This window comes from Amblyomma maculatum, chromosome 1, assembly GCF_055883805.1.
Source record: "Amblyomma maculatum isolate TAMU_Amacu chromosome 1, ASM5588380v1, whole genome shotgun sequence".
Taxonomy (NCBI): Eukaryota; Metazoa; Arthropoda; class Arachnida; order Ixodida; family Ixodidae; genus Amblyomma; species Amblyomma maculatum.
In genome coordinates, this window is record NC_139344.1 from 164351581 (window position 1) to 164581580 (window position 230000).

The window sequence follows — 230000 nt, forward strand, 5'->3', positions numbered from 1 at the left end:
TATACAGGGTATGTGGCTGGTGTAGTCAAAACGATGGCAGCACACCGGTAGCAGAGGTGTAATGCATCTCACCCGAGCCTAATACATATAAAATTTTAATATTATTTTTAGTATGCAGCATAATGTTTGCTTATAAGCAAATTTGAGGAATTCGTTACGGAAAATGTTCTGTGCACTTGATATAGCGCCTACTTCCGGCCTTTTGAATCGCCTCTGGTGAGGGAAATGAGATCAGCGAGTGAAGCAGGCGCACCAAACTACTACGAGGTAGCGAAGCACTGGAAGTGGTAGACGAATATGTTTACTTAGGACAGGCAGTAACCGCAGATCTAGATCATGAAAGGGAAATAACTAGAATAAGATTGGGATGGAGTGGATTTGGTAAGTATTCTCAGATTATGACTAGTATCTTACCGGTATTGCTCAAGAGGAAGGTATACAGCAGTTGCATCTTACACTTACTCACCTATGGAGCTAAAACGTGGAGGCTAACGAAAAGGGTTCTACCTAAGTTGAGGACAACGCAGATGACTATGGAATGAAAAATGGTAGGTGTAACGTTAAAAAATAGGAAGCACATAGAGTGAGTTAGAGAAATAACTTGAGTTAATTACATTCTAGTGGAAATCTAGAAGATGAAATGGGCAGGGCATGTAATGCGTAGAGAGTACAACCGATGTTCGCTTAGGGTAATAAACGATTCCAAGGGAAGCAAATCGTCGCAGGGGACAGCAGAAAGTTAGGTGAGCGGATGAGGTTAAAAAGTTTGCAGGAGTAAAGTGGATGCAGCTAGCACAGGTAGAGGAGTATGGGAGAGGCCTTCACCCTGCAGTTGGTATAGTCTGGCCGATGATGACTACGAGCCATTGGAAACTTGTCCAGCTGCAACGAACTACACGGTTTGCTTATAGCGATTCTGCTGTGAATACAAGCAGGTGCTTCACCATCTAGCCTGTCATGCCTACGACAGACAAAAAGCACACTTGGAACTCTTATGGAGGTGATGCCACTTAGGTGCCAGTCACTAAATGTGTTTTCAAAAGTGTTGGAAAGTCATACAGGGCCTATCGCCAGTGTGTTGAAACTAAGATAGCTCAAGCAATAATTTGAGCAGCCACAGAGGGCCATAAAGTAATGAATTTGAAGGGGAAAAAGGCTATACTTAAAGTGCCACCTATCTTCCTTGAAGGCGTTACTGGCCAGTACCCAGAAATTTATCGGCACAGGCGCAGGATCAAAAAGAATATGCACAAGATAGAAAGCAGAAATGTACTGTTCATTGATGTGAACTTCAAACTAGTGGCAATACTTGAGTGCATCAAAGTGGTGAAGTCCACCTTTGAATCTTACAAAACAGTATAAATCTCTTAGTTAAACGATCTTCAATTATGAAGTGTAGAAGGCAGCATTCCATTTGCTGCTATTTAACCCTTTGACTGGTTTTGCCGTACAGGTGCTGCGGCTGCATGCCGTCCCGCGGCGTTTTTGCAGTACGGGTATTGCGCTAAACGCATAGCGTTTGAAATAGTTCGACACTGGAGGTGATTTTTTTTTTTCGGAATATTCGACAGTCAAAGAGTTAAGTGAGGAAGCTAGAATTCTATTATTAAAAGCGAGTCTAGAATCTTGCTCCAAGACATAATGTGATTGCTCCAAAACTCTAGTTTTATTGCTTCAAAGCTGCTCCGAAGTTACTTTATTACTGCTCCCTGAGCTGTTCTAAAATGCTTGAGCCTGCTTCCACCTGTGTAAATATGATTACTTTCTTCCTCTGTACGGCGCTTCAACCAAGAAAAAGCTCGGTTATAATTTTTTTTCCGTGTTTTTTTGTTTGTGTGACTAAACTATTTAAACTAATATTCTGCCTTAAGGTCTAAACCAACTTAATAATCTCCTTAATAATAAGCGAAGCATATAAGTAGAAGAAGCGATCACTTTCACTTTGACATTAGATGTTGCAGAAAGTCAAGTTCATCATGGTTGACAGCAAAGTCTTATTCATTGTAATAAATTTATGGCTGTATCAATACTTGTGCATGTTACTTTTGGAATGAGGTCTTTGAGATTGAGATAGATGTGGTCAGAGGTAGGGAGATGAACACAGCACTGACTGTCAACTGAGGTTTATTGGAAAACGGAGGAGTTTATGCACATTTTCATAACATGTGACTCAGCCGAAGTCAAAACGTCATATACACGTATACCAGTTTTCTCTCCTAACAAAGCATTGACAAAAAAAAAGTAACAATAAACAAGAAATCACAAAAATCCAAAACGCAAGTGAAGTAGTATACACCATGAGCAAGCACATGCCTCACCGCTAAACATTCGATGAAGAAAAATGAAAAAGCCAGGTTGAGCTGTATATGGGCTTCTGTTGTCAAAATGTAAAGTATGAATGAGCAGGATTAAGTCGTGTCGTTAGCCTTAAAAACCACCAGATATAGAACCGAAAACTGCCATACAAGAAAAGATATAACATACTAAGCGTTTTGAGTAAGCCTACGCTACTTACAGGATCTCAAGTTCTTTTTCACTGAGCATTATCAAAGGTGCACTGACGCACAAGCCCTTTTTCTGTTTGATGACTCTTGCCTCCAGAATCTCTCTTGTAATCTGCTTGTTGCTTCTACCAATAATCTTTGTTTTGTGAAGCCCAGTGCTTAAAGTCTGGCTCAATCGGAGGGGGTCTGTAGTGATTCGAGCATTGGTGGAAAGGGAAATAAAGAGAGAAAGTGGCTGGTTGCCTGTTTTGCAAATCGTTTTATACAAAGGGAAGAAATCATTATTTTTCTCCATCTCTGGTTTTTATTAATACTCAATGTGAAACTGTTGAAACGGTAGAGAAAAAACCTTCCAATTACACCACTGACAAGAACAAAACAATGGTTACCTGGTTTGTATTCTCACAGTCCTCGTGCTTGAATTCAAGCTTGTGGGGATCTCGGACCCCTCTTAAATATTATGGGGGGGGGGGGGGGGGAGGGGGGTCTCTGACGCACCCCCTGGCTTTACGCCCTGTAGAAGCCAGGGCATACAACCTGTGCACCTGCTGCAGTGCAAAGCAATGTTTCCTTCGCAGATGTTTCTTTTTTGCAAGTTTTTCATAGGTATAATTGTGTTCTCAGAGCCGTTCATTGAGGCATCTACCCGTTTGTCCAATGTAGCGTTTCCCACCGCTTAATGGGATCTCATACACCACACCTGTGCTGCAGGGTACAAATAAAGTCTGGTGTTTTATGCTACATGCGCGTCGCTGCACACCACAAGTTTGAGTGATCCTACAAAGCTTCGATAACTTTTACGAAGCTGTAAAAACTACTTCGATATTTACTTTTTTGCCTATTCGTTTCAAATCATGCAATATGCTGTGCAGATAGGGTATTGCAACCAGATTTTGTTGTTGTATTCGGTCCACTGTGTTAGGCATAGCTTCCTTGCTGTTTGTTTTCATTTTTTTATAGGTTCCTTCAGCAACTGAGATGACACCATGTTCCGGATAGCCGGCTTCTTTCAACCTGTCAATTTGATGAATGGAGCTGCTTTCCAAGCATTTTCGAGATTATCTCATTCTTCTTTTGACACCTCTTCATTTCTTCTGTCACTAAATCTCATGTCAAACATAAAATGGGAACAAATTTTCTCACCATCCCGGCACATTTCATTTTCCTCACTTTTGTTTCCCGACCTGGTGGGCTTGGCTAGTCTTGCATCAGCTGACGGACTGGTTGGCCTTGGTGACCCGTACTCAGGACATTCTCGGTGCCTAATACTCCATGTTATTAAAGTTTCTTCCTCCTTCTCCCAGTGAATTTCTTTCTTTACCATTTCCACCTAAAGCATCTTGTCCCAACTATATCTCTCTCTCAACCTAGAACACTGCTTTTCCTTTGCACCATTGCTATTCAGTCCCCCTTTTATCTTGACTCTCCTCCTTTTAATTGGTGTACCTGGCTGGAGTCCTCCATGTCGAAGTGACAGATGGCCCTGGTTCTACAAGTTGCAAACCTCTTTGGCACTCATTTTTGTAGCCAAATAAAGTTTATTACTACCACTTCTACTAGGTCTTGAAGTACAGTTTAAAGAGTTGAGGAAAGGTCTACAGGGACCAGCATAGCTGAGAGCGAAACTTAAAAAACACAATTAGACCTTAAACGTGGGTCGTTTTATTTTGCAATTCATAACTTATATTTTGGATAGTTCCAATGAAGCTCTGAATGGTCGCTTTTGATCGTGCTTCTATAGCTTAACATTTCTAACTGAAGGTATGAATGCATTCTAGAAAAGAAAGCAAAAGCCTTCAGGGCTAGGCTTTTTTTGTGCTTCTAAGTGTTACAATTTTTTAGAAAAATTTTCCATTGGCAGAACAGCCAAGGTGAGTATTAAATTTGGGTAAAATGAATTCTGCTTTAACCATACACTCTAAAATTGCCCAGTACTCTTGCTGAATTTTGGGGGTGCTATTAAAATCACTTGTTTTGACATTTCAAAAGCCTTTTTCTGTTTCTTCTTTGGCTGCATATACTGCAGCTAAGTCTCTTGATTTTAAGCGAGTATCTCAATTTTAAAGCACTTTTGATGACTCGGTACTCGCGCCTTTTCCTTTCTTAGAAATGTTTGCCTCAAATTCAATTAGTTTTTTATTTCATACAAAGAGGATGCAGCCACAGTTAAGCAATTACTGTAAGTGTCTTGATGAGCTGGCCCATCAGGTGATGAGGAATGCTTTGTATATACTGATTCACTAAATGAGAAGCATGGGCATGTTCAACTCAAATAAAATTAGCTGCCTTTTCTTAATCTTCAAAAAGCATTTGATACAGTGACCCTTAAGATTTTAACTACCAAACTGAACTACTTAATTGTCTTCTGCTGTCCATTTATTGCTATTCTTATGAATTTTTGCATCAGATTAAACAACCAAATCAAACCTGGTGATAATGTATCAGTAAAGGGGGTTGTAAAGGGTGGGGTTTATTCCATCTCCCATACTTTTTTCCTTAATTTAATAACACAAGCCCCAAAATTTAAACTTCCACGAGTTTGTCCTTCTAGAATGAACAAATTATGTCACTAAGTGTCCTGACAATGCAGTTTCAGTGAATAAGAATCTGTTGGCACCATGCAGGGGGTCATGCCGACGCCCATGTCAGTATCTATATCAGTGTAAACTTTCCCAAAACATAATTCTGTTGGCGTATTTAGCGCAAGAAATTTTTATGCGCGGGCTAAATTGAAACCACTGTGATGATCGAGCGCGTACCTGGCCATAACCTCCTCTATTTTTTCGAAAAAATAGAGGAGGCTATGACCTGGCTCTCTTATGAGCCCGTTTCATATGTGCGGGTATACCTTGCTTTCGAAGCTTGTCGTCCCTCCTGTGCGCTACGAAGGAGCAAGTGACAACTTCGGAGCAGTACGCTGCCATCTACGCTACCTGCTCGGGTAGTTTCGGCCGTACACAGGCGAAACCGAAACTATATAGCGGGTGAGCGCAAATCGCCACGCTAGTCATGCATGCTGAATACGCGCCACGCACCGCCGCGGGTGTCACTCCTTTCATAATGTTCGGGAGCGCCCGGGAGGAATGGCTAGCGAAGCGATCGTACAACGTACACCCGTAATATATATGCCGCGCGCACTAAATTATCCTCGACCGAGAGGTTTCGTTTTCTGCCATGCGCGGCCTAAATTCATGTGCTAAAAGCGGGGACGATAATGGTGTTTCCAAAATTTAAACAACTGATATAGATATTATAATTGCGACCTCAGCAAACCTATAGCTGTTAGTGAATGAGGCGCTAGTGCGCATGACTAGTTAAAAAGTATTATCAGTTATATACCAGCACCTGCTTAATTAATTGTTATCGCACCGCATACACGGGCACAATTAAAAGCCTCCAGCCGAACCAACCCGTGAAACTGCATGTTAATTCTGCAATGCCCGCAGTCCCGGCATAGTTTCTTTTTTCACGACTCGCACCCGCAGCAGCGGAGGCTGCAACGAATTGCATGCCGCCCGTAAGCGTGTACGTGGCGTCGATCGGCATTGCAGTGCACCGTTGTGATCATTTAAGAGCCAACAGATCCCGTACGTCTTTGTTGGCCAGCGTGTATAAACGAACTGTCTGGCGACTCGAGCAGGGTAAGCCATGCTAATTCGACCAGGAGGCGACTTCGTGCCAGGAATTGCATGGTTGCGATTTTATAGGTAGTCGAGATTGAATTGCGATGGCCCAGTGGAAGCTAGATGGAACGGGACTGCATGGCCATGTCACAAAAACGTAGCTGCCGCGGGCAAAACCAAGCACCCAACAACGCAACAGTGTCTTCTGCAGTCTCCCCCCCTCCCTCCCCCGCTGTGCTGGTGCAGTTGGCGTACTCGACTTCTGTGTTCAAGGGTGTGGGATTCAATCCTGACTGGGGTGACTGCTTTTCGATGGGAGCGAATACTAACAAGGCGCCCGCGTGTACTGCGCGGTACGGTAAAAACCCAGCTAGATGGTCGAAATTCTCGGAGCCTTCCACTATATGGCGTATCTCATAGCCTGATCGAGTTGCTTCGGGACCTCATAAACCAAACCAAACCATCTTTTGCAGTGCAGTTTAATTCGTCCCCCACGTACCCACCTCGCATACAGCATATGTAACGTGACTCATTCGAACATTTGACCTCGAGAGCTATTATTCGAACTGAAGTGGAAGCGCGAATTTTCATGTGGCACTTGATCTCAGTGCGTGGTTATGCATATGTTTGTTGCGAACATAAAATATGGAAAAAGAAGTAAATTTTTTTACTATATATTTTGCGCGGCCGGATTTACAAGCAATGGTATATCCAGCAGCCAAACGACCGTTTATATCGAACAATTTGTTCAAATTATTCCATGTTGGTCTCTAACAAATCCAGTGCATAAGATATGCATCAGAGTGAATGGCCGAACTTTCATCCTCTGATGTGCTCTTTATTCGCTTCGCCGGTTACGCGACTGCCATAGGGCTGCGCTGTAAACTAAACTCGATAAAATATTTTATTTATGTGCTCAATTAGTAGAGATGGCTTACCTGCTTATAGTGCAATAATCAGCGAAAATTGATGGCCATTAGCAACCAAACTGGAAAGAGGGTTGAATCCGTGCCGCGGAGGGCGTGGCGTTGCTAGGAGAATCGACGGCGAGGATGCGCCGGCCGACAGCTGCCAGTCGATGACCAGACGCATAGCATGCTTGGTTTGTAAAGGTGACCACTGCACAAGTGCTGCCGATACTTTACGTCGCAGTCGGCAAGAAAGAAGTGAAAGCGATTAAGTTGACTTACGTTGCACTCTCTCCAGGCGTTTTAATTGAGCAGTAGCCCGTCCATGTTTGGTGTCAGTGCTGCGTTTTCACTTTTAGTATCAACCAAGCAGCTCGATTAGACCACTATTAATTGTGCTTGAGGGAGTATATATGACAAACACTAAGTGACGACTAGATATATCAAATTTTCTTTATTAAAAATAGTAGTTGGCAGGGCCCTTACCTGCAGGTATACTTAAAGCCTGATAGCATCTGGTTTAAGCACCCTTCCATATATATTTCATGGAAATCAGGTTAAGCCCAGCTGAGTCCACTTAGAAAGGTACCCTCTCGCAAAACATGGCTTGCCAGTCGTCCTTGCATGATGGAAACTGGCAGCTTGAAATATGAAATCTATGTGTGCCAGGAGGAATTCTATGTAATATTAAGCATTGCAATACTTTGCTTGAAAGCATATGCTTTTTTTTTTGCTCATTAGTTTCATTCACAGTGCACATATCCACTCAGAGACATTTACTCTATTTTCCTTTTCCAAAAGCTTGCTTCGTCCCTGACAGAGTACTGCCAAATTTTTCAGTTTTAAGCTAAGAAAATTTCTCACTGCAAAATTGGAAAGTGTGCCAAGTAATTAAGTAAGGCAACAATGCTATGCTTCAGAATACTCAGGCTACTGGAGGCATTAAGCTGAAAGTTTCATCATTAAAATCTTGTCAAACATGAGGATAGTCCGAAACTGAATTGATAAACTACTGATGTTAATACTGCATTTATGGTTCCAAAAATGGCTGGGATCACACGTGTATGCTGATGGTACAGTGTAGCAACTTTTGCTGCTATACGTACCTTAATTACTATTTCTCAATTTTTTGGAACGCTGTCATCTTGACAATGCTATTTTTTTAACTGCCAATTTTACTTACAATTACTGTGCCTAAAGGTTAAAGGTGTGGGAAAGGTTATACCAGAAACTGAAATACACATAAATTGAGCAAATGCAACAAATATTTTGGGGGCACTTCAGCACCGCTGTTAAGGAAAACATGCCACAGCATTTATGACTCCTGTATCCTCATCCCTGTACATTTAGTTGGCTACTTGTTGACTCACCAATCTTAGTTTGCACTTTTATCACACATACCAATTTGTAAAATTACTAATTACCACATTATGTAAATGAACTCCCAACTCGCACATCTGATTTGGGATTCTGAAAGGCAATGAGTTTTTCTCATGTCAAAGGAGCTGCTTGGGTAGGCAGCTGGACCATACCATGGTCCTCACATCACACAGACCAATCCATCCGGTCATACTATCTGCCACTCATCCTTGTCGCTCAAATTGCCTTTTTTGGTAAATATGGCCTTTTAAGCAGTCACATTAAATTAGCCGAGGGCTTCAACTATTGTTACATGTAAAGAATTACTGCACACGCTTTTTTTTATGCCCTTTTAGTATGCTGCCTCACCATCCCAGTAGCATAGAGGCACAGCAATAGTGTATTAAGCGGGTATCCAAGGTTAGATCTAATCTCATTGCTACAAGCATGTCACCTCGCTATTGAACACAATTCACTTTGAAGGGCCAAGAGTTCAATATTTTAGTAAAGTGATTAGCACTGCCAAATGTTTAAGCATTACATGAGGTGACAGTATGGGTGTAAGTAAGCATTGCAATTAAGAAAGTTGCTGCTCATCTGCAAAATACTGAGTTAAACCAATCTTGTGCAATTCAACAAACACCGCCCACTTTGCCATTTTATCATCAGTCCCTGTCTGCAGTTCGAAACATCTTCATTGGGCTTACCTCTAAAAATTGTCTACGAAACATATCTGTAAACTTTTCTTACTTCACTGGTTTTGCGGATTATTTCCAGTCTCAAAAGAAATAACAAATACATGTGGTTCTACGACACATACAGTAAATACTTACCTTTCTAGGTAGGTTACAAAAGGGAAGTAATGCAGAAGGTAGGCAGTCTAAACATAAATGAGTGTGTCAACATGGTGTTTTGGCACTGGAGTGTTTATTACTCCAATCATGTGCGTTAATAATGAATGAAAAGGCACATAAGTAGGAATACTTTATTTTGACACAGAAGCTATGGGAAGCTATGGCCAACGTGTGTGTGTTGCCATTACGCTCGTAAGTGAAGTGCAGACTTGTGAGTACACTGTTGAGCCAGTAGCACAGGGAGCAGTCAACTTGGGCCAGGGAATGCCATGCTTTGAAAGGTGAGCAGCTGTTGTGATCTCTCGACTAGTATCAGTCACGTGCAGGATCGGCTGTCACGGGGCGAAAAAACAAAAGAATGCAAGCTCAGAACAATAACAAAACACCCAGAGCAACTCAGAGACGTACCAAATTGAAATAAAAAGATAACAGGACTGCAGACTATGCAGCAGCTCATATATTCCAATAGTGGATTTGCATATGGTCACTACACCCTCAAAAAGGAAAGGAGCACAAATGCTGAATTCATGACTCGTCAAAGGAACCAGACAAAAAGAAAAGTGTGCACCCTGTAGCATAGCTCAAGAATGAGAAAAGTCAAAACAACAAAAAGGTTACCCCAAGTAAGGCCAGTACTAGTGCTCTCTGCATGCGTGTGACAATGTATCACTGCAGTGTACATGCACAGCAGAAATGGACACCATAGGTGGTAAAGAACTGATATGAAGTTATCAACACTGGCCGCAGACATTAGAACAGACAGCTGATTGTGCTTTGGTAGGTTGCGAAGCATATAAATAAACGTTGAGACATCTTGAAAACCATGTGTGCACATTTTCATTTGCTGCTGCATCCAAGAAGTTTCGCTTGCACTGTTCATTAGACGACATGTGTTGCCCTCGGATTGTAGCGTTTGTCGACTACACAGCATGATTCCAGAATTGCGACTGACTCAGCTGTGAACATTTCATTTTTCTAAACTTGCGAAGTCCTTCCTATGGGCTGTGAAAAAGAATGAGGAACTGTTCCACCGAAATGTAGTCGCTGGCCCTCTATAACGCACATGATGGTAGCCATAAGTCATTTTGTGCCAAACAGTAATTTCCATACAAGTAACAAAAAGTTCTCAAACTATGTGACAGGACCATAGCTATTTACTTTGAGGGTGGCCACAGCAAACAGGCAAAAACTACAAGATGGCCAAATCCCTCACCGAACTACAGCACCACAACAGTTGCTACAATGCTAGCATCATAAAACCTCTGGCTGTCTTTGATATATGGTCCTCATCACAAATACACCAGTTCATGTTGTTAAGGAGGCTGTCCATGAGCATCATACTTCTCAAAGCAGCTAAAAAATGTTGCAAACAGAGACCAACACTTGACTTTAAGTGCAGTAGCAGCACTACTAACATTCAGTGTGTTAATGGAGTATAGACACCCTGAAACAGAGAAGACAAAAATTCAATTATAAATTATTTAGCGGTTGAAGATAAAAACCAGGTGATGATCTGTACAGAGTAATGTTTTGCATGTCATTAACAAGCAAAATGCGATCAAAATTAGGTGCATATGCTCCTGTAAGATGAAGTGCTGCACTGGCCTAGCCCAAGCAGTGCGAGTACCTCCAGTCAAAACGCTTTCAAGTGCCATCATCCATGAAATGGTTGCCCAATAGCAATCGGAATTTTCATAATGCAGCGTTCCTTATCTTCGGCCAGCATTTTTCACTCTTCCCCATGGATGAAACCCTTCCCAAAACTCCAAATTGAAGACATCAATTGAGTCATGCAGAATTGTCAATAATGACCTGAACCACAAACCAACTTGGAGAGGTGGAAGCAGGCTCGAGCACTTTGAAGCTATAAAACGGGAGTTTTGAAGCATTCAAATTGTTTTGGAGCACGTTTCTAAAGTCAAAAGATTTTATTAGCTGAATTTTTTATACCTGGCATACCAAAATAACCTATTTGATTCCTTTTTATTCAAAGATCAATGCATTGGTGAAAATACAAGACTAACAGGCAAAACATGTACAGATGTTTAAAATAACACAAATGACCTCAGAAACAATTTGGAACAAACTAGTAGAAAATGCAATGCTTGTTTCTATACTTGATGCCCGAACGATAAGTTTGACTAAAAACATGACTCTTTTAGCTTGAGAAATGTGGACTATACCACTATGATGTGCTCAAGCACCACTAGACTAGTTCGGAGTTCACATCAGTAAGCAGCACATTTCCACTCCCTATCTTGTGCATATAATTTTTTTCATCCCATGCCTGTTCTGATAAAATTTCCAAAGCACTGGTCAGTAATCCCTTCAGTAAGGATAGACTGCCCTCAAGGATAGCCCTTTCCTCCTTCAGATGCCCTACTCCATGGCTTTCTGTCAGTGGCTTCTCATGTTTTCGCTTGAGTGGCACCGGAGCTTCCTTAATTTTAACATGTTAATGATAGGCCCTCCATGCCTGCCCAACACTTGTAACATTTCTAATGATTGACACCTTCACGGTGTCACACCCATAATACTGTATGTTTTTGTCTGACGTATGTTCGACAAGCTTATTATTAACAAAGAGGTTCAATGAAATAGATCTACGACTGCCAGAAACGAGGCTCATGCTGGTCTGGCTTATGAGATTTAATGTCCCAAAGCAACACAGGCTATGAGAGGCTCATGCTCTTCTATTTAGCAGAAAAGGAAAAATATATAAAGGCCCTGTCACGACACAGGTATGCAAACGAACAGAATGAAATTGAGGAAAGCATATAATTAACTAATAAAAACAAAATCTGCATTGGTGATGAACGGTAATTAGCAGTGTATCTACTCTCAAATGAGAAAAAACTCATTGCAAACTAGGAAAACAAAACAAAAACAAGAAACATGCCACTGTTGAGGTCCGAGACCTCCACATTATGCATCCCATGCTTTACAAACTAGCTACAATAATGGCTGTGCAATCTTTTACTTTCAAGTTATTTATGTTGCATGTATCCCAACATAGACAGCGTTCACCAGTGCTAAACTAAACCACAGCAGCAGACGTGGGAATGCCCTGTAAATACAGCAACAAGATTAACGACTGGGCGAGTTGGTAATCATTCATTTTAAACCAGCCAAAAGACAAGAAACAGAGAAGCCAGACTCATCTCGTTCGCTTCTATTCTCTGTCTTATCCTTTGGCTGGTTTAAAATGAAATACAGCAAGTGCCAAGTAGAACATGATGTGGAGCATGGTGTCTGAAGAGTTGTGCATGAACGAGCCGCGCCGGCGCGGCACGCCACTGCTCGTAGTGTGCCCAACCTCCGACAGGCAGTGAGACTCACGGATTCGGGCAGTATGGCCAGTGTGACTCTTTCGTCTTCCCATGATAACTCTACACTGTTAGAAATTCGCTGAAAAAGAATGTATTAGTTTAGGCCGTTTACAGTCTCTAAACACACCACGAAATATGTCAGCTGTATTGCATTCCGCTTCTGCTTATTTTCCAATTTTTGACCAAATTTGATAAAACCTGGCATTCTGATTCGGTTTCTTGTACTGATTTCAAACACGCAACCATTTTTCCAACTGGCCAATTAGTTCAAGAAATAATGAAATTAATTGTTCATAATTTGCAGAAACAATGAAAAAATAACAGCACTACAAAAAAATTCACATGGACACTTTGCTAGGTACTAGAAAGCGTAATGAATACAATGTTAGGAGCATTTGTTTTTTTAACAAATATTAGCGATGTTATAGCAGTTCAAAGTTTTCAATTTTGCTCTAAATCAGACAGGAAGGCATTCACATTTGGAGCAGTGAATTCTGAACTGCTATAACATCGCTAATATTTGTTATACAAAAGTGCACGTAACATTGTATTCGTTATGCTTTCTAGTACCTAGCAAAGTGTTCATGTGAATTTTTTGTAGTGTGGTTATTTTTTCATTGTTCCCGCAAATTATGAACAATTTCATTTTATCTTTTGAACTAATTGGCCAATTGGAAACAATTATATATTTGAAATCAGTGCAAGAAACTATATCAAAATACCAGGTTTTATCAAATTTGTTGAAAAACGCAGGAAAAATAGCTTCAAGAGCCATGTCGCCTGTTAAGGATGGCGACAACGAGACGAGCGCGAGAGCTGCCGCTTTCAACTATTGTGACAAGAATTCCCCACCGGAAAGGAACGCGGGGTGTTTGGCCAGACGGCGACAGCAGCCCAAGTCGGGCCATCGGGAAACAAAAAAGGTTCAAGTGAATCCCGGCGTCTTCCCGCCTGGGTCAGTACCCTCAAGCCGGCCACGCGGTCACCCCCTTAGTCTGGCCGACAGCGCGTAACGGCCCTTGCAACGCAGACGGTGTGGCCCAGACCAAAAGGCGCCGAGCTCCTCGCTAGTAATCTACACTGCGCTTTTCCAATTCGTCTTGCCGACGGCGCGCAGTGGCGCGTTCGACATGGTTCGACGCAGGAGCGCCCCCGACAATGGGACGCAGACAGACGCCGATCAACGCAGGTGTGTGCCAGACTGTGAGACGCCGGCAGTCAGTGAGCTCGTGTGCTGCCTTTTACACTGCCACAGCGGCTTCCTCCTTCCCCACCAAGTCTAAACTTTCGAGGGGGGCCTCCGGGAAAAAAAGAAAAAGAAAAAAAAGAAAAAGTAATTGGACTTCTTGTGAGGAGGCTTTAATATTTAGACACCGCGTGCAGCAAGATATAACTGATTAAAATCTCGAGGAAATGCAAAGTAGCCAATTGCATGCGTATGTAGTCTTCACGCCATGCCAAAACGGCCGTTCGTCAAGCGTAGGTATCACCTCCGTCAAAGAAAGAGAAAGCCAATATTCTTCTCGAATTAATGTATCTGTGAACTGGAGGCGACGGTGGTAGAAGAAAGACAAGAAGCTCAGGCAGCGTGTCCGCCCTGTGGTGTGCAAGAGGTGCTGTTATATCATAGCTATATTTATCGCACCGCCGCCAGGGCCAGCATGTGTTCTGGCTGCAATGCTCTTCGCTGATTCTGCATGTAGAAGGTCCCCCCCCGCCTCCAATTTCCCCTTTCGAGAAAGATGGCGCCATTGCGGCAGCAAGACTGTATCTGTGGCTGAGGCGTCCCGAGTGTTGAACAGCAACCTTGGAAAAGGCCACACCTCATAAAGCGTTCAGACGTTGGCCCTTCCCAGTGGTTTGTATGAGGTTTCCAGTTCCTAGTCTCCAGTGGTATACAAAACTGATCATATGCGGAAGCACCTTATCGCAGACCAGACTGTCTGTGCTCGCTGATAGCTGAAACAGCCTCATCCAGCGCTATTCTAATTTATTAGGCGAACGCCACGCAGCACCACACTAGAGTAACCCGCACATGGCATTTTACGCTTTAAAACATGCAAGAGCGGTGTCTGACTGCTGCTCTTCAGTCACAGAGGGGGAGTAATTTCATATATTAGTTTGAATCGTCCAATGTGGCCGGCGCATGTCTAATTGTTTACGACATTAATCGACTCATTTAAACATTGTTCATTCAAAATTTATCTTATTTCAACGTCAAGGAGATTTCTAAACTCTATCAAGCCTTTGCGGCTATTTCTGTTGTGAGACGTTCCAATCATCCAATCAACAGCTCAAAATGAAAACCATACCTATGTTTGGTTTTGAATTTTCACACACACAAAAAAAAAAAAAAAAAAAAAAAAAAAAAAAAAAAAGAAGCTATGTCTGGAGTAATGGTCCCAAACCGGCTCAAGGTATGAGGACGCCGTAGCACAGGCGTGCGGATCACTTCGGCCACATGGGGTTCTTCAATGAAACTGTCATCTATAAGCATATGCCTGCCATGCTTTCAGCTCCGACCGAAATGCTGTCTCCCAATTAGGATCAAACTAGGGTATCCCAGCTCAGTACTCGAGAGCGTTAATGACTAAGCCACCGCGGTGTCGTAATAAGTAAATAAATAAGCTATGAAGACTAAACCTTTTTCTCGGAGCGTACCATGGTTATTTTATCCGTTTCGTTGCTGCGACGCCGCAGATGTGTATTTTACTCTGACAAAGTGACTATAAATCGGACACGGCTCTCTGTGTACAAGCCCGAATCTGGATTGGGCCCGCACGTTTAAGCCCACCCCGGGTCCAGCAAAAATGTTCATGAGTCGGCCCAGACGGCCCGTGGGCTGAGCCGCACCCGGCTTTTGAGCCGGCCCATGCCCACGCAGTGTCGTGTGAAGCACGTGCTACCTTCACCTGACACTTCTACAGAAGGTCTGACGATCTTCTATTTTTTCGGTTCCTGGGGCTGCCTTTCAGTGGGTCGCTTTCTACTTTTCGAAGTCTGAAAGGTAGGCAAGGCCGGCAGAGAATATCGTGGGGACCGCTTCCTTTGCTAGCAACGCTTTGCAGCACATGCCAATTTAACTCTGTCATCCATGTTTTGGACACAAACCTGGGCTCAAAATGCTCCTCACAAACAGTAACTGTATAGCTCGGTCCTATCTTGGTATGCCGGCCGCAATAGCTGAAGCTGTTCGACATCTTTTCGCACCGAAAAAAGCTGACATTTTTCACTGCAGAATACGTAGCCTGTATCGCAGTGGAGAACAATGCACTTTTTTCCATATTACATTACAACTTAGAATATACCATGATCGAAGAAAGGCGTGGAGCGGGGGCGTCAGCGAAAATTGAGAACTGACTGTCATTCCTTGCAGCAACCAGCGAACCCGCGGCCACCAACAGTCAACGCAGCCTCTCTGCAGCCTACAGAAGTCAGCGCATCGGTATTGCCACTTACTGTTCGGTGCAGAGCAGCCCGCTCACGCACTTCTATTCTAACACCATGATGCGGAGGTTGTGGGTCCGGGCCGACCAGTGGCATATGGTAGTTTTTTGCTTGACAATTACCTCAGACAAACTCATTATGAAATATCTATTGATAGCCATGCCATTATGGGCATAGAGCAGCGGTCTCAAACTCATATTGCTACGTGGGCCGCATTGACAAAGCCTTTTCTCTCATGACCCAGGAGCCAGAAAATAACAAAACAACAGGAAACAAAGTACAATAAATAACGATAAAATGAACAAAAATAAGCAAAACTTCTTTTTTCCAGACCAAGCCCTTCCATTATTGCAAAAGAAAAGCAACGTGTGCTCCTTTCCGCTTGAATGCCGGACAAAAGCAGCTTCAGGATCGCTCGGAGAGAGGTACTGAAATGACATACCTGTTAATAAATACCACACTTATAATCCTCAGCAAGAAAAAGAAAAGCACACTTGGAAATAAAAGAAAAGGCAGGATGTCCGGCTCCTTGCTTTTGAAGGCATAGTGATGTCAAATGAAAGTTCATGCAGATTAAGTGGTCAACGCCTTATCAAAAATGAATGCATACTAACTGGGTACTAAGTCTGAGCTTATTTTAGTTCGAAATTAGGGCTGGTGGTAATGCTTTCAAAACGCCGGCTGAAAATTGAGCTGGGCAGACTGCATCATGCAGCTTCGCTGGCCGTGCTCCAAGACCCCTGGCATAAAAGGATCATCTCTGATGAGCGGAAAGAGACTGCCCGGCGCTGCTGTGCCAGAAGATGCAGGAGATGACAAAGCAAGTGAGTGCGAGGGCGTGCTCACAATTCTTGCTGCTACAGTGAGCCTTATTTGCTAGGCTGCTTTGATTAATGTGAAGCAACCCTGCCACAATCCGCTAGTAGGCATATCGGTGCCCAGAGAAACTGTCACTGTTTTTAGCTGCTCAACGGCCCTGATAGTAACCGAATAAATAAATAAAGTTCTTGCAGTAACTTTGTTACACGCACAAAAAAGCGACACAACCAATCTGTGCAGGAATACCATTCGTTAAAGAAGGCAGCTTTGCTAGTTTCTCACAGCGAATTGAGAAGACAATATAGCGTGGTTTGATCTTCCATCTCGTGCAAACATTTCTTTGTTTTTGGAGCTAGTCTGGTTTTCTTAGTCTGAATCAACTGTTACATTGCACACTGTTTGCGATGCATTAATTGCAGCTGAGGAAGAAAGGCTGCAAACTACAAGCTGGACACTGCAGCTGCAGGAAGCTGCAGGGATGCTTGCTTGTTCGATTCATTCATGCACTCTATGCAAACTGGTGACCTGCCCCGTGTAAAAGTTAAAACAAATGACCAGTCCCGGTGGCACAGCAATTGTTTTGAAATTAAGTACAGGGCTCACCTTGTGGCGTTGGAGCATAGGCTGCCTCCGCCTTTCATAGTCCCCTTTGTTCAGCCTCAGCAACCAGCAAGCCCATGATAGACTCCAAAACACATATCAGGAAGGTCCCTGCGTACCAAATATTAGACGTCAGCATATAAGCGATGTTTACACACACAAAAGAAATTAAGACAAGTACGTGTTGATGTAAACACAAGGCGAAATTGCTTACCTCACCGTAATTAGAAAGGGGCCTTGCATACATTTGACAGTGCGCAGTCATAAAATGAGGTATGAAATCATTATTCTACACCGCGTCATAGCAATGAGGGTCACACAAAGGGTCACGTCGCACAAATGGTTAGTACGTCGTGGTGCACCGAAACAAAAGCTTCCCACACACGCCTGTGTGATCCTCGCCTTTCCTGCTTCTACGCGTTGTTTTGTCATGTCCTAGTATCTCCTTAAGTCCCTCCATCAGCTCAAAGACGTTACAATCATTAACTATTCATCCAGACCGCTGAGGAAAGCCTACCCAAGTTTCCCGCCGTTTTCACGCGCACGCAAGACTGGTAGTCAGGCGTGTTTTACATGACTGAGACTTTCGTGCGGTTGGCCTAATAAACGGTATTTGACCGTATGTTCCTTGGTGTCGAACTACGTTGAGCTTTCGATTGAAACTTTCTACAATAAACCTTTGGGCCGTTCGGGCCCACTGCCGGCCAAGCAGGCTCAATGGTCGTCAACAGAACATTCGGGCGCAGGGAAGTTGAAAACTGAATGCAGAGTTCCAGACAACAGGCAATGACTCAATACATGCATACTGAAATATCTAAAAAATAGAAAAAATTGCTTACGTACCGTACAACACGAGAGCGCACGTCTGGCACGGCGACGCAGCTCCCACGGCTCCGACGACGACCAGCCATTCTGCTACTAAAAAAACAACCACCTACCCACAAAACAATAGCCGGACGTGACGTTTTTTTTAAACCGGATAAGACGTCATGGGTTGCAGCAAGCATTTTGCTCCTGCAACCCGGTTGCAGGAAGCATTTCGTTGCTGCAACCGGGTCGCAGCAGACGGCGCCTTCTAGTACACCCACCTTCTAGTACACTAGCTCGCTAGCTCGGCGAGCTCGGTGGCTTTTCCGAGAGCCATAAAGGTTGGCCTTGGGGGAACGCAGAAAGTTTTCCGTATGCTTTTCGTTTACATAAAGGCGGCGTGGCGGCGTGTGTGAACCTGCGAAGTTCGAACTGCAAGCGGTTGCCACAATTACTTTGGTTGGGGTGATGCTACATTCACACCAAATCGGTCTAGGGGCGGGGCCTCCGCTTTTCACGTGATCACTGACGTCATAACGTCGGAAAAAAAAAAAAAAAAAAAAAAAAAAAAAAAAAAAAAAAAAAAACTTTGGCGCGGCGGTTGCATGGAAAGCGTCGCCGAGGTATACATCAGCTGCTTCTACTTTAGAGCTATAACGGCCGCTTGTGTACCCTGCACTTGTTGTGGCAAGCCAGCAGCGGGTACTTAAAATTCCTTACGCTAACATAATCAGTCTGTCCAGTTATTTATTTACCTTATTTTCTATGTCTTCTCCGAAAGAGCGCGCGAATCTCGTTCAGTTTCACGGCTGGGGTAATAGAAATGTGAGTGATGATGATACAAACTTATGTGCACTTTATGTGGGCGTTGTTGCACGATACCTTTAAGTGGCGTTTCGTCGGCACTTACCTAGATCATGCACAAAACGGTCGTAATTGAAATCACCAGCTGGCACGTACATATATCATTTTACTCTCGAGATCTTAATTTATTCATTTTGTACCCCTTGTCCGTTCTTATGCTGTTGATCCTGTCCATCATATATATTTTCTTCTAGTTACAACTCAGGTACGTTTCATGTAGTCTTCAATATCATATGGCGAGCATGTTTTGCTTCCACTTAACAATATTAATTAAACCGTTAAGAAAAAGAAATAAATAAAATTAAACTGAGCTAATAAGCTAATTATAACAGAAATGTTTACCATGTCTCTCACAGCAGCATTCATAAAAGATGCCTGCTCTAATTCGATCGTACTGAATGTAATTTAAACAATTAATTTATTTTTTTTCATCATCATCATCATCAGCCTGATTATACCCACTGCAGGGCGAAGGCCTCTCCCATATTTCTCCACTTAACCCGGTTCTGTGCTAGCTGCATCCACTTGACCCCTGCAAACTTCTTACACCGGACAAAACTCTTGACCAGCTAGTGAAGCTCGTGAGGCTATTCTAGACCTAACTGGCTCAAGCTGGAACGAACTGAGGATTTTTTCATAAACTATACCCTATAACTGGTGGAGATTTCTGCCTGATATATATAGTTAAAAAAAAATCTCAGAACTGAAAGCATAACACCATAGCCTTCATAAGTTTAGCAGAACATACAGTACCTGTAGCTTTCACACCATGCATCAACTTTTCTATGCAAGTAAAAACAATCGATTCGCTCTTCTTCAAGACGGCATGATATATGCAGAGAAGACTTCGAAGTCATTGAAAATTCAAATTTATTTACTATGTAGATTATATTTACATTGGAATATGCAATTTCATTACAAAGAGGACAAAACATGATGCCATGTACAGAAATTAAAAGACAAACAGATATCCACTATGCATGCAATAAAAATACATGAGAAACTTGCTGTAATTTCCAGATATATAGCCTGCACTGTCTGTGAAAACCAGCCTGTCTGTAAAAAACAATCGATGCACTCTTCTTCAAGACGGCATGATATATGCAGAGAAGGCTTCGAAGTCACTGAAAATTCAAATTTATTTAATATGTAGATTATAATTACATTGGAATATGCAATTACATTACAAAGAGGACAAAACATGAAGCCATGCACAGAAATGAAAAGACAAACAGAGATGCACTATGCATGCAATAAAAAATACATGAGAAACTTGCTGTAATTTCCAGATATATAGCCTGCACTGCCTGTAAAAACCAGTCTAAAGAAAGGATAATCCACACATGGTATACAGTACTTGTGACTAAGGTGTATGCATGGTAAACACTCTTCTTTTTGGAAGTATTATATGCGTGTTTTTCAATTTGCACACCATTGCCATCACCTTGACCGCACCCACAGCAGGGCAAAGGCCTATGCTATATATGTACTTTCAATAAATTAACCATGTCTTGTGCCAGCTGCACCCACTTTAGTCCTCACAAACTTCTTGATCTCATCTGCTCACCTTTCTGCCTCCCTCTGTGACATTTACCTTCTCTTGAAATCCAGTCAGTTACCCTATAGCGACCATCGGCTAGCTTGCCTGAATATTAAATGCCTTATCATGTCCATTTCTTCTTCGTTTCGACTAGAATATTGATAACTCACGTTTATTCCTGGCTACTCTCTCTGCTCACTTCCTGTCTCTTAGTGCTAAACCTATCATTTTCTATACCAAGCTGTCTGCACTGTCTAAAAGTTACGCTGAACCCTTTTTATTAGCCTCCTTATTGCTGCCCAATTGGTGAGTACCGAAAAGATACAGCTATCACATATGCTATTTACTTTTTTGAGGGATACTACTAGTCAGCTGCCATTCATGATCTGAGAGCTAGTACCTGCCAAATGTTCTTCAAGTCAATTTTATTTTTCAAGTTATTTGACTGCCATCGAAGCGACAGGCGGTTGCTATACCCTGTAGTAAGAAGTCATATTTCCTAACTACTTCCAGGTCCTTGCTACCTATCATAAACTCCTGTTTGATACCCTAGCCTGTTAAGTGTTACTTTCATTTTCTCCACATAAAATTTTAGTCCTATTGTTCTATCTTGCCTGTCTAAATTAGTACCCTGAGTTACTTTGCAAGGCACCATTATCAATGAATCACAGGTTACTAAGGCATCGTCCTATGTCCTTCAGTTAAAAAAAAAAAAAAATATTGCTCAATTATTTGGTGAAATGAGAGACAGGGCACGACTGTGCCTTTCTGAGCCAATAATTGTAATGGTGTTATTTGTCGAGTAGCCGCTTTCGTTTAGGGAGAGGCTTTAGAGATGAACATCCTTTTACCGGTGAACTTCGGACATGCAAGCCAGAACTCTCTGGCACAGAACTGGCTAGCCTTCTGAAAGCATAGTAAAAAAAATCATTCATTTCGGAGAGAACTTCCTCATCATGACAATGATAGAGGATCGAACTGCACTTTTCCCAACCTTCCACAATTTTTCTATGCATTTCTGAAGGCCCTGTACGAACTGCTGGCTCAGACACTGTAGTTCCAGAGGTTTCTGTTAAGTTTTCATCTGCCTCAGCATCACTGCAGGACGATGAAAGTGTTGGTGTAGAATGGTCCAAAGTAATATGTGGCCCATTCAGGTAGGCATGAGACAATGACAAAAAAGAATACCCATCAGCAAATTTAAAAATGGCACAGAAATGTTTACAGGGGTATTTATGTTTACGGAAGTCAAGGCAAGTGCAAGTGGGCTTGCTAAAGTCAACAGTGTGAGAAATGTCCCCACTTCTCTCAGAACGGACACAAAATGTTCTTCCAGTAGGCAACGCAACTATATCAGCTTGTGTGCATTCTTCTGAATTTACAATCCTCCTCAACATGTGAGGTCGTCCATGAAGGGACGTTCTCGCTCTATTGTCTGTAAAGTGCACACTGCCTCATTTCTGCTTCCACAAATTTTTTTTCACAGTTTGGAAGGTAAGAATGTAACAGCACAGTAACAAGGGAAGTGAGAGATCGCTTCCCACTTGCACTTTTCACGTAGTGTGCCTTGAGTACTCTATTTTGCACCTCAATGCCATTTTTTGTTGTGAGAACAACGTCATATTCAAGGCGGTAGAAAAGAACCCAAAGCTCCTTCACATCAAGCCAAACTGTTTCAAAATAATGTTGAAACTTTTCGTTCTTCCAATACTCCGAACACATAAGTTCTTCCAATGCTGTTTGAAATTCACCTGCATTACAAGCATTGCCTACACGTTTCATAATATTCAGAGCTTCACCAGGGTGTGAAACACCATTTTCTGTTCTGCGGAGCCACCTATGCCATGCCTGACACCTGTGAAAATCACAGATTGATATTTTACTTTCAGGAAATGTTTGCCGTATGGCGTTCATCTCGGCTTGACAGTAGTCCACCATCCAATATTGTGGTGAAAGATGACCAGCCCATTTTCTGAAAACATTCAAAGCTTCAGCAATGCAAGCAGCAGTTTCAAAGTGCACAATAAATGCACCAGCAGTGTAGCCTGATGGTGTTTTCACAACGAGAAGAAAAAGGGGGAGGGCATAATCACTTGTTTTGTGTGTAGAATCTAAGCAGATAACTGCACTTCCATATTTTGAAAGCATATTTTTCATAAATTTTGATTGATAACAAAAAAGCAGTGTCGGCTCACACTCACTCGCAACATTCTCTTCCATATTATCAGACATGCAACTACTTTCACTCTTGTTTACAGCATATGGCCGGAAAAGTACTGAACTTTCAGGTTGCTCATTTTGAATTCTTGTGACCAGATTCAGTGCATTTGTTTGGTCAACAGTGCTGAAGCGATCTTTCCGAAGAGTGTTTTGGATGTGGTTGCTAATGTCCTTAGCAGTAGGGAAAAATGCTCTGCTACTGCTGTCAGGTTTCTCTTTGCCTGGAAAAAGCACATCATGCACATGGTAATGAAGGCACTTTTTCATGTCAGAAACAGATGTGATGCCTTCCCTCACCAGCACACCTATTCGCTCAACTAAACTCTTATCTACAGTCTGGCTGAAACCCTCCATTTCATTGAAGCCATGATTACAATGAGAAGAGCAGTCAGCAATAGCAACATATACTCTCTCCTCAGTGGCCACAGCTCTTGCTTCTTGAAGTGCTTCTTGGAGGTTGTTAATCTTTTCCGATTTTAGTCCGTTTGCCTTAATGCGACCACACGGTTGGGGTATGTCCACCTAGAAAAATATTATCAGGAATCAATTTACGAATTAAGCCATAAGTAAAAATTGTAGGAGACAACATAGGATAATGCAACCATTGCACATCTCCCAGGTTTTGCTATGCGAGGGAAGGAGTGAATCAAGCAAGTAGTTAACGTCTTCAGGATATGACTTGGCTACAGAAAATTACTGAGCAGCTTAAGTGAAGAGGCATGCTCTGTGGTATGCTTGAACTCACATACATTAAAAATAAAAGGTTAAAGGTCGAATGACTAGTGCTGGCTGCACACAAATAACTGGCTTTAAATGAACAGACATCCGGACACATATGGGAATGTGCAGGGAGTAGAGCATATGCCACATGGCCATTTGCAACTGTTACTTGATGCAAAAGAAATGCACATCTTGTAACAGCTGCTAGCTAAATGTAAAATTTGCTTTCATTTCATTCTATGTTTCGAGCTTTAATTAGAGCACAAGAATAGTGGTTAATTTTTACTGTTTGATTGCTGCCAAAAAAAAAGAACTGTTACAATGAGAAGAGTAGCAAGCAATCGCGACATAGATTCTCTTCTCAGTGGCCAAAGCTCTTGCCTCTTGAAATGATTTGTGGAAGTGGGCAATGGCTTCTGCGCAGTAAATATGCTAATGGATAATGGACACAGAACTTGGCCCACATACTATAGTGTGTGAATGCAAATGCACAGCATAGGAATACAGATAAGTTCTAGAGATCTTGCTCTTTAGCCTGTCTAGAACGTATTGCTGTAAATATACCTTGAAATCAGGAAAAACTTGAATCCACTTCAGACTCAAGGTTGCTGGGCATCCTTTCTTTTTTGTTCCTTGGATGTTGAGCCGTTTCTTTTCAAAGGTTTCCTTTGTCCAGTCTTCTGGAGCCGGGCTCTGAAATGTATATACAATTTGTGGAAATCAGTATTGCATCCTCTTGTAAAACTGTACGAATACATGGAGACCGGTGACAAATCCTGTCGGTGCACTTATAATGAAAAAGAAAGCAAAGTATTACATGGCCTAGCGCTTTGACACACTATTACGAACTATCATTTGATAACTGATTATCGACAGTTGAAGTCATTAATTTATGAAAGAAATGTGCAGTAAGAATGTTGTGACTGACAAAATCAGGGTAATTCGATGGTTACTGTCTTGTGGCGAATTGAAAAGAAGTGCTCTAGAGCTGATGATGGTTTAGGGAATTTTGTTCATGCACATGAAAATCACAAAATCAGCATCTGGATTAAATTATTGAGATAATGCAAAGCAAATATACCACTAAGTCGGCGTATCTACAGTGAGAATACAAACTGTTACAGTGGCCTACTTTCAATAGACCTTTTCACTGCACACACACACACACACACACACACACACACACACACACACACACACACACACACACACACACACACACACACACATATATATATATATATATATATATATATATACATATGTATAGTAAGCTCAGATATAGTAAAGTGAATCTGCTGTCTCATTTTTCCTTCCAGAAAACGACTTATTTTTGTTTGCAGTGAACATACCTCAATTTTGTTACAGGAAAGAGCGCCTGGCCATGACCAGGCACTCGGAGTTAAATATGTAATTACACGAGGCAAATACATGAATTACATGAGGCAAATAAATAATTCGGAGGCAAAAATATGTATACTGGCCAGAAACGATGCAATAGCGCCCAGCAGAATGGCCTAACCATAGAGCTTGTGAGTAGCGAGGAGAAGCCAACTTTTGAAAATCAGTGCGGGTGGGAATCGGCAAATCGGTCGTGGGAATAACGCTAAAGGAAGGCGCCACGGGCCGTTGAGGATGTAAATGACAATAAAAATGGAGTAAACCGTTGGGAATGAAAGGAAGAGGGGGAACAATAATAATAATTGGTTCAGAGGAAGGTTAAGACGCAGTATCAGTCACACTTGTTTCTGCGGGCACCTGAACCGCGCCACGTTTACAAGTATGAAACATAGTATTAAGGCAGCGATGACACACTGCGCGGGCCGCAGTGTTACGGGCTCGCCAATGTGCATGATCACGCAAATATATATATATATATATATATATATATATATATATATATATATATATATATATATATATATATATATATATATATATATATATATTTTACATAGAATAAAACTGATATTTCTAGCCGTTTTCTAGCAACTGACCTTAATGGATGTGACAACATTAATGGTGATAACTGAAAAATAAGGTATACATATTTAGGGGATCGAGAATTAAGTTGTTTAATTCTAGTGCTCTGAGAAAACGACACAGTTCAATAAGTATACAGACAATTAAATTACCACGCAGCGCGAGCTTTGAGATATGCCATCATGTATTAGATATATAAACCCTGTGCGTGCAATTTGACTGCATGATTATTTCATACCATAAGGCCACCCGAACCATGCAGCAAAGATCTTTACTGAATATATATGTGAAAGATGGATATCGCGATGATGGCCGGACAGTTTCATATATCACTAAGCCCGCGCGCGTCGAGCTCTAACAACGCCGCGGAGGCCATCAACAAGCAGCCGAGGAATTCGTCTATTCCGGCTGCTTGTGAAGGAAGGAAAGGTGTGCGCGGAGACCCCGAGGAATTCCGAGCAGTGAACGATCGTTGACCTCGTGCTGAAGGCAGCACACTGATTGCTAGCCCAGTTACAGCTAGGACCGGCGGCCCCTCGATCGCGTTACCAGTTACCACGAAAGCCAGCCAACGGCCTGCACTGAGCACAGGAAATCACCTACGCCATCAAGCTGATGGGCGCCTGGCTCCTGCCAGCAAGCTGAAGCGGTGTACACAATGCATCCGGCACCCCGCGGCCGACGGCGAGAACTCACTTCAAAAAAAAAAAAAAAAAAAAAAAAAAAAAAAACGCAGAGGGTGGGGGGGGGCTTAACTATTTATGGTCATGGAATGTTGGCGCGGTCGATGCCCTAGCATCAAGCTCTGCTCGTTGTACTATCGGGGGCGAAACTTTTCAGGACGCGTCATGGAATCGAAGACCAATGCATATTACTGGTGTCAAACAGATACAAGTAGACCCGCATATATGCTGTGACATATATGCGGAACTTAACAGAAAAAAAAAAAAATAATTTATATACATAATACCGCTTTTACTACATATATATTGTAATAATAAATGCAATTAACATCATTGAGCTGCTGCCACACATTTTTTATCTTTTCTCTCCGCGCGCTTTACCTAAGAAATATATATATATATATATATATATATATATATGCACGCAGATTTGTGCATATTTACAGGCAGTTAGAGGCACACAGGTGAAAGGCTAAATTTCTAATGCTAGCTGAATTAAAAAAAAAAAAAGAAAATCACCTAGGTATAATTCCATCACCAATTTCAAAATCTTGCACGTACCGCTTTGTCACTCTTCCAGTATTCTTCGCCGAGGATGCAGACTTTTACAACTTCTCTCTCTACCCGGAAAGGCACATCCATAAGAATTTTTCGGCCATGATGAATCATGGAGAACATATATCGTGCTGAAAATAGGCACGCATTTATCAGGTTCGTATAAATGACTCCCGACGCGCGAACGCACACACACACACTCCTCTCTCTGTCTCGCGCGCGCGCACACACACGCAAATAAATTTTGCTCAATCCTTGCTACAAACGAAAAGCGAAATTATTGCTCTTATATGTACTGTATAAAGTTCACATTACAGCATTACACAGCTCGCCTTAATTCTAGCCTTCTGCTGTCGTGCTGCAGCTAAGTGGCTAAAGAAAAATAGAGTGATGCTTGCATGCGTACACATACATATATTACTGGCTAGAAGCCCGTTACTGTGAAAGGAACTTACCTTTGGATGACGCATCAAACTCTCGTGAAGTCCGCACAGCATACTTTACGTTGCCAGCCGCTAGAGATCTCTCCAACTTTTTTAAATCATCTTCGCATTTCAGGTATCCATGACAGTAGCCTCCTTCCTCATGTATGTCGCTAAGATAGCGTCGCAAAATGAGCTCCTGACGTTCAGGAGCATCACTCATGGTCGCGAGGAAGCATCACTCATGGTCGCGAGGAAACAGTGGAACGGATAGAGAAGATCGAGAAGAGCGCGCGCGGATGAGCAGCGCGCTTTTTTATTTTATGTTTTTTTTTCTTGCCGAAGCCATGACGTCAGTGGTCACGTGAAAAACAAAAGCCCCGCCCTTAACGTTTTGTTTTTTTTTTGCCAAAATTATGACGTCAGTAGTCACGTGAAAAGCGGAGGCCCCGCCCCTAGACCGATTTGGTGTGAATATAGCATCACCCCTTTGGTTGCCCCTTCACAAGCGGTAGAGAACGTTCACGTCGGTCATGGACTTCAATATACCGGTTTCTGAGAAGCCTTCGCAAGGCGAGGAGAGTCGTGAGCCCCCGCAAGAAGTGGACGAATTGGTGGTGCGACAGCAAGCAGCGAGGGCATACCTCAGGAAACAGTATCTACAGTTCATGGAAAAACTCAAGAATCGCGTTGTTACGTTTCACATGTACGAAAACACTACCGTGACTGCGACCTTCCAAGGCTGTGACAAGGATGTGGAGAACTTCGCCGTTTCTGAGCTGTCTACTCCGTTGGGAATTCACCCTGCAGCTATACTCAGAGCTGATGATGTAATCAGCTTTACTGTGAACGACCTAGCTGCAGCAGCTGCTGCGACCGATACATGTGATAGTGCGATAGTGCAGTAGTGCTACACATTTACCATTTTTGTCACTTGTCGGTTGAAAATTTCCAGTTGCTGATATTTTCTGGTTTCATTTGGACGCAACAGGAGAAGCAAAAATAACAACGTTAATGTCGATATATTGCGTCTCCCGGGCCAGATGGCTCCAGTAACTGCTGGCTCCTGCTAGAACCAGTAAGACTTTTTTTTTTTTTTTTTACACAAGCTTGTCACGAGACATATTATAGAAACTCATGTAAATTATTTTCCGTAAGGAACCGGAGCAGGCTCCCGCTCTTATCGTTGTCGGTGAGCCATTTAGAGAAGACCTCTTCCTTTGTTGTTAGTCCCATTTCGCGCAGAATCTGTGTCCTTGATGCCCTTGTCCCTGCACAAGTCCACAGCAGGTGACGAACATCCACTTCTGCAGCTGGTGTGGAACACATCGGGCATGTGGTTGGTCCGATGTCTGCTTGAGATTCCCATCGGCATGTTACCATTCAGGGCACCACACTAAAGTGAGCTTCAACGGCACTTATTGGGCCAGCTCGCCCCCCAGCAAGAATTGCGGGCAGCAGTTTCCCGAACAGTTTATCACAAAGTGTAAAAGAAAAAAAAAAAATCGGCACGAATCAAGGTAAGAAAAAAATTGGTTTAAGTATGGGTTGAACCTAGTGGTAGCGCGAACACCGCCTTTTCAACACGCTTTTTTTTTTTTTTTTTTGCAAGTTATACCCCTGTCCTACGGACATTTTCGATCCTCATTGAACTCTATCTGCATTCAACTCGATGCAGATCGAGGTTGACTCACGGTAACTTTCAAGTGCAATCGAGCTCGAGCCTGCTTGACTTCAAGCTGCTTCCTCAATCGATCTCGAGATTTCAAGCACACTCGAAAGCGGTCGTCGACACCCTCGTAGTGCACATGAGGAAAATTTCAATGCTCATTGAAAACGCCCATGTAGCACGAGATGCTTCAATCCTTCTTGAAAACTTCAATGCAGGTAGATTTCAGTGAGGATCGAAAATGACCGTGTGACAGAGGTGTGCTTTCAGGTGGACACCTACACCGGCCCGTATTCAGTTTGCGTCGTTATCAAAGTGTCGCTATCTCACGTGACCTCGAGTCATCTGATTGGTGGAAACGCCAGAACATGGTGTTTCACACCTCTTCTAGTTCCGTAGTGGCAACACCCGGTTCCGGCGTTTCCACCAATCAGATGACTCGAGATCACGTGAGGTTAAGGTCAAGACGCCGAATTCTTCTTTTGCGGGCGCAAGTCAGCCCAATAAAAACTTTATTTCAGTGTAATACCAGCCTCTTCGATTGTTGCTTACGGCCTCGTCACTACCCGTAATGTTTTTTCTTAATAATATTGCAATTAGTTCACAGGAAAGGAAAGGCGCAGTATCTGCTACACTTGTTCTGTGGATACCTGCTGGCCGCGCCATAGTGGAGGGCTTCGAAGTAATTTCGACCACTAACGTGCACGACATCGCACAACACACGGACGCCTCTTCGTTTCGCCTCCATCGAAACGAAGAGGCGTCCGTGTGTTGTGCGATGGTCAGTGCACATTATATCCCCAGTGAAGTTAGGTTTTGGGGAAAGGCACAGTATACTTTTGGGTGGACACCATGGAATCGTGGTCGCCCACACTTAAGTAGGTCAAGGTCACTTGAAGGTCAAACTTTCGGCCACTGCGACCTTGGCTTTAAGCTTTGGCTTCAGAACTGGGGACCACATACCTTGAAGGGTGTAGGAAAATCACTGCGCTTTTTGTGCCAGGCCAAATGGTACGCAGAAACCTGCTATAGCTAGTTCCAACATCAGCAACATAGCACTCTGCTTTTTTCGCCGCCGTGGTGGCTCAATGGTTAGGGTGCTTGACTGCTGCACGCAGAATCGCATCCTACCGGCCGCTTTTCGATGCGAAGCAAGGCGCCCGTGTACTATGCAGTGTCAGTGCACATGCAAAACCCCAGGTGTCCCTCACTACTTTTGGCATGTTAAACCCTATAAAACCAGTCCCAACGAAACTTCTTGCTGCTTAATTTGAGCAACATTGTTCATTGTTTGGAGAATAATGATAATCAACTAACTGACATTTTCAGCTAAACCTCTTGGACTGAGCCTGCTACAAATAAAGGTTACCAAAATGCAATTAATAATTCAGGTGTACTTGTCTATCATTCCTCACCAACATCTTTGGTGCACCCTTAGAAGACAGCATATATAAATAGGGTTGTTTATTTTTGTGTAAAACCCAATTTTACCTCATTTTGGATGGAAAAACAGTGCAAAAGACAAAGGAACAGGAAGCACACGGACGACACTCATCTGTATGCTTCCTGTCCTTCTCCGTTTGCATTGTTTTTCCATCCAAAATGAATTACAACCAACTCGCCCGGCCAACTCAGCATTCTACTGCAGTATATACCCAATTACACCCCATTTTTGCACACCAGACATCGTTCCCAAAATCTGCCATTTCCCCGATTTCTGAAAAAACTGCTCACTGATCAACTCTACCCCAGTTTGCTCACAGGCGAGAGGCGGCCAACAGCTCATACGCGACTACTGACCTTAATTTACTTCCAGACCTGCTTCGTGAGGAGTTTAACCAGTATTTGCTGGAAGCAAGCCCCACTAATGCAGGTGTTTGTCATTGGACTACTGTCGTGGCGCAACTGTGTGTCACCCCGGGCTAGCAAATGCCACGTTGATATTGTTGTGTGTAGCTAATGGTAGCTGCAATATTGAGAGAATGTTCTCTCAGCTGAGATATCTCCAAAGACTGGACCTGTCTCGCAGGGAAACCGAAATCCTGCACATGCAGATGATCATGAATGTTAACAAGGATGTATAAGGAGTCGATAACCAGCTTGTGTGAATAAAATGTTTCATGTCTCAAAACTGGTCCAGGCTCTTTACTTGCAGTAATTATTACCAGAGAAACATGGAATTCTGGAATATTTTCTCGAGAATTCCCAATTTTTTCCCTGCTTACCAGCCTGAGATGTAGCCCAAATTGTTACCCTCCAGTTAGAAACAGATTGAATAAATTATTACACCTTGTAAATTTAACATGAAAAAAGCCCAACTCCTCCTTTATTATCAAGTTGAAAAATAGCATCTGAATTTTGCCCCCCAAATTTGAAAAAAAATCTAAGATCATAAAATGAACCTTACATAAAAGCCCATGGTGTTTGGATTTTCGGCAATCACACATGCAAGTTACGTATATTGTAGTGTCTTAATTGTTGCTGCTTACCTTAATTTTTTGTGCATACAGAGCATTTAGAAACATAGTTCAGCACTTATTTGTAACATTTCGTAAAGGTAGAAGACAAAAGGTCATTGTATGAATTGTTCATCAAAACAAAAATGTTATTTTAATGTTTGATGCTGGGAGAGCACCCTCTAGTTCTAGCAGTTAATGGAATTATTGCTAAAGAACTTTAAAAAATGTACACTATAATGGAGCATTACTGCTTCTTTGAGATAACCATACTTGCCCACTTTCTGCTTTGTTGCAGCTTATTTCTGGTTCATATTTCACATTTAGTTCTCATGCTACCATATTTAGCTGCTTAGAGCTCTCCCCAGTTTTACTTTCCAGGGCTGTGAAGTGTGAATGTGTGTAGAATATAAATGGCACACTGCAATGATGAATTAAAACAGAAACGTCAACTAACCAGACGGTTGCTAGAATGTTTTAAAACTAGCAGAAATGAGCACACAGCTTTTAATTAAGCATACTGAATTGAAAGTAATTGTAAAAACACTGAACGCACAGGAAAATAGTTGGTATCAGATTTGTTTTGCCGTTATGCGCTTACGGCTAGAAATAAACAGCATGAGAGCACTTCTACTTTACTGCTTTCTACCATTTGGTTTCAAAGCTAAACACACCTAACAAAAAACAGTCAGGTACAAGGAGAAGAATTCAGTGGGGCAGTACATGTCCAGCTGACTTCTTTTTCTTGTGTAAACACAATACGAGCCCTATATCGCAGAAAATTTGGCGGTGGTGTTGGATGCGAGTCTCGATTGGTCAATAGGGTCACAACATCACAGCCACACGACCTCACTTAGAAATTTCGACACTCCACAACGCTTGCATTAAATGCGATGTCACACGTGCAACGAAAGTTAAAGATCACACATAAAGTGAAATAAGGTTGCCACAAGCCTCAAATGATTTAACTTTACAAAGAAATTAATTTCCCCTTAAAAAAAATTTTCAAGACTATATAATGCTGGATTCAAATCCACAACCACTGAGTTGCAAACCAGCCATACTCCACTGACCAGGCCATGGAAAGCTCACTTGTACAGCTAGGGAAGTGGGGTATACCGAGCAATCTTTCATGTAAAGTGGTACCTTACGCCTCTATACTATGTAATGAGTCTATGCAAAATTAGGACCACAGGCCGCTATCATTGCATACCCTTAAGGTCTATTCACACTTGCGACTAGATGAAGACGCGCGACTACCAGTCGCGCGACCAGAGGAGAGGAGCTCGCCACTACCGATGTTCACACTTGCGACAGTCGCCTTCTCATTTTGTTCTCGTTCCAAACGAGTTGGAAGTAGGAGAGCTGCTGGGCGATGACAGTGAACGCCGGTAGCTGCCGCCTGCCAGACACTTCAGCTTTTTCAGGCGAGCCGGTACGCATGCCGCGCTCTCGTGTTTCAAGGAGAATGCCGAATAGACGATGTCAATCACCGTGGTGTCAATATAAAATGTTGCACCTGCGTGAAAAACCCATTTCTAAAAAGTTCATGGTATTTGCCGGATAGTCCGAATATCTTTCCAATCTCCTCCCAGGCCATATATTCCTTCTCCCTGCCTTTGAATTCCGGGTGCCGCTTGTTGAAAAGGTAGGGGTATTCTTCAATTGCATTGAGAAGGTGCTCGATCGAGTACTCCGGGACCTAGCTAATTGGTGAAATGGTTTGCGACTAGTAGTCACACGACTGAAAATTCGAGCAGTGCCCGATCGGCCCGCGGCAGTCGCTTTTCGACCAAAACGGTCGCACGACCGCTGCTAGTCGCAAGTGTGAACGGGCCTTTAATGTGCAACTTAAGTGTCCCCCCAATCGTCTTGAAACTTGCTAGCACCATTTTCTAAATAAGAATCTACACCAACTTATGATTGCTCCATTCTTCCAGAAACCTAAATGTTTCTGGTGTTGTTTGACTGCTCAGAGGAAATTTTTTTTTTTTTGATCTCTTATAAATCCCCCATTCATGCATTAGTAATTAGAGTTGCCTTTTCTAACGTGCTTTTCACTAGAAGCAAGCTATTAACCCTGATTGGCCATTTAGACTAAACATTAGGTACATTAAATCAACATTAAAGGACTATAGATACCTAATTTCGGGGTTCGCATTTTATTCTTTCTAATGATGCATAATACATTAACAGTCTACAGGTGATTTAGCCTAAGATTGCTAAATAATTTATAATCAATTTTCTTTTCTTATCTGTTTTGGTTTCAACAGCCGAGCGGTGGCTGTGGCGACTACGTCACATGAGCGATATAAACACAGTGATATAATCATCCCTCTGTCATTTGGCCTTCCAAACTGACATTGTGAACAGCCTATTCGCGTGCAGCAGAACACCTCAAAATAACGCGGTTGGCCAAGTAGCAAGTACCCAGAGCCTGTTGCGATGAAGGTTAGACCGCATTTGCTACTGACAGCTACCATTAGGTGCGATGGCTACAACCATTGGCCGGAGCATGTCAACATATTGAACTCACAGCACTGCCGTTGTGAAGGATGCACAGCGAAGTGTCTTATTAGCTGCCAAAGTGACCCATCTTTTTGTAAGTCTGCTCAGAGCAATTTCTTTTACCTTTTTCACAATAAATATACTCCGCAGTGATTGACTAAAGAAATCAAGAAATAAACAGTTAAGCATCTTTTGTGTCCGATATCTTGCCAAGGACAGTATCACACTTCCTGTTACTAGCATGTATTACTTTTTCTGCATTGAGGCGCCTTGTCCCCGAACGGGGACATTGCAGAAGACAATGAAAAAATAAAATTTTTCTTTCAGTTTCTTTAGGACACGTCATTTGAAGCATGGAGAACCGAAAATGGCCCTCAGATATTTTTTGTATTGGAAAATTGTTTTTTCGCACCTGAAGGGAATATCGTTTTTCCTTGTATTTCCTAAAATAAGGTAAAACACTGCCATAGGCTAGTGATTCTTATACAAAAGAGAACACATTTATGCACTGCTAGGAAAACTGGAAAAAAAAAAAGAGAAAGATATTAGAACTCACACTGACTGGACAGGCCAAGAACTGGGAAAACTGCACATACAACTCTGTACTGTACATAAGCACAGGTTCTCTAGTAATGCTATGAGGGAAGGGAAGCCTCAGTATCTAGCATCTAAGAAAAGCCCTTCATGGGCTCTTTATTAGATGAAGATCCACGTGTGCGCCTTACTGCTTTGTAGTTTCTAAGAAGCCATTTTTTACTAGGCTTGTGGTACAAAATTTCAAATTAAAGGGCAACTATGGAGGTCTTCACACATTTGGAGCCCAATAGTTGCATCTGATTTTTTAAAGCTCCCTCTGTCTGTTATGGCCAAATTCTTTAAATACTGTACAAAAGTTTTAAAACTGCAACAAACCAAGGTTACAACTAAAGCATGCAAATGATGGCAGCATTTTACATAACAAGACAATGATGCCACAAGCATTGGTGAAATTTTGTGCTCATGATACTTTTTTTTTTTTTTTACGTGTGGCAAGCCCAGAGCAGGGATCAATTTTTGGGTAACATGTCAACTCAACTGAAGCCATGGAATCAGTATTAAAATTAATTTGCACAGAAACAAATAATTTAGTGCAAATGATCAGTATGCTGGTGTGAGCTTACAGTGGAAGTTTCATTATAATGCGTGGACCTAAAACAAAGTGCGTGAAGTAGTCCTTAACATTTTTCAGATGAACCTGCATTTCAAAAAAATAAAACAGTGGAGTGCTGAATGAAGATGCCATGAACAGGTTCGCATACGCATAAGAATCGCTATCATTTGTAAATACTGCATGAACTCAGCGTGCATTTCGGCAAATTATTTTGCACCAAGGCATACTTACCAATCAAAAACATGGTTTAGGTAGCCAGTGCACTTAATTTGGTATTAGGCAATGTGCTACGTTTGTTTGGGAAAAAGTATAGGAGAAAGTTGTGTCAAGCTCACATGTGCATTCATGTGGCTTTGCAAGGCATTAATTTTTCAGTGTCATTTAAATAGACCCACTGACACACTGAAGTGCACAGATGAAAACTACTCGACGCTTTTGTACATCATTCAGCTGATATCAGCCCATACCCTATCAATTTTCAGTCATCTGCTCCAATGGACAGCTAATTCCCTGCCTTCAAGCAGGTACATATACTTGAAGCACAGTTTTTGCACGTTGATGTTTGTGCCTTGAAAGATTCCTACGCATTCAGTAATGACTAAAATAAGCTAAGGAAGTCAGATTGCATGGCGCCTGATTAATTACAAGCCACTTTTTACAGTCAGTTTCAGTTTCGGTCAGCACTGCAGCACCAAATCTTTTTGACCCAAGATGTTAGTTTGCTCATACCTCTACCACACACTAGCAAAGAGCCTGTCAGATTTCAAGCCATTTGTTTTTTTGTTTTTTTAACAGGGAAAGCCGGAGATGTAGTAATTTTTGCCGTGCTCAGATTACACATTAGTACTTGATGTGGATTTCACTGTGGAGAGGAATGAAGCTGCTGGCTGGCCAGCATTCAAAGCCATGTTTCACTCAATCCCTAAGAATTAAATTTGCCTTGTAGCATTTGCGTATGCCAAGACAAATTATGCTAAACTTCACGTCTCTAGCAAATCAACCATATTCATTCCAGCTCTGAATTATGAGCAGCTGTAGATGACTGTACACCACAGCTCATGTGCAACACAAAAGGAATGGTAATAGTTTAATGCTCTACATAAAAAAGAAATTCTCACTGACGTCAGCAGGAATGTGCTGTCATGCATTCTCAAGAGCACTTTCCTGTCTCATGTGCATGCACTCCACTCCATCTGCATGACCGTATTCACATGCACCATTTCAATGCAGCAAACCCACTGGGCAGTCGTATGAGTAAAGAGGAGTTAGTATAAATAACGAGTATGGACGTAAAGTTGTTAGTAAAAATTCAATTTGTGCAAGTGACCCTAAACTAAAAAGTAACTGTCAAATGAGGCATTGCAAGAATGTACTAAAAGCTGCAAAGCTCACACTTCTGTCATAAATAACCACTGCCGGCATAAAGTTTGCAAAGTAGCACACTTCCTATATTTTTTTTCACAAAACAATTATAAAACGGGCTACTTTTTCCACAGAGGAGTATACAGGCTCTCAGGAAATTCACAAGGTGTCAGAGATGCCAGTAAAGAACAAAAAAAAAAAAAAAAAAAAAAAAAAAAAAAAAAAAAAAAGTGTTACCTTGGCAGTGACACAAAAGCAAATACAAGTGAAAATGTGCTCAATCTTAAATAGTATAAATTTTGCTCACTAATGCATGACAGAAAAAGTATCAAAGCCACTAGGAAACAAAAAACAAATTGACGAAAAAGCTGAACATTCAGCCTTAGCCTGACGTGGTATCTAAACAGAGCCCATATTCAAGCCTATTCATTGGTTCACACTGCTGAATGAATTCACTAAGGTTCATGCTGCCATGTGAATGCTGCAAACATGATCACACACCCTTTCTGAAATGTTTGTGACTGACTGGAGGCTACAACCCTCATAGTGGCTAAAATATACATTTCAAAACACAAAACATTCACAGCATGCCAAACAGATAAGCTTATTACAATTGTAGTCAACAGCAAGAACAGAAAAAAGTAACCATACATACATTAACATATAAAGTTGCACCAAACCATTCAGTGACAATACCACACACAAAGCAAGGCCTGGCAAATGAACAACTAAGCGGTATGCCCTGATGGAAGCCAATCAGTAACAGATCATTTCTACAGATGGCATATCTTAGAAAACTTTCTGTGCGTAGTAAGCAAGAAACATAGCTGCAACACAATTACTTTCTCTATAACATGATAAACTTTAGAGTATGTGCACTGGATAATTTTGAATGAACAAGTTATGCTGCACAAAGGCCAGCCATTATTGATATGATGATGAGAGATGCCCTTGACGTTTCTTGAGCATGGGCTATCAATAACACTCCATGACTTATCCATAAAATTTTAGACACACTTGTGGAAGCTAAGAACTAGTCTGATTCATAGTTGTTGCTACTTTGAACCAGGTAATTGCAACTGGCCTTTAAAATTTTGCAAAGTAGCTGCACAGACTATTGCCACAATGAAATCCAAATGTACAGTCAGATTACTCTAATGCTCAAATAAAAAGAGAAGAAACCTTGAAATAGCTTTCAAAAAGGAATAATAAATTCTCAATGCATTTATGTGCAGTCTACCTGCAAGTAGGTACTTAAGAAAATGATTTAATGAAACTTTAAGGCTACTCTGCTTCTCATGTGGGACAAGCAAAACTAAAAGTCACATACGCCACTGCTAGCAGCACATTTCTTAAGCTTAGCACAACTTGGATCTTTGTATCAGAGCTGCTTTTTCTGAGGGGAATTATCAGTATAAAATAAAATCACCAGCGCATTCTTCAGCCCTAGAACTCTAGTTAGCCTTTTATTAATAGTTCAGTAAGCTCTTCTACTGTCAGTTGAAACCACCACTGGACCTAGCCATCTCAAGTGTAATGTACATAAAGCATGTAGTCACATTCACTCAGTTAATCACCTTAAAACAACACAGTTTTAGGTGTTTAGGTCATGCTTTAGAAAAAAGTTCAGATACATTTCATAAATTTGAGACAGTAAACTTGCAGCTACTAATGATGAAAATAATGCTGGCAAGCTTTTTTCTTTGTACTCTTATACATATTACACAGTATGGCTATATTCTTTCGCAATAGCCACATTTAAAAGAGAGAAGAACCAAAGACCTTATGGCAGAAAATCTACAAAAAAAATATTAGCTTTGATTGGCACATCAAGTCATGACCATACACCACCACTGTTTGCGTCACAGGAGGCACATCTTATCACACCCCTTAATGCGCACACTCACATACGAAAAAAAAAAATAGCATCTAGTGCAAGGAGACTGCGTAGAAATAGAAGGACTGCCCTGCTAAAAGATCTGTTCTTAATTAAATTATCGAAAAGTACCTTGCAAAGCTGTTGCGTCGTCACTTCTCAGTGGGTTTTCCATTTCAACAAAGTGCCCAGACTTGCTAAGCCTCTTGGCAAAGGCGAACTTTTCTTTAATAAACCTTAAACACTGCACGTGCCCATTATTTTTAAGCAATGCCGCTGTGCTCGCACAGAAAAGCCTCATTTTACAGGTCATATTATTTGGATGTCTCGAAGTAACCGAAATCACAATTCTCATTCAAAACATTTCCATGGGTGCATTTTCCACTTTCCACTAACCTGTTAGAGACACTGCCAACCTACACACCAAAGCCTGAATTTCTTCAGATTGCTCACTGCTACTGGCCATGCTTCCCATAACCTAGCTATGCAGTTAACTGGTGCATAGCACCAATAAGGCTACAAACACTACAGTTCAACATGACTTAAAAAAAAAAAAAGCCATTTCCTGACAGTACTTTCTTACCATAAGCTTGCTTTGCTCAGTCAACAACTGATTCTCACAGGAGTAACAAAGAAAGCAAGAATGCACATGTAAAATGGTGACGGATTAGTTATGGCAGCAAAATTTTGTGGCCACAGGCCCACGTTAACACAAATCCGCCATGGTAAACATAGAGAATTACGTTCACATCACCTGGCTACCGTAACAACAGACTTATTGTTACAGCTCGTTGCTGGTAACATCACTAGTGACAAAAATTGTCCACTATGCCTCACTGCAAAAGCTCATGATGGAAGCGTCTCTTATGTCCTTGAGCAAATAACCATTTCATACAAGTACTTCAAGTGTGGTTGCTGTTTTAAGGAAATTAAATCAATTTTACGCATTTTCATTCAGCTCCGAAGATTCGTTTCTAGGCTGCAATGCTACATGTGATGTTTCTCCATAAGAGCATGAAATGAAGCAACGCTATTACTATGTCAGGTGCAACCCCTTTTCAGTGAGGATATTACAAGACTATGTTGGTTATAACTAAGAAAAAATGGCTAGCATCATCAGCCCCCCAAACTAGGAGGCATTATGCAAAAACGCATTCTCATATGTGCGCAGGGACGTTGTAGTCTTGTAGTGGCCAACAAGTGCAAAGGCTGCACCAAGCAAAAAAGAGAAAATAAATTCTTTTTTGTGCACTACAATAATGTTTGGCTCAAAAAGACCTGCTGTTTCCCATCTAGATAAAGTGTAGTATAAGCAAGTCTCTATATTTTAGGAATAACACAATTTTCTAGGACGACAAGCATAGGAGGCCACACTTGCATCTGCCTGAGAAAACTAGACAGTTTAGGGGATTAGTATTAAGCAGCTTCTTGATACCTTTACCATCATGCACTTACTAGATTCGTCTTTTTTACTGTCAGTTTCCTAAGTCAGTCTTCAATTAAAAAAATACTCTTTACCATGCCATGCCACACTTTCCTTCCTAAATTCCACACCACATAGTGATGAGTTATAAAGTTCACCTCATATTTTTCCTTATTCAACTGAATGCACACAACTTTTCAGAATGAAGACATAGTGCAGCTCCTATGCTTGCGATAAATATAGGTAAGTTCTACAATGAACATTGCATCAGATTATCACAGAGCTCTTATTGACAGCAACATTTCAAATGCATTTACCAACTTAGTGACAATACTAAAAACTTCATTAATTATCCTATGTCATATTCTAGGAGCAAGTTCAAAAGTTTATACAGTAAGAAGACAGTAATTTCCGACTGCCTACAATGTTTCCACCAGGCATCATTTTGCTCACACAGACAATCAGTCTGAGTAGCATGTGCTAGAATAATTAATCATACTGCCACACCACTTTCAAGTAAAACGCTATACTATACCATCACTCCTCTGCATTCCCCTTGTCAAGTGTTCTATATATACACAAATAATTGCGCCTATGTTGCTTAAACCATAATAAATAGGAGAGAATAGTTAAAGCATCTGCTGGACACAACGCCCCACAGCAGCCTACACAGTCAGAGGTCAATAAGATCAGCACAAGGGTCTTGCTGTTTGGGAAACCTGGACGATGGTGTTGGCTGCGAAACAGAAACCGTGGGGGGATGCGACGTGACTGGTGGTGTCACTGGGGGTGTCACAGGTGGAGTCCAAGGCATCCGAAGAAAAGGGTTTGTTGCAAAGGAGGGGTGTGGGGCTCCCATGTAGGGCACAGCTTGGAATCGTCGCTGCAAGTTTGAATATGGCGATGGGGCAAACGGGTGGCCTGGAAATGCCACTGGATTTGTTGCCAGCGGCACCTGGCCAGGCAACAATGCCTGTGTCCTTGGCGCCATCACGTGGACTGCTGGCGGCAATGGTCGTGCCGCTCGCACTCCTGGCTGAGTAACGCGCGTCAGCTGTGCTGCAACTGGTGCCAGGACAGGAACTGCTTTTGCCTCAGACACAGCTGGAGGCTGATGGTTGTTCAGCTCATCCTCATTCTCCTGGGAGTCTAGACGAATCAGCGGTGCATCGGTGGATGGTGACGGGCGGTTTGCGTTCCTCTGTGCTTTCCTTGGAGGTGGGGCCAAGGGCACCTTATGCAGTGAAGGGTCACTGAATGCCTGTGTTCGCAAAGTACCCAATGCAAGTTAGCTACACATCAAATTGCTCCTTAACTACGAAGAAACTTTGCGCTGCTTTTCTACGTATGTGGCAGCACAGAAGATTTCAGCAGCCATTCTGCTGAATATAAAAAATTCAGCAGTAAAAAAAGGTAATGCCTAGCCAGTGATGAAAGCTTAATTATATGTCTCATTAACGTTGTCGAGAGGCAGGTTAAGTGACAGGGATATGTTTTGTTTTTACAACGAGGCCTTAATGCCCACAGTGTACACAATGACAGTGGCCCTTACTTATATTTGTGTGCTTCCCTCTCCCCCGGCCCCCATGTTTTGCACCCGCAAAGTTGGCCCTCTTGCTATAATCATAGTTGCTTTACATTCTAGTAAACAGGGTACACGTTTGCAAAAAAGCAAGGGGCTCCTAATCCTAATCATTGTTTTGAAGGTGCCGAGTTCCTTCAGCCTGAATAGCAGACCTAAGCTCTTTATGCGGATATCCCCTTCAGGCTTGGATTATAATATAGCAAGGAAAAAATTTTTGTAACATTAAATTTTTGCAAGAAGAGTGCCAGGATTGAACACAAAAAATTCAGCCTTCCCCTAAGATTAATTATGATATTTCTGTCGGATCCTCATACATCCACATCGTGACTCAACACCATTTTTTGAGGTCGCAATTATACTCCGACTCATTCTTGTCAGAATAAGTGGGTATGTGAATGAATCAACACACTTCAGACACTTTAAAGCATTTGTGCTAGCAAAACAAGCAAATGAAAACTGATGCTAGCCAGTGCCGTATGAAGGCTACCAGAAAACATGAAGCCATCCTTTAAAAAAAAAAAGAAAAAAAAAATCCCTCCATTTATTTTGCATGTCCAACTTGATAAACAAAATTTTTCTGGCTTTCGTGCATGTTTTGCATCCTGTTCCATAGAAACTGCTGCTTGTAATATGGGCGAGATTCGATAGTGTTCAGGTTGTGTTCGCATCTCAATATATCAGGGTGGCAGCTAGCTGAGGTGGATACACATCGCTGGGACAAAAGCCAATTTTCATAAAACTGTTCTGCACAGAGAATGAGAGCAATACAGGACCTTATCTGAGAATAGCACTTCTTCAAATCATATTTTTTAAAGGGCACACTTCAGTTCTTGAAAACAAAAAACTTGGGTAAACTTGAGCATCAGCTTTCTATTTCTGCGTGTAAGGAAGGACACAAAGGAAAAATTCGGACTATAACTTGGTAAAAAAACAAATCTAGTTTGTATTGTGGCAGCTGGGAAACTGCAATCATACTGATGGTCAAGGGAACTCGTGTGATCATACAGTGTGGAATGCCTGTAGCGAATAGCTGCGAGAATGAAAATTGCTTAGCCTTTCCTTGCTTTTTGTTTTCTTTTTTTATAGTAACAAATAATCCAAGGAACGTGAATATTGAACTAAGAAGTTTCTGAAGGCATGCTGGCAGCAGTCATGCAATCACCCCTAAGGCAAACCCATCTGGCCATTCAAGATACATAACTTCATCAGACCTTTAAAGCAGAAGATTGTAACATTTGAAAGCATAGGTAGGGGCACCCGTAGGCATAGGCTGGTGGAAGCATTCATGAGCCGCCTCAGTCGAGCTAATTCATGCTCACATTCAGAATCTCGGTCGTAAGTGAGTACGGACTCATATTTAGTCCGAGTCGCAAGTGAGTCCGAACTCGCGCTCAGATCATGATTCGAGTTATGAGTGAGCCAAGACTGAAGTTCAGGCTATGATCTATGCTGTGAGCGAGTCCGAATGCACGTTCAGATCATGATCCGAGTCGTGAGTCTGGGCTCAGGCTGAGAGTGAGATCTGTGTTTTCGTGACGACGGTGTGCGCATTTTTTTCCCTCATTATTTACTGACAGCAGAGGGGAGGAAAGATTTACTTCTGCAACAAGGAATGCTTGCGGGCATGGTGGCTTAGCAACAATTCACGGTAACCAGAAGAAAGAAATCTGTGGAATGTCTTCCTGAATGCACTCCCTAGCGCAATTTGAGCATTTTTCCAACAGTGAATCTCACCACTGAAATACAACTTAAGGTGCACAGAGGCCTAGTCAAGCCCTTTCTGACATTTTGTTTATGACTGCTTATGTTATACCTATAAAACATTGTGTTCAATAACAAAGTAAAAATCACATATGGCCCATCACTCACATGCAAATGATCAACCAAAACAAAGCACAAAAAAAAAAATTAAGCCTCCAATCTAAAAACAATTGCCTTGTTCAGGGCCACCTGGAATAAAGGAATTGCCGAGCTCGGTGAGAAAATGAGTCCAAATGACTCTCGGGTCGAAATGAGCGAGCCCATATGAGCGAGTGAGTCCAGATGAGTCGTGAGTAGAAATAAGTTGTGAGTAGAAATTAGTCGTGAGTAGAAATGAGTGAGTGAGCCCTGAAGAATCATGAGCCGAAGAGGCTCACAAGTCGCAACAAGTGGTTGACTCTGGACAAGTTGTGAGTCGAGGCGAGTCTAAGTGAGTTGCGAGTCTAAATGAGTTTCAGTTCACGAGTTCAGTGAGCTCAAGCATGCGTGAGTCGGAGCTTGAGTGAGCCCGCAAGTTGACCAAAATTTTGTCAGTGAGCCTGAGTGAGTGCTTGCGATTTGGCCGAGGTATGCCCATGGGCAGGCAGCAGTGTGAGGCTTCTATATTCTGAGCTATGTTTACATGCAACCAAAATTTGTTACAATTTTCATTTATGTTAGTATTATTATTTACTGGAGTATTATTTACTCTTTCCAGCCTGTCTCAAGGCCTGTGCAATGTTTTTTTTTTCTTTTATTGTGGTACACATTTTTTTTTTTTTCAGCATATATGCAGAAAGGTGTAAATGGTGCAACCAGTAGATTTTACTGCAACCTCTAGTAATTTCTTGTTGTGCAGATAATGCAAATCTTTTTCTTGTTGTTTTAGAAGAAAAATAACAAAACCACCTACCGCGGAGATTTATACATTCGAACTCACCTAATTTGAACAAATTTTCAATCCCTTTAGAGATTTAATCACTGACATTTGACTGTGTTCTACAAACTTCCTTTTCCAACGGAAATAAAAAAAAAAGCTTAATTTTTCCCTTTGCTGCACACCTTGTAGTATCTATAAAATAATGTAAATTGCCTTGTCTGCTGGGTACAGGATCATTCAATATAAATGAGAATGCATGGCCCACGCTTTGCGCTCTAGCACTGGCGCCCACTGTCAATGGTGGAGGAAAGCTCACGTGCATCCACTCTTGCTGCAAAGGGTGTTTAACCCACATCTCTACAGCAGAATACCGCACACTGGGGCTTTGCGATAATCCATAATGAATGAATCCACTGCAATGGTTCAGTGCCTGTGGCTGCTGATCCCTAGGTTACGGGCTTGAATCCCGGCTGCAGCGACCACCTTTGAGTGGAGAATGAAATAGTACAAAAATGCCTATGCCTATGTGCAGTGTGATGTCAGCGCATATTAAAGAACCAAGGTGGTCTAAACTAATCTGGAGCCCTCCACTATGGCACAGATTTCGGAAGTTAAACATCATATACCATATCATACATCTATCTATAAATGACCTTAACTGGCAAGCCCAACTGTACACCACAGCACAGCACTGCCCTCTGGCCTTGTTCAAAAGATAAAAAGAAAAGGAAGAAAAGCAGAAAGGGGTACCTTTTTTTCTTGTGGTGCCTGTGGTGAGACCATTTGGCTCACTTGACTGGGCTGGAGTTGTAAGTTAGTAGTGGTGCAACGGCTGAAGATCTCCTGCAGGTCTCCCATCAGGTCCATGTCAATGTGCTGGAATGAGCTACTGGAGCCAGTTTCCTCGGATAGCTCGGCCACCGTGTCCAGGCTTGGCTCAGTGGGACTCTTGACTGGTGCTCTAGCACTAGCACAAGCAGAGAAGTCTTCTCTCAGCAAACAGATAGCACAATTTCTGAAGAGGGGAAAATTTCACTGCCCTGTCTCAAAAGACGTGCTTTCATGTGCAATACTGCATATGTCTTAAGAATCATTTCATCATTTCAGTGAGTTGCTGCATGATGGAGTGGATGTTGTAGAAATCCTGCTTGCCCCCTCAGTCTCTACGTGTCAGACCACCAACCAATCACACGCCAGAAGCGCTAGGGGCAGTGCTTTTGGGCAGCATGACGGCTTCTTAGCACTATTCCTCATAAAAATCGATGACAGCCTGGCATATTCTCTAGACAGCCACAATTACATGCAGGAAAGACGTTTGAAGCACTTATCAGTAACAAAAGAACTCAAAAGAAACAAGCGGTATGTTTTACAACACAATATGGCACTATTTTGGCATCATTAGAACTAAAACTACAAAAAAAAAAAAAAATTCACTTCATACCTTACATCTTGTCTAAATATGAGAAAAAAAATATAACAAACCCTTGTGCCAAACCACTTGCTTAGAATTTTTTGCCAAAATAGTATGTTTTCTATACCTAGTCAAAAATGTTGAAAATTTCCCATATTATCATAAAACTATTTTTCCAAAAATATTTTGGCAAAGCACTATCGTGCGTGCACGTAAAGAGTGTAAATTTTTCCAGAAAAATGTGATACTATGAGTAAATACCACACCTGGGATGTCCAGATTGGAATAAATTAATCCTTAAATAAAGTTCCAATCATCATCAAGTGATACACCAAGGTCTATTTTTACGGTCTCACATCTAAATCACTTTGCCTTCCTATGTGAGGAATATAAAGCAGTTAGTGAGACCTACAGTTTTGTTTCACCATTTGTATAAATTTACAAAGATGTCCACTAGCCCACTACAAAAGCATTTGAAAAGGTCAGCAAACTGTGACATGCTCAATGGTAGGTTAAAATTTCAGCTAAACAGTGACACTTCCCACCTCTACAACAAGCCTTAAGAAAAAAAAAAAAAAAAAAAAAAAAAAAAGCTCCCAATTTTGCATTAAAGCCAAGCAGCACCACTTTCATTCTTACCTCGTCTCTAAAGAAGTAGTTTTGAGTGGTGAAACCAAGCCAGATGCATTCTGTAATAAAAAAATATACTCAGATTACTAACTAGTTCCCCAGCTATATAAAAGCAACAGAAGTGACCAACCAAATGACCTAAGTTCTTGAGGATAACCGAGTTGGTTTGTTTGGAGAACAAATGGCAACAATAGTAGTTCACATTCATGCGTGCGACCATGATTGCTTTGAGCCAACTACTACTGGAGAATGCCACTTAATGCAGTTCCCTTTAGTGTATGATCCAAACATATTGAAGTTCAAATTAGCAGAGTTCCATTGCATTTTGTTGCATGCACTGCATGCAAATAAGCGTGAAAGCATTTTCTGCCTTCAGTGGTCAGCTACATTTTTCATATGTTTCTGCATTTAAGTTGTTAACACTATACTCACTCCTTTCTTTGTGTGCCTTCTGTATCAACCCTTTCATATGTTTTAATATTTTGATTTCAAAGTTAAGACAACTATGATCAGAGTCTAACAGCGATCTACTAAACATAACTCAGCCAGTCCTACTTGAGTAGTGTGAACTAAACTAAAAGCCTTACAAGGTACCAAAATGCTCCCACCCCTTGAAACAATGAGACTTGGAAATTCCACAGCTATGAGATCTGAAGCTATGTTTACTTATTTTGACTAGTGGTAGTGGTAGAGTGGCCTCCTCGAAATGATTTTCACGAGATTCCTGGCAGTTGGGCAGTGCTGTTACTTTGAGTGGCTTAGTCGGTTTGTGCATCTCCTATGCTGGCATCATCATATCCACACCAACGAAACCGTTCGCAACATCAGTCGCAGATAGCTATGCATCGAACAATTGTTGCCATAAATTCACGTTCATCTGGTTTGATTTGGCTTATGCGGCTTAATGCCTCAAAGCGACTCAAGGCAATGAGAGATGCCGCAGTGGAGGGCTCCGGAAATTTCGACCTCCTGGGATTCTTTAACAAGCACCGAAATCGCACAGCACACAGGTGCCTTGCTTTTTGCCTCCATCGAAAAGCAGCCACCATGGCCGAAATTCGATCCCGCATTCTCGGACACAGTAGTCGAGCGCCCTGGCTACTGCACCACTACGGCGGGGCTCACGTGCACCTGATCATGTGAATGCTCGACACCATCACGACACCATCACCAGTCATTTCTCGGCCCATACTATGACAAAGCTTGCACAGTAGGCCTATATGCAGAATGTATCATATCAACTACACTGGCTACTGTCTACGTACTACCTGAACAGACTGGTAGAACAGAAGTTAGAAAAACGATTGGACAGGTAGTGCATTCCAAATGACCAGCTGAGCCAGTAAGGCATGTGATCAGTGTCCAAATGACTGACTTTCTAGCCTTACAGCGTGCGCTTAGCCAACAGTTATCTAGTTTCAATGCCATCTTTTTTCTGCTGTACTTTTATCTTATTTTTATTTTGTAATAGGGCGTTTATTGACGCTCAGATGGAGAGCTGTGAGGACAGGACCTTGCAACGGCGAGCCCAGCGTACTTCTTCTTCGTCGCACAACGCACAGGTGCATGTCGATGGCGATGACTATCACAGTACATTTTCTCCCCGGGTAAAAAAAGGAGCCATCCTGGCGACTTATGGCGCGGAAAGCACAGCGGGGTCATAGAATGGCTTCAATCGGTTCACGTGAACTGTTTCACGACCACGGCGACGCAAGTCCGCAGAGGGCGTGACGGGCTCAACTACGTAGTTGACTGCAGATGTTTGCTGGAGGACCCTATATGGCCCGTGGTAGCGAGCAAGAAACTTCTTTGAAAGGCCAGGGGTTGTGGAGGGCACCCAGAGCCACACCAGTGTGTCCGGGAGATATGGCGAAGCTTCGCCGGTATCACGGAGGTATTTTTGTTGCCACTGATTTTCTGTTGTGAGAGAGCGGGCGAGCTGACGGCATTCTTCTGCGTACGTGACGGCATCGGATAGTGGGGAAGATTCGGAAACGTCAGGGCGGTAGGGAAAAAGTGTGTCCATAGTACAGGGTGGCTCGCGCCCGTAAAGGAGAAAGAATGGAGAGAATCCAGTAGTGGCCTGTGTCGCGGTGTTATATGCGTAAGTAACAAACGGTAGAACTTGGTCCCAATTGGAATGGTCGGTGTTCACGTACATAGCCAGCATGTCACCGAGAGTGCGGTTAAAACGTTCTGTCAGTCCATTCGTCTGAGGGTGGTACGAGGTAGCGGTGCGGTGTATGATGCGGCATTCTTTCAGGAGAGCCTCAAGAGCGTCTGATAAGAAAACGCGTCCGCGGTCACTGAGCAGTTCGCGAGGGGCACCATGGCGAAGAACCAGGTTTTTCAGAATAAAGGCAGCCACGTCGCGTGCGGAAGCAGAGGGCAATGATGATGTCTCAGTGTACTCTTTCATAGGATGACAGCCAGTCGTCGACATCTTGATCGGCCGTGCCGCTGAACAGGCAAGGGTCACGCTGGCGCACGACGCCAGCACACATGATCGTGGGTGGAACGGCCGGCTGCGTCGAAGTGTCTTGCATGGCGGTCGTAGAGGGTAGTGTACGGCTTCGCAGTTCCAGTTTGGGTGGGATCGTTTCCGGCACCTCCACCAATTGTAATAGGGCGTTTATTGACGCTCAGATGGAGAGCTGTGAGGACAGGACCTTGCAACGGCGAGCCCAGCGTACTTCTTCTTCGTCGCACAACGCACAGGTGCATGTCGATGGCGATGACTATCACAGTACAATTTTTATATCTTTTATTACTGTTTAGAAACACAAATTTTTAGATTGTGAAGGCAAGTTTACAGCGCCTTCTTGCTCCCTGTATATTATCAGCAGTGCACTCCCAGCTTATTGTTGTGTCTGGGATGCAGTATGAGTGCATACGACATATTTTGTAGGTAGGACTGCGCTTGCTTGTAATAAATGAGCATTTGCTGCGACTGCAGTTGTTATATAAATGGGCTTAACTATAGCTGTTTTGGTTCAATTACCAAATGTAGTTTATGACCCAGCACAAGACAGCGAGTGTTGACATACTCCACACAATGGAAAGCTTGGATGCACTCACAAGCTGCGCCTTGTTGGCGGCTGTGACATGTGAAGGAAGGGAAAACTAAAATAAATGGCACATGCGGTGTGCGCAAGCACAACATGGCAAATCCATTCCAGAAGCCTGCTCAATTGGACCACTTATACTGGTGCTCCGCTGTGACCCTGTGACACTAGACAAGATAAATTTATAAGAACTGTTTTCTTCATAAATAACCAGGAAAGGTGGTTTGTTCCTTAGCCAAGTAGTGAAGTACTTATGGCATCCTTATTCTTTGAATACATGTAAGGTATGGAGAACCCTTGTCCTCGTCTTCTGAGACCTTTCAGCTTTCAGGGGTGAAGCAAGGGCTCCACTATAGGGCTGAGAAGCAGCTATTGCTTATGAAAAAGACTGCACTAATACAGGGGATGCACGCAAACGCTTTGCAAGTGTAACATTAGCCACGAAACTTTTTCCAATTCTTTACAAGAAATGAGTATTCAGTTCCAAAATACCAAAACAGTCTAATTCCACGTACTGTGCTAGCAATATAAGTGTGCAACAAAAACATGACAAAGAGAAGTGGACAATGACGGTACCGTCATTTTCCACTTCTCCTCTTTGTCACGTTTTTGTTGCGCACTTATATTACTGTCTGTCATGGTTCACCAACTCGCCCAATCAGCCGTTCTTCTACTGTGCTAGGTCAGTGCACATGAAAGTATCCCAGATGGTTGAAATTATCCAGAGCCCTCCACTATGGCATCCTTCATAGCTTGAGTTGCATCGACTGGCCATTAAACACCACAAGCCAAACCAAACCAATATACAAAGAGTGCCAACCTCAAGAGCACTTCCAAGGCGCTATGAAGTATACATGAAGCCAAGAAAGCAAAAACCTTACACGATGCAAAGGCTGGAACGTGACGGGCCGTTTACGGTCCATTGTTGGACTGGCTGGAGCACTTCTTGGCTGACTGCTGTCCCTCCTCGATAGAGCCATGTCATCTTGTGTGCCCTAATAGGATGAGAAGTTTTACATTAACATATTGCATAAGCAAAACCACACTCATGGGCATACAGCCATTTCAATGCCCATGTTTATGGCATTATTAAAATAGAAAGGTGTGCTGCATTTAAGCATGCATGATGCACTGTGACGCTGTCGCCCTAGCCTATGGGCACACGGAAAATGGAGCTTTCTGCACAATAATGCGAGGCCTCACATCACCCTAAGCATCCCAAAATTTCTTGCAAACATGATGTAACTCTACTTTCACATCCACCATACTCTTCTGGCCTTCTCCCACGCAATTTTTACCCGTCTCCACAAGTGGAGAGGACCTTAAAAGGATGTTGGATGGAGAGCGTTAAAGCCATTCAAAGTGCCACAACAAAGAAGCTGACAACCCTGCCAAAAGAACCTTCATTTTAATTGCTTCCAAGACCTCAAGAAGCTTTGGAAGCTGTGTAGAGGCTCCAAGCGGGACTACTTCATAGGGCTGGTATATAAATAACTTCAATATTGATTGCCTTTTTTTTATGGACAGAGTAGTATCAGACCTTTAAACACAAAGGCTGCAGTGGATAAAGAAGGAAGACATTGCTATGTACCATATGCTTGCAGCTTATGTCTCAGCTCCCCCAACACAACACATAAATAATAACTGCTCTCCTTTCAAAATGCCCAAGTGTTGTGAGCTGGAACTGCAAAGAAAAGGTAGCTGCTGCTTGGCATACATTTACTCAATGCACAGTAAAATCCAGTATACTTCCAAGCGTACCTGGAATGGCAGTGAAATTCTACCCTTAGCTAAAGGTATTTGCAATGACATCAGCAAAATGTCAACATTGAAAGAAATGGTTAATTTCTGCCCTCTAGCATTAGCAGCAAGTTATTCAAGATAACACTTGTGCGATCTGTATAAAAAAATGTATATGTTCTCCAGCAGATGTCATCACTTACTGAAAGGCCAAATAGACTTCCCCGAACTCTGAAACTGGCACCTTACACCATTATTCAAGTGTTTCTGTATTACTAACTCCTCCTGAATGTAGTTAAATCTTTATGACACAACCATGGTTGCTGTGAAATTTGTGAAATTCCCCAGCCGAAACGTACTGTGTACAATGTGCAGAATTTTGGATGCTCTGAGCACACTCCCACGCAACTATGGATGATGATGCGAAGGCACAAGCTGCAATTACCAGCAGTATGTGCACCACCAGCAGCGAGTGCCGGTGTGCAGCCCGCTTATCAATGCCACTGTTAGTAAGCTGCGACGTGTGGCCATGAATAAACTCTGTCAGCCATAAGTGAGTACGTGTGAATGCGTTTTCCATTTTGTTCACTTTGGACAGCAGATATTTTTTCACGTCCTTGCGAGATTCGTATAATCCAAGACTCTACTGTAATGAGTAGGCAACAGTCCAAGAGCGACAGACAGCATTCTTTTCTGCATGCAAAACAACATGCCAATAGCCACTAGGTGTCAGAATGTTATCATAGTGAAGTGTAACACAAGGTGAAATGCTCTACATTTTCTTCTTTGACACTTTTCCTGGAATGTAGAACAGAGAAAACAAACTGCCACTGCCAGCACCTGCATGTTGCAATATCACTGAAGTCACTGAAGTGTTTATCACCAGCATCTGCTTTACATTTCTCAACAGCTGCCATCATACCTTAGATGGCTACCCTAAATCGGGAAATGCGCTAGTCAACTGCTTTTGCCCTACTGGATGCCAAGACGCCACAAGACTTGTGACAAAGTATATAAAAAATATGGCAATATATGGTCACAAATCAAAGATGAAATCTGGGTTCTTCCTATGCACATGCACTACAATGATAATAAACACAAACCATACCTTTTGCATGTTAGCAATCTTGCCTTGGATGTTTGTGTAAGCTTTCCTACCTTTGTCTTTCACCTGTAAAAGGTATACAAGCCACAAGGCGTACTTATGTACAAAAACTAATGTACAGCACTGTGTTATGCATGAACAAGAGAACTAACTACTTCTGTTTATATATAAACATAAAGCCTTCCCACTGTAACTGTCCAGTAAAACATTTCGTCTCACTGGGCAACTACAGTGGGAAGTCCCGAAATATGGCCTCATGTTAGCACACAGACTGGACTACCTGGTGAGTTTTTGTAACACACGTAGCTCATCACTGCAATCTTGCATGGCAATGCAGCAAAATGAGACTCATGCACTAAAAACATATTGTGATGAGCCGAAAATAATGAAATGGTCACTGGCAAAAAAAAAAGTTAAAAGCAATGCCAGTGAGCGGGCTGTGTTCAGGGCAGGAAACAGTGAACGCAGCACCAGTTCTTGGTAGCAATATGCAGGCCAAAACAAAGTAGCAGAAAAGCTGCCAATTTCAGAAGCAAAGTACTGCGTTGTAATGCAGACACATCACGTTCGAGGCATTAGATATGAAATGCTGTACACTGACTAAGAACACAGCTTGTATACCGGAGTGTAAATGGCTACTGGAAGTAGTGTATCCAGTGCTTTCTCCGCATTGAACATGGTCTGTCACAGAGAGTACTTCTTCTAGCACCCCACTTTGTTTTCACACAGTCATGCATTCACAGCACCATGGAACGTGGATCCATAAATTCACATTCAAGAGCACAGCTCTTGCGGTGTGCAAGTATTGGTTACATGGGATTTTTTCACATTGCATGCTCTTTATTTCCAGTCCGGGAAAAAGAAAAAACAAACTATAGTGCACTTGAAAACAAAAGCTACAGTGCAGAATTACTTTTTTTTTGTCAATACAATTTGGCACTGGAATTTTCACCAAAGATGCTAAAATGTTTAGTTGTCATATTTCTTTATTCAATTGAATAAAATACAAAAATACTCCCGAGTAACTTCATACAACTGTATGAAGTTACTCGGGATAGTTTTAGTTGCCTCCCCCTACCATGCCTCAGTATATTTTTAGTCATTAGCTAACACTAGCTGAAATACCTGGTATGTAACATCGCAAGGATATGCTTACAGGGCCTGATACTCCTGAACAAGGTATAGAGGAACTTGAATGCTTGAATGTATACAATACCATCTCGCCTCCGTTGTGACAATTGAAGATAACTTTTCAAAAAAGATGAACCAATGCATGCAAAAGATGTAGATGACTTCGAATTGTGGACAGGTAAAAATACTGTCACTGTTTCATAGCATACTTAAATTCAGAACAAGCCATAAAAAGAAAAATTATGTAAACAAACCTGCTTACGTGCTTCCTCATACCATCATATCACTACGGTAAAATCTTGTTAGACATGGTTACAAGAGACATTCGGCTGTAAGAGACACTTGAAAATAGATTTGGTTGGTTTTCCTATGTTTGCCATGCTAACAACATCGCATACAAGAGACTCAGTTACAAGAGACACTGGTACTAAAGACAACTTTTGCAGGTCCCTGGAGTAAATTCTTCACTATTTAGAAGACACACGATTAACCCAGGTACGCTCATGCAACGCAGCTGACTCGTACCAACTCGTACGTGCGGCAGTTTAGATTCTCTTAGCTAAATTCCATTCCATATCAGTGCCCTTTTTTGTTGCAATATGTCAGGCACCGAGAAGTCAAAATGACCCTGTTTTTTCAGTCACACAGGAATGTGATGCCAGTGGCTGAAACAATGGGGACATTTTGACTTCCTAGTCAAGAAGAGGCCCTCTTCTTCGGTTCCTGACATATTGCAACAAAAAGAACACTAATATAAAACAAAATTTAGGCAAAGGAATCTAAACTGCCGCACATACGAGTTGGCAAGAATTTTTGGTTACAAGAGACCTTGGTTACATGAGACATCTTTTTCGGGGGTCCCTTGAGTGTCTCTTGTAACGAAGTTTTACTATATTCACAAATAAATAAGCAAAATAAATATATTTGCCTTTTTTTTCTTTCAATGACAATATTCAAGCAAAATTCTCACTTAAAGTAAATTAAGATCTATTTGGTTTTGCATTGCACTCGATTGTGATCGGTGATGCTATTTGGCCTTGAAGATACTAATAAATGGAATGAAAGGATTTAGCCTTTTCTACCGCAACCCACGTATTGCCGATCTTTACATTGTTCAAAATCTTTTCATCATCATCATCATTACTGTTCATCTACAACTGGTTGTGCAGAAGTCAACTGTACTGTAACACCATTTTTTCTTGCTGTTTCATACGATAACCTATGTAAAGAGGTTATAGATATGTTAAAAAAGAAAGAAAAGCACTGCTCGCATTATTACACTCAATTTTCAGATCACATAAGCACATTTCAGGTACAGTCCCTGAAAACTTCTTAAAAGTCAGGTTTCTGTAAGACTATATGTATAATCAGTAAAAGCGTTCAACATGTTCATGTTGGTGCAAAACACAACACAACACATGTTACTGCAAAAATACCAAATGGAAGCAGTGAGATGACCATAGCACACCAGGATCAACCTCAGAGAGATCTTGATGGATTAGATCAACTTTCTGGGATTAAGAATGATGCAGGTCACACGCGAGGCTTGTGAGTGTGACGTCAAAATCGAAACTGGACTGGCTATGAGAGTGGCGCAGATTTCTCACCGCCACCATACAGAGTCTGGCTGCAGCAAGATTATGCAACTGAACCCATAATAACTCAATTTTTCCCCCTTTTAAAAATTGACTCTCTTTTCAAACATTGTCACTGGGCATGATAGCACTTGCATGCAGCGGTGCATTGTTTTCCACCGTGCGCGCTGTATAATGTGCACTTACGAGAAATTAAAAATGCAAGTTATATACTGCAAAAATGCAGTGCACATACTATTAAAGGAGTACAGACACGTACATTTTCTGTTCCGGTATTTTTGCTTTAATCGATCCACAGTGGGCCAAAACAGAGGGACTGCGACCCAAAAAGCCCCAGCACAGAACAATTAATTTGTTATCAGTGCATTTATCAGGGCCAGTTTCGGTTTCGATCTCTCCGGACACGAGCGCGCGATGACGTCAAAGATACGAGAACGCCACACGAGCGCCCCCTACCGGCAAGGTAGGTGATTGCGTAAGCACAAAATCTGATGACGCATTCGGGTCGCGTTTTTCGTCTGCTTGCTGTCGCATGTGCAAAAAAATATTGTCGTCGAGCAGCGCTTCAGCGTAGCATAATTAGTACTGCGACGTTGTTTCGCCCAATAACGTGGATGTTACTAACATTGCCGCGCACTTTAATCCCGACCCGCTCGCCTGCAACTCAAGCGACGAAGCAGGAATCAGCAGCAGCCACGAAAGCTTGGTGGGTTGACACGCAGGAAATGTCAACTGGTAGGAATGTTGAACAAAGGAACCGTGAAGATGCTGCTTTATCAGTCCGGTTGGCCAACGCTGTGAGCCAAGCTGTTCTAAAAAAATGTTTTAGTAATGACGCGATCAGCCACCGTAACCCGTAAGCTCTCCCGGCGGCTCCCGTGCTCACACCTGTTCACGCGCTGATTGGTCCCGACGCGGCAGGCCTGCGTGCCGCCGTCCAAGCATGTGGCGCCATCTGGCGCAGTCAAGGCAATCTGGGTGCGTAAAGCCGTGGCCGCTGCGCTCGACTCCGAAGTCATAACTGCCTCATAGCATCCGCTATCGGTAATCTAGCTATCGTAGATCGCTGTTCATTCGCTTACATAGCCATTTGTACAAAAGGACTATCAGTCACGATTAAATTGCGAGGATTATTCAGCCAATACGGAGGTCCTGGTAGAAATAATTACAGTGATACAAGCGAACTTTTTTTTTCCTACAGCTGGTCTGCCCGGTGCGACGCACCAGATGTCTGCTAGCTCCGCTGCTGAAGGCGTCGCGCAAAGCAAGAAATTATTTTAAGAGATGGGCTTGCCAGTAAAGCGGCGCTAAACTCCGACGTTTATTACAGCGTTAGCCCGTTCCGAAGCACCTTTCGCTGGCGCTTCAATGCGAAACCAGCTAGGGCTAGCGACGTCTAGGGTAGGCGGGGAGCGGCGCAGTATGTTCCCGGCGCGCCATCGAGAGGCACCGTTGCCGTAGGCCCTGCACTTGTGCAGACATGCTGTTGGGGCCTGAGTTTAGCAGGCAGTCTCCATACGTACACCGGTGAGGTAATTGTAACATGCACCAATGAAGAAGCCATCGAGTAAAGCGAGCAGAAGCGGAGTTCTTTCTCAGGGCACGGCCGGAAGCGGCGGCGGCGCCGTTCGAGTCTGGCCATGTGTCGTCACTGCTCTTTGCTTTGCCGACTCCCCGTCACAGTTGTTTGATGACGTCATGTTGTTTACCTATGTACACGTTTTCGTCACAGAGATGTCGATGCCAATGGGTTTTGAAAAACGGAGTACTTGCCTGGCTTGTTTTTAAAATCAAATTAAAATATCTTCGCGGAAAAGTGCGAGGTTGGGATTGCTTGGGGAGCATCTCTGTATAACCAGGAAAGCAATCGTATTCCTTCCGATGCTTCAAAAAATGGTGTCTATACTCCTTTAACAAAGTGGCACTGTTTAGATTAATCAATGATTACGAAATGTTTTTTTCAGTCTTCCAGTACTGATGTGCGCTGATACTATGCCGCATTTTTAAGACAACCAAAGAAACAAACAGTGCAAAATTTGCTAACGATTTGAGTGCCGTTAGTGGCATTCATAGCATCCTGAACAAAAACAAAAATTATGCAATTGTGCCAAGCCCCATCATGGTTCTTGTTGTCCCAGTGCCTCAAATAGTGTTTAGTGCTTGAAAAGCGCTTGAAGCAAATGCAAGGGCTCCACTACGAGAAACATATCAGGCTCATGGCACAGCTGCACCGCCAGCAATGTTTCTTTGGAAAAAGCTTTGTTTTTCTTATATACAATAGGAAGAGGAAAGGAAGATGTGGTGCACAGCATGGTTTTAATTACTCCTCTGGTGTTTTGTTTTCATCGCGATTCAGAGATGACTGAAGCCCTACACAAAATGGGCATTTTAATGCAACGCAATGGACCAGGCCCCGTATAGGCGCTGTTCACATCTCTATAATGTGCGGTGGGAAATCAAGGCACAAGTCCAAGACCGTGTGGTGCTGTTCTCATAGAAGGTGGTAGAGTTCCTTGGCATAATAGGCTATACCTCTGCAAAATGACAGAATCATTCAATCGTGCCATCCACACCGAGGCGACTGACTGCAATGACCCATCAAATATAAAGAGTTGGTATAATTATCCACCAGAGTTTAAAGGCCTCCAAGCGCATCGAACTAAAAACGTAGCAAATCGGCACAATCAAAAATGCTGGCTGACAAGGAGGCAGCATTCATTATCTTTCGTGATTTCTTCTTTTAAGAGGGGAAGCGAGGCTAGAGTGTCAATTTTTGAATTGTTGCACTGATTTCGATAAAATTTTTAGAAATGGCTTGTCTTTTTATTAAAATATATTCCAAGTTTCATCACATCAGCCCAAAGAGAAAAAAAGCTGTTGCTGTCATAATGGGTGATTAAGTGTGTCAGCTGAGGAAAGCTACCATTTCAAAAATCATGGATATACTAAGCATTTTTGCTTAGATAATTTTTTGACAGTTCATTGAACAGGGTAAGACCTATTGCAGATTGTTTATGACAATTTTGTAAAAATCCAAGCACTTTAAAAACAAACTTATTTTTTCTGGTGTCATTATATGCCACCTATTTTTTATTTTTTCCTTAGAAAATAAATAGGAATCCAAAAAATACATTATCTTGTTCCCAACAAAATGTTGGTCCACAAACCAACTTGAAAGCAGCCTTTGAAGAAAGAGTTGTAAATGGTAGTTTTCCTAACGGCTGTGCTCTTGCAAAAAAGTGCAAACTGAGAGAAATGAGTTCAACGATTTCAGAACACGCTATTCAAATTTAGGGCCTAAATTTAAAAATTGAAGTGGCCTGGTGCATACGTTGGGCTGTCTTTTTCAACACGACTGCTCTGTAGCGATTACTAGTTGCCCTTTTTTTTTTTTTCTTTTTTCAGCTTTACAGCTGTCCAGTGCCCTTGTCTGCGCTCGTGAACTGCTTTCTTTTGCTGCTTACTGGGCGTGCCTCTTCGTCTGGGTTCCATATTTTATCTCCAGCTTGTCAAACACTTTGGTCAGCTAGGCTCTTAGTGTGGAGAAAACAGTATTCGAAGGTTACGTGCTGCGATTTAGTCAATCCAAGCTTCTCTTTCGGTTTACCAGCAAATCCGCTTATGCCACTGTCCAAAATTTGCCTTTTCTTATTGTTTTCCATTTTAATTGCCTGCTCTACTATCGATAGCAGGTCTTTTCTGGCCAGAGAGCACGAAAAACAAGCATTCTAACTTGGAAGTACACTCTGTGTTCAGTTTCTTGGCTGCTACGCGGCTGCGTCTTAGAATCAGCGTTCACAGGCGTTTTCGGTGGTGAGTGCATCCTATCTCAGAAACAAATTAATTTTAATTTTTCAACTGCACAGTTGAGAGCGAAACTCAGTGAGAAGTTTTTTCAATATATGCACAATCCAAAAAACAAATATTTAAAAACATGCCCTTTTTGGTGAAAATGGTGATCTTAGCCTTGCATCCCCCCCTTAAACAAAGGAGGATGTAAGCGAACACCAGTTGTAATAAATAAAAAAAGCCTCACATATACACCATGGTAAATTAAATACTTGAATGTAGATACAAAAGTTTTTGATATGTGCAGAAAATGCAGCCAAAACGTGAATTAAGTATCTCAATGCAACATTGCAGCAGCTGAAGGGGGAATATCTTCATTCTCAACAACGCTCTGAACCCACTAAACTTCCCTGGTACTCTTCCGTTATGGTCATAATGGGCTAGAGTTTGCTTCCACACTATGAGAGAAAAAAGTGGGGACAAAGCTGCATGATAAACAACAATCAATAAAACAACCATCTGTAACAGTGCCTTGCACCTGCTGGAAAACAGCACGCACGCTCAAATTTTGGGAAACATATCTTTTTTTCAAGATAACACAAAGGTGGCAGTAGTGGTGGCATGCATGGTTAAACCTCCTGAAGCTGCGCTGTGGCTATGAGAGAAAGCATAGTGGAATAGTCTAGGCCAACTAATAGCATTTTTGTCCTCAGTAAGAAATTGATATGGCTCTTCCTGCTTATTATGATGTTTGTCCAGCAGTAAAATTTGCATTTACAGTCAAACTCACTTATAAGAATATTGAAGTGCCATGAAAATACCATTGTTAAAACCGAAAATTGTTATAACTGGGTTAAGCTGAAAAAACAAAATATCACAAACATGAGAAAGTTTAATAAAGGGAAGTCACACTTTTCACTTATTCCCAGGCAGAAACCAGTAATCATTGAGCTTTGATTGCCTCACGGTAATCTTGTTGACATCTCTCTGCAAGGCATCCAACTGTTGCGGTATCTGAGCGAAAAGATTTTAGCTTGAATGAAGCCCCGGCATGGACTTGATTAATCTTAGTGCCGGCAGAGTCGCAGTACAGTAAAACCTAGACAACTCGAAGTCATTGGAACCGAGAAAAATGTTTCAATTAACCGGGTTTTCAAATTAACCAAACACTGCAAAAAATCTGACTCAGGCAAAAAATTTCACTGCGAGAACACGCTGGGCGTACCCCCCTCATCCTTCCATCTGTAAGCATGGAGTCAGCCGTAATCATAATACCGCCTTTTTAGCGTCGTTCACTCAAGAAGGCGTTTGCTGCTTTCATGCGTTCCAATGATTTTGTGGCAGTGGACAGCGCCCGCTCCAATCGCAGCGTGATAAAGCAAACATACTAAAAACCAACATGCTTGCGCAACTAGACTAGCAGAACCAGGCACTGCCGGCCCTCCAGTCAAGGATGCTGGCACTAAGCCAAGTCCCCCCCTCTCAATTCACCTGCCCACCGCAGGTGCTGCAGGTGCTAACACCAGTAAATGAACACGCTCTGATGTTATTGCTGAGCAGCATCTTGGCAGCCTGCCAAGAAATGCGCTGCGAACTGTGGCGATGGCATCACGAAACGGAAAACTGTGCCGAGCCAACAATGATTTTGAAGCAAAAACTTCATTCACTACGGCACGTAGTTCGAGGCATCAGGTATGCACGCTTTTCCACTTGAGAAAGATTTAGAGGCCAAACTTCTGTGTTAAGCCTGGTGGTCGCCATGTGACTTTGGGACATAGTCACGTAGCCATCAAGTGGCCCGTGACCACTGTCAAGGTCAAGGTCCCGTGACCTTGTGGTCGCCATGTGACTTTGCGACATAGTCACGTAGGCCACCAAGTGGCCTGTCAAGGTAAAGGTCACGTAAGGTGACGTCAGTGTGGCGTGGGAATAGAGGGCGCTAGAGAGGCAATATGTGTAAAATAGGAGCCTCCGGGCTCCTGCCTAGGTTACAACACTGCGCGAGATGGAGAAGGACGAACATCCTGCCACAGTAGCGCATCAGAACACAAAAAAGGCACGTCACAATAAGGCCCTGAAAAGGCGGCGTGCCGAAGCGACCGATGAAGAACGGGCTTTACGTGTGGAGAAATGCACAATGTGTTTAATCCAAGCTTGGCAATGAACGTAGCCATGTACATCAAGCTTTCGCTTCCCTCCAGGGTAAACCAAAGTTAAAACACCAGCTAATTTTTTCTCCCCAACTTTTCAGCAGCATAAGTGTGGGGTAGGTTCATTGTGCGAGTGGGTCCATTACGCGATTAGATATGGAACTAGAGGTGCCCATTAATGCTCTAAGCCAAGGCACACGATTAAAATACACGGCGAAGGTCGATGTTGCGCGCTGTCAGCACGTTGCAGTGAAGCATGTCTCCACTTCTGCAGGGGCGCGCTTCGGCAGTCGGCAAGCCATACCACATGGTTTTCTGTGCTGACAGCTCTATGGTTCGGGCGCTACGGCGTATCAAGCATAAGCATCGCTCTGCGGCACCACTTCGTGGCTCCGAGGTGCTGTCGCTTCATTGGTTTGCGGCAAAATTTAGATAGAGCATTCCAGCAAAGCACTGCAAACCTTCAAATTTACAGGGCTGATACAGGTGGCCGCTTCGAATTTGACGGCTAAATTTACGTAAAAAATTGTGGGACCAAAGAAATTATTCAAATTATATAGGATTTCGAATTTAGCGAGTTCGAATCATCGAGGTTTTACTATTTGTGAGTCCTATATTCTGTTAGGGTTGCCGCTCAGTGACCACATTTTAATTGTTATAACTGATAAGTTACCATGAGAGCATTGCTGCATGTGGTTTATTTTGCTATAGAATATAGGATAAAGCTGACGGTGCCGCAGTTGTTCATTGTTATATCCGATATATTGTTGTAAGTGGGATGTTACAAGTGGGTCTGACTGTATTACTGACAAAAGTGGACTTTAAAAATTTCTCGCCACTTAAAACCAAAGACATCAAGAGTAAAAAGGACTCTGTGGCCGCAGTTTTGAAGTGAACAGCGATGTAGCCTTGCCTCTGGTATCTGAGCACAAAGAATGATTATGTCACACTAAAGTTTGCATAAGAAAAAGGCCAATAATTCTGACACATGCATTTAGCTTCTCAGTCTTTTCTAGATTATAAGACCTCCAATTTTGGTGAGAGTGGTCTCTTTGCGATTACAATGCAGTAGTACCCTATTCATTTGTTCTCAGCTGTTTAGGGCAGTGGAACATGAACTCTGGTTAGTGAAGGTTTTATTTTGGAGCTAAAAAAAAAAAATTTTTTTTTTTGTGAGCAGCCTCTGGTCACTTCTGTAGTTAGCATTTTTAGCATCTGATGCATAAAGAAAATTGTTTTCTTTGAAATTACTAGCATATCTTCCAAAGTATTGCTGCAATCTATTAAATTTTTGTACCTTGCAATTTTTGCCGGGTATGAATTCATCAAATGTCTGCTATAAGGAAGCATTTATGCTAGCTAGTTTATGTGTTATTACTGTCTAGCATTTTCTAATACAAATAGTCAGAGAAAAAAAAATTACATTTCCAAAAAACAGTCGATTCCCATGAGGCATAAAACATTTTTTCCCTGTCTGAAATACCTGTCAAGCAGCGCACTGGAAAAAAAAAAAAAAAAAAAAAAGAAAGAAAAAAAAAAAGCTTTTTGCACATTTAATCACCTTTGATATTCTTCTTTTACATTACAAGCAAAACATGCAAATATTTGCCATAATTTTCATTATAATTGTACTAAAAATGTTAAATTTTAAATTGCTGCTTAATATTTCTGTTTTAAATTATACGGAAAACAGCATAAAACAGGTAAGAGTTAAGAAGTCTGTAATACTGGCGGCGATACTGCAACAAATTATGACACGTGTCCAGCCATCATTGTACGACTTGATATGCAATTTAACATACAAAATATACTGAACTACAAATCGTTCATCAAACCTTAATTAGAACACTGGGAACAAAATTTGGGCAAGCACCACAATATTAACATGCTGACAAATGCATGCACAAGTGCATTTTCCTTTGACCACATCACAACTTAGTGGAAAGCAAGTTGTATCTTTGTTAAAACGAGCAGCAGCAGCTAAGCAGAAACATGACACGACTGATTAAGGTTCGTTAGTCAGGATGGGGCCAAGCACAACTTAGTCCTTGCCTCACCTCCCTTGGAACATCATTTGGGAGTGGAGACCATGTGTACCATGTTGCATACCATACGAAACTCTTCCTAAGCTGCCTTCTCACCTGGAAAAGTACTCTGCTTCCTCAGAAATCTCACTTAAGAGGAAGTGAAAATAACAATACTGAATGACTAATCACCGTATACTCTTCTAGTCATTTTACCATTTAGCAGAAACGTACAAGCATTCAGATGAACAAATCGAGGGTTTGACAGAAACCAATCTTGTTGGACATGTACATCAAGGAGAGGCAAAACACCAACAAAAAAAAACCGAATGAACTAGTGTTTCAGCCTGTACAGGAGCCAAAATGTCCGTACATTCATTTTTTCTGGCCGGCATTCTGATTCTCCTCCATAAACGTTCAGATGCTTCTAATTAAAGCAGAGGTTATTCATTTTCAGATACACTAAATAATAAGATTAATAATTTATTATCCTAGCAGCCGACAGTAAGCAGTTGATGTTTTACATGGCAAGCTGGCCTGTTCACAATTGCAAGCCTTCTTGTTTCGTAGCATCAAAATCCCAAACAGCATTATGAGTCATTTGCCCTGGACACCAGAATTTCTGAAGAGCTACACCAACATTTGCTTTAATTTCTCTGCATTATGAGTCATTTGCCCTGGACACCAGAATTTCTGAAGAGCTACACCAACATTTGCTTTAATTTCTCTGCCATAAAATGTCATTCATGCAAATATTCCTATTATTTGCTTTAAATATTGCCACTATTAAATACACCCCAACGTTTTACCAACACAGCGTGGCAGTAATGAAAATGTGTATTTCAAATGTCTTTGGACAACTACTCGTTTACTCCCAGTGATTGAAACTCGCAAATGAGCTCCTCCGCCATGCACAAGAAAACATGAACTGACCGAAGGAACAGTTCTTAAATGCATTTTTCAGCACACAGATACAGCGGGAACAGATGAGACTACACGTTTTCAGCTTTTCCAGACAAAATTGATATACTGTTCATGACCACAACCAGATCTGCAGCAGAACTATACGGTACCGTAAAAACCGGCATATGAATCAGACCAGACTGTAGGTCGGCCTCCAGATTTCTCAGTTCTAAAAGCGAGTGACACAAGCATGGAAAAGCATCCTTACCTTGAAACAAATGGAATTCAATAAGATCTGCACACCAATAATGCTGTATCTATTTTCATTTGCATCTTAATGCTGCTTGTCTCTACAGTTGTCCTCAAAAGTAAACTGAAGCCAACTCTTTCTTTGAATCTAAAATGTGATGATCAAAATTCATTGATGCACTGCGTAATTCAGAAAATCAGAATTAGGTTGCATAGACCTATTCAAGAATGCATGGGGCAAGGGTGCTGAAGTTAAACTTTTTCGCTAATACATATTGCATTCCATTTAAAGCACCTGTAGTTCACATGCCAGAAGGACATGTCACTAGCAGTCATCCGAACTCAAGTTGGATGACGAGTGCTTCTCGCTGCCCAAGTCCCACAGTGCATCGTCCTCCGTACTGCACAACACGTAGCTGATGCTGCATTTCCAAAAATGTTTGCGCACCAATTTTTCGGGAAGAGATTTTGACAACACCCAGCCACAAACAGTTGGCAACGATGGATGCATTCATCATAAAATTCACATACTTGATCTTTAAATGCCATTTATTTTGCCTCCACAAGATCATCACATCATGCTGTTGATTGTGACGATGGTGATGAAGGCTGGTGAAAGGCCTCCCATCGCTTTTCTGCCATACAGTTATATGAGACGGCAGCAGACTTTGCCACAGTTTTAGGAGAAGTTCAACCCACATTCCAATTTTTATGGTGTGTATGGCAGTCGTTTTAATGAACTTTCACAAAGGAACAAAAGGAATGGCCTTGCGGTAGAGCATCTGCCTCATATTCGGGAGGTACTAGGTGCGATCCCCGGTGCCGCCGGATACTCGTCGGTTTTCAATGGGTACAAGCTTCCCCTGGCCTGGTGCTCAGCTCTTTGGGGTGAAATGTTTGGGAAATGGGTCATAGGTCCCAAATAGTTGTGCCGATGGGTCAGTGATTCGTTCCACCATCAGACAACAATAAGTCCGCCTCGCGCGGCAAAAGCCCATTATGTCCATTAACGCACTTTCACAAAGGAACAAATTCTGACACTAAAGGATTTTATACTGAGCGTGCAGACACTTACATTTTTGTAGGCATTGCGAACAGCTGGATTTGCCTAAAAAGAAATTACATGGGGTCCATTTCAGATGTCAGAAGCATGGTAGAATAAACTAAGTAACAGAAAATATAAACAACGCCAACCTTGCTCTTCATGGACTTCAGCAATGCACCACCTTCTTTCTGAAAGCCAACAAAAAATTATGTAAAAGATAAAACATGACAAGCAAGAAATTTCACGTGGCATGTTGAGTGGCATGTGGAAATACACCCGACGCTTGGAGCTACCCGTGCGATTACCTTAAAGTTTGATGTATTCGGTATCAACTGCAATATCACATTATTTTTACATGTCAGCCATATGTCATTCACAAATTTTTTTTTTTACTCATTTTGTATGACCTCAGTGCAAACAAGCACACAGTTATGCCGCCTAAGCAAACGGTGTACATTTATCCGTGCTTGTTTAATTTAAATGCAAAAACCATACCCCGCTTTAAAAAGTAATCTGCCTACTTACCTTTTTCAAGAATTGTTTTCTTGCACTGAACAAATTTTCTATATTCGAAGTCATTTTTTTTCTTCAGATACATATTCAATTAACATTTGAGTGGTATTAAATAATTTCAATATTAGCACACCTTTAATAAAATGAAATAACATATGCCCTGACCACAAAGTAGGGCATGAAAAAAATAGCTTACCACATGTACAGTCGCCCAAATCTTTAACTCATGTGCGCAATGGCCACCTTTTCTGTTGCTCCTGCGCATTACAAAGGAGCTAACATGCGAAAAGATCAAGTTTCACCAAATCCTTGCTTAATCTTGACCTCTCCGCGAATTTTAATCTGCCCTAAGGCGCAGGAGCACGGAAGAGGTAGCCATCAAGCATAATAAAAGATTTGGGCGGGTGTAATGCTACATTTAGGTAAAACGTAAACAGTGGAACACTCAACACTAGTCAACACTAAATGCTTTCCAAAATTGCTGTGCAGGAAACAATGTCTCGGTGACCATGCCTACACCGTGCCCACACTCAGTGGTACTGTTCAGCAATGGCTGCTGGCACTCATCCACGGCAGCCTGAATAACAGCACTATAAAGCATTTACAGAATAAATTTTCTTAAAAAGTGTATATATTTTTAGTCAAAGCCATTCATAGCAATCAGCTGCTGCATTCATATTTAGCTTCTAGTATCACTCGTTAAATAGTATACAGGGCCTCAAAAGACAAAAATGTATCAATTCCTAAAACAAAAAAAGGGGCAAAGTGTCTATTGCGTACCTTCATGTTTGCCAACCAGTACTTGTAATGTTGCTTGAATTGCTTGTTGGAGCTTTCATCAAACATGTTCACTTCCAGTTCAAATATATCATTGTGGACCTCGCAGGAGTTGAGGATCTGCAGTCTACCTTCAATAAACTGCAAAAGGCAAGAAATATAAAAAGGTGCACGAGGTAAATTAAGGTTTTTTGTTCTGAGCCCCATAGCCACTCACAAAGTACAACAACAAAAAATACTCCATGAAATCTGGAAGGAAGCATATTACTCTAATTTCTTTAAGCAACCATTATTCTGCCAAAATAACAAAAACATTTCTTGACAAGAAAAATCTTCTATGTAGCCATTCCATGAAAGCAGCATACAGTTTGTAAAAATGCGGAATGCACAAGGAAACTGCTTGTGTTTGTTTGTTTTTCCCACTAAGCTTTCTAAACCTTGCCTCCCCCCCCCTCCCCCCCCCCCCCCCAAAAAAAAAAGACAGCATGCCAAATATGAAATGTTACACAACAGGCAAAAAATTTTAGGTGCCACATCGAGCACGCAGCCCATAAAACTAGCACTTCAAATTAATGAACATGGAGAGCATGCCAATAAAAACGAAGTCATAAATAAGGACTGCGGCAACATATCAACACTGCCATTTTGCAAAGAAAATAAATATATTGGCCCATTCTTTACTAGCAACACCCACCAGTTCTCTCTATTCTTACTCCATGCTTCTCACAACTCACAGTCTTCCTTCATTGTTGTCTGTGAACGCATCATCTGGCATGTTTAACTACAAGCACAACTTGATGACTGTGAAACTGCATCTGTTTATTTTCCCAGCTATGAATTCTACAGCAACCCCCCCTCCCCCCCCCCCCTTTCCAAAAAAAAAAAAAAAAAAGAAATAAATAAATTGTCAGTAGGAGAGTGCCAAGTACGAAATGCTCTACAAGGAACACCTGAGAAATTTCAAACACCTAGGGCTGTTGTGCACTGATGGGCATTTATGTATTTTACCTCCATGAGAATGCTCAAGAAAAGGACAGGATTAGGTCGCATGGCCTCTGGCTCTGCAGCCACAAACAACAGACACTAAGCCACTGTGAAAGGTCAAGCCCAGCTAGAACAAACATATCTCATCAGTACAAGCCCCATTCTTTGAACAGCTGACTGCTCTATAAGCACCTTTAGCATACCACTAAATCTCAATAAGTAGAAGGCTGGACTTTGGTTTAAACCAGGATCAAAATGCCGAATTCAGTTCTTCAGATTCAGTTTCAAGTGAAAAACGTTAGTACAGCTGATACTCATGCCCCAAGTCATAATTAGCTGGGTATTCCAAAACAGTTAAAGTGGGTCACTGGAGAAAATTAGGGAAGTGCTGAAACCAGTAACATGCAGTAATGCAATGGCTGAAGTCATTTGGGGAAGCTTAATGAGCAGCCAAAAGTGCCTTTTAGCGCAGAAAAGCGAGCGTTTGGTGCAGATATATACAGTTAAACCTGGTTATAACGAAATTGTAAAATGTCCACTATTTTTCGTTACATTCAGCTTTCGTTACATGCAGTTTTCCAGGGAAAGGAGGTGGAGGAGGAATCAGTCTGGGAAGAGCGCACGCCTTGGCGCCGCCCCTGCCGTGAACGTGCTCGCCCACCACCGTTGCCCCAAGTAACTGACTCTGCCGCACGTCACTAGCGCGCTCTGCTGTTCCCGCTACCGACATGTGGGAGCCTGCGAGCAACCACGTGACAGCAATGGAGACACACTGCACGCCCTGTGTCGTTTTTCTTTGTTCTGTTATTTTTAAGCATGAACTACTGTAGTGCCTTGTTCCGAAAGTGAAAGCAGCGGAGGCTGCTGACTCTGCCACATAGATGCGGCGTTGGCGCTGAAAAGCAAAGCGCTGGATCAACTGAGGTTGCTGCTGGCTAGAGTAGGCGTTCCTCTCATTTCAGTTCGTGTTTTATCGTCATGAAACTTGCTGGGTTATGCCAAATTTCCAGTAACTTGGCACTAGCTAAGAAACAGTCGACACCGCGAGTTCGTTATATCAAGGTCCACCGCCGCAACATGTTCGTTACATGGAGTTTTCAAATACATTCACTTCAATGGTGGTGGCATTGGGGAATTGAAAAACTTCATAAACTTCGTAATATCGAGGAATTCGCTACATGGAGGTTCATTACATAGAGGTTTAACTGTATACTGTCTTTCTTGGTGTGCAAGTCGCACTCTTTTTAGATTTTGCACCGATGACTTATACATGACAAAATAATGGTGTGCTGCATTGTGCCCCAAAAAGAATGTCGAGCAAAAAAAGGTCGGTAATCAGACAGCCTTGGTGCATCGCGATCTGTTGTGGTCCACTACCGTGATCCCCTTTCATGGGGACCCAGCTGTGCTTGCACCAGTAGGGACAATCTGCGCATACACAGGTTAAGCGGAAGCAGTTCTCGTTGGCAGAACAGAGATTGTTCTAGGCTAAAACTATACTTAAAATGTTACTTTAGGGTTACAATTACAAAAATATTGTTTCAAATGCAATATTTCGGCTCCTGCATATGCAGGACAAAGTGTACACTACAACTGCATCCAGTAAAGACATATTATCGAAAATTTCAATTCCAGCATTGCGGCCATATGTATGCCTCAGCATACATCTTGCATTGTTCATGCTCAACATGATGCCACTGGTAAAATAGAGAAGCTGCAATGCAAAGCAGAATTTGCAGGCCACCCACCCACCTATTTTCAAGGTAACTTGTGATTGTCTGAGCAGTCCAAGGATTTTTTATAAGTGTTCAGCACAATCTACTAGTATGTCAGCACTTCTGATGGTATGATAGAAGGGTAGGGAGCATTTAGAGGCAGACTGTCTTCTACGTTCTGAGCCTTCTCTATAGCTGGCAATATGCAGTTTCCGGTGCATGTGCTCACCTTGGCATTTCAGCTTTGTCCCTATGAACCCTAAAAATCTGCCAGGAGCTGCATAAGTTCTTTTATTCTTGAGCTATCCAAAAGTTTTCCATTGCATTCTGTTTACGGCTTAATCACTGACACGCGCGAACATGATACATATTCCCCAGTTTCTAAATATTGAGCCCCCTGAAGTATCTCAAAATCAAAATATGTGAATTTTGGTGGTAGCGTTAAAAGGATGCAAAATGGACTTCTTGACAGTCTTCATGGACTGTTTCCAACAGTGAAGCACAATGGCCAAAAATGCATTTCTTGCCTGGTGAAAGATCTGGAGCTGGAGCATGCGTTCCAAGAAGGGTCGCAAGCTGACAGGTCGTGACTGCAGGAAACGATCAGGGTCAAATGTAATTCGTTGGCCCACTTCCATGCGCACCGCCTCCCGATAGCCACCCATGAGGGCCACAAGGGCACGCAGGAATGCCTGCGACACACCATCTCCCAAGGTCTGGTGGTGAGTGCGCAGGCTGCGTTTCAGTGGCGACACCTGCACCAGACAGACAGCCACTCTTGTAATCAACACCAATTGAAAAGTTCAATGTAATGTGCACATGCACGCTCTAAATGTGGAAAACGTTTATGCAAAATTTCCTGAGCGCAAAGGCTTAAAATGCGGAAGTAATTTTTCATCGTTTCTTTAGTGGAGTATGGTACACTTCTAAAAGAACAGATATGCAGAACTGCAACAGAAACCCGTGTAAAATCGTACTAACAAAACAACCAAGGGCTGAGCCATTTGGTACATGTTTGATGAAGGAACCAGACAGAGCAAAAAAAAATGGGACTGCAAGGTGCCTTGTGGTCCTCCCCCCTTTTTTTTTTTTTTTTTTCTGGCTGATTTCTTTATCAGATGTGTATTAACAACCATGCATATCATCAGCACCATTTAAGCATCGAATGTGCAGAGGAGGTTATTTCAAACTGCCAAAATACTGCATTGGCATGACCGCAGCATGCACAACATTCGGAAAAACCATTTGGAAAGGCAGTGGCACACTTTCACAACACTGCAACGCACAACAGTGATGAAATATATTAATTTTTTTCATTGAAGGTGAGCAACCCAGATATATTAGTCGACACTTGCTAATCTAACTAGTGTAATAATTCAAACTTTCATTCCATTTACATTGAATGCGTTAAAAGGCTTCCGTTGTTTGAACACCACGTAAGTCTAACACAATTTTCAGACCTCTTTTGAGTACAAATTACTTGGCAGTTGACTGTATTCATAACCCAATCGAAATTTATTAGGATGACAGCTGTACTAAAGTCTTACGAAAAGAGTAAGTGCGGACTGAGAATGAAACATCAATAGCACAGCCAATATTTTCACCAGAGGTAACCATTAACAGATGGAGACAGTAGGCCCAGACACAACTTCAGAAGGGAAAAAATGGCACAAAAAAAAAAAAAAGCACATGTCAGTGAAAGAGGTAGTATCGCAGTTGTACATTAACACAAAATCAGCATATTGCATCACTGAAGACTAGTTAGAGCTCATGAATAAATTGGCAGGTTGAACACCCAAATAACTCACACTTGATATCATACATGTGGCAGCGCTCGTCTGGAGGTTTTCTGTCAGTGCAAAGCTCATCTCTCTTTCGGGGGCTCACTCAAGCAGCTCGTGTATTTGGCTGCACACTGGTGAAGGACCTTACCAAACTCATTTTCCAAAGAAAAACATTACTATGCAAAAGACCCCCACATAGCCTGTGGTTAAGAATTTTGTACACATGCTTGGACAAGCCTGAGGCACCACCCGACAAAAACTATGTTCACAGAAAACTCCAGTTAATCTGACCCCCATTAATTTGGAAATTCATTCGAAAAAGGTGCCTATGGCATTGGGCACTCGTTAGTTCGGATGTGGCCGGACTCGCATTGGTTAATTCAGACAAATTTTCACGTCGAGACATGACCCTGCAAAGCCAACAATCATGCAAACAGACCTCACCACACCTGAACTGCATTGAACAGTGGTGACCATGCACCTCAGGTGTTAGTGCTATGGCAGGCACAAGAATAATCAGACCCCCCACCTCCCCATTGCCAAAATATAGTTTGGCAGCATAGTTCTCACTCCTCTCAAGCTCACTCTATCCCTCCGCTGCCATTGGGTGCGTGCATCGATCATGCGTGCTGTTTCAGACACTGCTTTGCCTGTCACTGGTATTACGATTTTATTTTGGAATGGCCTCACGCTGTTTTAACATCTATGCATGTCTCTCTCTCTTGCATCCACATGCATCTTCTGTTCTTCGAGTATGCTCGACTGTTGTGTTCTGATGATGCTTCACCGCACTTCCCATTAGGTCAAGCATCCTCAAAACGCGATGGGGCCATTTGTCAACAGACACCGCTGCTATTGCGTAGCACGGCGAGAAGGGCCACAGAGGCATTTATGATTTTGGCGCAATTCGACATTCATAACAGTGTGCGCAAAGCAAACCACCCGACAAACCCACGAAAGATCATTGCCGTCACTTATTTTTCATGTTAAATGTATACAAAACCATATTCTAGGTGTCGAGTAGATAAGACCATGTTGATGAAAACAGTTTTTGGCAGCTTTTTATGGCCATTCGATAATTCTAACATTGAGGAAGAGAGCAGAGGTCTAGTCATGTGTTTCCATATCAAACCTCGCTCTTTCTCTCGAATAATCGACACGACCCGCATCCTGTTGAGTTCATATATACAATAGTAAATGTGACCCCACTAAACAGTAGGCAAAGTGGACGTAGCAGACTAGAAATGGTGCTGTACTTGCAGCTACAACAGAGACGATGCAATGGTACAGCTGAGACACAAAGAGAAACAAACAAAATGAAAAGAAAGACATCACATTACAGAAGCCTCATTGACACAAAACGAAACAAACAAAAGAAAGTGAAAGACAACAATACATAAAGTTCACAGAAATACAAATACTGTAAAAAGGGACACTAAAACACTTGCTTGTTCCCACTGCAGCAGCAAAACATCACATGCAGAGTGCCAAGCAGCCAGGAACCGTACAAAGCCTGCCACCTGCTGATTAGGATGATGGGCCAATAAAATATGCAGCAAGTGCACCCATTTCATCATTAGAGAAGTAAGATATGAACAAGAAGACTGGCTCTGTTAAGAGAGAATATAAAGTGGCTTTCAGTTTTAAATTTGACCATATTTTGCACAGATTTTGGCCAATCATAGCCACTTAGTCTAAGCAACGCTTGTTTTATTGAGAAGCATAAACCTAGTAAGGGGACCCTAAAGTACACACAATTTTGCACCAGGAAATGCCATGCGTTTCTTCTGTTGTTAGTAAGTGAAGACATTAGTGAATGCCGTTCACTTGTTTTGCTTCATATAAGAGAAAATGCTATAAAATTACTGCGATAAGTACTACTTTCCTCAAGAGGAAACAGCAAGGTCATTTAACCCTTTGACTGTCGAATATTCCAGAAAAAATTCACCCACTGTGTCCAATTTTTTGACCCACTAGCGCTCAGCGCAGTACCCGTACAACAAAAACGCCGCAGGACGGAATGCGGCCGCAGTACCCGTACGGCAAAAACAGTCAAAGGGTTAAAGGTTAATGTTATACTATGTAATGATAGCAGCATGCAGCATGCAAGACTATATCTTCATCATCATGTTGCAGCCACCAAAGTGCATACAGTACTCACAATTTCACCTGGAAGTGTCTCCACATCGTTGAATGGGCTTTCAACCTTGTTGTTGTCAACATCGAGAATAACGACTTCACCCAGCTCACTTCTAGACACTCTCTGCAGAGCAAGGACGGGACACATAAGGCAGTGTGGCAGAATGAGATTTAAACTGGCTCAATGAAAACAATTTTGTAGTGACTTTGCATCTTTCCCTTTGCAAAAGGAAATAAAATATAAATGCATATTTAATATGTATTTATCACCACTGAATACAGCCAAGACTGACAAATAAAATTTGTTGTAATTTTTCTCTGCACTTTCTGGCTAACAGCGCCTTTTACCAGTCACCTCAACTGTCAAAAAATGAGACTCGAGCATCAGCGTGCAGATATCATTTGTCTGCATTATCCCATTTATGCCAGGACACATTAATTTTACACCATCATACAACTTTCATAGACTATTTCCTTGCAAATAGCAAAACTTTGGCTTCTTTCTTTATAGGATTCTAAATTTTTATTTATTTTATTTATTTATTGATACTGCAATCCCAGTGTTGGGATTTTAGCAGGGTGGGAATACAAACTATGTAGTTTAACAAAACAGGCAAAATAAACAATAATTACAGTGCAAGTTGAAGCTCTTCTGAACAATTAATAATAAAACCAAACATATACAACACAGCAGTGAAATAACAAAAGCAATAAAAAGAAACTAGGTTACATGTTGCGAGAACAACGTCAGTGATGGCTGCAGCACTTCATTGTTAGTGAGGTTATTCCAATCGGAAATAGTTCGTGGAAGGAATGAGTATTTAAAGCAGTTATTTCGAACGCGAAAAGGAGTTAAAGTTAGCTGGTGTCGTTGTCGGGTTGCGTATCCGGACGAAAAAACAAGCAAATCGGCGAGTTCTGATCTATAGTGTCCTTTAATTAATTGGTACAGAAATTTAAGTCGTGCACAACGATTTCGCTCAGTTATTGTCGGAAGGCCAGCTTGAATTAAAAGGTGTGTTACTGATGTACGCCGGTAATTATTATATATGTATCGTGCCGCCCTCTTTTGAACTTTCTCTAATTTATTCATGTTAGTTTGCGTGAATGGATCCCAAATGATTGAAGCATAATCTAAGGTAGGCAGAACAATAGATTTGTAAGCAAGCAGGCGTACAGATGGGGTAGACAACCGCAATGCCCGTCTCAAGAAAAAGAGTTTACGGAAAGCGTTACACGTTATGAGATCAACATGTTTATTCCAACTAAGATTGTTACTGACCCAGAGCCCTAGATATTTATATTCTGCCACTTCAGTTAGTGTCATGCCGTTAATACAATAATCGAAGGGTAAGGCTTTCTTTTTGTGAGTGATTCTCATTAGTACAGTTTTTTCAAAGTTAATGGACATTTGCCATGCTTCACACCATGCGAAAACTGTTTGTAACGCACTATTAAGTAGTTGTTGATCAGATACATATCTCACTTCTGTATAAATAACACAGTCATCAGCGTAAAGTCTAATTTTTACAGGAATGTTAACGACAATATCATTAATATATATTAAAAATAGCAGAGGACCAAGAACAGAGCCCTGAGGGACACCAGAGTGAACTGTAAGCCTGTCAGAAGAATGATGGTTAAAGACAAGGAATTGTTCTCTATTTGAAAGGTAGGCTGAAATCCATTTTACTAATTGTTTGTTATGAAGTATTGTATCCAGTTTATAAATTAACCTTTCGTGAGTAACCTTATCAAAAGCTTTCGAGAAGTCCATAAATACGGCATCAATCTGCGTTCCATTGTTAATTGACGAGGCAAAATCATGTATAGTTTCTGCTAACTGTGTACTTATTAGCTTCGAGAAAGTTTGATATGTGATTGTGAATTATGTGTTCAAGTAGTTTACAAGCAGTTGATGTGAGTGAAATAGGGCGGTAGTTCTTGATTAATCCCTTGTCTCCACTTTTATGAAGCGGTTTCACTCTAGCAGTCCCCCAGTCTCTCGGCACTTGACCTTCATGTAAGGACCTTGTAAATATAACAAATAAGTACTTAGATGTCCATTGTGCATATCTTTTCAAAAAGGCGTTAGGTATGTTCTCTGGTCCAGGTGATTTCTTTATGTCAAGGTTAAGTAACATGTTTAAAATGCCATGCTCACTAACTGCAATGTCATCCAGAGGCGGGAGGGAAGCTTCAAATTTCGGAAAAATGTTATTGTCATCATTAAACACGGACTTAAAATGTTCATTGAATTCATTAAATACTGTTTTTGCATCACTGACCAAAACACCTTTGATTTCAAACTCATTATTAACCTTTGATGTTGGGGAGACCAAACGCCAGAATTTCCCGGGAGACTCCGAGATAAATTTGGGTAACGATTCTTCAAAGTAACGCTGTTTGTCAGCGATAGTGTTTTGTTTGAGCTGAGAGCTAAGCAAACTGATCTTTTGTTCTATTCTGGAGAATTACTAGTTGCTTTTTTCTTCTTCATCCGTTTCAGTTTTCCTTTTAACTGCAGTGTCGCCCGAGAAATCCATGGGTTTTTTGTTATCTTTTTAACAATAACCGGCACGTGGCATTCAATGCATTCATGTATCATAGCTTTAAACCGGTCCCAAAGTTCGTGAATACTGTCAGTGCTATTACAAAATGTATCAAAGTTGAAGGAAAGAACATCGACAATGGAAACATCATCAGCTCGAGAGAAGTTTCTAAAATGCATTTCTGAGCAATTTTTATCAACAGTTAAGCCGGAAAGAGTAAGTAGAACGGCTTGGTGATCAGAGATACCGGGTATGACTACACATTTAGCTGTATCTAAAATTGTGCCAGAAACAAAAAAAAGGTCTAGTGTGGATTTTGAACTCCCTTGTATTCGGGTCGGCTGCTCTACAGTTTGTGTCAAGTCATATGAGAACGCTATATCAAGCATGGCCTCACTTGATTCCTCGCTATAGGTTTTGATTGCAAAATTTGGCCAGTCAATGTCCGGTAAGTTGAAATCGCCTGCTAAAATAATTCGATCATTTGGATTAATAAATGTTCTCATATAATCTGCTAGATTATTTAAAACACTGACAGGTGATCCAGGAGGCCTATACAAAGATCCAACAATGTACCGGGCATTGTTGTGGTAAGCCTTACAGAAAATGCATTCGATATTAGGCACTCCAGGCAGCTCACTATATTTAAATAATTTTTGAAGATTATGGCGACTCCTCCTCCTTTGCTACCACGGTCTTTTCTAAGTACACTGTAGTCAGCTGGTGCGAATTCACTATCGTAAATGGTTTCGTTTAACCATGTCTCAGTTAAAACCGCGATATCTGGATCTTCGCAAAGTAAAATTCCTTCTAACTCACTAACTTTATTTAATATGCTTCTGCAGTTTACATTCAATATTTTGAGTGATTTGGGAACGGGCTTTTGCTGTCAGTTGTTTTTGCTGTTTAGCTTAAAACGGGCATGTTTCATTTCATCCCAGCCATACATTATACTGTCAACGGACAATTTATTATACACCAATTTCACCTTGGCTCCATTTTTCTTTTCCTGGGCGGCACTCTTCCACAGGTGCTTTCGGATTTCCCGCATTCTGGTAGAAAAGTCTTCAGAAATTGAAATTGAGGATCCCTTTAGCTTGTAGGCGGACTTTAATGCTGATGCTTTTTCTCGGTAATCTATAAACTTCACTATCACAGGACGTTCCTTATCTCTATTTTTTCGACCAAGTCGATGACACCTATCAATGCCAGGGACAGTTAGCCCTAAATTGTCTTGAAACACCTCAGTAATCAGTTTACTTTCAAGTTCAGCTGCTGTTTCTTCGTCTTCCTCAACTAATCCGTATATAACTAAATTGTTTCTGCGACTCCTATTTTCCAAGTCATCGACTTTGGGGAGTAGTTCTGATAACTGTTTATCAACTTTCTCGACAGTGTCCTCTATTAGACTCACACGGTTGTTCAAAGCGTTCAAATCTGTCAGCTGTTTATCCAAACCTTCTATGCGTTCGGTCAGAGCTGAAATGTTCCGCTCAATATCGGTTTGAGAACTACGTAAGGCTTCCATAGCAGCGGTCAACTTTCCCTGGCCGTCCAGTAATTCTATAAGCATTTCTTTTTCAGTAGGGCCCGGATTTGCCTCAACATCCCCACACGCCAACAGGTCTCTCGATATAGAAATGACATAACTGAAGACATTCATCAAATTTCCCAGATTTGCAAGATTTCTTAGTGAACCAAATGCAAAAAAAAACTAGCATATTCCATGAATATACATATCCGTTGAAGTCATTGTTAAGTTATTAACAACCATGCTGCAAGAAAAGTGAGATAAGGAGAGATGCAGAGAAAAAAAAGGATGCTTATTATATGACCTCGGAACTTGTGCTGAGCCACTATCCATCTAGATCAAGCCAGTTATTGCTTTCAGGCATGCGCAGTGCTATAGATGCTGTTTCCACGATTACCTCCATGTTGCAAGGCCATGTCATTCTTTTTCACGTAACACATATTTGAATACATGTAGCATGCGCGTGCATATGACCTTTTTAGGGGCACCTTTGATGACACAAACAATTTTTCCTGAATCATTAATACTCTGTCTAACTAGAGCTTACTGCATTCCCATCTATTGCACTCCAGCTTGCCTTAATTTTGTCTTACAAAGAATAGGTATGTTCTTCTTGGCTTGTCTGTTCTTGTGAATGCAGTTTGGTTTAGTTTGTGGGGTTTAACGCTCATGCTATGAGAGACGCCATAGTGGAGGGCTTCGGAAATTTCGATCACCTGGGGTTCTTTAAAGTGCACCGAGATCACACAGCACGTGGGCGCCTCAATGTGATAAGGGAGTACCCCAGGGTGAGGCTCTGTGAAGCTAACATCAAATGCAAGTCGTCCTGACACTGAAACACCACCATAAATTTAGCATAGCATGAAAGTCTGATGTCATTTGTAGGCCTAAATAAAACATTCTCAAATACCATCAAAATGACCTGTCAGAGAAATAACAAAGAAGACAAAGTAGAAAAATTCTCACTGCTAGCGTGACAGCAGGAACTCCAATAAGAAATGGCATTGGAGCACTGAAAAATAAAAGAATCATAAGTATATATATATATATATATTCACCAAGTAAATCAGTAACTAAAAACTGAATGCTTTAGAACACCTTTGCAAACTGAAAAAAATTAATGAGCATTTAAAACGCAACTGCAAGCTATGCAATAAAGACATAAAAGATATTACCAACTAAAGCTATGTACTATACTGAAATCTTATAAAAAATAATGTCAAACTACTCTGCCTGCATTTTGTGTCTATGTGGAGATGTAGGTTTTACAGAACTAGATACGCACAAGAAACCATTGAAATTTCTTAAAATATACACAGTACACACAGATGCATATGCATTTGTTGATTATAAATGACAACATAAAAGTTCTGGTACTTCCTGCAAGCAGTAAGGTCACTAATTCGAACTTGAGACATTTAAAGATCAGATCACCTGCTAACGGCACTTCCCTTGTATATTCATATTTGTTAAAGAACTGCTATGCTGACTTAAAAATGACACTAACACTACATGAAAATTTCCAGCTAATATTTCACCTTAAATGATAAAAAAATGGGCTTAAATTGCCCTGTGTTTGATTTCTTTCAAAGACCATTCAAAATTTAAAGCAAATATGTATTACACTGATGTTTCTAACTACAGCTTCACTGCTCTTGGTAAAAACTAGGTAGCAGAAAAGAATCTAGCATACCTGAGGTAGTCAAGAAGATGATTGGGAAGGACGGGAATGAATATGTGTTGCCTAGAATCGGAAAAAGCTTTAGTGGCATAGGTGAATACATTTCATTCCTCCAAACTGTAACCTGACTTAGCAGGCAACAAAAAGGCTGAATTCCTTAGCGTGCTTTGCAACAAGTGCATCAACAGCAAGCAGGAGGACAGCAATACTGTACACTCTTTTCAAGCCATGTAATCACTGGTGCCAGTAGTGAAACTCCTATTTCAAACATATGCACAAGAAATTGCCTTTTCTTTACAACCTTGAGCCAGAGGTAGCAACAGCTCATTGATCTACAATCCTAGCTTTTTCTTCCCTACCTCCCTAATTCTTGTGATAAAAAATAAAGGCATTATTATTACCATTTATAGTTTCAATTATAACATTACGGAATTATAGCATCATGCTTTCCTTTTATTCTCCTGACGTGATACCGTTAATAGACCCTGCCAATAAGCCCTGCCCTCCACTAAAGCAGTTAGAAGTATACAGGGTGTCCAAGTTAACTTTAGCCAAGGGTTAAAAAATAGAAACATTTAGGTTAGCGCTACCGCTTACTGCTATCATCTACAGTTACCGTGCAGATCACCCCGAGGCCAACAGATGGCGCCACGTTCCTGTCAAATATCGCCGGACTCCGCATGCTGGGACCAATCTGCGTGTGCTGTACTGATGGCACGTGGTAGCGGTAGATGGCCGCGGCAAGCAGCAGCGGTAAACTAAAAGTCTCTAATAAAACATTTTAGGTAGACCAGGGAAACCACTTGCATACAGCTCCCAGCCATCTGGTGCACCACAGGCAATATTTTATTTTACAATTAATTAATTAGTAATTAAGATAATTTTTCTAAATTACTAACTATTGCCTTTAGACAATAAATGTGATATGCAAATTTGGAGAGCACCTTCAGAAACCCCCATTCCATTTATTTGCGGAAAAGAAAGCCTCATGTGTATCTTTTTTTTTTTTTCCGAGCTCTAAAGAAAGCCCCCGAAACAAAAACTATCATGTGACTAGCGCATTTGTGCGCTGCGATTGTGGTGCTCCTAACGATGGTTAGAGTGAACGAAATTAGCTGTGGCCGTGACTCAAGGGCCCAGTTCCTGCGGTAGGCCGATATGTTGGCGATAGTTGCAGCAGTGCAGCGAGCTCGTTGCAACTTGTACCGTCAGGTACACCAACTGGCTGACGCAGGCGAAGAAACCATCGTGGACATATCGGCCTGCCGCTGCAACGGGGCCATGGAGCCACGCTATGTGTGTGTATGGTTGGCCAACCACGCAACTACGTTCATTAAAAAATTAACTGGCGGGTTTTAGCTGTTTAGCTGTATAATTCGAAGACTTTTGTAGCAACCTTTGTCTGCCGCAACTCAGAGTTTCTGCAGATTATTTTTTTTTTTTCTGTTCTGAACTCGCTCTTTTCAAGAATTTTTGAAAGCATTTATTGAACACCCATTATAAGTGCTCTGTGGTGCTGCTGCTTTCCTGTATAGTACGTTGAATATGCTGCCTTCCCAAGTGTGCCGGTATTTCAGCCTGCCGAGAAACGTACAGGTGGCGAGGCCTTGTCAGGTAAAAGCCACCAGCCCTTAGTCCAGTCATGTCAGACCTTGTTTGTCCAAATTAGATCTCCCTCAAGCGCTGATCTGAGCAAATAGCCAAAGCAAAATGAGTGAAGATTCTAATGAGCAAACATTATAGGCCATCCCAACAAAAAACCTCTGCCCTTCAGTCACTGAGTCTTCATCATTTCTCAAGAAAAAACATGCGGACGATTAAGTATGAAAGCTGTTGAACCACACTCCAACAAGTTACCTGGCAAAGTGACTAAGTAAACTAGGAAGCAGTACAGCATGGCAGCTGGTTACTACATGAATCTTGAATAGTTTGGGTGAGGCTATTTCAGTGAATTTGAATGCAGTGCTACAATAGTGACAAGCTCGACAAGGACAAAAGCAGAAAGGGGATAAGAGAGCCTTTTTGTCTTTTTACAGGTTGTCACCAGTTTAGTGCTACTCTCAAATGAGCTACAAGACATCAGCTAGCTCCATTTGAGACTTTACTGACATCATTTTAGTAACCGCCTATTAATGACAGAAACATGGGGCAGGCTTTGGTACAGCTGAACAAGTATAAAACATACTAACTAGGTAAACCAGGTACACAAATGTTACACGCTTCCAAACAGCTTTATGTCACTAACCATGGCAGCAATACTTTTCCTTCCCCTCTTTAGCATTCCGAAAAAATGCAAAAAATGCAGCACATTCTGCTTCACTCTTAAGCTGCATCTATCTATAGCAGTAAAATTAGTCAAAATTACTTGTATGGTCATTTTCTCCACTGTCACCATGTTCTACACTTAATCATCTTATTTCAGTCAAAGTGTCACTGCTGCTGCAAAAAAATTTAAGTTGTTACACTTCGCTTACACACTGATTTTTCTATGCTCCATGTTTCTAGCATGTTCTAGCAAAAATCCGAGCAAGAGACAAGACACTCACCATTCCATTGGATAGATAAGGGCATTGGCTGCCTGGACACAGGCACTCAACCTGCTTAGGCGTCGTGAGGTGATCAGAATCCTCCGTTCATGTAACATGCTGCGCAAGTTATGAATGGAATAAGAATAAGTAAAAACGCATGCAGAAAATGCACTTGCACAATATGGCAAGCACACAGCAAGAAGCAACTTTAGCAGAAAGTTCTTGCTAATGCTGGTTATTGTGCACCAAGCAATATAGTACTGCTAAAAAGGGCAAAGCACTGCAAATACTTACCATATAAATTGTTCACCTAAGAACTAATGGCACAAGTAAATGAAACAGAACCAATGTTAAAAAACAAAAAAAAAACATTCAAAAGCAGTAAAACACATGTACTGCATTAAAATTTGTCATCAGCACACAATATGAATATAGAAATTAAAACAAACCTTGCAAACAGTACAATCATATTTGTGGCATCCACAGCATTGAAGTATTCCGTGAGGTTCCTCTGAAATGACAGCGAACAGCTTTATATACAAGCATCGCAATGACTTTGCCCGAAGACAGAAACATATTGAAAAAATGCAATGCAATTCAAAGATCAACACCTTACCCCTTTGAGCTACAAGCTGTGCCTCTGGACCTCAGAACACATAGCAGGGACTACATAATTACAGTAAAACAAACTTTGTTGGCTATATTACGAGCACTGCACCACCCTGTGGGAAAGTCATAAAGTAACTGAAATACTGCTCAATGGTCCCTAAATATTAGAGGGGAATGCACGAAGTGATCATCATGCCAGTAAAATAAAAAATCCAATTTTCTAATATGATGTGATATCAGCTGCACAAAATAATTACAAAATTTTTCTAGTACTCAATTCATCAAAACCCAAGTTAACAGCTCAAATATAAATCCAAAGAGGCAGGTTTGGCTGACACCAAAGTAGCAGCTCTGGCCAGGAGCAGACTGAGCCTGTCTGAGGCATATAATGGGTTATAGGAAAACAACAGCCTGCCAAAGAGTCGATGCAGTTAACAAATCTCACTAAAAAAACATTGAGCAGATGCTGACCTTTCTATTACAGGACAACAGTCATTCACCTTACAGCTGCACGCTTATGGTACGCCACTACAGCCTATCAAGTGTATGGTCAATAGCTGGCATAAAAGCGCCAGTTATCGATTTTGACAAAACATTTATCAAATGCGGCAAATCTTCCACTGTACTGAAAGAAGCCCCACCGGTTTGACTCAACTCTGTGACAGTAAGACGCAGCACGGGGAACGGGAGAAGTATACGGGAAATGGTAACTAAAAAGATACGTTACAGGATACGGGAAATGGTAACTAAAAAGATACGTTACAGGATACGGGAAATGGTAACTAAAAAGATATGTTACAGGGAGTTCAACATGAAGCTTGTCTCTCTGCAGTGATGACACTTCACCATCGGCTGCAATACACGCTGCGTGTCAGTGCACGCAGCATTGGTGTAGTCAATGCGCGCTTAGGGCACTGAACACACTGGTGGCAGTTAAGTGTTGATATGGGCTAAAGCATCCCACTTTGCCTAGCATGACAGTTGTGCTGTGCGTGGCGGGCTGAGCATGCCTTGAAGTAGCAGCTGTAGCTCTTGCATGATGTGCAGTGTTCACTGTGATTGATCCTAGTCTAAACAAGCCACCTTGTCTAAACCTTGTCTAAAGCAAAACTGGCTGGTGGAACTCGTAGTGCATGCTATCCGTAAAGAGAAGACTGGATAATTTACTTGATTTTTATCAATGGCCACTGCACAGAAAAAGTAGCAAATGTTCTGAACCTTTAAAGAGCCAAAAACTAGGCTCGAAAACTCCCATTAAATCTCCAAGAGCTGACATCATACAGTGCTTGGACTCCACCAAAGCATGGTAGGAGTAAAGCTGCTGCCAAGTGAAGGCGAAGCCACTCCAATCTTGTATAATGAGATACATTAGAGGTTAATACACCATGCATATTAAGCAAGCCAGGGCATAAGGCCTGCTCTAGAGACACAACAAATTTAAATGTACAGGGAAGTAGGTTACACTGAGTCACAATGGAAGAGGGTGCAATAACTGCTGTTTTAACCAAGCCGTACCAACATGCCTGTGCGGCATACGAGTAGCACGTCAGATTCCTTGAATCCCGATGGTTTGATTCCCATCTCAGAACAGCTGCCTCTGCCAACTCAGCCATGTCATGCGGTCCCGTGACGTCACAAAACCTGCCCGCCCATGTCACCTGCAACTGCCTCTGACACAGGCATGCCCATGATCTTTCACCCACAATGCTGACAATGTCACCATCAAATTTTTTAGAGAATAGGGTCTCTAAAGCTGTCACATTAACATATGTCCAATTTTCTGCCGTATAAGAACCCAAATATCAGCAAGTTTTCTTTCTCATCAATGTCGGTTTTGTGCTGTTCTCAAGATATTGAATATCCACTTACGTTTTCAGGAATGCTTGGCAACTTTGTGTGGTCTGAGCAGGCACACTGAAAAGGCTAAAATATTTGCTTTGTCAAATATGTAATAACGAAAAGCATTGTACAAGCAACAAAACTACAGCTCATTATTGTATCAACACAAAATTAAGCCAAGAAACAAGTTTTTTCTGTGAGCAATTACCAATGTTTACACAATAAGCCTACCTATTTTTTCAGCACACTATTCTGCTTCATACTGCTCCTACCAGGCCTGCACGACCCCCATACATAATGTGGTCTCACATGCAAATTGTCTGTCTTTGCTTCCTCACCATTTGAAAGCACCAAATTGTTTACACGTTCATAATGGCTACTAGCATCAAGATAGATTAAAATGAGTGTGTCCATTGATAAAAAAATTCTCCACAAAGATCTTCTATGGCATACCGCACAAAACTTTTCTGTAAACAGACATCTTGGTTGATAAAAATTTTTATCACAACAAAAAAAGTGGGGCCACATGAGCCCATATCGACCCAAGTTAGTCAACAAGTTGGGAACACACACACACAAAAAAAAAATCATTCACTATACCAGAAGTTTTAAGAAAAACAAAAGACTCAATCCAATATTTCACTTCAGCTGTCAAACCTGCCAAAAATTTAACAAAAGCTTAATCAGCCTATCAACAAATGGTAACAATGCAAAGACCTCAACCATGTTACACTGAGTAAGTTAACAAAATGAATTCGCTATACAGATGACTCGTCTTTTTTTCCCACAAGTCTGCAAATTGATGATGAAAGTGATGATGTGCAAATTGCACATCATCACTTAACTCTTTCAACTTAAGTTCATGATCCTAAAAAGACAGATTAAACCCCTGCTTCCTTAACCTCTCATTTATTTTGTATCTTTTTACCCAAAATTTGAGACCTTGTTATTTTATGCTAGGCTATAAGCATTAAAAAAAAAAAAAAAACCATGCCTTTGCCTTCAACCCACTCGTTGAAATTTGTAGCGCCACTACATGATCTAAAAATATAAAACACAAACCCCCATTGTTGCCATCATTCTAAAGCTCAGTTCAGTTCACAGCTACACTAGAAGTCAATGCAATTAACATCCCAGATCATAAAAGAATGCAAAGAAAAAGCTAAAGCCAACTATGACCACTGAACTGCAAGGGCCTAGAGCATGTATTTATGCACAGAAAACATAGATAATAACGTCACTGACATTCACAGAAATCATTAAAGGCGTGCAGTCAAAATTGGTTGTTTACTCCATCAAAACTTTCTACCATAGAACAGGATATGAATCAAACTCGCCCTTCCATCAACACCAAGTAAAGTTCTACTATGGCAGGTGATCTTTTTTGCTGTTTATAGATTCATATTTTCAAAAAATAAGGTATCTTGGTGGTATGTCCAGGTGGGTTGTACAGACAAGCAGGCATCATGTACATTAATTACAGAGCTCAATGATTATAATTAACATATATTATTAAATTTTTTTCTATTGTTCTTACTTTAAGGGGCAATATTATATTGCAAAACTGAAAGCCGTCATCAAAAGTGAGTCCACTTCTTATTTTTTTTAATCAGCAATTTGGCTCGCACTATTGGAAGGTCAAAAACATAAATATGAAAGCTTGTTGAGTTGGCTTTCATGCACTGCACATCTATAAAATGGCATCACTGCGCATGGTAGTTCTGCCAAAATGTTAACTTCTTCTAAATCATTAAGTACATGAATGCCACCTGTATTTGATGCCATTTTATAACTGTGCAATACAAGAAAGCCAACTCAATAGGCTTTCAGATGCATATTTTTTAACTTCAATTACTTTGAGCCACATTGTCAATTAATGACATTTAAAGAGAGGACTCATCTTTGATGCTGACTGCCTTCAATTTTGCAGTATTTATTTATTTATTTATTTATTCACACACACACACACACACACACACACACACACACACACACACACACACACACACACACACACACACACACACACACACACACACACACACACACACACACACACACACACACACACACACACACACACACACACACACACACACACACACACACACACACACACACACACACACACACACACACACACACACACACACACACACACACTGTCAATCCCATATGGGATTATAACAAGAAGGGCATGAGTTCAACAATATTAATACAACAAGCTAAAAGGCAAAATTTACATGGTCAAACGCTATACACACAGTACCGTAGAAGTAAGGTGTAATACAAGTCGCTTGAGAATAAGTATAACACGTTAGAAACTTCCAATCACACAGTGTAGCAGCGGAAAATGTTAACAGCAAAATAGTATAATAGCACTGCCCCTTAATATCGACATAAAAAAGGGGATTACATAAATTTCGTTAATTAATCATCTAACCATCATGTACATAATGTCGACCTTGCCACCACCACGATAGAGAGCACCAAGGTGTCTCTCACAGTTTCTAAAATACAAACCAGTGAAAAGTTAAAAAAAAAAATTCCCCCCAGTATAACGAGTTACTAAACTAGTTTGTCCTTTATAAGCCTGGCTCTAAATCAAACAGAACTAAGGAATGTAGGACTAGACAAAGAAGGGAACAGAACAAACACTGTTGGGCTTTCTTTGTATAGTCCAACATCTTTTACCATTGTTCCCTTTAGGGTGAACCAGTGCAATTCACCCAGCTCTCCATCTTGCTTCTATATATGCCTCACTGGAGTGAGAAAGAAAAGCACTGAGTTGTCATTCCTATCTCAAACATGTAGACTTGTAAATGTTTGCTAGTTTTCAGATTATATTTTTAATAAAATATACCTAATTCTGGTACAATCTATCTGTGCTGGCATTTTTCTAAGACATTAGGCACAACTAGATTGCTGTTCTTTTTGTATCTTCTTTTTGTATGGCATGCTTCCGGCTTTCTTTTTTAATTTTGTTCTTGAGCATGTGCATCAGGAAAAGGGCATGCTAGAATGTGGTAATTAAAGCAAATGCAAAGCAGTTATAATCACATAAACCTACACAGAAAAATATTTCAGTTTAACAAGAACCTCTTTACTGCGCTACTAGAATGCCGCACTTGTGCCTAACAAATATGTGTGTTAGAAAAATAAGCTGACATAAAGGAAGCTTACATTTTCGTCTGCGTCATACACAACTCTTAGCTGGAACCCAGGTTCAGGAACCTGGGTGTTGTACAGAGATTCCAGGAAGTGACCCATTAGACTAGACTGCAAAAGAATAGAGTACACTGACATAATAGGCATGATACTGATGCAACAGTAAGACCTCTGAAACAAGACCTTTCACTTACATCTTTTTTGTTAGCTAGTTCAGCTATTTGATTGAGCACCTTGTAGAAAGTTTCATGCCAGGGCAAATAGCTGCAGATGAAAACAAAAGTATAGTCAAATACACAGCTGTAACACAGCAGCTTTTGAGCAAGAATGAATTAGTAAATATAGTCATCCTATGAACCCTGTTTATTCTAAACAAATATATTCAAGTCATAATAATGACGATTATTTTACAGAAACAGTGGAACCTCGTTAATATGTTCCTGGTTCATATGTTCAAAATCGCAGGCAGTAAAACCTCTCCATAAGTTACACTATTTTTCTCTCGGTTAAGGTGTTCCCGGATAGCATGATTTCCCGGTTACTTCATTCAAAATTTTGACAAACTATGGTTGCATAATACGTTTTGCGATCAACCGGACATATGCTAACGAGCGCTCGTGATGTGAAAAATGGATCAGTGGCGATCACCTGCCACAATTGCTTTCCTGCGCTACCTAGGCGCAACGGGGCGCAGCATCAAAGCCAACGAGCCAACATACGAGGTGCCCTTTCCTGCGGAAATATGAACTTCATAAGGAGAAACGTGATGGCTTCTTTTGCGGTACTTTAGGGACATAGGGCTGAACCATTTGGTAACTACACCTGAAAGTTCGTTAATTCAAAATGGCACCATGACCGGCGCGGCAGCCGGTGGAGCCGGAGGGTAGGGGTTGGCGGCCGCGGCAGTGGCTGCCTGCTCTTCTCTTCCTCGCAACCTCCGAAGCTTGCAACTAAATGTTCCTTAATTCAACCCCCATTAATTCAAAAATACGGATAAGCATTTTTGTCGGCGCGGTCCCGGCCAACGCCCACGAAAGGCTATGAGCCAGTGATAGGATGGACGACTGTAGCACAAAATAAAAACAAAACAAACCATTATGTGGGGAAACTTTCTTTTTTTTTGTGACAGACGTCCATCCTTCTACCCATAAGTCATTAACGAAAGTATGCGGTCAGTCGCAATATGACGTCGGCTTTAAGCACCGTTCGCTTCAAAAGGTTTTTTCGAGGCCATTCGATGATGCGAACTCCTTTCCCCGGTCCCGTGAAGTTCAAATTAACGAGCTTTTACTGTATTCGCTTGCATATGAGCTGGCCGGGTCTGAGAGAAGCAGCACGAGCAAAAATGCGGTGACTGTAAGCCATCATGATGGCTTCTCCACAAGTTGCTGGTGTACAGGGGCGAAGCATCCCGAGTCAGCTTAAGTTAGAACCCCTTAAAGTATGCTGTCAGGTCTCTAGGCTAAAATTCTTTCACATGCTGTATAACAACAAATCTGGTTTGTCACAAGATACCCATATTTTTGCTGCACCCCAGAGATCAAGTAGACTGAATCACTCCGAAGTAGAAAGCCCGTATTTCACCAGGACCAAACTTTACCAGAATTCATACTTTCCCCTCACAACACATCAGTGGAACCGTTTGCCTCAATTTATTGTTGAATGCACCAAGGAAAATATGTTTGCTGAACTGTTATTGCAGAACATGTAACCCCTCTACTGCTTGGGCTGAGCTGCTGCCTGCAGTATTTGGAAATAAATAAATAAACAAATTAAGAAAGCGATCCCGGCTCGTCATTCCTTCGGCAAACCAAATCTGTTGCTAAATCTCTTCCCTCCCTTAGGACAACATAAATACTTCATGCATACTTCATGTCTATAAATGCTAATCTACACTTTTATGAAGTGAAAGTCTCAATTCCAAATAAATGCCTTTGTACCTCATTCAGCAGTTAATTTTTTTAATATTAGGCAGTTGGGATCATACGTTTTCCCGGACAATACTTATTTCCCCGCATATTTTAAACAACATATCAAAGACATTTTACTAATCTCAAATTTTATGAAAGAGATAAACTGAATGAACTTCTGATCACGTTTAATGCATCTTAAGTTCCTTGTACAAGTCACTGACGACAAAATTGCTCTGCATGTGCCTATTCAATAGCAGCATAGGGTGCAAAAGCACTGCGTCCGCAGTTTAGCAAGAGGAAGAGCACTTGAGTGTGTGATGCAGATTGGCGGAATCACTAATCTGAACAAACATTGTTATTTTAAAGAATTGCCAGATTACAGACAGCTTACAGAAGTTGTCAATATTTCTTTCTTTCTTTCTTTTTTTTGTAGCAAAAGCCTTACTAGCCCCATTACAGCAAAAGCTGATGGCATCTGTGGAGGAAATGTGGCTAGAAAAATTTGTCACCACACCATGTGACCTAATGCAGAGGGCCTTGTCAGAAGATGAGGAGGAGGAGTGGAGAGGCACCATCAGATAAGTAGGGGGAGTGGAGAGAGACCAGTAACATGATGGTGCGCGCCACAGGAGGAAGCGGGCATTGATTGCTGCAGCACACTGTGCAAGCGAGCTTTCACATTCATATACGTAGGCAGTCCAGAGTGCCTGTCTTGAATTTTTTTAACACCACATAAAATGTTCCATGTGAAGAAGTGGAAGCTCACCTTAGCAGCACAAAGCAGGTTTGAGAGTTGGGAGCATGACGACAATAGCCAAATGTCCACTTGCTGTCGATGTTCGTCAAAACAAAGCTGAAGTGCTGCACAGCAGTGCTAGAAATAACATAAGGCACGAGATCACAATTAAAATGTGGGATGTGCTACTCAAATATTCAGCCTTTTCAATTTTTCAATCATTGCTATGGAGCAAGTTAAAGCTTCTTTGCTCACAGCCTTGCAGTGACTGTTGCAAGTATGAAGGCAGCACAGCTTAGCAACAGCAAGCAAGACAACTTAAAAAGGACTGGTGGTCTTTCCCCAAAGAAATTTCAGTTCCATTTTTCTTCTTGTTAACTATATGCAATGCATTATTGAACATGAATCACTATGGGCTATTTGCTTACAACTGCTAAAAATTCTTAACTCTCACTAGTTTGATTCAAGAGTCAAGTGATGGCTATGAGGACAAAGTTAGGTCTAGGTCACATGAGGGTTGAAAAAAAAAAGCTGATGGCCTCACTAGAACAGCACGCTTTCAAAAAGTGATATTCAAGAACATTTTTCTTTTTTTTTTTCATAAAACCCCTGACTAGTGCCACCAGGCATTACGATACAGCAAACAAATTGTGATGGTTAATGCTTTAGTTTAAAGGTGGGCTGGATTTTTGTGGTAAAAAAGAAAATGAAAGACGGCGCTTGTAACAGCAAGCAACTTTGCAAAAAATTTGCAGTTGGATACCAACTGCATGACAAACACATGTAACCATCACAACACAAAACCTTGGACAACTTTTAATTAAGGCAAGGCAAGAATAAAAGTGACACACTTCAACATTGACTCACTAACACTTTGTGCTTCATGCAAGCAAAAAGCACCACAGGGTAAAAGTAAAAAAAAAAAAGATAAATGCACGCAAGCACTAAAATATTAAAGAAAACACTTTCGTTACCGCGAGAAAATGGCAGTTTTTCATTCTTTGCCAGTACAAATAATATTGTAGCACACGTTGCAGCATAAAAAACTGCACATAATGGAATGCTCTTTCCAAAAACATAAGTTAAAGCAAAAAATTTATTTGGAAACTAAAAAAAAAATGAAGAATTGCCATTTTTGTGGTAAATTGATAAAAATAAGGCAGAAAAGGCACAATATCTGCAGATGCATTATTAACAAAGAAAATTTAAAACAAATTTTGAATATAACACTGTGCAAAAAAAAAAAAAAAGATAAACTATCTGTGCAGCACCGTTCTTCAGCTACATAAAAAAAAAAAAAAAGAACTACAGGTGGAAGCAGCCTCATTTCACATGCAAACTGACTGTAAAGGGCGGGTATACATGTTGGACATGCAGCGGACCTTCAGGAATGCATTTTCATGGAATAAAACCCTTCGGACTCATAGTCAAAGCTCACTAGTGAATAGCTGGCAACATTTTCGGGTAATTATCACCACTCAACATCATCAGATAAGAAAGCTGACAATATGACTCAATATTTGATTTGCTGGAAGTCTTTTGATCACAAAAATTTGATGTTAATGCTGCATTACCAAGAGTGGGACATTATTATTATTATTATTTCAAGCACGCCCTCTTTCGCATCGACACATGCACATTCTCAAATAGGTCCATCAAAAATCAGAACATTGCCACAGCGAGAAAATTTAAACTGGATCTACAAGTGCTGTGCCTAGACTAACCACTGGGTGGCAGTAGGTGCATGAGAAACGATTCCAGCATGTCGAAATTGGAAATTTAAAGTATTGATCACCGGTGATCGATTTGAATAGGCATGGTAATGAAAGAGTTAACAAGCTCAGGGGTAGGAAAGATAAACTAGATTTTGCCGCAGCTCTTAGAGTAGGAAAATATACATTTTAGAGCAGCTACGAAGCAAAATTAGAATCATTTTGGAACCTAAAATCCCAAACACAGTTGTAAAAAAAACCCGCTTGTTTCTAATTATAGTATGGTTAAATGTTTTTCATGGTGTAGAATAATCTAAGCAGCAGTGTGTTTACCACTGCTATAGTGGAATATAACTTAAAAAAAAAAAAAAAAAAGCAGCAGTAGCTAAACATGGGCAATGGTATGCAGCCTGCATATTACTCTGCTAGACAGCAAATGAAATCAGTTTTTGATATTTGATTAACCAAGCAAGCCAAATTCTTGACCTTATAATTTGGTCAGATGGTTAGCTTTGTATTTAGGCAACCAAAAAAGTTTAAACAGCTAGCTACTTTCTGTCAAGAAGGAATTGTGCGTGGCAATTACTGAAGACTTGAGTTGTATGCGACTACAGACTTAATTTCTTAGCGAGTTTTGGATATATAGTAATCTAGGCAGTGAACATTCTAAACAGGTGCTATCAGTCAGTGAGCGGAGTGGTCCATTGGTCATGCTGCACATGATGCCGTGAACTAATACAGCACTCATACACTGCAGAGCCTGTCTCTCCTTGATGCTCTACATCACTCGGCACTTAACACAGCCTTGGCTGATGCCCACTACATATGTTCCCAGATGAGAAGCTGGGAAAGTACAAGGTCCACTTTCAAGAAAAAACACTAATGGGGAGACCGAGAGACAAGGCATGCAGAAAAAATGTGAGCTCCTCCGACCCAACTTAAGTTTGTTCTTTCAGGGTGAGAACCTCAGAGTGTGCGGGTATCGTATTTTTGACTGTAATCGAATATTTTACAATATACGTCAACACAACAATACAGGCAGCTTAAACTAAAAAATAATCACTCTTAATGTAGATGCAATACTACCTGCATTATTGGATTCCACTGGGGTGGCTGTGAAGCAACCACTTGAAAATAAAATAAAAATCTAACCGCCGAAGAGTTTTGAACCCCGGCCGAGGCAAAAAGATCAGCTTCGCTGGCCACACTGAGTTGGACCACCAAGCCATCTCGGTAACAGATTTCTTCATCTCCTAAGCTGCCAGTATTTCACGCTTTTCTTCGGATGACATCATCTCGTCTGACAAAGTTGCACTAAGGATCCTAATTAGTCCTCATTCATCCTACTGAAAGCCTAAAATACCCATTGAATATTTAGCTAAATGTAGCAAGATGTCGCAAAGCAAAGCCAATGAAGCAAAGTTATTGGGCTAACACTGCTTTTGCATGTATATCTCTACTTAGCCAAGCTAAACATTATTTTTATTTTTTTTTGCAAGTCATGGAAAAAAAAAATGATGCATTTGGCAAAAATTATAATTCACCCATTATTGCCAAAATGCACACACCAGGCATAGGAGGAGGAGGGGGGAAGAGAGAGAGAGAGAAGAGAGAGGGGAGAACAGATGGTAGTATAGTCTGCAACATAACTTAAAAAAAAATCAGTTCAGTTCAGTTCAGGCGTTCAGTCGTGTCCGACTCTTCGTGACCCTATGGACCATGTCACGCCACGCTTTCCGGTCTCTCACTATCTTCTTAACATCACATAGCTTCATCTGCAATGCCTCGAGAATGCCATCTAACCATCGCGTTCGCTGCCTACCCCTTCTCCGGCGACCCTCAACCTTTCCCAACATCAAATCTTTCTCCAGCGACTCCTCTCTTCTCATCAGATGACCAAAGTATAAAAAAAAAATAGGTACAGCAATTAGGTAGCAACAATGGATTATGCCTGTATTACTGCACTGAAAAATTCGAAAAGCAAACGAGATCAGTTTTTTTAATTATTGACTACGATGTCAAAATAGCAGCAGGCAGCAAAATTCTAGATTTTGTAAATTTGCCTGGTGGGTAGGTTCTTGTTTAGGTAATAAGAAAAGCTCTAACAACAGACTACGTTTTGTAAAAAAAAAAAAAAGTCTGTGTGGTTGTCACGAAAAAATAGGTTTTAGTTTGCAGGGTAACAACTTCAAGGTAATTTGTAGAAAAACATTAATACTAGTACTTATATGACAAAGCTAACAAAGCTGCTGTTGTGCATTGAATCTTGAAGCATTGTAAGGTGACATCAAAGGCTGCCATTGTATCGACATGATTAAACAGAATGAGACGTCTCAGGAAACAAAAAGCGGCAAATAGGGGTCACAACATGTGTGGGACCAGTCTTTCCACGCTCCCTCATGATGCCCGAAGGCAGATCACCGAATGGTGCCTGAAATATGCACCATTCTTGATGGGACGTAAAAAGCCTGGCCCTTGCTTGTCGGTCTCACTCCCCTGATAGACATATTATGGGCCAAAATATGCCAATGAGGACAGATTAGCCTAACAAGGGCATTGAATCTGGCAGCCTTGATGTCATAGGTAGCGTAGAAAGGTTACCACCTCGTTAGATCACATTCCATACGACACTCACGGTAACACAGGACGTCCAACACCCACAGCTATGAATGAAGGTGGCGCTAGTAAACATTCTCAAGAATAGGTTACACACAACATAGTTACCTAAGAAAGTAGAAGACTGAACTACTGAACAGTCACTGCTGTAGCTCAGTTGGTAGAGCACTGGATGTGAAATTCGAGGAGCATGGGTTTGTATCCCAATGGCAGCATGTGGTTGTTTTTTCGTCTACTTCATGGTCTACTATCTGCATGTTTACATTATTATTTCATAGTCTAACGTTCGACGGAACACCGCCTGGTCAGGGTGAAGCATTATTACAGCACAACAATGAAGGTTGGGTCACTGACCAAAAACATAAAACATAACATAAAACGACAGCTAACACGCTGAACAAGAATCAGGACAAGCTTCATAATGGCTACGAAAAATGATTACAGAGCATACTGAAGCATATATAAGCTTTCCTTTCTTCTGTGACAGTGCTATTGTGAACAAGGGCCCCGTATGGGACCCGAAACATCATTTTAATTTCTTGACTAATTTCAGTGACCCAACCTTCATTGTTGTGCTGTAATAATTATTATTTCACACTGATCCACACCAAAAAAAAAACCTCTCATACCAGCAGCTGCCGGCACCCTTCGTAAGTAATGGTGAGCTAGGCAATTCAAGGGTAATCTCTAGTGCCTATCTATGACAAATGCTGGATTGATAAGGCAGCCTGTGCACCGATAAAAGATTGCACAGGCACAAACTTTTGTTGCAGGAATCCTTGATTGAAATAGATTGCCTCTGTCATGAATGAAGCTGCACTCAACTTTAATGCAGCCAAGTCTTGAAACAATATTACCAACAACAAAAAAACAGACAAATTCAGAAAGCTTTTCCAATACTCAAGAGCAATGAGGAATGCATCAACATGGAAGTGATGAAAAGAATTGTATTCAAACGAAAAGTTTACTCATTCAACCAAAACACTTGAACTACCATGAACCAAATCAGAACCTGCACTCTTTCTGCGTATGCATAAAGATATGTTCGTTCACTTGCACTCTGTCACACACTACCTGCTTTCTTACTGCAGCCTGTCCATTAGATGCTTTCTTTTTTTTTTTTATAGTTGCCATGCCAGTGTGCCCTCTCTCTCATCAAATATAGAACAGGAGCTGCTGGATAAAAATGAACGGCACTGCAAAATAGAGGCAAAAAACAGAAAGGCAGACCACTTTTGAGTTGTGTTATATGCCCCTGTTAGTGTTCACTTCCATGATGCACCATCAAATCACTAAATCAGAACAAATAAACATTAATAAGGACTACACATTTGATGCCCATCTTGCCTTTCAAATGAATATCTTCCCTTTCAAATGAATATCAAATGAATATCTTTCTGCAATTAAAACTTGGTTACATATTATTTGCAGTACCTCAGAAGCATCAACAAAGAGGTGTTATGTAGGAAGTAGGCATGCACACACTACATAATAAAGTGACGACAGACCGGAATGCTAGACAAAGAAACAAACAGCACAGTAAAACAAATTACGGTAGGGTGCACATAGCTTTCAGAGGCTCAAGTGGTTCGATTCTGCTGCGTTATGTCAGCCAATAGAATGATGGCCTGAAGACCAATACCGTCACTTCATTACATCCCTCGATGTGATGTGCTACCGCATCTGCTTCCTCTCATCACACGTCACGCTCACTTCAACACACCCTCACATCTTTTCCCCTGCCCTGGCCTGGTGGTGGCGGTTCAAAGCTGGCCACGGCAGCTGTGTTTCGACGGAGGTGAAAAGCAAGACGTCCATGTACTGTGCGATTTCAGTGCCCAAGAACTGCAGATGGTTGAAATTATCTGCAGCTCCATGACAGTGTTCCTCATAGCCCGAGTTGCTTTGAGACGCTAAATGCCATAACCCGAACCAAACATACTTTTCCTGAATTTAGATGCCATAAAGTTTTGTGCACTGTTTTTGCAGATACACTGCATTCTTTCATGTTCCACGGCACAGCAGTGAGCTTGCAGGGCCGCTTCTCGTTCAACTGATCTCAAAATTTACAGCATGCTCATTCTGCCCAAGCAAATGTGGTGGCATGAACTGAATCACTATCCAATGCCACCATTTGCCACTCACACCACTCGCGCAACACATACGCATTGTAAGAGCGAGAGGCACAGCGAGCTTGCACAGACACACACACCCAAGTGCATATCATGCCTGTAATCATCTGCAGATTGTGCAGTACCGCTGCCAGAGTTGCTCAGAGGAGGCAGAGAATGTGCAGCCCCTCCTCACTCTGTAATCCTGCCTGCTCCATACTGATGCTGAAGCTATACCAAAGCCCCTCTCGCAGCACGCTTGCACATACAGATGTAATTGCACACCGCAAAGGCACCATAGCCACATTTGCTTTTCTCAACACACATGCTGGAACAGGTTTTATGTTCACCACTCCTCAGCGCTCCTTCCCTCTCCTCCCTCCTTTTCCTATCCTCAGGCACCAACCTACACAACCACACAACCACAGTTTACAAAGTTGAGGCACTAAAAGCTGCCACTAAGAATACTCTGACAAGTAACTCACAAAAGGTACAGTCACTAACAAAAATCAGTTGGGCAGCAATACCATTTCTTCTAGAAAACATTCACTGACTCGCAAAATGCTAACTATAAACATGCCAATAGATGTTACAAAACTAAATATGTTGATTGGCCCTGCCACGACGGTGCAGTGGTTATAGAGCTTGACTTCTTCGCCTAAGGATGCAGGATCCAATCCCGGCCATGGTGGTCGCTTTTAGATGAAGGCGAAAAGCCAAGCGCCCTTGTGCTGTGTGATGTCAGTGCACGTTAAAGAACACCAGGTGGTCTAAATTTCCAGTGCCCTCCACTACGGATCTCACACAGCCTGGGTCGCTTTGGGACATAAAACCCCATCAGCCAATCATTACACACAGCGCATGAGAATGCACCAAGCCCTATGAAACAAAAAACTGAGCCAAGACTAGACGTATTTTCAAGCAGCAAAATTAACTACTATATGGCAATTCTGCAGAGTAACCCTGTCACGAACGTACTGGTACATTTTTGCTGTTCCCTCCCAATGTGTCAGTGACATACCAGTACGTTCTCTATCGTGCGTACAAAAAAACGAGCCTGAGCGCGAAGCTGGTGCGCTTGGATAGGCTGCGCCACCTGTAAAATCTTTCTACAAGTCCACATTTTCGCCCCGCGTTATGTTGATACATAAATACTGAAGAGTATGGAGCAACCGCGCCCATCCCCGCCACCTACTTTGCGGGGAGGGGGGGGGGCGCTACTCTATCACGCTAAGAGACTACGAAGCGCGCGCGTTTCGCGGCGCGTGCATGGAGGTTACGGGTTCAAGGGATCACTGCTTTCGCTCTCTCTTGCCGTGCCCTTGCTTGTGGCTAGCAGCAGCAAAGGAGGTTGTTTTCATGGTTGTTTTAGCCTCCTTCCATCTCTCTCTGTCATCTCGATTTCACAATGTGCTATTTCTCGCCGTTGCGCGGGCCACCGAAAGTGCGCCCTCCGTGCGCGTGGTTACTTTCGGATGGCTGACCGGGCGGGACCTTCGACTGCGGACTGGAGTGATGGCTCCTTTGATTATAAATATGAGCCAAGCTCGAATTCAGACTCTCAAGAAGTATCGAGCAGCTTTTCTTATATTATCCTAATTAGCTAATGTATAATTAGGCTGATAATGATGATTATGATGTTAATTAACACCTGCAGAACACTGAAATGTGCATGTACCATTGACTATGTTATTTGTATTGCAATCATAATCAAAAATGAATTGCTATGCTTGTTCCCCGATATGCTCGTTCCCTGAAACCAAGCCGACACTAGGGGTGCGTCACAGCCAGAAACGCCCGACAGCAAAAGGGTTAAAGCAGAAGATCAGCATTTTGAAAGACACTGCTTAGAATTCATTAACAATGCTAAGTTTTTCAGAAGGAAAACATTATAGTACACAGGCTTGCTTTCAAACCGAGTACTCTAAATATATCAATGCCATGGTTAAAAAACTAGGAGGGTGCTTGAAGGGCAGCGGAAGCGGTTTTAGAATTCAGCAAGCTTAAAGGGTACAAATGTGTGAAACTTGGAGGTAAAGAATGCAAAGTCTTTTTGTGCTAGCGTTTGAGTTGCCGAAATCGCCAAATACAGTTATGAAGGCGTACAGATTTCTCCGCAGTGCATGGCAGGATGCTGGGTCCTCAACGATGATGCCATGCTTAGCGGCGCTGCGTTTCAAGCAAAGAAATGGTTGCTTGCAGGGAGGGAACCAACGCCACCGAATATATAGCTCCTGAAGAGTTGTTTGGTAGCATTGGATGACTTATGACAGTATGTGGGCGAAATAAGCAGATATCTAAATATTCGGTGACAATGAGTCCTTACTAGTTTCACTTCATTGCCCCAGCGCACCCGAAGTGCAGACCTCACCCTTAATCTGTGATTACGCCCTTATTTTAAATGCCAGTGCGAAACTAGTTCGCACGCTTTATCTACAGCCTTCGTACATTTGATCTGTTGCATATCGTCCAAATGTGAAAAAAAACACTTCAGGTACCCTTTAAGCTTTGCCTTAAGAGTTTATGCGAAGCCCCTTTAACACTGCCTAGTCATTTCACAAATTTTTGGCATTGAGAGACTGGCACAGAGCTTGACAAAAAGACAGCTATACATATAGTTGGTTTTATTTCTTGGGGGAAAAGAAAGGTGCAGTATCCATCTCACCTCTTGGTGGACACCTACACTTACAATGAACGGCATACAACTGGAGGTACAGATGTTGCCAGTTAGAATACCACAAACTAGCCTCCAACTTGACTAGCAGATGCATGTTAAATGGGAAGCGAAATGGTATGACACCACCCTGAACGCTGCACAAAAAATGGTTGCATCACAATTTTCATCCAAAATCACATGCATATTTTTTCAGAGACGCTTTTCTCAATTCTGGGTTATGGCGACGCTTTTTCGATCGAACAAGATGTATACGCTCTGTGTAAAATTAGATGCACAACTATAGATTCAGTACAGACATAGAAGTAATTGAATTATACTAATGAAATTACTGTAATTTAATTACTTTTTGGTAATTGGTAATGTAATGAATTCCTTTTTCATTCATTAAAAGCAATTCATTACCAAAAAGTAATGAATTACTTTTTGGTAGTAATTTTGCAGCAAAAGTAATTAAGTCCTTTTGAAATTACTTTTACTAAAGTGCGCCACTACTCCTTCAATAGACAACGAAGTAGAGGGCCGCGAGAACAGGAACGACGTGCTGCAAGCCGAAGCCAGCGTAACGGATTGGCAAAAGGAGACAGAATCAGCAGGATACAAGGCGTCAAGGGAATGCCGAAGGGAAAGATGGTGCAAGAAGGCTGGAGCTGAAAACTAGTTGGACCGACAAAGTCGGGTCAGGGGGGCCTGTCGGGCTGAAAACTGGCTGTCAAGTTCATGTATACTCTAGGGGTTCGAGCTAGACGACCGTCGAGTCGGGTCCCTCCAGCCCAACTGCAGGGGGTGGGTTGGCTCAACCCTACCCGCTGGGCGAGGAGCATGTATACACTGAGACGTCGGGCAGGCGCATCTTCTCTTGCCTCCTTGCTGGTCGGGGACGGGACCGTCAGCTGTTTGTCTGAGCATTCCTCCTTTTTCTCCGCTCCCGCCCGCACCTGGTCCACTTGCTCGATGCATGGTGTAGCAGCGACCTCTGCCCGACAGAAACGAGCTCATGTAAACCTGAACGGGTCGGGCTGGCTCAGCTCGACAACCGGCTCCTCCCTACTCGACCTGCTTGCGTCGGGCTCATGTATACAAGGCTTAGAGCAGTGAGCACAAATGTGCCGACGTCGATTCTTGGGACTGCGGAAGCAAATAACCTAGCTTCTTCGAGCCCTTCAAATGGCAGAGACAGCTCCGGGCCAGCAAGACGGGTTCACCGGTCATTTCACAACCGTTTGACTGTGCTTCTTTTTTCCTTTTTTTTGTGATTGTCTTGTTTTTGTAATGGCAAGTGCTGTAGGAAAGAGGGAAGGAATAGCTCTCTGGGATGGAATTCAGCGGGAAGACGAAAGAATGTGCGTGCTTCGCGTCTGCAGAGAGATTTTTGTTTACTAGCTTTGCTTAGTTTTTGCATGTATGGAAACTAGATGGCAATTTAAATGTAATTAAATTACTCCATAAAAGTAATTGTAATGTAATTTCATTACTTTTTGGGAGCAGTAATGAGTAATGTAATTTAATTACCTTTCCACAATTTTCAGCAAAGTAATCAGTAATACAATTTAATTCCTTTTCAAAAGTAATTTTGCCATGTATGATTCAGTATATGGGTGCTCTGGGCACTTTCAGTAGGTTTTTAATAAAAATATGCCTGAAATCCAAAAAAAAAGAAAACTGACAGCAAGGCTACTAGCAGTTATAACTGATAAGTGAATTTGTTATCGCTAGTGGTGATCAATAATGAAACAGTGCTCTCATTCATCTGCAGACTGGAACTATATTATACTCTGTGATGTTTTTTCTCAATTTTCTTTTTTTAACAACAGATATCAGCATTTTAGTCTGGGCTGGTTAGTGGTGCTAGCTCCATCTTCTCTTATGTTCTCTCTGAGGCAAAAAGAGTAAGGGAAGATGCAGACGCAACCATCTTTATTTATTTATAGTTTGTCACTTTGTACAGCCCAACAATGCACAAGTTGGGCAGTCATGTCAGGTGCAGCATAGCACAGCCTAGCAGTTTACTTTTTCAGCCACAGGCGCTTCAGTGCATTCTTTGACTCGGGCGCAAATATTTAGCTTTGGCTAAATGAAAGTATATATTAAATTATATATCGCAGAACTGGGATGTGAGGCCAGTGTTTGTATCAGAATGTCTAAAGGCTCATGAAACAACATCAATCTGAATGTGATGCCAGCAGACTGAGAACACTTGCATGTTCCAAGGTTTCTGACATTACAGACTTCAAAAAACACCAGTAAACCACAACAGCATAAGTAATTTCAAAATTGCTTGAAATTTTTAAAAATAAGAGCAGTTTCAAAGATGATGTGTTCTTGAAAGAAAGATACTTTTGCGCAACTACTTCATTTGCAAACAGACCCAAAAACAAAAGCTGCATTAATTTATTCTTCGCACACAAATTATATGATGAACTTCATAGTAAATAAGTGCATTCTTTCTTAAGTATTGCAGCCTACGAAACATTTTTATGTACACCTTCATGAATACATCCCTGTCAGTTTCAATCATGAACACAGCATAAATCATTGCTGTGTACGTGGTACAAGTTGAAAAAAAAAAAAAAAAAAAAAAAAAAAGACACGAGGGAAGAAATTCATGTTCTAATTAAGTGAAAAAGTGAAAGATTAGAGCAGAAAGTTGGACATGTTGGTAGTGGTTGTGAATCTCAGCACATCACACACAAAACAAAGACAGTACAAGTGTTGCACTGAGAGACCACTTTCCTTGGAGTTTCCAATTGCAACAAATTTTGCAAGTGCAAACTATAACCTGACAGTCAGTACAGAATTGAGCGGGATAACTTCACATCTTTACAAATCTAAATTACTACCCAACATTGCTTTCTGGAGGGTATAACTTCATATTCACCTTTTAAAATATAGTTGATAACAGTTACCGCTGACTCACCGACATACCGTGGTTATTTGAAAATTTACTTCTTACCGATATCTATCATTGAATTTTTTTTCCCCACTAATCAGCACAATTTAAATACGGTTATGGGTCATGCACTGAAATAATATATTTATCAAGGAAACAAAAAAATATATCAATATTTATCTCAGAAAGTAAACACTGAAAAATTGAGGTAAAAGCCCAACATACAAAATGAGGTGGCAATGCATGGAGCCAGGAAGATCATAAATGCTCACCTGGAGAATTCACATGGGTAGGCAAACTCTGGCACAGATTTCAACACCTCCTGTAAGGTGTACGGGACAACTGTTTTTGTTTGTACAAGTAGGCAGACTTGGTAAAAAATAGAAACTACCTTCAGATATGCTTACCTCATTGTTATAAGAGTCTGGAAACTTTTGAACAATCCATGCACCTGCAAACATAACATTAATACCAATGTCACAAACTGACAACTATATGCTCAGAGATATAATGCAGGCTTAGTTCACATATATTCATAGAAAGGTTAAATGTGAGGAGACAAATATTTGAAAACACGAACAGCACTATTTCTCAATTGATGAATTCCTTTCAGAGCCATAGAGATTTAATTAGAAAACATATGAAAGACCACACAAGCCACAAATGAATGCAAGAGAAAAAGCCCTTAAAAATCCACCCCACAAATTGACCACGAATACTGCAATGGTCAGCATTCACTGCTAAAAAGGTGAAAAACACACAAACTGATGATACATGAACTGTACCCCTGCTGAAAAATGCTTATCTCTAAACAACAAAAAACAGCAAATCGCAAAGGCTATGAATGACAGCTTCATTTTTAGATAACTACACTATGTTCTGTGTAGATTATAGTATTGAGGCTTTGTATCGAAGCAAGAAAATGCATCGCTCAACAAAAGGGTTCTGAAGCAATCCTGAACTGTCACAACAACCCTCACGGATTTAACAATGAGCTATGGTGTCCTCATCTCCATGAAAACTATTCAGGCTGTGCAAAAGCATCTCTGTTAGGAGTGAGATGTCTGAAAGTGAAACGCATTCAGCTTTTGCAACACACAAAGCATGTTCTTTAACTTCATCTCTTTAATACATAGCAAATGTATGTCAGTAAAACTGTGTGAAAGATGATGACTGATTGTTATCAAATGGTGCTGTTGTAACTGGTTCACAAGCAAACTCATTTTTAAAAGTAAGATTACGAAAACCCAACACATCACAACACAAGAAGTACAGTTACCATCATGAGATCCAGCTCACTGTACATAAGATGTCTTTTTTATGCGATAGTAAATAGTGCTTTTTATAGCCTTTTTATTGACTCTGTTCTGCTGATTATGTTGTATTTCTATATATTACTTTGTTGAGCACTGGTTACCGGTGTGTGCATACATACCGTAAAAACCAAAATATACGTCAAACTTTTTTTCAAAAAAATAACAATGACTAGAAGTCAACTCCTGCCTTATAAATGGTAGGAAAAACTAAAGAAATCTTGCAATGATTGCATCAGCAATGTGACATGGCGATGTGGCAAAGCTAAATGAATGCTCAAAAAGACATTTCAAGATTGAATGCGCAAACTTTAATGAATGGATGCTTTTATTGATTAAATACATGTTTTTCCTCCTCCCGTTACTAGGCAACAACCCAACCACACTGGCCGGTCACATGCAACATCCACCACTTCGAGGCTTGGAAGTCACTCACTGAAGACATGGTGCACTGGACAGCACAGAGAATGATGCAATATGGGATGTGGGCAGTGAGAAGCACTCGTCATTCATCTCGAGTTTGGATGACTTGAGCCAAATGACGCTCGTGTATTTCGTGGCTTTCTAGTATATAATGCACACACAGGCAGCATTTAGATGCAAATGAAAACAAACAGTGCCACCAGAATGCAGAGCCGGCTGAGCTGCAGTTATTTCAATATAAGGGTGTTCGTTTCTTGTCATTCAGTGACTCTTTTGTTTTTTATTTCTTTTTCTTCTTTTTTTCTTCTTTTTTTTAAGACTGGTAAATTTGGGAGTCAGGGGGTTTGGCCTATAGTCTGGTTTCTACAGCATCTTTTCTACCCACAGTAAAACCTCAACTAGCTGCCAATACTTAAAATAAGGCTACCCATTCCTACCTAACTTTTGATGAAAAGTTGTTCAAAGAAATGCAATGATGGTGCGCTACAACAAACTTGGTGCAAGATAAAATCTCTCAACAGCAATTGAGTTTACTGTGTGGCAGTGGCACAACTCCGAGTCTGGTAGTGATTGAAAACCTCAAAGGCTCTTGACTCAACAGTCTTTGCAAGTGCCCAGTGTGGCAAGAGTATAAGGCACCAACAGGAGAAGAACGTGAAGGAAAGGCAGACTACAGGTTCCACTAGACATGAGCCATCAGGAAATGAAGTGGCTGGCTATTTACCATAAAGGAAGGCGAGCAAGTATGAAGCCATAAAGTGCACCAATATGCTAGTGAGCGCACTATCAAAGTACATCTCTAACGGAAAGAATAAAAAATGCCTACGACATTGAAAACCTTGACAACAAAGGAAAAAAGCTTCCAGTTTGCAAAGCAGTCAGATTAGATGTCATGCCCATCACAGGGATAAACAATATAAGAATAAGATACTGCACTGGCAGCCCCCTCACCCTTGTGAAAGCAGTCAATTCTGCATAGCATTTGTAACTAATGGAAAAATGGAGCTCAGAAAGAAAAATGATGACATGGAGAATGAAGAGAAACCATATGGCCAACATCTTCCTTGGTAATACGTAATTGAATGTCATATGTCTGTTTTTTGTTTTGAATAGAACATAATCTGTGAAGTGCAATGAAGCGTTCAATGAACTTGCAATGTCTGCATTACTAGAAAAAAAAAACTGATTTTCTTAAAACTATAAGATATTTTTCCCAAAAGCTCCCTGACACCCGGCCTTCACATGTGAATATTTTCTTCAATACTTTTGTTGGTTCAAATTTTGTTTACTTTGATCTTTCAACTGTTTCTATGAATTTCAAACTGACAAAACCAGTACATAAATCATAGAAGAAATGCTTCAGCAAAGTAGTGCAAGTTGTGATGAATGATAAACAGAAGATGCCTGCCAATTATGCACAGCAGATTGCATAGAAAGAAATCGGAATGATTTGCCTCCCCCCCCCACGCCGAAAAGAACTTTTCCAATAGGTGGGATACATGGCGCTATGATCACCACTAGAGTAACAGAAATAATGCAGCTCTATCTTGAAACTGCTTTTTGTGCAAGTGATATGCTACGTATGCAAGCAAGCAGCATCAGTATGCTCTCTTGCTCTTTGACATGCTCACTACCCACAGGAAAAACAGAATTTTGCAGAAGCTCAATGAAAACATCAAGTACATACATCAACATACCAGCAAGCTATATAAAGCAGAGTGTTTCTGCCAAATCACTTGAACATATTCAAAACCGGCAAGAGACACCACCAAGAGAAACTAGCATGCTGTGCACACACAAGCGGCATTCAAACAAGGACCAAACGCAATGATGTACTACATGAAGGTGGACTTGTGAGCATGCGTGATAAGTTCATTCATGCGGCACGGCTCACTGAAGTGCATTGTGAACTCGTAGGCTGCAAAGGTGCTACGCGAAATGAACACGCTTGAGCAGGTACTGTGTAAACACATGAAATAAATATCTCTTGGTAAGTGTTAACTCCTCATTATGGTGTTCACTGCAGATATGTTGCAGACAAACACTGCGTCCTGACTTGAGGGACTATCTTGTCGATTATATAAGCGGGGCATTTCGCAGTTATTAGACCGATTTTCCACGATCCGTACGCGGTTTGTCAAAAACTCACGAAATTAAATTGTTCACAGTGCATGAAATTTGAAACTTTCTGTGCGTTTCACAGCAACACTACTCGAATGTTTAAATTCTGGTGAGATCGGTAGACCGAAGGTGTCCCCAAAAAAACTAATAATCTCAACTTCACGGACAAGTCCAGCATATTACCCGCGGAACTACATTAACTAAGGCACATCGACTGAAAGCGACAGGTCAGCATTATATTTATCAGTATAATCAGTCGGCACTAGCCCAGCCTGCTCCTAAACATCGACGAAGCAACGCGACGAACCAACAATGTACAAACAGGAGCAGAGCAAAAAAATAAATAAATAACTTACTTTCGTTGCCATTCCTCGGTATGACAACTTCGCAGAAGCATTCAATTATTGTTGCCGGGTTATCCCTGCGTAGGCATTAAAGGGCACAAGTAAGTGCTGCCGAATTAGATCGCCGTACCACGCCTGCAAAAGGCAACTACACAAAACGAAATCTTCTGAATAGCGTTTCTAGATGCAAGGAGAAAAGTGGTACAGCAATTCATATGCGCCGATCAGCGCCAAAGTTTGTTAGAGACGAGATTATCAGTTAAGTCCGACAAATACTAACAGCTGGGAAACGAGACAGCAACAGTAGCGAACCCCTGTTCAGGTTCATTCGTTTACAATGAGCGTTGGCTGATTTCAATAGCAACATGTAAATGCGTGGGCCCGAGATATTAATCGAAGTGACATGACCTAGAAATAAGAAACAGAAGCTACGGAGGGGAGGCATCACCGTTCACAGCCACTCCTCCGCATGTCGGCAGAAAGTTAAAAAAAAAAAAGCAACAGCTGCGGCCTTACCGTATTCGTGAGCCCATTTTTACGTTAGCCGAAGCTTAACGTGCCAACAAGGTTAATGAAGCTTGTTCTTACAAGCTTCCGATCGAAACTCAATCGGAACAGCGAGAACTTCGCCATCGCAGGCTGACGGCCAGCGCCATGATAACAGCAATCTAAAGCCCTGGGTTCAAGAGTAAATAAGTATCTTACATTTTTTTTTTAATTTTGTCACTTTCATCAGCAATACATTGTGTTTTATTTTATTGAAAAAGTTATAAACGTTGCGTATGGTTGCAACTAATTATCAAATTCGAAAATGTTTTTTTTTTATATCCAGCACACTGCCGTTCAGAGTTCTGTTATTCAACATGGCGGAATCCGTCTGCTGCATAAGCAAATGCAGTGACGTTTGACATTAGTCCGGCGCTGTACGCTGTCAGTAGTTGAAAATTCGCGTTCGGGCTTTCGGCTTTGCAAATTGTGATGAACTAAGCAATGCACTTGGCGTCTGCCTGGATCTGGAGTTATTCAGCACGGCTGTCATCTGTAGGTGCCCTGGAGAGCAACGTGCAGCATGGAAATTTGGTTGTGACGCTGCTGCTCTCGTTTTTATCAGAGATGCTTGCAAGAGCGTTTGCAAGTCGTTATCGTCGGTGCCATCTGACACGGTGTTTTTGGACTAGTGCAGAAGAAGACGCCAATCCCGGCCCAAAGACGGAGGAGGAACGCCGCCAAAAGACAGCGGAGTACAACAAGATCTTTCATGACATGGATGAGTCAGTCTGCTTCGGACATCTCTCCGATAACGAAAGAAAGATTTACGAAGCTCATAAACTGGCTGTTCAGGTAAATGACAGTATATTTGTGCAACAGGGTAAGTCTAAGCGGACAAATCAAAATTGGATATTTGTAAGTTCTATTGCAGGAAACCTTCGGAATAGGACTTGCAGAGGTTTCCCTTTTGGCGGCGCGTTATATAAAAATACAGAACAATGTTCCTGCTGTAACTATTACCACGCCGCAACTGTACTACTTACATGTGCCCGTGATCAGCTTTGGTCAGTATGAGAAGGCCAACCGACGAGTATGATCGGTTTTTGTATGGGAAAATGTCTTTTCGCTTCTGTCAGATCAGTTATACCGTGCAGTCCTAGCTGTTAAGTCACTGATGGCTTTGTTTATTTTTTATGTGTGTTGGTAGTGTTACTTTCATTCTTATTTTTCATAGCTTTGCAAATTAGTAGCGGTCAGCTAGCGATCAAATGTTAACTGATTGCAGCGGCAGGTGTCTGTCGATTAATTTATCGCCGCTCAACGAATTGTCGCACCGAATGGAATCGGAAGCAGTGAAAACCATGCTATGTTGTGAAATGTTAATTAAAAAAACTGAGCTAGCTGAGCAGAGCTTTGATTCGATCCTGACGCTCTCATCACTCGTAACCGGTCGTTGCGCTGCATCACTTCGCTTTTGTCTTCAGTACAGTAAGGACGACTTTTCTGTGAAGTCGTTTTTCCTAAAACGACACCCTCACTATTAACGTTGACCCTTACTCACATAGTTTTTTTGTTTGTTTGTGTTCGTGCATGCTTCAAATTGCTACACTGTAATGAACATCGCCACTGTGCCATGGATAACTGTAATGAAAGTGATAAAAATGGAGAACGGCAGCTGTGCACATTTTGTTTCTAAAGATAATATTCATCACTAGGGCACATCCGCACCATGTAGGCTTAGTCATGCTCATAATTTCAGGATTTCAGGGCACTCTGCATTGCATCCTAAATACATCCATCCAAGCTTATGGTGCGTTATATATATGTGTGTAAAGTAACCCAGTGCACTGGCTATATGCGTCTTGTTACAGAGAGCTGACAAATCATACATTGATCCTGTGACTGGCTTCAATGTCTTTACTGGACTCTTTCATTACCTGCGAGGATACTGCTGCGGCTTTGGATGCCGTCATGTAAGTTGATTGGTGACTTGAGTTGAGGAGGCTTGATGAATAGGGTGAGGCTCGATGTAGAGGTGTGTGAAATAAGTTTGCCCTGAGCAGTTAACATCTGGTCATCAAATGTTGCATTTAGATATCTTTATTTACACAAAGTGGCAGCAATGGTACAAAAGGCTTACATTTATCTAGGAAAGCACACAAACACTTGTGTGTTAGTGTCTAAGAAGAGAAGAAACGGCCCCTCCTTTTCTTGGCAACTAGGCATGCAGCATGAATACTATGTTCCTTTTTTTTTTTTTTTTTTCTGCCTTGTAATTTGTGTGAACAGAATTGCTCAAAACTGACATGCTCTTTATTTGGACAAAAGTTTGGTTTGATTTATGGTGTTTAACGTCCCAAAGTGACTAAGGCTATGAGAGATGTCGTAGTGGAGGGCTCGGGAAATTTCGATCACCTGGGGCTCTTTGACATGCCCTGATATCGCACAGCATACGAGCACCTTGCTTTTCACCTCCATCGAAAAGCAGCCACCGCGGCCGGGATTCAATCCCGCATCCTTGGGGACAGTAGTCGAGCTCCTTAACCACTGCACCACCGCGGGGGAGGTAGGGTGGGAGGACAAAGATGTTCAACTTAATGGCCATACTGGCTGCTTGATATTATGACAGTTTGAGACTGCAGTAGAGTAGAATTTAGAAGAACTTCTTGTTGGGCGACTTGGTGCATACTATTGTAGGAACGAGTTGTGCACAGAAAGACACAAACAGGAAAAATAAACACAAGGTAGGCAGAAAGAGCGTAACAATCGCTCTCTTTCTGCATACCTTGTGTTTATTTTTCTTGTGTGTGTCTTTCTGTGCACAGCTTGTTCTTATAATAGTAAAGTAGAGTCAGCAATTAAACATGCCAAAATTAATGTCTGCTGCAGCCTATAGATAGGATGCACATGCAATTTTGTGCTGTTTATTTAAATATGCTATAACAAATGTCGTATTGATTTTCAATTTCTCACTCGGAAATCCTTCCTTTCAATTTCAGTGCCCCTATCAGCATATAAATGCCAAGGATGAAGTGAAAGAAAAGATGGTGTTTAATTCTGCTTTTTATGTGCCAAAAACAACTTCTTCAACCTCATGATATGGAATAAAAATGTATTCATGCAAGAAAGGGAAAGAAACATTCATGTTCTCATCATTTACTTCTGTATATGCATATAAGAAAGCACTCATGCTTCACTGTACCTATTAACATTCAAAGGAGCATCACAATTTGTCATACCACAGCCGTTAAGCACATTACTGAACCAAACCAATGTGGGCAGCTATACACTAAAATGTAATGCAGACAGGCCCTTTGAACAATTAAGGGCTGCACAATGAAATCTCCAGCTCACCCACATTTACTATACACAGATATTGTTAAAGAATCTTATGTCATGATCACTGGAGCAAATGCCATTGCTGCTGGTAGTACAGCATATGCCCATGCTTCTTAGCAACAAAGTAATTTTGCTAGTTGCAAGTGATAATGGCGTCCAAGTAATGGATTGTATATGGACCTTCATGATCACGTAAATCCCTCTCGTCATTGATTAAAGCATGAGGCACTACCCTTCCATAGCATACTGTCATGGCCACACTATATGAATGCATGCAGGATTATCTTCTCATGACTTCCTTTTTAGCATAGTATTCTGAGCTTGCTGCTGTACCCAGAATTTTTAAGGCCACAGTTTCTTTTTAATGGCTTATTTCATTCTCTTGTAAGGGAAAGGTCTTGATGTTAAAGATGCTACTTGAAAAGTGATATATATAGAACACTGTAGCAAGTATTACTATTTTTGCTCTATGCTGGTTACTTTGTTTCATATTGCAGCTCTGAGAAAGTACTGCAACATATTTTATGCATGCATACTTGCATACCTTATATGAGTAAAACATCTAAGTCCCAAGCTCTGAGAGAATGCAAGGGCACATTTTATGCATGCATACATGCATACCTGATATGAGTAGAACAACCAAATCCCAAGCACTTTTATCATTTAACAATGTGAAGTGGACTCTGTACAATACCATTATTGTCACAGGCCATCCTACAAGTTCTTTCCAAGAATTGTGCCTACAGTATAGCAAATGGATGCCATCTTTCAGTTAATTCATGATGAGAAGACTTTTCACGATGCCATGAGCAATACTGTATCATTGCACACCAACTGCACTTGCTCCAGCTGTAGCCATGAAGGTCGGGGAGGCTTTTAAGGGACACTGTACACCATGAATGAAATGCATTTTGTCTGAATATGCACATGAGAACCAGTGAGCAGTAATTAGTTCTTCAATTCTTGCTTACAACAATAACTTCCCTATTCACAATAGTTGCTGTCCCACTTTCACTTAACATTAGTGATGAGGATGTACTATATGATGTTCTGTACAATTGAATAGTCATTCACCCAAAATACTTTGTGTAAATATGTGTCATTGCAAGACTTTATATTTCCAGAATATAAAGTAAAGGCATGCAAGTTTGGAAGCACCATATAATATACGTATAAACATTTCTAACCCACAACAAACAGAATCATGGGAGCCTGCCCATAATGTGAAAAGTAATCTCATTCTGTTCATTGTTACATCAGGGATGTACAGAATAAGTCAGACATGTATATTAATAAATCAGGTGTGTATATCTGCTGACTTGACACATATGATTTATTTTCTTTGTTGTGTAAAAAGTAAAAAATAAGCCAGATAGTATCATACCAATAGAATTGAAATATCCATTCAGTTGAACTATTTTTCTGCACTGAGTAATGTCTGTGGTATTTTATAGCCGCAATACAAGTTACGTTACAATAAATGTCAAGAAATATTTGATGACTTGTATTAAATGTCTAGACTTTTCCTGTTTACAGCATTTAGCACTGTTCACCTACATAAACAGAAGAAGAGCAGATAGGCTGTTGCTAACCATATTCTGTGCAGGTTGTCAAATCTCTAAAAATATCTTCTGGACAGGTAGATGTTGCATATATCATGTAGACTAGTTAGTGAAGGTGTTTGCCAATTGTCAGGTGGCCATGAAACCATTGTGTTACTTTGTATTCTCCAATTTGTTATTAGTAGCTGAGGTGTGATGAGCATTCAGTTTTTAGATTGAGTTGTACATGCTTTTTTGTGACATTTTAAACAGCCAACCTTTTCTAGCATTTAAAATAGCTTACAATGAAAACCATGATACCATAATTTTTAATGAAACAAAAATAAACATTCCTGAGTTTCAATATGAGCACACTTCTGACAGCTAAGATGAAAATGGGTTTGTGGTCGTGCACAGCTGTGAAGGCAGAATAATGGGCATTCACTCAAGCGAGACTGTGACACAGCCCTTGTCAGTTTAATTCAGAGCAGTTCTGTGTTGGAGCCAATGCACTACCTTTAATGTAGGCTGTGACTGGTTGGCGCATCTAGAGCATGGTGGAAACAGTTTGCAAGCATTGAATGTTGGTATAAATTGCAGTGGCAGTTTTCTGTAGTTACTGACTGAAAACTGGGGGGTCTCGGTGGGGGGTCTGAGACCTCTCAGCAGCATTTCAGAGGAATCTGAGACCTCTGCACACTCTAATATTGTATAAGGACTGCATGAATACGAAGCAGGCTGCCATTGTTTTTTCTTATCAGTGGTTGCAAGAACATCCCTTCTCTGTTCCAGCAGCATCTCAGTAAGTTTTAATAAGAAGCCATTAACACATTTTCTAAAACCTGAGATTTAAATAAAATGATGTGCGAAGCAGGCCACCTGTCACTTTCTCTCTCCCTCTGTATTTCCCTTTCCACCACCAGAGACCCCCTTCCGATGGAGCCAGACTTTAGACACCGTTACTAGATTAGCACTTTTTGATGTGCTGTGCGCCCTTGTTTTAAATTTCCAGTGTGTGGCATATTGTGAGAGTGTGGAGCACTTTACTCATATGGTCAAGCACGTTGGAGTTGCTGCTGTGTAGGGTCTCAGTGCAGTTATATAACCGGTAGAGTCTTGGGGTTTAATGCTGGATACACTGTGATATTAGCTCTGTAGTGTGCCTGGGATGTATTGATGATGCCTCTTGAATATACTGTGTATGATATTTCCCTATTTTTCTTGTTTCTTGTTCTTGATATTTCCTTGTTTCTTCCTCATATTTGGTGCTTATGATATCATTTGGTTGGATTGAGAATATGTTGCCCATACTAACTCCAAACAGCCGATGACAGTGTTCTGTCAACTTATGATTGCCATCATTTCACGCATTTTAATAGTGAAGAGAGTGTTTTGATCTGTACTTTGTCGATTTAACAAGTTATGGTGCACTCAGGCCACACATGCTTTTTTAGCATAGGATAACTAAAGAAGTTGTGCTACCATCATGTCTGAAGAAGCAAATTTGAAGAATAAATTGAGGGAATTGACACAGCAAGTAAATATTGCTACAGAGTATACACAAGGCTTTCATAAAAACCATTTGTGAAAAATGTTCACTGCATATGCGGAAGGATGGCTTAGTGAACGAATCCTGGCTAGGTTGGTGCACACTTAAATGTGAACCCTGCTGTATGTTAGCAATCTTACTTATTTCTCTTCCAGTACAGGCGAGCCTTTATATTGCTCAAGAAGAAGCTGCAAAGGCAATCTGTCTGTCTCAGGCAACCATACTCTGCAACCATACTCTGCCTCCTGATGCCAAAGGCTCGACGGCTTGTGTAGCAAGTATCAGGCGAAAGTGAAAGGCCTGTGAGCATGTTAGCGTCTGCACAGATCAACGTTCCTTCCATCCACATTCCGTACGCTCAGAAAGCCACAGTTTGAGGCTTGCGCAGCTTCGCCTTCCCAAACAGTTCAGCCTAAAATGCAGCGGCAGGACCCTGGGCGACAGTCCGTGCGTCAAAGGCGGCTTTTGGTTGAGTCGTAGTTGTCAAAGTCCGGCCCGCTATCGGTCCTCTTGTGCGGCATCATGACGACCTCGACGGGCGCCCCAGCGTTGGACAGTGGCTGCTGGTGTGACGACTTGTCGCGCTGCGAGGCCTGCACCATCTGTTTGGTGCTGCCCATGAACAGCATTTTCTCCAGGTTGCCGACGGGTGCCTCGATGGCCAGGAACAGCAGAAAGGCGCTCATGTACGTCATCATGAAGGCGAACAGGAAGTCCTGGAACTGCACGTCGTCGGCAAACGCTCGTGTTAGAGCTGGCAAAAAGCACACGTACACTGAACTTCTTGCGACGCGCTGATGCGCCGCGTCAAACTGCAAGCGGCATGCATATTGCATGAAATCATTCTGTGTGCGTTTCTAGCCTGAGTCACTTTAGGACTTGCAGAGTGATCTACCGTATTCCTACGAATATATATAGCGCAATTTCTTCCGTTTTCATTTTTTTTTTTGCAATTAATGACGCAGACATGCATAAAAAAATACAGCCGATTTTAGTACTTAATCAAGCGAAGTAGGTGCGCAGTACTGCTTACCTATGCATTTTACAGCTTGTTATGGTTCGTTTTGCTTTGATAAAAAATGCTCTGATGCATAGGATTCAACTCTCTGTACATTACTGTTGCACTAAATCAGTTTACAGGAAACGAAAAGCGCAGTATCTGTCGGGGAAAGGAGGAAGGTGAAAGTGGAAAGAGAGAAAGAGGTGCCAAGGGGGTGTAGGGCTTCGAAGTAGTTTCCACCACCTGGCGATCTTTAACGTGCACTGACATCGCACAGCACACGGACGACTCTTCGTTTCGCCTCCATCAAAACACAGCCGCCAGCGGTCGAGGTCGAATCCGGGTACTCCGGTACAGCAGTCGGGCGTCTTCACCACTGCGCCACCGTGGCGGAGTCATTGCTTATTTTCATTTTTTTTTTTTTTTTACATTTGAACGAACAAAGTTTATTTCATTTTCTTCCATTTCAGCGCGGATGAACGAACACAGTTTTGTTATCTTGTCCCGGCGTACGCAACCTTGACACGCCCGCACTCTCACTAGAAGCATCTGTGACCGCTCCGCCTGTTGCTTAGTTAAAACGCCTGAAGCGCGCCAAAAATTATAAATTTGTTTATAGGAAAAGAAAGGCGCAATATCTGTCACACTTCATGGACACCTTAAAGGGAAGGGGCGAAGGTGGGAGTTAAAGCGGAAAGAGAGAAAGAGGTGCCGGTGTGCAGGGCTGCGGAGTAATTTCGACCACCCGGGGATTTTTTCTCCGTTTCACCTCCATCGAAATGCAGCCGCCGGCTGTTGGGTTTGCTAAGCCGCGCGATGAGTGTAGTAGTGCCACGCACTAAAAAAAAAAAAATGCGCTTATTGTGCACTGTGTTCAAGACCGGTCCGCAAATATAATGCATCAAGCTTCCCAGTGCGACATTGCGTATTGTGCGATTCGACCTATAGGTGACAATTTCCGGAGCCCTCCACTACGGTGCCCCTAGCCCTGGGTCGCTTTGGGACGTTAAATTCTGGAAACCAAACCAGATCTTTACCTCAATACGGAATTCGATTTAAGGAGTGTGTGCGCGCGCACGCTATTCTGCGCGTCCAGTTGCTGCCGTATCCGGTGCTCTGCACGGACCCTAGCTCGTACGATAATATGGCGATGATACAGCCCGTATCATACAGCGTGGATATAGTGAATTCTAGTTCACTGTAGCGTGGATACAGGGGCTAGCGTAGGTGCGGGGAAGCGTACCGAAGGAGAAGGATGGTGAGGCACAGTGGCAAAGCAAGTAACGTTGGCAGCAGGATGAAGTTGACAACCTACTCCAGCTGTTGGTCAGCCTTTGAGCAGCGGCATGAAGAGCAATAAAAGCAGTTGTCCGAAAGGAAAAAAAAGTTTAACCTGCACGCGTCCATTGTCCTCGTATTCGCGCGCGTATGTTTCGTTTTGCGTTCTATCTACTTTGTGCGATGCCATTTCGCGTCATGATTCAGTAATTGGCAACAGCCTGGTAATCGATCGCTGGTCCTATGTTTGCTAATGTTGGAGCGGCACGTTACTGAAGAATAATATAAAACTGCCTTCCGGCACCATCCTTTCAAGGGTTGTCTTTGCTGCTAAAAGTTGCGGTTATCGCTGTGAAATTATTGAGCGAGTCTGCATTGGGTTTAGTTCTGTTGATGTCACTCCTTAGGACGTGACATCAATCGCAAACCGGAGCATAAATATCGGGGAACTCAGTCTGTAGCTATCATGCAATTAGAAAGGAGCAAGCGCGCATAGACCGTATACGTACCATGGAGGTGTGCGAGTAGTGGATGCGCTCCCGAGTGACCATGGTCCTGCTGAGGATGACCACGGTTTGCATGAGAAAGGCGGAGAAGGAGAGCCTACTGAGCGGCACAAAGGCCGACCAGCTGAGGAAGCGATCCACTAGGCCGCCGCGGCCCGTGGCGCAGGCGAACGTCATCCAGGCCAGGCTTAGGGACCAGGCGGTGCGGTGTGTGGCCGCGTAGAGCAGCGCGTCGGCCGTGTCGTACGCGGCGCCCTTGTACCACCGGAACGGCCCGAAGATCACCACGGCGGCAATCACGCCCGACAGCACCCACATGGCTGCCTGCATCAACTGCCGCCAGCCCATCCCTTTAAGCGAAGCTGGTCAAGGAAGGCAATGGCTGAATGCAAGCATTAACAGCTCGAGATTTTGGATAGAACACACTTGTCTGAAGCCCGATGTATATACAAGACAGTGATTTGCTGGCAAAGTGGCCATTTTAGTAGCTGACGAGCACGGCAACGAAACTTTGGATAGAAAAGCAGCTTTCCAGAAAAGTGCTGCGCCAGTCTGGATCTATAGTTTTGCAGTCGGGCGGGTGCAGCGCAAAAGGACACACAAATGCACGGAGGAGAGACCGACACCGGTACTGTGTTTCTCTGCGTATTTATTAGTAAGAAATCGCCCATTCAATCATCAGAGCAGAGCAAAAATCTTGCTTGTGCCTCGCTGGTTACCAGAGCAGCTGTGACGCCAGCCGTTATCGGGGCACCAAGCGGCGCGCCCAATGAGAAGGCGCACTCAGGCCCAGTTGACGTCAGTAGACAAGAGTAGCTAGACGCGCGGTCAGGTGTCGCCCTAATCGGTCGCGAACAGTCGCTCGAAGTACTTTTGGGTTTGGTTTGGAAGGTTTAATGTCTCAAAGCGACTCAGGCTATGAGAGATGCCATAGTGGAGGGCTCCGGAAATTTCTACCACCTAGGGTTCTTTGGTGGTCGAAATTTCTTCTTTAACGTGCACTGACAGCGCACAGGCGCTTTCCTTTTTGCCCCCAATTAAACAGTGGTCGCTGCAGTCTGCATGGATTCGATCCCGCGACCTTCGGTTGAGCACTGTAATCACTGAGTCACCGCGACGGGGCTCAATGGCTTTTTAAGGCGAAAGCCTTTAATGGCTCATTGTTGTCGTCAGCAAAAGTGTCACACTTTTGCGGCGGCTTATGTCCAATCACCATTAAATCGAACCAAGGGAATCCAAGGGATCGGACCTCGATCCCTTGAATCCCCAGCCCAGCGCTTTACCACTGCGCCACGCCCCGGATTTTTTTTTCTTTATTGCCTGGTTTTGGCATCCGACATAACACACAAGGAAACTCCGATTAAAACATGAAAAAAGACACACAAGGCATGGAGAATGAGGATGGGGTTCCATTTGACGTAATTATGCTTATGGGCCTCCACTGTATATGGCGCTCCAGAATGGCAGGCTATCACTGTGACAGGGATACCAGACCTGCTCGAATTTATTTTCGGTGCAGTGGTAAGACGCCCGACTACTGTCCGGAATACCCGGGTTCGAACCCGACCTCGGCGGCTGCGTTTCGATGGAGGCGAAACGAAGTGGCGTCCGTGTGCTGTGCGATGTCAGCGCACGTTAAAGATTCCCAGGTGGTCGAAATTACTCCGTAGCCCTCCACTATGGCTCCCTTTTCTCTCTTTCACTTTCACTCTCACCCTCATCCCTTCCCTTACGGCGCGGTTCAGGTGTCCACAGAGCAAGTGTGACAGATACTGCGCCTTTCCCTTCCTGTGAACCAACCAACCAAGAGAGTATGGAGTGGTTTATTGCCATTCAAAAAGTGGCTGCAGAACCTCCCTAATGGCTCTCAAGGGTACAGCCTTTGTTCTCGCTGCGGGAGCTTTAAAGCAACGAGACAAGCACTGCCTGATCACGACATTCATTCATGCGCCACGCCCCGGATCGGGAAACGCTCTTGATACATCCCCTTGTCCACAGCGAGAACGATAGCGAGATTCTGCGAGTGGCAGATACTGCGCCTGCCTTTCCTGTAGACGAATTATAGAACGCCGGTGAACTTTAATGCGTTCAATGAAATGCTGGTTGTGTTCGACAAGGGGCGCGCGATGTACCGTCACGACAGGTCATGACGTCACAAGGCAATTCATGCATATACGAAGCTGACCCCACTGGGCATCCGAACCAGGCGGCCAGGCTTCCGTGCGCCCTTTCATTTGCCGCTTCCTTGAATGCTGCACAGCAAACAGAAGCACACCCAAATGTCTAGGAGGCGTTAGTACAGCAGGCATCAGCGGCGTTTGAAATTGATTTACAGAATAGAAAAAGCTTCGTATCTGTCACAATTCTCCACGCACACATGTACCATGCCGTAAAGGAACGGAGGAATGTGAAACAGTAGCTGCGCGACACGGTTCCCGAACGAGTCGCCAGCGACTCGTTTGAAGCAGTCGCTCATTGTGCGACGCGACTTCATGTCGCAGAACTCCTCGGCCAATCCGCGGCGCCTCTGCCTCCTTCCTTAGGCGGGAAAATTCAAGAGGGCATGCGCGCATGTGCACGACTTACTGTGCCCGCAGTTTTTGGACACACATGTCAAATATCACTGCGAGAGTGAATCGTACTAATTCGCGTTTGTACTCGTATTCTTGGTCACCTACTCGACATGAGGCGATTTCATGCTCTGCTATTTCGCGAGACCGCAGACAACGGCGCGCACACCACCGCCGCTTCCACCTTCGTCGAACTAGAGCGCTTTTGGCTGTCGAAACAGCCCTAAAGATGGGCGCAACCATAAGATCTTCTTTCTCGCTGATAATTGCATACCAGAAATGAGTCCGGACTGATCTACCCCGAGCACGGTAGCAAAGGCGCGAAAGTCGGCTCTTCGTTCAAATCTCGTTCGGAGAGGGGGTTGTCGTGAAGCGAGTCGCACGCCGGTGTGAACACTAGGCGTCGGTCGGCGCTTGTGGTGGGTCTCCCATTCCGTGGCGAATCGAGCAGCGCGAGGCTCCGCGAGTCGCGCCAGTTATAGCCAATATGCGTAGCAGAACGCAGCACTCAGGCTTTCTCCTTTCACCACTTCAGTCGCCAAAGTGTCTCGTAATTTTTTTTTTTTTTTTTTTGTGTGTGTGTGTGTGTGTGTGTGTGTGTGTGTGTGTGTGTGTGTGTGTGTGTGTGTGTGTGTGTGTGTGTGTGTGTGTGTGTGTGTGTGTGTGTGTGTGTGTGTGTGTGTGTGTGTGTGTGTGTGTGTGTGTGTGTGTGTGTGTGTGTGTGTGTGTGTGTGTGTGTGTGTGTGTGTGTGTGTGTGTGTGTGTGTGTGTGTGTGTGTGTGTGTGTGTGTGTGTGTGTGTGTGTGTGTGTGTGTGTGTGTGTGTGTGTGTGTGTGTGTGTGTGTGTGTGTGTGTGTGTGTGTGTGTGTGTGTGTGTGTGTGTGTGTGTGTGTGTGTGTGTGTGTGTGTGTGTGTGTGTGTGTGTGTGTGTGTGTGTGTGTGTGTGTGTGTGTGTGTGTGTGTGTGTGTGTGTGTGTGTGTGTGTGTGTGTGTGTGTGTGTGTGTGTGTGTGTGTGTGTGTGTGTGTGTGTGTGTGTGTGTGTGTGTGTGTGTGTGTGTGTGTGTGTGTGTGTGTGTGTGTGTGTGTGTGTGTGTGTGTGTGTGTGTGTGTGTGTGTGTGTGTGTGTGTGTGTGTGTGTGTGTGTGTGTGTGTGTGTGTGTGTGTGTGTGTGTGTGTGTGTGTGTGTGTGTGTGTGTGTGTGTGTGTGTGTGTGTGTGTGTGTGTGTGTGTGTGTGTTTACAAAGCACTTTTTATTTTCCTCACGAGCCAAAGAGAAATTATTCGAATAATTTTCCCCATCCGCAATTTGACAGGCATATGTAGCCGTTCGCCTGAGCGACTGAAACGAAGTTCCGCTTTTGTCGCGAGGTCACAAATGCGCATGGCCGATGCGTGGGGCTCTGTCGTATCAATTCTGACACACTTTTGCACGGCCGCTCTCGGAAAAGAAGTGGCGATTGAAATATTTGCGCTGTAACGATAAAAGTAAATGTACACTTTGTGAATGCAGCAAGGCGGTCGGAAGGCAAGACGTTCTGCAGTAGCCTCTTTGGCATTACTCTCTCTCTTTCTCTTTCATCTGTGTTTGTAGCCGGCTTTGCGACTTGCCTTCGTCGTGATTCGCCTATTGGTCAACCGCCAAGTTTAGATATCTAGAAGGGCAGAGTAGATTTACCGATTCATAATCATATATTGTGGCCTTGGAAGATTAAACAGGTGGGCAAAATTAGCACAGCGGAGATGACGTGTGATGGAAAACAGTGTTATGTTTCACAGGAATTAGTGGAAAGTCTAATTTATTCGCTTCCAGTGAGTTGGCTGCTGGGCCACGTGCGCCCCACAAGGCGACCGCATGAAACACTTGGAGGCAGCGCCCGTCGAGTGTCATTCTGGAAATTGACACGGATTAACGGCTCTTCACGAGAAACCCGGAGTCAATTCGGCAAATTAGCTCTGTACTGCTGAACCCAAAGACGCGGTTGATTCCGAGGACGGATCGTAAGGGACGAGGGCAAGGAAGGAACACGAAAACAACAGAACAGGCGCCTAGCTGCCCTATTATTTTCGTGGTCCTACCTTGTAGTCCCTTTCGCGCCGTCCTCAGAATCAACGTCAGCTATGAACCAAATAGTCCAAACCGACGTACTTATTGACCAAACACTCGGGATCAAATCTCAGCCGCGGCGGCCGCTTTTCGATGGGGGCGGTAAGTGAGGCACTCGTGTGCACGCCGTACGATGTCAGTGCACGTAAAAAAACCCCAGGTGGTCGAAATTTCCGTAGCCCTCTGCTACGGCATCTCTCATAGTTTAAGTCGCCCTGCGACGTTAAACCCTATAGCCGGACCGAATTTGGCCTTCTACACAAATGAATGCTATCGTTCTAAGTTAGATGCCTTTACCCGTTGACTGCCAATAACCGCCTTGGAAGGAATGTGTCCTAAGGCATGCGGCCTGCGATTACGAGGGCATACACCCTTTAGCGTAGCTGTCGGCGTGGGAACAGGCGTTTCAATAAAAACTGCGCAGAGTGGACAGGACAGAAAACGCAGATAAACGTGCTTGTTTGTATATTTTCTCCCTTTGTCTTGCCCACTCTAGTTTTCCTTGAAATGAGTTCACAATTAAACAGTCTGCACCACTCAGCATGTCAAATGCCGAGGCTTCGTGCGCCAGGGGCCAGTATTACGCGGTCTTTTGAGTTTATCCCCCCCCTCCCCCCTCCCAGTTCACTGCACATTTTTCATTTAATGCTCATTGGACACACGTGACAAAAAACAATATGATGAGTTTACCAGGTTAATTTTCATAGCTCCGAATGCCAGGACAGCGTAGCCCGTGGCGATACCGACGCAGAAGGCTCCGGCGTGAGCGAAGGGCTTGAAGTACACCTGGTTGCCAGCATCTATAGTCTTGCTGCGATAGGTTAAAAGACGAGGCTCGTATTATACGAAATACTTTTCACTTCCTGGAAGCATGCGAAGCTCTTTCATGCATAATCATTACATATATGCTTTACTCGCTATTTGAAGAAGTGGCAGAATGGAGTATGATTCAGGAACCTTAACTGTTAGGCTTATGTGCATCCGCTTATATTTAATGAAGCGGTCAAGTTGAAACAGCTTCAGCTAGCCACGGAATAAAATTTATGCCGAAATTATTAGGCAGAGAAAACGTTTGCCACACAAAGCATACTAAGCTTATTCGAAGCTTTCTTACGCATTATATAAATGCTCTCAGATACAAGTTGTCGTGCGTGAAAAAAAAAAAAAAAAAATCTTCTTTGCTCACTTCTCATTTTACTGCATCAAAAAAAAAAAAATCATTTAGCTGAACTGAGCTACTCGAAAATGTTTATTTTCGGCACCGAATGTGCATCCAAATAGGGGTGCTTAAGGTTCACTAGCTACTTTACAAGGAGCTAAACACAGATACATGAAGTTATGTTACCTGCAACAAAACAAGGAACGTGAAGCAAAAGCACTCACAAATCCTAACCGGACACCCAATTTATTATAGAGAGGTTTACCTTGCCGGAGACGTAATATTGTTGACGTATACCAACTTACCAGGCTTTCCCCGCGCAGGCGCAGTGGCCGCGGTGGCACTCACTCCTGTCAATGCGCGTGCGCAGGAAGGGTCCGGCAAACCGGTATACGTCTACGCTAGTACGTCTCCGGCAAGTACACCTCTCTACAGACTGTTACAAATCCTTTTTTTTTTTTTTTTCCGCGAGCAATAAGGAAACAATGTTTTTAATTGATAAATAACTGTTTCGTAATCATTACTGACAAACCATTTACATAAAACATACTAATGAGATACAAGCATAATTTTCCTTCATACCTTGTGAGTTACGTTTGCAATCGAGATATTTTAGAATATTATCAAACACTTTCTTTGGTTTTGTGCTTCACTGCTGTGTGGTACAATCCGCTACGCTCTTGCTAAAAACACCAACATGCTCCCAAATTTGGGTCGTTATAATTTATCATGTATACCCGTCAAGCTTTCATGCGCTCTTGTGCAGTAATCCTGGACGGGATTGGCAGTATATGTAAATGAGTGGATAATAATTGGAGCTAACATCTACTTGGCCGCTTCAGTAAGTCATAAAACGGATGTGTGGAAGCCTGGAAAGGCACCTGGAGCGTATTTGTTTTTGCACTTACTTGTGATAGTCGGAAAAATGACAACTGTAAATGATGTTGCGGGTATTATTTTTATAATAACTCACACGTTGTAAAGACGGTAGGTGACGCGTCTAGATAAGGCACACCTGCTGGTAAACTTGCGGTTTTAAAGCTTCAGTCGCTCGCTTAAGATCGCTTTGATTTTGCATGAAAAGTTTCTTTTGGTACTTTAATGCAAAAATAAAAAGCTGAGACTCATAAACTCTTGCCTGGGTTTATAGATACACTGGTTGGGCTTAGCTAAATTTACACGTGATTTGCATATGAACCTGCCACCCTCTCAACTGGTTAAAAAATGGCGTGTAAGAAGCGCCCTGCATCGACATCGTTATGATTGGCGCGAATCTCACTTGATGTTGGTGTCGATGTAAATGGCAGTGGGTCCATAGTCGTAGAGACGTGTCTGGATTGCGACCACCACCGATGTGACGAGAACAACCAGGATGAGCAGGGCGAAGCCCAGTTTCTTGTACCTGAACAGCGTGCAAGAAAATAAAAATTATTACCAGAAATGGATGTCCTTCGCAACTCTGCTGTCATTAGCAATTGCGCTAAAAGGCGCTGAACACGATGAACCTTGTGCGAATAATCAGAGCCAAAGCGTTGGGCTTCCGCTTTTTTTATTATTTTTTACTTCATCCTGGTTTACTGTATGTTATTTAGAAAAGGGCACCACACGATTCATGGTAAAGCAGTGACGACAATGAAAGTTTCGAGAAAAAAAAATTCATTCTGCCAAGGTATCGCTTTGTTTCTAAAGAAATCTGAATTAAACGAATTTTTTTAACACATATACGCTTCTGACGCTTTTTTCCACAACACGTTTTACACGTGTCTTTTTTTTTTTTTTTTCAGTATATAAAATATAGGGAAACTACTTTATAGTTAAGTCTGTGAAATGGCACCACAGTAAATAGAAGTCACGGTCCAAATTAAACTTCGTTGGTTGTTCATCTCATTCATTTTAAAGCGTCAGCGTTAAAGGACCCGTTCTTTTAAAAAAAATCTGGCCTCGCCGTTGCCGGCGTTGTGAGCGTAAAATCGCTGTCATGCTTCCGACAGGTGGTCGCTGGCCGCTGAAAGAACCGGGCGCTGATTGGTCATCAGTTTGTGTGACGTCACGAGACCGCTTGAGCTGCCATTTCTACTACCTCCTTTGAGATTGGAGGGTGAGTTGGGGAATCGGACCTTCCGAGACTTTTGGATCGTGAGTTAGACACGTTTCCCCGAGGCCACGCAGGCAAGTTCGTACGGCTTGGTTCAAGCGGGGCTTTATATCCACGTCGGGAGGTCTTTCACACATACGTAGTTATATATTACGACTGTATGCCAATGATTATGTGTCGGATAATAGATGGGCAAATTAAGGGATCAATAATTAAGCCAGTAGTAAAGTGCATGTAGGCGAACGGGGATCCTCAAGGGTATCCGGAGACACAGGAGTCATTAATGCTGCCGTGTCGTTAAAGAAATTGAAGGGGGAGGGGGGGGGGGGGCATTTTTTATGAGCCAGCATTAACGGGAGCCGCTAACGATGTCATGTTATACTCTTAAAGCCAGAGCTTTAGTGTTCCACCATTTGTTTATTTTATTCTAAATCTGTGAAAAATAAGAAAGATAAGGATAAACTGACAATCTGGCGTCCCTTGAGCGTGTCAGGCAATGCGAATATAACGTAAAATTTCTTTGTTGCGCTTCTCGAATATGAATATGCGTTTAAGTCTTGTTCGCTCAGTCTTAACGTCAGCAAAATCATATTTAGAAATTGTTTATCAGAAATGGTAAACTGATTTAAAAATTGCATAAAAGCAGAACAGGGTGCTTGAGCTATCATACCTGATCATAAAGATGGGGATGACCCAAAGGGTAGCGTAGATCTGCCAGTCGACGCTGATGTACCATAAATGGCCGAGACACTGAGAAAATAAACGGGAAAAAATGTGCGTACGTTTTAAAAATGGCGTAATTGAAAGCTGACAAAGAAAAAGTTCGAAAATTAATTCACATTCTCACGCAGACTCCGTTTTGAAACTGGTTATGGCCTTCCCAAGCTAAGCAAGGCTGAGGAAGTCGTTTAACACTAAACAAAATACATTTTCGCGAAACTATATGTGCACGCTGACATTTTACCGCGGATAGATTAGGGGGCGGGACATCTTAGACGCTCCCATTTCGGGACACACGGCCAAGCCTCCCGTTATTCCGCTGGAAGCTTAACCGTATTTTCGTTCCGTTCATGACAAAAAAAGAAATGTTTGTTTGTACTCTCGATTTCTCTGTGTAGATGGTCATACGATATTCGTTGCGTCTCGAGGAAGGGCATGTGTCGTAGACAGACAGCCGGCATATTCTCACGGTTTGCATCAGTCATGTATCCAGAAAATCGATTTTCACTAGGATTCGACAGGAATTTTCTTAACGGCGCTGGTGGTGGGGAGAAACCTGCGGCGGCAATGTCGCATTTCCGGCTGCGGTTGATGTGAAGGTTGTGCTTCGAATGTAATATATGCATATTCGATTCGGAAGCTGCTCGTAGCTTTGACGCCGTTTGACATGCCTAGTGTTTCCCCCGCACGCAAGTATTGTTTATCTCTCTCTCTCTCTCTCTCTCTCTCTCTCTTATGTGCTTCCTCGTATCGCGGGCGTCCCTTATTAGGAGAACCTCCGCTGACGCCCAGCTTCCCGCCTTTTTTGTGGCTCGCGGGACGTCGACTTGGAGCGCGTACCATTTCGAAGAAGGGGATCCAGTTGTTGATGTGGAGCACGACGCGCCACCAGTTCTTCTCGCACTGGCCGAAGAGCACGTCCTTGTACTCAGAGTAGAGAGGTCCCGTGATGAACAGCGGGAACAGCAGCCACACGGCCACTACGAACATCACTGGAGCAGTGATCCTGCGCGCCAGCGGGAAGGCTCGGAATCTGAAGAAAACTATACCAGAACTGGGAGCGTAAATCTCGCTAAAGGAAGAGCTGCAAGTTTAAACCCCAAACAGTTCAAGAGATGAAGAGATGAAATGGTGAAATGGTAAAAAGGAGTGTCGCTCAGTGCACAAACAACTCTAGTATGAGTGTGAGAGGGTGTCACTCTGTTATCCGCGCTCGCTAGGTGCTTCGTATACGGTAGGTGCCACAACAGCTCCACTTAGCAAGTATGAGACCAGGACCGCAACGTCTGTCTTATAGTTAGACCTATTCTTTGACTGATCGACTTGTTATTATCCACAGTGAATGTTTAACGATAAAAGAAGTACATAAGGCGGGCTTGTCAAATCCGCACATGCTACACGCGTAAACTGTCTGGCAACGAATTATAATTAGTTGCTTTGCTGCCAACTGATTACGGCTGAGTTCTAGTCAGAATAAGCGGCTGTCGATACCGAAGGGGTATGCGGTGCCACGGAAACACTGGGAAAGCAGTGAAAATGCTGCGATGCTTAGGCTCGTGCTTATTTCTTTTTTCTTTGACCGATTATGTGGAGGAAGGCGTGTATAACGGCCATGGAGTCATCAGCATGCCGCAGTTTAGGAGACCAGTTGGTTAGGGAACATATTGACGGCTACCGTTTCAGTGTTGTCGTTAAATCTATGCTGCACATAAATGCGATTAGCGATTTCATCAATTAGTGAATCACGCAAAAGAATAAAGGGAATGAGGCGCTAGTTAAGCTTCAGCTGTTGCAATCTGCGCAAACGCGGCAAAAAGGCGTAATTTCCCATTCATCCATCAAACATGTGAGCTCTACTGACCTGTCCTCTAAGCTCAGTCGAACCCGGTTATATCTAACTCGAAAAGGGCGGAATAGCGGTATTGATAATTCTGGGTATAAAAATGGCAATACAAATCAGCTTATCTGCAACCAAAAAGCAACAGTGCATTGCACCCAAGCTAGTCACGAGCTTCTTGCAGCGACATGCCACCCACCAATGTTCTGACAGGGCACTGGATGGATGGAAAACCTTCGCCACATATTTGAGGTGTTCGTGACTCTTACTGGTAATTTGTGCGCCGTAGTCGATCCTTGGTCCAGGATGCCGTACTTCACTGCTGCCACTGTGGCTCGGCATATGAGAAATCGTTGCACTTCCTCGTCCTCGCAGGCTAGCAAGTGCTCCCACTGCGTCACTGGTCACTGGCATTGCTACACCTAACTTGCTTCGCGTAAAAGCCGCAGCACACAGTGCTCTGGAGTTAACCACTGCATGTTGTAAAATGTTTCATCCGGCTACCTGCAATCTATCTATGAACGGGATAATCTCATTAAGACTGACGTGCGGTTGGTTTCAGCAATGCTCTCAACAGTGAAGTGAGCAAAGCCAACCCTGTCGTGGCTTTTCCGCATGCCAGTGATGTGGCATACAAAAAAAAAAAAAAAAAAAAAAAAAGTGTACAAGAGAGATATTTCCACCCTCAAGCACACCTACGTTCACCTCGTCAAGCGGTCACATAACGCTGTCGTTACCAGCAAGTGTTCGGGTGGCCAGCAAGACCGGCCACCCGACCCGTCTTCGCGCGCGAGAAACAGGTGCATTTAGGAGCAGCGTCCCTTCTAGGGGCGCGGCGCGCAGTTCAAAGCATCGATTGTTCCGCTGAAGTTCGGTAGATGCGAACAGTAGTCCTATACTTTTGCATTGGATATTAAAGGAGATGTTCTGTTTCCTTTTTCTTGTTTTCGATATCAACAACAATAAACAAAATTTCGGCGTATCTGAGCGTTCGGTAGATCCAGGATCGACTGCATTCGCTGCATTGATTGGCAGCTCTTTTAAAGGCAGTATAGCCGTTATTGCGCGATAGAAATTTTAGAAGCATGCATTTGTACAGATATAAACTGGAAGCAAGGTAAGGAGTGTGCATTCGTGAACAAAAGCTCAAAGATAGTTTTCTCGGCTTTCGGTGAACAGAATTTCTGCGTTTGCTCGAATGAAAGGTTGTGTATATATTAGGTGTCCAAGCTAACTGTAACCAAGCTTTTTAAAATCTCAGTGTCTTGGCCCAGTGAAACTTGCTGAGGGCTGTTTAAAGTCGCCTGACCTGGTTGGCAGCGTTTTTTTTTTTTTTTTTTTTTTTTTTGGGATAATATTTTCTTATTAAATACTAATTATCTATCTTCTTATTTATTGGCTTGATGAATAAAATGTCAATTCACAAATCTTAGATCGCTTATAAAAACAGCTAGCGATGTTGTTTGCATCAATATACGATTACTAGCTTTACTTACTGGCCTCCGAACAAAACAATCCTGTCACGTGACCAGCTGCTGACTCATATCTGTCGCCCAGAGCACGCTCAAAATCCTGTCAGAGCAGCGGTTCAAAGAAAAACGAATTTTGTTTTTTAAACGCGTCTCGGGACGCTGAGGGGGCACGGATGTGACGTGAAAGCTTTTTTTTTTTTTTTTTTTTTTTTTTTTTTTTTTTTTTTACTGTGCGGGGTAATATTTAAAAGTGGTAAAATAAACATTTTTGTGTAAACGGTAGCTTGTGCAAACATTCCATTAAGCTGTTATTTAGGACGATCTGCACATTCTGTATTGACACTACGGCCCTGAATCGAATAATTGAAAAAGCTAGCTAGTTAGTATTCACTATACACTGACGTTTGGAGAACAAACAAAATTATGGGGGACATTAGAGCTCCGCCTTTAACAGTATGCTGCGACAGCATAGGCAACCGGCCCACATACATATAAAGCCCCGCTTTAACCATGAACGTGTCTGCGTGGCCTGGGGTAACGTGAATGCAAGGGTCTTGGCAGGCTGATCACGATATCACCCTCTCATGTGATAGGAGAGACCCGAGTTGGTAGCTCCTGCCAAACAATGTCAGGTAGCCCTACGTGAAGTTAGTTCCCGGCCATGTCAGCTGCCATGGCTACCGCCTTCCACTGCCATGCTCGTGATTTTTCGCTCATAGTGCCGGTGAAAGAGGTGGGGCCTTTAAGGCTATCGCGTTAATCTGCAGGTTAAGTCACGTTACTAGAACACGCCGTCTGTTCTTTAAAACCGTGGTTATATATAGCCGGGACACCTGGTACATGATCACACAAAGAGGTCAGCAGCAAAGACGCGTATCAACGTTCAGCACACAATGACGGGAAATATAGAGACAGTCAATGAGCGAGACAGTCGGTATGGGAGTCAAACTTAGGTTCATACACGTGTTTTTTTTTTCCTATAGTGTTCATCAGGAAACATTTCAAGACATGGCCGATGTACATACCTGATGTATCGACGGACAAGCAGCAGGGCGACAGGAACGGCCAGAGTCCCCTTGTAGTCCTTGAGGTACTTCAGCACATTAAAAGACACAAGGAATCCACTGTGGAAAAAAAAATAATGAAATACAATTGAGGAACGTTTAGGTGTTATAAGTAAATTGGCTCACGTCTCATGGATCATTCGGAGCCCTGTAAGGAAGCTCTCGAAGTAAGTAGTTTATTACTTGCACTCTTTAGCGACGTAGTAAAAGGTACACGCGGCCGCCTACGAAGTACTGCGCCTTGCACTATAGCAGCGTCCATACCGCCTGATGCCTATTTTCCGCTGCTCGCGGCAAACCTCTTATTGTTCTGCGTATACGTGGTGGTGCATTACATAACACATAAATCTGTCGGCAACACTGACTGATTTTTACGTGTCATGGCCACATGATGCACACTATATGAAGCACGCCGTGAGGAAAGCTCCTTACTAATTTCAAAATCGAAAGTTTTGTACCCTGTTCTGAAATTCAAGTACGCCGCGCCACGGCGTCGTCTTCTGCCACACCTAAATACGGACTTGCGCCTCCGTATACACTTAGCAGCTGAGCAGCTATACGCGGCGGATGGTACGAGCGTCCACACACGCGTCTAGAGCGCTCTGGTATTTGTTGGTGAGATTTGTCGCTGTCTGCTATAGGCCCTGTTTATCTTTCGGAGACATGAGTCGTAAAGCACTATCCATGTCAAAGTGTACTGACAAATAGATATATTGTTTAGAGTCTTGGACCACTCGTAAGTTGTCGGCAGCATATTTCGCAGTGCGTCGTTCGCGGGCTGTATGAAGTTAGGTGCAAATGTGGAGCGCGGATATGTTCCCTTGGAGTGGGAAGTCATCGTCACTCTTCTTCCTCTGGCCGCTAAACGTTTTTACAGCTGCAGTGCGGATAATCAAACAGAACAGTTTGAAACTCGGTACGGTCATAGGTTCACTTTAGCATGCAATGCGACGTATAATTTAGGGCGCTTGTTCTGGAGCTTTTTAGCGACGCCCCATGCGTATGGCATCGCGGCTTCATCTTGCGCTTTGAAGCAGATGCAGTTAGGCGTCTCGGCGCGGCACAAGAATGCACTGAATTGACACTCCTGAGCCAGCTCCATTAGCGTATGTTTGCTAAAGCATTGTCCGATGAGAACCACTCCTATAAAGCCTGCCTCAAAATCGACTTCAAAGGGTACTTCGCCTGATAAGGAGCGAGGGTCTTCAGTCGCGCGCTTAGTACAGTTTCAGCATTTTTGAAGTAAACGCACGTGCTAGCTGTGCGCACAATGTCGGCTGAGCATGCCCGAAGCGTTCTTTTCGCTGCGCGCATATTTTGTGCACAGCAGCAGACGCATGTGGGGAAGACGAACGTCGTTCACCTGATGAAAAGGAACGTCTGGATGCAGGGGTAGGCATTTGCAATCATGAGGAACGCTGCTTGCTGGTGGTATTTGATGATGTTCAACGAGTCGGCTGCAAAAGAAAGCGGTGCAATATGTAAGTCGACTTCTATGAGTGTCAGCATGCTTTTTTTTTTTTTTGAGTGCCCTGTGGGTGGCAGCATTTCAGACCTCGATCTCTAGCGCAGTACATGCTCCGTAGACCTCTGGCGCTGCGTAGTTATACACAAACACAACACACACATGTGTGCTTTGTGTTTGTGTATAACTATGGAGCGCCAGAGGTCTACGGAGTCGTCTAGCCAACCCGCTCGCAAGTACTAAGCACATGCTCGGTTGAAAGCTGAAACAAGTGTCCCCATGTGCGAATGATGCAGTCTCCTTTTCATGTGCTGCTCTCAGGTGTCCCATAAACGCCAAGTATTTAACACCTTTACCAGAGATGGCAGATGATCGAGGTTAATTTTTGTTTTTCGTTTCCTTTAATATACTGACTTTATATGCGTCGCCTTTACAAATCAAATCATTGTACCAATAAAAAATGATAAAACTTGTCCAGCTTGTGAAACTGACTGAAGCTACCACTCTCGGATTGAGAATCAGTTTTCTCCGCGCCCACGTATCGTCAGCCTAGCGCACAACACGCCTTCGGACTGCGAGTCTTGAAGAGCACGTTAGCAAGCCGCGGCCGTTTGTCATATACCTTGTGGCCTGCCGCATTCGATCATCCACAATGCATGCTTTATGCGCAAGCGTCATATCTCACGTAGCTTTGTAGCAAAAAGGCACAGCCGCAAGGCTCCTTTCGCGGCATTCCTGTATTCGCGACGATTCCTAATACTTCATGAAAATGCTGGGAATAGTTCTAAGGGATTTACCATGATTCCAAGGCGACGCCCTAAGTACGCGCTGACCTTGCAATGTCGAAGTCATACGATGGCACAGCCTGTCAAACATGCGCCCTTGCTTGACCACCGTTAGGTGCCGCGCACTTTTACAGTATCCAGTCTCTAGCGAATAGTATATATACACACACACACACACCATATCAGCCCAGGGTCGTTGCCCAGATCCGTCGATAAACTGCCTCACCTAGAGCAGTGACGCTGACGAGGAAGTACGTGTGTCCCAGGATGACCCAGGAGGAGCTCCAAAACCGCATGCCGTGGATGAAGCGTAGCTTCATGCTGTCCGACTCGCTGGCAGCCTCCGTGGTCAGCAGCATGTTGGTGTTGGCCACCACTGAGAAGCTCACCAGCACCTTGGTCACCAGTTCTGCGCGCGCAACAACCATGCAGGCACAGGGAAGCAAACTGGTCGCCCAATGTACAGGCCGAGTCGAGGGGATGCTTTTGACCAATGAGCGATATCACTTCGATTTGCGTGCCAGTGGCGCAGTGTATCCCTCAGTAACTCGTCTTTAAACATGCCGAAATTATGAACAGCAAAGCAAGTGCGATGCAGTCCTGGAATACGCGGCGAATTTGGTTAGGTTATTCTTTCTTTCTTTTTTTTTTAGGATGTATTTTGCTCTGCATATGTTATGCTGCCTTTAATTTTGATACTTAGACTCGATTTGAAGCCCACGTCGTCTATCATCGTCTATCGTGCTATAGTTCCTATCGTTGTTGAGTACAAACAAACAAAGTGATCGAACTGGTGGGGTTAGTACAAGGGACACCAGAGCAACAGATGAGATTTTTTTTTTTTTTGCCTAGTTTGTCTAAATATGTAGTTTGCTTTCGGCCACTCCCACGTTATCTAACATCTGTGAAAAATCCTTATGGTTTCCTGCACAGCAAAAGTCGCACATTGTTGTGGATGTTGGGACTGGTATTAGCTAACCGGAAACATTCGCAAAGTTGTTGGCTTGTAGGGACGAATTGACTGTACATGTGAAGCGTTTCTTGGACGTGGTCACTCGCCATAGATCGCATATAATGAAGGAGCCTGCACGTCGATTCTGTGCAAAGACGGATTTATGGTCCAGGGTGCTGTAAATAAATTGGGAGTGTGGGGTCGTGTATGCATACAGTAATTCGAGATAGTATTTGAGGTCGGTACAATTTTCTGTTCACGATTACTCGGATATCAATTAAGGGCCAAATCATTTCACAACCGTGTTCTGGGACGATTTGGCGTGCACCATAGATGTTTATAACAAAACCAGATGCTTGCTATTGCTAATGGTAATCTACATAAGTCGTATAACCTTTGTTGCTGTCACCATCGTGTTCCTTGTGTGAGCAAACAACCACATCATACCCTATTACATCGAATGCCGTCGAATAAGCTCTGTTGAAGTGATTATATTAAACGCGCAATAGGAGCAGCGGAAGGAAGGGTACAGTTTATTCAGCTCGGAATTGGATGTTCAACGAAATTGGTAATTTGAGCCCGGCTGACATCCTGGGCCACATGGGTAGTAAGGACCCCTCCCTGACGATTCCAGCGCCAATCTCTTTAATAAGAGTGATAAGTTTACTCTCTCCCCCTTGGACATTCGTTTGTTCCTTCTTACCTGGAAGGAGCTTCTTCTTTTCCTCTGGCAGATAATAGCGGGTAACGTCGTAAGCTGTTCCGATGAGCAGGATAAGTGAGAGGACACCGAGAAATATGCTGCGAGAGAAAAAGAAACGGAGGAAGAAAAAAAAGGAGGAAATTCACTGTCATCGCTTGCCGACAAACTTACTTACATTGAATGGCAAGTAACGATAGCATGAACGCCTATCATACTTAAAACCGCTCTGGTTTTCTGAACGTGACCTAGTCTGACCACTGTCACACACAAAAGAATGAAAGGCTGCAGCGCCCCGCCGTGGTGGTGCAGTGGTCAGTGCGCTCGACTACTGTGCCCAGGGATGCGGGATCGAATCCTGGACGTGGCGGCCGCTTTTCGATGGAGGCGAAAAGCAAGGCGCTCAGAGTCCTCCACTACGGCGTCTCTCATAGCCTGAGTCGCTTTGGGCGTAAACCCCATCAACCAAACCAAATTGAAAGGTTGCAGCGATCACACTTGACTACTTGCGCGTTAAGAGAGTTATTGCTTAGTTTGTTACGGGGGCAGAGACCTCGTCAGGCAATCATGCCTTTTGTCTCTGCCACCCGCAGGAAGGAGTGATTTCCTGCAAATAAAAAAAGACTGACTGACTGACGAACTGACTAAAGACTGACTGATTATCTTCTAAGCGATGCCTCCTATATTTCAGTCACAGCCACGCCGCTCCCTTTGCTAAGGAAGACTTAGAAAGCCTCCGTCCGTTTATTCACCGCGATGTGGCTCCAAGTATGAGTAGGTGCGACTTACGCCGTGAAAAAAGAACTAAATTTTCCTTCCCAATTTCTCCTGGTATGTCGCGAGTCGTAGATCTCCCTCTCCCTACGTGTTCGAAGCGGCACGAAAAAAAAGAAGAAAGAGAAGAAGGAAAAAAAAAAAAAAAGACCACACCATAGGAGAGGGCTTGATTTGCGACTGACGTGAACGGCGTTGAAAATGAGGAGACATTGCTGCTGCTGCAGCACTACAGAGTTGCGGGACGTGGGGCCGGCGCACATACTCGAGTGAGTCCTTTGTCGTCCAAGAGAACGTCGCACCGTTACGTGGCTAACTATGAAGAGAACGGGCTAAGAGAGCCACTGACATCATGGTGGTCGGTTACGTGGAAACAGCCAGCGAATATCCAGGCAAATTTTTATTTAAACTGTCGACCTAAATTGTTGAAGTGACTTCGACTGCCAATACTAATGGACCAAAACGTTTTCCAGCGCATGTTCTGAGTACAGCACGAAGCACCGGCTAATATCACTTTCGAAGAATTAAATGAACTTGTCGCGAAAGAAAAAAAATACATTCCGAAGTAAAATATGCTGATATTAAAAATAGGAAGCGTTTTAGCTTCAACTCGACACTAAAAAATAAATATGCGCGCACACTTTTTTAAGAATCGATGGAAAATACTGGGCCCTGCTTTGAAACTGCATTGCCAGCTGGTCAATACTGCCAGTAACAGCACCATGTTGGAGCTCTTTCGAATTACTAGTCTACGCTGATAAGATTATGACGGAAAAATGAAAACAATTCAATCGTTCTGTCATCTCACCCGGTACTGTCCCATGATTATTGGCTCACATAAAGTGGAGGTTTGAAGTGTAGTGATGTGCTACATGATATCATCCCATCTTATCGTGATATTGCGAGGCTAACCCAATATCAAGAGTGCCTGAAATTTACATCGCCGAGATATGTGCGAGTCTCCAACCTAGCATTGCTTTTCATGAGTTGTGTACCATCGATTCTGCGAAAAATGTGTGCTCATTTCACGTCAGTCCTATCCCCGTTTTGAGAACGAACTTGATTGTTCAAGAAATATTTCATCAAAATTTGCGGTAAACCAAAATAATAAGGGAGTAATTACTCATCGCATCCACCCAAGCGCAGCCATACGGCTACAAAGGAAAGCTATACAGCTTTCTCAGAAACTTCGTAGTTAAAGAAAAATTCGCCCTGATCCGGGAATCGGACCCGGCCGGCACCTCCGCCTTTCCGGGGCAGTCGCTCTACCGACTGAGCTAACCAGGACGGTCAGCAGAGCAGACGGTAGGGCAAGAATAAACCAAAATAAATTCATTTTCACGCGCACTACACAAGATGACATGTTTACACAATGTGCCAAGAAAATAACGTACATGAGCGACAAAGTCAAGGTTCATTGCATTCTTTCGAGAAGCACGGAGCGCTTGTCTCTGTCTGTTTCTTCTCCGTCCATGTTGTTTTAGAGCTTTTGAAAGATGTCAAACCTGTACCAACTAGCCCGATCTGCCATCCTACGGAATATATATATATATATATATATATATATATATATATATATATATATATATATATATATATATATATATATATAGAGAGAGAGAGAGAGAGAGAGACATGGATTGCTTGTTATGGGCCAGAGTTAAATTCAAACAGGATGTCACACAACTATCCCGATTATCTATTTTATTCCAACAGTTTCGGACGGTGGACCGTCCTTCAAGGTAGAATTGAGAATGGAGAATAAGTCCGCACATTACGCCACTGTTAGGAGAGGGAGAAGGAATTCTCGCTCTCCATCTTTGGAGAAGCAAACATTACTGAATAGATAGAAAGGGCGAAAAGCTCCAGTTGATTATTGGCTGGTAATGCAACAAAGACGGAGAGAGAAGACAAAAAAAAAAAAAGGGAGGGGGGGGGGGGAGGAGAGAGAAAAGGGCAAAAAGAGAAAGTGGAGAGCCGACGAATGTTACATACGCGCCGTGCTTCCACGAAGACGACACTAAAAGCAAGACAAGTCTCCCTCGAAGGAAGCCAGAAATTGAGCAAAGGTTCAGAATAACATAAAAATAATAATAATAATAATAAAAAAATAAAATGTGAAAAACAGACAACGCGAGCATGCACACCAGGACGGCCCGCTCCCCAGCGGTGCAGGTGTTCAAGAAAACCGTTGGGATAAGAGTTATGTGTTCTAGACGGAGTTGTTCCACCCCGCGACACGCCAGCGATCGGAGCCAGGGCGGCGCGCCGCCGCGGCGACGAGAGCCGTCGGCCAGACGCGCTCTACCGAAACCCGAAACCCAATGTCGCAGCCGGGCATTCGCGTCAAATGGTTCCCGCGAGCGTGTCCTAAGTGAAGACGTGTGTTGCGGGATAGAAAACCGACCAGAGGGGGGAGGCCAAGGAGCTAAATAACGAACAGTATAGTTTGCGTGAGAAGGAGGAAATTCTTAGGAGCGGGCAAATGGGGGGAGATAAAGGCCTCGTCTATTAGTTATGTAGGCTTTTCAGAAAGGCAGAGTTGCCCAATGTTTCATTAATTCCATGGGTTAGAGTCTGAAATTTGTGTATGAAGTACGATTCTCTTTGTTCTCTTTGTCGATTTGTTTGGAAACCTGATTGAAGGAGAATGACCCGAATGTTTTCGAAAGTGTGGTTTGGAAGGCACAGGTGCTTAGAAAAAGGGAGATTTGGCAGTGTGTGGACGTGGGCCTTGTGGTTATTGAAACGAAACCTGAATGGTGTTTCGGTCTGGCCGACGTATTCCATGCCGCACACACCGCAGCTTAGCATGTATACCACATTGGCACTGTCGCAGTTCAAGGATTCTTTGATCTTAAAGGTGAAATCAGAGAAGTTGCCCTTTACAATATTTGTCGCCTGCACATGATTGCAAACTTTACAGCGCGATTTTCCGCACGGCTTACATCCAGGGTTAGGGTTAGCATTGGCGGTCGTTACCCTGTACCGGAAACCAACCGACCGCCAGCAGTACCTATTTCAAAAGCAGCCACCCACACCACTGTAAAACCAGCATACCCTACTCACAGGCCCATAGATTCCGACGGATTTGCTCTGAGCTAGAGGACTTTGACCGCCATGCGGAGCAACTAAAAACAAATCTCCTGCAAAAGGAATACCCCCGCTTCATTGTTGATGATGCTATTGGGAAAGCTCGAGGCTTAGACAGAAATGAAATAATCAATTTTGAAAACTCACAGCAGAACGACAGGCCAACAAACCTCGTTCTTACACATTCCTCAAACATGCCACGGGTTAATAATATCCTCTCGAAACATTTCAATATAATCCAGCAAAGCAGTCACTTGTCTTCCATTTTCAAACAGCCACCGAGAGCAGTGTATAGAAACCTAAAGGACATGTTAGTTAAATCTAAAACGACCGCCAATACTAACCCTAACCCCGGATGTAAACCGTGCGGAAAACCACGTTGTAAAGTTTGCAATCATGTGCAGGCGACAAATATTGTAAAGGGCAACTTCTCTGATTTCACCTTTAAGATCAAAGAATCCTTGAACTGCGACAGTGCCAATGTGGTATACATGCTAAGCTGCGGTGTGTGCGGCATGGAATACGTCGGCCAGACCGAAACACCATTCAGGTTTCGTTTCAATAACCACAAGGCCCACGTCCACACACAGCCAAATCTCCCTTTTTCTAAGCACCTGTCCCTTCCAAACCACACTTTCGAAAACATTCGGGTCATTCTCCTTCAATCAGGTTTCCAAACAAATCGACAAAGAGAACAAAGAGAATCGTACTTCATACACAAATTTCAGACTCTAACCAATGGAATTAATGAAACATTGGGCAACTTTGCCTTTCTGAAAAGCCTACATAACTAAAAGACGAGGCCTTTATCTCCCCCCATTTGCCCGCTCCTAAGAATTTCCTCCTTCTCACGCAAACTATACTGTTCGTTATTTAGCTCCTTGGCCTCCCCCCTCTGGTCGGTTTTCTATCCCGCAACACACGTCTTCACTTAGGACACGCTCGCGGGAACCACTTGACGCGAATGCCCGGCTGCGACATTGGGTTTCGGGTTTCGGGAGAGCGCTTCTGGCCGACGGCTCTTTCGTCGCCGCGGCGGCGCGCCGCCCTGGCTCCGATCGCTGGCGTGTCGCGGGGTGGAACAACTCCGTCTAGAACACATAACTCTTATCCCAACGGTTTTCTTGAACACCTGCACCGCTGGGGAGCGGGCCGTCCTGGTGTGCATGCTCGCGTTGTCTGTTTTTCACATTTTATTTTTTATTATTATTATTATTATTATTATTATTATTATTATTATTATTATTATTATTATTATTATTATTATTATTATTATTATTATTATTTTTATGTTATTCTGAACCTTTGCTCAATTTCTGGCTTCCTTCGAGGGAGACTTGTCTTGCTTTTAGTGTCGTCTTCGTGGAAGCACGGCGCGTATGTAACATTCGTCGGCTCTCCACTTTCTCTTTTTGCCCTTTTCTCTCTCTTCCCCCCCCCTCCCTTTTTTTTTTTTTTTTTGTCTTCTCTCTCCGTCTTTGTTGCATTACCAGCCAATAATCAACTGGAGCTTTTCGCCCTTTCTATCTATTCAGTAATGTTTGCTTCTCCAAAGGATGGAGAGCGAGAATTCCTTCTCCTAACAGTGGCGTAATGTGCGGACTTATTCTCCATTCTCATTTCTACCTTGAAGAAGGACGGTCCACCGTCCGAAACTGTTGGAATAAAATAGTTAATCGGGAAAGTTGTGTGACATCCTGTTTGAATATATATATATATATATATATATATATATATATATATATATATATATATATATATATATATATATATATATATGAAGACGCCGACAGTATATATATATATATATATATGCACATATGCATGGTATTTATATATAGACGACAGTTGTGAAACCCGCAGGACATGGTATACGTGTTGTCGTATTACCGAATAACTATCCATCACCTTCTTGTAAAGTACAGTTAGCAGCAATATGAAAGGGAACAGGGGAGCGCGTGACCTCCGCGCCTTGCAAAGCGCTGCCAGCCTGCCACCAACACAAGACGAGAATGGGTGGCACCATGGGGAGTGCTCGGAAAGAGCAGCCGACCAAGCTTAGTTTGAAGGCGTTCTATACCACTGATCCTTACATCCTGTCGGGGACAGAGCATTAAAAAGCGGGGAGGCCACACGCTCCCGTGTTCCCTTTTATATTGCTTCTAGCTGTACATTATAGTATGCGGCATAGAGTCACTGTGATACGCTATACAGTGTACTGTTGCAGTGGTGTGTACACTTTAACAATGTAGAAGCGCAGAACACATAAGGAGCTTTTACGCCCTTTGCGCACGCTGATAAGCCATCTTGAATATCCCATTTACCGGATGTCATCTGTAGATTTGTAATGAAAAAAAAGGTATGGTTTTAGTCCAGTGCTGGCAATCGGACTGTGCCGTTGTCCGTTTCCATTGCAAGTTTTCTGGGCCAAGATCTTTTCGCTCTCTGTAAGGCCTCCAATTTACCTTCGCAAGGTTCCAACAAATGACGGTTCCAGCTTCTATGGCGTCAGATAATTGAAAACTGTTAAAAAAAGCTTAACATAAAAATATCACAGGGTAGAAATCCTTTGCACACATTATGAAGGAGCGCCTGGCTGTTATTGTAAGCACTGTGCCTTCGGTGTCAGGCATATAATGACCGAAACCACTCCAACTGCAGGCTTTGAGAATTGGGGGATTCTTTTATCAGTGCACTAAATGGTCTAATGGCAGGGAAAAAAAATACTTCAGCTGAGGTTGGAAAGTAAGCGGCACAAGCGACACAGACAGGAGCAGAGAGGGCGGCGGCGCAACCGGCACAATTCCCGTAACTTCACGCTCAGAGAGCAGCATTCCCGCCGCTGTTTCCGGTTGAGTAGATGTGTTTATTGCCCTCTGGGCGTGTACGAGTGCGCGGTATGGGGTGTGTTTATTTTTACTCAACGAGGTGTGCCCCCGGCGCACTTTCGAAAGTGCAGACAGGCACGCAAACACAAAAGAGTGTTGACAGAGCGGAAGCGGGGCCTTATGTAATGCGGTGCCTTCAACGAAGGTAACAGCGTGACGGGTGTTAGGCTAAATGTGCGGCTACGTCAACGAAGCAAGTTAGGGGCGTTACACACGAGAAGCAACGAGCTGTGTATAGTTGCACTTAAGGGCCGTTGATCCAGCGCTCGCACTCGCGACAGGTACACAGGTGCCGTAGAAGTTTTTCGCTACGGACCGTCCTCAAGCCGCTTTAGCGGAGCTTTACGCCTTAGCGCAAATGTTTTACCTTATGTATATTTCTACGTAATCGTGGCTGCGGTTTCCTGTACCTGCGTATAAGTATATAAACGGCTGAACACCGAAGAAGAGAGATGGTCAATTGCACGCAAACATGTTTTGAGGCTCACTGCAGTGGAGACTCTCTCGAAAACCTTCGAACACCCGGGCCTCTCTAACATGCGCCAAAATATCAGTACACGGTCGTTTTCGAATGTCACCTCCACCGTTTAGAGGGCTCCTCTCCATCCTCATCTACTATCTCTATCCCACCTATCTTCAATTTTGCCGCCCCATATCCTCCCCTGTTTCTTTCGTTTCCTTACGCTGCAGATTAAGTGGGTGGTTACGGTTAGAGATAAGTCTCCGCGGCGGGCACTATGTTTGCTGTTTTGTTTCAGTTCTCTTTCATTATTATTATTATTATTATTATTATTATTATTATTATTATTATTATTATTATTATTATTATTATTATTATTATTATTATTATTATTATTATTATTATTATTATCAGCTCTCAGCTCTTAGAGTACATCCTACTGCGCGTTCCGCGAAAGAGCATGAGGGAATTCAGACCATTTCAGGTTTCTCCTCTTCATTCCCACTCCCCTCTGGACAGGATGCAGTGGTTATTTAACTCTTTTTGTCCTCACCTTGACATCTTCCAAAACTCGCTCTGTTCATTTACATTGGATGTTCGTAGCGTTGTATTCTAAATAGTACTTTATCACATATAACTCCCACTTTCTAGCCTTAAATTGTATTTACTTCACTTTTTGCTTTTTCTCCTGTTCAATGCTGTCTGTATCTTGAACTACTTTTTATCCGTTTCTTGCTTATATTTCAACTTTAAACTTTATATTCGAATCTTACTGTCCCTTGTTCAATTTTACTTCTTTATTGTATTATTCTGTATTTCTAGCCTGTGTTTTAAGTACCATGCACTTGTTGCGCCTGGAATGGTTGTTTATTTTATGTATATTTCTATATTACTATAATCAATGTCAGTCATCTGTTTTTTTTTTTTTTTCTCTCTTCTACCTACCGTTCTTTTTTTTTTTTTCTTTATTTCCTGGTGTGCTAAAAAATTCTCTCACTGTGTATATAAGTGATGATACTCATTGTTTGCTTAATTTCCGTGATACTTTTCGTCTCAGTTTCATTTCATGTATTATTTATTTCTTTTTTTTGTGTTCTCTCTGTGTGTGTAAACATGTTTGTGCTTTTTCATTTTTTTTTGTGCTGCAGCACAAAGACCACATGGTTGTTCCTGCGCACATTAAATAAAGATCGATTGATTGATTGATTATTATTATTATTATTATTATTATTATTATTATTATTATTATTATTATTATTATTATTATTATTATTATTATTATTATTATTATTATTATTATTATTATTATTATTATTATTATTATTATTATTATTATTATTATTATAAAACCGCTACCCTGACAAGATTCACCTCTGCGAATTCGTGTTCTAAAGGTTAAAAATTTAGCCTATAAATACCTAACAGTCAAACAAGGCGTCAATGTTTAAACCACGTCACAGAAAGGAAAACTGTAGTACAAGTTCCGTTTCCTCACCGCGAAATTAGCGCCTTCTTGTCTTTGTTGAAAAATATGTAATATTTTATTCAGCAAATTAAATGAACCAGAATGGAATGTTTCGCTGTGACGGGCTCAAAATTCGAATTTCAGCACGCTACACCAAACTGTTGCCTGTTGCGTAAAAGGCGCATCACTCCGAAAGCTGACTATGCTCGCATGACCTCAAGATGAACGCCTCCTGCTGTGCCTCTCCTGTTCCCAAAGCACTGACGTCACAAGCTGTGCGCATGCAGGAGTTTTGTTATCATGATGGCTGTAGTTGACGCTCGCGAGAGCCCTCCGTCCCTGCGATCCCATTTTCTTTTCCGATTTGAAATAATGACGAGAGCGGTATTTGCATCGACGCTTCTGTTACCCGGCACGGGATGCGCGGCATGAATGCGTGTTTAAAGGGGTGCAACCTGCTCTAACAATTCGGGACAGCTTCATATATGTGCAAAATGAGGTGCGCTTTGGGAGTTGAAAACACGAAGAAGTGAAATAGTGGCTTAGTGGCAGACGCGATACAAATGTGAGCAGGTGAGGCAGCTGGGGTAAAATACGTGCATGGGCTGCCCACATGGTAGAAACGAGTCCCATTTGCTCTAGAGGCGCAGCTGACTTGACACAGTGAGGTAGCTTTTGTCGAGCCACACGTAGCTTTCACAATCTTAGCACAAGGGCAATCTACGTACTTTATCGCGAAAAGCTCATTTATTGGATGGATGAGTCTGAGGAAAATGCCAGTAAGGCAAGGAGCCTATGTTTGCAGTATATATGCAGTTCTAAAGCTTAAGTGTTTCGAAACAAAAAGAGAGCAGGCTTTTTTCTTACGCTTCGAATGGCTAACTAAGCCAAGGAAAGCATTCGGGATGTTGCCGACTGTTGGCTTCTTTCCTTCATGTATTATAACGAGCACCCTCATTTCCCTTTAATTTATCTCCTTGTAGCATACGGGGGTCTGGGTTCTGGCAGTTTTGAAGCCATAGGTAGCGTAAGAGGGTTCTAGCACAGCTTTCGCCCTCGTTCCTGATCACGTTCTACGTGACGCTGGCGGTAACACAGGACGTTCCACGTCCGCCGCTATGGTTGAGGGTGGCGATGGTGAACACTCTCAAGGTTCGTATACAGACAACATAAATACCCAAGCAAGTAGCAGGGGGGACAGCGGCCGATGTAGCTCAGTTGAAAGAGCACCGGACGCGATATTCGGAGGTCGTGGGTTCGGTTCCCACCATCGGCACGTTGTTTTTTCTTCTACTTGGTGTTTAATTATATTTCTGTGATTATCCAAGAAAAATTAAAAAAAAAAGACAAAGTACCATCCCCAATGCTTTCCTTGGCTTCGCCGACTGTTGGCTTCTTATATATATATATATAGTGAAAAATGAAGACCAACGTGTGAAACAAATTTATTGACGTTTCGGCTGTGGAACAGCCTTCGTCAGAATATATATATATATATATATATATATATATATATATATATGCGCATGGCTAGGACTAAATTACACTGGCTTCGGCTTTTATATTAAAAGGAAAGCCGGGCATATAGCATCTAGCAGCTATCGCGACCCTCCTTTCTCGCAATATGAAAACAATTCTTGTTTTCTTTAAAAAAAAAACAACAACAACAAAAAAAGAAGAACGTTGAGGGAAAGCAGCCACGGCAATCGTGGGCCTAGCGAGTGCGCGCATGGCAAAGTTCGCTCACAGAATGCCGCGCTGGTAGCCATTGGGCGGCCGAGAGTCCTTGATCTGGCATCCACGCACCACCGTGTGGAATCCGTATCGGTGCAGCAGCGTGCCCGCTATGTGGCGCAGCTCTGCCCCCGAACACGTAGACGGGATGCAGATGCCCAGCTGGATGCCGAAGAACAGGTCCTGGTTCAGCCAGTTCATCGGGTCGTTGACGCCCTGCAGTTAACAAAATGTCGCGCATGCTGAGGGGACGCGCCTTGTACTAGGAGCGAAATGTAAAAAAATAATAATAATAATAAAGCACAGGGAAGCTTTTTCGGGAGGGCACCACAAAACGTGGGCAGGGTGAAGGAGCAAGGGCGGGTGCTCATTCCGGGAATTCACTGTCTTTGGCGGCTTCCTTGACAGCGCTCATCAGCTGAAGCTGAATGCAGGGGGTCAGAGTCGACCGCCAAAGACTTCCACTGCACTCGTGAAGTTCGTATAGGCTTCTTTCTTGTATATCTGATATCGCGTTCGCATATGCGGTAGGTTTCAGTAGGATACTTACTGTCGCACTATGGGCACAAGTCTGTGCCTAGTCAGGAACTTTGTAATGGCATGCGTTCATTACATAATGGAACTTTGAAAGCGCTGCCGAAGACATCTGTAGCATTCGGTTTTTTTTTTTTTTGTTTGTTTGTTTGTACGGTTCAACCTCTCAAAGTGATTTAGACTATGAGGGTCGCCGTAGTGATGGGCTCCGTAAATTTAGATCACCTGCGGTTCCTTAGCGTTTCATGAAATCGCACAGTACACCGGCTTCTTGCTTTTCACCTCCATCGAAAACCGGCCGCCGTAGCAGGTATCGGTCAGCAGTCCAACGCCCTATAACCACTAAAACCACTGCATCGGGAACTATGGCATCCAGATTTTCTGTGTTTTCGAGACCTTCTCACAAAACACAGAAGATCCGGGTTTTGCAGATGCCATTAGTAACGCTATCAAAGTTCCATTATGGAATGAACGCGTTTCGTTAGAAAAATGCATAATTTACAAAAGATCGACATGTGCCCCCTCCCAAAAATGGGGACAGAAACTCTGCTTGAAAACACATCAATCATTATGGTGCTTAGAACAAGATCTTATTTTTCGACTTACGGTTACAAGACTAATGTAGTATCTCCGTCTGAACATTCCTTGCTTTAGTTTAGAATACATGAAGGATCTGCAAAACCATGTTTGCATGAACTCGGTTAGTGACTGTCCGATTCCTCTGCGATGGCTAATAATGACTTGATACTGCTGAGAACGAATGGTTAAAAACCTACGAGGTGCTTAGCTGCTCCAGTAGGCACGTAGTTTATATTAATGCAGTGTGATATAACGCCGAGATATATGCCTGAGGCCCGAATTCTGGCATTAACTTATCACCGACTAGTATAGCACACGTCATGGCAGCATTTAGCTGTCATTGAAAAAGCTCCGCTAGAGTGATTATCGACTAACTAACGGTCCCCTATCAGCGCCTTATCAACGTAGCCTTATTCTGGTAAGCAGTCTCTCTTGTCATCGCAGCAAATTACGAAAGCGCGAGCCTAGCGGTCGCTTGAAAGCGACGAAGAAACGAGGTGTCTTCAGACGCACCGTCAGCTGGCCTTGCTCCTGGAACTTGGCTATCATTTTTCGCACGAAAGGGACGCCTCTTGGGTTGACGAACAGACTGCAGTACTGGCCCGTGAAGTCCACGTCGCCGTAGAAGTCGCGCACCACGACGTCCAGGCACTCGTCGTAGTTGCCCAGGTCGGCTACGCTTCCTTGCAGCAAGCCCGGCGGAGGTTTGCCATTCGAGTCAGCCACTGCACAAAGCGGACACCAGAAAGTTGGCTGTTAAGGCTTCAGGGCTGCCGATGCATAACTCAGGACATCGCATAGGCGCTAGTGTCAACCACACATTAATAGCATCACTACCTTAGGCTTTCATATCTGTATTGCGCTTTTTCTCGTTATTGATTACACTCAAGGTACGAAAGATTTGACTGTGATAACAAAACTTAAAACCATCGTCAGATACCGAGACCGTGCATTTTGTTTATTCGTACTATTTTATATTTAAAATCTTTTTTCCAATAAATATACCTATTTAAAGAAAATTTTGTCACACCCTGTCCTCTGCTTGTCCTTCACTCCAGCAGCGATCTAATGAAGCGGTATGTGCAAAAACTCCTCATGTGAGATTTTAGTCACATCCTGTGCAAAATATTTTATGAAGTTTATAACATGATAAAAAAAAGACTATAACCTAGCAAATGCCGCCATTGTACCTTCATTTGTTTTATAAATGAACAATGCCGCGTCGCTAAAAACCGTTTATTGGATATGGGAGGGAAATACGGTTCTGTGCAAAAGTGGAGAGGACCATTCGAACTGCCACGATTACTCATTTTCTTTATTAAAAGGCACACCCGACGGAGGTACTGAGGCAAGCAGGCAAGCATATCAGGCAGGGCGCACTATGCCCCGCCTGAACATCTTGGAGAGACATTGCCATTTATAAACAACTTCACCTTGTTCTCGCTGGTGCGGCGCGACATGGTATGGCGGCGGCTTGTACAAAACGGCCACAGAAAACGAGTGGCTCAGAACACTCAATTCTGTTTCAAAAAGTCAGTGCTATTAACACAGAAATAGGTCACCAGCCAGTAGTATTGTAGTTTTGATGACTGGCGTTATCTCTACTTTTTAAAAATAATTCCTGCTGTCGAGGCACTGACTAGGGCGAATCTATTGCTCCAGCAGAGTGGTTTAGAAACCCGCTTCTCCTTATTGTTTCCTTATTTCGTCTCAGCTCAACTATTATTCTGTGCAGTGGCCAGGACGGTCACTTCCCACACGGACCAGTCGCAATGAGGCTGTGAAAAGGCCGCGACCTGACTGGAGAGCCCGTGCCACGGTCGGCTGGCGATCGGGAAAAAAAGAATACAATGGTAGCAGCCCGAGTGGGTGGTGGCGCACCCTGCGGACGACCACAGTAGCAAAATCTGCCTCTTGCTTCTTGCCTGCGTAACGGTATGTGATGACTTGTTCGGTAGTAACAACATCAGGCCAGACGCGTCTTCCTGTCAGCCACCATGTTGCGAATGTATATTATTTAAGTAGGCTAGCGCGATTATGCACTTAGTTAGCCTCTTGTAGGTCAGTAAAGTGCAGAAGTAGCGTTAAACCTCGGCAAGCCATAGTCGCTTTAGTTGCTAGCGATTTTGTGTGCTCATCAATTTGATTTAATTTTAAGTGATAGTGAATTTTGATAGTCATATCAATTATACCCGTGTAGCTGTCCTTTCCCGTCACCGCAAGTGCGTGATAATGTTTTTTTGCGCATGTTTCAAGTTCTAAGTTTGCTTCTTGTTCCGAGTCTTCAAATAGTATTTATGTTATCTCTTATTCAAGCTGCCATACACCCTACGACCTGACACATCGCTGCGCGCTGTCCTGCGTTTGTAGGTTCTAAGCGTGCCTTCTATTGTAGGCCCGAACGAGGTAGCTGAGGATACCTGTCGCCACATTTAGCTATACCTGACAGCTTGTAATTAATGGGGCGTGCATGTGAACAACGAGCACCAGTGTTCTCTCGCACGAGGCACATGGCCGGAGCGCTGCTCCAACTAGGCCGCTTGGCGATCACGAACGGCTCGAGGAAAAGCTCAGTGCCGTGACCCAAGCAGTGGGGCGCTTGCAGTTCGTCTTCGCCTCGGACGCATTCGGGTTCTTTCTTTCCGCCCGTGAGCACTTCGAGGAGAATCTCGCATCTTCAGACGAGCTGTCAACAATAGTAGCTATATTGCTTCAGCCCGTGAGCGATTCTGGCAGGCTTTTTGATGGCCTCCTATGAAGAAGCCGTCAGAAGGGACGAGTGTGAGCTCGACGTTCTGTCCGGTTCACGACTGGCTTTATTATTTCGTGGTCCGCGGTTGGAGTTGTGCGAAACCGAAAACGCACACAGAGCATCTCCGTTTACTGTCGTCGGCATATTCGCGGTTCCCTGTTTACTTTTCCGGCACTTAAGAAATACACGAGGGAAAAAGCAGATAGAGTGACTTTGTCGGCCCCTTGAGTAGGATATATATTCTGCGAAGCGTGCATGCTAAGCGTTCTCTTTGCCTGTACGGATGATATATGACGTGTATGACGATCCAAGTCCGTACGCGACCTATTTTAAGGTACGCGATTAAAGATATGCCCGGTATATGCTTGACTCATGACATGACGCAGAAGTAAGCTTAGATCTGTCAGAAGCTCTCCTGGAGCCACGCAAGAGTTTTATTTTTGTGCCGCTTCACGTCTCTTCAAGACGAGGGGGAATAATATATAATTTCTTCACGGGTAGGGATTGTTTCACTCGGTTCCGGGGGTTGCGTTGTTTCGAAAAGGACGATTGAGGTGCGTGGTGCCAAATATTAGGGTGGAGCTACAAAACTGAGTCACACTACGGTAAGAATTGCGCAGTTCAGGAAAAACATGGTGTGTCTTGATGCTGATTTTCGGCCTGCGTATAAATACAGGATCGTTTATTGCAGTTTAGCACTAACGCTGGGGCTCGGAAGAAAGCATGGGATGACCGATCTATCAGGCCAGGAGGGTCGGTGTACCAGTGCTTTAAGGGAGGGGGAAGGGGGGGTTGTTAAGTTCGCATATTCTCGAAGGAACACGCTAACTTTAAGACAAGGGACCACAGACAGGGTAAGAAGAAACGCTTGTCCAGAATAAAAATATCCCCGTATTCATCTCAGTTGTTCACCTGCAATACGGTAAAGGAGCAGATGGACCTTTTTGTGCACAGAACACTAAACTACGTTGTGCTTATTTCAAGCAGCCTGCGCAGGAACAGAACTGTTCGCGGCAATTTTTTTCTCTTTCAAACGCTTGAGAGGCATGGCAGCCACTTCAGTGCTCCAGTTTTGATCACTAAAGCGACAGATGTGTCCTTTGGTCTCGTTTTTTCGCTTAGACAGGATGCTTTGACAAGCTTTTCTTTTCTTGTCGTTTTAGTTACCATTGCATCATTTGTGCGATACCATTGTGTCGCACAAACGATACAATGGTATCATTTGTATGATACCCACATCCCTGTGTATGCGCTCAGCGCAGGAAGCTACGTTACGTAACTTCCAGGAAAAATTCCCAGCTGCGTGCCTGGTCTCCTTTGAAACGGGGTGGTCGCGGGTGTCAGGCTCAGAATTTATTTATTTTCTTACCCTTTCTCAGCTTCAACAATAATTACCATAGTATTAACCATTCTTTCGAATTAGAGTTACAATTACATTTAGGATATACTAACTCTTATTCCACAAAACCGTGTTTCGATAGGGACATCCCAAATCTTTTTTATGCCACCAATTTTCCATTTCTTTTTTTTTTTTTTTTTTTTTTTTTATCGCAAGAACACTTTTTCACAAGGTCTGACCGGCTCACCCTTCTCTGCATCGTCGAACTGGCAGGCACTGACATATCTGGCTTCTCTATACAGATGGGAAAGTGAGATCAGAATCCAGCGTATACCTCCCAGGACCCTTGGATCCGGAGTTAGACATGCGCTGCCCCTGTAGGCCGCGCAGACACGTTCGTACGGCGGGGTTAAAGCGGGGCTATATATTTATGTCGCTCCTGGCAACTTGGGCAATGTGCCTCACGCTCCTCCTCGCGACTGTGCCTCTGGCAGATGATGGCAGTAAGGCAGCGGCATCAGTTACGTCTACCATCTACCAATATAACCTGCGCCAAATCAGTGCTTTCTCACGTTATACTAGATTTAGGCACGGTAAACATCTGCTAGGGCTTTTAATAACCTGCTCCCTGGACACACTCGCGTTACTTTTGTTATTCCTGAGCTCTAGCGCCTCAGAGATTCTGATTTGGTTGGAATCGACGTCGGAATAAAAATGAATCCTATACAGTACGCGACAAAGTGTGCTCGATTGTCTTTTGGAGTTTACTACATGCTGCAATGCATGGACCATCCTCCCGAGTATCTTCTTGTATCTGAGCGTTCCAAAGCACCCAGATCTCCCCTCGAAGAATAGGAAGCTATATCAAAAGAGCGGCACGCACAAACACTGCACTTAGCGGGAGTGACAAGCTTTCAGTCTGCTGAAATGCACAATGTCAGACTGAGAAGCACGACGCGAAGAGCTGACAGTCCATTCAGGAAGGGCTTCGTAAATCACGGCACTAACCCGGCGGAGGACATTATAGGGACCAAAAAAAAAAAAAAAAAAAGCGACGCAAGAGTTTTTCGAAGTGACCTCTCTGCCGGAGGTGGTTCCATACCCAGACCTGGTCACCGTGATGATATTCGACGTCCCGGTGATGGAGATTGTACGCTTATCATATCATAGGTTGTTTCCTTCTGGTTTTGCTTTTTCCTATTTTATGGACATCCATAGTTGGCTTGTTTACCACTGAGTTTGCTCAAATCTTACCCTCTGCATATAAGACCCTCGTTTTAACGCTATTCATCATTCTTCTCTGATATCTTGTGTACTTACTTACTGGTTAGTTTTCTACTTCTCATCCTCCACAGTGGTCTTTCCAGGAAACAGCCGAATAGCTTAGCTGCCCATCGGTTTTCGTCCTTCTGCACAGTTCTTCGTACAATAATTTACTTTGCGCTTTCCGGGCTTCGAAAGTGTTCATCTCATGTTTTTCTGAATTTGTGGTTTCACTCGCCGCGGTGGCTCAGTGGTCAAGGAGCTCGGCTACTGAGTCGGAGGACCCTGCTCGATCGCGGCCGCATTGGCGGCGCTTCGGTGGAGGCGAAAAAGGAAATGCGACCGGAGTGCTGTGCAACGTCCCCCATACGGCCTCCTTCATGCACACTGTGGATGTTAAATTTCAAACAATCCAAATCATTTGTGATTTTGTCGCGAAAATCGTCGTTGAAAGAGCGCCGCAGCTTGGCAGTGCCTCCGAGGTCAACGCTGGTGCCAGCGCACTATATATGCACGCTCATTTCGGCCTACAGGCTTCTGTCAAAGGCTGCACGTTCATGCAAAAATACCTGTGCGCACACCTAAGAGACCTTGCAACACTTTTGGAACACTGTAAATAGCCCGTTCCAGTCGTTAGGTCACCTTCTTCGCATTCTATCTGAGATGAATAGTGCGCCTTCACAAAGCGCATGGACGTTGGAGAATCATGGCCGACAGTTGGCTTAACCTTGCATTTGACATTTAAAGCATGCCGTTAATAGGGCTACGTCTATAGGTATCTAAACGGCAGTTTATCCTAAGGTTTCAGACATCACTCAAACTGCACGCAGCTACTACAGAAAGAGATAATAAAAAATTTCAAACGAACCGCGGCCGCGCAGATGCATGTCCATCACGTCCGCTAAGACGGGAAGTAACGGCCTCGCCAAATAAGCGGCCTGCAGTCTTCTCTCGTTATTGCCACATGCCCGTAGAAGCACGCAGTCTTAAGGTACTACTCCACGTGGGAAGCCACATGCGGCATACATATCAACCCTGTTTGTTCCCAAGATGCACAAGCTTGCCTTGCGTCACTTAGTCTGTAGCGTGTCTGGCTCGCAACCAAAGGGTCGTGGGTTCGTATCCCGCCTGCGATTTGAAATTCTTAACCACTTCCTTTAAGCGAAGGAAAATTATTTATAAAGTTAAATCATTTGACGAATGCGGTGACTTTATATAATTCGCATTACATGTGAAGTTTCGGTCACTTTTATTGAACTTGTGACGTCACGTTTCCGGTAAACGTTGTAGGTATGTTTGAAATTCCCACGAGAGGTCATGCAGCTGTGACGCCATGACCCTGTCGACAAATAAAAACTTTCGCGACACGACTCCGGATGCCGACGGGACAACGCCGTGTTTTCCGCTCAAACCTTCAAGATATCGCTTTAAAAAGCAAGCGAAGTACCAGCCAGCATCAGCGTCAGCTCGCTTCACTGGACCGTAGTAGAACCTGTTAGAATGGTTTTCGTGTGCGTGCGTGTCACGAGAGCCTGCCAACACTATCCTTAGCGTGGCTGCAGTGTATGCATTATCTCTGAATTGAACACAGATATAGACTTTCGATGCATTTCCTTATTAGCAGATGACGAAAAAAGGGGCGCTTTCATTTAAAGGTTGTGTGCATGCACGCTTGTATCGACCGGAAAAAAAATGCCGGGCACTTCTTTATTTAGACGCCAGCCGCCGATCTCATGATAGGCGCGTTTCCTTGACCGCGTGAAACCAGAGCTCTAAACAAGATCTTTCTGACAAAGCGGCCTCGCTCCTTCGCCTCCTCCTTACCTATCTTATTATTTGCTGCCTTCCTTCACGCGATCACGCTTTTGTCCGCACTCTTCTCCTCCAACCCTTTGCGCGGGTATGATAGCGCCACTCCTTTCGGATAGCCTCGCATTGCAGGCGAATGGAGGCAGCACCGCCTGTACTGTATGCTTGACAAAGACTGCGTGCGGAAACTTGTCCATTTTTGAGGCGCCAGCGTATCGAGCCCGCCTGCAATTTTACCTAAAGCCGCCGAGATTCCTTCTTTCCCGAAATAGTAGAAAAGAGGTCTATTCTAGGTCAGTAAGACGCTGCGCTGCGCCCGTGTGCGAAGATGTGGGAGCCATCATTGAGAGGCGGCGATGCATCCTCATCTCTACGCAGCGCTCCTCGAAGCCACTTTTCTGAACACAAAGAACACGCAGGGCGGCCTCGGATTCACCTATGGGATAGGCTGTGCTACGAATACTTGGTAGCGTGATCAAGTCTCGCTTGAAAACTCACACTGATCGCGTGTTCGTAAAGGTATACACAATTTGGCATTCAGTTGCGAAGATAAAAAAAAAAAAAAATTCTAAAATGTATTTTTTTTTTACCAACACTGCTTTCGGTGGAGCTTAGCCAACAAAATCAGGCAATGGAGCTGCAAGAAAGCGTTCTAAAGTTTTTTGGCACCAGACAAATAAAATTAATAAAATAAAAAAAAAATTGAAAAAGGAAGTGATGGAGAGACGACGTGTAATGCACAGCACGATAGTGTGTCTACAGGCGGAGTGGTCGACTGCCGCGATTGCTATAAGACTTTCCTCTCTCGCTTCCCACGAGAAATTTGTGGCTTCAAATCTACTCTGCTCCGACGGATTTTTTATTTTTCTTGTCGGAGCTCGGCAGATGCAGGCCACAGCATTTTTGGTTGGGTTTAACTGCTTGAAGTAGTGCTGTCAGACTAAATTTATCCGGAATTTAAGCTGGTCTTTGCGATGATACCTCGCAAAAGCACTGTTTGAATTACCGACATTAGGACACGTGGACTGCAACGTGACGACAAGGTGGGTCAATCAGGACTCAGGAGTCAAGACACAACGACGGTAAACAAGATTCTTGCTCTGTTCCAGTGTTCGTATGAGGGATCATTGGTTTCACAGAACGAAATGCGTCATTCAAACATGTGACTTTTCGTTATACCATTACTTTGTTTTACACACGCATCGCTTCTTGAGTGTTATTTCATTACCTTTTGAAAGAAAGTGTGTTATTGAGCCTTCCAAAAATTGGAAATTTCGAAAGCATTCAGCGCCGGCAAAATATTTCATCTAATTCAAAGGCCGGATCTAGTAGTGCTTTGCCCAGTGCGATGTCTGCAAGGATCGATAATCACAACGCCAGCTATGAACAATGACTTACGCATACAGAGGTATCTCTACCATAATATTGCGGGCGCACAACGAACGAGTGTCCACAGCAGTTTTCAAAGCACGCCGTTGATGGAAAACTCGTTTCTTACACCCACAAAGTATATAAAGAGTTTATGATTCGCGACAAAAACAGTGCACCCTTCAATCACAGATCGTAAATCCAGCGATTATGTTCGAAAATTTCGGTGGGCAGCAAACTAAATTGCTGTTTTCAGCGTTTCAATAATGAGCACGAAATAAATTTTGCATCCTTATCAATTCTGCACGGCGAACGATTGATATTTTTTTTTTTTTTCATTTAAGCCACCGTACATTCTTCCGCCAATTTGAACCCGTTAAAGAGGGCCTCTTGTGACCGCAATATCTTTACCTGAGCTCGGGTTGAATTTAGGGAGCGACCGTTACGCAGAGACAGACTGTCATATCGCGAAAACACACTCGCATGATTCTTTCTGCCCGGCTTTTTTTTTTTTTTTTCGTTTACATGTTTCTTCTTTTAACTGCTTATTGTGTACAGAGGGTAATTTTCACACAAATGAAAGCGAAGGTAGAATAATGAAAGATAGGCTGAAGGAGAAGGAGTGGGAGGAAAAGAGCAGAGAGAGAGGACGCGAGTGGCGTTTAAAACGGCATCAAGCAGATCGGGAAGCGTACGTTTCACGCGCCTGTCGTGTGCCGTTCTTGCCACAAGGCGGCACCGCATCTGCAGCCGTGAAGGAAGTCGCTTCCTCCTGAACACCGACAGCGCTGAAGGGTCGGTTAGTCTGCCGATGCGGGTCGCCGGCTGCAGCGCTAATCGTGTCAGGCCTCACATGAAGGCTTTGCGACGAAGTGATGAGCTTGAGAGTCAGTTTTTACTATGACATAGGAGACCAGGCCGGATTTGCAAGGGAATTACTACAGTTCAGGCCTCCCATTGAACGTGATAAATCGTAACATTGCGTGATATAACAATGGCGTGCTAGAACGCATTGAGATTAAGAGTCGTGCTGACTTCGAATTGAATTTAATTTCTAAGTGCCTAACTGCGCATTCCAGTCGGCGACCAGAGCAACTCTTCTTGACGCGCTAAACTCAAAGCATATGTTTCAATATGTGACTTGGATTCAATTCATTAGTTGTGTTGGACCGCGACATATATCATGCTCCTTCGAGGATTCTTAGAGCTGCTCCAAATCGCCGCCTCGGATGGGTCATTACTGTTGGGTCATAATGCAACCTGCAGAGCTCAGACGGCGCTGCGATCGTTCCATTGTGTGCCTAAACGCTGTTACCGTCAGCCGCTTGGGTCGCGATAAACGTGGGAACCATTCCGGACTGTTAGAGGCGCGTGTATGAATAATAACGTTGCTTGCGCATGTTCTGTCGACGCTGTCCAGTTAACTGACGTAAGCCGTGGGCGGCTTCGACACGCTTACGTCAAAATCCATAGGCAGGTGGCATAAAAGAGCACTAGGGTTTTGCTTGCCCATCTCGCTAGGCTGGCTGCGTGTCACAGCGCCGCTACTGATACGGCAAACTTTTCGCAGGTTGTCCACAGGGCAAGCCTTGGAAGCCCCCGGATCAATTTCAGTCACATGATGTTCTTTCACGTGCACTTAGTTATAGTGTACACAAGCGTTATTGTATTTTGCTTGCCTCCATACAGAAGCGACCACATCCAGTATACGGATTTGCAAATTGCAAACGGTGTACCTTGTGCCTTTCTGTTTTTCGCATTGTGTCGTAAACAGTAAATAATACAACGAAAAAGTCTAATAAACGCCATAAATGCCCGCCAAGCGTCGCAAATATTCCTCCTATCGAGAAGCTATAAATATTAAGAAACTTATCCCCCCCCCCCCCCACCAAAAAAAAAAAAAGAAAAAAAAAAGTGCAACACCGAGCCGGTGGGTGTTTTGCTAGCGTACGCCGCGCAACCAGGAATGGCTGATACAGCTTATAAGGTGAGGAGGATATGCATTTATGCGAGGCCGTGTCGTTGCCGCTAGAACTGTGGTCGTGCGTTGTACCGGCCAGGGTCTGTAGACAGGCCGTAGGCGATGGAACTCACGTGCTTGGCTCAGAAGAGCTGCAGAATCACAGCGTGCTGTCAAGCTGACAATTTATGTATTTTATGTAGTTTATGTAGTTTAATGTATTTTATGTAGTTTGTGTACCTACCGGTAAGCATTTCTGTGCCTTCCCAGCACGAACTTATTGTCCATTCACTATAAACCGAAGCCAGCGAAGGAAGAGAGAGTTAAAAGAAAAGGAGGAAGGCCAAGGGAAGTCGCTAGCATCCCAAACGCGGACTGACAATGTTTATCGATCACTTCGAGCACAAGTTGGCATGCCACATAGCTTACAGCTGATCAGTTATACGTATATGTTTTTGCAACGAAGGCTATCAAGCTCAGAAAAGCAGATTTTGCCGAAAGACAAAAAGAGAATCAATGGTTCCAGGATATCGAGCACCTGATATAGCGTATTTGTTATTGCTTCTTTGGAGCGTCTGTATCGCGCAAAGCATTAGGATACGGTGCTCCCGCACTAGCCTCGGTAGTGTGCACAATGCCACCGTTCGTAGAGGTCGAGGGGCTCACTCCTGGAATGGGCTTCGAGTCAAAAATGAGCGCGGTTCCAGCACACAATGGCTATGGCGATGCCTTACTGCCTTTTTGTATTTTTGTGCGAAGATGTTCGCAGATATATTCGCAGCGCTTCTTTTGAGGCGTGAGACAAACCTACGAATGTCTGAGAGCAGAAAAATACCTTGTTTCAGAACGACTCGAAACCAAGACGGAATAAAAGAAGTAATTCTTTTATTTCCGCGCTTATTTTTAAATCTTTACCTCAACGCCACAGCCAAGTGCAGGGGCCGATGCACTGAGCCGTAGAAATTGTGACTTGACGCAGAAAGATATTTCTGCTCTGGTTTCTCGTGGGCTCCGTTACGCCGAGCAAACCTCCTCGCCTTCGTTTCCCTGTTAGCACTTTTACCTTATCTGGTTTGTGGAAAACCAGTTTCCTGCCCCTTCGCCGCGACCGACCACAACCATCCCAACGAGCTTCATGGCAGCGCCGGCTGGGAGAGGAGGTAAATACCTCCCCTTGGGGGAAGGAGACCAGCGATGGGAGCGCCACCAAGACGTCTACGCGGGTTCCCGCGAGAAGACGACATGGAGCTTCTGGAATCTGGATCCAGCCGGCAGCGAGAGCGGTCGTCTCCCGCCGCCTCTCCCGGCAAATGCCGGGGGATAGCGGGCACGGAGTACGCTGCGCACACGGGAGGACCCGTCGTGCACGACCGCCCATCTTCTGGTTCCCAACGGCGAAGCGACCGGTAAATACCGCACGCTCTCGCCGCCTCCCGCGGCAAACGCCGTGGTATGGCTTCGTCCAAAGGATGCGGCGCGCACGGGAGATCCCGGCCGCCATATTCACGGCGCGTTCAAATGTCCGCCGCCGAAGTCGCACCCCCATTCCCCAGCCGGTGAGTCAAAAGTCCTTCTTACGTAGCCTTGCCCTTCCAAGGAAAACCTTGTTGATGTATAGCTAGCCGGCATGCTCTGTATTATTTGCAAGTGCAATAAATAGCATTCGAGTAGTAACGCTGTGTTGTCCCCGTCCTTTGTCCGTTTGTTCCCTCCGCGGTCGCCAGCGAGGACGTTGCACCTGCGGAGTAGGAGCGGGGCGGAAGACCGTCCCCCCTCATATTACCACAATGGCGCCTCAATGTGGTTCTCTCGTGCAGAAGCACTTGAGCTAGTTTCCCCTCCCTAGGGACAAATGACGATAGTCAGTTCGCGGCGTGGAGTGCCTGCCCGGACTTTTAACATTAGGCCTGACCCGACATCGCTATGCTAGCAAGGCTAATATGCTTTCTTGACGGCGAGGTGGGAGGAGTTGCAGCGAGAACAAATGGTCGTGCGTGTATTTGTGTGTGTGTGTGTGTGTGTGTGTGTGTGTGTGTGTGTGTGTGTGTGCGTGTGTTTATGTGTGTGGAGCATTTTTATTTGTGAGTGTGTGTGTGCGTGTGTGTTTGTGTGTGCCGACTTCCGAGGCCTTTGAGAGGTACAGCCACGAGGTCCGTACATGGAGCACGAGACCGAGCCGTCCACGGAGAACAGGGGCCGTATCCAGCGGAGGTTCCTTTCGGGAACCGTTCTCTTTCAAGATGACGTCAATTTGACGTCAGCAAGACAGCGGGCGCCACCTCACGGCGAAGACGGGAAATACAGCGGCCAATCAGCGATGGCCCCAGATCGTAGGCGTGTCCATCACGAGCATGTGCTTTTTCTGGTATCAAATACTTGTACCAAAGTGGTGTTAAGCACGAAATAAATCTAATAATTACATAGTACGTCGTTTTTCTCATAGGAGACTGGAATGCTAAGGTCGGGAGTGAAGAAATATCCGGAATTACAGGCAAGTTCGGTCTTGGTGAGCCAAATGAAGCTGGGCAGAGGCTAGTAGAGTTCTGTCAAGAAAACAACCTGACCATAGCGAATACTCATTTTCAACAGCACAAGAGGCGCCTGTACACATGGATTTCACCGGACGGTCTGTACAGGAATCAGATCGATTATATTATTTGCCGGCAGAGATGGAGAAGCGCTATACAAGCAGTAAAAACAAGGCCTGGGGCCGATTGTGGCACCGATCATCAGCTTCTTGTTGCCAAAATTAAGCTTCGATTGAGGAAAACGCAGAAAACTAGAAGGCCTTTCAGGTATGATCTGGATCAGATTCCATTAGAATATGCTGTGGAAGTGAGGAATCGATTTCAAGAATTAGATCTAGAAGACAAAGAGCCCGAAGAGATGTGGACTGATGTTCGTGATATAATACAAGAAGTTGCTACTAAGGTAGTTCCAAAGCAAAAGAAATGCAAAAAAGCAAACTGGTTATCTGAAGAGGCTTTGCAAATAGCTGAGGAAAGGAGGATGGCAAAAGGTATGGGGGAAAGAGAAAGATACAAGGTTCTCAATGCGGATTTTCAGAAAATAGCAAGGAGAGATAAGAATGCCTTCCTGAACATACAGTGTCAAGCAGTTGAGGACAACAGCCAATTAAGAAACACAAGAGCTCTGTATAAGACAATCAAAGATATCAAAGGAAGCTTCTGTGCTAAGCTGGGCGTGATAAAGGACAAACGAGGCAAGGACCTCACTGAAGCCTCAGAGATAAAGAAGAGGTGGCAGGAATACACAGAAGAACTGTACAAGAAGGACCCGGATGTGCAATCCCAACATAGGACGGTTGTGATTACTGATCTCGAGCCGGGCATCCTGAAGAGTGAAGTTGAATGGGCCTTAGCCAGCCTTGCTAAGAACAAAGCAAGCGGAATTGATGGTATTCCAGCTGAGTTGCTTCAAAACCTCAACCACGACGCTGTTAACACACTGCATACATTATGTCAAAAGATTTGGACAACCCTGCAGTGGCCACAGGATTGGAGGAGGTCAGTTTACATCCCCATTCCAAAGAAAGGCAGTGCCAAAGATTGTTCCAACTACCGCACGATCGCGCTTATTTCGCATGCTAGCAAGGTGATGTTAAAAATCCTGCAAGGTAGGCTGCAGCAGTATGTGGATCGGGAGCTTCCGGACGTGCAAGCTGGGTTTCGCAAGGGCAGAGGAACTAGAGACCAAATTGCCAACCTTCGCTGGATCATGGAAAAAGCAAGAGAGTTCCAGAAACCCATTTACTTCTGCTTTATTGATTATGCGAAAGCGTTTGACTGCGTAGATCACAGCAGATTGTGGCAAGCTCTCCGAGAGATGGGAGTTCCAATTCACCTCATCTGTCTCCTCAGGAACCTGTATGAAGGGCAAGAGGCCACAGTCAGAACTGGGCATGGTCTTACTGATTGGTTTCCGATTGAGAAAGGGGTGAGGCAAGGCTGCATACTATCGCCCTGCCTATTTAACCTATATGCAGAGTGCATCATGAGGAAGGCCGGTCTGGACGAGTCTTCAGCTGGAGTGAAGATTGCTGGAAAACGTATCAACAACCTTAGATATGCGGATGATACCACTTTAATGGCAGAAAGTGAAGTGGAACTCAAGAGACTTCTGATGCGCGTACAAGAAGAGAGTGAGAAGTTTGGGCTTAAACTGAACATTAAAAAGACGAAGATCATGGCGTCTTGCCCTATCAAGTCCTGGAGCATCAATGGACAAGAAGTGGAAGCTGTGACAGATTTTCTGTTCTTGGGCGCCAAGATTACCTCGGAAGGAGACTGCAGCCATGAAATTAGGAGACGCCTGCTTCTGGGAAAGAGAGCAATGGTTAGCCTGGACCGCCTAGTAAAGAGCAGAGACATTAGTCTGCCAACCAAGATCCGTATAACCCGTGCTATGGTCTTTCCAGTTGTGATGTATGGATGCGAGAGTTGGACTGTGAAAAAGGCTGACCGCCGAAGAATTGACGCGTTTGAATTGTGGTGCTGGCGAAGACTCTTAAGAGTTCCTTGGACTGCCAGAAGATCAAATCAGTCGATATTGTCGACCATAAACCCTGACTGCTCATTGGAGGGTCAAATTCTAAAGTTAAAGCTCAGCTACTTTGGTCATCTGATGAGAAGAGAGGAGTCGCTGGAGAAAGATTTGATGTTGGGAAAGGTTGAGGGTCGCCGGAGAAGGGGTAGGCAGCGAACGCGATGGTTAGATGGCATTCTCGAGGCATTGCAGATGAAGCTATGTGATGTTAAGAAGATAGTGAGAGACCGGAAAGCGTGGCGTGACATGGTCCATAGGGTCACGAAGAGTCGGACACGACTGAACGCCTGAACTGAACTGAATGCAAACTAGTGAATAATAGACTGAAATATTCTTAGAAGCATCCTGTTAACAACTGCCAAGCAATTATCTTGGCTCATGAGTACCTTTCTTCGCCGCTAGATGGTGTTGCGCGCACGGTGGCGTCGTCTGCTTTCTCGCTCGCTGTGAAGTTTTTGTAAGTTCTGCCTTTCGCACAGAGTGGCAAATATCCTAATAACGATGTCTACAACGCCCGTAGTATGCAGTCCGAATCACACTAGCTCTTTGACGGAGGAGTTGCTGCCGCCGTTGCGAATACGAACGAGCTGCTTGATACCGGCACCGCGCCGGGGCGTCCGCGCCTCCCTATGTAGCGGGGCAGCGTCCGTAGCCTTATCGGCCGCTCAAGCGTCGTGAGTATGCGCGACCTTTCCGTGAATAGCTGTCAATGTAGGACGCAGCCGATGACACATGGAATCCGACTGCACTCGACCCAGTCAGCCACCGTCTGCTCCCCTTCCGCTGATGTAGAAGGAGGGAAAACTCAGCCCGCACTTACGGACGCGAATTGTTTGTCCCTACGACTGCCGGATTCAAATGGTCACACTGCTGTTGGCCGAGAGCTCCCGATCGCAAAGTAGCGATCGAAGCGCGTAGAGCACCTTTACTTCTGACGGCAGCCGGCATACCCCTTCGTCCCCACTTCGCTTCGCGATCGGCACGCAGCCTTAAAGGTGGATTCACACGGCGGACCAAATCGCGAATCGCTCTCACGATTCGCTGTGACGTGGCCCTACGTCAGTGATTTCCGCTGCTTCGCTTCAGTCCGCGAGCAGCAATTCGCGACAAGGTCGAGAGTCCTTTTCACAATTCGGATCCTTCACGGACAAGACATTTTTTTATTTATTTATTTCTCTCGCGGAACGCTTTCCAGCTATGCTCCCGGTGCCCAAGCATAGACAACGTAACATACATTGCACTAAAACGCTGGAGGAAAGCGAGAAGCGGCTTCTGACGACTGACGGCAGTCGTTTCTATATTGGAGTCGAACTAGCCTGTTTTTGCCTTCATTCGCAGTACATGGTTTTCACAGAATTTACAGTGACAGGCTCTTGCACTGCGCGATACCGAATGCGTGAGTTTTGTGGCTGCACAGAGCAGTCGCTTGAATGTATTCATCGCTTTCCTCAAGCGTTTTGGCGCGCTTACAGTTACGCTGCATAAGTTTTGGCATTTGGCACGCACCGGGAGCATAGGGGCAGCAGTCCGAATGGTCGTCTTCCAAGGGTTGAAAGCAGTATTTTCATGCAGCTCTCATAGAGTAAGCGCGATCGTTTGCACTGCAGAGAACTGCCTGCGTAGTATACCACGTCGAGCGAAACAGTCACCACAATACTTTGGCAAAACGGCGCAGCAGCAGTAGCTGTAGGCCGCCGCAACCCGCGCATTCACCCACCGTCCATGCATCGTCCATGGTAGGCTACCCTCGATAACAGCGCGCCAGAACAAGGCTCTCCTCTCGCGCAGTGCCTGGGAGAAAGAGTAAGTCCGCTCTGTCGTCTGCTATTCTCTCCCACCGTGTGAATGCTCGCCGCGGACGGACGGACCTCGGATCAGAGGTCACGTGACCGATCGCTTCGCTATTCGGTCCGTCGTGTGAATCCACCTTAAGGTACGGACACACTGGCGGGAAAACGCGCGCGGCGCGCCGCCAGCGGCAGGACGCCCGCGCGGCAGAGAGGCCACATCAGTTTCGCGCGGCGGTCGCCGCGGAGGTCACGTGACAACGCTGATCTCGCCTTGTGTCTGACTGCGTGAGCTGATCTGCGATTCTTTTTTCGGCCGCAGACCGCATTCCAGCTTCTCGTTGTCCCTCGTCATCTACCGCGACGATCGTGTTTGCTCCGCAGCACACCGCTCGAGCATTCTAAATAAGTTTACTGCCCTGTTCACATCTTCCCCGACGTCAATGATCAGCGGGCGCTCACGTATGAAAACAACTCGCCTGCGAGATCGAATGCTTTGCCGACGATCGCTCATCGGTTGATTTTCGCGTAAAATGGGAATAACCAAACAGTCTCAAGAAAGTGTTTCATTATTCTCTCACTGAGGCTAAGTTTTCAAAACGGAGGCACAAAAGGAGAATGCTCGCTTCGTCGTTGATGGCATGGAGCGCTTGATCGTGGTCTCGCCGCCTCAGCCGCGGGAAGTTAACTTCGGTAGTAGGCACGAGATGGCGACACTGACGCGTACGTCGCTGAGCCGGACGTCTCTCATTGGCTCTTCCCATTTGCGGCACGCGGCAAGCCGTCGAAAATGGCTCCTCGACCCATTCGGCGCGCGGCAGGTCTACCCGCCGCCGCTGCAGGTTTTGCGGCAAGCTGCTTGCCGCCGGCGGCATGCCGCGCGCGTCTTCCCGCTAGTGTGTTAGCCAGTGTTGCCGCAAAACCTCCTGGAACATGTAGAAGGCGTTGTCTCGTTTTTCTTTTTTTTTTTTTTTTTACTGCGTCAGTTTACTAAACCCGAAAGCGCTGCCCAAAAAACACACACACACAAAAAAAAAAAGGATACCACGGCCGTACTCAAGCAGCTGCGCGGCGCGCGCCGTCGCTCGACTACGGCCATGAGGCGCCACAGCGAGCGCAGAGCGGTTCCATCTCGAAGCAGACCAACTCGTCGCGGTTCCTGCGCCGGCCGGCAAAACGGTTCCTTTCGGAGCGGTGGCCCCGCCCCGTGCCGCTCCGTGACGTAGGCGAAAAACGTGGAGCCGCCTCCGGAAGTTTTGGGGGTCACGCCGGACGTGACGCAGCAACCAATTAGGAGCGGCGAAAGGAACCAGTTCCCGAACGGAACCGTCGCGGGATCTGGCCCCAGCACGCCGGAAGCGAGTGAGTGCCTCAGCCGGGACGGTGGCCCTACTTTTCTTGTATATAGTTGTAAATATTTCCTCTTCTGTCTCTTTGGCTCTGGGAGCCAGGTGCCGCAATCGGCTGACTGGTATTGCAGCCGTGATTGCCGGAAAGCACCGGGGCGCTCCGACACCGCTGGACGCGGTGGGCGCCGTTCGCTCAGAAGTTGCCTTTGGATGGCAGCGAGCGAGTAGGGCCACCCTGGGTTCCTTGGCGGAGATGCACATCCTCGCGGCGCTGCGTTCTAGCTATTGTCCTTAGCGCTAGAGCGAGTAGGCTTAAGGCTCTTTTTGGGAGCTGCCTGTCGCACATCGGAGGACAGGCTAACCGTGGCATACAGCATGCGCAAATGCGGTTTGCTTGTTTTATATTGACCTCGCTGTAGCCGAACATCTCGCTGAATTAGAGAAAGCTAACTTCGTTCAAATGAACTTGGTATTTTTGGGCTGAGAAGGAGAATCGGAAATTTAGTGGAACCAGATTATTATGCCGGCAAACGAACCGCGGATGCCCGTGCTTCGTTCGGATTAACGGAACGCAGTGCGGTGCCGGATAAAATTGTTTGGCACTCGCATTGGCCCGCATTTTACCAAATGGTCATTTTGCACAATTTATTCAACCTTTTTGGAGATCCGGAGGGTTGTGCAGATATCAAGTGAAACCGCCTGGACCTGCCGCCATTGTTTACGTTCCTGCCTGCTGCCCTGTGGCCGTGAATCACCGAAGCTCGGAGTCTCACGGAACCAGTCCGGCTTGACGGGAGAGGAGGCCAACCCCTACCTGCTAACAAAGGCGCGTCAGCGGGAACAACACCCTCCCGTCATGCTGGCTTCTGGGACCTGCCGATGGACAGGGGGGCCCCTTCACCTTGCTGCTCGTCGGATGACACCAACGTTTGGATCGCCCTGCTAAGCCTGGTGTTTACCTCGCGGATGGCGTCCAAGGAGCGGCTCTCGACAACCATAGGTGAACATTTAAGGAGGGAGGGATGTGGAAAACCAGTTTCCTGCCCCTTCGCCGCGACCGACCACAACCACCCCAACGAGCTTCATGGCAGCGCCGGCTGGGAGAGGAGGTAAATACCTCCCCTTGGGGGAAGGAGACCAGCGATGGGAGCGCCACCAAGACGTCTACGCGGGTTCCCGCGAGAAGACGACAGGGAGCTTCTGGATCCAGCCGGCAGCGAGAGCGGTCGTCTCCCGCCGCCTCTCCCGGCAAATGCCGGGGGATAGCGGGCACGGAGTACGCTGCGCACACGGGAGGACCCGTCGTGCACGACCGCCCATCTTCTGGTTCCCAACGGCGAAGCGACCGGTAAATACCGCACGCTCTCGCCGCCTCCCGCGGCAAACGCCGTGGTATGGCTTCGTCCAAAGGATGCGGCGCGCACGGGAGATCCCGGCCGCCATATTCACGGCGCGTTCAAATGTCCGTCGCCGAAGTCGCACCCCCATTCCCCAGCCGGTGAGTCAAAAGTCCTTCTTACGTAGCCTTGCCCTTCCAAGGAAAACCTTGTTGATGTATAGCTAGCCGGCATGCTCTGTATTATTTGCAAGTGCAATAAATAGCATTCGAGTATTACCGCTGTGTCGTCCCCGTCCTTTGTCCCCTTTGTTCCCCTCCGCGGGTCGCTAGCGAGGACGTTGCACCTGCGGAGTAGGAGCGGGGCGGAAGACCGTCCCCCTTTAAACCCCACAGGTTCCGGTTCTTAGCAGACACTCGATTTTCCTTGATATTACGGGGTGGTGGCCGTTTCGGTGTGTGGTCCTCCACCTTCAATCGAAGCGACGGATCTTTTTCCCGTGGAGGATGCGCGAGGTTCACCAGGCAGGCGCTTTTAAGTATCCGACATATTCAGCAGCCTCTGCTCGTCGCAACCGAAGCCCATTCGAAGAACACTTCCCTTCTGCCTTGCATCTGGCTGACGAAATATCCGCCATACATACCATGTGTCTTGAAAAACTTATCTTTTGTATTGAAAAACAGCTTCTCAATTCCTGACAATGTAACAATAAAGGGGAAAAAATTGCTTTGCCTGGCCTCTACAGTGAGCAAGATCAGGCATTGCCCATACGCACGTGGGATGAATGCTACCATGAGGCAGGCAAATATAATAAATGAGGGAAGTTATACTCTTTTTTAGGAACCTTGCTCTCGGCTTGCTGAACTGGCAAATTCTTGTTTGCTAGGACCTGAAGGATATCTTGCTCTTCATCACGTCTTGAAACATCACACAGAGATAAAGAAATGTTCAGGACTTCCTGTTTGAGTCCTTCTCTTAACGGAGAGACGCTTACTAGTGAAGCACCGACGCATGGCGTGGCATAAAAAAGAAAAGAACAATATTGGACCGTCACTGGAGCAGCAGATTTTGAGACCTCTAGCCGAAAACTGAGCTTCATGTGGCTTTGTAACTTGCCTTTCGCTTAGATACGAGCAGACATTTCTTAGAAAGTTGAAAACGCGCCCGAATTGCCTGTTTTGCCCGAGAAATATTTCAAGCGAAGAGTGTCGTTCTACTGGATTCCTTGGAATACAAACCCGCTTTTGAGAGTCGGCCGGCTGTGCGGCACTTCCTTCCTGCCGAGCTTCTTTTCTTATCTGGCACCTATTATGCATGCGGCACGGGCCCGCGCATTCGTGCAAGCCGTCCGAGTCTGTACCCAGCGCAGATATACTGCCCCGCGTCGTTCGCGGGCGGCGTGTATAACTCGCGCGGAGGCGTACCACCGCGTGGGTTTGGAAGCCGTGCTAATGCTTTATACCGCTCATATGCAACCGGAGCGGGGAGTGCACGCCTCGCATGTACCGCGGCGCCGAGTTTTATCCCCATTTCCCCCCCCCCCCCCCCCCCCCCCCCCCCACGGACCTCCCGGCAGAACCGAAAAAAGGACGAAGGAAATGTAGCGACCAGAAGGTGAAGCAAGAAGACGCGGTCACGCTACTCATGCAGATCCTCGCCGACCAACGAGCCGCGTGGTCCCGCGCAGGACGTCGCGTTCTGGTCGGCGCCCCTCTTGCTGTTTTTATTTTCTGCCGTGTCATTCACGGCCTAGCGCTTTTCTTAGACCACGTTTCTCTCCCACTTTTTTTGCGTACGTTTCTGCGTATCAGGAAAACATTCCGCCGATCGCCGCGCCCAAGAATGCGATATCTATACGCCTCCCTGTCGTGCTCTCAGCATGCTTCTGTGTATCTCATACACTCACACAAAAATAAAAAAATAAAAACAAGAGAAAAGGTGGAAAAAGGTGTTACCGGTAGCGTAACGCGTTATAGGGTAGATAGGGGCTCTGCTGTGCACCAGCTGCGTCCTTCTAAGGTGCCCGCGGTGGTTCTTGCGGTGCGCGTGCTATAGCGATCCGTGCATATATCGTGTACTGCTGCCAAAACTTCCTTTCTCTTAACCCCGCACCGTCCGTCGAGCCTGCTTTGTCGTCGCGCTTGCATGGATGACCGAAAGGAGCCTGCGACGCCGAAAGGGGTTTTTATAGCAACACCGTGAAGCCTTGTGCGCTTCCCGGCCAGGATAGCCTGTGCTAGCGGCGTTTTGTGCACTCTTGGCTCTTTCGCGGCGGGACGCGATGGCCTTGTCACAATCGCAGAACGAGGAGGAAACGCCTGCCAGCACGAGACAAGTGCGCGCAGCAGTCGGTCCTCCGCGGCGATCCCTAGCCGAACGCGATGGAAACGAATGCGCGCGCGTGAGAGCTCTTTAAAGAACTCAGATTTCCTACTACTAGCTCAGATTTCCGTTTTTCTGCTCTTTAAAGAAGGTTAGTCTTTCGTGTCCTGTTTTCACGCCGACGCTGTGCATCCCCCCCCCCCCCCCCCCCCCCACACACACACACGATTTTCTTCAACCCCAGCCTAGCTTTTTTCTTTTCTTTTTGTTTTTTCTAGGCGGTATTTATTCTTCTATCGAAATTAGCGCGTAATGTGGAGGTTAGATTATGATATAGCCGGTAAGGTAGTTTCCGCATCGTCCTAAATAATGCCACCCCGTTTGTCACATTCGCCAAATTTACACGTGGAAGTTTTGGGATCATGGAGTGCTGGTGTTTCTTAATGACTGCGAAATCTGAGTAGGTTCAAATTGCAAGCAGGTTGCGGCGATCTCGCTTTACTGCAGCTGAAAGGCGGAAACTTACTCACTTTCAGAGGTCAACAGAGATCTGTGGGAAATAGTTTATAGAATTTGGCAACCGAAAGAAAAGCTGGCAAAGTGAATCAAGGGTGTTTTTTTTTTTTCTTTACTGGAAGCTGAAACACAGCTAGAAATTGACTCTTTACAACAAGCAGCAATGTGTTATATTTAAATAAGCCCCGCAAAAGTGTATATATGAGACGCGAAGTAACCTTTCTAATCAAAACACCAAACTAGCCCGCCGCGGTGGCGCATTGGTTACGGTGCTCGACTGGTGAACCCAAGTGCAACGGAAGCGAAAAACAAGGCGCCCGTTTGCTGTGTTAAACTGTTAAACTCTAGGCCTCTGCAAGAAGGGCTTCCTGAGCGCTGTCGTATTGCTCGCTAGACTGTCGTGTCCACCTCTCGTTAGCACAGTGGAAGCTGCAGCGGAAAAGATTTCCGACAGTCCAAACAGGAGGCATTTCTAAAACCCCTCGCTCGATGAAAAAGCTTATAAACTATACTATAAACCAAACCAAAACACCAACCTATTCCCTGTGCCTTCAATCGTGTATCTACTGGCTTGTTCTTTTCTGATGACCTAAAAAAAAATAAAATAAAAAATAACAATAATAAAAATAAATAAAGTAAAGCGTGTGGAGGTGGCGTATAAATGTGCTCATATTACGTGTCGGCTTTTCCCCGCATTTCTAGCGGTAATCGCTCAGCGTGCGGAAGTCGGTTAGGAGAAGGCGACGGACGTCTTGGCTATAAGTTGGTAAGGGAGCGCTATGCCTGTTCGTGAGGCAAAATTTCACCCTTGCACGCGTTGCCACGACATGAGATAAACTGCCAGAAAAAAAAATGAGGACATTTGCTTACAAGTTAGTCGAGTGCGCCCGTTGCTACATGCTCACGTGTGACGTCCCTACAGCGTTTCGCAAGCACGAACTTCGGGCTCGGGCTGAGGTCAAATTTCGTTAGAGTGCAGAAATCGTGTTGTCTAGAGTGTCCTCGGCTTACCGTTCTGTTTCATCGTAATCACCCGAATTGCGCCCAATGTAGGGCAATAGTCTCTCGCATATCCCTCCAATTAACCCGTTGAAATTCCAGCTACCGTCACCTGAACCACACAAACTTCCTAAGCTCATTCGCCTGTTTAACTTTCTGCCGCCCCCTGCTCCGCTTACCTTCCCTTGGAACCTATTGTCACCCTCAGCGACCATCGGTTATCCGCCCTTCGCACTGCATGTTCTACTCATGCCCATTTCTTCTTCTTGATTTCGACTCGAATGCAATTAACTTGATTTGTTCCTTGAACCTCACAGCTCGCTTCCTCTCTGTTAACGCTATATACCTACCATTCTCCGTTCCGTAGAGCGTTGTCCTTAATTTAAGTTGAACCCTTTTCGTTAGCCTTCACGTGGTAAGCTCCCATTCGTGACCTGAGAGTGTTTACCAAATGCCCTTCATCGCAGTCTAGTTCATTCTTCTAGTTATTTTCCTTTCTTTTCCCTACTCTGCTGCCACTACCTGTCCTAAGCCGACGTATTCGCCCACCATTTACAGCGCCTCGCTACCTATCGTAAACTGCTGTTCGTTTACGAGGCTCTTGAACATTGCTTTAGCCTGCAGCATATTTATGTTTAAACCTTCCGTTCTGCTTTGCCTGCCTAGGTTCATTATCATTCTTTGCAGTTCGTTCCATAAGTTACTTAGCAAGGCAAAACCATCGGCGGATCGCAGATCACTGAAGCAATATCTCCATCAACCCTTATCCCTAAACGTTCAAATTCAGACCCCTGAATACCTCCTTTAAGCAAGTCGTTCTACAGTGTACGCCATTGGTTAAAAAAAATATGCAGGCAACTATGCTGCTGACCTACGGTGTTTCATGGCTTCTTTCTGCAGGTACTGCTGCTGACGCCACCAAATATGTCTTTCTCATTTCTGCAACGTATTGGCGCACTAAAATTTCTAGAACCCGAGCGCAAGGCGCTGGAGCTTTTCAGGCGAGTTATGCAGTGCTCGACGTATTTTTGACCAAGGGTGCACGTCGGCGTGACTATATATATATATATATATATATATATATATATATATATATATATATATATATATATATATATATATATATATATATATATATATATATATACATTACTAATTTATGTGATTGGATTACCGAAGTAAAAAAAAGAAGACATAAAGTACATTCCCCAATGCTTTCCTTTGCCTCGCCGACTGTTGGCTTCTTTCCTTCATATATATATATATATATATATATATATATATATATGTATGTATGTATGTATGTATGTATATATAGCCACAAATATAAAGGAGAGCAGTAGTTACAAAAAAAGCAAAAAAAAAGTGGTAACAGACGCAAAGCGCATGCTCTTCGAGCTAGACACTCTTGCCAGCAAAGATCAGAAAGCGTGGGAATGTCTGTATCGACCATCGTTTATACACGTTGGTATCGACGTCCTCCTTCCGCCATCGTTTCTTTAATGGCGAATGAAACATCTCATCCTGCTACAGCTGCGTAAGATAAGTGAATGTACCAGCATCGTCGTATTACTGGTATCGCATTGGACCTATCTTACGATGTTCGCTTGTCTAGCCGGCACCTATTCTGCGCAGACAAGAAATAAACTCGCGGTGGCGACCAAACGTGCGTCTGACGTTCTGCTGTCCAGATGACGGCGCTCCAGTGCGAAGGTGTACGAGGAACAAAGTATTTCGACAGTGCGTTTTAGCGACCTAGAGACGACTGCTCTCCTTGCAATGGAGATGCAGCGTCCTGCACCGTGTTGCTATTTTCAACCACAGCAAGAAAATAAAAGAAAAAGAGAAAAAAATGGCGCAACGGCGCGGAAAGACAATCACGAGCGGCTCTCACTATGGCCTTCTTCCAAAGCCCCCCCCCCCCCCCCCCCCCCCCCCCCCCGTTTACTTCGCCTTCCTTCTTCTTTCGGCTCGGCTATGAGTAGGAGACGTGTGTGAAAAAGCTGCGTTCGACTTCAGCTGACCGGAAAGATGAGCCTTTCTCGGGTTAACGATCTCGGTAATGGCGAAACGGACCCCAAGCGCGCTGCCGTTTCCGGCTTCACGGTTCATAACCTTTCCCGCCTCTTCCAAAGCGCGCGAAAGAAAGTGAGAAGTCCGTCCTTCAGAAAATGCAAGCAGTGGTGGCAGTGCCGAAGTGCCCGACCGCAAACACATGAAACTCAATGAGCCGGAGAGACGTTTTCCCGGAGACAAGTGCGGTCAGACACCTATGTTCCCGAAGAAATAGCCACAATGAGTGCCTAACTGCTCTTCCCGTTGAGCACTCTAGTCGGCCGACAAGTCCCACCCGCCTTCTGAAAAAGAAAAAAAAAAAAAAAAAGAAAACATTAACTATGTGCGAGGCTCTGCGGCAGTACTCCATTCAAAAAGCGTGCACACTCAATCAGTGATGCCTCTTCGTAAGCTACAGTAGCTAAACTATATTTATGCTTTGTTGACTGATGCAGTCGCATGGATACCTGCAATTTTTGTTTGCTTGATTGTTTTGTTTGTCTCAGGTGCGTGTGACAAAAATGCGAACACCTTTCTCCCCTCTGCGAAGGGCTCCTGCAGACAACTACAGCAAAGAAAAGAAAGAGATTATTCGCCTGCTTTTTTGTTTTTGTTTTCGTAACGCCAGTGAATAAAAACATATAATGTCACTGCTGGTGTCTGTCTGTCTGGAGAGAAAACAGCGCTACAACAGTGAGCGGATGCGTCTCACTTAGCACCGACCTTCGAGCAACCTGTACATGCGTACTAGGCATACTACTACTACTACTACTACTACTACTACTACTACTACTACTACTACTACTACTACTACTACTACTACTACTACTACTACTACTATTACTAAGGATTCAGATAGAACGAGAGGAAGGAGATGGCTTACATGGTATGAAGGAGCACTGAACAAGGGTAGAGGGGGGAAGCCTTAGTTCGCAAGCCGAGCCAGCGTTTCGACAAGTGGACTTTTCTGGTAGATGAAGATAAGCTTCCCCCCTCTACCCTTGTTCAGTGCTCCTTCATACTACTACTACTACTACTACTACTACTACTACTACTACTACTACTACTACTACTACTACTGCTACTACTGCTACTACTATTACTAAGGATTCAGATAGAACGAGAGGAAGGAGATGGCTTACATGGTATGAAGGAGCACTGAACAAGGGTAGAGGGGGGAAGCCTTAGTTCGCAAGCCGAGCCAGCGTTTCGACAAGTGGACTTTTCTTGTAGATGAAGATAAGCTTCCCCCCTCTACCCTTGTTCAGTGCTCCTTCATACTACTACTACTACTACTACTACTACTACTACTAGTAGTAGTAGTAGTTTCGTCGTAATCCTGTTTGACTTCGCGCATTATTTGGAAGACTTATTTGAAAGACAGGACAGCCAGCTGCAGAACCCACACTGTCAAAAAATATATATATTTTTTTGCTTGCAAGTACATTTCCTAGACATGAAAAGCAGTTTTTCTTTTTCTCAATTGCTAGAACTGAATTTATTGAAACGTGCACACCACCAGTGCGGCGCCTCATTGATAACGGAGCATGGCGCAAGCTGAACACATTTCTCCCGTCTGGTGCACTCTAGTGCCTGAGCGCATGCAGAAAATGACAGGAGATAGTGCGCACAGCCGCAGTAGTCGGCCTGCTGAGACTGACTTGCAATCTCTTTTGCAGAGGTACGTGGGGTGTTCCATGTAAGACCATATTTCACAACGAATCTGTTACAATGAGTTTGGCGCTTTGTTTCACTGTACGAAACAGTTTAGCGCCAGTTCCCCCAAAGTATACAAATATAAAAGCAACGATTGCGTGAAGACGGAATGTCATTCATTTTCCTTTGGTCGCCCAAAATTAAACAAACCACCGGCAAACTAATATTTTGCGAGCAACAGCTTTTCCTAACAGGAGTATGGTGGTTTAATGGTGTCCGCAAACGGTGGTCGATTAAGGCGCGAGTGTGTATATAGTTCCGCGTATGAAATCGTTTGCCAACGAGACGCGGCGTATTCCAGCTACGCCGGCTTTCTTTCCTTTTTTTTTTTTTTTTCGCGGTGTTTCTGCAGGAGCACGCTGAGCGAGAAAGGAACGCTTCCGCGGGGCGGCTATATCTGCCCCTGCGCGGCGCTGAAAAAAGAAAACGCAATGATAAGAGGGGCCGCAGTTTGCGCGCGGAAATGAGGGCGGTGCCTTTATGGCGGAGGTGAAAGGCCGTAAGAATTCACTCAAACGGCCGCGTTCATCTCGAGGAGCCGCCTCAGCGATAGAGACGAGCATCGTGACCAAGGTCAGGGCTGAGCAAGGCGCTTTGTGCTGTCTCCAATCGCCTTCGAGGAAGCATGAAATAAGTCGGACAATGGACGCCCTTGTTCTGCGCACACGCTATATACGGCGGGTTATATACGATTTCACGGAGCGTCCGCCACTCGGGAAGTAAAACAAAGGGCGAATCGAAAAGAACGAGTGAGAAGCAATTACTTTCACGCGCACTCAGCGCTCGTTCGCGGATATATGCATGCAGGACAGGACGCGTGCGCCGCTACCCAACAAGCTGTGGCGCCCAGGCGCTGGTCCGTGGGAGGTGCAAGTTATGCACACGTAAATGCAAAGAAAGAAAGGCTGCTTGAACGTGACCGAGGAAGGGACTCCGCCACAGCACCGAAACAAACAAACAAACAAGCATGCAAACAAGCTAGGAAGTAAGCGAGCGCATAAACCAGCCAAGCTGGTCGTGCCTTGGCAGAAACGGGAAGCACATGCGCACGCCCGATAGTGACTGAGCTGAGCACCAAGTGAACGGGTTAAACGTTAAACATGTCCAGGCCGCCCAGCGCGCGTTATACCCGCATGGCAGGCGCGATATAGCCGTTCGGGCACCAAAAATAGCTGCCGCCGCTCAAGTGCGCGACGAAAAAAATTAAAAATAAGAGGCAAGAGGGGAAAAAAACAGCGGGCGTGACAATTACGAAAATGGATGCCGGCATTCCACCGCACGCAGCGAGAGGGCTGGCCCTGGAGTACCTGAAGGGTGAGCCCTCAATGAGCTGCGCGTAGCTCGTCCGCGAGCCGGAATGCTTCCAGCCGGCCGACCGCCGCTCTGGGAACCGGAACTCTGCACGGCATCGCGAGGCGCTGTACCAAACACCAGCCACATTCACTAAATATAGCCGCTACAATTTTCGCAGTGCCGCTGGCCGCCTCGGGCCAGGATCGAGACTGCAGTTATAGTCGTGATATATAAAGGAACACCAACAACGCAGCATTGCTCCTTTCAAAGCACCGAAGGCGGTCTCGCCCTCGCGTTCCCGCCTGCACCGTTGGGCACTAGTCACCAACGACCCTAACTAAGGCCGTTGGTGACTAGTGCCCATTTCATGCCATTTTCTCCTGTCCGAACAGCAGCCTCTTCCAGTGTGTTCGCTCTCGTGCGTGGGCAGCATAAAACTTGGCTCCGAATCGACAGCGTGCAGCTTGAATAGATTTTTTACTCCTGAGAGAGATCCTCGAGCGAAATTGCGACTTTCTGTGAAATCGCTGAAACTGCATTTAGAAGGCGCGATTATCTAAAGTTAGTCTACGTACCGCTTTGCAATGCGCGCTTTAGGCGGGACTCGCGCTGTTACTGGTCACCCGGTTTCTCTTTTGCCCGTGAGAGGCCCCAAAATTTCTTGCGCAGACCATATATAAAAAGCTTATTCTCAAATATTGCTGACACCCTAAGGCGAAAGATCCTATATATATACTACCTGCACGCAGTGTGTGTGTGTGTGTGTGTGTGTGTGTGTGTGTGTGTGTGTGTGTGTGTGTGTGTGTGTGTGTGTGTGTGTGTGTGTGTGTGTGTGTGTGTGTGTGTGTGTGTGTGTGTGTGTGTGTGTGTGTGTGTGTGTGTGTGTGTGTTATTGGAAGACGAGATGTCTTTCCAATTTAATAATTTAGTTCCGTTCCACATTAAATGCACCCGACTGTCTTTTAATGAAGAAATACACATGTAACAAATGCTGTTGCACTTAATTCTTCATGTTTCATGGAATTACGCGTGCATCCAACATGTGCTACATAGTGCACATTTTTAAAACACACTTTGCTGCCTTTATATGCCACCTATAATTCTTATGTATTGTAGAAATCCCCTCTTCGCTGAAGCGCGGCTGTCGTGCTTCCTGTCCTGCGCTTTTTATGAGACATATGCGACGGAGCGTGATCTAAGTTCAGGCGCTGTCGTGCTGAGGATTCGCAACAGAACACGATTTGTTTCAAAGCTATTGTCGACAAAATGGTCCAATACTATAATTGGATCCTGAAAGTTTGTGACGAACGCTGTGCCATACTAATTGACATTAGTCACAGCTTAGTATATTTTGGGAAAATATTGGCATGGTCTAACCGTCTAACCCTTCCTCCGTCATATACCACTGCTGCAGTCATGAGAGGAAGAATGTAAGACTCCGGGCAGAAGCGGATACAGAAAGTGACGATACTGTCAGCACGTCCTCTACGTGGCGCGTAGCGCAGACACGGTAGAGCGGACGCGTGAAGTCGCGTTTATTTTTTAATTCATTCATTCATTCATCAAATTCACAGCTTTGTTTCTTGGTTTAAATTCCCAAAGGGACTCAGACTACGGAGACGCTGTAGCGGAGGGCTCCAGAAATTTCGACCACCTGCACGGGCGCCTTGCTTTTCGCCTCTATCGAAAAGCGGCCGCCGCGGCCAGGATTCTATCCCGCATCCTTGGGTACAGCAGCCGAGCACCCCAACCACTGCGCCACCGCGGCGAGGTAACTTAAAAGCTTCCTGGGAGCAGTACGCCAGGTGCACCATTTCAAGAAAAAAGTGAGTGAAAAAAAGTGCTTTCCGCTGGCTTTCTGCGAAGAGACGATAAGATTTACTCGACTTATGTACGCCAGTTTTTCATCGCAGTACATATGAAGTCACATCTCACTAATAACGGGTGCTATATAGTGATACGCTTTGTGGGGTGTAGCTTACTGCTTTCCGCCCACAGGAAGAGCAAGACAAACGAAGGCAAACTTGACGTAAGAAAATCAAGTTTAGTGGAACAGTGAAACAGAGGGAGAACACACGTACCACTGACCACATTCAGGCTCGCAGGCACAACTCCCCCGTTGCGTAATCTCCGTGCTTTTTTATTATGGCAGGCTGTGCATTGCGCACCCCTCGTGCGCATCACAAACAAAAAAAGGTGTCATCGTTGTTGCGACACATGTGCCGGTCGCTACAGCTTCGGATTAATTTCAGTCACATGGTGTTCTCTGACTTGCAGAAAATCGAAGCTATCAATGCCCCCCCCCCCCCCCCCCCCCTTTGTTTTTAATGCAGAAATGCATTGCACATGGCTGGGGGCCAAGAACTAACCCCTGTGGCACACCAGACTCAACTTTGCATAAATTTGAGCTCTTAACTGCAATGCCAACATACTGTTTGCGATTGCTAAGAAAGTTGTATGGAAGGTCCAGCGAGAAAAAGAGCAGAAGAAAGACGCGCAAATCTGTCTCTTAGTCGAAAACGTAATACGTAAAAATGCATTTCTGTAACACTATTATTATTGTTTTACCTCAGTGGAAACGTGGCCGCCGCGAACGGTGCTAAACCCAGGCGAACCATTCGCTCAGCAGCAGAGCGATGCAGCAGATGGACCAGTGCAGAGATTACGCTCACGTTTCTACACAACTTCCTATGGACTTTGTCGCAATTCTTACGAAGTCCTCTCAAGTGTGGCACGTAGAAGAGCTGACGGATGCCCGATGTTTTACTTCAACATTTCCAGGTTACACACCAAATTGGCCATTTATTCTAGTTTACTTCCTGCTTGTCGCTCGTTTTCCAAGAAAACAAAACCATGAATGCATATTGCACTGAGTGCTTCCCAATGATGACTCAGCGAAGGACCATGCATGTGGAGTGCCACGTGACCGCTATAACCAGCTTACTGTATGGTCTTGCTTTCGCGCATGTGAGGCATCACTGTCAGATATGAATCATTAATGAAAGCTAATGCGGCTTTGCAGCTCTGTCTATCGAGGGGGCGAGGGACGATGAGAGGAAAAGCCATCTAAACTTTTATGCTCACTTCTGAGAAGCTGACAGTAACATGTTCTTGTTGTGGACAGTTGGCTCCCGATTGCGTGAACACCATGTGTCAAGCAGTGGTGTGAAGACGCGCGCGCTGTTATTAGCTCGACGAATGACAGAGTGAGAGTGAGCGGGGCGCGAAAGACGACCGTTCGTGTAATGTTTTTGTATCAACAGCCTGCTGCGCCCGAATAAATGGTTTATAACATGGGATATTGCATTTTTCGCAGAACAACCCTCGGCTACGACAGTTCCGGCCGCGAACAAAACAAGCATGGGAGTGTGTGAAAACATGCCGTTTACTCATGCTAAGACTGCGCAACTACGCAAACGCTTAGATTGAACAGAGGGCCTCTTTCTTGCAACCTGTCACCCTCTAGACGTCTAGCACGAGTTCCCACTTATGTGCCGAAAAGCGTATACGTGAAAGCCAAACAGGGGCAGATGCCGAACGAAGCACGAGCGCCTTTCTACCTGACCACTGTGAAGTCTGCTTGGACGTGTCTGCCTCCTCTGAAAACCTGGCCCAACTTATTCCGCAGCGTTGCTGAAGAGGCGAAATAAAACAACACGAACACTCGCTAAATAATTTTTTTTTATCATTTAAAAAAAGTCAATCCTATTATTGATATTCCCGGCAGTGCTACACAGTAGTAAAGAGATATTGCTGCATTTTTTTTTTCTTTTTTGAACACGTGATGATTGCGAAAAAGTTGCAATCAGCAACTGTGCATAGGTAGAACTTCATGAGTAAAATCTCTTTTCGACAAATAAAGCTGGTTGAATATATTGCCACGTGCCTAGCACGTGGCAATATATCCTAACGTTTTCATGGTGAAAACAGCGCGGAACGCTGGTTGTGTTCTATAAAGAGGCGCACGATGTACTATGCATGTGCAGCAGCAACGCTCAGGCTTTCGCATTTCTCCACTGCACATTCTGCAGTGCTCTCGGAATTTTTCAGACTGCACTCGGTTGATTACCTCTCTTTACACACGTTCTCCCGCAATTTGTGCACGCAAATCACGCCCTTTCCTGCTCATTCACGTTCAAACATTTAAAATTTTCCGCCACTAGAAGTTAGGTCTACGTCACCGGTAGTCGAGAATCACGTGACCCCATGTGGACGTCGCCATTACCCCACTCGGCTATTATGACGTCTGACTTGACTTAATTGGCTTTAATTAATTATCTAATTAAACCACATGCACCCAATCTTCTCCCGAGTGAGATTTTTTTTCATCCTCTAATGCAACCATTCTTTTTCTTATAACTCTTTTCATTCAAACGTAATCGTGATGGCAAATTCTGGTGACACGAAACTGTCGACATAGCCATACAGTGCTTACGCATTAAAAACTGAATGCGCAGCGAATGAGCACTTTGGCATGCACAACTGTCGCACCACACCCAAAAACAGGTGGCGCGAAATCGCGACAGGCCGTGACTCAGAACAGCCACAAGCGCACGATTGGCTCGCATCGCCACGAGTTCGCGTATTCCCTTTCGTAGTGCTGCTACCTTTAGAAAACTTGACGGGGCAATGCGCTTTACCCAAATTATCCAGTTTTCCAAATTAACAAGTGTCAAATTCATGTGGTTGTAATGTTGCTTCACCAGGTGTTTGATGGAAGCCCGCCACTCTTTTTAAAAACTATCGTTTTTGCGATAAAAGGTGACTTCTCCGCCAATCCTATGCAAGTGTCAGCAGACGTCATGAAAAAGGTGAGTCACGTTATTTAGTTAGTTGGTTAAGTAAATTCTAACAGTTATCTCTTTAACTATGCACTTAGTTGCTATTGAAAGTTTCTCGCTGATGATTAGTAACAGCCGCATATATATATATATATATATATTTTTTTTTTGCAATTTTGAAAACGCGAGTAGCCTTAAAGCTGCAGCGCAAGAAATATGGGCCATTTTTCGCGCATTTCGAAAATCGCGCGCTGGCTCTGAGCGTGCAGCGACGTCCATCAAACAGCGTCTTGGGGGCGCAGCGCCGAGGGCCATCCCTTTTTCTAAATTCTAAAAATAGGCGTGACTATTGCTAATGGCCAGTTGCAAATCTATAATTCCAATTAGGTGGCTATCTGTAGTATTTAAAAAGTTGTCTATTAATAAATTTAGTTAACCCTATTACTATATATTCGGACACAACTGGAGAGAAAAGCGGTCTATAACCCTTCAAAGGTGGCCCTCCAGCCAATGACATGGCCCGATTTTCATGAAGCCGCGGTTAGTCCGATTAAGGCGTTGTGAACCTCCTCTCATCTGCCACACTCTGCGTTGTCGCGCTAGAAGGTCCAAGGGGATTTTTCACGAGAATCGGTCGATTCCGTTCGCTGCGAAGGAAGTCCTTTAAGGGGCAAAAATCGTTTTTTTTTCTTGAGTTGTACCTGACTATATATTTAATGTGATTCTCCTGTTTACTACGCCCGCCATCATCAATATCTCTTTGCCGAATTATCTATCGTTTTGCCTAAAAATAAAAGCCCGTTTATTTATATAAATTAATGCCGGGGCTTCGCTGGAACACCTGGTATACAAAAAGAAAAAAAAAAAAGATTGCTTCATCGTTCACTCTCTTCTCGTTATCGATGCGTCGCTGCTGGGCTTTGGCGTCTCGATGCTGGACCTGGGCTATTAGAAATTGCGTGTAGTGCAGGGCTCCAGATTAATTTTGACCACCTGTGGTTCTTCGAAGTGCGCTAGCGCCGCGCAGCAAGTTGCCGCGTCCGCATTTCACCCCCGCTGATACGCAGCCTCTGCGACTGGGATTAAAGACACAAAATAAAGGAAGCGGTTGCTTTTTCTTCTTATACCGAACCCTTCTGGGCCGCACGATCAGTCCAGTGCTGCACACCAGTCATAAAAACGCACGTTCTGGCTTCGTTTATGACTACCCCGAGAGTATCCACAACACGGAACGTCATGCATGAAAACATTTTTATTTCTCCTCCTCTGCGCTCCCAAATACCGCAAGAAAACGTGCTTCTGGAGGGGAGCACTCGCGACTGCATCATTTCCCGACCTTTCTTTCTCCCGGCGCGAAGGAAGGGGAGACTGTAGTGAATGCGAATGGCACCCCCCCTGTATACGTGCGCTTGATTTTGACGGGAACTCCTTTGCCGGTTGTGTGTGTCCGCGACTTCCTTCCTGGTGCCGGCTTCCGGTGGCTGGTCAGCCTCGAACACAACTCGGGCAGCGCCCGTTCCTTCTGTTCGCGCATTTTCTTTGTTACTTTCTGCCGCTGCTGCCGCGGCAGGTAGCCAGGGAGTTGATAGGCGAAGGCGTGACGAAACTTTCCCCGAAATAAACACCCAGAATAAGTGGGTTAACGCCACGCTGTGAGCGCCGCGATGAAAAGAGACACTGCTCAGACGGGCGACCGCCCGTGAACCCGCCGTGACTGCCTATCGCAAGAGTAGCCCTCCCCGTTTTTCTGTTTACGGCGTGAGTGACACGTGCTTTTAGCTTCTAAGTATGCAACCGTCGCGAGCGTTGCGGCGAGGAATGACACGTTTGTGCGGAGCAGCAGAAGCGGCGGTAAAGGATTGCGCAAGTTTTGCGCAATACGTCTCTCGGAGAGGCGATCAATTGAAGTACAATTGCTGGTATTTTTCAGTGACGGCTGTCAGTGACAGTTCTGCGGGGTTTTCTTAGGGCAGCCATAATCTTATTTGTGGTAACGATCACCGAAAGTTATCACGCGACCTTGATATATTCTATGAGAATGCGCTTCGGTGGTCCCAGTATACCGGCACTCCAGAGAATATATACCCTGCGTGACCAAGTGATCATGAGGCCATGATGATGTGATAAAATGACTACGTAGGATGTTGAAGGCTGTCTGCGTGGTATACAACAACGTATGCTTGAAGAGCGCGATAGGTGCATAGGTGTTGCTCTCAAGTATACGCTTCGTGATAGCGGAAATGCACGACAGCGTTTTAATGCGTTGTGTGTGGATACCTAAAGCGCGCTGTGGAGAAGAGGATGGAGCTTTAATGTGCTATCATTAGTAGGCTCGTAATGGATAAAACCCGGCGTCATTAGTGGCTTGATTACTCGGCATAACAGAGTGAGACATTCAAGCTCAACGTCGAAGGAGAAAAATCGTTGGCTATACCGGACTTCTTTTTTCAGCTGATCATAAAATAAATAAATCCTCAAATCGAAACTTTCATTATAGTCAGTGTGAGTGGATTAGGCAACACAATCGGAGTCTCAATACGCATACTCTTTCGTATCAATCGCATTGATCGTCTGCGACTTTTTTTTTTTTTTTTTTTTTTCGGTTCCGTTTTGTTTTCCTCCGGTCAGGCCATACGTACAGTGCTCAGGCGAAGAAACGCGCTTCATTGCCCGGGAATTTTTGGTTCTGTTGTCCTCTCCGTAATGAAAGAGAGTGTGGCAGGCGAGGCACACCGACCACCAAGAGATGCATTGTTGGTGTGGTGTCTCGTTTAAGTAATCGCAGAATAGTTTTGTGAAAATTACAGGCCCGCAAGGAACAACTGAGCCTTCGCCCCCAGCGGACGTATGGGTAGGCTTGCTGACGTCGTCATGTCAGTGCAACAACAGCGGCTTAACCGCTTAACGGCCAAGATGAACGGATTCGGATAAACACGCTGCTTTCCGCAGCAGGAATTGTGGACACGTGCCTTGCACTCGCAATGCTTTCATGTCTCCTTCGTCATCTGACACAGCAGCGTCTGGTAGTCGACACTCGTGCGATAGTATTAAAGATCCGGAAAGCTGTATATTCCATCGCGCTGACACGTGAGCCCGATGCCATATATGAGTAATATTACCTATTCTTTTAGACATCTCTTAATGACCGATATTCCCCAGCTGGAGAACAGGGGACCACGCACCGTATAAAACTACTCGGATGATATGTTTTGATGGTCATGGTCGCGTTGACTGTACTTTTTCGCCATGCATTTTCCTATGCTTGTAAGCATATCAGGCACCCAGACGACCCAGATCTCAAACAACAGTTACATCTATTCTCAAAGCCTGCAAAGAATCCAATAAAATGTACAATATTTTGCCGTGTTAGTTCCGGAAGGATTGAATTTTCGCCTTGTGGTCAATTTTTTCCTAGGGTACGATTCCTCAGGGGCCTTTTCTTCCGGAGACGGTTTTTCCAGGGCCATGTATACTTTCCGGGGACGTCTTTACCTTCACCTAAGCTGAGCAACGCTCACATCGGTGCGCATTCACTTTGCCCTCCTTGACCCTGCTTTGTGCATTCTTTTTTGGGGAAGCAACAAGCTTGCATGGGGCCTCTGGCGTGTATAGCCAGCCTTGTCCCGACGAAAAAAAAAAAGCAGCTCATGCCGACAGATTGGAAACGGTCTATAATTATTTTATGTTTACCTTTGTAGTCACTGCCTACCACCCATTTTTCTTCTTTTATATTGAAGATTTCAATGACTGCTGCTACTTTACTCCTTCCATCTTTATGAAGAGCAATTGAGGCTGTCACTTACAGGAAAATGCGTGCCACTCAGCAAGATTGCCAGCAACCATTTGAAATCCTGCCTTGCGTCAAACCATAACTACCTCGCCGTTTAGAGAGGAGCCCTGCGCAACTTAAGAAGTAGGGTATTCATCAGTGATGCGCTACTTCCTACATCATCGGGCCGTAGTCGTCACAACTACAGCAAAACCGACAGATTTTTACGCGTATAAATCATTCATCCCACAGCGCAATGGACATTGAGCATGACGCAAAGTACTGTGTAGAACGAGAAAAAAAAAAGCGAATGTAAGTGATAAAAATAGAAACAGCGCAAGGGCAATGCGGCAGATTTCATGGCTGGATACCGGCAACGTTAATAGACACGGTGCATTTGCATGTGATCATATCATGATATTCGTCATGGCCTGTACAATACAGTTAGTCAGAACAGGGAGAGGCCGAACTCTGCAATGCTCACTATATATATAGCCTCGAAATTTTTCTAGCATGCCACACCAGATTAGCGTGATAAGGATCGAACGACACGCACTCGTACAAAAATTCACGAGCACAAGCATACACATGCAGCATTTTCGTTGATGCCGCAGTACCACATCACATCATTTTGCATCCCATGTGTAGGTGCGGGCTTATATAAACAAACGGACATTCCGTTCTAAATGCAGCCGCATCGTCCCTGTCTGGTAAGAAGACGCACTAGGGTCCGCTGCTTGCAGGCGCGTACCATAGCTAACAATTTTAGTTAGGCACCGGCCGCGTGGAAAACGTCAGAAGGCAATGGCATGCTCCGTTCACTGTTGTCAGCACCTGAGATTAAGTTAGCATCGCCTCCCTACCTGCCGTCGCAAGAAAAGTCTATATGACAATGCAGATAACATCAGAACTTGCGACTATTTATATGGCCCACTAACAGATCACATGTATAGGCTGTTCAGAGCGTTGCGCTGTGGATTGAAGGAAGTGGAATCTCACAGCAACCTAATGGGCAACTGTCGCCTTCAAGGGCAGCCACGCATAGAGCGACAAATCACACAGGCACAGGGTTGAATTTAGCCAGTCACTGTTCCGTTGAGCTGCCACTGCTCCGCAGCGCTCTGCTCAAGCGCTCAAAAGAGAAGAAATGGCGAGGTGGGATCTGTGATGCCAGTTCTGCGGCTATATCGACATCGGTATAGAAAGGAATGCCCAGAGAGAGAGAGAGAACGTGATAAAACATTGTGGATACGGCATGTGTCTTACCGACAAATGGTCGGCTGACGCAAGTAAAATAGATGCAATACTGAGCGACAATAGGAGAGGCAGTAATGGGCTGAATGAGGCGAATGAGGCGTGAAGAGAGCAGATGCCGTTTTCCCCTTTAGACGTGCAAACCATTAGGAACAGAATCAGTTCCACACAGAAACAAAGAAGGGGCTCAACCGGAAAAGTGATAACCCAGAGCACATCGTAACCTTTCAGTGTACACTTGTCTAGGATCGTTGAGCTGACTGTAATAGAAATTGCGGAGCGAACACTTCGAAAACAGACCTCCTGTGCTGTGTACGTATAACATTTTCTATAATCGGGAGCGTTTACCGTACGCGCGGAAGACGTTTCCGACGCGTCCGGCAGCCGCGAGGATAGGCGCGGTCCCTTCCGAACGCGAGCTGGGTCTATTTCCTCGCTTCGCGCTTGTGTAGCGTCGTTTGCTGTGCGCGCGCATTCAAGGAGTATGCGGATAGTTTGTGGAGATGAGGCGCCCGAGGCGGGCCGAAGCGTTTATCTTGGTATGGACGACGGAAAAAGCATTGGAAGCGTTTTTGCTCAGGTAACCGTCGGTCCTCCCGCCTGCGCGACAGTGTTTGTCCGATGTCTAAACACTCCGCCAGGCCCGTTTATATGCCTCGTTCTGACTGCAGGGCGGGGTCGAAACGTTCTACGGAGCAGTTATGAAAAAAAGTGCGCGCGCGCGCGCGCGCAGCTATTTTGAGAGCAGCGTTGAGAGAAGGCGCTTCCATTTCCGCGTAATGAATCGAGGCGAGGCGCCGGCAGGCGCGCGTCAAATAGCGGACGAGAATGACCGCCGCTGCAAATCGGACAGAGGGCCACAGTTCCGCGGTCCGTGCACGTTGCCGAACGCGCTGACGGGCGGGCGCGCACCGGCGAACACGAGCAGTCGTATGAGAATACGCCGTTTGGGCGGACGGGCGGTGCCGAAGATTAATCTTCCGAGAGGTCGGCCCGGGCTTCTCTAACGAGTACGCGGCCAATTATGTCGCACCTTTCAAAGCCGGGGCGATTTTTGTTGCGTCGGCATTCTTCGTCTTCAGCGACGTGCAAATTATTAATATTCTGCCATATATCACTCTAAGCTGTCCACGTGGTGATAACGGAGAGAAAGAAAGCAAAGGAGGGGGGAAGGGGGGGGGGGGGGGGACGCTTGTTGGTGCACACGACGCTGGTACCGAGAATGGCGCACTCCAATAGGTTCGAAGGATGAAAGTAAATTACAATCAGCGAGCTGAAGGTTCACAAATTCCATGCTAGTGCATCTTGTGATTACCCTCACAGCAGACCAGAGGCGGATACGTCCACCTCAAAACGATCTCAACCTCACGCAGTGATGTGAGTTGATGCGTGGTCGGCTACGTCGGAGCCCAACTTAATGCCTGGGTTTCAGGTTGAGTAACGTCGTTTTCCGTGAAGTCGTGGCTTTTCGGAGTTATTGCGGCTGAATACGGCGAGCGCTCCTTCCGAATCGGAGTTCAAGTGCCCAGCCGCGGTGTGCAGTGACACTTGCTGGTGTGTACTGTTATTCATCTCTTTAGATCAGATGCCGCGGCCTGCCCCTAGCTTGTGCGGTTTCATTGTAATGCCCCTCAAGCCCGAGCTTACAGGAAGCCCCCCGTTCGTCATGCTGTAAGGACTGCTGTTACCACATTTCATGATTTTTGTTTATAAGTTACCATTCTTTTTGTCCTTTCCTCGCATGGCATGAGTTAGGTTAGCGAGGTTCCTTGCAGAGAACAAACCTTAACCTTCACACTGGTTGCTATGCTTACTTTTGCAGGTTATGCAGAATATTATTGTGCATCATTACGCACCCCCCCCTCCTTTCCCCGCACAAGTTTGTTTAGATTTTCTGCACACTGCAGTGTAGCTTTGAACTCTACAGACGACGATGAGGAGTCATTCTCAAGGTCGCATTCTTCCTCCAGAACGGGACAGACGCATGGACGTACTAGGGCCGGGACTGTAAACTGACAGTTAGGGGCAGCTCACTGTGGGAGTAAAACCAGATGTCCCTGAGATAGACCGCGAAGGGGGGCGTGGCGTCGAGTGCAAAGCTCACGTTGCAGGCGGCGCGTGTTCGTCTCCTTTTGTCGTTACTGCCATTTGTTGAAACGCGTTCTAAAAGCCTAAACGGCTTCGCGAATGCACGCAGTGCTCGCGGGTGAAGTTGTCATAGGCGCTGTCGAATCACCGGTTTTTTTCAGTTCTGAAGAAAAACGGAATCAGCCCAAAGAAGCTAGAATCTATGCAGTTGAATAAATGTTCTTCCGGATGCTGTGGAAAAACTTAAGCATATTTAGCTGTCCTCTTACGGTGCCATGATGGGGGGTGGGGACTTGGACAGAGATTTCACTCAGGCGAATTTATAAGGGAAATTGGAGTTTGTGAGAGGCAGAACACTGTCGTCCTGGGCCAGATGTTTCACCCCTGTGTGAAATAAATTCCTGGGACTTCTAGGTCGCCACGCTTAGAAGGAAGGGGCAGAAACGAGGGAGCGATTTGATCTGTGTGTGTGTGTGTGTGTGTGTGTGTGTGTGTGTGTGTGTGTGTGTGTGTGTGTGTGTGTGTGTGTGTGTGTGTGTGTGTGTGTGTGTGTGTGTGTGTGTGTGTGTGTGTGTGTGTGTGTGTGTGTGTGTGTGTGTGTGTGTGTGTGTGTGTGTGTGTGTGTGTGTGTGTGTGTGTGTGTGTGTGCGCGCGCGCGCGCGCGCGCGTGTCGGGAGGAGGGGGAGGGGGAGCTTTTACCAGAGGCCACAGCCCACAGCACACTTCTGCCGGCAAGAAATTGCGACAGAAGTCTAGCAGCGCACCAAAGTACAGACGAGGCCTTCAAGCAGCCTCGGGATATGCAAGTTTTTCAACAAGCAGATCATTTACAAAGAGTCTGAAGCCTTACAAAACGGGATTTTCCCATTTCATGCACATTCAACAGTACATATATACACGGCATATTGAATAGCTGTGACTCTGCCATTGCTATGAAAGGCGCCATATGTAAAAGCCGACAGTAGCGTTTCAACTTTAACCCTGCATTTACAGTAGTTGCGAGCTCCTGTGGCGTAAAATTTCTCTTAATAGCGCGAACTATTAGTGCCGAAAAGGATTGAAGAAGCATGAACTGTGCAGTCCTAAATGCCATTATTATCATAACCGGTTATTATAACGGTACCGTCATCATTTTGGCTTGTTTATCTGAAAGGATATTCAACGTATGGATTTTTACAGTTTCAGGTGAGTTTTACAGACTTTCTTCTTTTGAGGGCGAGAGCTCGACCTCGACCTCAAAGTGTGAGCTTAAGGTGAGATTGATTGAGGTTGCTAGAAGTGTTTAAATAATTGAGGCGACGAAGCCTCAGGACTCAACCTAATTTAGTGTGGTTGAGTGAGGTCACCAATTTCTTTTTTTTTGTTTTTAATTTTGAGGTGAAGTCGAGATCTTTGAGGTCAAATACCCACCTCTGCAGCGGACACAAGTGCATAAATGTCATGAATTAACCAGGCCACATTGTTATGTCTATTCGGCTCTTGTCCCTTGCTTCTGCGCTTGTCCCTTCATGGAAGGTAGCTCAAAATTGTCCTCTGTACTGTGGTAAATATTTTCATAAGCGTACTCTACTGGAGCCAGTTTAGTTGCTTTTTTCTCGTCGACCTACCCGGCATCACCTTGCTACCGCCAAGTCATTAGGAATGTCAGCAGAGTGGCGTCATTAACCTGGCGGAAGCAATGGGCGCGAGCTCCAGCCAAGAATCAACTGTCTCCATTTATTGCGCGAAAATTCAAAGAAAGTTGCTCAGTTACGTTTGTGAAAATGTGGTTATGCTAAGGTGTATGTTACAGAGAAATATATTGCCCCAAGGTAAAGCTTAAAAACCATGCCACAAATTGACCGATTTTCTCTTGCAGTGATTCAATTTGAAGTCACACTTAAGCACATGAATGAAGACATTATTCTAGAACCTACACGCCTTGATCGCGGGGGACGAAAAGCGCTAAGAGATATGATTTTGGATAAAATGTAAATTATTGTCCTGCAGATGTGCTGCGCCCGAGTATGCGGCTCTAAGCGAAAGAAAAAAAAAAAGAAAACATCTTACAACGATTGCTTGAAACGCATTGCAGCTTTTCTGCATATAATTTGGGAATCCAATGACAACATAGACGATGTCATCAAATTAGCAGCTCAAATATTGCTTTGAACCGGGTTATTTTCTCTTGCTTAAAATATCGGTAACTGAATATCAATACACGCAACTTTTCGCTCTTGAGTACATTGGTATACAGCCCACGTATAGGACATTTGTAAAATGAGATGCTAGGCTATACGCACGGTGGCTTATAGCCCCTCCTGGCGCGCCGAAAGCCATACTTGCAGCACAGTGCATATAACAACACACATATGATATGAAGGCCAAAGCCGGTACAAGAGTTCTATGGCGAGCGCATTTCATTACTATACATGATTGCAGAAGTGATAGGCTGCACCGTCCTTTGAAGCCTTCACAGAATGACTACGTAACGGATACTGCGTCGTAGCACGCCGTAGAAGAATGCGCCGCCTAGGAGTGCCCATTACTGTCCGGGGAGAAGAGATGACTCCATTCGATGCTGTCCTGCTACTTCCGCAGAACCAATGGGATACGTAATAACGCTGCGTGGTCCGCCCGCTCCCGCACAGTCCGGAACGGGGTGCCGGGTGCGCGCGCACGCAGTGATTTGGGCTAGACAGCAGGAAGCCGCGCGCGTCCGCATTCGCGCGAACGAAACGAGCGGGACGAAGAAAACGGTGGCCAGAAAACTCTACGGAACGTCAGGCCGTCACCGCCACGCGTGATCGGAGCGACGAACCCGTGACACTTCCGTTCCGACGCGAATCGCTGCTCGGGGACGTAGTAAATTCGCGTCCGCGAAAGTGCACACTTCCGGCGGGCATACGGCGCAGGAGATGCCCTTCAGTGTATTTTGACGCTGTCGGTAGCGCTCCGGGCGTCTCTCTCCACCGGCAGGCCATGCGCGTACGGAGCGTTTCGAGCCAGAGCCGCCTAGTTGGAGCCCGTACAAGCCATGTACCGGCTACACAGCACGCTCGCTCTCATTCCTCGGGATCGCTGTGTCCCGTGGCTGTTTTTTCACCGCGCGCTCGTTTGCATCGCGGCTGACCGGAAGCTGTTCTTCAGGAAGCGGGGCATTAGAGACGCTTGCGCTCAATCGCAACTCCTCCTCTCTCGGTCACTTTTTCTCATTCCATTTTTCTCCTCCTTGCGCGAAGGAGCGTTGCTCGCGCGAATCGGGCCGTTGCATGGGAAAACATTGATCTCGTCCCCCGACGGCGCCGGCAAGCGTTGGTTAGGTCGAGGCGTCCTGGATGTGTTTGCTGGCCTCCGGATTCGGGGTCGAGGAGTCCACCACGGAAACGCTTATGCGCCACGATGCGTGCATTCCCAATTAGCGGCACCCAGCCCTCTGGAGAGATCACAAGAAAAAGACCGAACGCAATGGGAAAGGGCCGAGGGTGGGGTGTAAATGAGCCAGGCCGAGAAGACATAGGACTTCGAGGGGAACTCCAATGATTCAAAAGAAATTGTAGGGGACTAGGTCATTCACGTCTTCCAGCAAGCAGTATAGCGCATATGGCAGCCTAACACAGAAGAGGGGATGGACATGGGACCTGCGCCAACTTTCATCTGGCTTTATTTTGCTGTCCAGGCAAGCAAAATAAGCCGAAACAACAAGATATTCGCAATAGGAGCTCACGTAAGCGATGCCCATTTACGCAAACCGCTCAATATACATCATCTCAGGAGCGCCACAGACGTATCTTTGTCGCCAGTTACTCCCCAGCTTTCTCTTATGAAACGTTTCCAACACTTCCCTTTCTTTACTATCCCACTTTGTGCGGTAATTTTTAATTCATATAATCGTGGCTCACACCTTCAACAGTGGACGCAATGATTAGGTAAATGCTTCTCTCTTTTTCAAATAAGGAGGGAAAAGGCACCGCTGCGTGGTCGTTAATGCAACGCCTCGTCTTGCCTATGCAGACCTTCCCGCAAGCCAATGGGAGGAACAAAATGCCCCAATAAACACACGCCCAGCCGGGTATGAAATCAACATCTTGATCTTGCAGTGCGAAATCAAAGCTCTATTGACAAAACGCTCTCGCTGACAGCTCTAACCATGCGTCAACTTACTGCCACGAATATATAGATAATAGGGTACTTTTCTGTATGTATAGTATGTATAGTCGCAGTAAGGCTTGCTACGAAAAGGAAAAGTTCTGCTGCAGTAATGAGGGTTGCTGCGGCAGTTTCTCATGTCAATCTCTGCAGAATCGGCTGATACAGTTGGGCACAGCTCAAGAAACAAGTGCCAGATTTCCCTCGAAGTTGGCCCTTCAGCCGATGGCGCCGCCCGATTTCCATGATGCCATTGTTAATCCGATTGAGCCTTTGCGAACGCCTTTCGTCTGCTACGCCCTATACTGTCAAGCTAGAATGTCTACGCGCTTGATGGGCAAAAGCCGCCCCTTTTCCTCAGTTGTATCGGACTATATAGAGCTTGCGACGTGCGTTTCAAGAACTCTTTGTTGGGATCGCCCGAAACATCGCCAGTTCGTGTAAGTAATTTATGACTATAAACAATGCACGTTGGCACGGTATTTAACTGCGCAAAGTGTTACATGACTTTGCACGCATGCACACAGTGTCGCGTAGCACAATGCCAGAATGACGCATGCTGAACGATGGCGCGGACCACGCAAGGAAAAAGTGTCGTATCGTAGGCTCCAGTATGAATGGCGGTGCTGACCAGTGGCAAACTAGCTGAACAATCATACCCATCTGATTAAATGAGGCAATAAATGTCGTTTATAAGAAAATTAATTGCGAAAAGAGCCGCTGCAGCTAGCGCAACAAACGCAGGCCTCAGTATCCAAGCGTATCGTTGCCTCTGGCATGCGGCTAAGCGACGCTCCGACAATATGCATTTGTTATGTCAAATGAAGGGCTCAAGACCTTACTGATAGTTGCAGGTAGAAATGCTTGCTGCCAAACATACGCTTCCACGAAGATGCCGCTGAACTAAAAATAGCGCACGACGTCGCCGCCTTTAACGTACAACACCATCTCAAAGGCGATCGCTCGGGCCACTTTTGGATTCTTTCCCTTCTTCCTGCCTGACTGACTGCACACACGCGGGTGGTGCTTCTGCTTTTGGCGCCCGCGCAAAAGCGAGCCCTCTTTTTTTCTTTCGACGATCGAAACAGATGCGTCGCGCAGTTCGTGATCCGCATTTGAGAACCGGTGGTGACACACACGAGCACGTTTCGAATGCCCGGGAAGAGGGATAGGCTCGGGATTAGCCAGTGCCAAAGCTCGCCTCTGCTGTCCAGTTTTGGGGGAAGGGGGCTTCCTGCCGCCCAGTCGGCTGCGCACGCTCCTTTTGTTTTCTGGTAAGCACTACAGCTGTTACCGGCGCAAGTGGAGCATTGGGCCAAGCGAAATGAAACGGCGCGGAAAAGAGAGTGTGGGTCCGGCATGCGCGCCGTGCTTCCTCTTCTGCCCGCGTGCGCGGACTGCGCGGCTTCGCCCGAGACGTGCTTCGCGCTACTCGCTGAAAACTCGGGCGCACCGGGTGCTGGGAAACGGATTCACAGGCGCCGCATAAAAGAGCCCGACAAACGGGGGGATTAAGCCGAGAGACGCGTGCGTGCGGCGAAGCCGTATTCTCGGGAAGCCGTCGAAAGCGGCCGAAGGGGCTGCGTCGTGGTGGGAACCTGTTTCGTATATAGCTCCAGCTACCGAGTACGAAACAGAAGGCGCGAAAAAGTGAAACGCAGAATCGAATTGCGTTTTAATTTGTAGGGATAGCGGAAGAGATGAAAGTTTGGTTTGGTTTGGTTTGCGGGGTCCCAAAGTGACTCAGACAGTGAGAGACGCAGATGGAAGTTTGCCTGCAACGAGATATTACCATGTTCTAGTGACAAGTGCGCTACTTTCATTAAAAACTATGGCAATTCTAGCAAGCAAACTGCGGAGCGGCGAAACTTTTTACGTGAGGATTCTTGAGGTTACACCGCTGTTCAGTTCGAAACAGCGATCACAAGTTCTTTTTCGGATGCCAGGCTTGAATGGAACCGCGGGAAGATTTTTAAATTAATTTTTTTCATCGAGAAATGGGTCTTTTGCTGCCAAAAAAAAAATAGCAACGTATGCAGAAACTAAGACCCTTGGAATATATTTTACAAAGGATAAAAATTGGACAGGGTCGTCCTGGTCTTCCTTTCAAACTATACGTGGAGCGGCCATGGAACAGACAGTAATGCTGCCGTCCTGTAGATGAGCGCGAGTACTATCCATACAACGAAGGATGCCTTTTAGAGGAGGCGAAAACCAAAAACGTCCGTGTTATTCATGCACTACCTTCGGTTCAGTTGCCCATACTACGTTCACGTTCGTCAAGCAATAAAACATCGGAAACGCAACTCGCTGAGCTCTGTGTCAGGCAGCACAGACACCAACTGTGCAGATTCTTTTAGCGGATTGGAATTTTCGTAGTCACCACAGGGAAAACCGTCTCAAGAACAAAGCAGCAAATGTCCTTCAGACAAGGCTCTTCAACACCGTCATTTGGCAACGATGTCGCTGCCAGAGGTCCTCGCGCACGCCATGGTTCTTTCCCAAGGCAAACGCAAGGTGTGCGCGAGACGGGTATGATGAGAATACTTTGAACCGCTTGACTTGGGGCAAACGCTTGACTCAAATGGCTATGTGCCTCTGTCCGAAACACTTTGGAACGGCGTGCTAAGGGAACCCTCGAGAGGATCATGCGTTAGCTGGCTGTGTTTCTCATCGATGATTTGAGTTAACGAGACCGAAATGCAACCTGTAGAGCTCAGGTAGCGCGCACGGAACAAGTAGACGAGGTGCTATAAGAGCCGATGCGAAGCTGCATAATGCAGTGTGCCACTGCTATACCCGGGGCGGCCCCCGCCGCGCGTGGAGGCCGGAAGAAAGCGCGCGGCACCTCTTCCGCTTTGTCCCAAGCGTCGTTAAAGCGCTGACCTTTCGTAAAACTGGGCTGAGAGCTGCCGACTGCCGCTTACGCAATTTAAGCAACGGGCTTGGTCGTAAAGGCTCTATCCCTTTCCCCGCTTTCACTTTCGAGCTCCCCTGCAGGACTGGCGAGCCTTTCGGCCGATTTCCGGAATTGTGTAACCCAGCTACCCGAGAATACGTCGAGATGCCTACGGCAGATATAATGCGTGCGGAACGCACATTAGACAAGGAGGGAAGAAAATAGAACGAGCGTGCAAGCGCCATTTAGGCTCGCCAGTGTCCCTTGGAAAGCGGGGGTACGGCACTGGCCTGCTCACATCAAAGCAGAGAGCAGCCAGCTTAAGACGTAAACGCCGGGACATACTAATACTCTCTGAGATAAGATCGCCCGCACAGTCTGTGAGCTAGTGTTTTAGGTATAACCTCCCTCGCTCGATATGTGTTGGAAAAATGAATGAAATGATCCGTGTTAATATTGCTTAGGACAAATAACTGGAGGACGTTTGCTGTTAGCAGATTTGCCGCAAGGGGGCTTTCCAAGGTAGGCATCCAGCGTGAAAGGGTTACACGGATGAAAATACCCCCCCCCCCCCCCACACACACACACACACACACACTTTTTCAGACCAATTGAAACAGGCCTCTCGAAGGAATTGGGCAGGCTGCAAGCAAAAGGGAAGCAGGCGTCCCTATTCATTAAAATATCTCAAGCTACACACAACCTGTCTCATGAAAACTGTGCGAGCACAAAAGACCGAAGAAAAAAAAAGTGCGATTCCTCATGAACATTTACGCAGTTGCTCTCGGATGTATCAGTGGTCATTTGGCAGAGAAGACAATACACGCCCAGCCACGAATGCCATCGAGGACGCATTGCGCCGGTGCGGAATTCTAGACGGCCCTCCCATGTCTCCTTCTCACGAACCTCCCAAGAACACCAGCCGGCCATTATCCGCCCAGCGTAACCGTGAAGCATGGACGCAGAAGCTACAGCGTCCAGCCCTTCCTGCCGACGGCCAGGTTACTCGTCACGCATCGGGCGTGATCCCAAACGAGCGAGGTCAGCGTCGTGGCCGCGGCCTTTGTCGATGCCTGGCTCGTTTATCTCTTTACCCAGCTGATCGCCGAAGCCGGTGGTGCTCCTCGATAAAGACGTGGGCGCCGTCTTGCAACTTGGGTTAGAACGGCCAAGCCGCTCAATGGTCGGGTCCAACGTAGCAGCCGCCACCGGAGGTGGCCCACATTTCGATCTGCCGTTTGTTGCCTTCGGCCGCGCCAAGGAGGAAGTCATTGTGAATGGAAATTCCTTTCCTGGAACGCTCCAAAACGCCAAAAAGTGGGTTGCCTTACGTAACGATTGTCTAAATCGTTGAGAGGGCGCCCTCCTCCGGGCTTAGCCGCGTTTCGGCCCTCCTCTTTAGAGGCCATCTCGTCCTACCGAGCAGAGGGCACTCGCTAGCTGCCTGTGAAAACGAATGTGCACGTGCGTGTGCTGCCCACGAAATTGATCAGGCAACGGTGCGCGCTCCGCCACAAGAATGCGACGGACTCCACTGACCGCGCTCGAAAAACTGGAGCGCTAACGTTGCCAAGAAGTTTGCTAAGGGTGCGTGACCAATTGCAGATGGTCAGGGGAAAGTGAGTAACCGGAAGTAGTGCGCGTTGAAAGCACCCCGTTTTAAATGTGGTTGCTCATACTTTGTGTGCGGTGTTTGCGAATACGTACGTCACAAAAACCTCCTGTTGCCCCTCCTTCACCTCCCCGTCAACAACTTCGACACAAACGCGTTGTTTGTCGGCCGTGAGAAGTTCGCAAAATAACGCAAAAGGAAAATAGAATGAAATGCACAGCACTGAATCATTCTTTGACGTAGAACTTCCATATCAACCATGTTTCCGAACGCCGTTGGCGTGTGCTCAACAATGACATCGACAAGAATGTAAACAATAGGTCATAAAGGATTATATTGAAATTTGACTTCCTGTTGTGCGTCAAAATCATGATCGTTAGCCGTTAGAATGAATGCGCAAACGCATCATTATGAAAAATATTCAAAATTTCTATAGCGACGCGGAATTGAAAGACGACTTATAAGAGCATTTTTTTGCAATGCTTTCATTATGACGCGGTCAAAATCTGTCGTCATGCTTCCCTGGAGCTTCTAGCAGATTTTCCATGCTGCTTTGCAAGTAGAATTATAAATGTGGCTTAAAATTAGTTATAGAAGGAGAGGAGTAGCTGCAACTGTATCAGATTAGGACAACTAACCTACCTTCCACTTCATGCAGGATATTCACTTCTGGCAAGCACACGATCGATATGTCACATTAGGCTTTAGAGGGCAATCATATATAGAGCCACCACTTGACAACTATCCCCCCGGGTCGGCGACAGTTACTAACCACGGCTTCTAGCCTCTCCCCTTGGTATGTCGAGCGCTTTTCGTTTTTTTACTTTTGCAGTGCGTAAGAACAAAAGTAACAGTTTCCGTTTTCAAGGCAAAGATTTTGCCTCACTTTACGCGCTGCGTCTGGTCCCCTATCTTCGCACTAATCTCAGCTATTTCCAGCGGTGCGTGAAGCTCTGTCTCTCTTTTTGGCTAAATACCTGCAATGCCAACGAGCGCAGTCCAGAGAGGCTCGTGCGGGCGCACTCTCCCGCCTTTTCGCTTTCATGGCCCAGGGAGAGGAGAAGCGAAGAAACCATTCGTCTCGCACGCATTGTGGCCAAGCGACTGCGCTTCATCACCATTTCACGCTGCCTCGCGCATTCCTGCCTATGTCCATCAAAGCGTAGCGGAACATCAGATATTTAATGGATAGCGCGAACACTCTTTGCCCCCCCCCCCCCCTCTTTTTAGCAGAAAAGAGTAAATAGGAAATGAGAGCGCTAAAGCGATACGAAATTACCGGCAAGGAACTCTGCGCGCATGCAAACGTTTCATGAGGAAAATAAAGACGCAGCAACCGAGCATTCTCAGTGGTCACCCAAATCGCGCTATGAATAATAATAATAATAATAATAATAATAATAATAATAATAATAATAATAATAATAATAATAATAATAATAATAATAATAATAATAATAATAATAATAATAATAAATAGTTGGTCAAAGGAAATGACTGCGCAGTAATTGTCTTACTCAAGATGGATACCTCAGCCGTGTTCTAAAGAAGTGATGATGGAGTCGGTGAAAGGAGGAAGAAAGAAGTGCCTTGGCAGAGAACTCTACATTAATTCCGATCATCTGGCATTTGGCATGTGGAGGCTGAAAAAAAAAAAAAAACTGAAAATATTTTATGGCAACAAACTTCTCTCTCTCTCTCTCTCTCTCTCTTTTTTTTTAGCGGGAAAAAAAGTCAAAGAAACAGCAAATTTCCTAATGAGATTTTAACGTTTCATGAGCGCTTGCTTTCAGTTTGTTTATTTATTTTTTCTTTAATAACCACTACAGCATTCTCCGACAAAAGAGTAGATAGCAAGTGTTACAATAATTTAGATTACATCAATTCTTTATCCAGCACCTGACGTCCCAGAGCTACATCGGCGACGAGCGACGCTGTAGGGGAGGGCTGCGAATAATTTAGATTACATCAATTCTTTAACCAGCACCGAGATCCCAGATCACACGGGTGTCTTGCATATCGCCTCTAAGGAAACGCGACCTCCGCGGCCGCGATCGAAACCCGGTACCCTGGTTGAATTATCGTGCGCCCATGCCATTGACTGCAATGAGAGCGTCTCTCGGACGTTCGTACTGCGCGGAAGTGGGCTGCAGGCAGGTCATACAAATGCTCCAGGCTGAACACAAGTCAGAATTAATGATTTACTTCGATCATGGCTTAAGTCGAACAAAATAGCATAGTGTGCTGCCACGCAATGAATACGGCACAGAAGTCCACAGATACTTTTGAACGCGTAAGCTGCTTTATCCAATACAAGCTTTCTCGCAGGCAACATTGGTTGTTGTTTAGGTTCCTTTCAGGAAAGTTGTATAATAATTCGATGCGAGATATATTCGAGATGACATCTAATGAGCTTTAGAAGAAGCCAGATGGAAACTTCGACTTGTACGACTGCGCAGTCTTGCCATGTGTACATTAACAGAGCAAACATGAGAAAGATTGCCCTCGTGATGTATGAAAAATCGGTTAGTGATTAGAAAGGTACCACCGTGGTTTAACGTCTTTAGGCACTTTCTGCGCGTGAAACGGCCACCGGTGGAAAAAGCGAGCAGTGTGCGAGTATTGTAACGTTTCACGCGGATCTCCCAATGCAACGTGTTTGACCAGGCATCTGTTGTCGTATAAGAGATTTCGGCTGGACATCAAAGAAATTTACTTCAACGAAACAAACGTCAAGCATCAGAGTTGCTTATCTTCACGGTCATCAAGTAAAAAAATTGAGGCGCTATTTTGCAGAGGCGAAGAACAATACCCGCTACTGTAACAGATCAAGGGTGCTGAGTCTTTTGTGCACTGTATACCACTTCGCAGCTGCAAAGCCAAATTTACTCTAGCCCATTTAAAGCTTCTCTCTACCTTCTCAATGGAACTTTGCTCGGCTCGAAACATACGCGAGTGAAGCATCATATAGAGCAGATATAAAAAAATGCTTCCTGTTGGACTCTTTTGACAACGTACAGACTAGTATCATTTGCGAGGCACTGTGTGGCTGTGCTAGAACTATTACTCTGTTGATCAGTAGAAACAGTGAAGACTCGTCGCACTGTGATGTATGTTGCTAGCATGATGTGCAAAGTGACTGAAATGCCCGGAAGCGATGAGGTATGGGCATTAGTCACGGGCAGCAATCAGACAGTGGTACTGCTGCAAGTAATAATCCCATGTTACATGCATTCGATATTCGGCGGAGGGTCTAAGCTTGCTTATGAATGATCTCATAAAGAAAGGACATATGATTCTTATACTTTTTTTTTAGCGAATTGATCTATGATTTTCTAAGTTCTACGCATGCGTTTCATTTTTTTTCCAAAATTTTTCCTGAAAAAAAAAAAAAGAAAACCCTATAACAAACATTATTATTTTCCCAAACCATTAAAAACTTCCGGTAATTTTTCATCTCTAGCACCGAGATCTCAAAGCAAACGGGCGCCTTTTGGATTTCTCCTCCATCAAAACGCGGCCACCGTGGCCGCGTTTCATTCCGAGCGTCCTGGTGTTGAGCGGGCGAACGCCAATACCACTATACTGAGCCACCGCGGCGGGTGATCCTCTTGTTCGGAGGTACGCCAAATCATTTAGGAGCGCCGTGAATTGGGGAGTCACTGATTGCTTTGGGCTCGGGGAAGTTATTTATAATCCACAAAAGTTTAATATGCGCGATAATTATCGCATTTCGCTTTCGCCGAAACGTGGCCGTCCCGAGCGGAAATCAGGCCCGCTTCTTCGTGCTCTGCAGTGGGATGAGAAAGCCACTGAGAGGGATCGAAGGGCAATGCAGCGAAGGTCTATACAGCACTCATTGGAAGAAAGGAAAAACGTCTGCCGTTTTCTTTAGCTCTAGGCACGTTTCTAGTCCGTAATGAGGACAGGGTGCAGCACAACACGAAGAGAACAAGGGACTAATGGAGGAGACAAGTGCAAGATCTTATCCGCGTCTCCTCATTTCGTCTGTCGTTTCTTCACCGTTGCGGTACACTCCCGCCTCTAGAGCGCGGCTGCAGTTTCGGCAGATTCCACATTGCATGAAACGGAGCCGTGTATACGGCGCGGATATGGCTAGCCGTTGCTGCAGGGGGCCTCGTTTTCCCCGCAATCAGAAATCTTAAGCTTCAGAGCGAGGACCACTATAAAAAAAAAAAAATAGCAAGCATTTGCGTCAAATCACTAGATGTGCTCGTAGCCAACGCCTGTGGCCCACGTGGAGGCAAGCAGCACGAGCGCATCCATTTAGTCAGCGTTAGAAACGCGAGCAGCAACTCGTTATCGGAACTCAAATTGCCGCCATCGTTTGCGGGCTGGATGCTACAGTACCACGCGTTTGTATGGACCACCCAGCGCCTTAGAACGGGGACAGGTGGGCTAGACGGTGCAGAAACACGTGAACGTACGCGAGCGCTCCTGAAATAACGGCAGCGCTCAGAAGCAATTGATTGCACGCTCACATGAGTACGCGCAACGCCTCGACGCTTTGTATTCATCCATTTTCGTTGAGCGCTGAAGGAGTGCCGCTTTTTCCCGTACTATTCATCACGGAGAGAAAAGCGCGCGTCTCAGTCGCGCTAAGGAGCGGTCCGCGAACGAAAGTCAGTGGCATAGCAAGTCACTTCCTAGCTAGGACGAGGGAAGAGAAACGGTGACTAAAAGAGCGCAGGTGAAGGTACTCATCCGTCGTTAGAGACGAGACTGCCATGGAGCAATCACGCTCTGCTAGCACGCGCTCGTTCCTTTTCTCTCTCACTCTCACTCAGTCCTGTTTTACTCCTCCTTTTGCGCAAACGCCATCAGTCGCCGACCGCAGGCTCATCCGTGAGAATTCGAGATAGTAAAGCTGCCTAGGTACCGACAAGTTTCGAACATATAAACGTTTTCATCTGGTATAATATACGGAGCACGTGTAGCAGTTTTTGTTCAGGTAAGTTTTGGGCAATGCAGGAAAAAATGCAACAAAATTTTCGGTATAAGGTTCGCGGGCTATACACGCCTAAACGCTGAAATTGCACGGCTTGTGGACTATACAGCATTTTTATTTTTGTCGAAGACGGCATAACATTATCGGCGCCTATTCTGTTACAAGGTGTTTCGGCACTTTCGTTATGCGTGCGCGCAGCTTTTTACGCGCTAATTGAACACCTTGCTCCTGCAGGCTGTGGAACGGATGCGGAAAGCTATAGGAGAATTATCTTTCGAGAAAAATTCAACAATGTGTACTATACAGCGGGCGCGGTCTATAATACCGGAAATCGCGGTACTTAATTATATGACGTCCTTTATTGAGCAGCACATTGTGGGCTTGTTTCGAGATATTACAGTGCAGTGGATCATTGTACAAATTTGCCAGATCATCATAATATAGTTGTCTCGAGGGAAATTATAAGAGTTAGTATTTCATAAACAATAAAAACTGCGAAAGAATATTTCCAGCCGCCGCAGAGAAAATTCGATCTGAGTTCGTAGGCCCAATAAGAAGTTTCTAAACTCAATTACCACTATGTCAATATTTTCTATCGAACAGAAAAGAAGTAGCCTGTGAACAGTTCCATGGAACAGCGTTATGCAGAGATCATACTCGGGAAAGTACTGCTTGGCTGAAGCAACGTTTCGCGAAACAGAGAAATAAAAATAATAGCCAGAGTAAGTGATTTGCCTCTGGAGGAAGAAGGATGTATATTTACACAATTGAATCCAAGACTGCACAAGCGCTGAAAACGCAGCGAATCGGAAAAGAAAGGAAGCGTTTCTCATGCAAGACACTCGCAAGCGCGCAGACTTTTGTTTAAACCATCAGCGAAGCAAAAGCCTGCGTGCGCTGCCATAGACATAGGTTGCCTCCGCTAATTGTCTTGGTCGTATACAAGGAGAAACATGCGGTTGGTACGAACATTTTTCATATCTCATTTCACGCATTATCACGCAGGGAAGCACCCGGCATTGAATACCTTGCTTCATTTTGTTCTTAAAAAATTAAAAAAAAAAAAAAGGCTGGAGGGAAGGAAACATATTGCCTATTAGCAAAGCAGCGGCATTTTTTTTTTTTTCATACATGCCAAAAGTAGCTGTCAGGACGTCATGAGCAGATACCAGCCTTTAATGCGCTGTATTATGCCAACGTTTAGGACACGATCAACGGGCAAATGTTTCTGGCATTGCACAGTATCGCACAGCTAAACGAAACGACAAGTTTCATGGCACGACCTTCTCGTTTACTGCTTCGATGCCACCCACCGTGACCCTGCCCAGAAGGTGACACGAGGCAAAAAAATAAATAAATAATAAACTAGCACAGCACTCCGTCACGACTGAAGCGCGCACGCTCTACTCACTACGTATGGCCCAGGGCTCCATGCGCCTCAGCGCCAGCATGGTCTTGACGAGCGAAGCCGAACACTCGCTACTGATGTTGGGGTCCGAGCCGAACTGGGTGAACACCGGCAGGCCGAGCTTGAAGGCCTGCGACACGGCCTCGGCCACCATGGGCTCGATGTCCTCTACCGTGGATGTCTCGGCCGAAGAAGGAGCGGCCGTGCTGACGGCGGCCGCCTGTTCGTCGGCCCAGGATGGAGAGGCCACCAGGCAAGACGCGACAAACGCGACCAACGCGATCACGACCGATGGGGACCGAGGAACCATCGCGCGTCACTGCTGTCTCGCGATTCTCCGTGTGCCGCCGAAATATCCGAGGACGCACTGCTCGCGGGCCGCCACGAGAAAGGGGCTTTTGACCGGCAAGAAAGGAGTGCGCGCCACTCCTCGCCTCCCCCACCCCCCCACCCTTAAATCTTCGGCGGGGTGAAAGTGGAAGGAGAGGCGGCCGTCTGGCAAGGAGAGTACTTCGCTCTTTTCCCTTGGAACTGCAGAAGAGAGAAAGGGACCACCCGAAACCCCAAGTGCGCCCGAACTGGACCAGTCTCTCTTATTGTTTCCCCCTCATCCTTGTCCTGTTTTGTTTCTCGCGCGCTGTCTTGTATGCATATTTAGATTTCGGGGAAGTCAACAGGCAAGTGCTGCAAATGAACTAAGTGCCCCTTAGGAGAGGCACTGATGAAGACGCAGTGTTTGTGCCGTCTGCGTGTACAGGCCTTCTCTCGGGGCAGTTATGTTTGAAGACCACTGTAATAGCCGTCCTTTCAGAAAAGGAAAAGACGGTACGCATTCGGTGCATGTTTCGATTTGTCTATTCTTATTTTTTTTTTTTTTGGCATTCAGTACCGCTTGCGAAGTCAGCGCGTTTCAACCCTCTTAGCATTCTTTGTTAATGCTCAATGTCAACAATCTACATTTTGTTAGCGTTCATTGTTCACGTGCACAGAGAATATAAGCCCGTACAGTGTACTCTCGCGAGCAAACTCCTACGCACCATTGGTGCTGGTGAGGGCTTCGGTTTTATCGCAGCCAATGGCAGAAATGGACGAGTGTACTGCGCTGTTTACGGATGCTGAGGCTTCACTGCCCAGTTTCGGCGTACGTGTATACCTAACGAAGAAATCAGACATTTTAGCAGCGTCTACGGCCCGGTAATATTCGTTCGCGCCTGCAGTCATCTATATGCTACGTGAACGCTTTGTCCTCCTGTAAAATGCAAGGCCTTTCTTCTTCCAAATATTTCTTTTTTATCTTTCACGTATAATAATGTGAAAGGTGCCATATAATGACGTGTATAATGTTGTAGCCCATGCTAGATTCCAGTACACACTCTGTTGCCTCCTTCTTTATGTATTCTAGAAGTGTGTGATGAGAGGCACGTTGGTAAGGCATTTTTAAGACATAAAACTACGCAAGAGACAGGACACAAGATGCAGACAAAGATGCAGACAGGACTACGCTCGTCCTGTCTGCATCTTTTCTGTGTCCTGTCTCCTGCGTAGTTTTATGTCTTCAGAACTCCTCTTTCATGTCCACTCATTACTGGAAATTTGTAGAAGTGAGCGAACAGTAGAACTTGAAAACAAAATAACGCGTGTTTCGTCACTTGGCATTTACTGTTTTCGAATAGTATGTCGCATTATCCATTTACTGTCATTGGGGTAACCGATGCCGAAGCTATCTGAACGGACTCAATTACTAAGTAGAGCGAATCATTACTAAACTCATAAATATCAGTCATCAGGAATGTTTTACCGGTGGAAGTTTATAACCTTATACCAGGGGAAACGACCTTGGTCAGAACAATGTCGTAAAGCGCCGCAGAACAAGCATCCAGGCTTTCAGGACTTGAACCTTCATTCTCATAAAATTGTAGGAGGCGCGACGGCTCTGCACAACGCAGCGAGAAGATTTGTAAGCCTAACAACTACTTCCACATGATGACATTTAGTGCAAAGACAAGATACTCATCACATAACTCTGGTAATGGCAAGCAGCCATACTCTGCGCAGTCTATGAAAGGAATTCGTTGCTTGGTGCAAGTGCAAGCAGCAGTCATTTAACACACACACACACACACACACACACACACACACACACACACACACACACACACACACACACACACACACACACACACACACACACACACACACACACACACACACACACACACACACACACACACACACACACACACACACACACACACACACACACACGCACACGCACACGCACACGCACACGCACACACACACACACACACACACACACACACACACACACACACACACACACACACACACACACACACACACACACACACACACACACACACACACACACACACACACACACACACACACACACACACACACACACACACATCTCTATATAAGGAAAGAATTGTCGCGAAGATGGTTTTATTATCTGAAATTAAAGAACTGTACATCTATTTTACTGTTGCAGGGCGTACCTGAGCAGAAATTCGAACACATTCAACGTCAACTGCTAATTCGCCTGCACAATTTTGTACAGCGTATATGTATTTCAAAATTGTATAAATATGTGTTTGGTCGCACATGGACGCACACGGTAAGGCGTGTCTCTTCTGAGTTGAAGCAATGAGGATAACGTCAGCAGGCATGGAGCTGCTCGACTCTGCACAGGTCACAAGTCACCAGTGTTCTCACCACGTGTGTCTATGTTTTAAATCTTTTACGTCTCCTCTGGCGAAGCACGATGGCCAAGAGGGAACAAAAAATAAAACGAAGAAATGAAAGAAGGGATGCTTACCGGGCTTACAGGTACATGATTCGGTGGGTACAAAGTAAAGAAAGAAAATATAGAGGACAGAGAGGCAAAACAAGGACAACACGAGTAACGTAGTAGTAGTGCGTGGTTATTTATTATATGAACACAAAAGGAACGGAAAATATTTCTGCAGGCCGCGGAATCAATTGCTATGGCGATATCGGAAGCACCTGAACTGCGGCAGCGGAAAGAGATGGTCAGCGAGGAAAAGGGAGAAGGAAATCAAAGTGAGCGACGGGGAGGAAGGATAGGACAACGCGAGTGTATGTGATCGTGTACAAAAAAAAAAAAACAAAAAAAAACGCCAAATCAGTCACTCTGACCAACCGACTTCAAATATGGCAGCAGTGCTCGAGGTAAAGGGGGTGAAGAGTGCCCGTGAAGCGGCGAGGGCATGGTCCCAGAATTTTCCTTCTGGGGACGTCACAGCTTTGACTTGTCCCGGCGGAAGGTGCATTGAACGCGGAAACGAGGACAGAGGCAGATGACATGTTAGTACATCTCTGAGGACAACCGGTGATCCTTGAATACCAATGACAACGGCAGGCACTGCTCGCACTGTGTCAGCCTTGACCCCATTGCTCCGTATTGCCACATGCTGTGGATAATAAGCACTGTAGCCGTCATTTGCAAAGGCCATATACATCCAAGCAAAAGCTACATTGCGGCCGTGGTTGAATATATTTCGCTTTTGTTATAAATGTTGAATTAGCTTGAAACTTGATATTTGCAATGCTAGGTAGATGTAACGTACCTTACTCCTTACTTACTTTACTGAAAGCTGGTTGTGAGAGGCATCTGGACTGCGATGTAACTTAAGAAATCACAATACATGAACCCTCATTCTATCTTGCTTGCGTTGTCGTGATTTCTGACGCAGAGTACGCTGTATGGTATTCGTTGTTTCAAGATACAGTTGAAGGGGCTTAGAAGACAGTTCAAAGTCGCAGTACATTTGCATTCAAACGGCTTCCTGACATCGAGTCAGGGAGTGCTGCCTGGATATATGGAGCATTCAAAATTACATTTTCCGAGTTTTAGCGAGAACAAAAAAGTACGAATAGCAGTGCGCATGATTACTGTATATGGGTTATGGGGTCAGGCGGACACAAACTGAGAAAAATTGTCATTGAGAAGTGAATAATTACCTAACATTTATTATTTACTTTTTATGCACTATAGCATAGCGTGCATATTTGTACGGAATGCTTTTAGGCAATGGAATTCGAGGACTATCCTATATTGTACAATGCTAACAGCCACCTGTGTCCTCAGATATGACTGCCTAAATTTTTATCCCAAAAACCTTCGAATTATGCAGGTGAGACAGCGACATTCGGCATGAAGCTCCTCCGCGGTCTGACGCAGATTTTGCGCATAGCTCTTCGAGTACGTGACAAGAACGTGAGGAGACAGGAGACGCTGATAACCGTTCGTTTTTAGCCATCGCGTTCGTTCTTGGCCCGCGAAACAGAAAAAAATCACTGCGCGGACGGAGTGAGGTGAATGCTGTTCTTGAAGCGACTGTTTGTAGAATGGGTGACGATCAGGAGCATCGATACTGCGCAAAGTCATCACCGTTGCTTGTAACTCCGCACTCTTGCCAAAGGAAGTGCCAGATGCAACACGTGTGTCGCACCGGGGAGGAACTTCATGCCTAACAGACGGATAGGAGTGAAAAGTTAGACAAACATATCTAAAGACGCAGGTGAGCTATTAAAACTGTACGAAATAGAATAGTCTTCGAATGGACGAGTTTTAAATGTCATGCATGGTAACTGAAGTGAATTTTAGTCTATTACTGACTTTACGATTTCATATTTTCTCAGTTTGTGCCCGATTGACCGCATAACACATTTACACAAATGACTTAAGCGTTCTTCTCTTCTTACTTTTTCAAAAGGCCGGAAGGTCAAAAAGATTGAAAGCAAGTTTAGGGCTCCAAAAAAAGGCAAATGTAATAGAGGGCGAGAGCGAGTCAGATGGGCAACGAGACTGAAAAATTTGTGGAGGTAAGGCTGATGCAGCATGCACAATGCAGCGTTAATTGTAGAGATATGGGAAAAGTCTTGTTCCTATATGTGGACGAAGCTGGGCTAGCGGTGGCGGCAATACAGAGAAATAAAGAAGTGGTTACCCGTTAACAAAATTACTGCCAGCATAGCTCAGACTGACCACACAGTGTTTGCACAAGCAATGAAAATGAGACAAATTTGCGATTTAACGACACTTGTGTAAAGTATTAGGAAACACTTTTTGGCGTTAACATTACTTTTCGGCGGTCCCAACACGCGCATGTTCACACACAAAAAAAGGAAAGAACCCTTAGCGTACCTTGTTTAAAATAAATAATTTCCTACTCTTTAATAAGAAAAATGAGGTGTACATAAAGGCCGTTTTTGCACGTGGGCTGTTGGCCAAGTGGACAAAAAGGGTGGGGATAACTGCCGATGTCAACATCTCATTGAATAAAAGTAAATAAAGAAATCTCGTTAGTCATTGCAGTCAGTATGCAAGTCTGTATTTGACAATTAAAGACGGAATTTTAATTTGGACGGTAAAGAGTGCTCCATTTACTTATGTCCGCACATGTACCTGTAACGAGAAATCCGTCTCCAAATTTCAAGCTCAGTCTGTGCAGTTACAATGTGCAAGATCGTGAGGCACAGCAAATAATTCCTGCTCTGTGTGACGCGCAGTGGTTGCGTGCGGCCTTTCTTCGGTTTCTGGAGGCAAGCGTGAAAAGAGTGTATTTATCAACGTCACACGTCGCTCTAATCTTATGTAGATGAAACTCTATACGTAGTGGTTGCGAAGGAAGGAGTTGCGCGGCAGTTCTCACGGTCTTGCTTTCTGTAATTTCTCAGATTTAGCCGAAAATCTGAAGTCCGATATCTGGCGTGCTGCAAGAATTTTGTCAGGTGGAAAAATTCAGGAATACAAACGCATCCAAGTTTCCATTATGAACATGCGCGCTAACTGCAATGACTAAAAAGCAATAATTATGCCCGCCGTGGAGGTGCAGGGGTTAAGGCACTCGACTACCGTGCCCAAGGATGCGGGATCGAATCCAGGCCGCGGCGAGCGCTTTTCGATGGCGGGGAAAAGCAAAGCGCCTGTGTGCTGTGCGATATCAGCGCGCGTGGAAGGATCCCATGTGTTCGAAATTTCCGAAGTCCTCCAATACGGCGTCTCTTATAGCTCGATTTGGGACGTTGAACCCCATAAACAAAACCGTTAATTATGATTAATTACGGGATTGACGATGATATTCATCAGCGTATTTAATGTTCGCACTGTCATTTAACTCGCATGCAGAAACTGCTTCAGAGTACTGCCCATCTTTTGTTTAAAAAAAAAAAAATTAAGAGGAAGAAATATCCAAGAGCACAATTTTGTACAGACGGTACCGAAAGAATTTGATTTCTTCGTAAGCTAGACTACCCCATTTCCATTTACCATTCTGCATAATTCAGTATCACCTCACCATACCACTCTGGATCCTTTTCAAGTCATTCAAACACAGCATTGGGAATATTCGCTTGTTACTATCATATAATAATTATTGTGCGTTATTCTCAGCTCACAAACATATTAATTTTGCTCTTATTCGAGCTCAGAAATCACGCTGCAGCATGTGCACTCCGGCCACAACAGCCGCGATCGCCTATTTGAACAACGCAAAGATGGTTTTCATTATTATTCTATGCGGAAAAGTTGACCAAAAGCTGTTGCCTCAATTACGCTATTTCGTTCCCACAGACAAGAACTTCGAACGCTCCGACCTCAGGTGCAAAGACAGAAGGCACATGGTAAATATTGCACCGTAGGTAGCCTTTGACCATTTTGCTGGGCTTTACCAGACACCACGTGATGGTTTCTTCGGCACTCCCGAAGCCTTAATATAATTTCCCTGTCGTTGCCCATAATCCGTGCTGAGTGCGCGAAGACGAGGAAGAAAGAGGGAGGGAAAGGGGGACAGACAGACAGACAGACAGACAGACAGACAGACAGACAGACAGACAGACAGACAGACAGACAGACAGATAGACAGATAGATAGATAGATAGATAGATAGATAGATAGATAGATAGATAGATAGATAGATAGATAGATAGATAGATAGATAGATAGATAGATAGATAGATAGATAGATAGATAGATAGAGAGAGAGAGAGAGAGAGAGAGAGAGAGAGAGAGAGAGAGAGAGAGAGAGAGAGAGAGAGAGAGAGAGAGAGAGAGAGAGAGAGAGAGAGAGAGAGAGATGACAGCTCGGAAGGCGGAAGGTTGAGCGCCCCTCTTTCCCGGTCAGCAGAGCCATGTTTCGCCTTGTCCTGGACACCGCAGTCGGCGCAAAATTTAGGGCTCCAGGTGAACGAGATAATCACGCGTGGATCTTGAAAATGCAGACAAAGATACTGCCACTTCAGCTGCTGTGCCTCGTTTGAGTGCTGCATGGTTTTGTAGCGCTCATATGTGCTCTCAGCAATGTGGGACAACGGCAAATCTTGCGAGTGTTTGCCGGACGCCTTCATTTCACAGCAGGTGATATCCAGGCACTTAATAAGAGAGGGATGAAGCTGAAGGGTTAAAAAAAGTGTTTAAGAAAGCACCAGTTTTCACGTCCAAAACTGCGATGCATGACATTAAAGAAATTAAATAAAAAACAGAGAGAGAGAAAACTGTGCCGGCGAGAGACTCTTAATGTGTGCCCTGAGGTCTGCACTGATTATTTTGAACAAAACTCAGGTTTATTTTCGGTCTTAATACCCCACTTCTCGCTACACATGCTATAGTCCTCATTGTTGGAAGGTTCTCTGTTATAACGGAATGGATAAGTGACTCCAAACATAAGGCAGCTGACGAGTAGCCAAGTTTTGCCCATTGGGCTATGTTGCTAAAGGAAAAAAAAAAAAAGCTTCCTAGTCATGATGCCTCATTTTAGCGTTTTCATTGGTTACTGATATTGTACTTGAGGGGCGCATGCTATTTGTACTCGCGGGTATAATACCGCGGCAGTTTGTTGTATTGTCACGAGCTATTATGCACGCACACGCAGGCATTTATCATGGTACACGGCTGTGAACTTTCTTATCTCACTCAAAATATCGTGGTGTAGTGAGACAAATGACTGGATAATATTTTCCGATTAAGAAATCACTAACTGTACGAGTACTTTCTATCTGGGGTGGCATAAAGCTGACTTTCTTCCGCGCCCTTTACACAACAGCAGTATAGCGTTCCTTTATAAATGCAGCAACCTTCTGCTATGCTAATCACAGGGGTTGTATATGGTCTAGGAAATACCATGCAGCATTGCGGGAACTATGACTTTCCGGGGTCAATTTTTTAATTGCTGTACATATATCTTATAGTTTACAAATGTTTACCGCTTACGTTATTTATTTAAATACGAAGTGAAAACCGGGCAAGGACCATTTTTTTTTTTATCTGTGCAAACAAAGCAAATTTTATACAGGCCTGCCTACAGCTTCAGCCTTCTCCTAAGGAAGGAGACTGATGGCTAAGTAATTTGCTGCCATGTCACACTTCAAGACGACAAGCGGACACGTGTAGGTGATGATTATAGGATGACCCCTCACTGCACCCGCACGTGATGGTGCAGTGGTTAGAGCGCTCAACTGTGCCCAAGGAGGTGGGATCTGATCCTGGCCGCGGCGGCCGCTTTTCGATGGAAGCGGCGCGTGTGTGCTGTACGATTTCAGTGCACGTTAAAGAGCCCCGGGTGGTCGAAATTATCGGAGCCCTCCACTACGGTGTCTCTCATCGCCTGAGCCGCTTTTGTACGTTAAACCCTATAAACCAAAACTAACTTAGCAAGTGTATAAAATATTTCTGGGAAAGAATTGGGCGGCTGCAACTGCACTACCACAAACTGAAGTTTTATTTTTTATTAAGGGTGTTTAATACCCGAAGGCATTTAGTGCTGCCACTCTGAGAGTTTTGTTTTTACTCCTGGCATAAATGTTTCGCTCCAAATTCTGGCCCATGCATTATCACCTTACACTACTTTGTTGCTTAATAGCCATTACCTGCCACATCGATATTACCTGCCTCATAGCCACGATGTAAATTTGGAACGCAAAAAAAAAAAAAAAAAAAAAAAAAAACTGTGTAAATGTTTAATAAAGCCACATTCGCGCGCACGTTGCTGCGTGGTGTTGGTGACACACCAATTTATTATAGGTTGTACACAAAATTCATGGTCGGGAACTTGTCAGCGCCTTGCCAAAACATTCAGCCAACCTGGCACTTTTCGCTTACATACTCTAAAGCAATCACCTGAGATTACCTTGAACTTGGCTGCTGTGGTGAACGTTATTAGGACGCCTTCGAGTAGTATAGTAGTTGTTTTTTTCTTCGCAATAAATACGCGGGGCCGCAACGTCGGGGTGCGCACACGTGCCTTTTGCACCCGCATACGCACCCGTTTCTTCCTCCCTTATTGTAAGCACATATTAGAATTGACTTTTTTTCTCTCCTTGCCTTAATTCTGCGTGGTAAAATGCTTTAATGCCTCCCTGCGGGTATGCACCAGTTTGCAAAGGCACAGCAACAACAAAAACAAAAAGATCAGAGCAGGCGTAGTAAGAACGACTTCGTCGTTATAATGGCATATTAAGGCATGATTCCAGGTTTCCTGCAGTGAAGGCTGTTCAATATAAGAAGCCCTAGCAGTTTAAAACTACAATGCTGTGGTGAAAAAGGAAAATAAAACTGAATGGTGCGGCAGTATTTAATATACGACGCAAAAGTTGGTTCAATGCTCTCTTTCCGTCCAACTTATTCTCGGTCAGTCTCACTCATACTTTCTGGAAATCTAATGTGGAATGAACTCCGTGGTCAATGTCGACGCTGTTTTTGAAAGTGTGCCTTTCGAAATGTCCCCAGCCACTGTGATCGGTGGAGTAACCTCAATAATAATAATAATAATAATAATAATAATAATAATAATAATAATAATAATAATAATAATAATAATAATAATAATAATAATAATAATAATAATAATAATAATAATAATTGGTTCACAGGAAGGGAAAGGCGCAGTATCTGTCACACTTACTCTGTGGACACCTGAACCGCGCCGTAAGGGAAGGGATGAAGGTGGAAGTGAAAGTGGAAAGAGAGAAAGGGGAGCCGCAGTGGAGGGCTATGGAGTAATTTCGACCACCTGGAGATCTTTAACGTGCGCTGACATCGCACAGCACACGGACGTCACTTCGTTTCGCTTCTATCGAAACGCAGCCGCTGAGGTCGGGTTCGAACCCGGGAACTCCGGATAGTAGTCGGGCGTCTTACCACTGCACCACCCCGGCGGGGCGTAACCTCAATGTGCAATTCTCATTTCTGGAGGAAGAACTAATGCTGCGGTTGGCCAAAAATGAAAGAAGACACCTTTTCAACACAGTGACCTGGGTGCGTAGGTAGTCAACACTTGAGCTGCGTACAACATACCACATGCTGCAAAAGCCGTTCGTGACAGTTTGTGAAAGGCGGCCGCAAATCCTGACAATAACGGTGTCATTCCAATGCAAAGCTTTGCCTAATTCCGACAGTACGACAACTGGTTTCGTCAATGGAACTCCAGGGGACCTGAGGAGCCCTTAGCTCCGTTGACAGGTCACAGCGTGTGTTTTTGCACTACTTGTTTCTGAAGGAATGTTACGGTGCGCAGTAATTATTGATCCATTAAGGGGATATTACAGCTAAAGAAAACGGTTGAGTGAAAAAAAAAAAAAAAAGGAATGTAACGTTTTATGACACGTCACGAAGACACTACTGGAGCTCGTAATTGGTAAAGAGAAGTTATATTTAAGTTCCTTTGAAGGCCTAAGCCCATGATATATACGTACTAGCAGTGCGAGAGACAATTAAGATGGAGGAGCTTCCGGACAACGAGAAAAAAAAAATGGTGGTCCAGAGCTTTAGAATTTGGTACTCACTCCGAGGCGACTCGCGGGAGGCTCTTCTTGCAATATACATATATCGATAATTATGATCTACAACCTGGGCCTGCAGAGGTTCACAACAATACGACGGTTCGACCGGGCGTGAGCAGTCACGAACATCGAAAGTAATCGTAACTGCATGTTCAACTGGTTGCTTTTTGCCTTCCTTGCTCACTCCATAACAAAGGTTTCAGACTTAACAGCGGTGCGCCGGTGCAAGCGCTCGTGTACCCGGTCCTCAATACGGACCTCGCTCGAGGATACCTTCCCGGACTGGCACGTTGTTCACGCATTGGAGCAAAAAACAATCGCTCCAGCGGTGACGGCCGCCCCTCGAGCAGGAAACGTCGACAACACGAGCTCGCGCGCTTATTTCCTACACTGGCGCTCGCGGGGCACCCATGCGGTATATGCTCGCGCGCTACACTCGGGGTGATGGGGGCACCTTGCCGCAGCCTGATTTATCGCAGCTGCAGCAGCCGCCCGGACCGCCGATACAAGCTCGCGTGCCGGGTCAGCACTGGCAGCAACCCTTGCTCCAGCCAGCTGAGAATGACCCGCAGGTGTACTATGACCACTATGACGGCGGCTGTTCGCCTTGCTCATCCTTCTAGCTTCCGGTGCTCTCTCCCCTTTTGCCGCTAACTGGAGCGAAGCTCGTTTTTGGTCAGCGCTATACTACTATTCGCTCCTCTTTGTGTAGTACAAAATATGGCGACTGGCAGAATCTAAAAATGCCTTAAGGGGAACGCTGGCATTGGAAAGGCGAAGTATATAAATGCGGCAACGGGAGAGGTCACAGATCGCGTATTTATATTCAAGCCTCGTTTCCGTTGGCTTTACCAATGGATAGAGTGGCCTAATGAAAAGAAACAATGAAAGAAAGAAGAAGAAGAAGAAGAAGAAGAAGAAGAAGAAGAAGAAGAAGAAGAAGAAGAAGAAGAAGAAGAAGAAGAAGAAGAAGAAGAAGAAGAAGAAGAAGAAGAAGAAGAAGAAGAAGAAGAAGACTGAAGCGCGGATGCCGCCCGGTCCGGAAAAGTTGAGGAAAAACGAGAGTGCGTGTACAACGAGCACCTGCGGCGTGCAGAGGGAAAAGCCGTCGGCGCCAGCCTTGCACCGGACCTTTACACGAGTGATCTACTTTTGGTTTCCATTACTAGCAGACATCCCAAGCAAGGAAAAAGCAAAAGCTTGGAGGCAGCAAAGTAAGGCTGTCTGGTGCAACTTCCGGAGCGGAAATCAACTATAACGCAACAACGTTGCTCTGACACATTCAGGAACGCCTTGTCGGCAGGCTTGTGCTCGAAAGTGTTCCGAATGGCACATCAATGCAAGCATGTAAATCACAAACGAGGTCTTCCCAGGTGCGCTCAACTTTAATTTTCCTTCTGCTCCAAATCAGAAAACCGCGGTTAGTAAAAAGTATAAACGCCGAGGAGAACAGCATAACACGCTGCCACGGAACACATAAAAATGCACTATGCGTATACCTTGCATATTACTGCCTCCGGAATCTATAATCCAGGGAACGCTTCTCACGCCATCAGATACACTTGAACTTCTACTCGTGGTTATTTTGCGTATGCCGCGAATCGGCCCAAGAGTGGTGTAAGCACTATATACAAGGTGGTTTGCAACCTCCAGTTTCGCGGGCTGACCCAGATGCAGGCTCCGCGCGGCGTTCGATGCCAAGGGGAACGCACGCGCACGAGCGCAGCGCGCTTACTTCGCCGCCGCTTGAGGAGATTCTCAACATCCGGATTCAAACTTCCTTCCAAGAGGTTTATCACCAACGCTAGGCAGAGGAGAGAGGCCGCCCGATTTTTATCAGAGGAGAAAGAACGGCTGCGGGTTTGCCGCAGGGAAATTCTTCTCCGTGCCGTTTTACGGCGGCCGAGGGCTGGCTGTAGGATTGAAATAACGGGCTCCTCCCGATATCATCTTCATATCCTTCCTGGGAGCACGACGGCGTGGTTGCTGCTCTTTTTCTGTATTGCGTTACGCTCGCTTGCGACAAGCGCAGGCGTGTATCCTTCCGCTCCCCCCTCTTTCCTCCTTCACCATTATCTGTCGAGCAGAAAACGAAAAAAAATAAACAGAACTGCTCAGCTTTAAACATAGAGCAAGCCACTATTCTGCGTTACTCAAGGCGTTTTCCCGTTCGGCTAAAGGTTAGGCTGTATAAACGTGTCCTGTCCTAAGAAAAGACGCCAGCCGCTTCGACGCGGAATAGACGCGCCCTCTCCAATCGACGTCTCGCCCTTGCGCGAGCACAGCTCACTACCATCCGTGTTACTGCTTTTGATTCTCGTTTTATTGTTCGCGACGATAAGATACGGCTTCTGCGCTAGCTCCGCAGTGGCGTCCGACAAACAACAACGATACGCATTGCCGTCCTGCATCGCGGGCGAGCGAGTGCACAGGAAGGAGACGGCAAGCGCCTCAGGATGGGAGAGTATGCGGCGGCTGTTGAGGCGGGCTCCTTCATCGACGCACTATCTGGACCGCGTACGCGTTTCTTCCGAAAATAGACCACATGTGTGTGTGTGTGTGTGTGTGTGTGTGTGTGTGTGTGTGTGTGTGTGTGTGTGTGTGTGTGTGTGTGTGTGTGTGTGTGTGTGTGTGTGTGTGTGTGTGTGTGTGTGTGTGTGTGTGTGTGTGTGTGTGTGTGTGTGTGTGTGTGTGTGTGTGTGTGTGTGTGTGTGTGTGTGTGTGTGTGTGTGTGTGTGTGGAGAGAGAGAGAGAGACCAGCGAGTTTTCCCACTTTCGGAGGAGTAACAATATCGGCGCGGCCAGGCGCCGCAGATAAATCACTCCTCTGATTCGCTGCGTGCCACAAGGCTCTCGAGAAGGATTCCCGGGAAAAACAGTTTCACCCGCGCCGAGAGCAGCGAAATCCAAGGGAGGTAAATCTGTTCCGCAGTGCGTGGCGGGGGCAGAGCGCCGGTTCCCGCTATAGCACCAACAGATAGGCGCAAATCACCCACGGAAGTCGGCGTGTTCGGCGCTTTTCACCTGAGCGACTACAGTTTGATGCGGAGTAGAGTCTGCTTTCTCTATCCCGCACTGACCTTTATATGCACTCGCCCGTTTTATCAAGGCTCTTCCGCCGACGCTTCACAAATCGCCACACGGCCAATAAGGCAGCGCATCATGGTTGGTACCGTTGCCGAGCTTTCCTGGTCGCACTAGCCGTACAGTCGTAATCACTGTATTAGCTTAATTACCGCACAATGATGCTAAATATGTTTATTAGCAGCAGTGAAACACCGTCCTTGGCTGTTGCATCAACGCTGTTAGGCTGCTAGCTGCATGATATAGAAAATAGTGCACAGACACGAAGCTCAAGCAGAGTCGACACAACAAATGCTGCTCCCTAATCGTGCTTTCCAGGAACTATACCTAGTCCATCCGCATGCGGTATCATGCTGCACCAAGTAAAAGTTAATGCGGGTGGCGTTCAAATAGAGATAAACATTCACTTTCGAGTTTTCCCAACCCGCTTGATTGATGAAACGAACGATACATCAGTGATACACTGCACGTATGTAGTCTCATTTGAATAGCATGGCAGCATGAGAAGCTACGAAACAGCTGTGCTAGCTGTAAATCGACTGTTAAGTAAGACACGCTTTCACGCATAGCATTCCGAAACCATATTTTGACGCTTTCTGTGGGGGGCCAAGTCGCATCGGGTTGACCCACGCGACTCTGTGGAACAAACAGCCGTCGTATACAGATTTTTTTTTTTTTGAGAAAGCAGTGCCATGCGTGATACACCAATGAAGGTAACCAACTGGTTATTGAAGGAAAGATATACAGAAGTGGTTTTGTGCGCGCGGATCAATCTGAATTCGCGGGGAGATCCGGCGTCTGTATTCAGTGACATTCAGCTGAGTATTGCGGGAGCCCGTTGAGTGTTGAGTTTGACAAGGGAAGGCAGCTTCGGAACTAGGCGTTAGTAGTTTGCAACCTTTTTTTTGCAGATTACAAATAAGTCTGGATTTGCTAGAGAAATAAGCAATAAAATTACTACTGCCTCATAGCATATTACTACTAGTTTTGAACTGCTAAAGAGGACTGCTAATTCGCAACGTTTAAGATGTTTACTTAGCAACGACGCGTAATGTTCATACAGCAGTGCCATCACATTAACTCTTAAGGATTTTTTTAACTTCCTCTAAGTTTCTTATTCTCTTTCTCCAAATTTATAGTGAGCATAAATAGCGAAATTTTTTATTGGCTTCAGAAATAAAATGTTACTTCAGAATTGTTAGATCATGTTGAAAAACAGTCGAATGAAATGTTTGCACTAAGGCACAGTTTATATAAAGTATATTTTCCTTTTCTTTTTTTGCCGACAAAAGGGGACTTTTAGTCAGTAGCGTGTCTGGAATGTAACCCAAGGGTCGTGGGTTCGAATCTCGCTTAAGACCTAAAGTTCTTAAAATATTTCAACAAGCGAAATAAATCCCTTTAAGAAGTTAAATCGTTTGAGAAATGCAGCGACTTTAATTCGCATTACACATGTCAAGCTTTAATCACTCTCATCCTATGCCGGTTGTCATATTTAACATGAGCGAAGTCGAAAAGCTCGTAGCGCATCGCGGTTAGGACGGTGCCCGTCGACGAAGTCGGCGCTAGTGCACGTAGCGCGACCATCGCTAATAAATGTCAGATAAAAAAAAAAAAATCAAGGCTGTCGGGGATGGTTTTTTGTCGCCGTAGCTCCGACAGGCATTTGCCGCCGCGTTGGCACCTTTCCGCTGGGTTGTTCGTGTTCAATTCGCGTTCGTGTTGGCTTGGTCGGTGTAACTGTTTCTCTCTTAGAGAGAGAGAGATAGGTTAGGTAAGATGAGTTCTTTACTGCACAAAATGAACAAGGGGAGGCGGGTAAGTTTCAGTCTGTTACGCTATGTCTTGCCAAGAGACAACGAGAAGATCCCTGCTGCTAATTTAGTTTACTCGTGCTTTTGTAAATGCATGCTCGCGAACATGCTCTCGTGGCAAAGCCTATAGATGCATTTTATTTTCAGTGATTTGTCAGAAGTTAACTCTAGGATTGCCAGCGGCTGAAAGGAGCCCAGCATTGGGGCCTAAAACTGAATTCAGGCCCGTTTAAATCTAAGGCCTTGTCAGCAGGTATATCCTTTTGGAGCACGAGAAATCACAGGCAAAAGGGCACGTGCATCTCTGCACCGGAGAAAACACTCGGTCTCGTGTGCGGGTGTGTCTTTCGTGCGCATTTTTGCAAGCTTCCAAACAGTGTTGAATTTGTATCAACTCGCCCAGGTTATTGTTATAACTGAACTCAGTTCATTTCTTCACCTAAAATGTCGATTAGTTTTAGTGAAGTCAACTTGGTTTTTTTTTTTTTTCAATACATTTCCTCCCTCTCACTTTCCTGCGCATTTTTGTCTTTTGTTTTATCGCGAAAGCAATACTACGGCAGCCAAAGCGAGACCTTAGGTGGCCGCTGTTACGCCTTGAAGAGGCGTAGCTACTGTCTCCGCATAAAAAAATCGGCCTGCCATGACATTTGAATTCACTTTAGCCCTATGCCACGGGCAGGAGCTGCCAACTTGGTTCGCTCCTTTCATACGGGAGGGGAAGAGTAGCCATTCTTGAGGTCTAGCGACGAGAAATATTTGGCATTGCGTAACCGGTCCAATGCGTCGTCGATACGTGGGAGCGGGTATACGTCCCGTTTCGTTACCTGATTTAACTTACGATAATCGACGCAAAAACGCAAGGTGTTGTCTTTTTTCTTCACCAACACTACAGGCGAAGCCCAGGGGCTGGTAGACGGCTGTACCACGTCATCGGCAAGCATTTCCTGCACCTGTCTTCGAATAGCCTCTCGTTCCGTTGACGACACTCGGTATGGGTGTTGGGAAATTGGCTTGGTCTCCGCGTCAACCATAATGCGGTGTTTGGCTACTGGGGTACGCCCAACTTTCGAAGACGTTGCAAAGCATCCAGCAAATTCCTGAAGAAGGTCTAGGAGTCGCCGCCGCTCAACCACCGACAGATTGGCATTAATGCCCACAGTTGATAGATTGTCGGGTGCATTATATCTGGCTGGCGACGGCGGCGCCAGAGTACAGATGTTCCCTGGCTCAATGAAGTCGGCAACATACGCGATGGCCGTTCCTTTCGCAATGTGCTGAAACTCGGTCCCGAAATTCGTAATCCAGAGCTTCGCACAATCGTCCCGTAAGCGAACAAGCCCTCTTGCAGCGCAGATCCCTTTCTCAAGAAGCAAGCCCACGTTCGTCTCTGCCAGTACGTCTCGGTCGCATGGTGAGTCGCTTTCTACCAAGACCATAATGCTGCACCGTGGCGGGACCGTAACGTCAGCAGCTGTAATACGTAAGGCGGACGTTGATGAACCGTCGACGCTAGATCTCGCAATGGCTTGGCTCGGCGAAAATGTTACTCGTGATTCTTGCAAATTAATTATCGCACCATTAGCCTGTAAGAAGTCCAAGCCGAGTATGACGTCTCGCGAACAGTGGGTAAGTAGAACGAAGTCGCAAACATAAACAAATCCGTCAATTGCAACCCTCGCAACGCATCTTCCAGCCGGGGTAATAAGGTGTCCTCCTGCAGTGCGGATCTGAGGCCCAGTCCACTCGGTTAAAACTTTCTTCAATTTCCTGGCTAACCCACTGCTCATAACTGAATAGTCCGCCCCCGTATCAACTAAAGCTGTAATGAGACAATCGTCGATAGAAACCAGTATGTCCGAAACTGCGCACTCAGGATCATCGTTACATGTCGCCGTCTGATAGCCGTTATCTTGTACTAAACTTGATGGAGGATGTTCAGAACTTCGCTCGTCAGCGGCCTCACCTCCGCAGGTCGCTGTTCCTAGTTTTCCCGAAGCCTCGGGGAGCGGGGGCTCGTCGAGCGGCTAGTGCGGTGTGTAGAGGGCCGTGGACTTGGAGAACGATAACGGGAAGAAGTAATGACGCGGGACCCGTATTGTGGGACGTCCGGAGGATTCGTATGCGTCGACAGGTACTCCTCGATTTCGGGTGGTCGTTCACCACTCCGAGGACATCGTGCACGCGGATGGAAGCCACGAAGTCCGGCGCGGCGGTACGGACAGAACCTTAACATGTGACCGGCCTCACCACAGTGGTAACAAAGAGGCTGATTGTCAGGAGCACGCCAGACGTCAGTCCTTCGAAGTCGTGCCTAGGCTAGAAGAGGAGGATGGTGTGGGCTTGGATCAAGAGTAGGGGGGTTCACTCTGGCTCTGGGAGAACCGTACCCACTATGGTGCTGGTTTGGATGTGGCACAGTGGGGTTCCCTCTTGGAGGATCACAGAGGTTATGCTGCTGAAGCACGGCCGCGTACGTTGGCACACTCGGTGGCGGTGGCCGCACACCAGGCACAGACGGTTCCGAGACGGCTTGCCTCACTTCTTCGCGAACGACCTCCGCGAGTGATGGAAGCCTCGACGACAATGTTAGACCCTGTAGCTGAATATGTCTCAACTCTTCTCTGACCACAGATCGAATCAGCTCCCTTAAGGCATCATCAGAACCGTTGATGCCGGAACCGTAGACGACCGGTGACATGGCGGACACGTTACGGTTATAGTACTGAGCCCTGTGTCGAAGTGTTTGTTCTATCGTGGTGGCCTCCGCTAGAAACTCTGATGCCGTGCCAGGTGGATTGCGCACAAGCCCAGCAAATAGTTCTTGCTTCACCCCGCGCATGAGGTGGCGCACTTTCTTTTCCTCTGACATATTTGGATCAGAACGCCTAAAAAGGCGGATCATGTCCTCGTAGAACATTCCAATGCTCTCGTTTGGGGCTTGGATACGAGATTTCAGCGCCGACTCCGCACGCTATCTTCGGTCGTTGGCGGTGTAGGTCGCCAACAGCTGGCGACGAAAGAGATCCCATGTTGATAGTGTCGTTTCGTGGTTCACGAACCATGTCCGCGCTGAATCTTCGAGAGCAAAGTAGACGTTACAGAGCTTCCTTTGCTCATCCCAGCCGTTGTAATTGGCGACCCGTTCGAATTGGTCCAGCCAGTCTTCAGCGTCCTCATAAAGCTCGCCATGGAAGGACGGTGGCGTTCGAGACTGGAGGACGACGAACTGGGGTGAAGACTCTCCGTTAGCAGCAATGTTCGTGTTAGACCTATGCATGTTGGCCACAGGCGTGCAGGAAAGAGGCCCGAACTCTGGCGACTGACCTCGAAGGCGGCGGCTGCAACTGCGATGGACCGGTGTCAAATCCGTGGTGGCTCTCGGTTGCCCTTGAGGGGTTGCACTCAGCAAAAAGGGAAATCGTACCCAGCACCTCCACCAGAAAATGTAACGAGTACAAGGCAGCGATGACTGATCGGAACAGTTCCACGCGCTACACTCAGTTTCGTCCTCTTTGTCCTCTCTTCTTCTTTGTCCTCTTTTCAGAGAGGCACGCGGCATTATTCACGCAGTTTGTGTGACTTCTTGCACATGGCTGCACTCCACACATTCCTGTGACGCTATATCACCACCTTTTATGCCGTGTGGCAAACTCAGCGCCATAAATAAATAAATAATACGGGAGGGTGATATCAGAATCAGCCTGCCAGAACCGTTTGCATTCTCGTTACCCCTACGACGCGCATTCACGTCCATACGGCTTGGTTGAAGCGTGACTTTATATATGGACTGGTATCTTATGCTCTCGCGTCATAGATCAGCTTAGGTGTCCTCAATAATGTAGCAACTTGCACTGATTGGGCGGGATAGGGGAATAATGTAGTAGGAAAATGAAGCTTCCGCCTTTGCTTTCTCAATTCAACTAGGTTTAACCAGAGCTCAACCACAACAAATTTTTTTGTTCGCGCTGATACACCTACCGAGTCCGAGACAATTCAGGGGAGTTCGCACGGCCTCTTCCTCGTAGATACAATGGCATCTCGTGCGAGTTTTCGCACTTCTCTGCCTTTCTTCGCGTTAGCACTGACGGGCGTTCTTCTACGGGGCTGCTGTGTCGCCTTTGCTTCAGATGCACACCAGCGCTATACCTACTAGAGAAGTAAAAAAAGAAAAAAAGAAAAAAGAAGTTCGCTAAGCGATTTAATACGTCGTGGAACTTAATTACTACCACAACCAGCATGACTCCTATTGCCAGCTCAGTGTAGTTGATCCATCATATTTAGCAAAGGGCTTATAATGAAGCTGAAAACGTTTTTCAGTCCGAACCACTAAGTTTCGCTGCAAAAAAAAGAAAAGAAAAAAAAGATGCGGAGCAGTTTAGTTTTGTAACAATTTATCGCGGAGTCCCATTGATTATGCCCGCAGCTTCTTGTATATACATGTAATAGGTGCACCAATAGCATAATTTAGCAAGCCCATTTATGGCGCTGTCTTCTAATCAAATATAAGCTTACGGAAGTGACCCTAACTGCACGGAAAAGAGAGCCGTGGACTACGCTCATCATAAATTCAGTTAAAGAAAGTCCGTGCGAGTTATTAGTGAGACACACTAGCTGAGTTGAAATTGGGCCTGCGGCATTTTGAACTTTGAGCACGTACTACAACTTCTCTCCTATAATTACTTTCCTGATGCGAACATCGCGCTAACAGTCTGTGTGACTGGTTGTGCACAGCAGAAACTTATCCCTGGCTAGGCCTGATCGCGGCCATCATCAACACCGTGCCTGACCTTGCTCCTCTTTCCGGTTCAAGTCTGTTTCAGAGCACATGCGGAACTTGGCATGACCGCAATCTGATCACTTATCCTGAGGAAGTCATGACTGCATCTACATTTGACGCCATTCACGTTTTTTAACTTATAACGCAAAAGATAGGTGTAAAACTGCACATGGACTCATTTTCGTGCTTTCGCATATCGTAGCTTCATATTCTTCTGCTGTTCAGCATGTGGGCGCACTTGTAACACTAATTCGATTGATTCATTTCACTGCTTAGTTAAAGAAAGGCGGGGTGGACATCAGGGCCAGTTAGTGACATTGCTTTTTGGTTATCAACCGTGTCTAGAGGTCAAAGGAGGTGGCAATATATCGTATATATGCGCGTAATGAAAACACTTTTAAAACATCCGTCAGAATTTGGGGGTGCTTTCAATAAGCGGGGCTAAATCTTCAGATAAATATTCAAGCGGTAAAAACGAGGCAAAGTTTAAAGTTGGTTGGAGCAAAATATTTTATCATATGTGCCTATACATTAAAATAAAAAGAAGCACTGTCTCAGCACAGTTTCCTTGGCCGAGAGCATAGCCAACAACACTTGTCTTAAATCCCCACGTATAATTCGTGCAGCGGCGGCCCGTTGTTACGCCTCACGGCATTCAGCGCTGAGGCCCAAACCGCAATAAGCGACATCGATTCGCAATGTTGCCGTTTCAACAGAGAAACATTTTGAGCTCAAGTATGAATTCTATTCATGTACAGTCGTGAGCAAAAGTGGAGAGACCATGCTAACTGCTACGATTGCTTTTTTGATGTACAAAAAGTGTGCCAGAGAAAATTGCTTGGGCAAGACAGCAAGTATATTAATCATGGTAACTAATGCATTTTTCAGAAATTACTGTTTCACTGTCAGAAAAAGCTGGCGGGTAGTTTTCTCACAGCGCATGGTCTCTTCACTTTTGCTCACGACTGTACATATAGTCAGAAATATTGCGGAATATTCCCATTGGCTGTTCGTCCAAAAGGGTGAGGTATAGCAGTCTTGACATTCGACAGATGGGGACACTCAACAGAGCGTAGTTTTTTCGGCGTTTAGGAAATGGCGTCAGCGCGGCATGCTAACATTCACTATAGTCACCAGCAGGCTCCAGACAAAAAAAAGAGGGGCGCCTATTACGCGTGGAAAAGAAATTCTGCTGTTCAGAGCCAAAGTAGGGGGTGCATTCATTATGCGAGCACGTTCATTACGACAGCAAACACGATATCACGAAAATGGCGTAATATAAGGTTGCCGAGACCAAATGCTGCCGAAAAATATTTGGCATGTGTGCTTCAGCCACAGCGAATGTTGGAATGATCTTTCGAAAGTTAGCACACGTCGATTTATTGAAAATTAGAGGGGTTAAAGGCACAACAGCATTTGGAAGCAATTATGTACTAGTATAGAGCTTTCATTTCAGTAGGACCGGCTACTCGAGGAAGCAACAAAATATGGCACGTATGGCCGTGCCAGCAGGACATAGAGCAGGCCCGGATAAGCTTGGACGGGGGACAGGATCTGGCTTTGTCCCCACACGGGTTTGTATCTTCACCTACCTGTGTGTGCTGGAGATAACGGGTCCGCTTTACGAGGAGGGACCACCGAAGAGGCACGGTCACGCGGCGTACTCTTAACAGCTTGAGAATGAGCGCACTGTTTCCCACGTCCCGTAGGAGTGGTTTCCACGACTTCCTAGTAAAGAATAGGTTGCCCTTGGTAAGATAGCTTCTCGTGCGCAGTAATATTCTGAATGCAGTGGCGCACGTCCTTTTATAGCTGGCATCACGAGAAGACTGCAGTGGTAGATGGGTTGGCGGGGTAGGAGGAGGAGCTTGCAGTGACCTGTAGCATTTCACACATGGCACATCTAAAGACACTCCTCAAAAAGCAAGATGCAAATTGCAAGATACATTTTGTGCAGCTACGTAGACCGCCGAACCAGCGCGACCCAGTCTCGTCCTTTCTTGGCACCTGAAGCAGACGAAAGGTGACCTGAGGCGCTATTTTGCTGGATATAGCTAGTAAAAACAGACGGGAATTCGTGTTGACGTATAAAAATAGGGGTGTAAGGACGGCAGAACACATACCAAAATCGTACCTTTCATTCCAGCTGTCACAGCTCTTTGAATTAAATATATGGGCCTTCTGTGGCTTGTTGGAAATGACGCTCAAGCCTTTCATGTGGTTTAAAATATAACATTCGGCGTTCACAGGAGGTAGCCGCTTTACCTTGGCAAAGGTTTTAGCACACTGTCATTGCATTCGGCCACCCGAGCATAAAGTGTAATTATTTTGGGCAAGTGACTCGCAATAAAATGATGAGCTACCGCCCTTAGTAATTCTGTGCGTCACCGATTTGTATTTACCTGTTGTATGCGGTTCCTCCGCAGATTCGAGCTTAGTGGGTGCTACGTGGCAGACACGTACGGCGTTTTCCCGGGAAAGTCGTGGCTAAAAGAAACCTCAGCAGTATTGTTGTGCGCCTTTTTGAACGCCAACATGACAAAAATGTGGATTCATATCATTGCATTGCTTTGCCGGTACCCAAGCGGAAGGTATATAGTCCGAAGAGAAGGTAGGTTTTAATGGAGAAACTGTGGTCTGGCGATCCGGTCAAAACGACGATGGTTGTGTTTGCGCGACACATTTAGGAAGGCGACCCTTTTTTCCAAGTAAAACGTTGATGTCACTAATGCTTTGTTTTATTTTAAGTAATTGTGGCTGGGGCCGATTTAACTACGTCCTAGATGCAACAGCATACACTAACAAAAGTGTACCAAGCTACAATGAAAGCACCGGCATTTCATTTTTTTTCGACCTGCATTTTATACTTTCGCTCTGGAGCTTGATTATTCTAAAAAAGTCGTGTTTCACGGTTCTCAGAACAAAGCATCTACGTGAGGAGAACGGGACGGTCGCATTTCAGAAAGTACGGGCCAGCGGGCAATAAAAAATAAAAAATAAAGCGGCGAGGCTGGCCAAGTCAACTCGCTAGTGAAGGGTACGCTATAGACCCAATGGGTAAACTGCACTTTACCCGTTTCGAATCTAAAAGTCGGTTTAATAGCAAGTAAAAGCAAGCCCAAAACACCGAGTAGTAGGCGCGAGGCTCCGTTCCTGTTTTAACTTGCCGGTAAAAAAGCCCGCGTCTAATGCGCGGGCCGTCGCGCCACTAAGGGAGCGCATCGAGTTCCCGTTGCAAAGTTCAGACTAGAACAAACTTATCTCGAAGCGCTCAAGGGGTACTTTGCGGAGCGAACGAAGCGAAATTTTCAGAGTAGTCGGTTTCATGATCTGGGGTGCTTGATACTTCATAGCAATTAAAGTAAGGAGCGAATACACTGCTCTAAACACAGGAGTTGCGCGCTGCGATTTGTTCCGATTACACGTTTATATGCACACCACCCCAGAGCACTAAAGAAGTGTGTTCACGAATGTACATGTAGCACATGCAAGGAAGTTGCTTGATCGATTGACCTGACGGCCACATTGACATCGTACTGGGAATCGGCTCGTGGCATTGAAACCAAAGCTGACCACAATCGGAAGTGAGATTTACTTTCCTCTAACGACGCATCATTAAACATGTGGCGCATTTTTCTTACTTTTCCGACAGGCGGAAACACGTACGCAACGCTGGCGGTCTTGACACTGCTGAAAACACTCTGGAGGTGGGCAACGATCATGTGCGGTTTCGCTCGCACGGCGAACGTTTGAAGACATAGGCCGATGGTTTGCAACTTATCACCGGCTCGTTATTTTGCATCGTATGATACAAAGCGTCAAAGTGAAGCTAGGCACTCGAGCTTCTTCAATGAAACTTGCGATTCAATCGTGCTGTCTAGGAAACTTATGCGCCCAGGCTGTGTGATTGGAGACGAACAACATCTGCATTTCCCTGGTTTCACTTTGGGATTGGGTTTCTCGGACACATTTGATTTATAATTATCATCATCATCAGTAGCAGCCAGACTACACCCACTGGATGGCAGAGGCTCTTCCCATTTTCCTCTTTACGTCCATTTGACCCCAGTAAAATTCCCAGCCTCATCCGCCCATCTAACTTTCTGACGCCACCTGCTGCACTTGCTTTCTTTTGCATTCGAGCCTCTCACCTTTAGGGACCATCGTTTACCATTGGCGTCACATTTACCCATGGCCGAAAATATTTTATTGATTTATACTAGAATGTTATTAACTCGCCTTTGTTCCTTAGCCCATTCGGCACGTCTCCTGTCTTTTAACATAGTTACCATTTCTCTTTCCATAGCTCTTTGCATGGTTCTCAATCAAAGTTGAACCCCTTTCGTTAGCCTACATGTTTCAATCCCATAGGTGGGTATACCGCTAAGATACAGCAGCTGTACACTTTCCTCTAGAAGAACGCTGGCAACCTGTCATTCATGATCTGACAGTGCTTGCCGAATGCTCTCCAGCCCTACATGACTCTTCTAGTTATATCCTTTCGTGATGCGGACCTACGGCCACTAATTGTCCTAAGTAGACGTACTCCCTTACTACCTCCAACGCCTCTCTACCTGCCGTTAACGGCTGCTTCCTTCCGAGGCTGCTGAACATTACTTTGGTCTTCTGCACATTAACTTTCAGGCCTACCGTTCTGTTTTGCTTGTCCATGCCTTAATCATATGAACTGCTCAGATGATCGTCACCTCTCAGCAAGGCAATGTCATCAGCAAATCGCAGATTGCTGATGTATATCCTCCATTAACCCTCATCCCTAACTGCTCTCAATCCAGGTCTCTGAATACTTGCTCTAAGCAGGCGGTGAGTAGCACTGGAGAGATCATGTCTTCCTGCCTATATAACACCCCTGATTATTTGAATTTATTACTTTCTTTATGGAGGAATATCGTTTATATGCAGACCCTACATATATCTTCCAGTTCTTTCACATATGGCTTATCTACACCCTTGCTTCGCAGTTTGCATGACTATCGATGTTCCTACTGAGTCAAAGGCTTTCTCATAAACAATGAATGCTGCGTATGAGGGCTGGTTATATTCTGATTACTTTTCTATCACCCAGTGATGGATATGATTTATATAGTTATCTTTTCCGAAATCCTGCCTGGTTCTTTGGCTGATTGAAGTCTAAGGTCGTCCTGATTCTATTAGCCATTACCTACCTTAGTAAATACCTAGCAGGTAACAGAGAGTGAGCTGATCCGTAATTATTCTTAGTCTCTGTCTTCTCCTTCCCTATTGACTAAGATAATGTTAGCGTTCTTTCAGGATACTAGTACTGTCGAGGTCGTGGGGCATTACATATATAGGGTGGCCAGTTTTGCTTACACGATATCGCAACCGCCTTCCAACAAATCTGCAGTATTTAAAGGCGCGAAAACACACGTCTAATTGCTCTGCAGTGCGCCATTCTCATTATCGTTCAGATTGTTTCGACTACTGTATAGATCAGTGCAGAACTCCTCGGCTACTCTGGCTATCTTATCCGTATTCGTAACGATTAACAAGTGCTAGCTGAACATGCGGGCGGCACGGAATCAAGACGCACAAGGTTGAGCCGAAATGACTTATAGAATGAGTGCAAATAATGAATAAATTGCGCCATCGGCAGTGCAGATTCGAGGGGTGGGCCTCGGCCTGCAGCGCAAAAACTTGAGAGCGGTGTGGACACTGCACTACACCGTCAGCGATGTCTGCCTTTGTTGAAAGATTCCTTCTGTCGTTAGGCCAAACGACGTCTATCCCGACATGAAATCGACGCATGATTGGGCCGAATGCAGATTTTGAGAAGAAGGAGGGTGTTTGCTCAGTTTTAAATGAAAGGATAAGGAAGTGAACATATAGATTGCACTGCCGCAATAAATCAGCACGGAATGAGCACAGCGTATTGTGTACCGACCTCCTTGCCTTGGTTATTGAGAACACACTCTGCGTTTTCACCTATCTGCTGGTCGTTGCATTTAAAAGCGTTTTCCGTATGCTTCAGTTCGCGACTGCCATATTCCTGCATGTATGTACATGTGACTCTTAGCAAACCTTTTACACCTCGGAGTACACATAGGACAAGTCACTGCGATTGTCTGTGACAACAAGATTATGCTGCTCCGCTGAGACAGAAGCCATCCCGGGTTTGTACACGATTGCATCATTCTGGGCTACACGTGCTCAATGGGACAGACCGCTGAGAGGAGTGAAACGTGGATGAGTCGAAGGAGCCTTCGAGCTGAGAAACTATCCTTGATTGGAAAAATGCGCGTGTATCAGGCCGAGAAAACTGATCGACCGGCTGCACTGAGGAGGAGATGAGGGGGAAAAAAGAGGGTCAGATGCTTTGGCGAACCCACTGATTCGCAAAAACGCACTCTGATTTGCAATGACAGTTAATAAGCAGATATTGTGACAAATTAAGGCTACAGGTATTTCATTCCACGCAGCGCACAAGGAAATTGGCTATGCCCCGAAAGTAAAACATCTATTGTAAGATCCTAAACCTTCTGATTTGTATTACGGCGAAACTTTTACGAACAAGGCGGGAAATTATGTCTTTTGTTCACAGCAAAGGCGAAATTTTAAAGGGTATACGCGTGAAAGCGTCCTTGATCGTAAGAATATAGCATGGAACATTACGTTAGACATGGGGGCAAAGTAAGTAGGTATACTGCATTATCTTCTCGTTCTAATGACGACATGCGGATTGATCCTCTGACTAGAAACAACGAGCTCGCATTCCTAACTTGGCTAGTCAAGTTAGTTTCCCGTAGAAATTTAGAGGTTCGAAATTACCCCTGATGGGCATTTCGCTTCCTTTTACTTTTGCTTAGCTTGAAAATTGGCATCGGTATATAAGGCTTAACGTCGCAAAGTGGAACTGGCAACAAGGGACGCCAAAAGCTGGGGGATTTGGTTTATGTGGTTTAACGTCCTAAAGCCACTCATGCTGTGAGAGACGCGCTGGGAAATAGAATTCAATATTTGCGTCAGGTATCTGTGGCTGGGGTCTGTTGGAATAAAGCGTCTTATCTGCAATGCAGCAGCTCTCTTAACAGCTGATGTTGCACACGGAGTAAAGTTCGAATCGGCAGCTCTTGAGCGCTGCGTGTAACGAAGCGACTGCACATATGCGAACAGGATCGTCGCACAAGGAACTCATTTGTTCTAACTCAAGGAAATGTACGTCTCTCTGCAGGGGGTAAGTAGGTCTCTCGTTCGGAATTTTATTTTCAATATTGAGACCAAGTTCACGAATCTCCCGTCGAGTTTATCCGTGAGGAGACGCCCCAGGGCTCGCGCTGATTCTAAAAGTGTTTCGCGTGCGGCCGTAGTTGCATGTTCGATTTATAAAGCAGCTGGGCGCCACCTGCAAGACCGAAGAGCAAGTTTTTTCCATTCGAACGATTGGCGAACAGATGCAGCGAATAGTTCGCTTCATGAAGATGGAGCCAGCAAGCTGCAGTTACAAACAGGAGCAGCTCTGCGCAAGGAAGACCGTGCGTAAAATACATACGAAGAACGCTCACTGTGTATCACAGCAACGCCAGCGCGTGGCTTGTCCATGCTAACAGGCCGAGGATGCAGAGTTCAACGCTTGTCAAACGTTCCAACTATAGTCGGGAAAGTATATGCGACGCAAACGATGGCGCAGTGTGTAATTGAAGAAATCACGGGCCACTTATATGGCACGCGTTATAGGAAGCTCTGCGCGAGCGATCAACCGTGAGATGCGATAATTCGTCGCGCCTTCCAAAGATTTCGCGCACGCCAAACCTCTTGGGGCCGACAGGCAGCGCCTGGGCCCGTGAAGACGCCGAGCCGAGCTCACCGCGAAACTACGTAACAACGCGCGGACAAGCGCCGCGCGAAGCGGCGCTCCGGCGGCCGGCACGTCCGCGCAATTTTGGGCGCGTTCTTTATTCCGCCAAGCTTTTTTTTTCCTCGAGTCACCCCGCTCCGCCTCGGCTGTTCCTTCTCTCCGCTTTTCTAGCGGTTCCCGCGCTTCGGCGCCGGGGGTGTAAGACGCCCATTTGCCTGTTGAACGCGGAATAAGGACGTTCCACAGGGCGCGATTGAGTGCGTCTGCTGAGGGAAGAGAGGCAATTAAAAAGTGCACGTGCTATTAGCAGCGTGAGGAGTTTAAGCAACGCTTGGCTGCGTTTACGGCCCTTCGTTTCGGTGGAATCCGGGACAAAAATAGTACCCGATTCGCATGAACAGCGTGGTGTCCATCTCGGACTAGACCGGACCAGCGCGCGCTGATTTCCTTCATAATATATATTTTACTTATTTCTGCTTTCATTTAATTCAATGTACGCGAGATCAGATGTCGAGGAACATACACGTGTGTCTGTAAGCTTTTGAGATAAGTTGAGCGAAGAGAATAGGCCGCATAAGACGCCATCGATGAAGTAAGTCTATCTACGCAGAGGGTTTGTGTGCATAATGCAGCAGAGGTAGACGAGTGGATCACATAGCCGCGCGAACGAGCTCTAAGTGTGTTTAGCGCACGCACAATACGACCCATATAGGTTTGAGCCTTATTTGAACATGCCTTCCTCAGAATCTGCGTAAACGGCACATGCTAAAACTGCCGATGCCGCTCCCCACAAGAGAGAAATTATCCCCAAGAAAACCATACGAAGCCTAATATTTTCGGTGCTGGGAAACCCACAAGTGCATCTTTTAACGAAGACATCCATTACGGCGCCCAGTGAAGTGTATGTGTTGCCCCGCCGTGGTGGTGCGGTGTTTGGTAGACTGCTGCACGCAAGGATGCGGGATCTAATCCCGGCCGCGGCGGCCGCGGCGGGCGTTTTTCGATGGAGGCGAAAAGTAAGGCGCCCGTGTGCTGTGCGATGTCAGTACACGTTAAAAAACTGCAGGTGGTCGAAATTTCCGGAGCCCTCCACTACGGTGTCTCTCATAGCCTGAGCCGCTTTGGGACGTTAAACCCCACAAACCAACCAACCAACCTGAAGTGTATGTGCAGTACCAGGACACTAAACCTCAAGCAGCACCTAACATAATAATGTATAAAAATGTTATATAATTTACATTAGCGCTACATGTTGCTGAAACACTACGTTACTGTTAAAAATTAACAAGTAACCCTATGGTTATATCGGGAACGTTAAGCTCAAACTAAACGTTACTCTAATGCGGACATTTGGACGTTATTGAAACTTCATAAATGAACGAATATTATTATACCTTTCATTAAAAACATTAGTTCTATCCTCCAAATAATAACTGTTCTAATTGCCTAAAGACGTTTGAACCATAACATAAAAACGACATTGCAAATATATATATCTCGCGCGCGGGGTCTGGGAACATTTCTCACTGCTCTTGCAGTAACTACATTTTTCAAATAGCAGAACTTTGAAACTAGATCGCTTAGGCCATGCATACCATAGACATCAAGCAAAGCCCCATTACTTTGTTGGAACTTTTGCTTACTACCCATATTCACCACTATCAATGGGACACTCCATAGTGATGGCTGTATAAGCTTGGCTCCATGGTATTGTTTCGGAGGTAAGTTTGTGAGTGGCACGTGCTATGTTATGGGGCTCAAGTTTCACGCTCATCACTGATCCTTGTAAAGTGTTAAGTAGTAAAAATTCACAACTGGTGGGCCTGTATGCCCTTGCAGGGTTGTTTTACCATTTTCAAGAACATAACGTTTATATTGTTGAAATATTTATCGATGGTAAGAAAATGTCACTCTAACGTTTATTTGGAGCAATGCATAAAAGTAAAAAAGAACATTTAAAACGTTGGATTAACTGTCGACCAAAACCAGAATGTTACATTATTGTAATTTTTAGGTGATACTTGGAACTCCGTATATCACATAAACAAGCATCGTAAAGCCACAAATCGGGCTCATGTGACGGCAGAGAAAAGATTGCAGGCACGCACCAGACAGATTACATCTTTCCTTGTTGCGATGTCAACAACACCAATTCATCGCATCACTGTGGCCATAACGCAACAAGCAGAACCTATACGCCCACCCATCACGCTGCAACATAGGTGCCTGCGGTTCCCAGCAGCCACGCTTGCCGACCATGACTGTACCGCTTATACGAGAGCGACAGCCCGTCCTCGAAAACCCTGGGACACTGCGCCTCCACCTTTTCGCTCGCACTCACTGCAGTAGTCTGTTTTACGCAGGCCGAGGTCACAACACAGAGATCAAGGACGTAAACCATGCACCGCTGTCTCAGAATTCAAAACAAACGAGTGCCTAAATCATCCACACACGATGAAGTGAACGGTAATTGGCGTTCTCCTGAGTGCCCTCCCGAGTTCTCTTTCTCAATTTTTCCGTTACTTTCACATGATGCGTGCATTGCACCGAAATAGAGCGTAGTTACTCATATAAGATCAAGGTTGTTTTTCTTCGGGAAGGAGGCCCATTGCCGGGATTGTCTCGTTTGCGTTGGTCGATTTGGCGGTAAAGGACTGCTTTTATGTGGATTTAACCGGAAGAAAAAGATTGGATGTTATGCGCTTCTTTTGACAGCGCTGTTACTGAAAACGCTTCACTACATAATGGCGGGAAAGTAACAAAAACCATTTCGTTTCCTTGT

The 230000-nt window shown here is 44.5% G+C and overlaps 4 protein-coding genes, 2 long non-coding RNA genes and 2 pseudogenes across 7 annotated transcripts; 3 read left to right on the forward strand and 5 right to left on the reverse strand.

The window, feature by feature from the left end:
* The first annotated feature begins 5909 nt into the window (after positions 1 to 5909).
* Positions 5910 to 16315, forward strand: LOC146204790 (uncharacterized). Its single transcript, XR_014704055.1, has 2 exons — positions 5910 to 6145; positions 15954 to 16315. It is a non-coding gene; the product is annotated as an uncharacterized LOC146204790 (long non-coding RNA).
* On the reverse strand, positions 9366 to 18443 carry LOC146204791 (uncharacterized). Its single transcript, XR_014704054.1, has 3 exons — positions 18287 to 18443; positions 17447 to 17554; positions 9366 to 9580 (listed from the first exon to the last, which is right to left on the reverse strand). It is a non-coding gene; the product is annotated as an uncharacterized LOC146204791 (long non-coding RNA).
* Positions 18444 to 21434: 2991 nt separating this feature from the next.
* Positions 21435 to 23396, reverse strand: LOC146204792 (uncharacterized; annotated as a pseudogene).
* A 3336-nt stretch (positions 23397 to 26732) lies between these two features.
* On the reverse strand, positions 26733 to 27466 carry LOC146204793 (uncharacterized; the record flags this gene model as incomplete). Its single annotated transcript, XM_084605179.1, has 3 exons — positions 26733 to 26750; positions 26822 to 26946; positions 27271 to 27466. Coding segments are annotated over 3 exons (339 nt in total), but the record flags the coding sequence as incomplete, so codon positions are not given.
* Positions 27467 to 27707: 241 nt separating this feature from the next.
* On the forward strand, positions 27708 to 28260 carry LOC146204794 (gem-associated protein 7-like). The gene has a single exon (XM_084589497.1). The coding sequence runs from the start codon at positions 27771 to 27773 to the stop codon at positions 28143 to 28145; it is 375 nt and encodes a 124-aa protein (XP_084445623.1). The 5' UTR covers positions 27708 to 27770; the 3' UTR covers positions 28146 to 28260.
* A 7831-nt stretch (positions 28261 to 36091) lies between these two features.
* Positions 36092 to 106050, reverse strand: LOC146204795 (DENN domain-containing protein 1A-like). 2 transcript variants are annotated; one of them, XM_084589498.1, is made up of 23 exons: positions 105913 to 106050; positions 105409 to 105473; positions 101603 to 101646; positions 101468 to 101517; positions 89223 to 89330; positions 86738 to 86807; positions 86559 to 86654; positions 83406 to 83459; positions 81377 to 81438; positions 80946 to 81044; positions 78412 to 78462; positions 77685 to 77730; positions 72658 to 72759; positions 69240 to 69467; positions 66017 to 66154; positions 64873 to 64911; positions 64754 to 64786; positions 62560 to 62643; positions 51841 to 51903; positions 49874 to 49987; positions 45937 to 45986; positions 44637 to 44853; positions 36092 to 40942 (listed from the first exon to the last, which is right to left on the reverse strand). In XM_084589498.1, the coding sequence occupies exons 1-23, from the start codon at positions 105927 to 105929 to the stop codon at positions 40355 to 40357; spliced, it is 2418 nt and encodes an 805-aa protein (XP_084445624.1). In that variant the 5' UTR covers positions 105930 to 106050; the 3' UTR covers positions 36092 to 40354. The 2 variants fall into 2 exon arrangements, with proteins under 2 accessions (XP_084445624.1, XP_084445625.1); XM_084589499.1 differs by lacking the exon at positions 62560 to 62643.
* A 214-nt stretch (positions 106051 to 106264) lies between these two features.
* LOC146204796 (uncharacterized) lies at positions 106265 to 109037 on the forward strand. Its single transcript, XM_084589500.1, has 3 exons — positions 106265 to 106737; positions 107757 to 107858; positions 108885 to 109037. Exons 1-3 carry the CDS (start codon positions 106387 to 106389, stop codon positions 108981 to 108983), a joined length of 552 nt encoding a protein of 183 aa, XP_084445626.1. The 5' UTR covers positions 106265 to 106386; the 3' UTR covers positions 108984 to 109037.
* A 3212-nt stretch (positions 109038 to 112249) lies between these two features.
* On the reverse strand, positions 112250 to 202391 carry LOC146204797 (nose resistant to fluoxetine protein 6-like; annotated as a pseudogene).
* Positions 202392 to 230000: the final 27609 nt, after the last annotated feature.

What these genes read in the sequence shown, in the direction of transcription:
- LOC146204794 (XM_084589497.1), top strand. Translation starts at nt 27,771, where the DNA reads ATGGACTTCAATATACCGGTTTCTGAGAAGCCTTCGCAAGGCGAGGAG.
- LOC146204796 (XM_084589500.1), top strand. Translation starts at nt 106,387, where the DNA reads ATGCACTTGGCGTCTGCCTGGATCTGGAGTTATTCAGCACGGCTGTCA. An exon ending in CTCATAAACTGGCTGTTCAG is followed by an intron (nt 106,738 to 107,756) that starts GTAAATGACAGT and finishes GTCTTGTTACAG; the next exon opens with AGAGCTGACAAATCATACAT. An exon ending in GCGGCTTTGGATGCCGTCAT is followed by an intron (nt 107,859 to 108,884) that starts GTAAGTTGATTG and finishes TTTCAATTTCAG; the next exon opens with TGCCCCTATCAGCATATAAA.
- LOC146204795 (XM_084589498.1), bottom strand. An exon ending in CAGACTCTTATAACAATGAG is followed by an intron (nt 101,518 to 101,602) that starts GTAAGCATATCT and finishes TACACCTTACAG; the next exon opens with GAGGTGTTGAAATCTGTGCC. An exon ending in ACCTGCTTTGTGCTGCTAAG is followed by an intron (nt 86,808 to 89,222) that starts GTGAGCTTCCAC and finishes TTTCATCTGCAG; the next exon opens with CTATTTGCCCTGGCATGAAA.